This window comes from Pseudophryne corroboree, chromosome 7, assembly GCF_028390025.1.
Source record: "Pseudophryne corroboree isolate aPseCor3 chromosome 7, aPseCor3.hap2, whole genome shotgun sequence".
Lineage (NCBI taxonomy): Eukaryota > Metazoa > Chordata > Amphibia > Anura > Myobatrachidae > Pseudophryne > Pseudophryne corroboree.
The window spans coordinates 235,678,621-235,963,506 of NC_086450.1; the positions used below are offsets into that span (position 1 = coordinate 235,678,621).

General features: G+C 47.7%; 1 protein-coding gene and 2 pseudogenes across 3 annotated transcripts; 1 reads left to right on the top strand and 2 right to left on the bottom strand.

The window, feature by feature from the left end:
* Window positions 1-70,301: 70,301 nt before the first annotated feature.
* RALB (RAS like proto-oncogene B) lies at window positions 70,302-243,385 on the bottom strand. 3 transcript variants are annotated; one of them, XM_063934034.1, is made up of 5 exons: window positions 243,167-243,256; window positions 156,445-156,611; window positions 147,985-148,193; window positions 107,388-107,565; window positions 70,302-70,942 (listed from the first exon to the last, which is right to left on the bottom strand). In XM_063934034.1, the coding sequence occupies exons 2-5, from the start codon at window positions 156,556-156,558 to the stop codon at window positions 70,823-70,825; spliced, it is 621 nt and encodes a 206-aa protein (XP_063790104.1). In that variant the 5' UTR covers window positions 156,559-156,611; window positions 243,167-243,256; the 3' UTR covers window positions 70,302-70,822. The 3 variants fall into 3 exon arrangements, with proteins under 3 accessions (XP_063790104.1, XP_063790103.1, XP_063790105.1); XM_063934033.1 differs by lacking the exon at window positions 156,445-156,611 and having other exon boundaries at window positions 243,167-243,382; XM_063934035.1 differs by lacking the exons at window positions 70,302-70,942; window positions 156,445-156,611 and adding an exon at window positions 108,522-108,573 and having other exon boundaries at window positions 107,477-107,565; window positions 243,167-243,385.
* On the bottom strand, window positions 103,701-103,819 carry LOC134946004 (5S ribosomal RNA; annotated as a pseudogene).
* LOC134946005 (5S ribosomal RNA) lies at window positions 104,901-105,019 on the top strand (annotated as a pseudogene).
* Window positions 243,386-284,886: the final 41,501 nt, after the last annotated feature.

The following is a 284,886-nucleotide window of genomic DNA, read 5'->3' on the forward strand; positions in this document are numbered from 1 at the left end:
GCTCTATCGAGAGACCCTGAAGGTCTGAGAACCAATGCCGTCTGGGCCATGCGGGAGCGATCAGAAGCAGGAGTCCTCCTTCTTGCTTGAACTTCCTTATTACTCTGGGCAGGACTGACACTGGAGGGAATACATATGGCAGCTGAAAGTTCCATGGAATTGCCAGTGCGTCCACGAACGCTGCTTGAGGATCCCTTGTCCTTGCTCTGAAGACCGGAACCTTGTGATTGTGTCGAGACGCCATCAGGTCCACATCTGGGAGGCCCCACTTGTCCACTAGAAGTTGAAATACTTCTGTATGGAGGCTCCACTCTCCGGCGTGTACGTCCTGACGATTGAGGCTTCCCAGTTTAGGACCCCCGGAATGAACACTGCCGATATGGCTGGCAGATGAGGTTCTGCCCACTGAAGAATCCGTGATACTTCCCTTATTGCCATTAGTGATGAGCGAGGTTCGGTTTTACTCGGTTTTACTCGGTTCTCAAAACGGCATCTTATTGGCTATCCAAAACACGTGACATCCGTGAGCCAATAAGATGCCGTTCTGAGAACCGAGTAAAACCGAGTAAAACCGAGTAAAACCGAATCCGCTCATCACTAATTGCCATGCGGCTTCGAGTGCCGCCTTGATGATTGATGTACGCCACCATGGTGGCGTTGTCCGACTGTACTTGAACAGGTCTGTTCTGTATTAAATGCTGGGCCAAGTTCAGTGCATTGAACACCGCCTGCAGTTCCAGAATGTTTAGCGGGAGGAGAGACTGCTCCTTGGTCCACCGATCCTGAAGGGAGTGTTGCTCCAACACCACGCCCCAACCTCTCAGACTGGCATTCGTCGTCAGAAGGACCCAGTTGGAGATCCAGAAAGGACTACCCCTGCTCAATCATTGGTCCTGCAGCCACCATCTCAGTGACAGATTGACCTCCGGAGACAAGGAGATCATGTGAGACCTGATCCGGTGAGGCAGGCTGTCCCACTTGGCAAGAATCAGTTTCTGCAGAGGGCGGGAATGGAATTGAGCATACTCCACCATGTCGAAAGCTGACACCATGAGACCTAGCACGTGTATTGCCGAATGTATCGACACTTGCGGATGAGAGAGGAAGCATCGAATCCTGTCCTGAAGTTTCAGGACCTTCTCCTGAGACAAGAACAACCGCTGGTTGCGAGTGTCCAACAATGGCCCCAGGTGCACCATGCTCTGAGCAGGGACCAGGGAATATTTCTTCCAGTTGATGAGCCACCCGTGGGCTTGCAGAAACCGGAGCGTCATAGCCAGATAGCGTAGGAGAAGTTCTGGGGAATTCGCCAGGATCAACAAGTCGTCCAGATACGGGAGGATCCTGACCCCTTGACGGCGGAGTACGGCAGTCATAACCGCCATGACCTTCGTGAAGACTCGCGGGGCCGTGGTCAAACCAAAAGGTAAAGCCCGAAATTGATAATGGAGGTTGCCTACAGCAAACCTCAGGTACTGCTCATGTGACATTGCAATAGGAATATGCAGGTAAGCATCCTGTATGTCCAGGGAGACCATGTAGTCCCCGGGCTCCATGGCCAGAACAATAGAGCGAAGAGTTTCCATGCAAAACTTGGAGACTCTCACAAATTTGTTGAAGGACTTGAGGATGAGGATGAGCCAAGAGGACCCATTCGGTTTCGGGACTAGGAATAGCGGTGAATAGTACCCCTTGCCTCTCTGAGCCAGAGGCACCTGTACTACCACTCCTGTGTCCAAGAGGGACTGTACCACCGAATTAAGAGTTTTTGCCTTCACCTGATCGAAGGGACGTCTGTCAGGAAAAATTGATGAGGGGGACGATTCTTGAAGGATACGGCGTAACCACGAGTGACGACTTCCCGTACCCAGGCGTCTGAAGTGGTCTTCAACCATTCCTGGGTAAACCCTAGAAGTCAGCCCACCACCCTAGGATCCCCCTGAGGGAGGCCTGCCCTGTCATGCAGCAGGCTTGTCAATTTTGGAAGCAGGCTGACGGGCAGCCCAGGCCCGTTTAGGTTTGGGCTTATTAGTTTTGGAAGTGCAAGCCTGTTTCGGGTATGCCTGACCTTTTGCTTTACCTGAAGGACGAAAGGAAGTACTCTTAGCTTTCGGTACCGAAGGAGCAGTACTAGGTAGACACGCTGTTTTAGCAGAAGCTAAGTCAGCCACTATCTTGTTGAGATCCTCTCCAAAAAGAATGTCTCCCTTAAAAGAGAGCACCTCCAGGGTTTTCTTAGAATCCAGATCCACAGACCAGGATCGTAACCATAAAATCCGGTGAGCTAAAATGGACGTAGTAGAAGCCTTGGCCGGCAGAATACCGGCATCAGAAGCCGCCTCTATGTAATGAGCAGCCGTAACAATATATGAAAGACATTGGGGTATATGCAATTGTGGTCGAATTCCGGCTGGAATTCGACCGTTTTTAAATTCGACACAATTCGACTGTCACTTAACCTCCCGCCGGGACCTGAATTCAACACATTCAATAAAAAACAGATTCAACAATCCCGCTGTCAAAAAACGGACCAATTGACGGATAGTGTGCGTCCTGGATTCGACTTTTTGGACAGCACAAAAGTGTTTAAAAAACCCAGAAAAAAATTGCGTAGGGTCCCCCCTCCTAAGCATAACCAGCCTCGGGCTCTTCGAGCAGGTCCTGGTTGTAAAAATACGGGGGGGAAATTGACAGGGGATCCCCCGTATTTTTACAACCAGCACCGGGCTCTGCGTCCGGTCCTGGTGCAAAAAATACGGGGGACAAAAAGCGTAGGGGTCCCCCGTATTTTTAATACCAGCAACGGGCTCCGCTAGCTGGAGAGATAATGCCACAGCCGGGGGACACTTTTATACCGGTCCCTGCGGCCGTGGCATTAAATCCCCAACTAGTCACCCCTGGCCGGGGTACCCTGGAGTAGTGGGGACCCCTTAAATCAAGGGGTCCCCTCCCTTCAGTCACCCAAGGGCCAGGGGTGAAGCACGAGGCTGTCCCCCCCATCCAAGGGCTGCGGATGGGGGGCTGATAGCCTTGTGTCAAATAAAAGAGTATTGTATTTTGTAGCAGAACTACAAGTCCCAGCAAGCCTCCCCCGCAAGCTGGTACTTGGAGAACCACAAGTACCAGCATGCGGGGGTAAAACGGGCCTGCTGGTACCTGTAGTTCTACTGCAAAAAAATACCCAAATAAAAACAGTACACAGACACCGTGAAAGTAATACTTTATTACATACATGCATACCGACACACACATACTTACCTATGTTGACACGAGGCTCAGTCCACTTCTCCAAGTAGAATCCACAGGGTACCTGAAAATAAAATTATACTCACCAAAATCCAGTGTAGCTCCGTCCTCTTCTGTTTTGTAATCCACGTACTTGGCAAAAAAACAAACCGCATTACCCGGACCACGCACTGAAAGGGGTCCCATGTTTACACATGGGACCCCTTTCCCCGAATGCCGGGACCCCCCGTGACTCGTCACAGAGGGTCCCTTCAGCCAATCAGGGAGCGCCACGTTGTGGCACTCTCCTGATTGGCTGTGCGCGTCTGAGCTGTCAGACGCCACATCGCACAGCAGTTCCATTATCTTCAATGGTGGGAACTTTGCGGTCAGCGGTGAGGTTACTCGCGGTCATGAGAATGGGCCAAGAGGACCCATTCGGTTTCGGGACTAGGAATAGCGGTGAATAGTACCCCTTGCCTCTCTGAGCCAGACGCACCTGTACTACCACTCCTGTGTCCAAGAGGGACTGTACCACCGAATGAAGAGTTTTTGCCTTCACCTGATCCGAAGGGACGTCTGTCAGGAAAAATTGATGAGGGGGACGATTCTTGAAGGATACGGCGTAACCATGAGTGACGACTTGGAAGTGCGAGCCTGTTGCGGGTATGCCTGACCTTTTGCTTTACCTGAAGGACGAAAGGAGCGAAAGGAAGTACTCTTAGCCTTCGGTACCGAAGGAGCAGTTCTAGGTAGACACGCTGTTTTAGCAGTAGCTAAGTAAGCCACTATCTTGTTGAGATCCTCTCCAAAAAGAATGTCTCCCTTAAAAGAGAGCACCTCCAGGGTTTTCTTAGAATCCAGATCCTGGAGAACAATACTCTTTTATTTGACACAAGGCTATCAGCCCCCCATCTGCAACCCTTGGATGGGGGGGACAGCCTCGGGCTCCACCCCTGGCCCTTGGGTGGCTGGAGGGAGGGGACCCCTTGATTTAAGGGGTCCCCACTCCTCCAGGGTACCCCGACCAGGGGTGACTAGTTGGGGATTTAATGCCACAGCCGCAGGGACCGGTATAAAAGTGTCCCTCGGCTGTGGCATTATCTCTCCAGCTAGTGGAGCCCGGTGCTGGTGTTGAAAATACGGGGGACCCCTACGTCTTTTGTCCCCCGTATTTTTTGCACCAGGACCGGACGCAGAGCTGGTTGTAAAAATACGGGGGATCTCCTGTCAATTTTTTCCCCGTATTTTTACAACCAGGACCGGCTCGAAGAGCCCTAGGCTGGTTATGCTTAGGAGGGGGGACCCCACGCATTTTTTTTGTTATTTTTAACCCATTCCCACCCCTTCCCACTAAAAAACATGCTCTGATCTCTCCATATTATTTTAATCAGTAAAAAAAAAAAATATTCTTTTAAAAAATATATAAATAATACTTGTGGCTCCTAATAGACAAACCAAGTAGATAATCCCTTCTAATATAAATAGATATGCTATTAGCAACAAAAAAACAAAAACAAAAAAAAATAAGATTTTACTCACCGGTAAATCTATTTCTCGTAGGCTATAATTTTACATCTATATAGCCTCTAGGACTATATATGATGTAGATTTGCCAGCCAAGGTGTCATATATTGCCCTCAGGGCGCCCCCCCCCAGCGCCCTGCACCCTCAGTGACCGGAGTGTGAAGTGTGCATGAGGAGCAATGGCGCACAGCTGCAGTGCTGTGCGCTACCTTGGTGAAGACCGAAGCCTTCTGACGCCGATTTTCCGGACCTCTTCTTGCTTCTGGCTCTGTAAGGGGGACGGCGGCGCGGCTCCGGGAACGAACACCAAGGCCAGTTCCATGCGGTCGATCCCTCTGGAGCTAATGGTGTCCAGTAGCCTAAGAAGCCCAAGCTAGCTGCAAGCAGGTAGGTTCGCTTCTTCTCCCCTTAGTCCCTCGATGCAGTGAGTCTGTTGCCAGCAGGTCTCACTGTAAAATAAAAAACCTAAAATAAACTTTCTTTCTAGGAGCTCAGGAGAGCCCCTAGTGTGCATCCAGCTCGGCCGGGCACAGAAATCTAACTGAGGTCTGGAGGAGGGTCATAGTGGGAGGAGCCAGTGCACACCAGATAGTACCTAATCTTTCTTTTAGAGTGCCCAGTCTCCTGCGGAGCCCGTCTATTCCCCATGGTCCTTACGGAGTGCCCAGCATCCACTACGGAGTCAGAGAAAACATGTTTTTAAATTTTTTTATTAGATTCCGCCAGCAAAATGAGGCGGAATAAAATTGACGAAATGACTGTCGAAAAGCACTGTAGTCGAATCGACATTCTTCAATTGAATATACTTTTGTCAAAAAGCCGTATTTTTACAATTGCAGACATGTCGAATTTAACAACTGTCGAATTTAAAAAAGTCGAATCTGAAACGTCCGTTTTTTTGTCGAAAAGTACTGTATTGCATTGTCGAAATTTTTTTTTGTGTCGAAAATGCCCCATTTTTCGACATTTGCGGCAATTTCATATACCCCATTGTCCAGCATTACCAGAAAAGTTGGAAGGCAGCTCTACTTCCACCTCCTGAGCCCACGCTTCAATAGCCTCTGCAGCCCATGTCGCTGCAATAGTGGGCCGATGCACAGCACCTGCTAGGGTGTAAATCGCTTTTAAACAATCCTCCACACGCTTATCCATCTGTTCTTTCAGAGAAGTGACGGTAGTTACAGGCAGAGCTGAGGACACCACCAGCCGCGCCACTTGCGAATCCACTGGCAGGGGGTGTTTCCCAATTTTTACTTCGCTCCACAGCAAGGGGATAGCGAGCCAGCATCTTCTTGTGAGGTGTGAATTTCTTTCCTGGATTTTCCCTAGATTCCTGACATATGTCAACTAAATGGTCAGAATGAGGTAAAATTTGTTTAACTACCTTCTGACGTTTAAATCTGTCCGGTTTCTTAAAGGTAGCATCAGGCTCTGGGTCATCAGTAAATTGAAGAATTAGCCTGATAGCCTCCAATAAGTCAGGAACATCCACCTGAAAGACCGATTCCCCATCAGAAGTATCTGGATCAGTGTCTGTGGGGTCAGTATATACACCCTCCTCATCAGACAAGGTGTCTGGGACGTGGGTGGATTGTGAGGAAGTAATGGCCAGCTTGGTCCTAGGCGGGCGAGGGTTAGACTTCTGTTTAGTCAGTGAGTGGTTCAATTGCTGCATCTGAGTGGACAGGTGATCTGCCCATGGTGGATTAACCGCAGGGACCATAAGTGGTTGTACCGGCCCAGGAGGTCCCATAGGGGGCGTAAGTCTAGTTACCAGCGTACTTAATAACTTGGAGAATGTAGCCCAAGGTGGGTCGTTATGAACTCCCGTTGCTACAGTTCCACTGGGGGTAGGGAACCTCCAGAACCTGAACTATCTGCTGCTATGTTTTCCTCTAATATGTCTGCAGCATCACCACCACCCAATGTGGGATTAGCCCCAGCTCCGTCGCCCCTTGTAGCTGACATATCTGAAAGCTCAATTCACGGGCAACCCAGTACAATAGCAGCAGTCTAATACCTTAACCAGAACCCCCTGTGCAGTGTATTAGCACAAACAGAATTCAAGAGGTATATGGTGACTGAAAATCACAGAGAAAAATACACAGTAAGTATATCCTGTGAAACACCTATATTAAACAATAATCCTGACGCACTGAGCCCCCTCAGGGTACAGAATATAGGGATAGCAATCTGAGTGAGATACACGAAATGGAATTCACGCAGCAGCTATATGCACACACACAGAGTCACATGTACAATGCAGAAATTATGACATGCGATAAAACTGCACTGGACTAGCAATACAAAGTAATTCTAAGTATAGCTATACAATCAATAGATATATCAATGCATAGTAAATACTGGATGTATATCACAGGGTACTTGTACTATATAACCCTGAATAAATGCACTGTTTCTTAACTAACACTGTCAGCAGACATGTAGAATACTTAAGTGTCCTGTAAAATGCACAGCGCTGACATGCAGGCGGCCTTACAGAGGAGGATTTGACCAAACAGTCCCAGGATCAGCTCAGCTTGTGGAAATAGCGCCCAAACACTGACAGGGAGTGAGATGCAGCTCCAGGGCTGGAATATTTACTCTCAAAGCGCCCTGGGGCTGGGGGAGGGGCTACAGGTCAAAGCCTTATCCCCTTCCTGGACTTCACTACCGGGTACGGTGGGGTATGAAACAAACGGTTTTTAGTAAAACCGACCTGTGCCCATGCCCTGGTGGTCTAGTGGAGTCCCTGTACTACCACAGTGTCCACGCCAGCGCGCGCCTCCCACCGGCCATGCCGGATCGCGGTTTCCAGCGGGTCCCGCCTGGGGGACCCTCTTACCTCCTCCAAAAGTGCGGCCACGCGATCCTGGAGTACTGCGGCGGGGTGTGTGACTGACTGAAGCAAACCGGAGTCTCCGCTGTAAGTACCCGGCAACCAGGGCGCGGGAGTATACAGCGTCGCTGGGGGAGGTGATGGAGCTGCAGCAGGAGATGTCTGACATCTAACACACACAGTGTCCCTGCTGCAGCCCTTGAAGTCTTCGATTTCACTTAAAAAAGCTCTTCTGAGGGCTGCTGGAGCAGCCCTACCTGTTGTATGCCTGCACTGCATGGCACCAACTACAAAACTGGGCTCCTGTGCATGGAGGTGGGGTTATAGAGGAGGCGGCGCTATGCATTCTGGGAACTGTCAAAACTTTTAGCATGTTGGTGCCTCGGATCAAGATCCTACTCTACACCGCCAATGTTATTCCCTGTGGATCCCTAGTGTACCCCGCAGCAGAAATATATGTATGTATATATATATATATATATATATATACACAGCCAAGTCACATTATTTTGACCACCTCCTACATATGATGCTGGCAGCGCATAGCCCATGAAGTATGTATGGAGGTTACATAAGGTGTACGATAAGCTGTCTGCACACATAACTCGTTGCTGCCATGGTAGAAAAGGGGCGACTTATCAGAGCTGTAAAATGGGATGGCTTTCGGGCCAAGGTTGGCAGTATTTCTGAAACAGTACAGTTTGTGAACTGTTCGCGTGTTGCTGTGGTGAATGTGTATCGTGACTGGACAAATGGTACAACTGCAAATAATAGACATGGAAACTGCGGAGCACCATGTGCCATTGATGTGAGAGGTGAACGTCGGCTATGAAGGTGGCAAGGGTCAACAACACGCTACAGTGAAGCAACTCACCATCAAAATGAAACCTGGGGGCTACCAGACATGTCTAAAACGACAGTTCAACCCTTCTAGCTGCTGTCCATGCAGTGCACAGTGGTTACTCTGGCTATTAGCTGGTGGTCATAATGTGACTCAACTGTGTGTGTGTGTGTGTGTGTGTGTGTGTGTGTGTGTGTGTGTGTGTGTGTGTGTGTGTGTGTGTGTGTGTGTGTGTGTGTGTGTGTATATATATATATATATACACACACACACACACACACACACACACACATGCATCTGACAATGGCAACTACAACATTTCCATCTTGCTCCCTGTTTTCAAGTCTGAACCTGCTTTGATGATTGTCTGGATTATGATTTTGTTCCATATTGTACAGCCATATAAAATACACAACAAAAAAATAAACTCTATAAACTATTTGATTTAATGAACCCTTCAGTTCAGCAGTAGACTGGACTGGAGTTGAAAAGGGTAAGCTGATGAAATCATTATACTATACGGAAAGATACTTAGTTATTAATACTGTACCATAGAGTGTGTGATCTCAAAGAGATAAAAAATCACAGAGCTCACATGAGAATCTTCATCTCAGAAATGTATCTTCAAAAGGAGCTGATGATAAGATGTAAAGTCGACCGTTTCAAGTTGTTCTCCCCCACCCCTCTCAGATTCTATACATTATCCATTATACTTTGTACCTACAGATCTGAACATCCCGGGGACATGGCATCGGCAGGAAATCAATGGAAAATGTTCCTTGACCTATTCGTCAAAAGGAATTTTTTATTACTTGGGCATAGATAGAGTACATGTAATTTATAGAATTATGGAAATCCACTGATTGTCCTCATTGCTGTCACAGGGGGCTGATGCTTTGATATACATTGCTGAATAGGAATATTATGTGGACGGATGTATGGAGGAAACCTGACTGAAACAGGACTTGGGAGAGACTCTACCAACGTAGACACAGGTGTAGCGGAATCATTACTGCAAAGCGTTTTCAGCTAGATTAGTAATAGTTATATTTATCACCTGTTAAGATGATCACAATAACAAAAAGAGAGTCTAACAATTTTTTATAAGGTAAAAGCTGATCGAATCATATATACATTTTTTAATTTTATAGTGTGAACATCTCTGTTTAAAAAATAAAAACAAAAAGTTGTGCCAACAATTTGGCACTAACAATTTCAAGACATCTACAGTATGTAGAGAACATGCACATGGTGTGAAGTTAAAGGATACGTTTTAATTCCATTTTTGGATGTACGTATGTTTATAAAAGGTAATCCCTACTGCTTGCGTTATAGGCGGATGATAGTAGGACCAATACAGCCGTCTGCAGGGAAAGGGTAACCACAATGACACTGAAAATTAGTTGTAGCATCTGCTGTCAAAACAAACTATGCCAGGGACTCTGCTCTCACCATGTTCATTGCATCCGCAAAAACATTCCAATAGCAGTGGATACACATCAGTGTACAGTTTGTGTTGTCATTTTGTGACACTTTTCACAGATCATGTGATACCATTAATATGCATTTTGTACCGTGGTGTTATTTTAATCTGTTTTCTTTAGAGATGAACGGGGGTTCGGTTTTACTCGGATTCACTCGGTTCTCAAAACGGCACCTTATTGGCTCACGGATGTCACGTGTTTTGGATAGCCAATAAGAAAAATCCGGATAAAACCGAACTGGCGTTATTTCTGGCGTTAAATCCGAACAGGCTCATCTCTAGTTTTCTTACACTTTATTAATTTATGTAACACTAATTATATGTATCACCTTTCTCGCTGTAAAATCTAGATCAGGACTATCCAAACTTTGGCACGGTGGTCAAGCATGTCCTGTCACCTGCTGCAATCCAGCCCATTGACCAGTCCCGAAATTACTTAGACAATGGAGTGACCCATAGAATTTGACTCGCACTTATGTACACAACGGATATATAGCCATTTATTTGTGTCAGCTGGAGTTTGTCAAGAGATTTTGTAACGAATACTGTAGATGAATATGTAGTCTTAGAAAAGGTTTTCACAGATATTTTTTTTAAATACTTGGATCAACAGGTATAAACGCATGATAAAGTTGTATTCCCTGAATAGTTACTGACTGGCTGAAACAATCATTCAAAAATGTTTCAGACTTAATATAGACTTCTTGCATTGTGAACATCAAATTAATTTCAACTGCTCATTCATAAGGTTATATGTCCATTGTGTATAACAAGAAATGGTGGCTTGCTTATGTGATGGATAAGACTGAAGATGAAGACAAATTAAAAGTGAGCTTCCTTCATCCAACTGGACCTTCACCATCATTCTTCTATCCAAGGAATCCTGATGTAATATGGATTTCTCTAATAGATGTCTTAAGTCAGCCCTATAACTCCATCTGAAAGAATTTAGGTCTTGTCTCCTGATGACACTTTAAAAACCACTGAGGCATTGTCAAACTATCTTCAGCTAATATTGATTAGTATTTCTATTCAACATAATGTTATGTTACAGCCATATTCTAAAATGGAATAAATTCATTTTTCCCCTCAAAATTCTACACACAATACCCCATAATGACAATGTGAAAAAAGTTGAGATTTTTGCACATTTATTAAAAATAAAAAACTAAGAATTCACATGTACATAAGTATTCACATCCTTTGCTCAATACTTTGTTGATGTACCTTTGGCAGTAATTACAGTCTCAAGTCTTTTTGAATATGAAGCCACAAGCTTGGCACACCTATATTTGGCCAGTTTTGCCCATTCCTCTTTGCAGCACCTCTCAAGCTCTATCAGGTTTGATGGGAAGCGTCGGTGCACAGCCATTTTTTAGATCTCTCCAGAGACGTACAATCGGATCATGTCTAAACTCTGGCTGGGCCACTCAAGGACATTCACAGAGTTGTCCTGAAGCCACTACTTTGATATCATGGCTGTGTGCTTAGGGTCGTTGTCCTGCTGAAAGATGAACCGTCGCCCCAGTCTGAGGTTAAGAGCGCTCTGGAGCAGGTTTTCATCCAGGATGCCTCTGTACATTTCTGCATTCATCTTTCCCTCTATCCTGACTAGTTTTCTAGTTCCTGCCACTGAAAATCATCCCCACAGCATGATGCTGCCACCACCATGCTTCACTGTAGGGATGGTATTGGCCTGGTGATGAGCGGTTTCCTCCAAACAAGACGCCTGACATTCACACCAAAGAGTTCAATCTTTCTCTCATTAGACCAGAGAATTTTGTTTCTCATGGTCCGAGAGTCCTTCAGGTGCATTTTGGCAAACTCCAGGTGGGCTGCCATATGCTTTTACTGAGGATTGGCTTCCGTCTGGCCACTCTACCATACAGGCATGATTGGTGGATTGCTGCAGAGATGGTTTTCTTTCTGGAACGTTCTCCTCTCTCTACAGAGGAATGCTGTAGCTCTGACAGAGTGACCATCGGGTTGTTGGTCACCTCCCTATTGCCCTTCTCCGATCACTCAGTTGAGATGGCCGGCCAGCTCTAGGAAGAGTCCTTGTGGTTCTGAACTTCTTCCATCTGTGGATGATGGAGGCCACTGTGCTCATTGGGACCTTCAAAGCAGCAGATATTTCTCTGACGTCCTAGCGGATGCTGGGAACTCCGTAAGGACCATGGGGAATAGCGGCTCCGCAGGAGACTGGGCACAAAAGTAAAAGCTTTAGGACTACCTGGTGTGCACTGGCTCCTCCCCCTATGACCCTCCTCCAAGCCTCGGTTAGATTTTTGTGCCCGGCCGAGAAGGGTGCACACTAGGGGCTCTCCTGAGCTTCTTAGTGAAAGTTTAGTTTTAGGTTTTTTATTTTCAGTAAGACCTGCTGGCAACTGGCTCACTGCATCGAGGGACTAAGGGGAGAAGAAGCGAACTCACCTGCGTGCAGAGTGGATTGGGCTTCTTAGGCTACTGGACACCATTAGCTCCAGAGGGACCGAACACAGGCCCAGCCTCGGAGCTCGGTCCCGGAGCCGCGCCGCCGCCCCCCTTACAGAGCCAGAAGCAAGAAAAGGTCCGGAAAATCGGCGGCAGAAGACATCAGTCTTCAACAAGGTAGCGCACAGCACTGCAGCTGTGCGCCATTGTTACTCAGGCACACTTCACACTCCGGTCACTGAGGGTGCAGGGTGCTAGGGGGGGGGCGCCCTGAGCAGCAATGTAAAACACCTTGGCTGGCATAAATACACCACATATAACCCCCAGGGCTATATGGGTGTATTTTAACCCCTGCCAGAACTCACCAAAAAAGCGGGAGAAAAGGCCACCGAGAAGGGGGCGGAGCCTATCTCCTCAGCACACGGGCGCCATTTTCCATCACAGCTCCGCTGGAAGGACGTCTCCCTGACTCTCCCCTGCAGTCCTGCACTACAGAAAAGGGTAAAAAAGAGAGGGGGGCACTAATGTGGCGCAGTAGTTTATACTAACAGCAGCTATAAAGGGAAAAACACATTTTATAGTGGTATTCCTGTATATATATAGCGCTCTGGTGTGTGCTGGCATACTCTCCCTCTGTCTCCCCAAAGGGCTAGTGGGGTCCTGTCCTCTATCAGAGCACTCCCTGTGTGTGTGTGTGCGGTGTGTCGGTACGATTGTGTCGACATGTTTGAGGAGGAAAATGAGATGGAGGCGGATCAATTGCCTATTATACAGTTGTCACCCCCTGGGGAGTCGACACCTGAGTGGATGAGCTTGTGGAAGGAATTGCGTGACAGTGTCAGCTCCTTACGACAGACAGTTGACGACATGAGACAGCCGGCTACTCAGCTTGTGCCTGTCCAGGGGTCTCAAACGCCATCAGGGGCTTTAAAACGCCCGTTACCTCAAATGGCAGACACAGACACGGATACTGACTCCAGTGTCGATGATGAGGAGACAAACGTGACTTCCACTAGGGCCACACGTTACATGATTGAAGCAATGAAAAATGTATTGCATATATCTGATAATACAAGTACCACTAAGAAGGGTATTATGTTTGGTGAGAAAAAACTGCCTGTAGTTTTTCCTGTATCCGAGGAATTAAATGAAGTGTGTGATGAGGCGTGGGTTTCCCCCGATAAAAAACTGATAATTCCTAAAAGGTTATTGGCATCGTACCCTTTCCCGCCAGAGGATAGGGCACGTTGGGAAACACCCCCTAGGGTGGATAAAGCGCTCACACGCTTGTCTAAACAGGTAGCACTACCCTCTCCTGATACGGCCGCCCTAAAGGAACCTGCCGATAGAAAGCTGGAGAATATCCTAAAATGTATATACTCTCACACGGGTGTTATACTGCGACCAGCAATCGCCTCAGCCTGGATGTGCAGTGCGGGCCTGGCGTGGTCGGATTCCCTGACTGAAAATATTGATACCCTAGATAGGGACAGTATATTATTGACTATAGAGCATTTGAAGGATGCATTTCTATATATGCGTGATGCACAGAGGGATATTTGCCGACTGGCATCAAGAGTTAGCGCGCTGTCCATTTCTGCAAGAAGAGGTTTATGGACGCGGCAGTGGTAAGGTGATGCGGATTCTAAAAGGCACATGGAAGTATTGCCTTATAAGGGGGAGGAGTTATTTGGGGTAGGTCTATCAGACCTGGTAGCCACGGCAACTGCTGGAAAATCCACATTTTTACCCCAGGTAACTTCTCAACCTAAGAAGACGCCATATTATCAGGCGCAGTCCTTTCGGCCCCATAAGGGCAAGCGGGCAAAAGGCGCCTCATTTCTGCCCCGAGGGAGAGGAAAAAGGCTGCAACAAACAGCCAGTTCCCAGGAACAAAAGCCCTCTCCCGCCTCCGCAAAGTCCTCAGCATGACGCTGGGGCTTTACAAGCGGACTCAGGCACGGTGGGGGCCCGTCTCAAGAAGTTCAGTGCGCAGTGGGCCCACTCGCAAGTGGACCCCTGGATCCTTCAGGTGGTATCCCAGGGGTACAAATTGGAATTCGAGACGTCTCCCCCTCGCCGTTTTCTAAAGTCTGCTTTACCGACGTCTCCCTCAGACAGGGAGGCAGTATTGGAAGCCATTCACAAGCTGTATTCCCAGCAGGTGATAATCAAGGTACCCCTCCTACAACAGGGAAAGGGGTACTATTCCACGCTATTTGTGGTACCGAAGCCGGACGGCTCGGTGAGACCAATTTTAAACCTAAAATCCTTGAACACTTTCATACAAAGGTTCAAATTCAAGATGGAGTCACTCAGAGCAGTGATTGCAAACCTGGAAGAAGGGGACTATATGGTGTCTCTGGACATCAAAGATGCTTACCTACATGTCCCAATTTACCCTTCTCACCAAGGGTACCTCAGGTTTGTGGTACAGAACTGTCACTATCAGTTTCAGACGCTGCCATTTGGATTGTCCACGGCACCCCGGGTCTTTACCAAGGTAATGGCCGAAATGATGATACTCCTTCGAAGGAAGGGAGTTTTAGTTATCCCTTACTTGGACGATCTCCTGATAAGGGCAAGATCCAGGGAACAGTTGGAAGTCGGAGTAGCACTATCCAGAAAGAACTTGCTTCAGTTCCTGAAGTTCAGACGTTTGTCAAGGGGGTACTGCATATACAGCCTCCTTTTGTGCCTCCAGTGGCACCTTGGGATCTCAATGTAGTTTTGGGGTTCCTAAAATCACATTGGTTTGAACCACTCTCCACTGTGGACTTAAAATATCTCACATGGAAAGTGGTAATGCTGTTAGCCCTGGCTTCAGCCAGGCGTGTCTCAGAATTGGCGGCTTTATCCTATAAAAGCCCTTACCTAATTTTTCATACGGTCAGGGCAGAATTGAGGACTCGTCCTCAATTTCTCCCTAAGGTGGTTTCAGCGTTTCACTTGAACCAGCCTATTGTGGTACCTGCGGCTACTAGGGACTTGGAGGACTCCAAGTTGCTGGACATAGTCAGGGCCCTGAAAATATATGTTTCCAGGACGGCTGGAGTCAAAAAATCTGACTCGCTGTTTATCCTGTATGCACCCAACAAGCTGGGTGCTCCTGCTTCTAAGCAGACTATTGCTCGTTGGATTTGTAGTACAATTCAGCTTGCACATTCTGTGGCAGGCCTGCCACAGCCAAAATCTGTAAAAGCCCATTCCACAAGGAAGGTGGGCTCATCTTGGGCGGCTGCCCGAGGGGTCTCGGCTTTACAACTTTGCCGAGCAGCTACTTGGTCAGGGGCAAACACGTTTGCTAAATTCTACAAATTTGATACCCTGGCTGAGGAGGACCTGCAGTTCTCTCATTCGGTGCTGCAGAGTCATCCGCACTCTCCCGCCCGTTTGGGAGCTTTGGTATAATCCCCATGGTCCTTACGGAGTTCCCAGCATGCACTAGGACGTCAGAGAAAATAAGAATTTACTTACCGATAATTCTATTTCTCGTAGTCCGTAGTGGATGCTGGGCGCCCATCCCAAGTGCGGATTGTCTGCAATACTTGTACATAGTTATTGTTACAAAAATCGGGTTATTATTGTTGTGAGCCATCTTTTCAGAGGCTCCTCTGTTATCATGCTGTTAACTGGGTTCAGATCACAGGTTGTACGGTGTGATTGGTGTGGCTGGTATGAGTCTTACCCGGGATTCAAAATCCTTCCTTATTGTGTACGCTCGTCCGGGCACAGTATCCTAACTGAGGCTTGGAGGAGGGTCATAGGGGGAGGAGCCAGTGCACACCAGGTAGTCCTAAAGCTTTTACTTTTGTGCCCAGTCTCCTGCGGAGCCGCTATTCCCCATGGTCCTTACGGAGTTCCCAGCATCCACTACGGACTACGAGAAATAGAATTATCGGTAAGTAAATTCTTATTTTTTCTGTACCCTTCCCCAGATTTGTGCCTCGATACAATCCTGTCTCGCAGGTCTACAGACAATTCCTTTGACTTCATGCTTGGTTTGTGCTCAGACATGCACTGTCAAGTGTGGGACCTTATATAGACAGGTGTGTGCCTTTCCAAATCATGTCCAATCAACTGAATTTACCACAGATGGACTCCAATTATGGCAAAGGCTGTGAATACTTACTGTATGTACATTTGGTTTTATTTTTTTATTTTTAATAAATTTGCAAAAATCTCAAAAAAAACTTTTTTCACATTGTCATTATGGGGTATTGTGTGTAGAATTTTGAATAAATTTATTTTTTGCCTCCATTTTGGAATATGGCTGTAACAATAGCATTTTAATTACCTACCGGTAAATCCTTTTCTCGTAGTCCATAGAGGATGCTGGGGTTCCATTTAGTACCATGGGGTATAGACTGGTCCTTTGGGAGCCACTGGCACTTTAAGAGTTTACTAGTGTGGGCTGGCTCCTCCCTCTATGCCCCTCCTACCAGACTCAGTCTAGAAACTGTGCCCGAGGAGACGGACATACTTCGAGAGAAGGAAATACACAGATAGTGGTGAGAATCACACCAGCTCACACCGAATTGAAAAACCATGCTGATCAGCATGCAACATGGAGAAAACATGCTAACCAGCATGCAACATGGAGAAACCATGCAAACCATCATGCAACTTGAAGAAATCAAGCGAACCAGCATGAAACATGAAGAAAACATGCAAACCGGCATGCAGCATGAAAGAAAACATGCTAACCAGCAAGAACATGAAGAAACCATGTGAACCAGCATGCAACATGAAGAAACCATACTAAGTAGCACGCAACATGAAGAAACCATGCTAACCAGCAGGGACTAGAAGAAACCATGCTAATCAGCAGGAAAGAGGAACAGCAACCGCTGAACCAATAAGTAACTAAGTAACAATGCAGGAAAACGTAGCGCTGGGCGGGCGCCCAGCATCCTCTACGGACTACGAAAAAAGTATTTACCCGTAGGTAATTAAAATCCTATTTTCTCTTATGTCCTAGAGCAGGGGTGGAGAACCTCCGGCCCGCGGGCCGTATAAGGCCCGCAAAGCCGTTTGGTCCGGCCCACCCGCTCCTCTCAGTGAGACACGCCGCCGCACAGTCCGGCGGCAGCGTGTCTCAGCTGTCACCACACGGAGGAGAGCGCGGCTATTGTCGGGCGGCGGCGGCGTGTAGGACTTGAAACCAGCCGCCGGTTCGTGAGCCAATCGGAGCTCGCGGACCGGCAGCCAATCAGGAGCCGCGGCTGCCGGTCCGCGAGCTCTGATTGGCTCTCGAACCGGCGGCTGGTTTCAAGTCTTACACGCCGCCGCCCAACATAGCCGCGCTCTCCTCCGTGTCCCCGCCAAAAGGAGCGGGACGGGACGGGGGGCATCTGTATACCTGGCACTGTGGGGACATCTGTATACCTGGCACTGTGGGGGCATCTGTATACCTGGCACTGTGGGGACATCTGTATACCTGGCACTGAGGGGGCATCTGTATACCTGGCACTGTGGGGACATCCGTATACCTGGCACTGAGGGGCATTTGTATACCTGGCACTGTGGGGACATCTGTATACCTGGCACTGAGGGGCATTTGTATAACTGGCACTGTGGGGACATCTGTATACCTGGCACTGTGGGGGCATCTGTATACCTGGCACTGTGAGGGGCATTTGTATAACTGGCACTGTGGGGACATCTGTATACCTGGCACTGTGGGGGCATCTGTATACCTGGCACTGTGGGGACATATGTATACCTGGCACTGTGAGGGCATTTGTATACCTGGCACTGTGGGGGCATTTGTATACCTGGCACTGTGGGGGCATCTGTATACCTGGCACTGTGAGGGGCATTTGTATACCTGGCACTGTGGGGGCATTTGTATGCCTGGCACTGTGGGGGGCATCTTTATGCCTGCCACTGTGAGGGGCATTTGTATACCTGGCACTGTGGGGGCATTTGTATGCCTGGCACTGTGGGGGCAATTGTGGAACTGACACTGCACTATTGGGGGCATATGTGTATCACGTCCCATTTTAACTGGCCACACCCATTTTTTGGGCGCGCGCTGGGGCAGACTTGTATGGCCCCAGAAGGATTTTATAAATATCCAAATGGCCCTCGGTAGAAAAAAGGTTCCCCACCCCTGTCCTAGAGGATGCTGGGGTTCCATTTAGTACCATGGGGATGTACCAAAGCTCCCAGTACGAGAGGGAGAGCGCTGAGGCTCCTGCAGAACAGATTGACCAAACTTAAGGTCCTCAGAGGCCAAAGTATCGAACTTGCAGAACTTAGCCAACGTGTTCGACCCTGACCAAGTAGCTGCCCGGCAAAGCTGCAAAGCCGAGGCACCCAGGACAGCCATCCAGGAAGGTACGGGTAGAGTGGGCCTTAACAGAATTTTGCCGTAGAAGAAGCATGCTGGATAGAAACCTGATCCAGCGAGAAACCGTCTGCTAAGAAGCAGGACACCCAACTTTGTTGGGATCATAAAGGACAGAGCGTCAGACCGTCTGTGACGAGAAGTTCTCCACAGAAATCATCAAAGTCCCCACAACAGCCAAGGACTTTGAGGGAATTGAGGAGTCAGTAGCCACCGGCACCACAATAGGTTGGTTGATATGAAAAGCCGACACAACCTTTGGAAGAAATTTCTGATGCGTTCTGAGCTCAGCTCTATCCTCATGGAAAATTAAGCAGAGCTCTTGTAGGACAATGCCCCCAATCCAGACACATGCCTAGCAAATGCCAATGCTACCAGTGTGACCGCCTTCCCAGTAAGAAACTTGACCTCTACCTCCTGGAAAGGCTCGAACCAAATCGATTGTAAGAACTGCGGCACCACATGAAGATCCCATGGTACCGTAGGAGCCACAAAAAGTGGTTGGATGTGCAGAACTCCTTTCAAGAAAGTCTGAACCTCAGGGAGAGCAGCCAATTGTTTCTAGAAGAAAGTGAACAAGGCCGAAACCTGGACTATTATGGGGCCACAAGTGAAGGCCCACATCCACAGCTGTTTATAGAAACCATCCTAGTTGAAACTCCACCATAGGAAACTTCTTGGAATCACACCAAGAAACACACTGTTTCCAAATCCGATGGTAATGCTGAGCCGTTACTCCCTTCCTAGCCTGCAGCAGAGTAGGAATTACCTTTTTTCGGAATGCCCTTCTGAGCAAATATCAACCGTTCAACCTCCATGCCATCAAATGAGCCGCGGTAAGTCTTGATAGGTGAACGGCCCCTGTTGCAGAAGGTCCTCACGAAGAGGAAGAGGCCTCGGATCTTCCAGCAGGAAGTCCGGAAGATCCGCGTACCAAGCCCTTCTTGGCTAGTCCGGAACAATGAGGAACGCCTGAACTCACGTCTTATGAGCTTGAGAATCCTTGGGATGAGTGGAAGAGGAGGGAACACATACACTGACTAGAACACCCACGTCAGTTACCAGGTTGTCCACCGCCACTACATGTTTGTATACGCCATTGGCATATTACCCCTACGAAAACCTCTGGATGGAGGTTCCAGTAACCTGGAAGGAGATAGTGTCTGCTGAGGAAGTCCGCTTCCCAGTTGTCCACTCCCGGAATGAAGATTGCTGCGGAGGACACTGCCGTGACATTGTTTGACTGAACCTGAACGGCCTGACCTTGAAAAAGATGTGCCGCCTGCAGAAGGCCGTTGTACCCGGCCCTTAGCTCCAGAATGTTTATCGGAAGGATGGATTTCAGAGTTGACCACTTTCCTTAGAAGTTTTCCCCTTAGGTGACAGTTCCCCAACCTCTGAGACTGGCAACCGTGGTGAGAAAGAACCAATTCCGAATCCCTAACCTGTAGCCTTCGAGAAGGTGAGAAGTTTGCAGCCACCAGAGATGTGAAATTCCTGCTTTCGGCGACAGGCATATACGCTGGTGCATATGAAGATGAGATCCCGATCATTTGACCAGGAGATCCAGTTGGAAAGACCTTGCAATGAATCTTCTATACTGTCAAGCCCCGCAAGAGGCTACCATCTTCCCCCAAATGGCGAATGTACTGACGAACCGATACCCGGGCTGGCTTCAGGACATCCCATACCATTGAGTGGATCACCACATCTTTCTTCACCGGTAGAAACACGCTCAGCCCTTCCGTATTGAGAATCATCCCCAGGAAGGAATGCCCCTTGTCGGCTCCAATTGTGAAATTGGAAGCTTCAGGATCCACCTAAAATTCCGGGACAGGTGATTTGAGAGAGCAACCCTCAGTAACAACATCTCCCTGGAAGATGTAAAGGTCGTCCAGATATGGAACTATGCCACTCCTGATCTGTGGAGTAGGAGCATAATTGCTGCCAAGGCCTTGAGGAAAACCACCGGTGATGCGTTGAAACCAAGTGCAGCATTTGGAATTGGAACTGACATAGTTGTAGTGCAACCCTAGACAGGCCTAGAGAGGCGGCCCGATATAATGTGAAGGTACGCACCCCTGATATTCCGGGATACCAGGAATACCCCTATATCTCTACCAGAGATCATTGCTCATATCTGGGAGGCGGGAGTACTAGAAACTCCAGTCTGCACCCCTGGGCAGCCTAACGTTTCCCAGGGGACTAGGCAGGATATCGCCTAGATGTTTTACTGAAATCTTTTTAGTCTCACTCCCACCTGCTTGATCCCCAGGCCGTGAGATTCACCGTCAAAACGAAGGTGTTGAGAATACTGAAACCAAAATCCGTTCCCAGGAACCCGGCGGTGCAGGTTTTTTGGAATTTCCCCAATGTCCTCTAAAGTAAGTGGAGGAACCCATGGATTTATGTGTAAACCTTGCGGTTTGAAGGGATTGTAGTATAGGTGTAGGATCTAATATCCTGGTCCTTGCAGCTGCACTTACCTGCAGTTGGCTCGGATATTCACGTATCCTGAGCATCTGAACAGGGCCTCACCAGTGAAGGGTTGACTCACCATACCCTTCTTGGATTCCGTATCCGCAGACCATTGGTGTAACCACCGTTCCCTGCGTGTTAAACTGCCATGCGTTATGCAGAACAATCTCCTTCATGGCGTCCAGCCGTGAATCCTGTAGAATCCTGTATGTGACATAGAAACAAGTACATGTCACTTCTACACATAGAATCTAAATCATCAAGTAAGGAGCCTGACCGTGTTACAATAGCCCCAGAGATTTACGCAATAGTGGTTCTCCGAGTCACACCTGCAGCAGTGTATTAAAGATTAGTCTCAACCCGCGATCAGCCTCTACGGAGGTTGTACCAGGGACAGGTAACACACCCTTTGACAATTTAGACACTCTTTAGGGATGTTGAGAATATCTCTGGGTGTACTCAGGATTTCCCAAACAAAGGGGTATATTTACTAAGCTCCCGATTTTGACCGAGATGGCGTTTTTTCTTCAAAGTGTCATCTCGGTCATTTACTAAACACTAATCACGGCAGTGATGAGGTCATTCGTATTTTTCTGCTAGTCCAAGTTCAAAATTACGAATGAATACACCATCGGTCAAATTACGCCTGTTTAGATATGAATCTCGGTCATTTACTAACCATTCGTAATTGCATTTGCTGCCGCGAAAATGATTTCGCGGCCGCGAAAAATTACGATTCGCATTTTTTTCCTAAAAAAAAACGCGCCAGCCTTTGAAAACCGCGTTTACATGTGAACTTAATTATCCATTACTCACACCTGTTTTTTTGGGCCTATAAAAGTGTTTCAGGCACATTCTGAACTACTCTCACTCTGAAATGGCGGCTGTAGTGTGTGGCAATGGTTTTTTGTTGGCTGTGGGATACGTTAGACTGCTCCATGAGGCTTCCAGGAATCAGGACCAGGTAAGTGAACATGGCCAACAGGTTGTCCAGGTACCGCGGAGGCTGCGCCAGCCTCGTTTTTTTAGAGGGCGTTTAAACTTAAATGCATTGTCCGATGATAGGGTCATACAGATGTTCCGCCTAAATAGAAACAACATTTTCCACCTGTATGACCTTGTCAAACTGGGCATAGACCCTGAGACAGCACGCTCTCGCTCTGTCTCAGGCCTACACAAACTCCTGGCTGTGTTACACTTTATGGCTACTGGGAGCTTCCAGGCTGTGGCAGGCGACGTCATTGGGATCTCACAGCCCACCTTTTCAAGATTTTTGATGCAGGTGAGTCTAAAAATACATATGCGGTTATGGCTAAGTGTTGCTTGTGTAAGTTGAAACACCACAGTATTGTAGAGAATACCTAACATGACACTCACCTTAGCTTATTTAATGTCCACTCAGGTTTTGGATGTGTTGGAGCCACACATTAAAGCCTCAATCTGCTTCCCTACTGAGGAGTCGGAGTGGAGTGCTGTCAGGGTAGCTTTCTATGAGCTTGCAGGCATGCCCAATGTGCTGGGGGCCATAGATTGCACACACGTTCAGCTGAGATCACCTAAGGGCCGCCAGTATATATATACTAATAGGCATATGGATCAATCAACTAATGTCCAGGTGGTCTGTGATGCAAATTTAAAAATTATGAGTGTTGTTGCAGGTTACCCTGGTGCCTGCCATGACTCCTTCATCCTCAGTCAGTCATCGCTCTTCGATAAATTTGAGGAGGGACAAATGCCTGATGGCTGGCTGTTGGGTATGTTGAAAATGTTATGTGTGTATGTCTTTTAACCACAGCCTAGATTTTGGAGGAGGTGATAGAATAATCTAACATATGTCCTAATGTTGACTATATATGTTTTTCAGGTGATGGGGGTTACGGCTGCTACTCTTGGCTCCTTACTCCATTGTCCCAACCTGATTCTCCTGCTGAACACAGTTATAATCATGCACATAAGGCTACGCGGAATGTGATAGAAAGATGTTTTGGGGTGCTGAAGTCACGTTTTCGGTGTCTGGATAAATCTGGTGGCCTTTTGTTGTATAGTCCCTCAAAGGTGACTCGGATTGTGTTCTGCTGCTGTTTTCTCCATAATCTGTGTTTAAGTCAACATCTGGCACATGGTGAGGGAGAAAGCAGTCAGCAAGCAGAGGAGTTAGATACATCTGGTGACAGTGTGAGTACAATTGTAGGGAGGCAGGTACGTCAAGAAGTGATCCTGCGATATTTTACAGGTAAGTTTTATTATGCTGTAATTATCCTTCACTAAACACTTTGCTCTACTTTCTATTGTGTGTTCTGTTACTTACTGTTTGTTGTTTATAGTGGTGTGTCCATTGTGCTTAGTTGATGCTAACAAAACATTTACAGTCATTACCCTTGAAAAACATAACTACATACATACAGACCAGCTTAAAAAATTTTGGAGACGGACACAGGAATGTGTTTTTTTAACAAATTTTTGTATTTATTTGCACAAAAAGATTGGTGTTATTTTTTTCGCTTGTGTGTGCTGGGTGCTGGCTCACTGGCACGTGCTCTTGAGGAACGCCGGACAGGGGAGGTTACTGGCGTTTGAACAGGGGTCGTGGTCCCCGAGCTGGAGGTAACTTGCTGAGCTCCCATCATAGCAATATTGCTGCTCAAATTATTTAAACTGGCAATCAGCTGAGTGTTTGTAGCAGTGTGGCTGGCTACAATCCTGGATAAGGCCTCATTCACCACTTGATTGTGTTGAATGATCTGAACGAGTGCCTGCTGATGTCGCTGTTGCTCATCTATAATGCGGGATAAATGTGCATTCATTTGGCTGTTTTCAGCCCTAATTTGCTCCATTGAGGTAGCCATTCTCCCTACTTGTACTATCAGTCTGCCCGAGTTGCGACTAATACGCGGTAGATGATGGGGCAGACTGGCAAGGTGTTGTGTATGTTGGGTCAGGGTGGCATTGCTTTGGGCCTGTTGGCTTGTCCAACTGGCCCAAAAATCGCCAGGAATTTGGCTTGGGGGCGGAGCTTGTGCCAGTTGGGGACTGATGGATGGTTGGGGTATATCCTGCAACTGTATTGGCATGCTTGGATCAACAGCTGTAAGTTGCAGTGTGAAGGATGGCTCTTGTTCTGGTCCCTGCTGGTCCTCGGCGGACATCAAGTTGTGCTCTGTATGGGGTAGGCAACATGCAATGTTGTAATTTTTTTTAATTTGGCCTGGCTAATGCAACACATTAATACATTCCTAATACTACATTTTTGCATTATTAGCACTTGTTTTTCTCAACGTTAACAATTTATAATTTTTATATTTTAAAAAACCAACACAGGCGCAAACATTGCCAAATTTGCATATTCCTCACTTAACTAACTTCCCTCCACACCATTACACTGTTAGATTCCCTCCCCTCACCACGATATAGACTACTTACCTGTATAGTCCAGAGGAGCGGAGCAAGTAAGCCATCTACATACTGGACAGGGGCGATGTGTGAACACTCTAATGGTTTTTTTTTTTCGGTCCAACATTTAATTTTATTCATATTTTTTTAAAAATGTGAACGTGTGTGTGCTTAATGTATCCTCAAATCTGTTCTTTTCATACAAATAGGTTGTCTAGACCATCCACTAAGACCTTATCTAATTTTATTAAAGCACCTTGAGCAATTGAAGACGTTACATCACATTGATTGTTGAGGAAAACATGTAAACTCCAAACCAACTAACAACATCTTAAGTGTACTGTGTATATTATTGCTTATGTGTTTAATTTATGTTTTTACTCACCAGATAACTGAGGTGATCTGGCCTCATCACTCTGCGAACTCGACAATAGTGCCAGTGGTGGCTGGGGTGACACTGCCGAAAGTCTTCGCCTGGGTGGGGATGATGGAGGTGCGGAATCAGAGCCAAGACGCCGTGTCTTAGTTGGCCTCCTGGGTAAGTGGCCCAAGCCCTGTGATGGGCGCCTTACAGGAGGTCGGCTTCCAGAAGCAGAACCTAGGTGCAAAATTTAAACTTAATATTTTGTACTTCTATGTGTTTTCAGAATATGTGACTACAGTGAAGACTTACCTGCAATACCGGCATCATCCTGACTTGTGTGAGGCCTGTCTGGGCGGCTGGTCTGTGTGACTGTGGAAAAAGTGACCCCAACATTATTACCATGTTTTTGGAAAAATGACCCACTGAAAACCATTAATGTACTGTAAGCATCTATATGGTTTTGTTTAAAACAAATTTTTAAGCTTAAGAGCTTCTACATTCATGATTTTGAGTTGAATATCAAAATGTACTTGATGTGGCACACAATAAATTTATTTAAAATAAGTTTTTGGTCTCAGATATTGCAGAGATTGAGTACTTGCAAATATTTTTAAAATGTAATGTTTTAAAAATTTCCCCGCTTTTCTGTTTTTTAAAAAACAAAAACCTTTTGTGGATTTTAAACAAACACACATGTTCAAGCATTATCGCCAAAAATTGCAACAAAAAAAGAAAAAAAAACATTCAAAACACAAACACACCTTAAGGGAGCATAGGCATGCAATCTGTTTTGTGAGAAAAAAATCATCCTTTAAACTTTAAAAATGAAATTAACTAAATTTTACAGACATTTTAAGAACAATATTACAAAACAAACTTACCATCCTGCGTGGGTCGGTCCGAATCCCGGACATGAGTAGCAGACACCACTTCGCCAGGAATCAATGCCCGCACAGGCTCCTCCCAGTCCCGATAGCTTACACGTAAAGGTGGCCCACCTCCGGTTCTCCGTGCAGATTTGGACTCTTTGGCCATCTTGGCCTTGACACGCCGCTTAATATCATAGAAACGCTTGCGGCACGTGTCCTCTGTCTGCCTCACCACACCCTCACTATTCACAGCAAGTATGACTTGCCCCCACAGGGCAGACTTCCTGCGGGAGGACACCCTGGCAGCATCCTGACCAAACAATTGGCGATGGTGCTTCATCAGCTCACGCACCAACGCCATGTTTTCAGCATAGCTGAACTTTATATTCCTGCCAGTCTTGGTAGTGGTGCGTGGCTGCGGTGCCACAACACCATCACTATCACTGGAAAATCCAGCAACAGGCACCCCCTCCTCCTCCTCCTCACTAACCTCCTCCCTCTCACTACCCCCCTCCACCTCACTACCAGCCTCCACCTCACTACCAGCCTCCACCTCACTACCAGCCTCCACCTCACTAACCTCCGCCACCACACTGACCTCTGAGTCGGACATGACAAACAACATAAAACACACAAAAATGAAAACGTGACAAAACACACTCCTCCACTACTCCTACTACACACCACACAGCCAACACACACGCTCACTCACTCACAAACAATGACAAAAGACTGAAAAAAAAAAACAAGGACAAAAAAGTTTACAAACTGGGAAAAAACAATACTACAAAGATCACAAGACTACTAACACACACAGTACAGCACTCAACAATCACCAAACTCCTCTCCAAATCCACCAAAAACTCCACCAAACTCACCAACTCCAAATACACCTTCCTCTCTCCTCTCCACTAGCTAAACCCACGAGGTGCGGAGTGTTTGGGGCGTTTTTATAGTAACATGCACAGACACTCCTCCTTCACGAATACAACCAATCACGGCCGCGTGACGTAAACGAAACTTAGGAGTAAAAACGCGGCCGCAAATTCCAAATCACTGCCGTAACAGACTTGTGACGCAGTCGTAAAAAAAACGCAACAACGCGGCCGCAAAATAGCAAACGCGGCCGCATTCAGCAGCAAAAAAAGCACGAATGACATCGACATCGGAAGATACGGAAAATACGAATACGACTGCTTAGTAAATGAGTCGTAATCAATTCAAAAAGTTGCAGATTTACACTGTCGATGTCAGTCGTGATTGAACTTGAACATGATTCTGAAAAATACGAATCTTAGTAAATATACCCCAAAGAGTTTAAATGCCCTACACAGTGGGAAGGCATTATAAATAATATATAAATAATATTCCTCATCTCTAATAGCCTCAAACATATGTCCCCCCCCCCCACCACACACACATGTCATGCTGTATATGGGCAAGTGTACACTTGTTAGGGTACGTAATTGGGGTGAGAGGCACAGCTGCGGGATTTTACTCCCCAGACTACCCAAAACTGCAGCTTCTTTCTAGTATGGGACATATTTAAAATATATAAATCAAAGTACACCTTATGGAGGGCACCCCAGGGGAACTGCCACTGAAGCCTGAGAATTAATACAGTTTTGAGCATGGCATAGACTCCCCAGGAGAAGATATACATTCTGCAGTACAGGACAAAGTCCCTTAAATATGGTAAATTGTTTACACACACACAGGAAAATGTCAGCACAGTTTCCACCCAGAATACCTTCAGAGAGTCACAGAGAATAAGGAGCCAGCCACAGAGCGTACCCCTAGGCCATTATCATGACAACCGTCCGGCGCTGACTGAGTAACCTGTAATAGGCTAAACAGTTCATAATTATACACTCCCCCCCCTTTCTATAACCCTTGTACCTCAGAGGATAGCTGGAGTTATGTGGAGGGCAGCGCTCCCTCTCAGCGTTCTGATGCTGCTGCATGGAGAAAATGGCGCTGGTGAGAAGCTGGATCCGCTCTGAGAAGCCCCGCCCCCTGTAATGGCGCGTCTTCCCTCCACTTCTTGTATTATACTGGCCTGAGGTAATAAGTAGCTAGCAGCAGTACAAGTCCGTGATAGCCTTTGTGACCAGCTTTTAGGATATTGCGCTGGCCCAGGGCGCCCCTGACAGCGTCCCACATCTGTACCTCTGAGCCCTCCAGAGCACAGCCTCTCAGAGCCGCTATTCCCACTGGCGACCCGCTTACCGGGTCCCTGGCATCATACTCACCATTCCTATCTTCTGGCTCTGTTAGGGGGTGGCAGCCGTGCTGCGGGAGTGAGCGGTCTCGGGGGCTTGCGATCATCACCTTCAGGAGCTCAGTGTCCTGTCAGCGGAGATAGGAGCCATTAACCTCTAGGGTTGGATCCTACTCCCCCCCTAATACCCCTTTCACTCCGCAAACCCGGGTCTGACACAGTATTTTGAACCCAGGTCTGACACAGGTCAGACCGTTTCACACCACACTTTCAACCCGGGTTATTGCAGGGTTGGCTCCTTTTAACTCAACCCGGGTCAGCACTTAAAGCACCATGGATTTCATTTTAAATGGACTCTTTTTGGCTCAGAAAGATGGGTGTCAGAAGGGGACAAAATGAGAGGGTGGGGACAGCTCACAGCATTGCAGGAATCATGGCTGACAGAGCTATGTTTTTATATACAATTGCATCTTTAACTGTTCCAGTAACATACCTCACAAAAATGTCCAGATTTTCACGGGACAGTCCCGTTTTTTTGGGGACTGTCCCACCCACGGCCCGCAGTGTCCCGCGGTGTGGGGGGCAGTTGGGAGGCTGGTGTCACTGCTGCACTGCTTAGCAGAACAGCTGTGAATTGACGCTGTGTGCATGCGCACAGCGTCTATTCACAGGTGACAGAGGGAGAATGCCAGCAGCTCAGAGAGCGCTGGGCATGCCCCCTCAGTGAAGGTACAAGGGGGGGGGGGGCGTCACTCGCGATCGCGGCTCTGCCACGAGACCATGGGGGTCATTCCCAGTTGATCGCTCGCTAGCAACTTTTTGCAGCGCTGCGATCGGACAGTTGTCGCCTATATGGGAGTGTGTTTTCGCTTTGCAAGTGTGCGAACGCCTTTGCAGCCGAGCGGTACAAATACAGTTTGTGCAGTTTCAGAGTAGCTCTGGACTTACTCCGGCGCTGCAATCACTTCAGTCTTTTTGGTCCCGGAATTGACATCAGACACCCGCCCTGCAAACGCTTGGACACGCCTGCGTTTTTTTCAAACACTCCCAGAAAACGGTCAGTTGACACCCATAAACACCCTCTTTCTGTCAATCACCTTGCGATCGACTGTGTGAATGGATTCTTCGTTAAATCCATCGCCCAGCACTGATCCTCTTTGTACCCGTACGATGCACCTGCGCAGTGCATACGTAGTTTTGCTGAGTTTTAACCTGATCGCAGTGCTGCAAAAAGTTGCTAGCGAGCAATCAACTCGGAATGACCCCTTATGCCCCTTTCATATAGGCTACACCCCCTTTTCGGGTGCGCCCCAAGGTCCCTCTTTGTACTTTTAATAAATTGGGAGGTAGCGATACTTTTTGCAGCGCTGCGATCGGACAGTTGTCGCCTATATGGGAGTGTGTTTTCGCTTTGCAAGTGTGCGAACGCCTTTGCAGCCGAGCGGTACAAATACAGTTTGTGCAGTTTCAGAGTAGCTCTGGACTTACTCCGGCGCTGCAATCACTTCAGTATTTTTGGTCCCGGAATTGACATCAGACACCCGCCCTGCAAACGCTTGGACACGCCTGCGTTTTTTTCAAACACTCCCAGAAAACGGTCAGTTGACACCCATAAACACCCTCTTTCTGTCAATCACCTTGCGATCGACTGTGTGAATGGATTCTTCGTTAAATCCATCGCCCAGCACTGATCCTCTTTGTACCCGTACGATGCACCTGCGCAGTGCATACGTAGTTTTGCTGAGTTTTAACCTGATCGCAGTGCTGCAAAAAGTTGCTAGCGAGCAATCAACTCGGAATGACCCCTTATGCCCCTTTCATATAGGCTACACCCCCTTTTCGGGTGCGCCCCAAGGTCCCTCTTTGTACTTTTAATAAATTGGGAGGTAGCGATACGGTCTGAAGATCGATACTGTCTAGGTCGACCACTATTGGTCGACAGTCACTAGGTAGACAGATTCTGAAGGTCGTCAGGGTTTCTAGGTCGACATGTGCTAGGTCGACAGGTCAAAAGGTCGACATGAGTTTTTCACATTTGTTTTCTTTTTTTGAACTTCTTCATACTTAATGATCCACGTGGACTACAATTGGAACGGTAAGCAAAGTGAGCCATACGAGGTCACTGTACGGAGAAAACAACACCAAAAAAACATGAAAAACTCATTACAACCTTTTGACCTGTCGACCTTCAGACCCTGTCGACCTAGTGACTGTCGACCTATAGTGGTCGACCTAGACACTGTCGATTTGATGATCCACACCCGGGAGGTATGCAGAAAGCTGCCTAGCAATCTCTGCCTCACCCCTAATTCTTAACAGCTCTAATTCTTAATGCTCTCTGTTCTTTCCTGTGTAGCAGGACTCAGGCTGCTGACATCATCAAGGCACACAAAGAACAGCCAATCAGCACATGAATGCAGGGTTGAATAACCCGGGTTGGACACTTTAGAGTGCACATTGACCCGGGTCCAACCCGTGTATAACACTGCTTTTATACCGGGTTGAAATGCAGGGTTACTTGACCCGGGATCTTTAAAAGTGGTGCTTTTAGACGCTGGCTTGACCCGGCAATATCTCGGGTTATATTTGCGGTGTGAAAGGGGTACAAGTCCCACGAAGCAGGGAGGCTGTTGCCTGCAGCCTCCCTGTACCTAACACTCTTAGAAAAATAACAAAACTAGAAAAATTCATAGGAGCTCCCCTAGCTTTTCTCCGGCAGGGTCCACAGGTTATCCACAGGATAAAAATGGGATATGATGAAGTGACAGCGGATTTGCACCAATCGGTCAAAGCTTTTCCGGCCTCCCAGCATGCAACGGGCCCGACCATATACAGGTTGAGTATCCCTTATCCAAAATGCTTGGGACCAGAAGTATTTTGGAGATCGGATTTGTCCGTATTTTGGAATAATTGCATACCATAATGAGATATCATGGCGATGGGACCTAAGTCTAAGCACAGAATGCATTTATGTTACATATACACCTTATACACACAGCCGGAAGGTAATTTTAGCCAATATTTTTTGTAACTTTGTGCACTGAACAAAGTGTATCTACATTCACACAATTCATTTATGTTTCATATACACCTAATGCACACAGCCTGAAGGTCATTTAATACAATGGGGGTCATTCCGAGTTGTTCGCTCGCAAGCTGCTTTTAGCAGCTTTGCACACGCTAAGCCGCCGCCTACTGGGAGTGAATCTTAGCTTCTTAAAATTGCGACCGAAAGATTCGCAATATTGCGATAAGACATCTCTGTGCAGTTTCTGAGTAACTCGAGACTTACTCGGCATCTGCGATCAGTTCAGTGCTTGTCGTTCCTGGTTTGACGTCACAAACACACCCAGCGTTCGCCCAGACACTCCTCCGTTTCTCCAGCCACTCCCGCATTTTCCCCAGAAACGTTAGCGTTTTTTCACACACTCCCATAAAACGGCCTGTTTCCGCCCAGAAACACCCACTTCCTGTCAATCACATTACGATCACCAGAACGAGGAAAAAACCGTGAGTAAAATTCCTAACTGCATAGCAAATTTACTTGGCGCAGTCGCAGTGCGGACATTGCGCATGCGCACTAAGCGGAAAATCGCTGCGATGCGAAGAAATTTACCGAGCGAACAACTCGGAATGACCCCCAATATTTTTAATAACTTTGTGTATTAAACAAAGTTTGTGTACATTGAGCCATCAGAAAACAAAGGTTTCACTATCTCAGTCTCACTCAAAAAAGTCCGTATTTCGGAATATTCCGTATTTCGGAATATTTGGATACGGGATACTCAACCTGTATCCACACCTCCTTGCTCAGGCAAATCAGTTTTTTGTTTGGTCCAGCAGGAGCCGGACCATGGTCAGAGGGCTGCTGGTTTTAGCAGCCCTAAGCTTTCTTATTTTATTTCTCATACGTCCTAGAGGATGCTGGGGTCACTTCAAGAACCATGGGGTATAGACGGGATCCGCAGGAGACATGGGCACTTTAAGACTTTCAAATGGTGTGACCTGGCTCCTCCCTCTCTGCCCCTCCTTCAGACTCCAGTTTAGAATTGTGCCCAGGCAGACTGGATGCACTCTGAGGAGCTCTACTGAGTTTCTCGGAAAAAGACTTTTGTTAGGTTTTTTATTTTCAGGGAGACTGCTGGCAACAGTCTCCCTGCTTCGTGGGACTTAGGGGAGAGAAGTCAGACCTACTTCTAGTGAGTTTAAAGGCTCTGCTTCTTTGGCTACAGGATACCATTAGCTCCTGAGGGTTTAGAACACTAGGTACGCCTAGGCACGGCCGTAACTAGGGGGGGCTAGGGGGTCACGTGCCCCAGGCGCCGTATTTGCCCCAGGCGCCAAAAACTCCCCCAGCCAGCTGCTCCTCCGCCCCCCCCCCCCCTTGCGATCACTTTCTTCCGCCGCGCACACCGGACTCCTGCCGCCACGATCACCTTCGCTGCTGCTGCAAGCCACTGAATGCCCGCGCCTCCCTCTGCTCAAGTCCATGGTAGCGCCTCCTGCATACCCACCAATCTGCCTGCCTGCCTGCCTGCCAGCACCTCCCAGACCTACAGTATGCAGCAGGCAGCCATCCGGAGCAGAGAACGGGACAACACAGCCGGCGACCAGTTCACCTCATCCTCCTGGCCTGGGCTGAGGCAAGTGGACAATGTGAGGGGGATGGCCAGGCAGAAGGAGCAGCCTTCTTATATATGTAAATACAGTGTATATATATATATATATATATATCAGGGGTGCGGCACTCACAGCGTCTTAAGCAGAGCATTAATGATGGCACAGTCACCAAGTTAGTAATCGTTTCAATCTATATTTTAGATTTTCGTCAGGATAATGACTGTGCCATCATTATTGCTCTGATTAAGATGCCATGAGTGCTGCACCTCTGCTATATACTGTTTATCTTATTGTGGGAGCAACAGACGTGTGTGTGTATATATATATATATATATATATATATATATATATATCAGGGATGTGCAGGCAGGGGAGGCAGTGCCTCCCCTGTCATTAATGAGTAAAATAATACAAAGAAGATACTTATGACACATAAGTATCTTCTTTATTATTTTACTCATCATTAAAGCAGTTTGGGAGGCACCGATCGTGGTGCCTCCCGCACCTATTGTTAAAAGATATGGGAGCGGGGGGCGGGTGCGGGTGGGGCCTAACAATGGGCAGAAAAAGCCCATTGAAATTGTATGGGAAAGCGGCACCATTAGAGGTGCCGCTTTCCTACAGGGACGTGCTTTCAACCTATGAAAGCACGTCCCCTGTCAGTGAGGCCACAGTGATTGGCCAGCGGATCCGTCACTGGATCCGCTGTCAATCACTGTGTGGGCCTCGGTGGCGGCGGAGGTGCGGGCGGCGGAGGTGCGGTATGCGGCGGGCCGGGCGCCGGAGGTGCTGGCGGCGGTGATGCGGACGATGGTAGCGGCGGCGGGACCCGGCATTACATACAGTTTAGCAGAGTTTGGCAGCGGAAGCGGTACCCATTTCAAAAATGGCGCCTCAGCGTCATTTTTGAAATTCAAGATGGCCGTCGCGAGCCAATCATGGCTCGCCGCGTCATCGCCCCGCCCCCTCCGCTGACTTATATAAGTCAGCGCGAGGCAGCGGCTGTCAGTCCGACGGCGGAGGAGGAGCTGCGAAGAGCTCCTGAAGACCGAAGACGCCGGAAGTCCTGGATGGGCGGCGGCTATGCAAAAGAGCTTAGCAGCCGCCGCCCACCAGGTGAAGATGCTGGAAGTCCTGGGAAGGCGGCGGCCATGCAAAAGAGCTTACAGGCCGCCGCCTCCCAGGTGAAGACGCCGGAGGAAGACGCCAGAAGCCCTGGGAAGGTGGCGCCCCCCCAGGTGAAGACGCCAGAAGCCCTGGGAAGACGGCGGCCACGCAAAAGAGCTTAAAGGCCGCCGCCCCCAGGTGAAGACCCTGTTTAATAAAGTTTTTTTTTAAAGTATGTGTTGTGTTTTTTTTTTTATATTTTCTTTACAGGTGGACTACGGGTGCCAGCGGGCCCTTTATGTCCGGGCATGCTGGCACTTGTGGTTCTCCAAGTGCCAGCTTGCTGGGGCAGGCTTGCTGGGACCTGTAGGTCACCTGTAAAGAACAATATTACTATTCTTTACAGGTGGACTGCAGGTGCCAGCAGGCCATTTATGTCCGGGCATGCTGGCACTTGTGGTTCTCCAAGTGCCAGCATGCTGGGGCAGGCTTGTTGGGACCTGTAGGCCACCTGTAAAGAACAGAGCTTACAATGAACTCCGCACCCACCGCCACCAGGGGTGCGGGGCATAGCACTGGGCTATCAGCCCAGTGCTGGTTATTGCTCGGGAGGGGGGACCCATGTTCATTTTTTGGGGGCCCCACTTTCCGAGGAATGCCAACACTGGGCTGACTGGCTGGGGGGTGTATAATGGCATGGCAGGGGGACCCCACACTGAGTGTCTCCCCTGCTATGGCATTGCCCCCCCCCCCCTAGCTGGTTCTGCCTGGTGCTGGTTTTAGCGGTGGGGGGGAAACTGCATTTTTTAAATTTTTTTTGCGGGGGGGGGGGGGGGGGGGGTGAAAGTTGCAGTGCATCCCCAGCCCCTGACCTCACCGCACGTCACTGATTATATATATATATATATATATATATATATATATATATATATATATAAAATCCTGAACATAGGCCGGCACTCCTCAATGTCGCTAAAGGTGCTCCGGTGCCCTCTGTTGTAGGCATGAGGTATGTACAGAAGAACAAAAAGTGGCGGCACTCAGTCTGCTTAAATGGCAGATCACGTGTATTTAAAACACATATTTAGAACACCGGTGTTTGCAATATGTGCCGGCCTATGTCCAGGATAATATCCTATCTATCCATCCATCTATCTATCTATCTATCTAATCAGTGAAAATAAGGTTGCACTATTGTGTGGTGTAGATTTTATTTTTGCATTATATATTTTTTGTTATTTATGTGGTTTTTTTTTTTTTTTGTTTTTTTTTTTTTGGGGGGGGGGGGGGGGGGTTGGGGGCTGAACTACTGTCTTGCCCCGGGTGCCGAAAATCCTAGTTTCGGCCCTGGCCTAGGGGTTCATTCCAACAGCCCGCCGTCACCCCCCTTGCAGAGCCAGAAGTCAGAAGACAGGTGAGTAGAGGAAGAATAGAAAACTTCAGTGACCGCTTCTGAGGTACCGCACAGCGATCGCGCTGCGCGCCATGCTCCCACACACAGCGGCACTGTAGGGTGCAGGGCGCGGGGGGGAGGGGGGTTGCGTCCTGGGCAGCAAAAAATCCTCATATGTGACTGGAAAACAAGGGTATGAAATCCTGACCCCCGCCAGTATAAATATAATAAAAAATAGCGGGGCTGAAGCGCGCCATTAAGGGGGCGGGGCTTAGCCCTCACAGCTCTCATCAGCGCCATTTTCTCATTTTCTCTTGTAGAGACGCTGGTCCTTCCTCACACTACTGTACAACATAACAGAGTGAAAAACTGGGGGGGGGGGGGGGGAGTTGATTTGATGCAATATAAATTAATATAAGGTCTGAGGCATTATATAAAGGTTTCAGAACCGGGATTGAGTGCTGGGTTGTGAGCTGGCAAACTCCATCTGTGTCTTCCTGACAGACTTTACTGTGGGTCTGTCCCCTATATGCCCGGGGTGTCGGTGGGTGTTTGGTACACGTGTGTCGGCATGTCGGAGGCTGAGTGCTCGTCCCACAAATGGCTGTGGCAGTGACCCTGTCGACACCGCCGGCTCTTGATGCTACTTGGTACATGTGTCGACATGTCGGTGGCTGAATGCTTTCCCAAGAGAAAACGATATTAGGGACAGAGACGGGTGTGGGTGTCCATGTAGGCACCACCATTATCTTACTGGGTAGAAAATTTGCATATCAGAAAGGGTATATATATTTCTCTAACGTCCTAGAGGATGCTGGGACTCCGTAAGGACCATGGGGAATAGACGGGCTCCGCAGGAAACATGGGAACTTTAAGAAAGACTTTAGACTCTGGGTGTGCACTGGCTCCTCCCTCTATGCCCCTCCTCCAGACCTCAGTTTTTAGACTGTGCCCAGAAGAGATGGGTGCACTGCAGGGAGCTCTCCTGAGTTTCCTGCTAAGAAAGCATATTTGGTTTTTTTTTTCTTATTTTCAGGGAGCACTGCTGGCAACAGACTCCCTGCATCGAGGGACTGAGGAGAGAGGAGCAGACCTACTTAAATGATAGGCTCTGCTTCTCGTCTACTGGACACCATTAGCTCCAGAGGGAGTGGAACACAGGTTCGTCCTGGGCGTTCATCCCAGAGCCGCGCCGCCGTTCTCCTCACAGAGCCGGAAGAAAAGAAGAAAGAAGACTCTGAGGCGGCAAAAGCCTTTCGGGTGCTTTACTGAGGTAACGCACAGCACTGCAGCTGTGCGCCATTGCTCCCATACACCTCACACACTCCGGTCACTGTAAGGGTGCAGGGCGCAGGGGGGGGGGGCGCCCTGGGCAGCAATGAATACCTCTCCTATGGCAAAATGACCTATATACATGTACAGGTGGGCACTGTACATGTATATAAAAGAGCCCCCGCCATGTTTTACAAAGTTTGAGCGGGACAGAAGCCCGCCGCCGAGGGGGCGGGGCTTCTCCCTCAGCACTCACCAGCGCCATTTTCTCTCCACAGCACCGCTGAGAGGAAGCTCCCCGGACTCTCCCCTGCTTGACACACGGTGAAAGAGGGTTTTAAAGTAGAGGGGGGGCATATAATTGGCGATTATACATTACAGCAGCGCTACTGGGTAAACATTCTGTGTTTTTCTCCGGGGTCATATAGCGCTGGGGTGTGTGCTGGCATACTCTCTCTCTGTCTCTCCAAAGGGCCTAAAGGGGAACTTGTCTTCAGAAAAGAGTTTCCCTGTGTGTGTGGAGTGTGTCGGTACGCGTGTGTCGACATGTTTGACGATGAAGGCTCGCCTAAGGAGGAGGGGGAGTGCATGAATCTCAGGTTGCCGTCGGCAACGCCGACACCGGACTGGATGGATATGTGGAATGTCTTGAATGCTAATGTAAATTTATTGCATAAGAGATTAGACAAGACTGAGGCTAGGGATCAGTCAGGTAGTCAGACCATGCCTGTCCCAGTGGCACCGGGACCTTCTGGGTCTCAGAAACGCACATTATCCCAGATCACTGACACAGATACCGACACGGATTCAGATTCCAGTGTCGACTATGAGGATGCAAAATTACAGCCAAAAGTGGCTAAAGGTTTTCGTTAAATGATCATTGCTATTAAAGAGGTTTTGCATATTACTGAGGAACCCCCTGTCCCTGACACGAGGGTACACATGTATAAAGAGAAAAAGCCTGAGATCACCTTTCCGTCCTCATTTGAGCTAAGCGAATTGTGCAAAAAGGCTTGGGAATCTCCAGCCAGGAGACTACAAGTTCCCAAAAGGATTCTTATGGCGTATCCCTTCCCACAAAAGGACAGGATACGATGGGAATCTTCGCCTAAAGTAGACAAGGCATTGAAACGCTTATCCAAGAAGGTGGCACTGCCTTCCCAGGATACGGCTACCCTCAAGGATCCTGCGGATCGTAAGCAGGAAGTTACCATGAAGTACATTTACACACATTCTGGTACTATTGTTAGGCCGGCTATGGCATCGGCCTGGGTTTGTAGTGCTGTCGCAGCATGGACAGATTCCTTGTCTACGGAGATTGAGACCCTAGATAAGAATACCATTCTAATGACCCTAGAGCATATCAAGGATGCTGCGTTATATAGGAGGGGTGCTCAAAGAGACATTTGTTTACTAAGCTCCAGAATAAATGCTATGTCTATTTCTGCTAGGCGACTCTTGTGGACCCGACAGTGGACGGGGGATGCCGACTCAAAGCGGCATATGGAGTCGTTGACTTACAAGGGGGAGGAGTTGTTTGGAGAAGGCCTCTCGGACCTTGTCTCTACTGCTACGGTTGGTAAATAGAATTTTTTACCTTATGTTCCCCCACAACATACTAAGAAGGCACCTCATTACCAAATGCAGTCCTTTCGTTCAAATAAAAGCAAAAAGGTACGGGGATCGTCCTTTCTTGCCAGAGGTAAAGGCAAGGGAAAAAAGCTGCACACAGCTAGCTCCCAGGAGCAGAAGTCCTCCCCTACGTCTGCAAAATCCACCGCATGACGCTGGGGCTTCCCTGGGGGGGGTCAGCTCAAGTGGGGACACGTCTTCGATTTTTCAGCCATGTCTGGGTTCACTCACAGGTGGATCCCTGGGCAATAGAGATTGTTTCTCAGGGATACAGGCTGGAATTCGAAGAGATGCCTCCTTGCCGGTTTTTCAAATCGGCTCTGCCAGCTTCTCCATCAGAAAGGGAGTTAGTGTTAACTGCAATTCAAAAATTGTATCTGCAACAGGTGATAGTCAAGGTTCCTCTTCTCCAGCAAGGAAAGGGGTATTACTCAACCCTGTTTGTGGTTCCAAAACCGGACGGTTCGGTCAGACCCATTTTGAATCTGAAATCCCTGAACCTGTACTTGAAAAAGTTCAAGTTCAAGATGGAATCGCTCAGAGCGGTCATCGCTAGCCTGGAGGGGGGGGGGATTGGATGGTTTCCCTGGACATAAAGGATGCTTACCTTCATGTTCCGATTTTTCTTCCTCACCAGGCGTTCCTGAGATTTGCGGTACAGGACTGTCATTACCAATTTCAGACGTTGCCGTTTGGGCTTTCCACGGCCCCGAGAATTTTCACCAAGGTATTGGCGGAAATGATGGTGCTCCTGCGCAAGCAGGGTGTCACAATTATCCCATACTTGGACGATCTCCTCATAAAGGCGAGATCTCGAGAGAAGTTACTGGACAGCGTGTCACTGTCTGTGAGGACGTTGCAACAGCACGGCTAGATTCTCAATATTCCGAAGTACCAGCTGGTTCCTACAACGCATCTGACCTTTTTGGGCCTGATTCTGGACACAGAACAGAAAAAGGTTTTTCTTCCGATGGAAAAGGCTCAGTAGCTCATAGCTCTGGTCAGGAACCTATTAAAGCCAAAAAAAAACGGTTTCAGTGCTTCACTGCACACGTGTCCTGGGGAAGATGGTGGCATCGTACGAGGCCATCCCCTTCGGCAGGTTCCATGCGAGGACTTTTCAATGGGACCTACTGGACAAATGGTCCGGGTCTCATTTACAAATGCATCAAAGGATCACCCTGTCTCCCAGAGCCAGGATATCTCTCCTGTGGTGGCTGCACAGTGCTCACCTCCTGGAAGGCCGCAGGTTCGGCATTCAGGACTGGATCCTGGTGACCACGGACGCAAGCCTCCGAGGTTGGGGAGCAGTCACACTGGGAAGAAATTTCCAAGGTCTCTGGTCAACTCTAGAGACTTGTCTCCACATCAACGTCCTGGAGTTGAGGGCCATATACAACGGCCTACGTCAAGCGGAGGCATTACTTCGGGACAAACCGGTTCTGATTCAGTCGGACAATGTCACAGCAGTGGCTCATGTAAACCGCCAAGGCGGCACAAGGAGCAGAGTGGCCATGGCAGAAGCAACCAGGATTCTTCGCTGGGCGGAGAATCATGTAAGCGCACTATCGGCAGTGTTAATCCCGGGGGTGGACAACTGGGAAGCGGACTTCCTCAGCAGACACGACCTGCATCCGGGAGAGTGGGGACTGCATCACGAAGTCTTCGCACAGATCGCGGGTCGGTGGGGACTGCCTCAGATAGACATGATGGCGTCCCGTCTCAACAAAAAGCTAAAGCGATATTGCGCTAGGTCAAGAGACCCTCAGGCGGTAGCTGTAGACGCTCTGGTGACACCATGGGTGTTCAGATCGGTCTATGTGTTCCCTCCTTTGCCTCTCATACCCAAGGTGTTGAGAATAATAAGGCAAAGAAGAGTGAGAACAATCCTCATTGTTCCAGATTGGCCACGAAGGACTTGGTATCCGGATCTGCAAGAGTTGCTCACAGAAGATCCGTGGCCTCTTCCTCTAAGGCAGGACCTACTGCAACAGGGGCCCTGTCTGTTCCCAGACTTACCGCGGCTGCGTTTGACGGCATAGCAGTTGAACGCCGGATCCTAGCGGAAAAAGGTATTCCGGAGGAGGTCATTCCTACCCTGATTAAGGCTAGGAAGGACGTGACATCGAAACTTTATCACCGCATATGGCGAAAATGTTTCTTGGTGTGAGGCCAGGACTGCTCCTACGGAGGAGTTCCATTTGGGCCGTTTACTTCACTTCCTTCAAACAGGAGTGAATTTGGGCCTAAAATTAGGATCCATAAAGGTTCAAATTTCGGCCTTGTCCATTTTCTTTCAAAAAGAATTGGCTTCTCTTCCTGAAGTACAGACATTTGTGAAGGGAGTGCTGCATATTCAGCCTCCTTTTATACCTCCGGTGGCGCCTTGGGATCTTAATGTGGCATTAAGTTTCCTCAAGTCACCTTGGTTTGAACCACTCAAAACAGTGGAGTTGAAATATCTCACTTGGAAGGTGGTCATGTTGTTGGCCGTAGCTTCTGCAAGGCGTGTTTCGGAATTAGCGGCTTTGTCATATAAAAGTCCCTATCTGGTTTTTCACGTGGATAGGGCAGAATTGAGAACTCGTCCTCAATTCCTGCCTAAAGTGGTCTCATCTTTTCATATGAACCAACCTATTGTCGGGCCTGTGGTTACGCGAGACTTGGAGGATTCCGAGTCACTTGATGTGGTCAGGGCTTTGAAGATTTATGTGGCCAGAACAGCTAGGGTCAGGAAGACAGAGACGCTGTTTATCCTGTATGCAGCCAATAAGGTTGGCGCACCTGCTTCAAAGAAGACTATTGCTCGCTGGATCTGTAACACGATTCAGCAAGCACATTCGTCGGCAGGATTGCCATTGCCAAAATCGGTTAAGGCCCATTCCACTAGGAAGGTGGGCTCTTCTTGGGCGGCTGCCCGAGGGGTCTCGGCATTACAGTTGTGCCGAGCAGCTACTTGGTCGGGATCAAACACCTTTGCAAGATTCTATAAGTTTGATACCCTAGCTGAGGAGGACCTCCTGTTTGCTCAATCGGTGCTGCAGAGTCATCCGCACTCTCCCGCCCGTTTGGGAGCTTTGGTATAATCCCCATGGTCCTTACGGAGTCCCAGCATCCTCTAGGACGTTAGGGAAAATAATTTTACACTTACCGGTAAATCTATTTCTCGTAGTCCGTAGAGGATGCTGGGCGCCCGTCCCAAGTGCGGACTTCTTCTGCAAGACTTGTATATAGTTATTGCTTAAATAAGGGTTATATTATAGTTCATCGGTTTGGACCGAGACCATGTTGTTTGTTCATACTGTTAACTGGGTAGTTTATCACAAGTTATACGGTGTGATTGGTGTGGCTGGTATGAATCTTGCCCTTGGATTAACAAAAATCCTTTCCTCGTACTGTCCATCTCCTCTGGGCACAGTTTCTCTAACTGAGGTCTGGTGGAGGGGCATAGAGGGAGGAGCCAGTGCACACCCAGAGTCTAAAGTCTTTCTTAAAGTGCCCATGTCTCCTGTGGAACCCGTCTATTTCCCATGGTCCTTACGGAGTCCCAGCATCCTCTACGGACTACGAGAAATAGATTTACCGGTAAGTGTAAAATCTTATTTTCTCTTACGTCCTAGAGGATGCTGGGGACTCCGTAAGGACCATGGGGTATAGACGGGCTCCGCAGGAGACATGGGCACTATAAAGAACTTTTAGTATGGGTGTGCACTGGCTCCTCCCTCTATGCCCCTCCTCCAGACCTCAGTTAGATTTTGTGCCCAGAGGAGATAGGGTGCATTACAGTGGAGCTCTCCAGAGTTTCTCTGAAAAATAATTATGTTAGGTTTTTTATTTTCAGGGAGCACTGCTGGCAACAGGCTCCCTGCATCGTGGGACAGAGGAGAGAGAAGCAGACCTACTTAAATGATAGGCTCTGCTTCTTAGGCTACTGGACACCATTAGCTCCAGAGGGAGTCGGAACGCAGGTCTCACCCCGCCGTCCTCCTCGCAGAGGAGATAGAAGCTGGGCGAGTATAAGAAAAGAAGAATTCAAGGCGGCAGAAGACTTCAGATCTTTACTGAGGTATGCGCGCAGCGGTAAGAGCCCAGTGGTAACGCTGCGCGCCATTGCTCCCACACGCTACACACACAGAACGGTCACTGATGGATGCAGGGCGCAGGGGGGGCACCCTCGGCAGCAATAAACCTCTGGATTGGCATATAAGGGTACATTAGGCTGCGGAGGCAGTAAATGCAGAGATCCCTCGCCATTTTTTGAATATTGAAGCGGGACCGAAGCCCGCCACTGGAGGGGGCGGAGCTTGATCCCTCAGCACTAACAGCGCCATTTTCTCCACAGACCGCTGTATAGAAGCTGGCTCCCCGGACTATCCCCTGCTGAACTCGGTGACAGAGGGCTGAAAAGAGGGGGGGGGGGGGCATGTTTAAGGCGCAGTGAGTGTATACACATTGATTATATAAAAAGCGCTATCTGGGCATACTCTCTCTCTGTCTCCCTAAAGGGCCTTGGTGGGGAATTGTCCCCTTATAGATATATCCCTGTGTGTATGGGGGTGTCGGTACGTGCGTGTTGCCATGTCTGAAGCGGAAGGCTCGTCCAAGGAGGAGGTGGAGCAGATGTGTGGTGTGTCTCCGTCGGCAACGCCGACTCATGATTGGATGGACATGTGGATGGCCTCATTACATAAGAGACTGGACAAAGCAGAGTCCAGGGAGAAAGCAGGGAGTCAATCCACGGATTGGACTGGGTCACAGGGCCCTTCTGGGTCTCAAAAACGTCCCCTATCCCAAATAGTGGACACTGATACCGACACGGATTCTGACTCCAGTGTCAACTACGATGATGCAAATTTACACCAGAGGGTGGCAAAAAGTATTCAGTGTATGATTATTGCAATAAAAGATGTTTTGCATATCACTGATGACCCCTCTGTCCCTGACACGAGGGTGCGCATGTATAAGGAAAAGAAACCTGAGGTAACCTTTTCCCCCATCTCATGAGCTAAACGAGTTATTTGAAAAAGCAGATTCCCAAAAGGGTTCTTATGGCGTATCCTTTCCCTGCACAGGACATGGTACGTTGGGAATCCTCTCCCAGGGTGGACAAGACTTTAACACGCCTGTCTAAGAAGGTGGCGCTACCATCTCCAGCCACGGCAGCCCTCAAGGATCCTGCTGATCGCAGACAGGAGACTACTTTAAAGTCTATTTATGCGCATACAGGTGCTTTGCTTAGACCGGCAATAGCATCGGCATGGGTATGTAGCGCAGTTGCAGCATGGACAGATACCTTGTCAGCTGGCCTTGATACCCTAGACAGGGATACCATTTTATTAACCTTAGCCCACATTAAAGATGCAGTCTTATATATGAGGGACGCTCAAAGAGACGTTGGGCTGCTGAGTTCCAGAGCCAATGCCATGGCTATTTCTGCGAGACGAGCTGTATGTACTCGCCAATGGACGGGTGATGCAGACTCAAAGAAGCATATGGAGGTTTTACCTTACAAGGGTGAAGTGTTGTTTTGGGAGGGGCTCGCAGACCTGGTTGCCACAGCTACCGCGGGTAAATCTACCTTTTTACCTTTTGTTCCCCAACAGCAAAAGAAAACTCCAGAGTATCAGATGCAGTCCTTTCGGACGCATAAGTCCAGAAGAGGTCGGGGCTCCTCCTTCCTTGCCAGAGGTAAGGGTAGAGGAAAGAGAACACCTGCTTCGGTTAGTTCCCAGGAGCAGAAGTCCTCCCCGGCTTCTACAAAATCCACCGCATGACGCTGGGGCTCCCCTAAGGAAGTCCGCACCAGTGGGGGCACGCCTTCAACTTTTCAGCCAAAACTGGATTCTTTCAGAAGTGGATCCTTGGGCGAGGGAAATTGTTTCCCAAGGCTACAAGCTGGAATTCGCAGAGGTGCCCCCTCGCCGATTTTTCAAGTCGGCTTTGCCAGCTTCACCACCGGAAAGGGAAGTAGTGTTAGCTGCAATTCAAAAGCTGTGTCAACAGCAAGTGGTGGTCAAGGTTCCACTGGTCCAACAGGGAAAAGGGTATTATTCAACCCTGTTTGTGATCCCGAAGCCGGATGGTTTGGTCAGACCCATTTTAAATCTAAAATCCCTAAACCTGTACTTGAAAAAGTTCAAATTCAAGATGGAATCGCTCCGAGCGGTAATATCCAGCCTGGAAGGGAGGGATTTTATGGTGTCACTAGACATGAAGGATGCATACCTTCATGTCCCCATATACCCTCCTCATCAGGAGTACCTGAGATTCGCTGTACAGGACTGTCATTACCAGTTTCAGACATTGCCGTTTGGGCTTTCCACGGCCCCGAGGATTTTCACCAAGGTAATGGCGGAGATGATGGTGCTCCTGCGCAGGCAGGGAGTCACAATTATCCCATACTTGGACGATCTCCTGATAAAGGTGAGATCGAGAGACCAATTACTGAAGAGCGTGTCGCTCTCCTTGAAAGTGCTGCAACAGCACGGTTGGATTCTCAATCTGCCAAAGTCACAATTGGTTCCAACGACTCGGCTATCATTCCTAGGCATGATTCTGGACACGGAACAAAAGAGGGTTTTTCTTCCATAGGAAAAAGCCCAGGATCTCCAGAACATGGTCAGAGACCTGCTAAAAGCAAAGAGAGTGTCTGTTCATCAATGCACTTGAGTTCTGGGAAAAATGGTGGCAGCCTACGAGGCCATCCCCTTCGGCAGGTTTCATGCGAGTACTTTTCAGTGGGACCTTCTGGACAAGTGGTCCGGGTCCCATCTACAAATACATCAGAAAATAACCCTGTCCCCCAGGGCCAGGGTGTCTCTCCTGTGGTGGCTGCAGAGTACTCACCTTGTAGAGGGTCGCAGGTTCGGCATTCAAGACTGGGTTCTGGTGACCACGGACGCGAGCCTCCGAGGATGGGGAGCAGTCACACAAGGAAGAAATTTTCAGGGACTATGGTCAAGCCAGGAGGCTTGTCTACACATCAACATACTGGAATTGAAGGCCATATACAACGGCCTACGACAAGCGGAGAATCTTCTTCGCGGCCTACCGGTTCTCATTCAGTCAGACAACGTCACAGCCGTGGCTCATGTAAACCGCCAAGGCGGGACAAGGAGCAGAGTGGTGATGGTGGAAACCACCAGGATTCTTCGCTGGGCGGAAAATCACGTAAGCGCTCTGTCAGCTGTCTTCATTCCGGGAGTGGACAACTGGGAAGCAGACTTCCTCAGCAGACACGATCTCCATCCAGGAGAGTGGGGACTTCATCAAGAAGTTTTTGCAGAGATAACAAGTCTTTGGGGAATTCCTCAAATAGACATGATGGCGTCACACCTCAACAAGAAGCTTCGGAGGTATTGTGCCAGGTCATGGGACCCTCAGGCAGTAGCAATAGACGCCTTAGTGACACCATGGGTGTTTCAGTCGGTCTATGTGTTTCCTCCTCTTCCTCTCATCTCAAAAATATTGAGAATCATAAGACAAAGAACAGTGCAGGCAATACTCATTGTCCCAGATTGGCCTCGAAGGGCCTGGTATTCAGATCTTCAGGAAATGCTCACAGAAGATCTGTGGCCTCTTCCTCTCAGGGAGGACCTGTTACAGCAGTGGCCATGTGTGTTCCAAGACTTACCGCGGTTACGTTTGACGGCATGGCGGTTGAACACCGAATCCTAGCTGGGAAAGGTATTCCGGAGGAAGTCATCCCTACTCTGATAAAGGCTAGGAAGGAGGTGACGGCAAAGCATTATCACCGTATCTGGAGGAAGTATGTATCTTGGTGTGAAGCCAAGAATGCTCCTACGGAAGATTTCCATCTGGGCCGGTTTCTCCACTTTCTACAGACAGGAGTGGATATGGGCCTGAAGTTAGGGCCGAAATCTGTACCTTAATGGAGCCTATCTATATTCTTTCAAAGGGAATTGGCTTCTCTCCCAGAAGTCCAGATGTTTGTGAAGGGAGTGCTGCACATCCAGCCCCCCTTTGTGCCCCCAGTGGCACCTTAACGTGGTGTTAAGTTTCCTGTAATCTCACTGGTTTGAACCTCTTCAAACAGTGGAATTAAAATTTCTCACGTGGAAGGTGGTTATGTTATTGGCCTTGGCATCTGCAAGGCGGGTGTCCGAATTGGCGGCCTTGTCCCACAAGAGCCCCTATTTGATTTTCCATGTGGATAGAGCAGAGTTGAGGACGCGTCCTCAATTTTTGCCTAAGGTGGTTTCTTCATTTCATATGAACCAACCTATTGTGGTGCCTGTGGCTACGGGGGACTGGGAGGATTCCAAGTCCCTGGATGTAGTCAGGGCCTTAAAGATTGATGTAGCCTGGACGGCTAGGATTAGGAAAACAGAGGCTCTGTTTGTCCTGTATGCAGCCAACAAGGTTGGCGCTCCTGCTTCTAAGCAGACTATTGCTCGCTGGATCTGTAACACTATTCTGCAGGCTCATTCTACGGCTGGATTGCAGTTACCAAATTCAGTAAAGGCCCATTCCACTAGGAAGGTGGGCTCTTCTTGGGCGGCTGCCCGAGGTGTCTCGGCATTACAGCTTTGCCGAGCAGCAACTTGGTCGGGTTCAAACACTTTTGCAAAATTCTACAAGTTTGATACCCTGGCTGTTGAGGACCTTGTGTTTGCTCAGTCGGTGCTGCAGAGTCATCCGCACTCTCCCGCCCGGTCTGGAGCTTTGGTATAATCCCCATGGTCTTTACGGAGTCCCCACCATCCTCTAGGACGTAAGAGAAAATAAGATTTTAAACCTACCGGTAAATCTTTTTCTCCTAGTCCGTAGAGGATGCTGGGCGCCCGTCCCAGTGCGGACTAAATCTGCAAGACTTATATATAGTGGTTGCTTTCATAAGGGTTATGTTACAGTTAGAATCGGTCTTTGACTGATACTGGTTTTTGTTCATACTGTTAACTGGTTGCGTATATTCCAGGTTATATGGTATGATTGGTGTGGGCTGGTATGAATCTTGCCCTTAGATTAACAAAATCCTTTCCTCATATTGTCCATCTCCTCTGGGCACAGTTCTCTAACTGAGGTCTGGAGGAGGGGCACAGAGGGAGGAGCCAGTGCACACCCATACTAAAAGTTCTTTATAGTGCCCATGTCTCCTGCGGAGCCCGTCTATACCCCATGGTCCTTACGGAGTCCCCAGCATCCTCTACAGCAGCAGTTTTCAACCGCTGTGCCGCGAGCGATATCTAGGTGTGCCGCCGCCAGAGATGCTCCCCGCTGCTGCCCGCCAGACAGATCCATTGGCGCCTGCCAACCAGAGAGCCGCCGCCCCGCCGCAATCAATAGCCAGCTCGGGCAGCGCTGTGCTGTTTGCACTTCCGCGTGCGTGACCTATGAGTCATGCACACGGAAGTGCACACTGCACAGCGCTGCCCGAGCCGGCTATTGATTGCGGCGGGCGGCGGCTCTCTGGTTGGCCACGTCTTATTCCTGCCTGCAGTGCCTGCTCGCCCGCTAACTGGCCACTCCACGTCGCATTCCTGCCTGGAGTGTCCGTCCGTGCACTGACCACTGCAGCTCCTCCATCCATGCTGCCATCACAGCTCAGCTGCAGATTTTACATTTAAAATAAATAATGTATTTATTTCTGTAAGCACTGCTTGTTATGTATTTATTTCTGTAAGCACTGTTTGGTATTTATTTCTGTAAGCACTGTTTGGAATCGGGGTGGGGGGGGGGGGGGGAGAGGAGATATGAACAGAAGTAATTATTATTGGGGGCAGTGAGTGGAATTACTGGGGGGACAGTGTGTGGCATTATTAAGGAATATATATGTTTTACTGACAAACGGGATGTTGGCTGTCAGTATACAGACAGCGGCATCCTGTCTGTTTAATTACTATGGGGATCAATGTGTTTTTTTTCCCCGTGGCGCACTGATGGTGTGCCTTGGCAATTTAAAAATCTAATGAGTGTGCCGCGAGTTGAAAAAGGTTGAAAATCACTGCTCTACAGACTAGGAGAAAAATATTTACTGGTAGGTTTAAAATCTTTATATATATATATATATATATATATATATATATATATATATATATATATATAGATAGATAGATAGTAAGGTTGCATAACTGTGTCCCAAGACCCCTCGGGGTCGCAAAAATGTTCTTTTGCCCAGTTACTACTACCTGATATCGACACGGATACGGTTTCCTATGTCGACCATCATTTTTCCTGATTAGGGCCCTCATTCCGAGTTGTTCGCTCGCTAGCTGCTTTTAGCAGCATTGCACACGCTAAGCCGCTGTCCTCTGGGAGTGTATCTTAGCATAGCAGAATTGCGAACGAAAGAGTAGCAGATTTGCGAATAGAAAATTCTTAGCAGTTTCTGAGTAGCTCCAGACTTGCTCAGCCATTGCGATCAGTTCAGTCAGTTTCGTTCCTGGTTTGACGTCACAAACACACCCAGCGTTCGCCCAGACACTCCTCCGTTTCTTCAGACACTCCCACGTTTTTCCCTGGCACGCCTGCGTTTTTTCGGACACTCCCATAAAACGGCCAGTTTCCGCCCAGAAACACCCACTTCCTGTCAATTACACTCCGATCACCAGAACGATGAAAAATCCTTGTTATGCCGTGAGTAAAATACCTAACTTTTGAGTAAAATAACTAAGCGCATGCGCTCTGCGAATCTTGCGCATGCGCAGTAAGCGACTAATCGCAATATAGCGAAACTCGGCAACGAACGAACAACTCGGAATGAGGGCCTAGATCCGCAAAAAAAAAAGAAGTGCATTCAGTACATGAGTGGTGCACAGTAAAGACGTCACTGAGGACAGAGGGGTCTATGTGTGGATATGTATATATATGTATATATAATTGTGTATGTGTGTATATATGAATTTATAATGAAAGCTGAGGTATCATTCCTCCTTCTCATATGCAGAGAGCTGTGTGTGTGAAAGTCTGGGTCAGCCCTGACAAGAGGGTTTCAAACCCTAATGAGGATTCTGATTGTTTATTCTTTTCCCGCCGCGGACAGAATAAAGTGGGAGTCACCCCCTGTTCTGCAGGGGGCCCTGTCACAAATCCAGCGGATCGAATGCAGGAAAATACGTTATTTTCTAGTTATTTGTTCACGCGTACGTTAGTTAGACCTGCCATTACATGCGCATGGGGGAGTAGTAGTATTCAAAAATGGATGGATGCCTTGTCATCCGATATAGATACCCTGGAGAGAGATGGGATACTCCTTACGTTGGGTCATATCAAATACTGCAGCGTACTTTCGTGCAACTGCAAGGGATATAGGACTATTGGGTTCTCAGGCCAATTCCATGGCGGTTTCGGTTAGGAGGGCGTTGTGGATTCACCAGTGCAATGCTGATGCGGACTCCGTGAAGAAATGGAGTCTCGGCCCTATGAAGGTGAAGCCTGGTTTGGCGACGGCCTAGTTAATTTGATCTCGACAGCTGCCGCTGGTAAGTCTACCTTCTTGCCCTATGTTCCCTCACAGCGGATGATGACGCATCATTGTCAGATGCAGTCATTTCGGCCCAATAGATACTGATTCCCCTTTCTTTGCAGTAGAGGAAGGAGAAAAGGGAAGAGGTCCGGAACCTCTTCAAGATCACAGGAGCAGACATCATCCTCTGTTCTGCCACATCCACCGCATGACGCTGGGACTCTCTTGCGGGAGTCCACACCGCTGGGGCCACGTCTGGGAACTCAGGGGGAAAATTTTATACAACTAAAAGCAAATGGCAGAAGCCACAAGGATTTTCAGCTGGGCGGAAAAACATACAGGTGCTTTGTCAGCGATGTTCGTTCCAGGAGTGGACGACTGGGAAGCAGACTTCCTCAGCAGACGATCTCCATCCAGGAGAGGGGAGACCTCCTCCAAGTAGCCTTCGAAGGGGTGACATGTCGTTGGGATTTCCTCAAGTAGGAATGATGGCATCTCGTCTCAACAAGAAGCTTCAGAGTTCCAGGTTAAGGGACCCTCAAACAGGAACAGTGAAGGCACTGGTGACACTGTGGGTGTTTTCAGTCGGTATATGTATTTCCTACGTTTTCTCTCGTTCCAAAAAGTTCTGGGTTCATAAAAAGGAAATTCGGACGAGCCTCATGGTCCCAGACTGGCCAAGGAGAGCTTGGTATCCAGATCTCAGGAATTGCTCATAGGAGATCCCTGACCTTTTTCCTTTGCGCGAGGACCTGTTGCGGCAGGGGCCATGCGTGTATTAGGACTTACCGTGGCTACGTTTGACGACATGGCGGTTGAACACCAGATCTTAGTCCGTAAGGGTATTCCCACGGAAGTAGTTCCCACACTTATTCGGATTAGAAAAGGGGTAACGTCTAAACATTACTACCGGTTTTGGAGAAAATAAGTTTCTTGGTGTGAATCCAAGAAGACTCCTACGGCAGAGTTTTCAGTAATTAAAATCGGCCTTAACGGTTTTCTTTCAGAATCAATTGGACTCCCTTTCAGAAGTTCAGACTGTCGGGAAGGGAGAGTTGCACATCCAACCTCCTTTTGTGCCCCCTGTGGCACCAGGGGATCTTAATGGGGTGTTGCGGTTCCTTCAATCACATTGGTTTGAACCTTTACGTAAGGCGGAGTGAAATTCCTCACTTTTAAAGTGGTCGTCAGGTTGGCCTTGGCATACGCAAGGCGAGTGTCTGAGTTAGAGGTCTGGTCTCACAAGAGACCTTATTTGATCTTCAATGAAGATAGAGCAGAGTTGAAAACTTGTCGACATTTTCTACCAAAGGTGGTTTCTTCTTTCCACATGTACCAACCTTTTGTGGTGCCGGTGGCTACGGATGCCTTCGTTGAATCGAAGTCTCTGCATGTGGTCAGAGTTTTGAAAATTTATGTCGCCAGGACGGCTCTGTTTGTCCTGTTTGCTCCCAGCAAGATTGGATGTCCTGCTTCCAAGCAGACCGTTGCGCGCTGGATCTGTGGTACGATTCAGCATGTTCATCTTACGGTAGGATTGCCGTTACCGAAATGGGTGAAGGCCCATTCTACTAGAACGGTGGGCTCGTCCGGGGCGGATGACCGGGAAGTCTCGGCATTGCAACTTTGCCGAGCAGCTATTTAGCAAACAATTGGGCTAAGTTTTACACTTTTAATGCCTTGGCACTTTTGACCTCACGTTTGGTCATTTGGTACTGCAGAGTCGTCCGCACTCTCCCGCCCATTCTAGAGCTTTGGTATAACCCCACGGTTCTTGAAGTGACCCCAGCATCCTCTAGGACGTATGAGAAAAATAGGATTTTAATACCTACCGGTAAATCCTTTTCTCTTAGTCCGTAGAGGGTGCTGGGCGCCCGTCCCAGTGCGCACTGTATCTGCAGTTATTGGTTGTGGTTACACGCAGGTTGTGTTACGTTTTTTGTCAGCATATTGCTGAAAATTCTTCATGCCGTTGGCTTGTGTTCTGTTGAATGCCACGTTCTGCGGCATGCTTGAGGTGTGAGCTGGTAAGATGCTCACCGTGGTTTAACAATAAATCCTTTCCTCGAAATGTCCATCTCCCTAGGCACAGTTCCTTAAACTGGAGTCTGGAGGAGGAGGGGCATAGAGTGCCCATGTCTACTGCGGATCCCGTCTATACCCCATGTTTCTTGAAGTGACCCCAGCATCCTCTACAGACTAAGAGAAAATGATTTACCGGTAGGTATTAGAATCCTATTTTTTATAGACTTACAATTTTTTTTGAGTGATCTTTCTAAACAGCGTCTTATACGTACCTTAGAAAGAGTCGCTCTAACAACTCTCCGCCGGGTCGTGACAAGGCTTACCCACGAGTACAGTGCTGTTTCGGCGGGCGTCTGTGTCGGATATACTAGCAGGTCCAGCAGACATTACCAGGCTGTGGCCAGTAAGGCATCGATTCCGCTTAGAAGGGGAATACGGACACAGACGCACTGTTTTGGGAGGAGACCACCAAACAGTCGCTTACGAGACTACCACCTCGGGTGCACCAGCACTAGGCCTTAGGGAGCAGAGGCTCCAGGATTAGTATGAGGCCGCGATCGCTAGGGTTGATGTCAGCAGTGGGGAGTCAGACGTGTACACGTAGGGGACCCAGTCGCAGCATAGGCGGCTGTGTGACTGGTGCGTGTGTGTTCACTATAGGTTCATGGAGCAGCAGTGTACACTAGTTGTGTCTGGATCCACTTAGCATTCGCTAACGTAATTGTCTGTCCTGGAAGCGAGGTGAGTCTCCCTGTATCCCACTCTACTGAGTACAGGTTATACAGCACTAAGTCTCTATCTAACGTTTGCGTACGAATAGTTAGATAAGTGCAAATTGCATGAGTCTGTATACATTTACTGTTATTTCTTTTGCATTTGCGTCTGAATACGTTAGATCTGTTTGAACATGATGCAGTAATATGTTCTCCTACATACTTAAAGTGTAGTTGTAGTTGATGATGTGCTTATATTGCTTAATATACTAATGTGTAACATGTGACTGACTGCTAGTGTGATTGCTGACTTTACTAAATTTTTTTGTCAGTTTGTTTATTCCGATCCTCAATGCTGGTGCATGGGTAGGGTCGAATTGTATATCACTTTAAGAAATTTAAAGTGATTACAGTCACAAACTGTGTAGTACACTGTGGAAGTGTTGATTATTTATCATGTCTAAGAGCGGCAAAGGTGAGGAAGGTATACTCACAGCAACACTCATATCATGTTTGTCTTGCAAAGCAGTGTTATCTGCTCAGGATCTGGTTCAGGATGGTTTGTGTGCAAATTGTTTTAGCTTTTATCAGGGGTTAATGAAAAATACAAGGCAGATTCAAGTGCAGATGGATCCACCTTGGGCTATGTTTGCACAGACTTTATCCAGTATAGCTGAACGGATAATTCCTCCAACTCCTGAAGGAGGGATAGGTTACACTATTAACCCTTACATGCAGCTCCTCACCTATGGTGTATCACTTCCAGCAGCAGACTCTCATAAGAAACAAGCTGATAAACCAGTGGTAAGTCTTCACCCTCACAGGCTACACATGATACAGATGAGGATTCATCGGAAGATGAAAGCTCAATTAATTCTACTTCAGCATACGAAGAGGAGGAGGAAGGTCTCAGCTCAGTGGATACAGCCGAGTTAATTAGGAATGAAAGCCATTCTTTCCTTAGAGGATTCAGCAGAGCCTGTGTTAAAAACCAAGGCACCTGTGTTTAAACATCCCAAAACAGATAAACTGAGTTTCCAGGGTTAGATCAGCTGACGGAAATTACGGAAAAGGCTTAGACTACGCCCAATAAGAAGTTTAGAATTCCTAAGAAATGGAATTCTAATTATCCTCTTCCAGCTGGGTATTGTTTAAAAAGGGAGGTGGCTCCTGAAGTAGATACGCATGTAATTCAATTAGTGCGAAAAACTACACTACCTTTGCCTTCAACATCATTAAATGATGCCACAGATAGAAGAGTGGATGGTTTTCAAAAAACATTTTTTCCCTGTCTGGGGCAGTTATAAGGCCAGCCATGGCTTCAGCTTGGATGGCAAAGGCAGTGGCTGCCTGGGCTGATGCATTGGAGGGGGATTTTTCTATAGCTTCTAGAGAGCAAAAATTCCATATAGCTCATATAAAACAGGCTGCAATGTTCCTGGAAGAAGCAGCATTGGATATGGGTACTATTGCCTCCAGGGCATCAGCTTCAACAATAGCTGCTCGCAGAGCAGTTTGGCTACATACCTGGGAAGTGGATTCAGAATCTAAGAAGGTTTTGGAATGGTTACCTTTTTCTGGAAAATTCTTTTTGGTAAAGAATTGACAGATATTATGAAGTCAGAAGCAGACTCCAAGAAGGTCAAGTTTCCTTCCACGTACAATTTCAAACCTAAAGTTCTGGCTTTTCGGCCCTTTCAGTCTCAAGGAAAAGCTAAAGGAACAAGTGATGGCAAGCAGGCCCAATGCAAGAAGTTTGGTAATACTAAAAAGCATTGGGCTACCAGAGGACCGGTTGGTAAGACAGATAATAAACCCTCAGCCTGATGGTATGGGCCTCCACCTGGGGGACTTCAGTTTGCACAGATCTGGCAGCAGTCTACACCAGATGCCTGGGTGCAGGAAGCGGTATCTCTAGGTTAGGGGTGGGCAAAATGCGGCCCGCAAACCGATCCTGCCCGGCCCACTGCCTCCCACCAGCGAGCAATGACAAGCGGCCCGACCGGCTGAGCTGCTTGTTATTGCTCTGCACTGCAGTACCTCCAAGCTGCCAGCGGCGCCTCTCTCCCCTGCTGCTCCTGCTACTGCGTTGTAGCAGCCTCCTCCAGAGTCCCCAGTGACAACGGCTGTGTTCAGCCGAGAAGGGGGCGGGGCTACGTGCCAGTGAGGGGGCGGGGCTACACGGGACCTCAGGGGGCTGAGCTACACGGGACAAGAGCCAGACTGCTATAGATCCATCCTTCCTGCCACTGCCAGCCAGATCAGTAAGTTAATGGGAAAAGTGAAAGAAAGTGTGTGTGTGCATATATTTGTGTGTGCGGGCAGTGGCGTCAGACTGTTTTTAGGTTTGGGGGAGAGATCTTTAGCTCTCGCTGTACCAACCCCTCCCGTGTTCTGTCACCATGTCACCCCCATGTTCTGTCACTATGTCACCCCCCCGTTTTCTGTCACTGTGTCACCCCCTGTGTTCTGTCACTGTCACCCCCCCCCTTGTTCTGTCACTGTGTCACCTCCCCGTGTTCTGTCACTGTGTCACACCTCCGTGTTCTGTCACTGTGTCACACCCCCAGTGTTCTGTCACTGTGTCACCTCCCCGTGTTCTGTCGCTGTCAACCCCACCATGTTCTGTCAAAATGTCACACCCCCGTGTTCTGTCACTGTCACCCCCACCGTGTTCTGTCACCGTGTCACACATCCGTGTTCTGTCACTGTCACCCCCACCGTGTTCTGTCACTGCCACCCCCACCATGTTCTGTCACTGTGTCACACCCCCCGTGTTCTGTCACTGTCACCCCCCTCCCCGTGTTCCGTCACCGTGTCACCCCCGTGTTCTGTCACTGTCACCCCCCCCTCCCAGTGTTCTTTCACTGTGTTCTTTCATCCGTGTTCTGTCACCGTGTCACACATCCGTGTTCTGTCACTGTCACCCCCCCCTCCCCGTGTTCTGTCACTGTCACCCCCCCTCCCCGTGTTCTGTCACTGTGTCACCCCCACCGTTTTCTGTCACTGTGTCACACACTCGTGTTCTGTCACTGTCACCCCCCCTCCCCGTGTTCTGTCACCGTGTCACCCCCACCGTGTTCTGTCACCGTGTCACACACCCGTGTTCTGTCACCGTGTCACCCCCCCATGTTCTGTCACCGTGTCACCCCCACCATGTTCTGTCATTGTGTCACACCCCCCGTGTTCTGTCACCCCACTCCCCGTGTTCTGTCACCGTGTCACCCCCACCGTGTTCTGTCACTGTCACCCCCCCCTCCCAGTGTTCTTTCACTGTGTCACACCCCCCGTGTTCTGTCACCGTGTCACACATCCGTGTTCCGTCACGGTCACCCCCACCGTGTTCTGTCACTGTGTCACCCCCCCCCGTGTTCTGTCACCCCCACCGTGTTCTGTCACTGTGTCACCCCCACCGTGTTCTGTCACCATGTCACCCCCACCATGTTCTGTCACCTTGTCACACCTTTCCGCAGGGGCCATAAGACACTGGATAATTTGCTTGCTGCACAATAATTATCCTAAATAAAATGTTAATGTGTAAAAAGGCTCTCTACCTGCCGTAATGTGCATAAAAGGGGCTCTACCTGGTGTAATGTGTGTAAGTGGCGCTGTGTGGCGCAATTTGAATAATGGAGACTATTGTGCAGCCTAATATGAATCTGTATTATTTTTTGCCCACACCCCTTCCACATGAAGCCACGTCCCTATATTTTTGGCAAGTGGGGCGAGCTGCTATTTTGTATGTGGCCCTTGGATACCGACAGGAAATGTCAAGTGGCCCCTCAGCTGAAATAATTGCCCACCCCTGCTCTAGGTTATGCTTTTGCCTTCAAGAAGCACCCTCCTCAAAGTTTTTTTTGTACCAGCCCATCTCGGGTAGAGACAAAGGCCAGGGATTTGTTAGAGGCAGTTCAGAAATTGCTTCACTCAGGAGTAGTCATTCCAGTTCCTCCTGCACAACGAGGACAGGGTTTTTAACTCCGAGCTGTTTTTAGTTCAGAAGCCAAATGGGTCTTTTCGGCCCATTCTCAATCACAAAGTACTGAACAAATACATTTGGGTACCTCGGTGTCACATGTTACGTTCCATCGTTTTGGCCATGGAGCCAGGGGATTATAGGGTATCCCTGGATATACAGGATGCTTACCTACATGTTCCTATAGCACTGTCCCATCAGTGCTATCTCAGGTTCGCTATCCTCCAACAGCATTTTCAGTTCCAGTCCCTACACCTTTTGGGTTAGCCACAGCTCCCAAAGTATTTACCAAGATTATGGTGGTAATGGCAGCTCATCTCCGCCAGCAGGGGATAAGAAATTTTCCATACCTCGACGATCTTTTAATCCTGGCGCAGGATTTGCTCTTATGTCATCTGCAGCAGACAATAACGTGTCTGCAGAACCACGGGTGGCTCATAAACTGGGCAAAATCATCTCTGGTTCCATCACAACGGATGACTCACTTGGGGGCTGTACTGGATGCAGGTCTTCAGGGAGTAAGTTTACCTATGAACAAGATATTCAAGGTCCAGTCAAGGATTCAGGACTTGTTACACAGTCAAAAGGTATCCATTCACGCAGCAATGCACGTGATGGGTTTGCTGGTGTCAACATTCGACATGGTGGAGTATGCACAATTCCACTCGAGGCCTCTGCAGCGTCTGATTCTTGGCAAATGGAATGGGTTGCATCAGACGATAAAAACACAGACCATGTCTCTTACGATAGAAGTAAGAAGGTCATTAGCGTGGTGGCTACAGGCATCCGATCTGTACAAGGGGAGACCCCTCTGGATATAAGATTGGGAAATTCTGACGACCGACATCAGTCTCCAGGGCTGGGGAGCAGTGTTAGGAAGGTTGTGTTTTCAGGGGCAATGGACCAAGGGAGAAAGTTGCCTGCCAATAAACATATTGGAACTTCGGGCCATATACATGGCACTGATTCAGGCAAAATATATTCTTCGGGGAAAACCAGTCCTGATCCGCTCGGACAATGCGACGGCGGTAGCGTACCTCAACCATCAGGGAGGAACTTGCAGCCAAAAAACTGATGAAGGAGGTAAGTCACATACTAAAGTGGGCAGAACTTCATTATCCAGCCTTGTCCGCAGTGTTCATTCCGGGAGTCCTAAACTGGAAAGCGGACTCTCTCAGTCGACACGCCATTCAGGCAAGCGAATGGTCTCTACACCCGGAGGTCTTCCAGACTCTAGCAGACAAGTTGGGGTTGCCAGAGATAGATCTCATGGCATCCTGTCTGAACAACAAAGTTCTCGCATACAATATTTGTGGATGCCCTGTCGGTGAGATGGGACTTTCATCTGGCTTATCTGTTTCCTCAGATCACCCTATTACCCAGGGTGGTGAGAAAGATAAAGCAAGAGAAAAGTGCCGTGATACTAACAGCTCCAGCTTGGCCCAGAAGATATTGATACAAAGATCTGCGGAGGATGTCGATGGATGTTCCACTTCTGCTCCCTCAACTTCCAGATCTACTGATGCAGGGTCCTTGTTATCACAGACAACTGGATCGACTGTCATTGCCAGCGTGGCTCTTGAAACCTCGATCCTGAAGTCCAGAGGATTCTCACAACAGGTAATTCAAACTATGCTCAGAGCAAGGAAACCTTCCTCAGCTCGCATTTATCACCGAATATGTTAAACCTATATTCATTGGTGCAGTGAATGGAAAATGGACCCGAAGTCTTTCAGAGTTTCCAGGGCCTTAGCATTCCTTCAGGCAGGAATGGATAAAGATTTGAAGGTTGCTTCCGTGAGAGTACAAGTGTCAGCATTGACTATATGGTTCCAAAAGAAAATTGCCAATTTACAGGATGTGCGCACTTTTTTCCAGGGAATGCAGCGCATTCAACCTCCTTTTGTTCCTCCTACAGTGCCTTGGGACTTAAGTCTACTCCTGAAAGCCCTTCAAGTTGCCCGGTTTGAACCCCTTAATAAAGTGGATCTTAAATGGTTGACAGATAAAGTTCTCTTTCTACTGGCTATGGCGTCAGCTAGAAGAGTATCAGATTTAGGGCATTATGATGTCGTTCCCCGTTTCTGATTTTTTATCCAGATAAAGTTCTCAGAACTAGATATGGGTATCTTCCGAAGGTGGCGTCTAAATTTGACCTTAATGAAGAAATTGTAGTCCCGCCTTTCCAGGTACCGGGCCTTTCTGCGGGAGATGCATCGTTTGACGTGGTCCATGCCTTAAGGATCTACGTGGATCGTACCAGTGCCATCAGAAAGACATCTCTTCATTCTCTATGGATTTCACAAGAGAGAATGGCCTGCTGATAACCAGACACTGGCAAGATGGCTTTCAGAAGCATAATCTCAGGCTGATTTTCCTGATCTGGCTAATGTCTCTGCTCACTCTACTCGTAAGGTAGGTCCATCATGGGCAGCACAATGTGGTGATTCAGCATAGCAGATATGTAAGGCAGCCACATGGTCTTCAACAGATTCATTACACATTATGCATTGGATAGCTTTGCCTCCCATGACGCTGAATTCGGGCAAAGGATTCTCCTATCCAGTCAGGAACATCCCCACCACTAAATTGCTTTGGGAAATCCCATTGTTATCCTGTGGACCCTGCCGGAGAAATATACGGTATGGTAAGAACTTACTGTTGATAACGGTATTTCTCCTAAGTCCACAGGAATCCCACCCTGATGCACCTGATTTGAGGATCCTTTTACTCACTAACCTCTTCCTTCTTGTACGGAAGGGTGTGCATGTGTGTTCTTATCGCCTGATTAGGGCTATCTATGATGCTCCTGCCTTGAGCTTTGGAATACAACCGATTTGCCTGAGGAAGGAGGCGGGGATATATGGACGGGCCCGTTGCATGCTGGGAAGCCGGAAAAGCTTTGACCGATTGATGAAAATCCGCTGTTGCTTCATCATATCCCATTGTTAGGAGAAATACCATTATCAACGGTAAGTTCTTACCACAACGTATATTTACCTATTACTACTTGTAATACACCCAGCTATTTTTTTTATAAACAACCTTGCTTTAAAATGATGAAATCATTATCTTCCCACTTTTACATTTTGACAAACATTAGTATAGACTATATCCTGAAATTTTTGGTGGACTCATTTTGAGATAAACATGATCAAAAAATTCAGTTTGAATTTGGAAAAAGTTCTTCCTCACAAAGCCTATTGGTGTTTTATATAATAAGAAATACATTTAAAAAAAAAAACACTGTAAAAATGACAGTACTCCCACCTCTAGCTTAATTAGGAGAGCTGCTATAGCTATTTGAAAAAAGCTGGTTGTGCGTTTGACAGATTTTGAAAAACTTTACATAGTCATATTTTGGAAACGGCACAAAAATATTTAAATATTTTGTATTTTTCTTACACTACATATAAACCCTACATATACCAAATTTTATCAAAATCTAGGCTGATAAGGTAAAATGTAACAAAAACTGTATGTGGTGGTGGGGAGGGGTAGATAACAGGAGGTTAAGGAGGTGTATGCCAAGCATAGAAGTAGCAGGCAACCTGAGGGTGAAAAGTAGGGGATAGCCCGAAGGGAGTTAATGGTTAAAAACACAGCATTTGATGGCATATAGCTACTTGGCCCATCTAGCCTACCCTAATCACATGTAAATACACGTACTTACAAAGTAAGGTTATTTTTTTTTTTTTTGTGGTGTGCCAAATGACCTACCACTATATTTTCAGACGGTGGGAGGAAACCCGGAGTACCTGTAGAAAACCCGTGCAAGCATGGGGAGAATATAAAAACGCTATTGTGGCAATCAAACCAATGTCCTCAGAGCAATGAGGCAGTAATGCTAACTATCTGTACTGCCCATTAATTCTAACTACCAACTGTCCTGGATAATTAGATTTCATCTAATTAAAATAAAAACTGCATAACTGAGATTTTAAAATTATTATTTTTTTAACCCTTTTTTCTTTAAATTACAATGACTGGATGCCAGAAATTCTGGGATTTCAAAGTGGTGACGGGATTGGTATCCTTAATCTCATCACAATGAGTAAAATTGTAATAAAAATAATTAACTTTATGAACAATTTCTTTTTAAAAATCAATTTAATGTTTCTTAGAATAAGATGGGAACACACCTAAAGATTCATCTGTCCAATGTGCCTGGTTGGGGAAAAAAATAATCTGTTAATGTATGGGAGCAAATGACAATCAACTATTTGCTCCCACCTGCTTGAAAACAGATAAAACAAATTTATCTGAACAATCGTTTTTATCAAATGGAATTAAGACCATTGTCCGTTTCCAATGTTTGGCAGCAAATGGTCATTGCTCCCATACATTACCAGATTTTTTTTCCTTCCAGACAGATTGGACAGATGTATCTTTAGGTGTGACTGCCGTGCCCATGGCAGGATCTTGAGGGAAAAAAAAAAAAAATTAGATTCTTAATCCGGGGTGACAATGACTGGGCCACATCTCTTCTCCCAGTTAAATGTTTCTTCAACATAATTTTCTATACATTTATGGGTACAGTCTAATATGTATTTATGCCCAATTTTGATTTATTTGAATAAACATTACATTTAGTGACCTATGCTCTAAGAGATATATTTACTAAAGTGCAAGATTTTAAAAAGTGGAGAAAATAAGGATTTACCGGTAGGTCATTGAAATCCTATCTCGTAGTCTGTAGAGGATGCTGGGTGTCCATATTAGTACCATGGGGTCCACACGGGTCCACCAGGAGCCATGGGCACATTAAGACTATAACAGTGTGGGATGGCTCCTCCCTCTATGCCCCTCCTACCAGACTCAGTCTAGCAACTGTACCAGAGGAGACAGACAACTTTGAGACAAGGATTTTACAGAGATAGTGGCGAGATTCACACCAGCTCACACATACCAGGCAAGCCAAGCTAACCAGCTTGAAAACTCGGCAACTGCTTAATACTTAACCAAGTAACAAAACAGTACTTAACCAAGAACAAAGCAGTACTGAACCAAGTAACCACTGCAGGATCACGAAGCGTTGGGCGGGCACCCAGCATCCTCTACGGACTACGAGAAAAGGATTTACCGGTAGGTAATTAAAATCCTATTTTCTCTTACGTCCTAGAGGATGCTGGGGTCCATATTAGTACCATGGGGATGTACCAAAGCTCCCAAAACGGGAGGGAGAGCGCGGAGGCTCCTGCAGAACCGATTGACCAAACCGTAGGTCCTCAGTGGCCAAAGTACCAAACTTGTAGAACTTAGTAAACGTGTTCGACCCAGACCAAGGAGCCACTCGGCAAAGCTGTAAAGCCGAGACACCCCAGGCAGCCGCCCAGGAAGAACCCACCTTACGAGTAGAGTGCGCCTTAACATATTTTGGACATGGCAATCCTGCCGTAGAATATGCATGCTGGATAGTGAGCCTGATCCAGCGACAGATCATTTGCTTAGATGCAGGACACCCAATTTTCTTGGGATCATACAGGATAAACAGAGTCCGATTTTCTGTGACGAGCAGTCCTCTACACATAGATTTTCAGAGCCCTTACAACATCCAAGGACTTTGATGAAATTGAGGAGTCAGTAGCAACTGGCACCACAATAGGTTGGTTGATATGAAAAGCCGACACAACATTTGGAAGGAACTGCTGACGTGTCCAGAGCTCAGCTCTATCTTCATGGAAGATTAAGTAGGGGCTTTTACAAGACAAAGCCCCCCAACTCCGACACACGTCTAGCAGAAGCTAAGGCCAACAAAGTGACAGCCTTCCACGTGAGAAACTTGACCTCAACCTCCTGTAGAGGCTCGAACCAATCCGATTGGAGGAACTGTAACACCACATTAAGATCCCAGGATGCTGTAGGCGGCACAAAGAGAGGCTGGATGTGCAAGAAAGTCTGAACCTCAGGGAGGGAAGCCAGTTGTTTCTGGAAGAAAACGGATAAGGCCGAAAACTGGACCTTTATGGATCCCAAACTCAGGCCCATATCCACACCTGCTTGCAGGAAGAGGAGAAACCGTCCCAGTTGAAACTCCACCGTAGGAAACTTCTTGGATTCACACAAAGATACATAATTTTTCCAAAAGCGATGGTAATGTTTAGACGTTACTCCTTTCCTAGCCTGTATCAGGGTAGGAATAACCTTGTTCGGAATGCCCGTCCGTGCTAATAACTGGCGTTCAACCTTCATGCCGTCAAACGTAACCGTGGTAAGTCTGGATAACGGCCCCTGTTGCAGAAGGTCCTCCCGAAGAGGAAGAGGCCTCGGGTCTTCCAGCAGTAGATCCAGAAATTCCACATACCAAGCCCTTCTTGGCCAGTCCAGAACAATGAGGATTGCCTGAACTCTTGTTCTCTTTACGAGTTTTGGAATCCTTGGAATGAGTGGAAGTGGAGGAAACATGTACACTGACTGACTGGAACACCCACGGAGTTACCAGGGCATTCACCGCTACCGCTTGTGGGTCTATTGACCTGGAACAGTACCTCCAAAGCTTCATGTTGAGATGGGAGGCCATCATATCTATTTGGAGTACATCCCAAAGATTTGTCACCTCCGTGAACACCTCCGGATGGAGGCCCCACTCTCCTGGATGGAGATCGTGTCTGCTGAGGAAGTCCGCTTCCCAGTTGTCCACTCCCGGAATGAAGATTGCTAACAGCGTCACCGCGTGATTCTTTTGCAGAGGAGGATTCTTGTTACCTCTGACATTGCAGCTCTGCTCTTCGTTATGCCCTGTCGGTTTATGTAGGCCACCGTTGTTACATTGTCCGACTGCACCTGAATGGCCTGATCTTGCAGAAGATGGGCCGCTTGTAGAAGACAGCTGTACACGGCTTAGTTCCAGAATGTTTATCGGAAGAATGGATTCCAGACTTGATCACCTTCCTTGGAAGATTTCCCCTTGGGTGACTGCGCCCCAACCTCTGAGACTTGCATCCGTGGTTAGAAGGATCCAGTTCTGAATCCCGAACCTTCGTCAATCTAGATGGTGAGGCAATTGTAGCCACCACAGAAGTGAAATCCTTGCTTTTGGCGACAGACGTATCATCTGGTGCATGTGCAGATGAGACCCCAACCACTTGTCCAGGAGATCCAGTTGGAAGGACCGTGCATGAAATCTTCCATATTAAAGAGCCTCGTAGGAGGCAACCATCTTCCCCAGAAGGCGAATGCACTGATGAACCGATACCCGGGAAGGCTTCAAGACATCCTGGACCATAGTTTGGATCACCAACGCTTTCTCCACCGGTAGAAATACTCTCTGCACTTGTGTGTCGAGGATCATCCCCAGGAAAAAACAATCTCCTTGTCGGCTCTAAATGTGACTTGGGAAGATTCAGGATCCATCCATGTTCCCTGAGCAGTCGAGTCGCGAGAGCAATGGACTGCAACAACCTCTCCCTGGACGATGCCTTTATCAGATCATCCAGATAAGGAATTATATTCACCCCCTGCCTGCGGAGGAGAATCATCATCTGCCATTACCTTGGTGAATACCCTCGGTGTTGTGGAGGCGCCGAACGGCAGTGCCTGGAACAGATAGTGACAGTCCAACAGCGCAAATCTGAGATAAGCCTGGTGTGGCGGCCAAATCGGAATGTGGAGGTATGCATCCTTGATGTCTAAGGACACCAGAAACTCTCCCTCATCCAGCCCTGAGATCACCGCTCTCAGAGACTCAATTTTGAACTTGAAGTCCCTCAGATAAGGGTTTAGCGATTTCAGGTTCAAAATTGGTCTGACTGAGCCATCCGGTTTCGGTACCACAAACAGGTTTGAATAGTAACCCTGGTTTACCAGATGAGGTGAAACTGGAACAATTACATCTGACCTTTCCAATTTATGAATGGCTTCCTGAAGGATAGCCCTTTTTGTCAGCAAAGCTGGCAAGCCTGATTTGAAGAACCTGTGGGGTGGGAGCCCTTGAAACTCCAGTTTGTACCCCTGGGACACAATATCCTGTACCCAGGGATCCAGACCGGATGACACCCAGACGTGACGGAAACGTCTGAGCCTCACTCCCACCTGCCCGTTCTCCATCCTGCTGAGGATTTTGAGGACACAGAGGCAGGTTTCTGGTCTTGGGAACCTGCAGGTGCCATTTTTTTGGATTTTGCTTGCCCACCTCTGAAGAAAGTGGTAGGAGTCTTGGACTTTTTAGCTTTTGCAGGCCGAAAAGGACTCCATAGAGGACGTAGAAAAAGGTTTCTTCATTGTCTGAGAGGCTGAGGGAAGAAAGGCTGACTTATCCGCGGTTCCCGTTGAAATACACGCATCCAATGCTTCCCCAAATAGTGCCTGACCTGTGAAGGGTAGGTTCTCCACACTTCTCCTGGATTCCGCATCTGCAGACCATTGGCGTAGCCAGAGTCCCCTGCGTGCTGAGACAGCCATGGATGATGTTCTTCTAGTCAGATTAACCAGGTCCTTCGTGGCCTCCACCATGAAACCCGCCGAATCATGTATGTTACATAACAACAATTTAATGTCACTTCTATCCATAGAATCTAAGTCCTCTATTAATGTGCCTGACCACTTTACTATGGCTTTAGAAATCTACGCACAGGCAATAGTGGGCCTTAACGCCACTCCTGAAGCAGTGTATATGGATTTGAGCGTAGTTTCAATCTTGCGGTCTGCCAGTTCTTTCAAAGCAGTAGACCCAGGGACAGGGAAAACCACCTTTTTAGACAGTCTAGATACAGAAGAGTCTACTATAGGTGGGTTTTCCCACTTTTTTCTATCATCCTCAGGGAAAGGAAAAGCCACAAGAACCCTCTATGGGATCTGTTTTTTTTTCTCTGGATTTTCCCAGGATTTTTCAAATAATGCGTTTAATTCCTCAGACGCAGGGAAGATCAGGGAGGCTTTCTTATGGTCTGTAAAGTAAGCCTCCTCTACCTGTTCAGGTGGTTTGTCAGTAATGTGTAACACATCCCTAATAGCCTCAATCATGAGTTGCACCCCTCTTGCCAGGGTAGCTCCCCCCCCCCCCCCCGCATATCCGCATCACCGTCTGCCGTGTCAGAGTAGGTGTCGACTTGCATAATCTGAGCAAGCGCACACTTCTTTGGGCATACACCAGGGGATTTTGAGGCAGTGGGGACAGAACCAGGCAAAACCTCCACAGATTGTTTTAAAAACGGTGACTCAGTCTCATAATGTGAAATTCTAGTAGAAATCTGGGATATCATTCCCTTAATACAGGCATGTCCAAACTGCAGCCCTCCAGCTGTTGTGAAACTACATATCCCAGCATGCCCTGACAGTTTTGCTGTCAGAGAATGCTAAAGCGGTGTCAGGGCATGCTGGGATGTGTAGTTTCTCAACAGCTGGAGGGCCACAGTTTGGACATGCTCTCCTTAATAGAAGCCACCCACTGGGGCTCGGATTCAGAAGGCTGAGACAAAATATTACATTCCTGCGTACATGGAATGGATTCCTCTGGAGAAGATACATATTCTGCCGCACAAGACACAGAGTCCCTGGACATGGTTATGTGAGAAATTAGCATACACACACACACACACACACACACACACACACACACAGGGAATTGTCAGACACAGTTCCCCCCCCCCCCCCCTCCCCAAGTACCTTCAGACAAACACAGAGCTTGGAGCCAGCACACACAGCGTCCTGTAGAGAGTTATAGAATAACTGCTTGGCGCTGTGTACCCTTAATAGAATTACACAGTTAATATACAGCCTACCCCCCTTCTACCACCCCCTGGTACCGCACAGGATATCTGGAGTCGTGGAGGGTCAGTGCTCCCTGTCAGCGTCTCAGCGTGTGGATCTGCAGGGAGAAAATGGCACCAGTGGGCTGCTGGGTCCGCTCTGAGAAGCTCCGCCCTCTGAACATGGCGCATCTTCCCGCACATTTCAAATATTTATACTGGCCTGAGGTAATATTGCTAGCAGTGTAACCGAAGCCCCCGATAGCCGGAGTGACCAGTTGAAAGGGTATCGCACTGGCCCAGGGCACCCCTCACAGCGCCGCATCTGTACCGCGAAGCCTTCCGGAGCAGTGTCAGTACTGCGCTCCACACCCTGTAGCCGCCATACACACTGGCTCCCCGCTTGTCGGGTCACCGGAGATACACTCACCACCGAGATCTTCTGACTCTGTTAGGGGGTGGCGGCATGCTGCGGGAGTGAGTGGTCGCCTCGGGGGCTAACGATCATCACCCTCAGGAGCTCAGTGTCCTGTCAGCGGAGATAGTGGCCATTAACCTCAGAGGGTTGGACACTACTCCCCCCCCCTAAGTCCCACGAAGCAGAGAGGCTGTTGCCAGCAGCCTCCCTGTGCCTAGTCTTTACAAAAACAAAAAAGCTCTAGGAGCTCCCCTAGCTGTGACCGACTCCTCCGGGCACATTTTCTAAACGGAGTCTGGTAGGAGGGGCATAGAGGGAGGAGCCAGCCCACACTGTTAAACTCTTGAAGTGCCCATGGCTCCTGGTGGACCTGTCTATACCCCATGATTCTAATATGGACCCCAGCATCCTCTAGGACGCAAGAGAAAATGCACATAGCAACCAATTATTTTCTACTTATTTATCTAGCACATTCTAGAAAATACAACTGGAATTTGGTTGCTATGAGCAACATCTACAAATTAGAACTTTAGTAAATATACCCCAAAGAGCGCTGCTACATTGGTATCCTCTTTCTAGTATTGGAGTTTATAGGATCACAATACTTCAAAAAGTGTATTTACAGTTTCATTCCATCAAATACAAATTTTTGTTATCAATTACAACATTTTGCATTTATTTTGAAATCCTTGTTTTAAATCTTTGTATTAAGAATGTGTTGCTCATTGCTGTATTATAGATGTGTATTAAGACAAACTCACAAAATAAAAAAATACAATAGAATGTAAAATGTACCAATTTATTATTATACAGTAGAAATACAAATCAGTGCGATTAGCATGAACTAAAAATAACAGCGGAAAACTTCCCCCCCCTATAAACATTTAGAAAATTTCAGACTGCTATGTCACAGCTGAAAAAGAATATATCTTAGAAAAAAATCTGAACCCTTGACATAGGGACAGGGAGTGGTAAATGGGCAGGAACAGGAATATAACACTTTACATTGCCCAGAATGGAGATATCGTGGGTGGAACGGATGGATATTCAAGAGACAGAAACCAGTGAAAACGCTGCGGCAGAGTCATTGATTCCTAGTGATGAGACTGGCTGAATTCTCAGATCCTCTGCGATTTCCCCAGAGCAAACAACTTTTTTTACGTCTCAATAACATTATTCCATCTTCCAATGTAGCCACCTTTGTGGTGGGCAAGTAGACTTTAATTTCTTAGTATAATAGATCTCTATCAAAAATATCATCTTAAACATACTTTTTTCCGGGTAAGTTCTAATCAATTCTCTAGGTATTGGCACAATATTGTATGAATTTCCACCGTTTCAGGCATCAATGGAAATAGCTAATACTGTTAATACTTACAGTACAATGGCACATTCAAGCCCCCCTCTGTATTGGACGACATCATTTCAAGGGAAACCATTATGAAAATAAATGTTGAAAATGTAGAGTATAATTTAAAAAAGAAATTTTTTTAATACTCCAATTTAATTAGAAAAATTGGCTTTGATTTCATACTTTTGAACAAGATTTCATAATTTTGAACAATGCTCGTTGTGTAGTCTGTCACTATCTACAAAGAGTTGTTAGTCACATACTAAACTCAACTGTACAACAGCAGAACTGTCACTTGTAGGTTCCAGGGTCATTCCATAAAATTGTTGTGTTACAAAACCAAAAAAGCTATGAATTTATAAAAAAATTGATTAGTAACAACTGTTAATAGTATTAAGTGACTTTTTTTTTGTAACTAATTCAATAATTTGATGAAGTGAGCCTTTACAAAGGCAAAAAGGGCATTCACTTACAGCTACTTGGATAAATACGGCTAAACTCAAAAAGGAATATACACCTATCTGGAACATACTGTATCAGTATGCCATGGCAACAGTTTATTGATAATGAACATTCCTATCTTCTACAGGACATTAATGTTAATGAATGTATGTGAATAACACTAAACTGTTCTTTGCTTGGCAAACACAGCACACCAGTATATGGAAGCATATATAAACCCATCACTCACCCATAATTCTAAGGAGATGGAATAAATAATACCATAACAGATATAATCATAACCAAATATTTTTATGAACTGTCGGGTCTATTTATGGGGTGCAGTTGCTATGTCGGTACCGATACAGACATGAGAATCCCGACCGCTGACAATGCCACCAGCCGGCTAACGGGCTATTCCCACTCATGTGTGTCCACAACACCTAGAGTGGGAATAGAACCTGGGTTGAGCGCAGCGAGCCACCAAGCCCGCAACGGGCTCAGTTGCGCTGCCCCTCATAATAACGCATTCTGGCGGCCGGGATCCTGGGGTCGGTATGCTGACCTCCGGGATCCCGAACGAAGGCATATCAGACCTAACCCCTATTTACTACGCAGTGGAGAGAGATTAAGTACCAGTCTGCTCATAACTGCCATTTTACAGGCTCCATTAAAAAAAAAAGACAAAAAAGAAAGTTAGGAGCTGCGTTGGCTGGTACTTTCTCGCTCTTCATCTCATCTCTCTCCAAGGCTTAGAAAATAGACCCTCATATGTCTTGATTAAACCTTTCCAATAATTATTAGTCCCCAATAAATATTTTGGGACTCTATCAGATTCTTAAGAACAGTTCTTAGTCATGAATAACACTTTCTCTTTCTGATGCTGTATGGTCCAAATCACTACGAACAAATACAGCACTTTCCATCTGGTATTCTCCAAATGAATAAAGTATGTTAAAGTAACAGTTCTCAAGTACTTTTACATTTTAAAATGGTCTATAGTTTTTACATGAATATCACGATCAGGGTTCACTTTCACAGTACAGAGTCCAGTCTAGAGATTACTCCCTAAACCTTCCAAGCAGGGGTGAGATGGGTGTTCATTTATCACTGCTGTGGTACATGTACAAAAGAGGAACTAGGCATCTCACCTATGCTAAAGAAAGTCAGTACTGGAAAAAGAAAAGAGGAGTTTTGGCACAACCTCAGGAATGTATTTAAGGGTCATATCCACTTGCTCTGAGCAACAAAAGGAGACTTTACAAGCTCTCTACTGCTCTACAGCTGTTGCAGAACTACAATTCCTAGCACGACAAGCTCTCTGCTTCAGCCCCAGCACCCTGGGAGATAAAGTCCTAGTTCCCTGGTCTGACTCTGCCCTTACAGAACTTTGTACTTTATTAGACCGATCAGATGTTTAGTTTCATTTCCTAACCAGCTGTAGAAAAATCTCCGTAAGAATCCAATTGGCTGATACGAGCTACATGCTCATGTTAGTAAGTAATCCTAGTCTGCTACAGCAAAGTGTTCATTCAGCACAGATTACCCCTAAAGAGAAGCAGACGGAAACCCAGATGGATGTATATTGGTAGAAAAATATACAATCTAAAGCTACACTGTAACCTTATAGATCACTTTGCTTTGTATAAAACCTTAATGCTGCTTACACCTTCTCTGCATGCAGACATTATACAACTGTGCTTACACAATTTAAAGAGAAATATTTTTGCCAGAACAAGTAATTTACAGTTTGTTTGTGGCCTCTAAGGACTGTATGATATAGTGATAAGGACTATTCTTGTGTATATGAGAATGGGAATAAACCACTTTCTGAAGAAAAGACTGAGTTTCACTCAGCAATTTATCAAAACTTAGATAAGTAGAAAAGTTATTCTAATTAAACAAAATTGTAATCTATATTATACATACCCTTACAATAGTCTTGGCCAGATAATGTAAATAATTGGTCAATACATGTATTACTTACTAGGAAAGGCAGATGACTGGAAATAACCTGTACAGAACAATGGGCAGAACCTTTCCCTGCTAGGCCTATTGATGCAGAGTTCAGTGTTTGAATAATTTCGTAAATTGGGAACATTTTGGAGTTCTTGTTTAAAGACAAAGGAAACGTGCAGAGCAGCCTGCAGGTAAAATAAACATTGGCAACCAAAAACTGCAGCAGAACCTGAGTTTTTAAGAGGAAAAACAAAAGGGAAATGGATTTCTTCATATTTATTGAACATTATCCCTGGACTGACAACGTCTTGACCTTTTTATTCCTAAAACAAGCTTTAAAAGCAATAGAAGAGCCCGTGGCTGATCACAGGAGCGAATGGACCGTGGAATGGAGGTTTAAGAATTGTCCAGACTATGCAAGTATAATTCTATGTATGACTGCCAGATGAGTTCTATATGAAGTTTAGTATATGTAGTGGAACACAGTACTCAAAACGTCAACCCTTCATAGTGCCGTATCTTGCATGAAATGTTGACTTCCCGTGAGTAAAACTTTGTTCTTTCGGCAGAAGAATAGGAAGGGAAAATAAAACCCAGATAATGTATGGATGAGATGGAGCATACCCCTCTTATATAAAGAGGGACAGCACCACCTCTCACTGCTAGTCTTTAGCACTGAGTGAATTAAATACTAATTGTTGAGTTACAAAACAGGAAAGTGGGTTCTCAACAGGGATCTCACTCCCTGCAGCCCTTCACAGGTAGGTCTCTCCATCTCGGGATTACAGTAGACAGCATCGTTGTTTGAAGCTCTTCTTACTTTTACCACTTTTCTTCCCATTCTTGTCCTTATTCTCAGACATTTTCTTCGTTCGGATTTCCCTCATGAGGTCAAAGAACACCTAAAATAAATAAAACAAATACAAAATAAGATGTGCCTCGACCAGCGCAACTAGAGCAATAGTTCAGATCCATTGCCCTCAGCTGCTCGCATTTTCCGTATCTTATAAATCCTAGTGGTGAAAAGAAAATAAGATTTTACTCACCGGTAAATTTATTTCTCGTAGTCCGTAGTGGATGCTGGGAACTCCGAAAGGACCATGGGGATTAGCGGCTCCACAGGAGACTGGGCACAACTAAAAGAAATCTTTTAGACTACCTGGTGTGCACTGGCTCCTCCCACTATGACCCTCCTCCAAGCCTCAGTTAGGATACTGTGCCCGGAAGAGCTGACACAATAAGGAAGGATTTTGAATCCCGGGTAAGACTCATACCAGCCACACCAATCACACCGTATAACTCGTGATACCATATCCAGTTAACAGTATGAAACATAACTGAGCCTCAACAGATGGCTCATAACAATAACCCTTTAGTTAACAATAACTATATACAAGTATTGCAGACAATCCGCACTTGGGATGGGCGCCCAGCATCCACTACGGACTACGAGAAATAGATTTACCGGTGAGTAAAATCTTATTTTCTCTAACGTCCTAGTGGATGCTGGGAACTCCGAAAGGACCATGGGGATTATACCAAAGCTCCCAAACGGGCGGGAGAGTGCGGATGACTCTGCAGCACCGAATGAGAGAACTCAAGGTCCTCCTCAGCCAGGGTATCAAATTTGTAGAATTTAGCAAACATGTTTGCCCCTGACCAAGTTGCAGCTCGGCAAAGTTGTAAAGCCGAGACCCCACGGGCAGCCGCCCAAGATGAGCCCACTTTCCTCGTGGAATGGGCTTTTACTGATTTAGGATGCGGCAATCCAGCCGCAGAATGCTCCAGCTGAATTGTGCTACAAATTCAGCGAGCAAAAGTCTGCTTAGAAGCAGGAGCACCTATTATGTTGGGTGCCTACAGGATAAAAAGCGAGTCAGTTTTCCTGACTCCAGCCGTCCTGGAAATATAATTTTTTAAGGCCCATACTACGTCCAGTAACTTGGAATCTTCCAAGTCCCTAGTAGCCGCAGGCACTATAATAGGTTGGTTCAAGTGAAAAGCTGATACCACCTTAGGGAGAAACTGGGGACGAGTCCTCAATTCTGCCCTATCCATATGGAAAATCAGATAAGGGCTTTTACCTGACAAAGCCGCCCATTCTGACACACGCCTGGCCGAAGCCAAGGCCAATAACATGACCACTTTCCACGTGAGATATTTCAAATCCACAGTTTTAAGTGGCTCAAACCAATGTGATTTTAGGAAACTCAACACCACGTTGAGATCCCAAGGTGCCACAGGAGGCACAAAAGGGGGCTGAATATGTAGCACTCCCTTTACAAATGTCTGAACTCCAGGCAGTGAAGCCAGTTCTTTCTGGAAGAAAATCGACAGAGCCGAAATCTGGACCTTAATGGAACCCAAGTTTAGGCCCATAGTCACTCCTGACTGTAGGAAGTGCAGAAAACGACCCAGCTGAAATTCCTCTGTTGGGGCCTTCCTGACCTCACACCATGCAACATATTTTCGCCAAATACGGTGATAATGGTTTGCGGTTACTTCTTTCCTGGCTTCTATCAGCGTAGGAATGACTTCCTCCGGAATGCCCTTTTCCTTTAGGATCCGGAATTCAACCGCCATGCCGTCAAACGCAGCCGCGGTAAGTCTTGGAACAGACCGGGCCCCTGCTGTAGCAGATCCTGTCTGAGCGGTAGAGGCCATGGGTCCACTGATATCATTTCTTGAAGTTCTGGGTACCAAGCTCTTCTTGGCCCATCCGGAACCACGAGTATCGTTCTTACTCCTCGTTTTCTTATTATTCTCAGTACCTTTGGTATGAGAGGCAGAGGAGGGAATACATAAACCGACTGGTACACCCACGGTGTCACTAGAGCGTCCACAGCTATTGCCTGAGGGTCCCTTGACCTGGCGCAATATCTAGTTTTTTGTTTAGGCGGGACGCCATCATGTCCACCTGTGGCCTTTCCCAACGGTTTACCAACAGTTGGCAGACTTCTGGATGAAGTCCCCACTCTCCCGGGTGTAGGTCGAGTCTGCTGAGGAAGTCTGCTTCCCAGTTGTCCACTCCCGGAATGAACACTGCTGACAGTGCTAAGACGTGATTTTCCGCCCATCGGAGAATCCTTGTGGCTTCTGCCATCGCCATCCTGCTTCTTGTGCCGCCCTGTCGGTTTACATGGGCGACTGCCGTGATGTTGTCTGATTGGATCAGTACCGGCTGGTTTTGAAGCAGGGGCCTTGCCAGACTTAGGGCATTGTAAATGGCCCTCAGTTCCAGAATATTTATGTGTAGGGACGACTCCTGACTTGACAAAAGTCCTTGGAAATTTCTTCCCTGTGTGACTGCCCCCCAGCCTCGAAGGCTGGCATCCGTGGTTACTAGGACCCAGTCCTGTATGCCGAATCAGCGGCCCTCTTGAAGATGAGCACTCTGCAGCCACCACAGTAGAGATACCCTGGTCCTTGGAGACAGGGTTATCAGCCGATGCATCTGAAGATGCGATCCTGACCACTTGTCCAAAAGGTCCCACTGAAAGGTTCTTGCATGGAACCTGCCGAATGGAATTTTGCTTCGTAAGAAGCTACCATTTTTCCCAGGACTCGTGTGCAGTGATGCACCGATACCTGTTTTGGTTTCAGGAGGTCTCTGACTAGAGATGACAGCTCCTTGGCTTTCTCCTGCGGGAGAAACACACTTTTCTGTTCTGTGTCCAGAACCATCCCCAGGAACAGTAGGCGTGTGGTAGGAACCAGCTGTGACTTTGGAATGTATAGAATCCATCCGTGCTGTTGTAGCACTTCCCGAGATAGTGCTACTCCGACCAACAACTGCTCCTTGGACCTCGCCTTTATAAGGAGGAGATCGTCCAAGTACGGGATAATTAAAACTCCCTTTTTTCGAAGGAGTATCATCATTTCTGCCATTACCTTGGTAAAGACCCTCGGTGCCGTGGACAGTCCAAACGGCAGTGTTTGGAATTGGTAATGGCAATCCTGTACCACAAATCTGAGGTACTCCTGGTGAGGATGGTAAATGGGGACATGTAGGTAAGCATCCTTGATGTCCAGGGATACCATGTAATCCCCCTCCTCCAGGCTTGCAATAACCGCCCTGAGCGATTCCATCTTGAACTTGAATTTTTTTATGTATGTGTTCAAGGATTTCAAATTTAAAATGGGTCTCACAGAACCGTCCGGTTTCGGTACCACAAACAGTGTGGAATAGTAACCCCGTCCTTGTTGAAGTAGGGGCACCTTGACTATCACCTGCTGGGAATACAGCTTGTGAATTGCCTCTAGCACAGCCTCCCTGCCTGAGGGAGTTGTCGGCAAGGCAGATTTGAGGAAACGGCGGGGGGGAGACGCCTCGAATTCCAGCTTGTACCCCTGAGATACTACTTGAAGGATCCAGGGATCCACCTGTGAGCGAGCCCACTGATCGCTGAAATTTTTGAGGCGGCCCCCCACCGTACCTGGCTACGCCTGTGGAGCCCCCGCGTCATGCGGTGGACTCAGGGGAAGCGGGGGAAGAATTTTGATTCTGGGAACTGGCTGACTGGTGCAGCTTTTTCCCTCTTCCCTCGTCTCTGTGCAGAAAGGAAGCGCCTTTGACCCGCTTGCTTTTCTGAAGCCGAAAGGACTGTACCTGATAATACAGTGCTTTCTTAGGCTGTGAGGAAACCTGAGGTAAAAAATTTTCTTCCCAGCTGTTGCTGTGGATACGAGGTCCCAGAGACCATCCCCAAACAATTCCTCACCCTTATAAGGCTCTATGTGCCTTTTAAAGTCAGCATCACCTGTCCAGTATCGGGTCTCTAATACCCTCCTGACAGAATGGACATTGCATTAATTTTGGATGCCAGCCGGCAAAATATCCCTCTGTGCATCCCTCATATATAAGACGACGTCTTATGTTCGCAAAATAGTATCCCTGTTTGACAGGGTTACAGACCACGCTGCAGCAGCACTATCTGCAGGTCTCAGTCTAGTACCTGAGTGTGTAAATACAGACTTCAGGATAGCCTCCTGCTTTTTATCAGCAGGTACCTTCAAAGTGGCCGTATCCTAAGACGGCAGTGCCACCTTTTTTGACAAACGTGTGAGCGCCTTATCCACCCTAGGGGATATCTCCCAGCGTAACTTATCCTCTGGCGGGAAAGGGTACGCCATCAGTAACTTTTTAGAAATTACCAGTTTCTTATCGGGGGAACCCACACTTTTTCACACTTCATTCACTCATTTGATGGGGGAACAAAACACTGCCTGCTTTTTCTCCCCAAACATAAAACCCTTTTTTAGTGGTACTTGGGTTAATGTCAGAAATGTGTAACACATTTTTTTTATTGCCGGGATCATGTAACGGATGTTCCTAGTGGATTGTGTATATGTCTCAACCTCGTAGACACTGGAGTCAGACTCCGTGTCGACATCTGTGTCTGCCATCTGAGGGAGCGGGCGTTTTTGAGCCCCTGATGGCCTTTGAGACGCCTGGGCAGGCGCGGGCTGAGAAGCCGGCTGTCCCACAGCTGTTACGTCATCCAGCCTTTTATGTAAGGAGTTGACACTGTCGGTTTATACCTTCCACCTATCCATCCACTCTGGTGTCGGCCCCACAGGGGGCGACATCACATTTATCGGCATCTGCTCTGCCATCACATAAGCCTCCTCATCAAACGTGTCGACACAGCCGTACCGACACACCGCACACACACACAGGGAATGCTGACTGAGGACAGGACCCCACACAGCCCTTTGGGGAGACAAAGAGAGAGTATGCCAGCACACACTAGAGCGCTATATAATTTTGGGATTAACACTATATTGAGTGAATTTTTCCCAATAGCTGCTTGTATATACAATATTGCGCCCAAATTTTGTGCCCCCCCCCTCTCTTTTTAACCCTTTGAGCCTGAAAACTACAGGGGAGAGCCTGGGGAGCTGTCTTCCAGCTGCACTGTGAAGAGAAAATGGCGCCAGTGTGCTAAGGGAAAAGCCCAGCCCCTTTTTCAACTGACTTTCTCCCGCTTTTTCTGGAATACTGGCAGGGGTAATTTTACATCTATATAGCCTCTAGGACTATATATGATGTAGATTTGCCAGCCAAGGTGTCATATATTGCCCTCAGGGCGCCCCCCCCAGCGCCCTGCACCCTCAGTGACCGGAGTGTGAAGTGTGCATGAGGAGCAATGGCGCACAGCTGCAGTGCTGTGCGCTACCTTGGTGAAGACCGAAGTCTTCTGCCGCCGATTTTCCGGAGCTCTTCTTGCTTCTGGCTCTGTAAGGGGGGCGGCGGCGCGGCTCCGGGAACGAACACCAAGGCCAGTTCCATGCGGTCGATCCCTCTGGAGCTAATGGTGTCCAGTAGCCTAAGAAGCCCAAGCTAGCTGCAAGCAGGTAGGTTCGCTTCTTCTCCCCTTAGTCCCTCGATGCAGTGAGCCTGTTGCCAGCAGGTCTCACTGTAAAATAAAAAACCTAAAATAAACTTTCTTTCTAGGAGCTCAGGAGAGCCCCTAGTGTGCATCCAGCTCGGCCGGGCACAGAAATCTAACTGAGGTCTGGAGGAGGGTCATAGTGGGAGGAGCCAGTGCACACCAGATAGCACCTAATCTTTCTTTTAGAGTGCCCAGTCTCCTGCGGAGCCCGTCTATTCCCCATGGTCCTTACGGAGTTCCCAGCATCCACTAGGACGTCAGAGAAATTACCAATTTCTTATCGGGGGAACCCACGCTTTTTCACACTTCATTCACTCATTTGATGAGGGGAACAAAACACTGCCTGCTTTTTCTCCCCAAACATAAAACCCTTTTTTAGTGGTACTTGGGTTAATGTCAGAAATGTGTAACACATTTTTTATTGCCGGGATCATGTAACGGATGTTCCTAGTGGATTGTGTATATGTCTCAACCTCGTCGACACTGGAGTCAGACTCCGTGTCGACATCTGTGTCTGCCATCTGAGGGAGCGGGCGTTTTTGAGCCCCTGATGGCCTTTGAGACGCCTGGGCAGGCGCGGGGTGAGAATCCGGCTGTCCCATAGCTGTTGCGTCATCCAGCCTTTTATGTAAGGAGTTGACACTGTCGGTTTATACCTTCCACCTATCCATCCACTCTGGTGTCGGCCCCACAGGGGGCGACATCACATTTATCGGCATCTGCTCTGCCATCACATAAGCCTCCTCATCAAACGTGTCGACACAGCCGTACCGACACACCGCACACACACAGGGAATGCTCTGACTGAGGACAGGACCCCACACAGCCCTTTGGGGAGACAGAGAGAGAATATGCCAGCACACACCAGAGCGCTATATAATTTAGGGATTAACACTATATTGAGTTAATTTTTCCCAATAGCTGCTTGTATATACAATATTGCGCCTAAATTTAGTGCCCCCCCTTTCTTTTTAACCCTTTGAGCCTGCAAACTACAGGGGAGAGCCTGGGGAGCTGTCTTCCAGCTGCACTGTGAAGAGAAAATGGCGCCAGTGTGCTGAGGGAGATAGCTCCGCCCCTTTTTCGCGGACTTTTCTCCCGCTTTTTTATGGATTCTGGCAGGGGTATTTATCACATATATAGCCTCTGGGGCTATATATTGTGATATATTTGCCAGCCAAGGTGTTTTTATTGCTGCTCAGGGCGCCCCCCCCCCAGCGCCCTGCACCCTCAGTGACCGGAGTGTGAAGTGTGCATGAGGAGCAATGGCGCACAGCTGCAGTGCTGTGCGCTACCTTGGTGAAGACTGATGTCTTCTGCCGCCGATTTTCCGGTCCTCTTCTTGCTTCTGGCTCTGTAAGGGGGACGGCGGCGCGGTTCCGGGAACGAACACCAAGGCCAGTTCCATGCGGTCGATCCCTCTGGAGCTAATGGTGTCCAGTAGCCTAAGAAGCCCAAGCTAGCTGCAAGCAGGTAGGTTCGCTTCTTCTCCCCTTAGTCCCTCGATGCAGTGAGCCTGTTGCCAGCAGGTCTCACTGTAAAATAAAAAATAAGAATTTACTTACCGATAATTCTATTTCTCGTAGTCCGTAGTGGATGCTGGGAACTCCGTAAGGACCATGGGTTATAGAGGCTCCGCAGGAGACTGGGCACAAAAGTAAAGCTTTAGGACTACCTGGTGTGCACTGGCTCCTCCCCCTATGACCCTCCTCCAAGCCTCAGTTAGGATACTGTGCCCGGACGAGCGTACACAATAAGGAAGGATTTTGAATCCCGGGTAAGACTCATACCAGCCACACCAATCACACCGTACAACCTGTGATCTGAACCCAGTTAACAGCATGATAACAGCGGAGCCTCTGAAAAGATAGCTCACAACAACAAAAATCCGATTTTTGTAACAGCAACTATGTACAAGTATTGCAGACAATCCGCACTTGGGATGGGCGCCCAGCATCCACTACGGACTACGAGAAATAGAATTATCGGTAAGTAAATTCTTATTTTCTCTGACGTCCTAGTGGATGCTGGGAACTCCGTAAGGACCATGGGGATTATACCAAAGCTCCCAAACGGGTGGGCGAGTGCGGATGACTCTGCAGCACCGAATGAGAGAACTCCAGGTCCTCCTCAGCCAGGGTATCAAATTTGTAGAATTTAGCAAACGTGTTTGCCCCTGACCAAGTAGCTGCTCGGCAAAGTTGTAAAGCCGAGACCCCTCGGGCAGCCGCCCAAGATGAGCCCACCTTCCTTGTGGAATGGGCTTTTACAGATTTAGGCTGTGGCAGGCCTGCCACAGAATGTGCAAGCTGAATTGTACTACAAATCCAACGAGCAATAGTCTGCTTAGAAGCAGGAGCACCCAGCTTGTTGGGTGCATATAGGATAAACAGCGAGTCAGATTTTCTGACTCCAGCCGTCCTGGAAACATATATTTTCAGGGCCCTGACTACATCCAGCAACTTGGAGTCCTCCAAGTCCCTAGTAGCCGCAGGTACCACAATAGGCTGGTTCAGGTGAAACGCTGAAACAACCTTAGGGAGAAATTGAGGACGAGTCCTCAATTCTGCCCTGTCCGTATGAAAAATTAGGTAAGGGCTTTTTTAGGATAAAGCCGCCAATTCTGACACACGCCTGGCCGAAGCCAGGGCCAACAGCATTACCACTTTCCATGTGAGATATTTTAAGTCCACAGTGGTGAGTGGTTCAAACCAATGTGATTTTAGGAACCCCAAAACTACATCGAGATCCAAAGGTGCCACTCGAGGCACAAAAGGAGGCTGTATATGCAGTACCCCCTTGACAAACGTCTGAACTTCAGGGACTGAAGCCAGATCTTTCTGGAAGAAAATCGACAGGGCCGAAATTTGAACCTTAATGGACCCTAATTTTAGGCCCATAGACAGTCCTGTTTGCAGGAAATGCAGGAAACGACCCAGTTGAAATTCCTCTGTAGGGGCCTTCCTGGCCTCGCACCACGCAACATATTTACGCCAAATACGGTGATAATGTTGTGCGGTTACGTCCTTCCTGGCTTTGATCAGGGTAGGGATGACTTCATCCGGAATGCCTTTTTCCTTCAGGATCCGGCGTTCAACCGCCATGCCGTCAAACGCAGTCGCGGTAAGTCTTGGAACAGACAGGGTCCCTGCTGGAGCAGGTCCCTTCTTAGAGGTAGAGGCCACGGGTCCTCTGTGAGCATCTCTTGAAGTTCCGGGTACCAAGTCCTTCTTGGCCAATCCGGAGCCACGAGTATAGTTCTTACTCCTCTCAGTCTAATAATTCTCAGTACCTTGGGTATGAGAGGCAGAGGAGGGAACACATACACTGACTGGTACACCCATGGTGTTACCAGAGCGTCCACAGCTATTGTCTGAGGGTCCCTTGACCTGGCGCAATACCTGTCTAGTTTTTTGTTGAGGCGGGACGCCATCATGTCCACCTTTGGTTTTTCCCAACGGTTCACAATCATGTGGAAGACTTCTGGATGAAGTCCCCACTCTCCCGGGTGGAGGTCGTGCCTGCTGAGGAAGTCTGCTTCCCAGTTGTCCACTCCCGGAATGAACACTGCTGACAGTGCTATCACATGATTTTCCGCCCAGCGAAGAATCCTTGCAGCTTCTGCCATTGCCCTCCTGCTTCTTGTGCCGCCCTGTCTGTTTACGTGGGCGACTGCCGTGATGTTGTCTGACTGGATCAGCACCGGCTGACCTTGAAGCAGAGGTCTTGCTAGGCTTAGAGCATTGTAGATGGCCCTTAGCTCCAGGATATTTATGTGAAGTGATGTCTCCAGGCTTGACCACAAGCCCTGGAAATTTCTTTCCTGTGTGACTGCTCCCCAGCCTCTCAGGCTGGCATCCGTGGTCACCAGGACCCAGTCCTGAATGCCGAATCTGCGGCCCTCTAGAAGATGAGCACTCTGCAACCACCAAAGGAGAGACACCCTTGTCTTTGGTGACAAGATTATCCGCTGATGCATCTGAAGATGCGATCCCGGACCATTTGTCTAGCAGATCCCACTGGAAGGTTCTTGCGTGGAATCTGCCGAATGGGATTGCTTCGTAGGAAGCCACCATTTTTCCCAGGACCCTTGTGCATTGATGCACTGAGACTTGGCCTGGTTTTAGGAGATTTCTGACTAGCTCGGATAACTCCCTGGCTTTCTCCTCCGGGAGAAAAACCTTTTTCTGGACTGTGTCCAGGATCATCCCTAGGAATAGAAGGCGTGTCGTCGGGATCAGCTGCGATTTTGGAATATTGAGAATCCAACCGTGCTGCCGCAACACTATCTGAGATAGTGCTACCTCGACTTCCAACTGTTCCCTGGATCTTGCCCTTATGAGGATGTCCAGAGACACCATATAATCCCCTTCTTCCAGGTTTGCAATCACTGCTCTGAGTGACTCCATCTTGAATTTGAACCTCTGTATGTAAGTGTTCAAGGATTTTAGATTTAAAATTGGTCTCACCGAGCCGTCCGGCTTCGGTACCACAAACAGTGTGGAATAATACCCCTTTCCCTGTTGCAGGAGGGGTACCTTGATTATCACCTGCTGGGAATACAGCTTGTGAATGGCTTGCAATACTGCCTCCCTGTCTGAGGGAGACGTCGGTAAAGCAGACTTTAGGAAACGGCGAGGGGGAGACGTCTCGAATTCCAATTTGTACCCCTGAGATACCACCTGAAGGATCCAGGGGTCCACTTGCGAGTGGGCCCACTGCGCGCTGAACTTCTTGAGACGGGCCCCCACCGTGCCTGAGTCCGCTTGTAAAGCCCCAGCGTCATGCTGAGGACTTTGCGGAGGCGGGAGAGGGCTTCTGTTCCTGGGAACTGGCTGTGTGCTGCAGCCTTTTTCCTCTCCCTCTGCCACGGGGCAGAAATGAGGAGCCTTTTGCCCGCTTGCCCTTATGGGATCATGTAACGGATGTTCCTAGTGGATTGTGTATATGTCTCAACCTCGTCGACACTGGAGTCAGACACCGTGTCGACATCTGTGTCTGCCATCTGAGGGAGCGGGCGTTTTTGAGCCCCTGATGGCCTTTGAGACGCCTGGGCAGGCGCGGGGTGAGAATCCGGCTGTCCCATAGCTGTTGCGTCATCCAGCCTTTTATGTAAGGAGTTGACACTGTCGGTTTATACCTTCCACCTATCCATCCACTCTGGTGTCGGCCCCACAGGGGGCGACATCACATTTATCGGCATCTGCTCTGCCATCACATAAGCCTCCTCATCAAACGTGTCGACACAGCCGTACCGACACACCGCACACACACAGGGAATGCTCTGACTGAGGACAGGACCCCACACAGCCCTTTGGGGAGACAGAGAGAGAATATGCCAGCACACACCAGAGCGCTATATAATTTAGGGATTAACACTATATTGAGTTAATTTTTCCCAATAGCTGCTTGTATATACAATAATGAGCCTAAATTTAGTGCCCCCCCTCTCTTTTTAACCCTTTGAGCCTGCAAACTACAGGGGAGAGCCTGGGGAGCTGTCTTCCAGCTGCACTGTGAAGAGAAAATGGCGCCAGTGTGCTGAGGGAGATAGCTCCGCCCCTTTTTCGCGGACTTTTCTCCCGCTTTTTTATGGATTCTGGCAGGGGTATTTATCACATATATAGCCTCTGGGGCTATATATTGTGATATATTTGCCAGCCAAGGTGTTTTTATTGCTGCTCAGGGCGCCCCCCCCCCAGCGCCCTGCACCCTCAGTGACCGGAGTGTGAAGTGTGCATGAGGAGCAATGGCGCACAGCTGCAGTGCTGTGCGCTACCTTGGTGAAGACTGATGTCTTCTGCCGCCGATTTTCCGGTCCTCTTCTTGCTTCTGGCTCTGTAAGGGGGACGGCGGCGCGGCTCCGGGAACGAACACCAAGGCCAGTTCCATGCGGTCGATCCCTCTGGAGCTAATGGTGTCCAGTAGCCTAAGAAGCCCAAGCTAGCTGCAAGCAGGTAGGTTCGCTTCTTCTCCCCTTAGTCCCTCGATGCAGTGAGCCTGTTGCCCCTTATGGGGCCGAAAGGACTGCGCCTGATAATACGGCGACTTCTTATGTTGAGAGGCTACCTGGGGTAAAAATGTGGATTTTCCAGCAGTTACCGTGGCTACCAGGTCTGATAGACCTACCCCAAATAACTCCTCCCCCTTATAAGGCAATACTTCCATGTGCCTTTTGGAATCCGCATCACCTGACCACTGCTGCGTCCATAACCCTCTTCTGGCAGAAATGGACAGCGCGCTAACTCTTGATGCCAGTCGGCAAATATCCCTCTGCGCATCACGCATATATAAAAATGCATCTTTTAAATGCTCTATAGTCAGTAATATACTGTCCCTATCTAGGGTATCAATATTTTCAGTCAGGGAATCCGACCACGCCACCCCAGCACTGCACATCCAGGCTGAGGCGATTGCCGGTCGCAGTATAACACCCGTGTGAGTGTATATACATTTTAGGATATTCTCCTGCTTTCTGTCGGCAGGTTCCTTTAGGGCGGCCGTATCAGGAGAGGGTAGTGCCACCTGTTTAGACAAGCGTGTGAGCGCTTTATCCACCCTAGGGGGTGTTTCCCAACGTGCCCTATCCTCTGGCGGGAACGGGTATGATGCCAATAACCTTTTAGGAATTATCAGTTTTTTATCGGGGGAAACCCACGCCTCATCACACACTTCATTTAATTCCTCGGATACAGGAAAAACTACAGGCAGTTTTTTCTCACCAAACAGAATACCCTTTTTAGTGGTACTTGTATTATCAGAAATATGCAAAACATTTTTCATTGCCTCAATCATGTAACGTGTGGCCCTACTGGAAGTTACATTTGTCTCATCATCGTCGACACTGGAGTCAGTATCCGTGTCTGCCATCTGAGGTAACGGGCGTTTTAGAGCCCCTGATGGCGTTTGAGACCCCTGGACGGGCACAAGCTGAGTAGCCGGCTGTCTCATATCGTCAACTGTCTTTCGTAAAGAGCTGACATTGTCACGCAATTCCTTCCATAAGCTCATCCACTCAGGTGTCGACTCCCTAGGGGGTGACAACTCTATTATAGGCAATTGCTCCGCCTCCATCTCATTTTCCTCCTCAAACATGTCGACACAATCGTACCGACACACCGCACACACACAGGGAATGCTCTGATAGAGGACAGGACCCCACTAGCCCTTTGGGGAGACAGAGGGAGAGTATGCCAGCACACACCAGAGCGCTATATATAGACAGGAATACCACTATATAACGTGCTTTTCCCTTTATAGCTGCTGTTATTATCAAAACTGCGCCAAATTAGTGCCCCCTCTCTTTTTTACCCTTTTCTGTAGTGCAGGACTGCAGGGGAGAGTCAGGGAGACGTCCTTCCAGCGGAGCTGTGATGGAAAATGGCGCCCGTGTGCTGAGGAGATAGGCTCCGCCCCCTTCTCGGCGGCCTTTTCTCCCGCTTTTTGGTGAATTCTGGCAGGGGTTAAAATACATCCATATAGCCCTGGGGGTTATATGTGGTGTATTTTCGCCAGCCAAGGTGTTTTACATTGCTGCTCAGGGCGCCCCCCCCTAGCGCCCTGCACCCTCAGTGACCGGAGTGTGAAGTGTGCCTGAGGAGCAATGGCGCACAGCTGCAGTGCTGTGCGCTACCTTGTTGAAGACTGATGTCTTCTGCCGCCGATTTTTCCGGACCTCTTCTTGCTTCTGGCTCTGTAAGGGGGCCGGCGGCGCGGCTCTGGGACCGGACTCCGAGGCTGGGCCTGTGTTCGGTCCCTCTGGAGCTAATGGTGTCCAGTAGCCTAAGAAGCCCAAGCTGGCTGCAAGCAGGCAGGTTCGCTTCTTCTCCCCTTAGTCCCACGATGCAGTGAGCCTGTTGCCAGCAGGTCTCACTGAAAATAAAAAACCTAAAACTAAACTTTCACTAAGAAGCTCAGGAGAGCCCCTAGTGTGCACCCTTCTCGGCCGGGCACAAAAATCTAACTGAGGCTTGGAGGAGGGTCATAGGGGGAGGAGCCAGTGCACACCAGGTAGTCCTAAAGCTTTACTTTTGTGCCCAGTCTCCTGCGGAGCCGCTATTCCCCATGGTCCTTACGGAGTTCCCAGCATCCACTAGGACGTCAGAGAAAACCTAAAATAAACTTTCTTTCTAGGAGCTCAGGAGAGCCCCTAGTGTGCATCCAGCTCGGCCGGGCACAGAAATCTAACTGAGGCTTGGAGGAGGGTCATAGTGGGAGGAGCCAGTGCACACCAGGTAGTCTAAAAGCTTTCTTTTAGTTGTGGCCAGTCTCCTGCGGAGCCGCTAATCCCCATGGTCCTTTCGGAGTTTCCAGCATCCACTAGGACGTTAGAGAAACTGGCAATTGTGCATCTCTTACAACAGATGCGTCACTGATTAATACGCCTGAAAAAGTGGTGATGGGAGCACAAGGAGAGGATTAGATTACTACTTGTCAGGTTGTCAAGGAAATCTCAGGACAGGATAACGTTTTGAGCAACCCATGCTCATCCACCATCATTTGTACAAAAAAATAAATAAATAAATAAATAAATAAATAAGAATTTACTCACCGGTAATTCTATTTCTCGTAGTCCGTAGTGGATGCTGGGAACTCCGTAAGGACCATGGGGATAGCGGGCTCCGAAGGAGGCTGGGCACTCTAGAAAGATCTTAGACTACCTGGTGTGCACTGGCTCCTCCCACTATGACCCTCCTCCAAGCCTCAGTTAGGATACTGTGCCCGGACGAGCGTACACAATAAGGAAGGATTTTGAATCCCGGGTAAGACTCATACCAGCCACACCAATCACACCGTACAACTCGTGATATGAAACCCAGTTAACAGTATGAAACAACAGAGCCTCTCAACAGATGGCTCAACAATAACCAGATTTAGTTAACAGTAACTATGTACAAGTATTGCAGACAATCCGCACTTGGGATGGGCGCCCAGCATCCACTACGGACTATGAGAAATAGAATTATCGGTAAGTAAATTCTTATTTTCTCTGACGTCCTAGTGGATGCTGGGAACTCCGAAAGGACCATGGGGATTATACCAAAGCTCCCAAACGGGCGGGAGAGTGCGGATGACTCTGCAGCACCGAATGAGAGAACTCCAGGTCCTCCTCAGCCAGGGTATCAAATTTGTAGAATTTAGCAAACGTGTTTGCCCCTGACCAAGTAGCTGCTCGGCAAAGTTGTAAAGCCGAGACCCCTCGGGCAGCCGCCCAAGATGAGCCCATCTTCCTTGTGGAGTGGGCATTTACAGATTTTTGGCTGTGGCAGGCCTGCCACAGAATGTGCAAGCTGAATTGTACTACAAATCCAACGAGCAATAGTCTGCTTAGAAGCAGGAGCACCCAGTTTGTTGGGTGCATACAGGATAAACAGCGAGTCAGATTTTCTGACTCCAGCCGTCCTGGAAACATATTTTCAGGGCCCTGACAACGTCTAGCAACTTGGAGTCCTCCAAGTCCCTAGTAGCCGCAGGCACCACAATAGGTTGGTTCAGGTGAAACGCTGAAACCACCTTAGGGAGAAACGGAGGACGAGTCCTCAATTCCGCCCTGTCCGAAAGGAAAATCAGATAAGGGCTTTTACAGGATAAAGCCGCCAATTCTGACACGCGCCTGGCCCAGGCCAGGGCCAACAGCATGACCACTTTCCATGTGAGATATTTTAACTCCACAGATTTAAGTGGTTCAAACCAATGTGACTTTTGGAAACCAAAAACTACATTGAGATCCAAAGGTGCCACTGGAGGCACAAAAGGAGACTGTCTATGCAGTACCCCTTTTACAACGTCTGAACTTCAGGGACTGAAGCTAGTTCTTTTTGGAAGAAAATTGACAGGGCCGAAATTTGAACCTTAATGGACCCGAATTTCAGGCCCATAGACACTCCTGTTTGCAGGAAATGTAGGAATCGACCCAGTTGAATTTCCTCCGTCGGGCCTTACTGGCCTCGCACCACGCAACATATTTTCGCCAAATGCGGTGATAATGTTTTGCGGTTACATCCTTCCTGGGTTTGATCAGGATAGGGATGACTTCATCCGGAATGCCTTTTTTCCTTCAGGATCCGGCGTTCAACCGCCATGCCGTCAAACGCAGCCGCGGTTCTTGGAACAGACAGGGTCCTTGCTGGAGCAGGTCCCTTCTTAGAGGTAGAGGCCACGGATCCTCCGTGAGCATCTCTTGAAGTTCCGGTTTCCAAGTCCTTCTTGGCCAATCCGGAGCCACGAATATAGTGCTTACTCCTCTCCATCTTATCAATCTCAGTACCTTGGGTATGAGAGGCAGATGAGGGAACACATACACTGACTGGTACACCCACGGTGTTACCAGAGCGTCTACAGCTATTGCCTGAAGGTCCCTTGACCTGGCGCAATACTTGTCGAGTTTTTCCCAACGGTTTATAATCATGTGGAAGACTTCTGGGTGAAGTCCCCACTCTCCCGGGTGGAGGTCGTGTCTGCTGAGGAAGTCTGCTTCCCAGTTGTCCACTCCCGGAATTGCTGACAGTGCTATCACATGATTTTCCGCCCAGCGAAGAATCCTTGCAGCTTCTGCCATTGCCCTCCTGCTTCTTGTGCCGCCCTGTCTGTTTACGTGGGTGACTGCCGTGATGTTGTCCGACTGGATCAACACCGGCTGACCTTGAAGCAGAGGTCTTGCTAGGCTTAGAGCATTGTAAATGGCCCTTAGCTTCAGGATATTTATGTGAAGTGATGTCTCCAGGCTTGACCATAAGCCCTGGAAATTCCTTCCCTGTGTGACTGCTCCCCAGCCTCGCAGGCTGGCATCCGTGGTCACCAGGACCCAGTCCTGAATGCCGAATCTGCGGCCCTCTAGAAGATGAGCACTCTGCAACCAACACAGGAGGGACACCCTTGTTCTTGGTGACAGGGTTATCCGCTGATGCATCTGAAGATGCGACCCGGACCATTTGTCCAGCAGGTCCCACTGGAAAGTTCTTGTGTGGAATCTGCCGAATGGGATTGCTTCGTAGGAAGCCACCATTTTACCCAGAACCCTTGTGCATTGATGCACTGAGACTTGGCTCGGTTTTAGGAGGTTCCTGACTAGCTCGGATAACTCCCTGGCTTTCTCCTCCCGGAGAAACACCTTTTTCTGGACTGTGTCCAGGATCATCCCTAGGAACAGAAGACGAGTCGTCGGAACCAGCTGCGATTTTGGAATATTGAGAATCCAATCGTGTTGCCGCAACACTACCTGAGATAGTGCTACACCGACCTCCAACTGTTCCCTGGATCTTACCCTTATCAGGGAATCGTCCAAGTAAGGGATAACTAAAATTCCCTTCCTTCGAAGGAATATCATCATTTCGGCCATTACCTTGGTAAAGACCCGGGGTGCCGTGGACCATCCATACGGCAGCGTCTGAACTGATTGTGACAGTTCTGTACCATAAACCTGAGGTACCCTTGGTGAGAAGGGTAAATTTGGACATGAAGGTAAGCATCCTTGATGTCCCGAGACATCATGTAGTCCCCTTCTTCCAGGTTCGCAATCACTGCTCTGAGTGACTCAATCTTGAATTTAAACCTCTGTATGTAAGTGTTCAAAGATTTTAGATTTAGAATCGGTCTCACCGAGCCGTCCGGCTTCGGTACCACAACAGTGTGGAATAATACCCCGTTCCCTGTTGCAGGAGGGGTACCTTGATTATCACCTGCTGGGAATACAGCTTGTGAATGGCTTCCAAAACTGTCTCCCTGTCAGAAGGAGACATCGGTAAAGCCGACTTTAGGAAACGGCGAGGGGGAGACGTCTCGAATTCCAATTTGTACTCCTGAGATATCACCTGACGGATCCAGGGGTCTACTTGCGAGTGAGCCCACTGCGCGCTGAAATTCATTGAGACGGGCCCCCCACCGTGCCTGATTCTGCTTGTAAAGCCCCAGCGTCATACTGAGGGCTTGGCAGAGGCGGGAGAGGGTTTCTGTTCCTGGGAACTGGCTGATTTCTGCAGCCTTTTTCCTCTCCCTCTGTCACGGGGCAGAAATGAGGAACCTTTTGCCCGCTTGTCCACGAAAAGACTGCGCCTGATAATACGGCGTCTTCTCATGTTGAGAGGCGACCTGGGGTACAAACGTGGATTTCCCAGCTGTTGCCGTGGCCACCAGGTCTGAAAGACCGACCCCAAATAACTCCTCCCCTTAATAAGGCAATACTTCTAAATGCCGTTTGAAATCCGCATCACCTGACCACTGTCGTGTCCATAACCCTCTACTGGTAGAAATGGACAACGCACTTAGACTTGATGCCAGTCGGCAAATATTCCGCTGTGCATCACGCATATATAGAAATGCATCTTTTAACTGCTCTATAGGCAAAAAATAAGATTTTACTTACCGATAAATCTATTTCTCGTAGTCCGTAGTGGATGCTGGGGACTCCGTCAGGACCATGGGGAATAGCGGGCTCCGCAGGAGACAGGGCACATCTAAAAAGCTCTTTAGGTCACATGGTGTGTACTGGCTCCTCCCCCTATGACCCTCCTCCAGGCTTCAGTTAGGTACTGTGCCCGGACGAGCGTACACAATAAGGAAGGATCTTGAATCCCGGGTAAGACTCATACCAGCCACACCAATCACACCGTACAACTTGTGATCTGAACCCAGTTAACAGTATGATAACAAAACGAAGTAGCCTCTAAGAAGATGGCTCACAACAATAGTAATAACCCGATTTTTTTGTAACAATAACTATGTACAAACATTGCAGACAATCCGCACTTGGGATGGGCGCCCAGCATCCACTACGGACTACGAGAAATAGATTTATCGGTAAGTAAAATCTTATTTTCTCTAACGTCCTAGTGGATGCTGGGGACTCCGTCAGGACCATGGGGATTATACCAAAGCTCCCAAACGGGCGGGAGAGTGCGGATGACTCTGCAGCACCGAATGAGAGAACTCCAGGTCCTCTTTAGCCAGAGTATCAAATTTGTAAAATTTTACAAACGTGTTCTCCCTTGACTACGTAACTGCTCGACAAAGTTATAATGCCGAGACTCCTCGGGCAGCCGCCCAGGATGAATGCCACCTTCCTTGTGGAATGGCATCTACATATTTCGACTGTGACAGGCCTGCCACAGAATGTGCAAGCTGAATTGTACTACAAATCCAGCGTGCAATAGACTGCTTAGAAGCAGACGCACCCAGCTTGTTGGGTGCATACAATATAAACAGCAAGCCGTCCTAACTATATATATATATATATATATATATATATTTATTTTTTAGGGCCCTGACAACGTCTAGTAACTTGGAGTCCTCCAAGTCCCCAGTAGCCTCAGGCACCACAATAGGTTGTTTCAGGTGAAAACGCTGACACCCCTTTAGGAAGAAACTGGAGACGAGTCCCAGTTCTGCCCTGTTCAAATGGAAAATTATAATATGGGCTTTTGTAAGACACAGCCGCCCATTCTGACAATCGCCTGGCCGAGGCCAGGGCTAACAACATGGTCACTTTCCATGTGAGATATTGGTCAACAGCATGGTCACTTTCCATGTGAGATATTTCAAATCCACAGATTTGAGCGGTTCAAACCAATATGATTTTAAGGAATCCCAACACTATGTTGAGATCTCACGGTGCCCCTAGAGGCACAAAAAAACTGTATATGCAATACACCCTTTATAATCTGGACTTCAGGAACTGAAGTCAATTTTTTTCTGGAAGAAAATCTACAGGGCCGAAATTTAAATCTTAATGAACCCCAATTTGAGGCTCAAAACACTCCTGTTTTCAGGAAGTGCAGAAATCGACCTAGTTGAATTTCCTTCGTGGAGCCTTCCTGGCCTTACCCACGCAACATATTTTCACCACATGTGGTGATGACGTCGTGCGGTCACCTCCTTCCTGGCTTTAACCAAGGTAGGTATGACCTCTTATGGAATGTCTTTTCCCTTCAGGATCCGGCATTCAACCGCCATGCCGTCACACGCAGCCGCGGTAAATCTTGGAATATACATGGTACTTGCTGAAGCAAGTCCCATCTTAGCTCCCCAGGCCCTTAGTCCTCTGTGAGCATCTCTTGAAGTTCCTGGGTACCAAGTCCCTCTTGGCCAATCCGGAGCCACTAGTATAGTTCATACTCCTCTATGTCTTATAATTCTCAATACCTTGGTTATGAGAAACAGAGGAGGGAACACATACACTGACTGGTACACCCACGGTGTTACCAGAACATCCACAGCTATCGCCTGAAGGTCTCAAGACCTGGCGGAATACCTGTCCCGTTTTTTGTTCGGGCGGGACGCCATCATGTCCACCTTTGGTCTTTGCCAACGGTCCACAATCATGCTGAAAAACTTCCCTATGAAGTTTCCACTCTCCCGGGTGGAGGTAATGCCTGCTGAGGAAGTCTGCTTCCCAGTCGTCCACTCCCGGAAAGAACACTGCTGACAGTGCTATCACATGATTTTCCGCCTAGCGAAAAATCCTTGCAGTTTTGACACTGCCCTCCTGCTTCTTGTGCCGCCCTTTCTGTTTACGTGGGCGACTGCCGTGATGTTATCCCACTGGATCAATACCGGCTGACCTTGAAGCAGAGGTCTTGCTAAGTTTGGAGCATTATATATTTGCTCTAAGCTTATTTATGCGGAGAGAATTCTCCAGACTTAATCACACTTCCCTGGAAATTTTTTCCTTGTGTGACTGTTCCCCAGCCTCTCAGGCTGGCCTCCGTGGTCACCGGCATCCAATCCTGAATGCCGAATCTGCGGCCCTCTAGAAGATGAGCACTCTGTAATCACCACAGGAGAGACACCCTTGTCCTTGGATATAGGGTTATCCGCTGATGCATCTGAGGATGCGATCCGGACCATTTGTCCAGCAGATCCCATTGAAGAGTTCTTGCGGGAAATCTGCCGAATGGAATTGCTTCGTAATAAGCCACCATTTTTACCAGGACTCTTGTGCAATGATGCACTGACACTTTTCCTGGTTTTAGGAGGATCCCGATTATCTCGGATAACTCCCTGGCTTTCTCCACTGGGAGAAACACGTTTTTCTGGACTGTGTCCAGAATCATCCCTAGGAACAGTAGACGTGTCGTCGGAAAAAGCTGCGATTTTGGAATATTTAGAATCCACTCGTGCTGTCGTAGCACTACTTAAGATAGTGCTACTCCGACCTCCAACTGTTCTCTGGACCTTGCCCTTATCAGGAAAGCGTCCATGTTTCTTTTAAGAAAATTCATCATTCCGGCCATTACCTTGGTAAAGACCCGGGGCGCCGTGGACAATCCAAACGGCAGCGTCTGAACTGATAGTGACAGTTCTGTACCAGGAACCTGAAGTACCCTTGGTGAGAAGGGCAAATTTGGACCTGTAGGTAAGCGTCCCTGATATCCAGTGACACCATATCGTCCCCTTCTTCCTGGTTCGCTATCACTGCTCCGAGTGACTCCATCTTGATTTGAACGCTTGTATGTAAGTGTTCAAATATTTCAGATCTCACCGAGCCGGTTGGCTTCAGTACCACAATATAGTGTGGAATACTACCCCCTTCTGTAAAAGGGGTACTTTGATTATCACCTGCTGGGAATACAGCCTGTGAATTGTGTGAGGGGGAGACGTCTCGAATTTCTAATGTACACCTGGGATACTACATGTAGGATCCCGGAGTTCCCTTGCGAGTGAGCCCACTGCGTGCTGAAACTCTTGAGATGACCCCCTACCGCACCTGAGTCCGCTTGTACGGCCCCAGAGTTATGCTGCGGACTTGGCAGAAGCTGTGAGGGGCTTCTGTTCCTGGGAATGGGCTGCTTGCTGCAGTCTTCTTCCCTTTCCTCTACCCCTGGGCAGATATGACTGGCCTTTGCCCGCCTGCCCGTATGGGGACGAAAGGACTGAGACTGAAAAGACTGTGTCCTTTCTTGCCGATATGTGACTCGGGGTAACAAAAGGTGGATTTTTCAGCTGTTGCCATGGCCACCAGGTCCAATGGACCGCCCCTTTATACAGCAATACTTCCATATGCCGTCTGTAATCTGCCTCACCTGACCACTGTCGTGTCTTCGTCTGGCAGATATGTACATCACATTTACTCTTGATGCCAGAATACAATATATGCCTCTGCGCATCACGCATATATAGAGATGCATCCTTAAAATGCTCTATAGTAAATAAAATCTTGTCCCTGTCAAGGGTATCAAAATTTTCAGTCAGGAAATCCGACCAAGCCCCCTCAGCGCTGCACATCCATGCTGAGGCGATTGCTGGTCGTAGTATAACACCAGTATGTGTGTATATACTGTTATGATATTTTCCAGCATCCTATCAGCTGGCTCCTTGAGGCGGCCGTATCTGGAGACGGTAACGCCATGTTTTTACAAGCGTGTGAGCGCCTTATCCACCCTAAGGTGTGTTTTCCAACTCGCCCTTACTTCTGGCGGGAAAGGGTATACCGCCCATAACTTTCTATCGGAGGAACCCCACGTATCATCACACACTTCATTTAATTTATCTGATTCAGGCAAAACTACAAGTAGTTTATTCCCACCCAACAAAATACCCTTATTTGTGGTACTTGTGGTATCAGAAATATGTAACACCTCCTTCATTGCCCTTAACATGTAACTTGTGGCCCTAAAGGAAAAATACGTTTGTTTCTTCACCGTCGACACTGGGGTCAGTGTCCGTGTCAGTGTCTGTCGACCGACTGAGGTAAATGGGCGTTTTTACAAGCCCCTGACGGTGTCTGAGACGCCTGGACCAATACTAATTTGTCCGCCGGCTGTCTCATGTCGTCAACCGGCTTGCAGCGTGTTGACATTATCACGTAATTCCATAAGTAAGCCATCCATTCATGTGTCGACTCCCTAGAGAGTGACATCACTATTACAGGCAATTTGCTCCGTCTCCTCACCAACATTTTCCTCATACATGTCGACACACACGTACCGACCTATAGCACACACACAGGGAATGCTCTGATAGAGGACAGGACCCACTAGCCCTTTGGGGAGACAGAGGGAGAGTTTGCCAGCACACACCAAAATGCTATAATTATACAGGGACAACCTTTATATAAGTGTTCCTCCCTTATAGCATTTAATATATATTTATATCGCCAAATCATTGCCCCCCCTCTCTGTTATAACCCTGTTTCTGTAGTGCAGTGCAGGGGAGAGCATGGGAGCCTTCCCCTCAGCCTTTCTGTGAGGGAAAATGGCGCCTGTGTGCTGAAAAGAATAAGCTCCGCCCCTTTCTCGGCGGGCTTTTCCTCCCGGTTTTTTAATACTGGCCTGGGTTAAAATACATACATATAGCCTTAATGGCTATATGTGGTGTATTTCTTTTGCCAAATTAGGTATTTATATTGCTGCCCAGGGCGCCCCCAGCAGCGCCCTGCACCCTCCGTGACCGTGTCAGTGAGCCTGTGAGACAACAATGGCGCACAGCTGCAGTGCTGTGCGCTACCTCTATGAAGACTGAGAAGCCTTCTGCCGCCTGTCACCGGACCTCCGTCTCTGCCGTCTTCAGCGTTCCAGTAGCCTAAGACTTCAATCCTCCTGCACGCAGGTGAGTTGCAAGTCTCTCCCCTAAGTCCCACGTTGCAGTGATCCTGTCGCCAGCAGGTATCACTGATTAGTTTAAACCTAAAAAAGACTTTTCTAAACAGCTCTATAAGAGAGCCATCCAGGTTGCACCCTACTCTGCCGGGCACAGAAACCTAACTGAAGCCTGGAGGAGGGTCATAGGGGGAGGAGCCAGTACACACCATGTGACCTAAAGAGCTTTTTAGATGTGCCCTGTCTCCTGCGGAGCCCGCTATTCCCCATGGTCCTGACGGAGTCCCCAGCATCCACTAGGACGTTAGAGAAATATACTGTCCCTATCTAGGGTATCAATATTTTCAGTCAGGGAATCCGACCACGCCAACCCAGCACTGCACATCCAGGCTGAGGCGATTGCTGGTCGCAGTATAACACCAGTATGTGTGTAAATACATTTTAGGATACCCTCCTGCTTTCTATCAGCAGGATCCTTAAGGGCGGCCATCTCAGGAGAGGGTAGAGCCCTTACAAGCGTGTGAGCGCTTTATCCACCCTAGGGGGTGTTTCCCAACGCACCCTAACCTCTGGCGGGAAAGGATATAATGCCAATAACATTTTAGAAATTATCAGTTGTTATCGGGGGAAACCCACGCATCATCACACACCTCATTTAATTTCTCAGATTCAGGAAAACTACAGGTAGTTTTTCCTCACCGAACATAATACCCCTTTTTGGTGGTACTCGTATTATCAGAAATGTGTAAAACATTTTTCATTGCCTCCATCATGTAACGTGTGGCCCTACTGGAAGTCACATTTGTCTCTTCACCGTCGACACTGGAGTCAGTATCCGTGTCGGCGTCTATATCTGCCATCTGAGGTAACGGGCGCTTTAGAGCCCCTGACGGCCTATGAGACGTCTGGACAGGCACAAGCTGAGTAGCCGGCTGTCTCATGTCAACCACTGTCTTTTATACAGAGCTGACACTGTCACGTAATTCCTTCCAACAGTTCATCCACTCAGGTGTCGACCCCCTAGGGGGTGACATCACTATTACAGGCAATCTGCTCCGTCTCCACATCATTTTTCTCCTCATACATGTCGACACAAACGTACCGACACACAGCACACACACAGGGAATGCTCTGATAGAGGACAGGACCCCACTAGCCCTTTGGGGAGACAGAGGGAGAGTTTGCCAGCACACACCAGAGCGCTATATATATATATATATATATATATATATATATATATATATATATATATATATATATATATATATATATATATATATATATATATATATATATACATACACAGGGATAACCTTATATAAGTGTTTTTCCCCTTATAGCTGCTGTATTGTTTATACTGCGCCTAATTAGTGCCCCCCTCTCTTTTTTAACCCTTTCTGTAGTGTAGTGACTGCAGGGGAGAGCCAGGGAGCTTCCCTCCAACGGAGCTGTGAGGGAAAATGGCGCCAGTGTGCTGAGGAGATAAGGCCGCCGAGAAGGGGGCGGAGCCTATCTCCCGTTTTTCTATGTATTCTGGCAGGGGTTAAATGCATCCATATAGCCCAGGAGCTATATGTGATGCATTTTTTGCCATCCAAGGTGTTTTTATTGCGTCTCAGGGCGCCCCCCCCCCCCCCCCCCCCAGCGCCCTGCACCCTCAGTGACCGGAGTGTGAAGTGTGCTGAGAGCAATGGCGCACAGCTGCAGTGCTGTGCGCTACCTTGTTGAAGACGGACGTCTTCTGCCGCCGATTTTCCGGACCTCTTCTGCTCTTCTGGCTCTGTAAGGGGGACGGCGGCGCAGCTCTGGGACCCATCCATGGCTGGGCCTGTGATCGTCCCTCTGGAGCTAATGTCCAGTAGCCTAAGAAGCCCAATCCACTCTGCACGCAGGTGAGTTCGCTTCTTCTCCCCTTAGTCCCTCGATGCAGTGAGCCTGTTGCCAGCAGGACTCACTGAAAATAAGATTTTACTTACCGATAAATCTATTTCTCGTAGTCCGTAGTGGATGCTGGGACTCCGTAAGGACCATGGGGAATAGCGGCTCCGCAGGAGACAGGGCACAAAATAAAAGCTTGAGATATCAGGTGGTGTGCACTGGCTCCTCCCCCTATGACCCTCCTCCAAGCCAGTTAGGATACTGTGCCCGGACGAGCGTACATAATAAGGAAGGATATTGAATCCCGGGTAAGACTCATACCAGCCACACCAATCACACCGTACAACTCGTGATCTGAACCCAGTTAACAGTATGATAAATTTAAAGGAGCCTCTGAAAGGATGGCTCAACAATAATAACCCGAATTTTTTGTAACAATAACTATATACAAGTATTGCAGACAATCCGCACTAGGGATGGGCGCCCAGCATCCACTACGGACTACGAGAAATAGATTTATCGGTAAGTAAAATCTTATTTTCTCTAACGTCCTAAGTGGATGCTGGGACTCCGTAAGGACCATGGGGATTATACCAAAGCTCCCAAACGGGCGGGAGAGTGCGGATGACTCTGCAGCACCGAATGAGAGAACTCCAGGTCCTCCTCAGCCAGGGTATCAAATTTGTAGAATTTAGCAAACGTGTTTGCCCCTGACCAAGTAGCTGCTCGGCAAAGTTGTAAAGCCGAGACCCCTCGGGCAGCCGCCCAAGATGAGCCCACTTTCCTTGTGGAATGGGCTTTTACTGATTTTGGCTGTGGCAATCCTGCCACGGAATGTGCAAGCTGAATTGTACTACAAATCCAACGAGCAATCGTCTGCTTAGAAGCAGGAGCACCCAGCTTGTTGGGTGCATACAGGATAAACAGCGAGTCAGTTTTCCTGACTCCAGCCGTCCTGGAAACATATTTTCAAGGCCCTGACAACGTCCAGCAACTTAGAGTCCTCTAAGTCCCTAGTAGCCGCAGGTACCACAATAGGTTGGTTCATGTGAAATGCAGAAACCACCTTAGGTAGAAATTGAGGACGAGTCCTCAATTCCGCCCTGTCAGAATGAAAATTTAGGTAAGGGCTTTTACATGATAAAGCCGCCAATTCTGACACACGCCTAGCTGAAGCCAAGGCCAACAGCATCGACACCTTCCACGTGAGATATTTTAAATCTACCGTAGACAATGGTTCAAACCAGTGTGATTTTAGAAATCTCAACACAACATTGAGATCCCAAGGTGCCACTGGAGGCACAAAAGGAGGCTGTATGTGCAGCACCCCTTTCACAAATGTCTGAACTTCAGGTACTGAAGCCAGTTCTTTCTGGAAGAATATCGACAGGGCCGAAATTTGAACCTTAATGGACCCTAATTTTAGGCCCATAGACAGTCCTGTTTGCAGGAAATGCAAGAAACGACCCAGTTGAAATTCCTGTGTAGGGGCCTTCTTGGCCTCACACCACGCAACATATTTACGCCAAATGCGGTGATAATGTTTTGCGGTTACTTCCTTTCTGGCTTTTACCAGAGTAGGGATGACTTCTTCTGGAATGCCCTTGTCCTTCAGGATCCGGCGTTCAACCGCCATGCCGTCAAACGCAGCCGCGGTAAGTCTTGGAACAGACAAGGCCCCTGCAGTAGCAGGTCCTGTCTTAGAGGTAGAGGCCACGGTTCGTCCGTGAGCATCTCTTGAAGTTCCGGGTACCAAGACCTTCTTGGCCAATCCGGAACCACGAGTATAGTTCTTACTCCTCTCCTTCTTATGATTCTCAATACTTTCGGTATGAGGGGCAGAGGAGGGAATACATACACTGACTGGTACACCCACGGCGTTACCAGAGCGTCCACTGCTATTGCCTGAGGGTCCCTTGACCTGGCGCAATATCTGTCCAGTTTTTTTTGTTTAGACGTGACGCCATCATGTCCACCTTTGGTCTTTCCCAACGGTTTACAATTTGGTGGAAGACTTCTGGGTGAAGTCCCCACTCTCCCGGGTGAAGGTCGTGTCTGCTGAGGAAGTCTGCTTCCCAGTTGTCCACTCCCGGAATGAACACTGCTGACAGTGCTATCACATGATTTTCCGCCCAGCGAAGAATCCTTGCAGTTTCTGCCATTGCCCTCCTGCTTCTCGTGCCGCCCTGTCTGTTTATGTGGGCGACTGACGTGATGTTGTCCGACTGGATCAACACCGCCTGACCCTGAAGCAGAGGTTTTGCTTGAATTAAGGCATTGTAAATGGCCCTTAGTTCTAGAATGTTTATATGAAGAGATGTTTCCATGCTTGACCACAAGCCCTGGAACTTCCTTCCCTGTGTGACTGCTCCCCAGCCTCTCAGGCTGGCATCCGTGGTTACCAGGATCCAATCCTGAATGCCAAATCTGCGGCCCTCTAGTAGATGAGCCCTCTGAAGCCACCACAGGAGAGACACCCTTGTCCTTGGCGACAGGGTTATCCGTTGATGCATCTGAAGATGCGATCCGGACCATTTTCCCAGTAGATCCCACTGAAAAGTTCTTGCATGGAATCTTCCGAATGGAATCGCTTCGTAAGAAGCCACCATTTTTCCCAGGACCCTTGTGCACTGATGCACTGAGACCTGTCCTGGTTTTAGGAGGTTCCTGACTAGCTCGGATAACTCCCTGGCCTTCTCCTCCAGGAGAAACACCTTCTTCTGGACTGTGTCCAGAATCATTCCTAAGAACAGTAGACGTGTCGTTGGAATCAGCTGCGATTTTGGAATATTTAGAATCCATCCGTGCTGACTTAGCACTACCTGAGATAGTGCCACTCCGACTTCTAACTGTTCCTTGGTTCTTGCCCTTATCAGGAGATCGTCCAAGTAAGGGATAATTAAGATGCCTTTTCTTCGTAGAAGAATCATCATTTCGGCCATTACCTTGGTAAAGACCCGAGGCGCCGTGGACAATCCAAACGGCAGCGTCTGAAACTGATAATGACAGTTTTGTACTACATACCTGAGGTACCCTTGGTGAGAAGGATATATTGGGACGTGGAGATAAGCATCCTTGATGTCCAGCGACACCATATAGTCCCCCTCTTCCAGGTTCGCTATCACCGCTCTGAGTGACTCCATCTTGAATTTGAACCTTTTTATGTAAGTGTTCAAAGATTTTAGATTTAATATTGGTCTCACCGAGCCGTCCGGCTTCGGTACCACAAATAGTGTGGAATAATACCCCTTCCCCTGTTGTAAGAGGGGTACCTTGATTATCACCTGCTGGGAGTACAGCTTGTGAATGGCTTCCAGAACTGCCTCCCTGTCGGAGGGAGACTTTGGTAAAGCAGACTTCAGGAACCGATGAGGAGGAAACGCCTCGAATTCCAGTTTGTACCCCTGTGATACTACCTGTAGAATCCAGGGATCCACTTGCGAGTGAGCCCACTGCGCGTTGAAATTCTTGAGACGGGCCCCCACCGTGTCTGAGTCTGCTTGTAAAGCCCCAGCGTCATGCTGAAGACTTGGCAGAAGCAGGGGAGGGCTTCTGCTCCTGGGAAGCGGCTGCATGGTGCTGCCTTTTTCCTCTTCCTCTGCCCTTGGGCAGAAAAGAGTGACCTTTTGCTCGCTTGTACTTATGGGAACGAAAGGACTGAGTTTGAAAAGACTGTGTCTTTTTCTGTTGATGTGAAGTAACCTGGGGTAAAAAGGTGGATTTTCCAGCCGTTGCCGTGGCCACCAGGTCTGTTAGACCAGCCCCAAATAACTCCTCCCCCTTATACGGCAATACTTCCATGTGCCGTTTGGAATCTGCGTCCCCTGACTATCCAGGGTATCAATATTCTCAGTCAGGGAATCCGCCCATGCGACTCCAGCACTGCACATCCAGGCTGATGCGATTGCTGGTCGCAGTATAACACCAGTATGTGTGTATATACTTTTCAGGATATTTTCCAGCCTCCTATCAGCTGGTTCTTTGAGGGTGGCCGTATCAGGGGACGGTAACGCTACTTGTTTAGATAAACGTGTGAGCGCCTTATCTACCCTAGGGGGTGTTTCCCACCGTGCCCTAACCTCTGGCGGGAAAGGGTATAGTGCTAATAACTTATTAGAAATTAGCTGTTTTTTATCGGGGGAAACCCACGCTTTATCACACACCTCATTTATTTCCTCAGACTCAGGAAAAACTATTGGCAGTTTTTTCACACCCCACATAATACCCGCCTTTGAGGTATTTGTAGTGTCAGAAAGGTTCAATGCCTCTTTCATTGCCGTGATCATGTAACGTGTGGCCCTACTGGACATTACGTTTGTCTCGTCACCGTCGACACTAGATTCAGTATCTGTATCTGGATCCGTGTCGACCCACTGAGGTAGCGGCCGTTTTAGGGCCCCTGAGGGTGTCTGAGACGCCTGAACAGGCACTAATTGATTTGCCGGCTTTCTTATGTCGTCAACAGTTTTTTGTAAATTGCTGACATTATCACTTAATTGCTTAAACACAATCATCCAGTCAGGTGTCGACTCCCTAGGGGGTGACATCACTAACACAGGCAACTGCTCCGCCTCCACCTCATTTTCCTCCTCATACATGTCGACACACGCGTACCGACACACAGCACACACACCGGGAATGCTCTGATAGAGGACAGGACCCTACTTAGCCCTTTGGAGAGACAGAGGGAGAGTCTGCCAGCACACACCCAGCGCTATATATATACAGGGATAACCTTATATAAGTGTTAATCCCTTATAGCTGCTGTTAATCTAGTTATTTGCTGCCAAAATGCCCCCCCTTCTCTTTTTTACCCTGAATCAGATGCAGTACTGCAGGGGAGAATTAGGGAGCCGTCCTTCCAGCGGAGCTGTGAGGGAATAATGGTGCCAGTGTGCTGAGGAGATAGGCCCCGCCCCTTCACGACGTCCTTAACTCCCGCTTTTTTGTGTAAAATGGCAGGGGAAAAAATACATCCATATAGCCCTGGAGCTATATGTGATGTATTCCTTTTGCCAGCTAAGGTATATGTGTGTTATATTGCGTCTCAGGGCGCTCCCCCCCAGCGCCCTGCACCCTCAGTGACCGGAGTGTGAAGTGTGCTGAGAGCAATGGCGCACAGCTGCGGTGCTGTGCGCTACCTTAGTCTTGAAGACAGGATGTCTTCTGCCGCCGCTTTCACCGGACCTTCGTCTCTTCTGGCTCTGTAAGGGGGACGGCGGCGCGGCTCCGGTGACCCATCCAGGCTGAACCTGTGATCGTCCCTCTGGAGCTAACGTCCAGTAGCCTAAGAAGCCCAATCCACTCTGCACTCAGGTGAGTTCGCTTCTTCTCCCCTTAGTCCCACGATGCAGTGAGCCTGTTGCCAGCAGGACTCACTGAAAATAAAAAAACCTAACTAAACTTTTATTCTAAGCAGCTCTGGAGAGCTACCTAGTTTGCACCCTTCTCGGCCGGGCACAAAAATCTAACTGGCTTGGAGGAGGGTCATAGGGGGAGGAGCCAGTGCACACCACCTGATATCTCAAGCTTTTATTTTGTGCCCTGTCTCCTGCGGAGCCGCTATTCCCCATGGTCCTTACGGAGTCCCAGCATCCACTTAGGACGTTAGAGAAAATAAAAAAACCTAATTTAAACTTTTACTCTAAGCAGCTCAGGAGAGCCACCTAGATTGCACCCTTCTCGTTCGGGCACAAAAATCTAACTGAGGCTTGGAGGAGGGTCATAGGGGGAGGAGCCAGTGCACACCAGCTAGTCCTAAAGCTTTTACTTTTGTGCCCAGTCTCCTGCGGAGCCGCTATTCCCCACGGTCCTTTCGGAGTTCCCAGCATCCACTAGGACGTCAGAGAAATTTGACTCATCATCGTCGACACTGGTGTCAGTATCCGTGTCGACATCTACTTGTGCCATCTGAGATAGCGGGCGTTTCAGAGCCCCTGATGACTTTTGAGACACCTGGACCGGCACGAGCTGAAGACTCGGCTGTCCCACAGTCGGCATGTCGTCAAATTTTTTATGTAAGGTGTCTATACGTGCACTCATTTCCTGCCATAAACTCATCCACTCAGGTGTCTGCCCCCCAGGGGGTGACATCCCTGCTAAAGGCATCTGCTCCCCCTCCACATCATTATCCTCCTCAAACATGTCGACACAGCCAACCGACACACTCCACACACACAGGGAATGCTCAAACAGAGGACAGGACCCACAAAAAGCCCTTTGGGGGGGACAGAGTAAGAGTATGCCAGCACACACCAGAGCGCTATATATATATATATATATATATATATATATATATATATATATATAGATAGATAGATAGATGGGGGGAAGCTTATCGGCGCTTAACCGCGATACCAAATAGTACTAGAATGTAGTCCAGGATATTTATAAAAGAACAAGAAAAGTCTCCTTTTTCTAGACACTCCCTATTTATATTAATCGGGCGTCAGCTCCACCTTAAAGAGAGAAGCATTGGTAAGGTGCTTCATGTATAATGTAAACAAAAAGAAGGGATAAGGTGGTTTTAAGCGACCAGTGGTGTCTAATGTTAATCGGAGACTTATATTTCAAACAAAAAAAATTTTTTTATTAAATCTAATATGCACCAATAAAAACAAATAAAATAATAGCCCTATTACAGGGAGCCAGAAACGTTACTAAAGACTGGATGTAAAATAATATAAAATCAATAATACAAATTTAGATAAGACAAGAGGAAAAAACGTCCTAAAAGTGCAAAAAATTGGACATAAGATCAGCATAAAAAGTATATAAAGTATATATATATAAAAAGGTTCTTAGCTTTTAGAGAGGATATGTATCATAGCACCCAACGCGTTTCGTCCTATCTGGACTTCATCAAGGGGTGACATACAACTGGGACAGCTCATCTATTTATACCTGTATCAGTAGGGAAGTGATAGCTACATCACTTCCTGTCAATTATCTGGTGTCAAATTTCGTATAATGTTCAAACATTCAAAACACAGAGATAATGCTCTTATATCATAGGGTCACTGTGTAGGGTGAAAACCGCTAAGTAGATAACTGTATTCTATGCATTTAAAGTCCTAAAAACAGTTCATATAGTTGAAAGTCCCGGACTTCCTGTCCGGATCGCGGGTGACGTCACGTCCGCCCCGCTTCCGGCGTCCGGCTTTCTTCATTGCGCATGCGCCGAGTGCGGGTTGTGGAGGGTTCTTTGTCCGGCTTCCCAGTGCGCATGCGCCCGTTCTCCCATCTTATATCAGTGGCTGGGAACGTGTGTATAGTGGCGGCGGCCATTTTCTTGGAGTGCAATACTTCAGTCACTTGGTTATAAGTTCTTGTAGTTGCGGCGGCCATTTTGGGTAGGATTTTTCATAATGGAAATGAATATAAAAGCGAAAATAAAAAGAAAAACATGTTTCAGAAAGGGTATTTGTATGAATGTTTCATATTCATATTTAGCTTTATCGGTGGTTCTGATCCCAAATATGGACATGATAGAAGCAGCCAGTATAATTGGATATCTGGCTAGTACTTAGGCAAGAGGACATTGATTATTTCATAATGCATTCAGGTTTGATAGTTCTAGTATTTATATAATATATACTAGTATGCTTTAATTCATGAGGTGATTATCCAAAGTTCACTCCCATGTGGGAAATGATATAGCAGCAATCACACATCATGTGGAAAATATGGTAGCAGGCACACGTCATAACGAGCAGGGTGCAGGTAGAAACATGGTATGTGTGAATTTTAATAAAATGAATTTTTATATATAAAAACATAATTGCACCAAAGTTCCCATAGGAGGGTGGTAAGGGATAGATTAGTTGGTGTAATAACCTCTTAGCCCTTGTTCTAGAATATTACAGCACCCAGTCTTCCATGATGGTTCCCCATCTATGTACTAATTGGGCCCGACACTGCTTGGCTTCCAAGATCGAACGGAGTTGGGCATCTCCAGTGTGGTATGGCTGTAGCATCGGCGTGGTTCTCTAGAGGTGTCGTTAAGGAAGTAGATATGAACAGCTATGTACATTACCGAAGTAATCGCAGTCAACAATGGAAGAACAACATCCCCTTTTCACAATTCAACAGAATTGCTCGGAACTGTAAGGACACTGAAGACCGAGATCAGCAACTACAGGTATATACGGAAAGATTCAGGGAAAAGGGCTATCCGAACCACCTTTTGGAAGAAGCGAATCTGAAGGCCAAGAATTTGGAGAGGGAACAACTCCTGAAATATAAAACTAAGGAAAAACGAGATGACACGGTACGGTTTATCACCACATACAGCAGACATGATAAGACTATTAAGAAAACCCTTAAGAAACACTGGAACATCCTCCTTATGGATCCTATTTTAAAGGACTACCTCCCCAAGGATCCCTCAGTGGTGTTTAGGAAGTCACAAAACCTCAAAGACCTGGTGGCGCCGAGCATGCTGAAGAACCCGGAAATACGATCAAACATGCCCAAATGTACTGGGTGTTATAAATGCGGCCGCTGTAATATATGCCGGTACGTACACCCTACAAGGAAAACCTTCAAAAACACTAACGGATCAAAAGAGCACAAGATCAAGCAGTTCATCAACTGTAACACGGTGTCAGTGATTTACATGCTTGAGTGCTCATGTGGGATGAAGTACATAGGGAAAACGAAAAGACCCTTAAAAATCCGTATACAGGAACATATAAGAAATATCAAAAACAAAGTACTAACACATGCAGTACCAAAACACTTTCATGCCCACCACAACTCGGATCCTGACGAATTAACCTTCAAGGGTATTGAACTGGTCTCTTTGGGCGAAAGAGGCGGGGACCTATCCAACCTTCTATCCAAACGTGAAATGTACTGGATCTTTGAACTCAACACCATGCATCCAGATGGCTTCAATGAAGGCTATGAAATAGCCCCCTTTCTATAACGTAAGCTGATTTGCGCCTATTTTTCCAATTTAGGCACCTTGTTCCTCACCTTAACTTCTGCTATTTCCACTTTTTTCACTTCTTCAACTACGCCGTTACTGTGACACCTCTAGAGAACCACGCCGATGCTACAGCCATACCACACTGGAGATGCCCAACTCCGTTCGATCTTGGAAGCCAAGCAGTGTCGGGCCCAATTAGTACATAGATGGGGAACCATCATGGAAGACTGGGTGCTGTAATATTCTAGAACAAGGGCTAAGAGGTTATTACACCAACTAATCTATCCCTTACCACCCTCCTATGGGAACTTTGGTGCAATTATGTTTTTATATATAAAAATTCATTTTATTAAAATTCACACATACCATGTTTCTACCTGCACCCTGCTCGTTATGACGTGTGCCTGCTACCATATTTTCCACATGATGTGTGATTGCTGCTATATCATTTCCCACATGGGAGTGAACTTTGGATAATCACCTCATGAATTAAAGCATACTAGTATATATTATATAAATACTAGAACTATCAAACCTGAATGCATTATGAAATAATCAATGTCCTCTTGCCTAAGTACTAGCCAGATATCCAATTATACTGGCTGCTTCTATCATGTCCATATTTGGGATCAGAACCACCGATAAAGCTAAATATGAATATGAAACATTCATACAAATACCCTTTCTGAAACATGTTTTTCTTTTTATTTTCGCTTTTATATTCATTTCCATTATGAAAAATCCTACCCAAAATGGCCGCCGCAACTACAAGAACTTATAACCAAGTGACTGAAGTATTGCACTCCAAGAAAATGGCCGCCGCCACTATACACACGTTCCCAGCCACTGATATAAGATGGGAGAACGGGCGCATGCGCACTGGGAAGCCGGACAAAGAACCCTCCACAACCCGCACTCGGCGCATGCGCAATGAAGAAAGCCGGACGCCGGAAGCGGGGCGGACGTGACGTCACCCGCGATCCGGACAGGAAGTCCGGGACTTTCAACTATATGAACTGTTTTTAGGACTTTAAATGCATAGAATACAGTTATCTACTTAGCGGTTTTCACCCTACACAGTGACCCTATGATATAAGAGCATTATCTCTGTGTTTTGAATGTTTGAACATTATACGAAATTTGACACCAGATAATTGACAGGAAGTGATGTAGCTATCACTTCCCTACTGATACAGGTATAAATAGATGAGCTGTCCCAGTTGTATGTCACCCCTTGATGAAGTCCAGATAGGACGAAACGCGTTGGGTGCTATGATACATATCCTCTCTAAAAGCTAAGAACCTTTTTATATATATATACTTTATATACTTTTTATGCTGATCTTATGTCCAATTTTTTGCACTTTTAGGACGTTTTTTCCTCTTGTCTTATCTAAATTTGTATTATTGATTTTATATTATTTTACATCCAGTCTTTAGTAACGTTTCTGGCTCCCTGTAATAGGGCTATTATTTTATTTGTTTTTATTGGTGCATATTAGATTTAATAAAAAAAAAAATTTTTTTGTTTGAAATATAAGTCTCCGATTAACATTAGACACCACTGGTCGCTTAAAACCACCTTATCCCTTCCATATATATATATATATATATATATATATATATATATATATATATATATATATATATATATATATATATATATATATATATATATATATATAGGGACTAACTGAGTTATGTCCCTAATAGCTGCTTTTCAATAAAATATATATATCTATTGCCAAATTTAATGCCCCCCCTCTTTTCCCTCTTACTGGTACTGTAGATTGCAGGGAAGAGCCAGGGAGCTTCCTTCCAGCCGAGCTGTGAGGGAAAAATGGCGCCAGTGTGCTGAGGAGATAGGCTCCGCCCCTTTTTCGCGGCCTATTCTCCCGCTTTTTATGGAATTCTGGCAGGGGGATTTACCTCATATATAGCCCCTGGGGCTATATATTGAGGTATTTTAGCCAGCCAAGGTGTTTTTATTGCTGCCTCAGGGCGCCCCCCCCCAGCGCCCTGCACCCTCAGTGACCGGAGTGTGAAGTGTGTGAGAGGAGCAATGGCGCACAGCTGCAGTGCTGTGCGCTACCTTGGTGAAGACAGAGTCTTCATGCCGCCGATTTTCCGGACCATCTTCTTGCTTCTGGCTCTGTAAGGGGGACGGCGGCGCGGCTCCGGGACCGAACATCAAGGCTGGGCCTGCGGTCGATCCCTCTGGAGCTAATGGTGTCCAGTAGCCTAAGAAGCCCAATCCGGCTGCAAGCAGGCGAGTTCGCTTCTTCTCCCCTTAGTCCCTCGCTGCAGTGAGCCTGTTGCCAGCAGGTCTCACTGAAAATAAAAAAATCTAAGACTATTACTTTCTAAGAGCTCAGGAGAGCCCCTAGTGTGCATCCAACCTCGGCCGGGCACGAAATCTAACTGAGGCTTGGAGGAGGGTCATAGTGGGAGGAGCAAGTGCACACCAGGTAGTCTAAGATCTTTCTAGAGTGCCCAGCCTCCTTCGGAGCCCGCTATCCCCATGGTCCTTACGGAGTTCCCAGCATCCACTAGGACGTCAGAGAAAAACCCTCTATATTTTCACACCAATGCTCAGGGGTAAAACACTTACCTTGTCTACGTTGGCTCTTGTTTTGGCAGAAGTTTCCACATACTGCACACCCCACTCATCCGACTTCCCTCTGGCCTCATCCACAGGCACTTGTCTTCTATCTTCCAGATCAGACTTGTTACCCACTACGAGTAGAGGGATTTTGTCTTCTTCCGCTTTCACACGGAGGATCTGCTCTCTGATGGGAAAACAAAACCACTTATATATTAGACAAAGAAACAAGGCCAAATATTTAATTCCCTACCAACTCCATTATCTAGCTACTATATTGGTAAGGGGATGCAGTTAAAATACCAGCTTTCGGGGATCCCGGTGTACAGGAGACATACGTTGAAATTCTGACAGCTGGGGAAATACTACTCAATGGAATCCCGACCTCCATTGTGGCGAACATAGCGAACACAAAGGGGACTTGATGCCTTGCTGCCGGGATTCTGCTGTCGGTATAGTGACATCATCCTGTCTGTCGGGGTTAATACATGATGAAAATATCTGGTATTTTCCCCATTTAACAATTTTTTCCCAATTTTAATGAAAGAAACACTTTCGAAAAAAATGCCCTCAGATTTTTTCGGAATAGATTTGGGGGGGGGGGGGGGGGGGGTACTTTACGGAAATTGTATCTTAGTGAAACAAGCATTCCAGTCCTTATTCATTATTACATGGAAATATGTACTGTAGAAAGGACATTACTCTACACATTTACATTTTAATGCACAATTACAGAACATAAAACACTGATCTGTCACAGTTGTATGTCCCTTAGTTGGATTTGTCAACAACAAAACGCAACTTCAACACTGTCTATGCATAACTGGCTCCCTTCATGCAAAACTGATGGGGGGCATCACTGATCATCACACATTGGTTGTTGTGTTTATTGTGTAGCTATAGAGGTAGTTAGACAGGACCTTCAACATTATAGAACAAAGTGCTTTGTCTGAAATAACACTCTGCTTGTATGGCCAAAAGAAGCAGTTCTTTACTGTCTGGCTCCTTTTGGAAGGACTCTGAATAGTCAAGAAGTACACAGGACGTCATAAAATAGAGTACTGACCACTTTTACTTTGGTTGAGGTGAAACTCAAAAAAAGTTAGATGCCAGCAACAAATTTGTAGGAGCATTTTAACAGACCTGCAGTAATGCAATCAGGCAGAAGAATCCTGTGTCACATGGGTCTTGGTATCTAATAGATGACACATTTTAAAAAAAATACATTCAAATCACCAAAGTTAACATGAAACACTAGAGTAGACTAAATTCAGGATGCTAGCTCATTTTTATTTTTTTACAGACAACCGGAGACTGTGGGCCTAATTCTAAGTTGTGCGTAATTCCAAATGTGGATGCATCTAGCGATGTTTTAGCAGACTGCATATGCGTTGGACGGTGTATATGCAGCTTTAAGTACTTGCAAGCAATTCCGAGTAGTACACATCTGAAATGCTTCTCTCTTACAGCTGGATGGGGGTTACTTGAATGTGATCAAAATTGTGATAGCATTAGAACTAGGTCCTGTAAGTACAAGTTTTTGCCCAAAACCCCGCCTTTGCAATAGAAAGTTACTGGAAAATGCATAATTACATATTGGGGCAGATGTATTAAGCCTGGAGAAGTTATAAAGAAGTGATAAGTGCAAGGTGATAATGCACTAGCCAATCATTACAGTTTTGTAAAATGAAGGGAGCTGATTGGCTGGTGCATTATCATCTTGCACTTATCACTTTTCCATGCTTAATACATCTGCCAAATTGTGACATGATTAATTTACTGTAGAATACCTCTCCCACATAAAGGGTACTGGGAAATACATATATTACATATTGTGACGTGATTAAAAACACCACCGCTTCCACATAAAGGGTAATGCACTTATATATGTTGGTGTCACAAAAATGTACAATTCAATGGAGTGTAAAATATTCTCTCTCTTTTTTAGAGTCCATTGAATCGTACACATCCGTGACTCCAACATATAAATGCATTTTATAAACTTTGAAGGAAAAACAATTATCATGCAGGTGGTTTTTGCTGCTTAGTACGTAGTACACTAATGGGGCTGGTTTGCGGCACAAAAGTGACAACACCCCCCAAAAAAAACAATGAGTATACTTTTTTGTGTCGACCATTTTCATGTTGACATTTTGACCCCATCTACCTTTTCTCTTACATCCTAGAGGATGCTGGGGACTCCGTAAGGACCATGGGGTATAGACGGGCTCCGCAGGAGACATGGGCACTATAAAGAACTTTCTCTATCGTCCTAGTGGATGCTGGGGTTCCTGAAAGGACCATGGGGAATAGCGGCTCCGCAGGAGACAGGGCACAAAAAGTAAAGCTTTAGGATCAGGTGGTGTGCACTGGCTCCTCCCCCTATGACCCTCCTCCAAGCCAGTTAGATTTTGTGCCCGGCCGAGAAGGGTGCAATCTAGGTGGCTCTCCTAAAGAGCTGCTTAGGAAAGTTTAGCTTAGGTTTTTTATTTTACAGTGAGTCCTGCTGGCAACAGGATCACTGCAACGAGGGACTTAGGGGAGAAGAAGTGAACTCACCTGCGTGCAGGATGGATTGGCTTCTTGGCTACTGGACATCAGCTCCAGAGGGACGATCACAGGTACAGCCTGGATAGTCACCGGAGCCTTGCCGCCGGCCCCCTTGCAGATGCTGAAGTAAGAAGAGGTCCAGAATCGGCGGCAGAAGACTCCTCAGTCTTCTAAAGGTAGCGCACAGCACTGCAGCTGTGCGCCATTTTCCTCTCAGCACACTTCACACGGCAGTCACTGAGGGTGCAGGGCGCTGGGAGGGGGGCGCCCTGGGAGGCAAATGAATACCTATTTTGGCTAAAAATACCTCACATATAGCCTCCGGAGGCTATATGGAGATATTTAACCCCTGCCAGAATCCGTTAAGAGCGGGAGACGAGGCCGCCCGAAAAAGGGGCGGGGCCTATCTCCTCAGCACACAGTGCCATTTTCCCTCACAGAAAGGCTGGAGGGAAGGCTCCCAGGCTCTCCCCTGCACTGCACTACAGAAACAGGGTTAAAACAGAGAGGGGGGGCACTAATTTGGCGATATGCTTATATATATATATTAAGATGCTATAAGGGAAAACACTTATATAAGGTTGTCCCTATATAATTATAGCGTTTTTGGTGTGTGCTGGCAAACTCTCCCTCTGTCTCTCCAAAGGGCTAGTGGGTCCTGTCCTCTATCAGAGCATTCCCTGTGTGTGTGCTGTGTGTCGGTACGTGTGTGTCGACAGGTAGGAGGACGATGTTGGTGAGGAGGCGGAGCAATTGCCTGTAATGGTGATGTCACTCTCTAGGGAGTCGACACCGGAATGGATGGCTTATTTAGGAAATTACGTGATAATGTCAACACGCTGCAAGGTCGGTTGACGACATGAGACGGCCGACAAACAATTAGTACGGTCCAGACGTCTCAAAAACACCGTCAAGGGTTTTTAAAACGCCCGTTTACTTTAGTCGGTCGACACAGACACAGACAGGGACACTGAATCCAGTGTCGACGGTGAATAAACAAACGTATTCCTTATTAGGGCCACACGTTAAAGGCAATGAAGGAGGTGTTACGTATTTCTGATACTACAAGTACCACAAAAGAGGGTATTATGTGGGATGTGAAAAAACTACCATAGTTTTTCCTGAATCAGATAAATTAAATAAAGTGTGTGATGATGCGTGGGTTCCCCCCGATAGAAAATTATGGGCGGTATACCCTTTCCCGCCAGAAGTTAGGGCGCGTTGGGAAACACCCCTTAAGGTGGATAAGGCGCTCACACGCTTATCAAAACAAGTGGCGGTACCGTCTATAGATAGGGCCGTCCTCAAGGACCAGCTGACAAGGCTGGAAAATATAATAAAAAGTATATACACACATACTGGTGTTATACTGCGGCCAGCGATCGCCTCAGCCTGGATGTGCAGAGCTAGGGTGGCTTGGTCGGATTCCCTGACTAAAAATATTGATACCCTTGACAGGGACAGTATTTTATTGACTATAGAGCATTTCTATATATGCGAGATGCACAGAGGGATATTTGCACTCTGGCATCATGAATAAACGCGATGTCCATAACTGCCAGAAGATGTTATGGACACGACAGTGGTCAGGTGATGCAGATTCCAAACGGCACAGTATGGCCGTATAAAGGAAGAGGACTTGTTTGGGGTCGGTCCATCGGACCTGGTGGTCACGGCAACTGCTGGAAAATCCACCGTTTTTTACCCTAAGTCACATCTCTGCAGAAAAAGACACCGTCTTTTCAGCCTCAGTCCTCTCGTCCCTATAAGATCATATCTGCCCAGGGATAGAGGAAAGGGAAGAAGACTGTAACAGGCAGCCTATTCCCAGGAACAGAAGCGTTCCACCGCGTCTGACAAGTTCTCAGCATGGCGCTGAGACCGTACAGGACCCCTGGATCCTACATGTAGTATCCCGGGGGTACAGATGGGAATGTCGAGACGTTTCCCCTTCGCAGGCTCCTGAAGTCTGCTTTACCAAGTCTCCCTCCGACAAGGAGGTAGTATGGGAAAAAATTCACAAGCTGTGTTCCCAGCAGGTGACAATTAAATTACCCCTCCTACTACAGAAAAGGGGTATTATTCCACACTATATTGTGGTACTGAAGCCAGAAGGCTAGGTGAGACTTATTCTAAAAAAAAAAAAAAAAAATTTTTTTTTGAACACTTACAAAGGTTCAAATTAAGATGAAGTCACTCAGAGCAGTGATAACGAACCAGGAAGAAGGGGACTATATAGTGTCCCGGGACATCAAGGATGCTTACCTCTATGTCCCAAATTTGCCCTTCTCACTAAGGGTACCTCAGGTTCGTGGTGCAGAACTGTCACTATCAGTTTCAGACGCTGCCGTTTGGATTGTCCACGGCACCCCGGGGTCTTTACCAAGGTAATGGCCGAATTGATGATTCTTCTTCGAAGAAAAGGCGTCTTAATTATCCCTTACTTGGAGGATCTCCTGATAGGGGCATAGTCCAGGGAACAGTTGGAGGTCGGAGTAGCACTATCTCTGATACTGCTACAATCAGCACGGGTGGATTCTAAATATTCCAAAATCGCAGCTGATCCCGACGACACGTCTGCTGTGCCTAGGGATGATTCTGGACACAGTCCAGAAAAAGGTGTTTCTCCCGGAAGAGAAAGCCAGGGAGTTATCCGAGCAAGTCAGGAACCTCCTAAAAACAGTGCATCATTGCACAAGGGTCCTGGTAAAAATGGTGGCTTCCTACGAAGCAATTCCATTCGGCAGATTTCACGTAAGAACTTTTCAGTGGGATCTGCTGGACAAATGGTCCGGATCGCATCTTCAGATGCATCAGCGGATAACCCAATATCCAAGGACAAGGGTGTCTCTCCTGTGGTGGTTATAGAGTGCTCATCTTCTAGAGGGCCGCAGATTCGGCATTCAGGATTGGATGCTGGTAACCACGGAGCCCAGCCTGAGAGGCTGGGGAGCAGTCACACAAGGGAAAAATTTCCAGGGAGTGTGATCAAGTATGGAGACTTTTCTCCACATAAATATACTGGAGCTAAGGGTAAATTTATAATGCTCTAAGCTTAGCAAGACCTCTGCTTCAAGGTCAGCCGGTATTGATCCAGTGGGAAAAACATCACGGCAGTCGCCCACGTAAACAGACAGGGCGACACAAGAAGCAGGAGGGCAATGGCAGAAACTGCAAGGACTTTTCGCTGGGCGGAAAATCATGTGATAACACTGTCAGCAGTTTTTCATCCCGGGAATGGAAACTGGGAAGCAGACTTCCTCAGCACGACCTCCACCCGGGAGAGTGGAAACTTCATTGAGAAGTTTTTTCCACATGATTGTAAACCGTTGGGAAATACCAAAGGTGGACAGGATGGCGTCCCGTCTGAACAAAAAACGGGACAGGTATTGCGCCAGGTCAAGGGACCCTCAGGCAATAGATGTGGACGTTCTGGTAACACCGTGGGTGTACCAGTCGGTGTATGTGTTCCCTCCTCTGCTTCTCATACCTAAGGTGCTGAGAATTATAAGACGTAGAGGAGTAAGAACTATACTCATGGCTCCGGATTGGCCAAGAAGGACTTGGTACCCGGAACTTCAAGAGATGCTTACAGAGGTCTTATGGCCTCTGCCGCTAAGAAGGGACTTGCTTCAGCAAGTACCATGTCTGTTCCAAGACTTACCGCAGCTGCGTTTGTCGGCATGGCGATGGAAAGCCGGATCCTAAGGGAAAAAAGGCATTCCGGAAGAGGTCATTCCTACACTGGTCAAAGCCAGAAAGGAGGTGACCGCACAACATTATCACCACGTGTGGCGAAAATTTGTTGCGTGGTGTGAGGCCAGGAAGGCCCCACAAAGAAATTTCAACTCGGTCGTTTCCTGCATTTCCTGCAAACAGGAGTGTCTATGGGCCTCAAATTGGGGTCCATTAAGGTTCAAATTCGGCCCTGGAAATTTTCTTCCAGAAAGAATTGGCTTCAGTTCCTGAAGTCCAGAAGTTTGTCAAGGGAGTATTGCATATACAAACCCCTTTTTTGTGCCTCCAGTGGCACTGTGGGATCTCAACGTAGTTCTGGGATTTCTCAAATCACATTGGTTTAAAACCAGTCAAATATGTGGATTTGCAGCATCTCACATAAAAAGTGACCATGCTCTTGGCCCTGGCCTGGACCAGGCGAGTGTCAAATTGGTGGTTTTTTCTCAAAAAAGCCCATATCTGTTTGTCCATTCGGACAGGGCAGAGCTGCGGACTCGTCCCCAGTTCTCTCCCTAAGGTGGTGTCAGTGTTTCACCTGAACCAGCTTATTGTGGTGCCTTGCACCTACTAGGGACTTGGAGGACTCCAAGTTGCTAGAAGTTGTCAGGGCCCTGAAAATATATTCCAGGACAGCTGGAGTCAGAAAATCTGACTCGCTGTTTATACTGTATGCACCCAACAAGTTGGGTGCGCCTGCTTCTAAGCAGTCGATTGCTCGTTGGATTTGTAACACAATTCAACTTGCACATTCTGAGGCAGGCCTGCCACAGTCTAAATCGGTTAAGGCCCATTCCACAAGGAAGGTGGGCTCATCTTGGGCGGCTGCCCGAGAGGTCTCGGCATTACAACTCTGCCGAGCAGCTACGTGGTCAGGGGAGAACACGTTTGTAAAATTCTACAAATTTGATATCCTGGCAAAAGAGGACCTGGAGTTCTCTCATTCGGTGCTGCAGAGTCATCCGCACTCTCCCGCCCGTTTGGGAGCTTTGGTATAATCCCCATGGTCCTTTCAGGAACCCCAGCATCCACTAGGACGATAGAGAAAATAAGAATTTACTTACCGATAATTCTATTTCTCGGAGTCCGTAGTGGATGCTGGGCGCCCATCCCAAGTGCGGATTGTCTGCAATACTTGTACATAGTTACAAAAATCGGGTTATTATTGTTGTGAGCCATCTTTTCAGAGGCTCCGCTGTTATCATACTGTTAACTGGGTTTAGATCACAAGTTGTACGGTGTGATTGGTGTGGCTGGTATGAGTCTTACCCGGGATTCAAAATTCCTCCCTTATTGTGTACGCTCGTCCGGGCACAGTACCTAACTGGCTTGGAGGAGGGTCATAGGGGGAGGAGCCAGTGCACACCACCTGATCCTAAAGCTTTACTTTTTGTGCCCTGTCTCCTGCGGAGCCGCTATTCCCCATGGTCCTTTCAGGAACCCCAGCATCCACTACGGACTCCGAGAAATAGAATTATCGGTAAGTAAATTCTTATTTTAGAATGGGTGTGCACTGGTTCCTCCCTCTATGCCCCTCCTCCAGACCTCAGTTAGATCCTGTGCCCAGAGGAGACTGGGTGCATTACAGGGGAGCTCTCCTGAGTTTCTCTGAAAAATAATTTTGTTAGGTTTTTTATTTTCAGGGAGCACTGCTGGCAACAGGCTCCCTGCATCGTGGGACTGAGGGGAGAGAAGCAGACCTACTTAAATGATAGGCTCTGCTTCTTAGGCTACTGGACACCATTAGCTCAAGAGGGAGTCGGAACGCAGGTCTCACCCTCGCCGTTCGTCCCGGAGCCGCGCCGCCGTCCTCCTCGCAGAGCCGGAAGATAGAAGCCGGGTGAGTATACGAAGAAAGAAGACTTCAAAGGCGGCTAAAGACTTCAGATCTTCTATGAGGTAACGCGCAGCCATTGCTCCCACACACTACAGGCACGGATGGGTGCAGGGGGGGGGGGCGCCCGGAGCAGCAATAAACCTCTAGGACTGGCTCATATAAATATATAGGCTGCAGAGGCAGTATATTTTATAATCCCCCGCCAGTATAAATAAATTTGAGCGGGAACGAAGCGTGCCGCTGAGGGGGCGGAGCTTGATCTTACAGCACTAACCAGCGCCATTTTCTCCACAGTACACTGCAGAAGCTGGCTCCCTGGACTCTCCCCTGCTGAACACGGTGACAGAGGGCAAAAAAAGAGGGGGGGGGGGGGGCGCACTTGTAAGGCGCAGTGAGTGTATAGATTTATCTATATGACTATATAAAAGCGCTGTTTATCTGGGAATTTTGTTTCCAGTGTTATTGGCGCTGGGTGTGTGCTGGCATACTCTCTCTGTCTCTCCAAAGGGCCTTATCGGGGGAACTGTCTCTTACACATATATACACACATACATGCATACACATACAATGCCTGTGTGTGGGGGGTGTCGTTACGCCTGTGTCGGCATGTCTGAGGCGGAAGGCTCTTCTAGAGAGGAGGTGGAGCAGATGATTGTGGTGTCTCCAACGGCAACGCAGATACCTGATTGTTTGGACATGTGGAATGTTTTAAATGCAAATGTGACCTTGTTACATAAGGCATTGAACAAAGCAGAGTCCAGGGATAATACGGGGAGTCAATCAATGGCTTTGACGGTGTCACAGGGCCCTTCAGGGTCTCAAAAAGTCCCCTATCCCAAATAGCAGACAATGATACCGACACGGATTCTGACTCCAGTGTCGACTACGATGATGCAAAGCTACACCCAAGGGTGGCCAAAAGTATTCATTATATGATTATTGCAATAAAAGATGTTTTGCATATCACAGATGACCCCTCTGTCCCTGATACGAGGGTACACATGTTTAAGGAAAAGAAACCTGGAGGTAACATTTCCCCATCGCATGAGCTGAATGCGTTATTTGAAAAAGCTTGGGAAACTCCAGACAAAAAACTGCAGATTCCCAAAAGAGTTCTTATGGCGTATCCTTTCCCGGCACCGGACAGGGTACGGTGGGAATCCTCGCCCAGGGTGGACAAAGCTTTGACGCGCTTATCGAAAAAGGTGGCGCTACCATCCTCAGACACGGCAGCTCTCAAATATCCTGCTGATCGCAGACAGGAAACGACTTTAAAATCAATTTATACACATACTGGTGCTTTACTCAGACCGGCTATAGCATCGGCTTGGGTCTGTAGCGCGGTAGCAGCTTGGACAGATACCTTGTCAGCTGATCTTGATACCCTAGATAGGAATACCATTTTGTTGACCTTAGGTCACATCAAAGACGCAGTCTTATATATGAGAGACGCTCAGAGAGACGTCGGACTATTAGGTTCAAGGGCCAACGCAATGGCGGTCTCGGCTAGGCGAGCACTGTGGACCCGCCAATGGACGGGTGATGCCGACTCAAAGAGGCATATGGAAGTTTTACCTTACAAGGGTGAGGTTTTATTTGGGGAAGGTCTCGCTGACCTAGTTTCCACAGCTACCGCGGGTCAATCTACCTTTTTGCCATATGTTCCCCCACAGCAAAAGAAAACTCCTCAGTAACAGATGCAGTCCTTTCGGTCGCATAAGTCCAGAAGAGGTCGGGGGTCTTCCTTCCTCGCCAGAGGTAAGGGTAGAGGGAAGAGAATGCCTGCTACGGCCAGTTCGCAGGAACAGAAGTCCTCCCCGGCTTCTACTAAATCCACCGCATGAGGCTGGGGCTCCCCTTAGGGAGGCCGCACCGGTGGGGGCACGTCTTCGACTCTTCAGCCACGTCTGGGTTCAGTCGGACGTGGATCCTTGGGCGATGGAAATTGTATCCCAGGGCTACAAGCTGGAATTCGAAGACGTGCCTCCTCGTCGATTCTTCAAATCGGCTTTACCAGCTTCTCCCCCAGAGAGGGAGGTAATTTTAGCTGCAATTCAAAAGCTGTGTCAACAGCAAGTGATTACCAAGGTTCCCCTAACGCAACAGGGGAAGGGGTACTATTCAACCCTATTTGTGGTCCCGAAACCGGATGGCTCGGTCAGACCCATTCTAAATCTAAAATCCCTGAACCTGTTTTTAAAAAGGTTCAAGTTCAAGATGGAATCGCTCAGGGCAGTCATCTCCAGCCTGGAAGAGGGGGGATTTTATGTTGCCATTAGACATAAAGGATGCATACCTTCACGTCCCCATATATCCTCATCAGGCATGCCTGAGATTCGCTGTACAGGACTGTCATTACCAGTTTCAGACGTTGCTTTCCACGGCCCCGAGGGTGTTCACCAAGGTAATGGCGGAAATGATGGTGCTCCTACACAGGCAAGGAGTCACAATTATCCCGTACTTGGACGATCTCCTGATAAAAGCGAGATCAAAGGAACAGTTGCAGAAAAGCGTGTCACTCTCCCTGGGAGTGCTACAGCAACATGGATGGATTCTAAATCTACCAAAGTTGCAGTTGGTTCAGACGACTCGGCTGTCTTTCTTAGGCATGATTCTGGACACAGAACAGAAGCGGGTTTGTCTCCCGAGGGAAAAAGCCCAGGAACTCCAGAACATGGTAAGAGACCTGTTAAAACCGAAAAGAGTGTCAGTCCATCAGTGCACTAGAGTACTGGGGAAAATGGTGGCGACCTACGAGGCCATCCCCTTCGGCAGGTTTCATGCGAGGACGTTTCAGTGGGACCTTCTGGACAAGTGGTCCGAGTCCCACCTTCAAATACATCAGAAAATAACTATGTCCCCCAGGGCCAGGGTGTTTCTCCTGTGGTGGCTCCAGAGTGCTCACCTTCTAGAGGGTCGCAGGTTCGGCATTCAGGACTGGGTACTGATGACCACGGACGCGAGCCTCCGAGGATGGGGAGCAGTCACAAAAGGAAGGAATTTTCAGGGACTGTGGTCAAGCCAGGAGGCTTGTCTACACATCAACATACTGGAATTGAGGGCCATATACAACGGCCTACGACAAGCGGAGAATATTCTTTGCGACCTACCGGTTCTGATTCAATCAGACAACGTCACAGCCGTGGCTCATGTAAACCGCCAAGGCGGGACAAGTAGCAGAGTGGCAATGGCGGAAGCCACCAGGATTCTGCGCTGGGCAGAAAATCACGTAAGCGCTCTGTCAGCGGTATTAATTCCGGGAGTGGACAACTGGGAAGCAGACTTCCTCAGCAGACACGATCTCCATCCAGGAGAGTGGGGACTTCATCAAGAAGTTTTTGCAGAGATAACAAGTCTTTGGGGACTTCCTCAAATAGACATGATGGTGTCACGCCTCAACAAGAAGCTTCGGAGGTTATTGTGCCAGGTCAAGGGACCCTCGGTCAGTAGCGGTGGACGCTCTCGTGACACCATGGGTGTTTCAGTCGGTCTATGTGTTCCCTCCTCTTCCTTTCATCTCAAAGATACGGAGAATCATAAGGCGAAAAAGAGTGCAGACAATACTCATTGTTCCAGATTGGCCTCGAAGGGCCTGGTATTCAGATCTTCAGGAGCTGCTCACAGAAGATCCATGGCCTCTTCCTCTCAGGGAAGACCTGTTACAGCAGGGGCCCTGCGTGTTCCAAGACTTACCGCGGTTATATTTGACGGCATGGCGGTTGAACACCAAATCCTAGCTGGGAAGGGTATTCCGGAGGAAGTCATCCCTACTCTGATAAAGGCTAGGAAGGAGGTGACGGCGAAACATTATCACCGTATCTGGAGGAAGTATGTTTCTTGGTGTGAAGCCAAGAATGCTCCTACGGAAGACTTCCACTTGGGCCGGTTTCTCCACTTTCTACAGACTGACGTGGATATGGGCCTAAAGTTAGGCTCCATTAAGGTACAGATTTTGGCCCTTTCTATATTCTTCCAGAAAGAATTGGCTTCTCTCCCAGAAGTCCAGACTTTTGTAAAGGGAGTGCTGCACATTCAGCCTCCTTTTGTGCCCCCAGTGGCACCATGGGACCTTAACGTGGTGTTACAGTTCCTAAAATCTCACTGGTTTGAGCCTCTTCAAACTGTTGAGTTAAAATTTCTCACTTGGAAGGTGGTCATGTTGGCCTTGGCATCTGCAAGGCGGGTGTCAGACTTGGCGGCCTTGTCTCATAAGAGCCCCTATCTCATTTTCCATGTGGATAGAGCAGAGTTGAGGACTCGTCCTCAATTTTTGCCTAAGGTGGTGTCATCGTTTCATATGAACCAACCTATTTTGGTGCCTGTGGCTAAGGGAGATTTGGAGGATTCCAAATACCTTGATGTAGTCAGGGCCTTAAAAATTTACGTAGCCAGGACGGCTCGAATTAGAAAAACAGAAGCTCTGTTTGTCCTGTATGCAGCCAACAAGGTTGGCGCTCCTGCTTCTAAGCAGACTATTGCTCGCTGGATCTGCAACACGATTCAGCAGGCTCATTCTACGGCTGGATTGCCGGTACCAAATTCGGTAAAGGCCCATTCCACTAGGAAGGTGGGCTCTTCTTGGGCGGCTGCCTGAGGTGTCTCGGCTTTACAGCTTTGCCGAGCAGCTACTTGGTCGGGTTCAAACACTTTTGCTAAATTCTACAAGTTTGATACCCTGGCTGATGAGGACCTCATGTTTGCTCAATCGGTGCTGCAGAGTCATCCGCACTCTCCCGCCCGTTTGGGAGCTTTGGTATAATCCCCATGGTCCTTACAGAGTCCCCAGCATCCTCTAGGACGTAAGAGAAAATAAGATTTTAAACCTACCAGTAAATCTTTTTCTCCTAGTCCGTAGAGGATGCTGGGCACCCGTCCCAGTGTGGGCATATTTCTGCAAGGCTTGTATATAGTTCTTGCTTACATAAGGGTTATGTTACAGTTAAGATCAGTCGTTGACTGATACTGTTTGTTCATACTGTTAGCTGGTATGAATCTTGTCCTTAGATTAGCAAAATCCTTTCCTCGTACTGTCCGTCTCCTCTGGGCACAGTTTCTCTAACTGAGGTCTGGAGGAGGGGCATAGAGGGAGGAGCCAGTGCACACCCATTCTAAAGTTCTTTATAGTGCCCATGTCTCCTGCGGAGCCCCTCTATACCCCATGGTCCTTACAGAGTCCCCAGCATCCTCTACGGACTAGGAGAAAAAGATTTACCGGTAGGTTTAAAATCTTATTTTCTACTGTCTACCTATTATATGTCGACCTTTTGACCCTGTTGACCTAATGCATGTCTACTATTAGTGGTAGACCAATTGACTGTAGACCTTTTTAGTGTATTTCTAATAATCCACACCAGTTGAATTGAATTACATTTCATATTACTATGAGATCTTTAACAATAACTACAATCAGCTTCTGAACATTATAATAATGAGGCTCTTCTGCATGTGATTGGTCTTAAAAAAAAAAAAAAAAAAAATCTAAAAGTATTGAACGCATGAGTATTGAGTAGCATGCTACTGAGGAAGGACTTCGGTCTGAAACGCGTCTAGCGTGGCTTTAGGAGGGATACCCTGCGTGGCTTAAGATCTTGGGTTTGATACGGCACTCACATTCCGGAAGTGAGTGCTGGAGAATTCCTCGGACATCAGGAACTTACCTATGCTGTTTTGCCAGTGGGGAACCCGTTATGCTGTATTTCTGTCAAGTGTTTGTAAGTGCATATGTGTATTAAAACTTTGAATTGTTTCTACATACTTGCACTATTTATATTTCTTTTTTATGGTACCGTGCATTTCATCATGGAGTCTGCATGAAAGATCTATCACAACCCTGGAATTGATGCACCTGTTTGATGCTGTATTTTGCCAGTTTGGGAATTTTATCAGGCTCAATCCATAATTTGCGTTTGTAAGTGGATCCTTTTAATAAAATCTGCAATCCTTTTTAAACAATCTGCACTATTATATATCTTTTCTTTTCACATGGTAAACTGTGGAAACCTACGGATTAAGAAAAATCTGCTCTTATGTTGACCACTTCCCTAAACGTTAAGTACTATTAATTGTGTCATTATCCACATTGGTGACAAGTGTTTTTGTACGGCGTTTTTCTGAATATATATTGTGAATGTGGTATTCTCCTTAGCGCTGGAGGGTGTATATCTATTCCCAGCAGCAGTATTCAGCAGAGCAGACAGAAATAAGGAGCTTAGTGGCAGACGCAATAATAGTCGTCGCCGCCCCCCGATCAGCACATGCAGTATTATGACTTTATGCCCCTGGATGGTAGAGGAGCCGCTAAGAGAATCAGGCAGCAAAAACAGAGAAGAAATGTGGGCTAGAGACAGAGGTGGGGATGGAGATGCAGAGGCACAGGGAGACAGAAGGTGATGTGCTGGAGCACGGGGGGAATAGAAGGAGGAAATGGGGATGAGAAGCTTGAGACACGGGAGAACGAACAGATGGGCAACCGGCCTGTACATACCAGGTGTTATATGGTTGTCATGAGGGGTGCTAGAGGGGGATGGGGAGGGTACCGATCACATAGGCCCAGCCTGGCCTGGAGCAGGCCAAGGACATCCATTTAGGAGATGGAATGCCCCCTTCTAAGTGCATGCCACCATGAACCACAGGATTTTAAGTCAAAGTTTTAACAAGTGGGTGCGGCCATGCTTCATCTAGGCATTAATGCTGTCGTTACTATATTGCAGTCAATAATGTCTGCATTATATGGAAGTCACTAATGCAGTCTGTATTATATGGTGGTCATACTGTATATTTAGAGGGTGAAGTACTTGGGGTGGAGAGAGCCAAGATTAGTCTTTGCCAAAGGTGACAAAGTTTAGCTTCAGGGCTGCCCTCAGCAACGGAGGTTATGCTTTTTTTTATGTTTTCACTTGAAAGCACCTAACAAGATGTATAAAGGCTGATATTCACAGGATATACAATGTTTTTAAATAGCAATTGCCCTTTTCACCTTTAAGTGTTTGGGCCCTTTTAAGACTAGTTGGAGCTTGTTAATCTTTGCTAGAATAAGGTAGCAAAAGTAAGTTAACCACTTCACAGTGCCAAATGCCACTTGACATTGGGAAGAATCGCTGCAGGTTACAGCACGTCTCAGGTCAGCATATAGCTGGTCCTGAGCTCACAGATCTGTCTATTCTTGCCCTTACAAAGAAAACCAAATTCCTGAAGAGTATTGCAGGAGACAGCCCAGGATTAGTCTGAAGAACACAGTATTTACAAGGTAGTAACTGTCCCAAATTTAACCCTCAAACTGCACAGATTATTGTAAACGGGAAATATAGTCCACCCTGAATCCTTACGTTATATTAAAGTTCCCAAACTAGCTACAATTTTAAACCGTAAACTGCATGACAGACACCATTTCTCTCACTGAACAATACAAACCACACAGAATAAGAGGGGAACCAGTGATGGTTATGTTAAGCATGATGCATATAAGTGATTTACGAGACTGCCAACTAGCTAGTTCTATTTCGCCAACCATTTAACCACTTAACTGATCAATTTTTTTCCCAAAAACCGCTCAGAAATTGTTGGGCTTTTAATGGGTAAATTAGGTGAAAAAAAAAAGAATTTACTTACCGATAATTCTATTTCTCGGAGTCCGTAGTGGATGCTGGGGTTCCTGAAAGGACCATGGGGAATAGCGGCTCCGCAGGAGACAGGGCACAAAAAGTAAAGCTTTATGATCAGGTGGTGCGTACTGGCTCCTCCCCCTATGACCCTCCTCCAAGCCTCAGTTAGGTACTGTGCCCGGACGAGCGTACACAATAAGGAAGGATTTATGAATCCCGGGTAAGACTCATACCAGCCACACCAATCACACCGTACAACCTGTGATCTAAACCCAGTTAACAGTATGATAACAGCGGAGCCTCTGAAAAGATGGCTCACAACAATAATAACCCGATTTTTGTAACTATGTACAAGTAATGCAGATAATCCGCACTTGGGATGGGCGCCCAGCATCCACTACGGACTCCGAGAAATAGAATTATCGGTAAGTAAATTCTTATTTTCTCTATCGTCCTAGTGGATGCTGGGGTTCCTGAAAGGACCATGGGGATTATACCAAAGCTCCCAAACGGGCGGGAGAGTGCGGATGACTCTGCAGCACCGAATGAGAGAACTCCAGGTCCTCCTTAGCCAGGGTATCAAATTTGTAGAATTTTACAAACGTGTTCTCCCCCGACCACGTAGCCGCTCGGCAGAGTTGTAATGCCGAGACCCCTCGGGCAGCCGCCCAAGAAGAACCCACCTTCCTTGTGGAGTGGGCTTTTACCGATTTTGGCTGTGGCAGGCCTGCCACAGAATGTGCAAGCTGAATCGTACTACAAATCCAGCGAGCAATAGTCTGCTTAGACGCAGGAGCGCCCAACTTGTTGGGAGCATATAGTATAAACAGCGAGTCAGATTTCCTGACTCCAGCTGTCCTTGAAATGTATATTTTTAAAGCTCTGACAACGTCCAACAACTTGGAGTCCTCCAAGTCGCTTGTAGCCGCAGGCACTACAATAGGTTGGTTCAGATGAAATGCTGACACCACCTTAGGGAGAAAATGCGGACGAGTCCGCAGTTCTGCCCTGTCCGAATGGAAAATCAGATATGGGCTTTTGTAAGATAAAGCTGCCAGTTCTGACACTCTCCTGGCCGAAGCCAGGGCTAGTAGCATGGTCACTTTCCATGTGAGATATTTCAAATCCACAGTTTTTAGTGGTTCAAACCAATGAGATTTGAGAAAGTCCAAAACAACATTGAGATCCCACGGTGCCACTGGAGGCACCACAGGGGGCTGTATATGCAGCACTCCCTTAACAAAAGTCTGGACTTCAGGAACTGAAGCCAATTCTTTTTGGAAGAAAATCGACAGGGCCGAAATTTGAACCTTAATAGATCCCAATTTGAGACCCATAGACAATCCTGATTGCAGGAAATGTAGGAATCGACCCAGTTGAAATTCCTCCGTCGGAGCACTCCGATCCTCGCACCACGCAACATATTTTCGCCAAATGCGGTGATAATGTTGCGCGGTTACTTCCTTCCTTGCTTTAATCAAAGTAGGAATGACTTCTTCCGGCATGCCTTTTTCCTTTAGGATCCGGCGTTCAACCGCCATGCCGTCAAACGCAGCCGCGGTAAGTCTTGAAACAGACAGGGACCCTGCTGAAGCAAGTCCCTTCTCAGAGGTAGAGGCCACGGATCTTCCGTGATCATCTCTTGAAGTTCCGGGTACCAAGTCCTTCTTGGCCAATCCGGAACCACTAGTATCGTTCTTACGCCTCTTTGCCGTATAATTCTCAATACTTTTGGTATGAGAGGCAGAGGAGGAAACACATACACCGACTGGTACACCCAAGGTGTTACCAGCGCGTCCACAGCTATTGCCTGCGGATCTCTTGACCTGGCGCAATACCTGTCCAGTTTTTTGTTGAGGCGAGACGCCATCATGTCCACCATTGGTCTTTCCCAACGGGTTACCAGCATGTGGAAAACTTCTGGATGAAGTCCCCACTCTCCCGGGTGAAGGTCGTGTCTGCTGAGGAAGTCTGCTTCCCAGTTGTCCACTCCCGGGATGAACACTGCTGACAGTGCTATCACATGATTCTCTGCCCAGCGAAGAATCCTTGCAGCTTCTGCCATTGCACTCCTGCTTCTTGTGCCGCCCTGTCTGTTCACATGGGCGACTGCCGTGATGTTGTCCGACTGGATCAACACCGGTTTTCCTTGAAGCAGAGGTTCTGCCTGGCTTAGAGCATTGTAGATTGCTCTTAGTTCCAGAATGTTTATGTGAAGAGACGTTTCCAGGCTCGACCACACGCCCTGGAAGTTTCTTCCTTGTGTGACTGCTCCCCAGCCTCTCAGGCTGGCGTCCGTGGTCACCAGGATCCAATCCTGTATGCCGAATCTGCGGCCCTCCAATAGATGAGCACTCTGCAACCACCACAGAAGAGATACCCTTGTCCTTGGAGACAGGGTTATCCGCTGGTGCATCTGACCATTTGTCCAACAGATCCCTCTGGAAAATTCTTGCGTGGAATCTGCCGAATGGAATTGCTTCGTAAGAAGCCACCATTTTTCCCAGGACTCTTGTGCATTGATGTACAGACACCTTTCCTGGTTTTAGGAGGTTCCTGACAAGCTCGGATAACTCCTTGGCTTTTTCCTCCGGGAGAAAAACCTTTTTCTGAACCGTGTCCAGAATCATCCCTAGGAACAGCAGACGTGTTGTCGGAATTAACTGGGATTTTGGAATATTCAGAATCCACCCGTGCTGTTTTAGCACTTCTTGAGACAGTGCTAATCCCATCTCTAGCTGTTCTCTGGACCTTGCCCTTATTAGGAGATCGTCCAAGTATGGGATAATTAATACGCCTTTTCTTCGAAGAAGAATCATCATCTCGGCCATTACCTTGGTAAAGACCCGAGGTGCCGTGGACAATCCGAACGGCAGCGTCTGAAACTGATAGTGACAGTTCTGTACGACGAACCTGAGGTACCCCTGGTGTGAGGGGTAAATTGGAACGTGGAGATACGCATCCTTGATGTCCAAGGATACCATAAAGTCCCCTTCTTCCAGGTTCGCTATCACTGCTCTGAGTGACTCCATCTTGAACTTGAACTTCTTTATGTACAGGTTCAAGGATTTCAGATTTAGAATAGGTCTTACCGAGCCATCCGGCTTCGGTACCACAATATAGAGTGGAATAATACCCCTTTCCTTGTTGTAAAAGGGGTACCTTGACTATCACCTGCTGAGAGTACAGCTTGTGAATGGCTTCCAAGACCGTCACCCTGTCGGAGGGGGACGTTGGTAAAGCAGACTTCAGGAAACGGCGAGGTGGATCCGTCTCTAGTTCCAACCTGTACCCCTGAGATATTATCTGCAGGATCCAGGGATCTACCTGCGAGTGAGCCCACTGCACGCTGAAATTCTTGAGACGACCCCCCACCGCCCCCGAGTCCGCTTGAGAAGCCCCAGCGTCATGCTGAGGCTTTTGTAGAAGCGGGGGAGGGCTTCTGTTCCTGGGAAGGAGCTGCCTGTTGCTGTCTCTTCCCCCTTCCTCTGCCTCGTGGCAGATATGAATATCCCTTTGCTCTCTTGTTTTTAAAGGAACGAAAGGGCTGCGGTTGAAAAGTCGGTGTCTTTTTCTGTTGGGGAGTGACTTGAGGTAAAAAGGTGGATTTCCCGGCTGTAGCCGTGGCCACCAAATCCGATAGACCACAGGTTCTCAAACTCGGTCCTCAGGACCCCACACAGTGCATGTTTTGCAGGTCTCCTCACAGAATCACAAGTGAAATAATTAGCTCCACCTGTAGGCCTTTTAAAATGTGTCAGTGAGTGATTAATACACATGTGCACCTGCTGGGTTGCCTGCAAAACATGCACTGTGTGGGGTCCTGAGGACCGAGTTTGAGAACCTCTGCGATAGACCGACACCAAATAACTCCTCCCCTTTATACGGCAAAACTTCCATATGCCGTTTTGAGTCCGCATCGCCTGACCACTGTCGCGTCCATAAACTTCTTCTGGCCGAAATGGACATAGCACTTACCCGTGATGCCAGTGTGCAGATATCCCTCTGTGCATCACGCATATAAAGAAATGCATCCTTTATTTGCTCTAAAGACAGTAAAACATTGTCCCTATCCAGGGTATCAATATTTTCAATCAGGGACTCTGACCAAGCTACCCCAGCACTGCACATCCAGGCTGTCGCTATAGCTGGTCGTAGTATAACACCTGTATGTGTGTATATACTTTTTTGGATATTTTCCATCCTCCTATCTGCTGGATCTTTAAGTGCGGCCGTCTCAGGAGAGGGTAACGCCACTTGTTTTGATAAGCGTGTGAGCGCCTTGTCCACCCTAGGAGGTGTTTCCCAGCGCGCCCTAACCTCTGGCGGGAAAGGGTATAAAGCCAATAACTTCTTTGAAATTAGCATTTTTTTATCGGGGGCAACCCACGCTTCATCACACACCTCATTTAATTCATCTGATTCAGGAAAAACTATAGGTAGTTTTTTCACACCCCACATGATACCCTGTTTTGTGGTACCTGTAGTATCAGCAATATGTAACGCCTCCTTCATTGCCAAAATCATATAACGTGTGGCCCTACTAGAAAATACGGTTGATTCGTCACCGTCGCCACTGGAATCAGTGCCTGTGTCTGGGTCTGTGTCGACCGACTGAGGCAAAGGGCGTTTTACAGCCCCTGACGGTGTTTGAGGCGCCTGGACAGGCACTAATTGATTGTCCGGCCGTCTCATGTCGTCAAACGACTGCTTTAGCGTGTTGACACTATCCCGTAATTCCATAAATAAAGGCATCCATTCTGGTGTCGACCCCCTAGGAGGTGACATCCCCATATTTGGCAATTGCTCCGCCTCCACACCAATATCATCCTCATACATGTCGACACACACGTACCGACACAGCAGACACACAGGGAATGCTCTTAACGAAGACAGGACCCCACTAGCCCTTTGGGGAGACAGAGGGAGAGTTTGCCAGCACACACCAAAAGCGCTATATATGACAGGGATAGCCTTATAATAAGTGCTCCCTGTATAGCTGCTTTAATAATATAGTTTTGCCACAATTTTGCCCCCCCTCTCTTGTTTTACCCTGTTTCTGTAGTGCAGTGCAGGGGAGAGCCTGGGAGCCTTCCTGACCAGCGGAGCTGTGTGAGGAAAATGGCGCTGTGTGCTGAGGAGATAGGCCCCGCCCCTTTTTCGGCGGGCTCGTCTCCCGCTCTTTAGTGGATTCTGGCAGGGGTTAAATATCTCCATATAGCCCCCGGAGGCTATATGTGAGGTATTTTTAGCCAAAAAAGGTTTTCATTTGCCTCCCAGGGCGCCCCCCTCCCAGCGCCCTGCACCCTCAGTGACTGCCGTGTGAAGTGTGCTGAGAGGAAAATGGCGCACAGCTGCAGTGCTGTGCGCTACCTTAAGAAGACTGAGGAGTCTTCTGCCGCCGATTCTGGACCTCTTCTCGTTTCAGCATCTGCAAGGGGGCCGGCGGCGAGGCTCCGGTGACCATCCAGGCTGTACCTGTGATCGTCCCTCTGGAGCTAATGTCCAGTAGCCAAGAAGCCAATCCATCCTGCACGCAGGTGAGTTCACTTCTTCTCCCCTAAGTCCCTCGTTGCAGTGATCCTGTTGCCAGCAGGACTCACTGTAAAATAAAAAACCTAAGCTAAACTTTTCTAAGCAGCTCTTTAGGAGAGCCACCTAGATTGCACCCTTCTCGGCCGGGCACAAAATCTAACTGAGGCTTGGAGGAGGGTCATAGGGGGAGGAGCCAGTACACACCACCTGATCATAAAGCTTTACTTTTTGTGCCCTGTCTCCTGCGGAGCCGCTATTCCCCATGGTCCTTTCAGGAACCCCAGCATCCACTAGGACGATAGAGAAACATATTTAACCTCATCCAACATGAATTTAGTTGAAGAAAGTTTTGTTTTAATATTTGTAATAAAATTTTCTTTTTTCTAAACAGCGGAACATTGGAAACATTGCAACTTTAATTTTAAGAGATGGGACCTGTGTGTGGGGGAGGGGGGGGGGGTGTATTTATATTTCCTTAGTGGCTGCAGCCAGGGCTGCCACCAGAAATTGTGGGGCCTGGGACTGACAAAATAGGCAGGCCCCCCCCCCTTACCCACACACTTTTACAAAAAATATTTTAGGCAGATATTTTGGCCAAAAATTAGCAAGCCATATATGCCCCCAGTGCCAGATATGCCCCCCACAGTGCCTGCCAGATATGCCCCCAGTGCTAGATACAGAAATGCCCCCACAGTGCCTGCCAGATATGCCCCCACAGTGCCTGCCAGATATGCCCCCAGTGCCAGATACAGAAATGCCCCCACAGTGCCAGATATACCCCCAGTGCCAGATATAGGGGGTGGTCTTCAGCATGCCGACTGTCGGGATCCCGGCGCACAGTATACCGGCGTAGGAATCCCGACACTTTTTCTCCCTCGTGGGGGTCCACGACCCCCTGGAGGGAGAATAAAATAGCGTGGCGCGCGTAGGTGCCCGCAAGGGGCTCATTTGCGCTCGCCACACTGTCGATATGCCGGCGGTCGGGCTCCCGGAGCCGGTATGCTGGTCACCGGGAGCCCGGCCGCCGGCATACCATACTACACCCAGATATAGAAATGCCCCCACAGTGCCAGATATACCCCCAGTGACAGATACAGAAATGCCCCCACAGTGCCTGCCAGATATGCCCCCAGTGCCAGATATGCCCCCACAGTGCCCCCCTTCAGAGAATAAATAGGATTTTGGTACCTACCGGTATATCCTTTTCACGTAGTCCGTAGAGGATGCTGGGGTCCACATTAGTACCATGGGGTATAGACGGGTCCACCAGGAGCCATTGGCACTTTAAGAGTTTGAGAGTGTGGACTGGCTCCTCCCTCTATGCCCCTCCTACCAGACTGTCTAGAAACTGTGCCCGAGGAGAAGACATACTTCGAGAGTAGGACTTAACACAGATAGTGGTGAGATTCATACCAGCTCACACATACCAGGCATGTCATGACAACTAGCTTGAACTACTCAGCAACAGCTGAAACATTACTTACCAAGTAACAATGCAGTACTCAACTAAAACGAAGTTGTACTGAACCACATAACAATAGCAGGAAAACAAAGCGATGGGCGGGCGCCCAGCATCCTCTACGGACTACGAGAAAAGGATTTACCGGGTAGGTACCAAAATCCTATTTTCTCTTACGTCCTAGAGCAGGGGTGGGGAAGACGTTTGGTCCGGCCCACCAGCTGGTGTCAGTGAGACACGCTGCCGCTCAGTCCGGCGGCAGCGTGTCTCAGCTGTCAGAACAGGGAGACAGGGAGGAGAGCGCGGCTGTCGAGTGGGAGCGGCGGCGTGTAGTACTGCAAACCAGCCGCCGGTCCGTGAGCCAATCAGAGCTCGCGGACCAGCAGCCAATCAGGAGCCGCGGCTGCCGGTCCGCGAGCTCCGATTGGCTCTCGAACCGGCGGCTGGTTTGAAGTACTACACGGCGCCGCCGCTCCCACCAGACAGCCGCGCTCTCCTCCGTGTCTCATGGTAAGCAGCACGGATGGGAGGGGGGAGGGCATCTGTATACCTGGCACTGTGGGGGGCATCTGTATACCTGGCACTGTGGGGGGCATCTGTATACCTGGCACTGTGGGGGGCATTTGTATACCTGGCACTGTGGGGGGCATTTGTATACCTGGCACTGTGGGGGGCATTTGTATACCTGGCACTGTGGGGGGCATTTGTATACCTGGCACTGTGGGGGGCATTTGTATACCTGGCACTGTGGGGGGCATTTGTATACCTGGCACTGTGGGGGGCATTTGTATACCTGGCACTGTGGGGGGCATTTGTATACCTGGCACTGTGGGGGGCATTTGTATACCTGGCACTGTGGGGGCATTTGTATACCTGGCACTGTGGGGGCAATTGTGGATCTGGCACCGCACGATTGGGGGCAATTGTGTATTGCGTCCCATTTTAACTGGCCACGCCCATTTTTCAGGCGCGTGCGCGCCTCCGGCGCGCATACACAGTACCTCTAAGGGGCAGACCTGCTGGGGGGCAGGGTAATTTTTTAAGTTGAGAATTTTTGTATGGCCCCCGAAGGATTTTATAAATATCCAAATGGCCCTCGGTAGAAAAAAGGTTCCCCACCCCTGTCCTAGAGGATGCTGGGGTCCACATTAGTACCATGGGGATGTACCAAAGCTCCCAGAACGGAAGGGAGAGTGCAGAGGCTCCTGCAGAACTGATTAGCCTCTGATGATCTGAAGTTCAGTCAAAGTATTGAACTTGTAGAACTTAGCAAACGTGTTCGACCCAGACCAAGTTGCAGCTCGACCAAGTTGCACTGCCGATACACCCCGGGCAGCCGCCCAGGAAGACCCCACCTTACGAGTAGAGTGTCCCTTAACGGATTTTGGACACAGCAGTCCTGCTGGATAGTGAACCTAATCCAGCGAGAAATAGTCTGCTTAGGAGCAGGACACCCAGTTTTCTTGGGATCATATAGGACAGACAGAGTCCGACTTCCTGTGACGAGAAGGTCCCTTCACATAAATCTTCAGAGCCCTTACGACATCCAAGGACTTTGAAGTTTTTAAGGAGTCAGTAGCCACTGGCACCACAACAGGTTGGTTGATATGAAATGCCGACACAACCTTTGGAAGAAACTGCCGACGAGTCCGGAGCTCAGCTCTATCTTCATGGAAGATCAAGTAAGGGCTTTTGCATGATAAAGGCCCCAGTTCGGAGACACGTCTAGCAGAAGCTAAGGCCAACAAAGTGACCGCCTTCCATGTAAGAAATTTGAGATCCACCTCCTCTAGAGGCTCAAACCAATCCGACTGGAGGAACTGCAACACCACGTTAAGGTACCATGGCGCCGTAGCGGTACAAAGGGAGGTAAGATATGCAGAACTCCCTTCAAAAAGGTCTGAACCTCAGGGAGGCAGCCAATTGCTTCTGAAAGAAAATGGATAAGGCTGAAATCTGGACCTTCATAGATCCCAACCTCAGACCCATATCCACTCCTGCTTGCAGGAAAGGGAGGAAACGTCCCAGTTGAAATTCCACCACAGGAAACTTCTTGGACTCACACTAAGAAACATATTTCTTCCAAATACGATGGTAATGTTTTGACGTTATCCCTTTCCTAGCCTGTATGAGGGCAGGAATAATTTTCTTCGGAATGTCCTTCCGAGCAAGAATCAGGCGCTCATCTTCCATGCCATCAAACTTAGCGGCGGTAAGTCTTGATAGGCGAACGGCCCCTGCTGCAGCAGGTCCTCCCGAAGAAAAAGAGGCATCGGCTCTTCTTGCAGTAGATTCAGAAGGTCCGCTTACCAAGCCCTTCTTGGCCAATCTGGGGCAATGAGGATCGCTTGAACTCTTGTTCTCCTTATGAGCTTTAGGATTCTTGGGATGAGTGGGAGTGGTGGAAACGCGTACACTGACTGGAACACCCACGGAGACACCAGGGCGTCCACTGCCACTGCCTGTGGGTCCCTCGAACAATAACGCTGAAGCGTCTTGTTGAGACGAGAGGCCATCATGTCTATCTGGGGCAATCCCCAAAGATCTGTTATTTCCCTGAAAACCTCCGGATGGAGTCCCCACTCTCCTGGATGGAGATAGTGTCTGCTGGGGAAGTCTGCTTCCCGGTTGTCTACTCCCGGAATGAAGATGGCTGACCGCACCAACGCATGTTTTTCTGTCCAGAGGAGTATTCTTGTCACCGCTGACATTGCCGCTCTGCTCTTTGTTCCACCCTGTCGGTTTATGTAAGCCACTGTTGTTACGTTGTCCGACTGCACTTGGATGGCCCGATATCTGAGAAGAGGGGCCGCCTGAAGAAGACCGTTGTAGATGGCTCTTAGTTCCAGGATGTTGATGGGCAGGCCGGCTTCCAGGCTTGACCACCGTCCTTGGAAGGTTACTCCTTGAGGGACTGCTCCCCAGCCCCGGAGGCTCGCATCCGTTGTTAGCAGGACCCAGTCCTGAATCCCAAACCTGCGGCCTTCTAGGAGGTGAGGCAATTGGAGCCACCAGAGGAGAAATCCTTGCCCTTGGCGATAGACTAATTCTCTGATGCATGTGTAGGAGAGATCCCGACCACTTGTCCAGGGGATCCAGTTGGAAGGGCCGGTCATGGAATCTCCCGTACTGGAGAGCCTCGTAGGAAGCCACCATCTTTCCCAATAGGCGAATGCATTGTTAAACCAACACCCGGGGTGGCTTCAAGACATCCCGGACCATGGATTGGATCACCAACGCCTTGTCCCGCGGAAGAAACACCCGCTGCACTTCCGTATCGAGGATCATCCTCAGAAATGACAATCTCTGGGTTGGTTCCAAATGTGACTTTGGAAAATTCAGAATCCACCCGTGACTCTGGAGCAGTCGTGTTGTGAGAACAATGGACTACAGCAGCTTCTCCTTGGACGATGCCTGTATCAGGAGATTGTCCAGATAAGGAATGATGTTCACACCCTGCTTGTGGAGTAGCATCATCATTTCCGCCATCACCTTGGTAAACACCCTCGGTGCTGTGGAGAGGCCGAATGGCAGGGCCTGTAACTGAAAATGACAGTCCAGCAATGCAAAGCGGAGATAAGCCCGATGCGGCAGCCAAATCAGAATAAGAAGGTACGCATCCTTGATATCCAGTGATACCAGGAATTCCCCCTCTTCCAGATCTGATATAACCGCCCTGAGAGAGACTCCATCTTGAACTTGAACTCCTTTAGAAAGGGGTTCAATGGTTTTAGGTTCAGAATGGGCCTGACCTAACCATCCGGTTTTGGTACCATGAAAAGGTTAGAATAGTAACCCTTTGTCAGCATGTGAGGTGGTACCGTCACTATGACCTCTGCCTCCACCAGCTTTTGGACAGCGTCTTGAAGCACTTTGCTGTCCTCAAACAGAGTTGGTAAGCACGACTTAAAAAACGATGAGGGAGACTTTGAAATTCCAGCCTGTATCCCTGAGACACAATATCTACTACCCAGGGATCCAGGCCGGACGATACCCAGACATGACAGAACTGTGAGTCTTGCTCCCACAGGCCCCACCTTCGGGCCGTCCCGTCCACCGTCATGCGGAGGACTTTGGGGTACCTGAAGCAGGCTTTTGTTCCTGGGAACCTGCAGCGGCAGGTATTGGATGATCTGGCCTTTCTAGGCTTGTTGGGCCAAAAGGACTGCTGCGCAGCTGAGGAGAAGGATTTCTTCGAAGCAGGTGCTGCTGAGGGAAGAAACGGAGACTTACCCGCTGTAGTGGTGGATATCCACGTGTCTAGAGCTTCCCCAAAGAGAGCCTGACCTGTATAGGGTAGCGACTCCACACTTCTTCTGGATTCCGCGTCGGCCGACCACTGGCGGAGCCACAGTCCCCGACGAGTTGAAACAGACATGGAAGAAATTCCCGCAGCCATGGAACCCATGTCTTTCATGGATTCTACCATAAAACCTGCAGAATCATGACTGTTGCGTAAATACAATGCAACGTCATCCCTATCCATCGTATCCAAATCCTCAATTAAGGTAGCCAACCACTTCACTATTGCCTTTGCAATCCATGCACTAGCAATAGTGGGACATAATATGGCCCCCGAAGCAGTGTACATTGATTTAAGTGTATAAATAATTTTCCTATCTGCCGGCTCCTTTAAGGCGTCAAGTACAGGTAAAACCACCTTTTTTGAGAGTCTGGACACAGATGAGTCAACAATCAGCAGATTTTCCCACCTTTTCCTATCCTCCTCAGGGAAAGGAAAAGCCACCAGAATCCTCTTAGGGATCTGAAACTTCTTTTCAGGGTTTATCCATGCTTTTTCAAATATAGCATTCAGCTCTTTTGATGCAGGGAAGGTTAGCGAGGCTTTTTTATTTTCTGTGAAAAAAGCCTCCACAACCTGCTCAGATGTGGTATCATTAACATTTAATACATCCCTGATAGCCTCTATCAACAAATGCACCCCCCTTGCAAGAGATGCGGACGCCCGCAACACATCCCCATCACCATCTGTAATGTCAGAATCGGTATCAGTGTATCGTCTTGTGTTACTTGCACAAGCGCACGTTTGTGGGGGTATATAGCGGGGTGTCCCGAGGTACCAGACAAGGGCCATACAGCCATAGAGGTCTGTAATACCTGGGTTGCAGATTCATTACTGGCAACCCTGTCAGAAATCTGAGAAATCCAAGTCGTGATAGAGGAAAACCACTCTGGTTCCCTTGCTGGAATCTGTGCTAAACCAGTGCTATACTGATTACAAAGAATGGGATCATCCTGGGAGGATAAATCCTCTACAGCATAGGACACCGTGTCCCTGGACATTGCTACAGGTGACCACCAAACACTCCACACACACACACACACACACAGGTGGGGGCAGACAGAGTTTGCCCCCCCCCCAAAAAAAACAAAAAATGGCAAGAGAGAGACAGAGATTGGAGCCAACCCACACCAGCGCTTTTTAGCAAGGAGACACCCCTTATCAGTGCTGACTTGTACTCCTTAATAGGACACACAGTCAAATAACAGCCTCACCTCCCTTCTACAACCCCTTGGTTCCGTATACAGTAAGCTGGAGTTGCTGTGGAGGGACCTGTATCTTCCTTTCAGCTTTGCATGCAGGGAAATGGCGCTGGAACGCTGCAGGGTCCGCCCTGAGGAGAAGCTCCACCCCCTTAATGGTGCCGTCTTCCCGCTCTTCAGAAGTTTAAACTGGCCTGAGGAGTTTTACTGGCTGAGATCCCTGGACCCAGACAGGCTTGCTGACCAGTGTGGGCTAAGCGCTGGCCCAGGGCGCTCCTCACAGCGCCTATGTGCCTCTGGTACCATCCAGGAGCGCGGTTAACGCTCCTTCCCCATTGCCGCCATCTTCACACTGGCCCCCAGCTTGCTATGGGGGTCGGTGGCTAACTCACCACTCACTTCAGCTCTGTAAGGGGTCGGCGGCATGCTGCTGGTGCGAACGGTTCCCCTGTGTTGGAGACCGATCAGACCCCTCTGGAGCTCGGTGTCCAGTCAGCGGAGTCAGTGGCTCAGATCCCGCAGGGCGGACACTGCTCCCCCCTTAGTCCCTCGCTGCAGGCAGGCTGTTGCCAACAGCCTCCTGTAAAAAAATAAAGTCTAAATTAAAACTTTTCCAGGAAAGCTCAGGAGAGCTCCCCTAGCTGTGACCGGCTCCTCCAGGCACATTTTTTAAACAGAGTCTGGTAAGAGGGGCATAGAGGGATGAGCCAGCCCACACTTTCAGACTCTTAAAGTGCCAATGGCTCCTAGTGGACCAGTCTATACCCCATGGTACTAATGTGGACCACAGCATCCTCTAGGATGTAAGAGAAATACTTTTTATATTATATTGCCAGCCCCGGGCCCCCTTCTCACAAACACAGACATACTTACCTTTCCGAATCCGTCCAGAGAGTCCTCTCTGCTCTCTCTCCCCCACACTGTCTGCTGCTGGCCTCCGTCCTGTCCCTAGCTCTTCAGCACCGCGGATCCTCTTCACCCGACGCGGCACGACGTTACGCTGCGCTGCCTCCGGATAAAAATAAAACTTATTAAAACAGCAAGCTGCTGCTTGCCGATTATAATTTGAGGCAGCAGCAGGTAGGTTGGTCGGGCAGCACGGCCCGCACTCAGAAGAAGGGGAGCGGCGGCGGCCAGTGGGATATGAAGGGCAGCCGCGTCAGTCTCACCAGCGGCGGCCACCGCCATGACTAGCCACGGCTGCCTGTTTGTGCAGCCTGGGCCCTCCACTCTGTCAGAGTGGCCGGACCTGGGACAACTGTACACAGGGCACCCCCTTGATGCCGGCCCTGGCTGCAGCCACTGGGTTGGGGGGTTCTGCCGCATGGGCACTGATAAGCATGTCGAACTCTGAGGGGAGGGTGCAGCGAGGCAGATGGACAGTCTAGTCCCTCTGATAGTGGCAGCAGAGAGAAGTTTCTCTTCCCTGCAGCTGCAAACCCTGTATCTGACTGGACGCATCTACTGCAATCAAGTCAGATAAGACACTTGCTGGTGTGGTGGCATCTGATGCGACCATGCCAGGCAAGTGGTTAAGAAAAACAGAGAGAAAAAATAAATAAATAGGATTTTAATTACCTACCAGTAAATCCTTTTCTCGTAGTCCGTAGAGGATACTGGGGTCCATTTAGTACCATGGGTATAGACGGGTCCACTAGGATCCTTGTGCAATTTAAGAATTTGATAGTGTGCGCTGGCTCCTCCCTCTATGCCCCTCTTACCAAACAGTCTAGGAAACTGTGCCCGAGGAGACGAACATACCTTGAGAGAAGGATTTAAAAAGGACAGTGGTGAGATTCGAACCAGCACACACAAAACAAGAGGACAGCCAAGCTAACCAAACTTTATGAGGAACAGTAACAGCTGAACCAACAGCAGTACTTAACAAGTAACAGTGCAGGAAAAAACAAAGCACTGGGTGGGCGCCCAGTATCCTCTACGGACAACGAGAAAAGGATTTACCAGGAGATAATTAAAATCCTATTTTCTCTTACGTCCTAGAGGATACTAGGGTCCATTTAGTACCATGAGGAAGTACCAAAGTTCCCAAACAGGATGGGAGAGTGCTGAGGTTCCTGCAGAACTGATTGACCAAACTGAAGGTCCTCAGAGGCCAAAGTATTCGCAGAGCTGTAAAGCAGAGACACTATGGGCAGCTGCCCAGGAAGAACCCATCGACCTAGTAGAATGGACCTGTACAGATTTTTGAACTGGCAAACCTGCTGTAGAATAAGCATGCTGGATAGTAAGACTGATCCAGTGAGCAGTAGACTGCTTTGAAGCAGGACACCCAATTTTATTGGGATCAGAGAGAACAAACAGAGTTTGATTTCCTGTGGCGAGCTGTCCGCTGCACGTAGATCTTCAAAGCCCTCACAACATCCAAAGACTTTGAAGTAGCAGAGGTGTCAGGAACCACAATAGGTTGGTTGATATGAAACGCAGACACCACCTAAGGAAGAAATTGCTGACGAGTTCCCGAGTTCAGCTCTATCTTCTTGATAAATCAAATAGGGGATTTTGTGAGACAACGCCCCCAGTTCCGACTCACGCCTTGCTGAAGCTAAGGCCAACAGTGTGACGGTTTTCCACCTAATAAACTTCCCGCAAACCTCCTGTAAAGGCTCAAACCATTCTGATTGTAGAAACTGCAACACCACGTTGAGATCCCAAGGTGCCGTGGGAGGCACAAAGGGCGGTTGGATGCGCAGAACATCCTTCAAGAACGTCTGAACCACCGGGAGGGAAGCAAATTGTTTCTGGAAGAAAATGGACAAGCCCAAAATATGGACTTTTATAGAGCCCAAGCGTAGGCCCACGTCCACCCCTGACTGCAGAAAAAGGCGACAACGTCCCAGTTGAAATTCAACCGCATGAAATTACCTGTTTCACACAAGAGACGTATTTTTTCCAAATACGGTGGTAAATGTTTAATCGTTACCCCCTTTCTGGTTTGGATCAAAGTTGGAATAACTCTGTCTGGGATCCTTTTCCGGGCTAGAATTTGACGCTCAACTTCCATGCCGTCAAACGTAGCCGTGGTAAGTCTTAATAGACGAACGGCCCTTGTTGCAGAAGATCCTCGCGAAGAGACAGAGGCCACAGGTCCTCTATGAGCATCTCCAGTAGATCCGAAAGAAAATAGACAAGTCCGAAATCTGAACTTTTATGGAGCCTAGGCGTTAGCTTACATCTATTCCTGACTGCAGAAAAAGCAGGAAACATCCCAGATGAAATTCCACCGCAGAATATTGTCTGCTCTCACACCAAGAGACATATTTCTTCCAGATACGATGGTAATGTTTAGACGTTACCCCCTTTCTTGCTTGGATCATAGTCGGGATGACCTTGTCAGGAATCCCTCTCCTAGCTGGAATCAGCCGTTCAACTTCCATGCCGTTAAACGTAGCCGTGGTAAGTCTTGATAGAGGAATGGGACCTGTTGTAGAAGATCCTCTCGAAGAGGCAGAGGCCACGGATCTTCGAGTAGCATCTCTAGAAGATCCGCATACCAGGCCCTTAGCGGCCAGTCCGGAGTAATGAGTATTGCTTGAATCTTTTCTCTTTTTATTCCTTTGAGAATTCTTGGGATCAATGGAAGTGGTAGACACACGTACGCCATCTGGTAAACCCATGGAGTCACAAGAGCGTCCACCGCCAAAGCCTGTGGGTCTCTCAAGCTGGAACAATACCGCTTGAGCTTCTTGTTGAGACAAGAAGCCAACATATCGATTTGAGGAACCCCCCACCGACATGTCAAGCACCCGAACACCTCCGGGTGAAGGCCCTACTCTCCTGAGTGGAGGTAGTGTCTACTGGGGAAGTCTGCTTTCCAGTTGTCCACTCCCGGAATGAAGATTGCCGACAACGACAAAATGTCTTTCTGCCCAGAGGAGAATCGTTGTTACCTCTTTAAGAAGATGTGATGCCTGTAAAAGGGCGTTGTATATGACCCTTAGTTCCAGAATGTTGATTAGGAGAATGGTTTCCTGACTTGACCATTTTCCTTGGAACTGTTCCCCTTGGGTGACTGCTCCCCAACCACTGAAGCTTGCGTCTGTGGTTAGCAGAATCCAATTTTGAATCCCGAACCTTTGGCCCTCTGTCAGGTGAGAAGTCTGAAGCCACCACAGAAGAGAAATCCTGGCTCATGGCGACAGACGTATCTTCTGGTGCATGTGGAGATGCGATCCGGACCATCTGTCCAACAGATCCAGCTGAAAGGGCCTTGCATGAAACCTTCCATACTGCAGTGCCTCGTAAGCGGCTACCATCTTCCCAGAAGGCAAATGCATAGATGCACCGATATCCGTGTTGGTTTCAGAACATCCCACACCATCGACTGGATTACCAAAGCCTTTTCCTTAGATAAGCCTGATGAGGCGGCCAGATTGGAATATGAAGGCACGCATCCCTAATATCCAGAGACACCAGGAATTCCCCCTCCTCCAGACGGGAGATCACCGCTATCAGAGACTCCATCTTGAATTTGAACACCCGTAAGTACGGGTTCAGTGACTTGAGGTTTATTATGGGTCTTACCGAACCGTCCGGCTTCGGTACCACAAACACGTTGGAATAATAATCTTTGTTGTGCAGATGAGGTGGAACTGGAACAATGACCCGAGTCTGTACCAGTTTTTGAATTGCTTCCTGTAAAGTCATACTTGCTTCCTGAGAAGCTGGTAAGCCTGATTTGAAGAATCTGAGGTGGGAGTTCCTGAAACTCTAGCCTGTACCCCCGAGTGATAAGATCTTTTACCCAGGGATCCTGGCATGATGTCACCCATATGTGACTGAAATCTCTTAATCGGGCTCCCACCTGCCTGTCTTCCAGGCAGTGCGGTCCACCGTCATGCTGAAGGCTTTGAGGAAACCGAACCAGAGTTCTATTCCTGTGATCCTGCAGTTGCTGGTTTTCTGGGTTTACCTCTATTGCCTCTGGAGGCTGTAGAAGAACCTCTGGTGTTATTTTAAAATGTGGCTGTCCGAAAGGACTGAAAAGTTGGAGCCGAGCAGGTCTTCCTAACTGGAAGGGGAAGGGGTGCGGAAGGAAGATATGTAGACTTACCCGCCGTAGCCTTGGATATCCACGTATCCAGTTCATCTCCAAATAGGGCCTCACCTGTGAATGGTAGGCTTTCCACACCCTTCCTGTAATCCGCATCCGCAATCCACTGGCATAGCCATAAACCCCTGCGTGCTGACACTGCCATGGCCATGGTGCATGCGTTGAGCAAGCCTATTTCTTTTATGGCCTCCACCATAAAATTTGCAGTGTCATCATCAGTGTCAGCCTGCAGAATCCGGGCCAGTGTACGCTTTTGCGGACAAATGGAAGGCCGGTATGGGAACTGAATTTCTATTTATGAGGTCACAGACTGCCTTAAGTATTGCATCTTTCATTATGGGATAATTTATTCAAAATATTTGAGATCATCCCTTTAAGGGAATCCAACCATGCTGGTTCGGACCCACTAGCCTGAGAATGTGTACTATCCTGAGTACACTGTAGCGATCCCCCTGAGGAAGAAAGACACTCTGCCGTGCATGAAACACACTCCTTGCCTGACATTGTAAATGTGAAGCACACGCGCACACACACACACACACACACACACACACACACACACACACACAGGAAAAGTTAAAGCACAGTTACCCACACAGAGCCCTTCCAGGGAGACACAGAGTATATAGGAGCCAGCTACACTGCTCCCTTAGTGCGAATGCCAAGCTTAGCTGGGTCGCCGACTAAGTACCCTGATAGGGGCTTAGTACTCTAATAACGCTCCCCTCCCCCTTACTATGACCCCCTGAGGTAAGCTGGAGTCCTTCTGGAGAAACTGCACTTCCCTGCAGTCTGTCTGTGTAGAACTGTAGAGTGAAATGGCGCTGGTGAGCCGCTCATAGTGAAGCCCCACTCCCTTAATGGCGCACAGTCTTCCCAGTTTTATTTTAAACTGGCTGAGGTGTTTTAGATGCTTAAACAGTGGGACATAGCCCCTGTAAGCAGATTTGCCAGTGTGCGTACTGTATAGGATGACTCCGCTCACCCCTCATAGCGGTGCAGCCTGCACTGATCTGAGCCTGGAGATGCAGCCTGCTCCTCAGCGCTGCGCTCCGTACCCTCATGCCGCCATAATATCCTGCGACCCGTTACCCAGGACGCCGGCATAACACTCACCACTCTTCTTTCTTCTGGCTCTGTTAGGGGTGGCGGCGTGCTACAGGAAAGTATGCTCGCCATGGTGAGGCTTGCAAATGTTCCCTCAGGAGCTCAATGTCCTGTCAGCGGGTAGTGGGACCATTAACCCTATAGGAGGTTGGGCAGTTTCGCCCCCTAAGTCCCACAAAGCAGACAGGCTGGTGACAACCGTACCTGCCTGAAAATAACAAAACAGAAAATAAATGCAGAAAATTATTCAGGAGCTTCCCTAAGCGTGACCGTCTCCTCCGGGTACATTTTGTAAACGGAGTCTGGAAGGAGGGGCATACAGGGAGGAGCCAGCAAACACTATCAAATTCTTAAAGTGCCCAAGGCTCCTTGTGGAACAGTCTATACCATGGGTCTTCAACCTGCGACCCTCCAGCTGCTGTGGAACTACACATCCCAGCATGCCTCAGTTTTAGCATACCTTAATAGCAAAACTGTGGCAGGGCATGCTGGCATGTGTAGTTTCACAGCAGCTGGAGGGCCACAGGATGAAGACCCATGGTCTATACCCATGGTATTAAATGGACCCCAGTATCCTCTAGGACGTAAGAGAAAAAAGAAAATCACAAATTGGGACACATGTGCTGACTGAGAAGCTTGCATAGACTTAAAACGTTGCCATCGACACAGCGTGCAACTAATGCTCGTGGCTGCGTGGATGTAAATTCCCAAAGCAGTGTTAAAAAAGAAAAGAAAAAATTGGGTAAAAGTCCTTCCAAGAAGAGTGTGATATTTGGGTATCCACATAGTTTGGACATGTAGTGTAACTAACCACAACAGTACAAATCTGACAGTAGAATAATTACTCACCAATATCAATGGGAGAATAGCCTTACTGCTTCATCAAATGCCATAAAGTTCAGATAGAAAAACCAAAACACTGAGTTGCATAATGCTGGATGGATACATATATAGGCCTGCATGTCCTTGAAAGATTAATGGTCAGGCTGCACATTTTTGCTTAAATACATCAATTACACCGTCTGTTTTTTCAGTGGAGGTGGGAACCACTATATCTATATAACAAGAGGAGTTATGGTAAAACTTACCTTTGTTAACTCTTTCTTCAAGGTCTATGGTATTCACAGGGTTAATTCTTAACCTTGGGTATGATGCCGTTGGATACCAGGACTGGCACCGAACAATACGTTTGTGAGCCGCCCAGGATGCACTAGGCTCCTCCCCCTTAATAACCCACCCCCATACTCATGCACTTCAGTTTTAGTAACAAGCCCAAAGCAGGAGCTGGAGAAAAGAGAGAAGGAAGGATAGTACACACAGGAAACACTCTCACATAGAAGAGAAGGATACTGTAAAAGTAACCCATTGAAGCCAAGTGTGTTAGGGTGGGCGTCCTGTGGATCCCATGGACCTCAAAGAAAGAGTTAACAAAAGGTAAGTTTTACCATAACTCCTCTTTTCTTCTTTGCGGTCCATGGTCTCCACAGGGTTAATGCTTAACATTGGGTACTCCCAAAGCGGTTGTAATAGTGAGGGAACGCTCCTAAGCTGAAAGGAGGACACTGCGGCCAAAGGTTGCATCCTGAGAAGCAAACATATCAAAGGCATAGAACCTAAGAAACAAGCTGGCAGTAGATCACGTAGCGCCTTGCGCCATGGCTGGCTGCCCACAAAGGAGCCACAGAGTGAGTAGAGTGAGCAGAGATTGTACTTGGAACAGGCAGATCCGCTTGTGTATACGCCTGTGAAATGGTCATGCAGAGCCAATGTTTGTTTAGTGGCTGGAAAGCCCCGCTTGTGGAATCCATAAAGAATGAATAACGAATCCGTCTTCCTAAGGGAACCAGTACGGTACACGTATATCCTGAGAGCACAGACCACATCCAATGATGTATCCACTTGTGAGCGGCCAGATTCCTGAAAGGCCGGCACTACAACGGGTTTGTTAATACGGAACTTAGAACAAGAAAAGGATACCTACCTAAGGTAGTATCTAAGGACCGCCTGGTCCTGGTGAAAAATCAAGAATGGTGAGCAACAGGAGAGAGCTCCCAGGTCTGAGACCCTGCGTGGCGAGGCGATTGCCAGGAGAGAGGGTCTTTGCGGTTAACCACTTAAGTTCTACCGTCTCCAATGGTTCGAAAAGGGGGCAGTGATAAGGCAATGAAGATCCAAAGACATATCCCACGGAGCCACCGGAGGGACAAATGGAGGTTTTATTCAGAGAACCTCTTGAAAGAAGGTACATAGATCTGGCAATGGAGCCATTCTCTTCTGGAACCAATTGACAAGGCTGAAACCTGGACCTTCAGAGAAGCCAGGCGAAGAACCATGGCTAGGCCCACCTGTAAAAAGGGTAACAGCAGAGGGATCCTAAGCACACCACTGGAAGTAGGAGTGCCATATCTGGTAATATACGCGGGCTGAGGCAGGTTTCAAAGCCTGAAGCATAGTCTAAACCAGGGGTGGAGAACCTATGGCCCTCCAGCTGTTGTTGAACTACACATACCAGCATGCCTTGCTACAGTTTTGCTATTTGGCCATGCTAAAACTGTTGCAGGGCATGCTGGGATGTGTAGTTCAACAGCAGCTGGAGGGCCAAAGGTTCCCCATCCCTGGTCTAAACTACCGAACAAGAGAAGCCTTTGTCTCTTAGGAGGGAAGTCTCAAGAGCTACGCTGAAGGTCTGGAAAGATACATGGCCCTTGAGAGAGAAGGTCTGGCCAAAGAGGTAGATAAAGGGGTTGGCTATGGAGAGATCTCTCAGATACGTGAACCAATGGTGCCTGGGTCATGCTGGAGCAACCAGGATGAACTTGCCGCCTTCCTCCTTGAATTTGCGCAGTACTCTGAGAAGGAAAGATACTGGAGGAAAGAGATATGTCAGAGGAAAGTTCCATAGAACTGTGAGAGCGTCCACGAAGCTTGCTTCCTAGCACCATATACGGGAACCTTGTGGTTGTGTCTGGAGGACATAAGATCCACGACTGGCAAACCCCATTTGCATACCAGAATTTGAAAGATGTCCGGGTGGAGAGACCACTCTTGGTGACTGAGAAAATCCGCCTCCCAGTTGAGGACTCCTGGAATGAATATTGCCGAGATGGCTGAAAGATGGATTTCTGCCCAGGCGAGAATCCAAGACACTTCCTGCATGGCTGCTGCACTTCGAGTGCCGCCTTGCCGATTTATGTAGGCCACTGCCGTGGAGTTGTCGGACTGGATTGGTACTGGCGAACCGTGAAGGAGGTCTTGAGCCATTTGGAGAGTCCTGTAAACTGCTCGGAGCTAGAGTACATTGTTGGAGACCAGAAAGAAGTGACTGCCCATGACTGCTCCCCACCCTCGGAGACTGGCATTCGTTGTGAAAAGTGTCCAGTGTGGAATCCAGAAGTGCTAGCCCTTGCCCAGGTTGGGTTTGTGAAGCCACCACCATACAAGGGATCAGCGGACCTCCTGCATCAGAATCTGAAACCTGAGCCATGTCAGTATGCCATTTCACCTGGCCTGAGGGTTTATCCTCAGTTTTGCTACGTGTGCAGCAGATCTTTGGAAGTAGTGGCCAGGTCAGCATCTTCAAGCTAAAGAGAGAATTTGACTGCGCTGATTAATGCTGCCACACTAAATATAGATTGGGCCTCTTTATCCCCTGTGGGAGATTCTGCATCAGAAACCTCAGCTGTGTCAGCAAGTACTGATGAGTCCTCAGATTACAAGTGTGGCGTGGATTGTGAGGAAGGCATAGGGCCTAATTCAGACCTGACTGCAGCAGCAAATTTGTTAGCTAATGGGCAAAACCATGTACACAGCAGAGGGCAGATATAACATGTGCAGAGAGTTAGATTTGGGTGGGTTATAGTGTTTCTGTGCAGGGTAAATACTGGCTGCTTTATTTATACACTGCAATTTAGATTTCCGTATGAACACACCTTGCTCAAATCTAACTCTCTCTGCATATGTTATATCTCTCTACAATGGCTACCAAGAGTCCCTTGTGAGGAAGGAGGGAGGGAGGTAGGAAGGAGCAGCCCAGGGCGGGAAGACTGCAGTGGAATGGCGCCCTGGGCTGGGGGAGAGGCCGCTGGGGAAGCACCGACCTCCCCCTGTGCTGGCAATCACCACTGGTTCTCCTGGCCTATTAAAATGTCCCCAGGGCCAGTGTACATGTGTGCCCTGGTGGTTAAGTGCAGCCGGTAGTACACTAAATGGAATGGGAGCATGCCAGCAGTCAAGGTCCGTGTTCCGGGACCGCAGCAGAAGGACTGCGCAGTTTGCGTGTAATGCAAGTGGGAACCCACCTTATCTGTCCCCAATGTGTCCAGATGCAGTCCTAGGGAGCCCCTGCATCTTGCTAGTGAGAAGGTTGCAGTGGGAGTCCCGCCGAAATTACCTACCCACTTGTGGTGTTGCAGCCCAGTGGGGGTGTTTGAGAGAGAGAGATCTGGCGTCCCATTGTTCGGTGCCAGTCCTGGTCTCTACAAGCATCATACCCAAGGTTAAGATTTAACCCTGTGGAGACCATGGACCCCGAAAAATACATTTTTTTGCGGAGACCCAACTTGCCCCATTTGACTGTTTGCTACAGGATCGATTACAATAACTAACATTCTCCTAAAATTGAAATACACAGATAGATATCTGTGTGTATAGAAAAAACAAAATTGGCGCTAGAGAGCTGAATGTATTAAAAATTTCATACAATTTTATTCACAAAATACATAAAATTCTGATGTTGCAACATTTCATAAAATATAGCTCAATTAAATGAGAAGGGCCTGTCATAGCACTGCATTCAATTTAGATATTATAGATGATATATATAAAAATTAAAACATGAGCTGGAACTCAAGCAACAAGTTCATCAATTTGATATAGCCACAGTCCAGGAACAAAATTTGAAGCAAGATGGAAAATTACCAACTGAAATTTGAGAGGAGGACCTTTACACGGCTTGATTAAGGAAACCAATTGGTCCAATTGAAAGCTCAGGTCCGTTTTGTAGATATCCAATTCGCAAAGGATAGTTCCTATATCAGACATCCAGGCTTTTTCTTCGGATGAATAAGGATGTGATGTACAGCTCCTCCACCAACGCGTTTCGCTGTTTACCACTACTTTTTCAAGGTGATCTGGTGCAGTGCCCTTCATGCCCTTTTTATAGCAGTGCTAATGGCCTATTTTTTTACAGGTGTTTCACAATCAATCATTCAAATAACCTTTAAAAATACAATTACATTCAGCTCTCTATTTCAGTGATAGACATTCCTAGGTCATTAAATGGTTAAAACTCTATTTTGCACATTACCAGATAGCCAAAGTTTGATTTCAGTATCTTATAAACCAGCTACCGGTCACGTGATCGCGGGAACCGCTTCCTGCATTTGGAACGCACCTCCGATGTCACTGGCTGCCTCCCGCGATCACGTGACCGGGACCTGACCCACCAACGAATCACTTCCAGGTGGTGTATTACTAAGGAAATGTACTCTGCATAGTGCCCAGAACTTCCTACTTTGGATTCCTTAATCAAGCCGTCTAAAAGGTCCTCATCTCCAATTTCAGTTGGTAATTATTTCCATCTCGCTTCAAATATTGTTCCTGGACTGTGGCTATATCAAATTGATGAACTTGTTGCTTGAGTTCCAGCTCATGTTTTAAATTTTTATATTTATCATCTATAATATCTAAATTGAATGCAGTGCTATGATAGGCCCTTCTCATTTAATTGAGCTATATTTTATGAAATGTTGCAACATCAGAATTTTATGTATTTTGTGAATAAAATTGTATGAAATTTTTAATACATTCAGCTCTATAGCGCCAATTTTGGTTCTTCTATAATTTGCTTGTGGGGACTAACTATCCCAATATTTATTGGCTGCTTGTAGCAAAACGGGTCACGATCAGCGCCAAGCAAATTACTTGGTAATTTATTTTTCCGAAATGTGTGTGTGTTGCCCAGAGTAAACAATACTTTTAAAGAATTCCTTCTTTCAATATCACTTATAAAATAAATAAATAAAATCATGCTTCGACAACTTGTGGGTTCCCAGTAGATGTAGAACTAGAAGTCTCAGCATGACACACATCTCTTCACACTGTTATACAGAATATTATAGTTCTAAGAAATTTATAGATTAAAAAAGGTGTAAGCGACTGCATCAATATCAAATCAATTCTAATTTAAGACTATTTTTAGCACCAACCTGAACTCGGCTGTTGCAGTAAAAGATTCGTGCTCAGTGATTGAGAAAACCAGCAGGAAGCCCTCTCCACTACGAAAGTAGTTGTCTCGAATAGCTGCGTAATCCTCTTGGCCAGCAGTGTCCAGTATGTCTATCTGAACTTCCTCTCCATCCAGCACCACTTTCTTCCTGTAGCTGTCAGCCTTGGTGGGTTCATAGTCCTCCACAAACTGCAAAAGACAGAGGCTCTCTCATCATACAGGAACATTTGTATGTGTTTATCACACAGACAGTGATGCAATTTCCCAGTAAGATTTCAGGCTCAAATCATCTATTACAGCCAGCGTACTATTTCCTGTATTTGTGCGGTGAGGTCAGTGGCTGGGGAGGCACTGGATGATTCACACCCTATAATTAATTATATATATATATCTATCTATCAGTGTTTCCACGAAGTGGAGGGTGCACTCTCGCTTGAATAAAAATAGTCCATGCATAAAAAAGACTTTTTATTAAAGTTGTCAAAAGCCTTATTGTCGACGTTTCGGTCCATTTACCGAACCTTTCTCAAGACCAGTAACACATCATAGTTAAATTGACATCATTCATCAAATAATTAGCAATGTCTAGAACAGAAACAAAAACAAATACACATATTAAAGGACTGTGCCTCCCAGGCCATGTGACATCCAGCTAACTCTTAGAATGAACACAGACAATCTAAATATAACCACAATGGCAGCTCAGCCCATCACCAAAGAAAGACATGTGTGACGGGGACCACTGCTATGGGTAAACGCACCACCTCCACCTATAGTGTCACCCCCTATACACCGTACAGTATGAAAAGCTCACCTAAGATCAGTTCATCATCATGTATATTAGACAAAAGGGGGTAGCAGGTCTGGACACCAAAATGAGGGTCATAAATACAGACGGTAATTGTCACGTCTCTATGAGATCAAATCAAGCAAGAAGTCCTAAATACCAGTCCACATGAACAGCCCACCAAAAATCATAGAGGGGTCACACTGAACATACCTGATCACACAGACGCTGCTACTAGGATGCAGCTACAGGGCAATAGAAAAACATAGGGCGCTGTATAAACAATAACAAGGAGAAAATAAACCTCTGAATACATCACATGTAGGTCACTATGTCAAACTCAAAAGTTCAAACATAACTTACAATTATCAGAAGAGGAGAAATTCATCCCTGTGCTGCATCACCACTGACAGCACGAGGACTGCTATTTAAGTGTCCCGGACCGGAAGTAACCGGAAGTCCCGGGCACAACAAACAAAACCATCCTACTATAGGTAAGGCGCTACATGGGGTCCACGACCTGCACCAGGCACACTCCGCCGGGCGGTGCGTCCACAATCCCCCAAGCCAGACCGGCAGGCGCCGCAGCAGCCAAACGAGCCACCGGCGCCACACTTCCCGGGCACGAACAGCTTAAAATAAATGGAGTCACGTCTCCTGAGCAACAACCAGCACCCCTGGTGGCGGTGGGTGCGGATATTTTTTGTATAATATATATATAAATATATATATATATATATATATATATATATAATATATATATATATATATATATATATATATATATATATATATATATATATATATATATATATATATAAAATGATTTTACTTACCGATAAATCTATTTCTCGTAGTCCGTAGTGGATGCTGGGACTCCGTAAGGATCATGGGGAATAGCGGCTCCGCAGGAGACAGGGCACAAGAATAAAAGCTTTAGGATCAGGTGGTGTGCACTGGCTCCTCCCCCTATGACCCTCCTCCAAGCCTCAGTTAGGATACTGTGCCCGGACGAGCGTACATAATAAGGAAGGATATTGAATCCCGGGTAAGACTCATACCAGCCACACCAATCACACCGTACAACTTGTGATCTGAACCCAGTTAACAGTATGATAACAACGAAGGAGCCTCAGAAAAGATGGCTCACAACAACAATAACCCGATTTAGTTAACAATAACTATGTACAAGTATTGCAGACAATCCGCACTTGGGATGGGCGCCCAGCATCCACTACGGACTACGAGAAATAGATTTATCGGTAAGTAAAATCTTATTTTCTCTGACGTCCTAGTGGATGCTGGGACTCCGTAAGGACCATAGGGATTATACCAAAGCTCCCAAACGGGCGGGAGAGTGCGGATGACTCTGCAGCACCGAATGAGAGAACTCCAGGTCCTCCTCAGCCAGGGTATCAAATTTGTAGAATTTAGCAAACGTGTTTGCCCCTGACCAAGTAGCTGCTCGGCAAAGTTGTAAAGCCGAGACCCCTCGGGCAGCCGCCCAAGATGAGCCCACTTTCCTTGTGGAATGGGCTTTCACAGATTTTGGCTGTGGCAGGCCTGCCACAGAATGTGCAAGCTGAATTGTACTACAAATCCAACGAGCAATAGTCTGCTTAGAAGCAGGAGCACCCAGCTTGTTGGGTGCATACAGGATAAACAGCGAGTCAGACTTTCTGATTCCCGCCGTCCTGGAAACATATTTTCAGGGCCCTGACAACGTCAAGTAACTTGGAGTCCTCCAAGTCCCTAGTAGCCGCAGGCACCACAATAGGTTGGTTCATGTGAAAGGCAGAAACCACCTTAGGGAGAAATTGAGGACGAGTCCTCAATTCTGCCCTGTCAGAATGAAAAATTAAGTAAGGGCTTTTATATGATAAAGCCGCCAATTCTGACACACGCCTGGCTGAAGCCAGGGCTAACAGCATCGTCACCTTCCATGTGAGATATTTTAAGTCCACAGTGGTGAGTGGTTCAAACCAATGTGACTTAAGGAACCTCAAAACAACATTGAGATCCCAAGGTGCCACTGGAGGCACAAAAGGAGGTTGTATATGCAGTACCCCTTTTACAAATGTCTGAACTTCAGGTACTGAAGCCAGTTCTTTCTGGAAGAAAATCGACAGGGCCGAAATTTGAACCTTAATGGACCCTAATTTTAGGCCCATAGACAGTCCTGTTTGCAGGAAAGGAAACGACCCAGTTGAAATTCCTCTGTAGGGGCCTTCTTGGCCTCACACCACGCAACATATTTTCGCCAAATGCGGTGATAATGTTTTGCGGTTACATCCTTCCTGGCTTTGACCAGGGTAGGGATGACTTCATCTGGAATGCCTTTTTCCTTCAGGATCCGGCGTTCAACCGCCATGCCGTCAAACGCCGCCGCGGTAAGTCTTGGAACAGACAAGGCCCCTGTTGGAGCAGGTCCTTTCTTAGAGGTAGAGGCCACGGTTCTTCCGTGAGCATCTCTTGAAGTTCCGGGTACCAAGTCCTTCTTGGCCAATCCGGAACCACGAGTATCGTTCTTACTCCTCTCCTTCTTATGATTCTCAGTACTTTTGGTATGAGAGGCAGAGGAGGGAACACATACACTGACTGGTACACCCACGGTGTCACCAGAGCGTCCACCGCTATTGCCTGAGGGTCCCTTGACCTGGCGCAATATCTGTCTAGTTTTTTGTTTAGACGTGACGCCATCATGTCCACCTTTGGTTTTTCCCAACGGTTTACAATCAGGTGGAAGACTTCTGGGTGAAGTCCCCACTCTCCCGGGTGAAGGTCGTGTCTGCTGAGGAAGTCTGCTTCCCAGTTGTCCACTCCCGGAATGAACACTGCTGACAGAGCTATCACATGATTTTCCGCCCAGCGAAGAATCCTTGCAGCTTCTGCCATTGCCCTCCTGCTTCTCGTGCCGCCCTGTCTGTTTACGTGGGCGACTGACGTGATGTTGTCCGATTGGATCAATACCGCCTGACCCTGAAGCAGGGGTTTCGCTTGACTTAGGGCATTGTAAATGGCCCTTAGTTCCAGAATGTTTATATGAAGAGATGTTTCCATGCTTGACCACAAGCCCTGGAAATTTTTTCCCTGTGTGACTGCCCCCCAGCCTCTCAGGCTGGCGTCCGTGGTCACCAGGACCCAATCCTGAATGCCAAATCTGCGGCCCTCTAGTAGATGAGCACTCTGCAGCCACCACAGAAGAGACACCCTTGTCCTTGTCGACAGGGTTATCCGCTGATGCATCTGAAGATGCGATCCGGACCATTTGTCCAGTAGATCCCACTGAAACGTTCTTGCATGGAATCTTCCGAATGGAATCGCTTCGTAAGAAGCCACCATTTTTCCCAGGACCCTCGTGCACCGATACCTGGCCTGGTTTTAGGAGGTTCCTGACTAGCTCGGATAACTCCCTGGCCTTCTCCTCCGGGAGAAACACCTTTTTCTGGACTGTGTCCAGAATCATTCCTAGGAACAGTAGACGTGTCGTTGGAATCAGCTGCGATTTTGGAATATTTAGGATCCACCCGTGCTGACGTAACACTACCTGAGATAGTGCTACTCCGACTTCTAACTGTTCCCTGGACCTTGCCCTTATCAGGAGATCGTCCAAGTAAGGGATAATTAAGATGCCTTTTCTTCGAAGAAGAATCATCATTTCGGCCATTACCTTGGTAAAGACCCGAGGTGCCGTGGACAACCCAAACGGCAGCGTCTGAAACTGATAATGACAGTTTTGTACTACAAACCTGAGGTACCCTTGGTGAGACGGGTAGATTGGGACGTGGAGATAAGCATCCTTGATGTCCAGAGACACCATATAGTCCCCTTCTTCCAGGTTTGCTATCACCGCTCTGAGTGATTCCATCTTGAATTTGAACCTCTTTATGTAAGTGTTCAGGGATTTTAGATTTAAAATTGGTCTCACCAAGCCGTCCGGCTTCGGTACCACAAACAGCGTGGAATAATACCCCTTTCCCTGTTGTAGGAGGGGTACCTTGATTATCACCTGCTGGGAATACAGCTTGTGAATGGCTTCCAAAACTGCCTCCCTGTCGGAGGGAGACTTTGGTAGAGCAGACTTCAGGAACCGGCGAGGGGGAAACGCCTCGAATTCCAGTTTGTACCCCTGCGATACCACCTGTAGAATCCAGGGGTCCACTTGCGAGTGAGCCCACTGCGCGTTGAAATTCTTGAGACGGGCCCCCACTATGTCTGAGTCTGCTTGTAAAGCCCCAGCGTCATGCTGAAGACTTGGCAGAAGCAGGGGAGGGCTTCTGCTCCTGGGAAGCGGCTGCATGGTGCAGTCTTTTTCCCCTTCCTCTGCCCCGGGGCAGGAAGGAATGGCCTTTAGCTCGCTTGTACTTATGGGAACGAAAGGACTGAGTTTGAAAAGACGGTGTCTTTTTCTGCTGATGTGAAGTGACCTGGGGTAAAAAGGTGGATTTTCCAGCCGTTGCCGTGGCCACCAGGTCCGATAGACCAGCCCCAAATAACTCCTCCCCTTTATACGGCAATACTTCCATATGTCGTTTGGAATCCGCATCGCCTGACCACTGTCGCGTCCATAACGCTCTTCTGGCAGAAATAGACATAGCACTTACTCTTGATGCCAGGGTGCAAATATCCCTCTGTGCATCACGCATATATAGTAATGCATCCTTCAAATGCTCTATAGTTAACAGTATATTGTCCCTATACAGGGTATCAATATTTTCAGTCAGGGAATCCGACCACGCGACGCCAGCACTGCACATCCAGGCTGAAGCGATTGCTGGTCGCAGTATAACACCAGTATGTGTGTATATACTTTTAAGAATATTTTCCAGCCTTCTATCTGCTGGTTCTTTGAGGGTGGCCGTATCAGGAGACTGTAACGCTACTTGTTTAGATAAACGTGTGAGCGCCTTATCTACCCTAGGGGGTGTTTCCCAACGTGTCCTAACCTCTAACGGGAAAGGATATAGTGCCAATAATTTTTTAGAAATTAGCAGTTTTTTGTCGGGGGAAACCCACGCTTTATCACACACCTCATTTAACTCATCTGACTCAGGGAAAACTATTGGTAGTTTTTTCACACCCCACATAATACCCTTCTTTGTGGTACTTGTAGTGTCAGAAATGTTCAATGCTTCCTTCATTGCCGTGATCATGTAACGTGTGGCCCTACTGGACATTACGTTTGTCTCCTCACCGTCGACACTAGACTCAGTATCTGTGTCTGGATCTGTGTCGACCCACTGAGGTAACGGGCGTTTTAGGGCCCCTGACGGTGTCTGAGACGCCTGGACAGGCACTAATTGATTTGCCGGCTGTCTCATGTCATCAACCGTTCTTTGCAAAGTGCTGACATTATCACTTAATTCTTTAAAAACGATCATCCAGTCAGGTGTCGACTCCCTAGGGGGTGACATCACTAACCCAGGCAAATGCTCCGCCTCCACATCATTTTCCTCCTCATACATGTCGACACACACGTACCGACACACAGCACACACACCGGGAATGCTCTGATAGAGGACAGGACCCCACAAGCCCTTTGGAGAGACAGAGGGAGAGTCTGCCAGCACACACCAAGCGCTATATATATATATATATATATATATACAGGGATAACTTTATATAAGTGTTATTCCCTTATAGCTGCTGTTTATATAGTTTTTAGCTGCCAATAGTGCCCCCCCTTCTCTTTTTTACCCTGATTCAGTAGCAAGTCTGCAGGGGAGAGTCAGGGAGCCGTCCTTCCAGCGGAGCTGTGAGGGAAAATGGCGCTTGTGTGCTGAGGAGATAAGGACGTCGTGAAGGGGCGGAGCCTATCTCCCGCTTTTTCTGTAAAAAATGGCAGGGGTTAAAATACATCCATATAGCCCCAGAGCTATATGTGATGTATTCTTTAGCCAATCTAAGGTATATCATGTTATATTGCGTCTCAGGGCGCTCCCCCCCAGCGCCCTGCACCCTCAGTGACCAGAGTGTGAAGTGTGCTGAGAGCAATGGCGCACAGCTGCGGTGCTGTGCGCTACCTTAGTCTGAAGACAGGATCGTCTTCTGCCGCCGATTTCACCGGACCTCTTCGCTCTTCTGGCTCTGTAAGGGGGCCGGCGGCGCGGCTCCGGGACCCATCCAGGCTGAACCTGTGATCGTCCCTCTGGAGCTAATGTCCAGTAGCCTAAGAAACCCGATCCACTCTGCACGCAGGCGAGTCCGTTTCTTCTCCCCTTAGTCCCACGATGCAGTGAGCCTGTTGCCAGCAGGACTCACTGAAAATAAAAAACCTAAAATATACTTTTATTCTAAGCAGCTCAGGAGAGCCACCTAGCCTGCACCCTTCTCGTTCGGGCACAAAAATCTAACTGAGGCTTGGAGGAGGGTCATAGGGGGAGGAGCCAGTGCACACCACCTGATCCTAAAGCTTTTATTCTTGTGCCCTGTCTCCTGCGGAGCCGCTATTCCCCATGGTCCTTACGGAGTCCCAGCATCCACTAGGACGTCAGAGAAATATATTATATATATTATATATATATATATATATATATATATATATATATATATATATATATATATATATATATATATATATATATATACATACATACATACATACATACACATACTTTTTTTATTTTATTTTTTTACAGGTGGCCTACAGGTCCCAGCAAGGCGGCACTTGGAGAACCACAAGTGCCTGTATGTTCGGACATTCAGGGCCCGCTGGCACCTGTAGTCCTCCTGTAAAGAAAATATTAAAATACATACATGACACATTTAAAAATAGAAAAAGTTTGCCTCTCACTGGCTTCAATAAGGGGCGATGATGCGACAAGCAGTGATTGGCTCGCGGCAGCCATCTTAGATTTAAAAAATTACGCTCACGACACCATTTTTAAAATTGGAACCGCTCTGCTTCCGAACTCAGCAAAAAGACAGGCAGGGACTGGATCCTCTTGGATCCAGGCCTGCAGTCATGCCAGCTATCCCTGCCAGGTCCCACCGCCGCTAACGCTCACACCTCTACCACATCCCCGCCGCACATCCTGCTGCCCAACCAGTAATGACAGCGGATCCATCACTGGACAGCTGTATCCAGTGACAGATTCACTGTCCAATCACATCTGCCTGACTGACAGGGGCGTTCTTTCATGTGCAGTGAATGCACGTCCCTGTCACGAGGCACTTCTACTAGTGCTGCTTTTCTTGTTAATTTCAATGGGCTTTTACTGCCCATAGCTTGGCACTGCCCCCCACAGCTTTTCTATTGTCAACAGGAGGCTCTGCTATCGGTGCCTCCCAAACCTAATTTTAATGTAAAAATGATTAGCATAATACAAAAGAAGATACTTATGTGTCACAAGTATTATTTTAACCACAAGCATGTCCCTGCTGCCTATGTTATGTGACTGGTCTTTATTCCAGAGCAATCCATCTCTACAAGCGTACAAGTGAAATATATTGAATGGAAAAGGAACTACATAGCCAATACACCGACTGTAGCAGGGGGACCGGATGTCCCGCTGAGAGCTGCAACTGCAGGAAGCTTCTTTCTGGGATTTCTGACAGATAGCAATCAGACGCAACCAGCACAGCCTAGTGCATCTTTGGCCATGCCAGGCAAGTGGGTAAACATCTAAGCAGACATCTGTATGTAGCACTTACCTCATCATACATGAACTGTAGTGTGAGTGCGGACTTGCCTACTCCACCACTTCCAACCATGATCACCTTGTGTAGCACTAAGGAACTCTGAGTTTTGTTTTTGTTGGCTGCCATCTTGGGTGGTTCTAGTGGTTGCAGTCATAAACCAATCAGCAGTTCTGACCCAGCTAGAAACAAAAGACAAAGCTTTTACTGAGACATGAGGATACATGTTGGTGCCATTTCCACCAAATAATCTCAGTCTTTGCAATGCACAGAAAACAAAGATAAGGATTAGTGCTCCAGCATGGCTCTGTAAATAATGTGGGCAATTACAGTGTCTAACGAACACAAAAAGGTATACCTGCTACATGTATTATTACTATATCACTCCTGATAAGAAAACAATGCAATCAGTTCCATAATAACACAAATACTGCACTCTACTGGGGGCGTATCTTCCCCTTGGCCAGGATGGCACTCGCAAAGGGCCACCATCTTGGGCCAGGTGGTAGCAGAGCCAGATTATCCACAAGGCAATGTACATGTCCTGGGCACGTGGAACCTGCTGCATTATGCCGCTAATGGGGAAAGATCAGACATGGCAAGCACAAATGAGGCTATATCTCAGCCAGTACTGCAACCTCCGTCTCATCTATTCTTGGTAGCGGCAGATTCTGAGGTCACACAGAGGGCTGCGACTGCCTGACATCATGCAACGGGTGGGCTCAGAGATGAGGGAGAAATGACCGAATAGCCAGAAGTCAGTGACAGACAGGTGATGTGTGGAGGGTAAAGATGATAGGAGTCATGTGAGGAGGGTAATCAGGGTGGATCATGTGAGAAGGGTAATAAGGAAGGGTTGTTTTTGGTGGGTCCTTTGAGGAAATAAAATAACTATTTTCATTAAAATATTTTTATAACCAGCAAAAATACTGCAACATTAAAAGATGCAAAAGATGTGTGGAGGAAAAAGGAATCAGGATAAAATAATGGTTTGTTCCACTGTGTGTCTTACGTATCTATTGCTAATTACACAGGCCTGATTCGGAGTAAAAACGCAAGTAAAAACGCAGATGGAGCTCAGGATTTCAGGATACTGTGCAATCGCCAAATCAGGCATACGCACACTGGCAGAAATTAGACGTGTGTCAGACTGATCTTTTGCACATACCATGGGGTGGGTGAAAGTCTAGATCATGGGTCTTCTACCTGCGGCTCTCCAGCTGCTGTGGAACTACACATCCCAGCACGCCCTGCCTCAGTTTAATAGCAAAACTGTAGCAGGGCATGCTGGCATGTGTAGTTCCACAGCAGCTGGAGTGCCGCCGGTTGAAGACCCATGGTCTAGATGGTAATGACGACTGCTATAGACGTAAAAATAGGATTTTAATTACCTACCGGTAAATCCTTTTCTCGTAGGCCGTAAGATACTGGGAATCCATTTAGTACCATGGGGTATAGACGGTCCACTAGGAGCCATGGGCACTATAGAAGTTTGATTACGTGTGCTGGCTCCTCCCTGTATGCCCATCCTACCAGACTCAGTCTAGGAAACTGCCCAAGGAGACAGACATACTTTGAGAGAAGGATATAGAAAAGGAAAGTGGCGAAATTTAGAACCAGCACAACCAGAACAAGAGGAAAGCCATGCTAACCAAACTTGCGATCAGGGACAGCAACAGCTGAACCAAACAACATTACTTAACCATGTAACCGTGCAGGAAGAACGAAACACCAGGCGGGCGCCCAGTATCCCCTACGGACTACCAGAAAAGGATTTACCGGTAGGTAATTAAAATCCTATTAACTCTTACGTCCTAGGGGATACTAGGAATACATTTAGTACCATGGGGATGTACCAAAGCTCCCAAATCAGGTGGGAGAGTGCCGAGGTTCCTGCAGAACCGACTGACCAAACTGAAGGTCCTCAGAGGACAAGGTATCGAACTTATAAAACGTGTTCGAACCAGACCATGTAGTTGCTCAGCAGAGCTGTAAAGCCGAGACACCCCAGGCAGCCGCCCAAGAAGAACCCAACGACCTAGTAGACAGATTTTGGAATCGGCAAACCTGCCGTGGAATAAACATGCTGGATAGTGAGCCTTATTCAGCGTGCAATTGACTACTTCGAAGCACGACACCCAATCTTATTGGGATCATACAGAACGAACAGCAAGTCCGTTTTCCTGTGACGAGCTGTTTTCTTTACATAGACCTTCAAAGCCCTCACAACATCTAAAGACTTTGAAGTAGCAGAGGTATCCGTAACAACCGGGACCACAATAGGTTGGTTGATCTGAAAAGCAGACACCACCTTAGGAAGAAATTGCTGACGAATCCCGAGTTCAGCTCTGTCCTCATGGAAAATCAAGTAGTGGCTCTTGTAAGACAACGCCTCCAGCTCCGACACACAGAAGCCTGAAGCCAAGGCCAACAGTGTGACGGTCTTCCACGTAAGGTACTTTACATCCACCTCCTGTAACAGTACAAACCAGTCCGATTGGAGGAACTGCAGCACCAAATTGAGGTCCCAATGTGCCGTAGGAGGCACAAAGGGAGGTTGGATGTGAAGAACAACTTTCAAGAACGTCAGGACCTCAGGGAGAGAAGCGAATTGTTTCTGAAAGAAAATAGACAAGTCCGAAATCTGAACTTTTATGGAGCCTAGGCGTAGGCCTACATCTATTCCCGACTGCAGAAAAAGCAGGAAACATCCCAGATGAAATTCAACCGAAGAATATTGTCTGCTCTCACACCAAGAGACATATTTCTTCCAGATAAGATGGTAATGTTTAGACGTTACCCCCTTTCTGGCTTGGATCATAGTTGGGATGACCTTGTCAGGAATCCCTCTCCTAGCTAGAATCAGCCGTTCAACTTCCATGACGTTAAACTTAGCCATGGTAAGTCTTGATAGACGAATGGGACCTGTTGTAGAAGAGCCTCTCGAAGAGGCAGAGACCACGGATCTTCGTGTATGATCTCTGTAAGATCCGCATACCAGGCCCTTCGCGTCCAGTCCCGAGCAATGAGGATTGCTTGAACCCTTTCCCTTTTTTAATTCTTTTTAGAATTCTTGGGATCAGAGGAATGGGAGTAAACAAGTACACCAGCTGGCAGACCCAGAGTACTCAGGGCATCTACTGCTACTGCCTGTGGGTCCGTCAACCTGGAACAATACCACTTGAGCTTCTTGTTGATTCGAGAGGCCATCATGTCAATTTATGGATACCATCAACGAGGTGTTAAACACAGAAACACCTCTGGGTGGAGCCCCCATTCCCCCGGGTGCAGGTCGTGTCTGCTGAGGAAGTCTGCTTCCCAGTTGTCTACTCCCGGAATGAAGATCACCGACAACACCACGGCATGTTTTTCCGCCCAGAGAAGAATTCTTGACACCTCTGACATTGCGGCTCTGCTTTTCGTTCCACCCTGTCAATTTATGTACGTTACCGCCATCACATTGTCCGACTGAACCTAAATGGCCTGATTCTGAAGAGATGAGGCCTGCAGAAGGGCATTGTAGATAGCCCTGAGTTCCAGGATGTTTATCTGAAAGATGACTTCCTGACTTGACCATCTTCCCTGAAACTGTACCCCCTGGGTGACCGCGCCACAACCTCTGAGACTTGCGCCTGTGGTTAACAGAATCCAATTCTGAATCCCGAGCCTTCGACCCTCGACTAGGTGAGAAGTCTGTAGCCACCACAGTAGGGAAATCCTGGCTTTTGGCCACAGACGAATCCTCTGGTGCATGTGAAGATGCGATCCGAACCATTTGTCCAACAGATCTAGCTGGAATGGCCTCGCATGAAACCTGACGTACTGAATTGCTTCGTAAGAAGCCACCATCTTCCCCAGAAGGCGTATGCAAAGATGCACAGAGATCCGGGTTGGCTTCAAGACGGCCCGGATCATCGACTGGATTACCATTGCCTTTTCCAAGAGAAGGAACACTTTGAGACTCCGTGTCCTTTATCATTCCCAGGAAATGAAGTCTCTGCGTTGATTCTAGATGAGATTTTGGTAGGTTCAGAATCCACCCATGGTCCAGTAACAGTTTTTGAATGGCATCCTGTAAGGTTATACTTGCCTCTTGTGAAACTGCTAAGCCTGATTTGAAGAATGTGAGGTGGGAGCTCCTGGAACTCCAGTCTGTAGCCCTGGGATATAAGGTCTATGACCCAGGGATCCTGGCACGATCTTGTCAAGATGTGACTGAAGAATTTTAGCCGGGCTCCCAACTGCCTGTCTTCCAGGCCTCGTGGTCCACAGGAAGGTTTTGAGGAAGCAAAACCTGAGCCCTGTTCCTGTGAACCAGCAGGTACTGGTTGGCATGGTTTTCCTCTGGCAGTGGTAGCAGAAACTCTGGCCTTGCTCGTAAACTTGGCAGTCCGATTGGTATAAATTGGGTCCTGAGTAGGCCTTCCTAACTGGCAAAGCTGCAGAAGGTAGGTATGTGGACTTACCCGCAGTAGCTCGGGAGATCCATTTGTCAAGTTCATCTCCAAGTAAAGGCCTCACCTTTCCTGGAGTCCGCGTCAGCAGTCCACTGACATAACCATAATCCCTTGCGTGCCGACACTGCCATAGCTGTAGTGCGTGCATTAAGCAAACCTCTCTCTTTTATGGCTTCCACCATTAAGTTTGCAGAGTCTTGTATATCTTGCAGGAGCAAAACTATTTCCTCTTGAGGTAAGGTGTCTAACCCCTCAATTAAATTACCTGACAATTTAGCAATGGCTCGTGTAATACACACACGCTATAGTGGGGGTCTCTGGGCCACCCCAGCAGCAGTATACAAAGATTTGAGTGTAGTCTCAATCTTGCGATCAGCCGCATCTTTTAGGGAGGCTGCACCAGGGACAAGCAAGACAATTTTACGTGAGAGCCTGGAGACAGATGCATCCACTATCGGTGGATTTTCCCATTTTTTCCTATCCTCAGGAGGAAAAGGAAAAGATGAGAACAACATTCTAGGAATTTGAAATTTCTTATCTGGATTAACCCACGGTTCTTCAAACAGGGTATTTAGTTCCTTTGACACAGGAAAAGTGGATGAGGATATTTTCTTTATATTAAAGTAAGATTAATTTAGAATCTCTCTGATAGCATCTATTAGAGCCCCTACGCCCTGTGACAGTATACCCTCCCCTACCTTTATGTCCACCTCACCCTCCTCCATTTCTGACCCATCATTATCAGAGTCAGAATTCAGAATATGGGCCATTGTACCTTTTTGCGGACAAATGGTAGAGGACTGAAACGCTGGTCTGGGTACGGAGTCCTTTTTCATAAACTCAGCCATAGACTGCTTTAAGTATTGCATCTCCTTCTCATTTCGAGATAATTTTGCAGAAATGGTAGAAGTCATTCCCCTAATGGAGTCCAGCCATGCTGGTTCTGCCCCACTAGCCTGGGAAGGGATACTACACTGAGTACACACTAGTGAATCCTGTGGGGAAGAGGAACACTGTGCTTTACATGAAATACACTCTCTGCCTGACATACTGCAGCAGTGACAGCACACACAAGAAAAGGTTAAAAGCACAATTAACCCACAAAGTGCCTTTCCAGAGAGAGTATGGAACCAGCACACGGCGACCTTATCGCTAATGCCAAGCTTAGCTGGTTCGCAGACTAAGTACCTAGATTAGAGACTTAGTACACTACAAATCGCCCCCCCCCCCTCCTGCTATAACCCCCTGGTACCGCAGAGGTAAACTGGAGGCTCTCCGGAGGAGTTGCACGTCCCTGTCAGTCAACGACTGTCAGCTGCAGTAGGGAAAATGTCGCTTGTGAACTGCCGGATCCGCTCATAATGAAGCCCTGCCCCTTCAATGGCACACAGTCTTCCCACTCTTCTTTATACTGGCTTTATGTGTCTGTGTGCATAAAATGGAGTAAGCCCCTTTTATGGCTGTAGTGCCAGTCTGGGTACTGTATACACTATAGTGTACTTAGTCAGGAGATTCAGTCCGCCCCGTTTAGAAGCCGTGCGTCTCCGTACCCTCATGCCGCCATAATGGCCGGCGACCCACTAACTGGGACGCCGGCTTAGTACTCACCACTCTTCGTTCTTCTGGCTCTGTTAGGGGTGGCGGCGTGCTGCGGGAATGTACGCTCGCCGTGGAGGGGCTTGCGAATAGTTCCCTCAGGAGCTAGCGTCCCGTCAGTGGGGAACGGGACCATTAACCCTTAACCCCCCCCCCCTTTCCCCAAGTCCCACGAAGCAAATAGGCTGGTGCCATCCAGTCCCGCATGAAAACAACAAACGGAGAAAATAAATGCAGAAAACTCTTCAGGAGCTTCCAGAGACGTGACCGGCTCCTACGGGCACATTTTCTAATTGGAGTCTGGTAGGAGGGGCATAGAGGGAGGAGCCAGCACATGTAATCAAACTTCTATAATGCCCATGGCTCCTAGTGGACCCACTATACCCCGTGGTACTTAATGGATTCCCAGTATCCGCTAGGACGTAAGAGAAAATTAGTGCGATAGGTCAGGGCAACCTTAATGTATGGGCTCAATGGGCACCTGCACAGAGCCCCACAATTCTAGGGGCTTTGGAGCAGTTAGGTGCGGGCTGGTGCCTCAGGAGCTTTTAGGGAGGCAGGCAGACAATGCAGCATTCTCTACCTGACTCCAAGCCTGCAACCAGACAGGGAAAAGCTGTATTAGATTGCTGGAGACATTTACAGTTATGGAAGCATGTGCAGAGACTGCGCAGGACCACAAGAGGGGTGACTTATGATTTATTTATTTTTTGTTCCTGTGCATGGGTGGGTAGGGGCCGCAGCGCACTGATATGCCCTACAATACTCTTAAGAAGGCCCCAGGATAGGCTTCTACATGCAGACACACATATGGACGGATTCTCACATTAACAAAAAGGAGTCTGCCGCAGATGTGCGACTCAGAATCAGGCCCTCTATCTACAGTACATTTAAAGAGTGTTCTCAGCAACAACGCAGATGCGGTAATTGAAATATTAACACTTGTTACCCTTTATAGTAGATATCCATTTTTATATATTTAAGATGGGCAAACACTATACAAATTATCTGACACATCTGCTCTGATATGACTGGTTGGAATGCAAATCTGGCCATGTATGGGAGCAAATGACAATCGACCATTTGGTTCCAAACACTGGAAAACAGACAAAAATTGTTGTTCAGACAAATTGGTTAAATCCATGATTTAACCAATTTGTCTGAACAACCTTTTCGGTCCACTACTTAATAGTTAATAGCGCTCAGACCCCTAGATACGCCCGTGCACACTACTATCATGCTACAACTTCACTAGAAGATATGTTGTAAACAAGGATGAACCATTCATTTACTAAGTAAAACAAAAGCTCTAAAAAGGCTTAAACCCACTGGAGTGCCTTCTTATGTTTACTCCCAAGAAACTAGCCTAATCTTAATTTAGACATTGTTAGATCCTAAAACATGTGCAAGGTCAAATTCCTGCAAAGCGCAAATAAAACTTTCCACGTTTATCCTAGACACAATGCCCACAGCCCCGAGAAATAGTATAAACTATAAATTCCATGTGACACTTAATGTACACAGATTATTCCGTGGTGTGTAACTTCCCAAAAAATCCCACACACATCCTAGCTTTCCATGTGTTTCTAAATAGATGACATTTAAACAAATGAGTTCCTATGCCGCTGTCCTCATCTATGTCCTAGTAAGACATGTTTTTAAATTTCATCCATGCCATGAAGACAGAAAAGTTGAACAAAAAATAAATGTAGAGAACATTACATATGATTAGGTGTCAAATACTAAATACAGATAGAAACTCCAAAATCCTCAGGCCATTACACTGTTCCACATAATATAAGGAAATATAGCTATAAATGTTACATACAGTCATGCCATGTTTTCATGATACTACCTATTTCATTTAAACTAGAGCCAAATAAGGGTCTCTGCCCACAATTATTTAGGTTCGATTTTTAAATTGCTGATTTCATTTTAATTTGTAACATAACTCGAGACCTTGACAATATTCTTTCATTTTGACAATTCTGCTGGGTAACCATAACTCCTGTATTTGACTACAGGAGAATCTGAGCAGAGATCAGCGCAGTACAATCCAATACAGTATCCTTGCAACCTTCATTGGAGAGGATGGGTCTCTGCTTCCTGACATTGTTTCTCCATTATGGATGTAAACTACAAACTTCCTCTTGGTGTATCCAGCCAGATGAGTATGTACAGCTCTGCACACAACATTGCCATTCTGGCTACATGTCCTGACTGCCCTTCCCTAATTTCTCTCTAAGGACAAACTGAGGGCAGTGTGCATGTATTCAAGTAACCATGTTACACATGGTAAGTTATTACATAAACTGCTCATTTCTGTACAAAAATCACCAGCCGCCCCGTTTTCCCCACTTACAAAGATCCCTACACATACATAGAAAGATTTCATATCCTTACACTGCAACAGTGTATCCAGTTTGTCAGATTACAGAAGGGAAACACTACACCAGCTCACAACATAAACATCCTGTTTTTCACCATTTTAAAGTTATACTTAAACCCCCCCCCCAAAAAAAAACAAAAAAAATTGCAAAACTACTCGGGTGTCTGCAATAAATGTATATTTGGATCCATTATTACTGATTTCAGGCACCTGCTGAGGAAAATAGAGTTTGTGTTGCAACAAATAAATTGTTTTCTGTGAAAACAGGTGGTGTTCTGACAATCAAGGAAAACAGATCAGCGAGCAAACAGTACAATTTCCCATATAAAATATACCCGAGGTAATAGAGTAAAACCATAAATAAACACAAAAACAGCTTCCTCAAGCTCGCAGAGTATTGTCTAGAATACAAACAGAAAAGCACAAAACATTATGAAACCTGTAGAATGGTAATAAAAATGCAGATTTGTAGAACAAACATCCTGCAGAAAGGTACTTAACTACAACTAATATAAATGTATGTCAGAAACCAAATCATTACAAGGTAAAATGAACAGCCTAGACAGACAGAGATATAGATATATATATATATGTATATATATATATATATATATATATATATATATATATACATACATACATACATACATACATACACACACACATATATATATATATACACACACATATATAATATATCTGTCTGTCTAGGGTATATATATATATATATATATATATATATATATATATATATATATATATATATATATATAATAAATAAATAAATAAAACACAGACAAACTTTTACCAATATAAAAAAAAAAAAGTAACAAAACCCACGTTTAGATATTAACCCGCCTAGTAACTACGATACATGAAGGCAATAAACCATACACAAATGCTCGGAGGGTTCAATCCTTTATCTTACCGACAGCTGAGGGAATTCTGCACCTTCAGCAAGAAGTCCAAAAGACAAGTAACAAACACTGATGCAGACACTTCTCCAAACATTTTACAAGGAAATTAACCTGTTGTCTGCCGCTGCGGTAGGCTTTGCATTATCAAAATGCCTAGATAAACGTTAACCCCTTTTGAGATCAGGTTAATCTGAAATCACTAATGAAAGAATAAATACTACCCTGTATTATCAAGAATCAAAGGTGCACTCCCTTAGTCACAGTGAGGTAGTGTGTCTCAACCACCACCCAACAGTCCTTCCTACCTTGAAATGTTTCATTTGCAATTAGAATGCGGTGCTAAATATAAGGCTCTAATTTCAGCAATACAAGACTGGTGCACTGTATACATAAATACAATTTCCCAGAGAAACACTGCATATAGCTATCACAGCCTCTTACCGTACAAGAGCTCTTCTCTGCAAATGTATCTCATGGACACTGGGGCCAAGCTGGGCAGACATAGATCTGGAATAGGCTTTCCGTAAGCATAGCAGCTCTCTGGCACTGGGCCACAACAACATCAAGAAAAATTAATTTCTGCAGATATAAATGGCTGGAATTACAAACTATTAGGTTTGTTGGCATTTGTGTACGTCAGTAGGTTTATAAGAGCTGCTGACAGAAAGATAGTCCAGATGCCTTACTGGGAGTCAGGAGGAAACTCTGTACCCAGCCCCCGGTCAGCATATGTGCAATAGGAGTATAATACCCCTTTTCCACCTAAGTACCGTGTCCGATCCGGGATGTTTAACACGGCTACAACCCGTGTCGGCCACCCCGTTTCCACTACACTTCGACACGGGTTATTCCCGTGTCTGATCTGTTTCCACCTAACCCGGGTAAGCTCTGTAAAAGCCTATTGCTGTCATTACAAATGGACTTTTTACTGTCTCATCAAGATGATGTCATCAAAAGGACCAAAAGGGAGGGGTGGGGCCTGCTCACAGCATTGCAGCGTGACTTCAGAGTGTTTTGTTTGCAAGCTGCCTCAATGCCTGCATGTGCCCAGCGTAGTGTTGTAGCTGCTGCAATAGATGTGCATCCGCGTTTGTTTGCTGCTGCGGTGCCTGCATGTGCCCAGCGTGTCTCCCAGGGATGACATCTTCCAGTGCCCCAGAAGCACCAATCAGCGTCTCAGAGCGTTACTCGGGTCTGAAAACACGTGTAATGACCGTTTCCACTGCACCGTTATCCGTGTCATTACCGTGTTCTACCCAGGTAAATAGCCGGGTAGGATTCCCGGGTCACTCAACCCGTGTTGACCCGTTTCCACCTACTAAAAACCCGTGTCGATGCGCGCCCCCGTGCAAAAATAAGAATTTACTTACCGATAATTCTATTTCTCATAGTCCGTAGTGGATGCTGGGACTCCGTCAGGACCATGGGGAATAACGGGCTCCGCAGGAGACAGGGCACATCTAAAAAAGCTTTTAGGTCACATGGTGCGTACTGGCTCCTCCCCCTATGACCCTCCTCCAAGCCTCAGTTAGGTACTGTGCCCGGACGAGCGTACACAATAAGGAAGGATCTTGAATCCCGGGTAAGACTCATACCAGCCACACCAATCACACCGTACAACTTGTGATCTGAACCCAGTTAACAGTATGATAACACAAACGAAGTAGCCTCTGAACAGATGGCTCACAACAACAGTAATAACCCGATTTTTGTAACAATAACTATGTACAAGCATTGCAGACAATCCGCACTTGGGATGGGCGCCCAGCATCCACTACGGACTATGAGAAATAGAATTATCGGTAAGTAAATTCTTATTTTCTCTAACGTCCTAGTGGATGCTGGGACTCAGTCAGGACCATGGGGATTATACCAAAGCTCCCAAACGGGCGGGAGAGTGCGGATGACTCTGCAGCACCGAATGAGAGAACTCCAGGTCCTCTTTAGCCAGAGTATCAAATTTGTAAAATTTTACAAACGTGTTCTCCCCTGACCACGTAGCTGCTCGGCAAAGTTGTAATGCCGAGACTCCTCGGGCAGCCGCCCAGGATGAGCCCACTTTCCTTGTGGAATGGGCCTTTACAGATTTAGGCTGTGGCAGGCCTGCCACAGAATGTGCAAGTTGGATTGTACTACATATCCAACGTGCAATCGTCTGTTTAGACGCAGGAGCACCCAACTTGTTGGGTGCATACAATGTAAACAACGAGTCAGATTTTCTGACTCCAGCTGTCCTTGAAATATATATTTTAATGCTCTGACAACGTCCAGTAACTTGGAGTCCTCCAAGTCGCTAGTAGCCGCAGGCACCACAATAGGCTGGTTCAAGTGAAATGCCGAAACCACCTTAGGGAGAAATTGAGGACGTGTCCTCAATTCTGCCCTGTCCGAATGGAATATCAGATATGGGCTTTTGTATGACAAAGCTGCCAACTCCGAAACTCTCCTGGCTGAAGCCAGGGCCAACAGCATGGTTACCTTCCATGTAAGGTATTTTAAATCTACCGATTTTAAAGGCTCAAACCAATGAGATTTGAGAAAATTTAGAACCACGTTCAAATCCCACGGTGCCACTGGAGGCACTATTGGGGGTTGTATATGTAGTACACCTTTGACAAAAGTTTGTACTTCAGGCACTGACGCCAATTCCTTCTGGAAGAAAATTGATAAGGCCGAAATTTGAACTTTAATGGACCCCAATTTGAGGCCCATAGACAATCCTGCTTGCAGGAAATGTAAGAATCGACCCAATTGAAATTCTTCCGTTGGAGCCTTCTTGGCCTCACACCACGCAACATATTTTCTCCAAATGCGGTGATAATGTTGTGCGGTCACTTCTTTCCTGGCTTTAATTAAAGTAGGAATAACTTCCTCAGGAATGCCCTTCTCTTTTAGAATCCGGCGTTCAACCGCCATGCCGTCAAACGCAGCCGCGGTAAGTCTTGGAACATACAAGGTCCCTGCTGAAGCAGATCCCTTCTTAGAGGTAGAGGCCACGGATCCTCCGTGAGCATCTCTTGAAGTTCCGGATACCAAGTTCTTCTTGGCCAGTCCGGAGCTACCAGTATTGTTCTTACTCCTCTTTTCCGTATAATTCTCAGTACCTTTGGTATGAGAGGCAGAGGAGGGAACACATACACTGACTGGTACACCCACGGTGTTACCAGAGCGTCCACAGCTATTGCCTGAGGGTCTCTTGACCTGGCGCAATACCTGTCCAATTTTTTGTTGAGGCGAGACGCCATCATGTCCACCTTTGGTTTTTCCCAACGGTTCACAATCATGTGGAAAACTTCTGGATGAAGTCCCCACTCTCCCGGGTGAAGGTCGTGTCTGCTGAGGAAATCTGCTTCCCAGTTGTCCACTCCCGGGATGAACACTGCTGACAGTGCTACGACATGATTCTCCGCCCAGCGCAGAATCCTTGCAGCTTCTGCCATTGCACTCCTGCTTCTCGTGCCGCCTTGTCGGTTTACGTGGGCGACTGCCGTGATGTTGTCGGACTGGATCAACACCGGCTGACCCTGAAGCAGCGATTTTGCCAGGCTTAGAGCATTGTAGATCGCTCTTAGCTCCAGTATATTTATGTGAAGAGACGTCTCCAGGTTTGACCACACGCCCTGGAAGTTTCTTCCCTTTGTGACTGCTCCCCAACCTTGTAGGCTGGCATCCGTGGTCACCAGGACCCAGTCCTGTATGCCGAATCTGCGGCCCACTAACAGATGGGCAGTCTGCAACCACCACAGGAGAGACAACCTTGTTCTCGGTGACAGTGTTATCCGCTGATGCATGTGCAGATGCGATCCGGACCATTTGTCCAGCAGATCCCACTGAAATGTTTGTGCATGGAATCTGCCGAATGGAATCGCTTCGTACGAAGCCACCATCTTTCCCAGGACTCTTGTGCATTGATGTACTGACACAGTTCCTGGTTTTAGGAGGTTCTTGACAAGTTCGGATAACTCCCTTGCTTTCTCTTCCGGGAGAAATACCTTTTTCTGAACCGTGTCCAGAATCATGCCCAGGAACAGCAGATGTGTTGTCGGGGTCAATTGAGATTTTGGAAGATTTAGAATCCACCCGTGTTGCTGAAGCACTACTTGTGTTAGCGCTACACCGACTTCCAGCTGTTCTCTGGACTTTGCCCTTATCAGGAGATCGTCCAAGTAAGGGATAATTAATACGCCTTTTCTTCGTAGAAGAACCATCATTTCGGTCATTACCTTGGTAAAGACCCGAGGGGCCGTGGACAACCCAAACGGCAGCGTTTGAAACTGATAATGACAGTCTTGTATCACGAACCTGAGATACCCTTGGTGTGAGGGGTAAATCGGGACATGTAGATAAGCATCTTTTATGTCCAAGGACACCATGAAGTCTCCTTCTTCCAGATTCGCTATCACTGCTCTGAGTGACTCCATCTTGAACTTGAATTTCTTTATGTACAGGTTCAAGGATTTCAGATTTAGAATAGGCCTTACCGAACCGTCCGGTTTCGGTACCACAAATAGTGTGGAATAATACCCCTTTCCCTGTTGTAGGAGGGGTACCTTGACTATCACCTGCTGAGAATACAGCTTGTGAATGGCTTCCAAAACCGACGTCCTTTCTGAGGGAGACGTTGGTAAAGCAGACTTTAGGAACCGGCGAGGGGGAGACCTTTCGAACTCCAGCATGTAACCCTGAGATACTATCTGCAGGACCCACGGGTCCACTTGTGAGTGAACCCATTGATTGCTGAAAATCTTGAGTCGACCCCCCACCTTTCCTGAGTCCGCTTGTAAAGCCCCAGCGTCATGCTGATGGCTTTGTAGAAGCCGGGGCGGGCTTCTGTTCCTGGGCAGGGGCTGCTTGCTGCCCTTTCTTACCCTTTCCTCTGCCTCGCGGCAGATAAGACTGTCCTTTTGGTCGCTTTTTATAGGAGCGAAAGGACTGCGGCTGAAAAGACGGTGTCTTTTTCTGTTGGGAGGGGGTCTGAGGTAAAAAAGTGGATTTGCCGGCAGTTGCCGTGGCCACCAGGTCCGAAAGACCGACCCCAAACAATTCCTCTCCTTTATATGGCAATACTTCCATATGCCTCTTGGAATCCACATCACCTGACCACTGTCGCGTCCATAAACTTCTTCTGGCAGATATGGACATCGCGCTTACTCTTGATGCTAGAGTACAAACATCCCTCTGAGCATCTCGCATATAAAGGAAAGCATCCTTTAATTGCTCTAGAGTCAATAAAATACTGTCCCTATCCAGGGTATCAATATTTTCAGTCAGAGAATCCAACCACACTACCCCAGCACTGCACCTCCAGGCTGAGGCTATTGCCGGTCGCAGTATAACACCAGTATGTGTGTATATACTCTTCAGTGTAGTTTCCAGCCTCCTATCTGCTGGATCCTTGAGGGCGGCCGTATCAGGAGACGGCAACGCCACTTGCTTTGATAAACGTGTGAGCGCCTTATCCACCCTAGGGGGTGTTTCCCAGCGCGCCCTAACCTCTGGTGGGAAAGGGTATAATGCCAATAACTTCTTGGAAATTAGCAGTTTTCTATCGGGGTTAACCCACGCTTCATCACACACGTCATTCAATTCCTCTGATTCTGGAAAAAATACAGGTAGTTTTTTCACCCCCCACATAATACCCCTTTTTGAGGTACCAGCAGTATCAGAGATCTGCAAAGCCTCCTTCATTGCCGTGATCATATAACGTGTGGCCCTATTGGAAAATACGTTTGTTTCTTCACCGTCGACACTAGATTCATCTGTGTCGGTACCCGTGTCGACTGACTGAGGTAAAGGACGTTTTACAGCCCCTGACGGTGTCTGAGACGCCTGAACCGGTACTAACTGGTTTGCCGGGCGTCTTATTTCGTCAACTGACTTTTGTAATGTGCTGACATTATCACGTAATTCCATAACTAAAGCCATCCATTCCGGTGTCGACTCCCTAGGGGGTGACATTACCATCATCGGCAATTGCTCTGCCTCCACACCAACATCGTCCTCATACATGTCGACACACACGTACCGACACACAGCAGCCACACAGGGAATGCTCTAATCGAAGACAGGACCCCCTAGCCCTTTGGGGAGACAGAGGGAGAGTTTGCCAGCACACACCAAAAGCGCTATAAATGTATATAAACAACCCTAGAAGGTGTTGTTTACTATATATGCGCTCTTAATATATAAATATCGACAATTTATGCCCCCCTTCTCTTTGTTACCCTGTTTCTGTAGTGCAGTGCAGGGGAGAGACCTGGGAGCCTTCCTCACCAGCGGAGCTGAGCAGGAAAATGGCGCTGAGTGCTGAGGAGAATAAGCTCCGCCCCTTTTTCGGCGGGCTTTTCCCCGGTTTTTAAGAAACTGGCCTGGGTTAAAATACATACATATAGCCTTAATGGCTATATGTGATGTATTTATTTTGCCACTAAAGGTAATTATATTGCTGCCCAGGGCGCCCCCAGCAGCGCCCTGCACCCTCCGTGACTGAGTCAGTGAGCCGTGTGACAACAATGGCGCACAGCTGCCGTGCTGTGCGCTACCTTCAAGAAGACTGAGGAGTCTTCTGCCGCCTGCTTTCCGGACCTCCGTTCTGCCGTCTCTTCAGCGTCTGTAAGGGGGATCGGCGGTGCGGCTCCGGGACGAACCCCAGGCTGACCTGTGTTCCGACTCCCTCTGGAGCTAAGTGTCCAGTAGCCTAAGACTCCAATCCATCCTGCACGCAGGTGAGTTGGAAATCTCTCCCCTAAGTCCCTCGATGCAGTGATCCTGTTGCCAGCAGGAATCACTGAGATTGAAACCTAAAAAAAAAAAAAAACTTTTCTAAACAGCTCTTTAGGAGAGCCACCTAGATTGCACCCTCTCGGACGGGCACAAAAACCTAACTGAGGCTTGGAGGAGGGTCATAGGGGGAGGAGCCAGTACGCACCATGTGACCTAAAAGCTTTTTTAGATGTGCCCTGTCTCCTGCGGAGCCCGTTATTCCCCATGGTCCTGACGGAGTCCCAGCATCCACTAGGACGTTAGAGAAAACACGGGTAAAAACAGCTAGTGGAAAAGGGATATAAGTGATACAGAGGCCAGAAACAGAGTAGGAAGCCTGGAGTACAAATCCTGAAATCCCATTCCTGCAAGCCCACAACAGACTATAGATTATGCCAGTGGTTCTCAAACTTTGTGCTGTGGCACCCTGGGGTGCCTCGGGACCCTTGCAGGGGTGCCTTGGATTGGTGGTCGGGGGCCAATTAAAAAAAATTATGGTCAGTATAATAGGCAAAACCAGTGTTGATGGCAGTCGATCATAAAATGTGACCAAACAGAAGCGGGTGTAGTATGGAAGGTAGATAGTAATTAGGTCGACCACTATAGGTCGACATGAGTTGTGTTTTTTTTGGTGTCGTTTTCTTCGTAGAGTGACCGGGAACCCCAATTAGTGCACGGTGTCCCCTCGCAGCTTCGGGCAAGGTGCCTCGCTTCGCTCAGCACAGATTACCGTTCCAATCGTAGTCCACGTGGATAGTTAAGTATGAAAAGGTTAAAAAAAAAAAAGAAAAGAAAAAAATCGTGAAAAACTCATGTCGACCTTTTGACCTGTCGACCTAGAGAACCCTGTCGACCAATAGTGGTTGACCTAGTTACTGTCGACCTAGAGACCGGATCCCAACAGAAGCAAACCTTGTCCCTCACCCCACAACTGAACCTAAGTATGACATATAAACACAATTCACTTAATTTAATATTTCTCTAAATTTCTCAGTAAGAAACTTTTGGCCTAGGGGTGCCATGAAAAAAAAAAAATTTGATACTCTAGCACGCCGTGATTAAAAAAAATGAGTTTGGGAACCATTGGATTATGCCAAAGGCCACTTCGCCGTTATACAATCAAATATGGCTTTTACGAATACTAGTTTCATTTATGTGATCATTTTATAAGTTGAGCAAAAAAAAAAAAAAAAAAGCAAACTGTTCATATGTTACAGAATTCATATTTTTAGCTCAATTGCAGTACAGCAAAATAACTGCAATAAGCATGAATATATGAACTGCACAGAACATGATGGAAAAGACCTATATGGTCATGTTAACACTTCTCTGACACAACCCAATGCAGCAGAAACGCTTTCTTTCAGAAGACACTCTGGACAAAGCAATTCAATACAGGTTGAGTCTCCCTTATCCAAAATGCTCGGGACCAGGGGTATTTTGGATATGGGATTTTTCCGTATTTTGGAATAATTGCATACCATAATGAGAAATCATGGTGATGGGACCTAAATCTAAGCACAGAATGCATTTACGTTTCATATACACCTTATACACACAGCCTGAAGGTAATTTTAGCCAATATTTTTTATAACTTTGTGCATTAAACAAAGTGTGTGTACATTCACACAATTCATTTATGTTTCATATACACCTTATACACACAGCCTGAAGGTCATTTAATACAATATTTATAATAACTGTGTATTAAACAAAGTTTGTGTACATTGAGCCATCAGAAAACAAAGGTTTCACTATCTCACTCTCACTCAAAAAAGTCCGTATTTCCGAATATTCCGTATTTCGGAATATTTGGATATGGGATACTCAACCTGTATTACTTTATCGATATTCATGAAAATGCAGCACAACAAATTATGATGAACCAATGACTTCACAGAAAGATGTTTTAAGACTGGCTCCTTCCACTACATCTATGGGGTGACTTTCTTCATAGGGTGTATGATCATAGAAGATTTGACAGCTGTTAGGAGCATTTGCATAGCGGGCTACTCTGTGTTCATGCAGAGAGAGAACCAATTGGATCTTAACTTGTTTTTATACAGTCTGTAAAAATGACAATTTGAAGCCGATTGGTTGGTCCTCTCTCTCCAGGCTTTGATAAATCTCCCCAATAGTCACTTGGCTGGATGGATAAATACATGGGTAAAACATTCCTCTGTAGGAGTCCTGCTGTAATGGAATCAAGAGACCACTGAGCTGCGAAAGATCCGTCTTGTGTCAGGGCATAGTTCCTGTTTTCTTACAAGTGTTCTCAGCTCAGCATTGGCCTCCTAAAATCTTTCACAAGACCCAGCACCAGCTTGAGGGAGAAACCACGTCACTGGTTATGTCCCTCACTTTGTAACACTAGGGAGGGGTGAAGACGTCATTTACTATTGTGGTCTCCCTCAAACTTAAATTTTACAAAAACATCTAAAAACAGCCTTACAAGCCTCGAGTAGAAATACACCTACAGTGTTAAAAAGAAGCTCCTACTCCACTCTGTGCATATAGCAAAACCGGCTAACACACATTATCCCTGGTGACAGTTACTGAACATTTCTGCCAGAAGCCCCTAACCCAATGCCTACTCAGAGGGCCACTTATTGTGTCTCTGCCGTTATTTACAAACACATTCCAGTGATAGCAGAGGGCTCCTAGACTAATGGCAGAAAGGTACTAATGCCAAATCATTATTTAGGAAGAAATAAATCACCCTGCACACTGCTTCCCACTGGCCAGGGTGATATCCCAAAGCTAATAAGTGGTAACAGCTCATCCCAGTGCATGAACAAGAATGTATTTATGTATTGTTATAACCAGAAAGGAATAATTTCTCCATACTTTTGTCAACAGTAATATTATACCTTTAACACATACATACCCCCTAGCAATTTCATTTTTATCACTCATTAATATAAACAGTCACATTCTACATTTCACACCAGAAGAAAAATAAGAATTTACTTACCGATAATTCTATTTATCATAGTCCGTAGTGGATGCTGGGGACTCCGTAAGGACCATAGGGAATAGTGGCTCCGCAGGAGACTGGGCACATCTAAAGAAAGCTTTAGGACTATCTGGTGTGCACTGGCTCCTCCCCCTATGACCCTCCTCCAAGCCTCAGTTAGGATACTGTGCCCGGACGAGCGTACACAATAAGGAAGGATTTTGAATCCCGGGTAAGACTCATACCAGCCACACCAATCACACCGTATAACCTGTGATCTGAACCCAGTTAACAGCATGATAACAGAGGAGCCTCTGAAAGATGGCTCACAACAATAATAACCCGATTTTTGTAACAATAACTATGTACAAGTATTGCAGACAATCCGCACTTGGGATGGGCGCCCAGCATCCACTACGGACTATGAGAAATAGAATTATCGGTAAGTAAATTCTTATTTTCTCTAACGTCCTAAGTGGATGCTGGGGACTCCGTAAGGACCATGGGGATTATACCAAAGCTCCCAAACGGGCGGGAGAGTGCGGATGACTCTGCAGCACCAAATGAGAGAACTCCAGGTCCTCCTCAGCCAGGATATCAATTTTGTAGAATTTTACAAACGTATTTGCTCCTGACCAAGTAGCTGCTCGGCAAAGTTGTAAAGCCGAGACCCCTCGGGCAGCCGCCCAAGATGAGCCCACCTTCCTTGTGGAGTGGGCATTTACAGATTTTTGGCTGTGGCAGGCCTGCCACAGAATGTGCAAGCTGAATTGTACTACAAATCCAACGAGCAATAGTCTGCTTAGAAGCAGGAGCACCCAGTTTGTTGGGTGCATACAGGATAAACAGCGAGTCAGATTTCCTAACTCCAGCCGTCCTGGAAACATATATTTTCAGGGCACTGACAACGTCTAGCAACTTGGAGGCCTCCAAGTCCCTAGTAGCCGCAGGCACCACCAATAGGTTGGTTCAGGTGAGACGCTGAAACCACCTTGGGGAGAAACTGAGGACGAGTCCTCAATTCCGCCCTGTCCGAATGGAAAATCAGATAAGGGCTTTTTCAGGATAAAGCCGCCAATTCTGACACGCGTCTGGCCCAGGCCAGGGCCAACAGCATGACCACTTTCCATGTGAGATATTTTAACTCCACAGATTTAAGTGGTTCAAACCAATGTGACTTTTGGAACCCAAAACTACATTGAGATCCCAAAGTGCCACTGGAGGCACAAAAAGAAGGCTGTATATGCAGTACCCCTTTTACAAACGTCTGAACTTCAGGGACTGAAGCTAGTTCTTTTTGGAAGAAAATTGACAGGGCCGAAATTTGAACCTGAATGGACCCCAATTTCAGGCCCATAGACACTCCTGTTTGCAGGAAATGTAGGAATCGACCCAGTTGAATTTCCTCCGTCGGGCCTTACTGGCCTCGCACCACGCAACATATTTTCGCCAATTGCGGCGATAATGTTTTTGCGGTTACATCCTTCCTGGCTTTGATCAGGATAGGGATGACTTCATCCGGAATGCCTTTTTTCCTTCAGGATCCGGCATTCAACCGCCATGCCGTCAAACGCAGCCGCGGTAAGTCTTGGAACAGACAGGGTCCTTGCTGGAGCAGGTCCCTCCTTAGAGGTAGAGGCCACGGATCCTCCGTGAGCATCTCTTGAAGTTCCGGTTACCAAGTCCTTCTTGGCCAATCCGGAACCACGAATATAGTGCTTACTCCTCTCCATCTTATCAATCTCAGTACCTTGGGTATGAGAGGCAGAGGAGGGAACACATACCCTGACTGGTACACCCACGGTGTTACCAGAGCGTCTACAGCTTATTGCCTGAGGGTCCCTGGACCTGGCGCAATACCTGTCGAGTTTTTAATCATGTGGAAGACTTCTGGGTGAAGTCCCCACTCTCCCGGGTGGAGGTCGTGCTGAGGAAGTCTGCTTCCCAGTTGTCCACTCCCGGAATGAATACTGCTGACAGTGCTATCACATGATTTTCCGCCCAGCGAAGAATCCTTGCAGCTTCTGCCATTGCCCTCCTGCTTCTTGTGACACCCTGTCTGTTTACGTGGGTGACTGCCGTGATGTTGTCCGACTGGATCAACACCGGCTGACCTTGAAGCAGAGGTCTTGCTAAGCTTAGAGCATTGTAAATGTCCCTTAGCTTCAGGATATTTATGTGAAGTGATGTCTCCAGGCTTGACCATAAGCCCTGGATATTCCTTCCCTGTGTGACTGCTCCCCAGCCTCGCAGGCTGGCATCAGTGGTCACCAGGACCCAGTCCCGAATGCCTAATCTGCGGCCCTCTAGAAGATGAGCACTCTGCAACCACCACAGGAGGGACACCCTTGTCCTTGGTGACAGGGTTATCCGCTGATGCATCTGAAGATGCGATCCGGACCATTTGTCCAGCAGGTCCCACTGGAAAGTTCTTGCGTGGAATCTGCCGAATGGGATTGCTTCGTAGGAAGCCACCATTTTACCCAGAACCCTTGTGCATTGATGCACTGAGACTTGGCTCGGTTTTAGGAGGTTCCTGACTAGCTCGGATAACTCCCTGGCTTTCTCCTCCGGGAGAAACACCTTTTTCTGGACTGTGTCCAGGATCATCCCTAGGAACAGAAGACACGTCGTCGGAACCAGGTGCGATTTTGGAATATTGAGAATCCAATCGTGCTGCCGCAACACTACCTGAGATAGTGCTACACCGACCTCCAACTGTTCCCTGGATCTTACCCTTATCAGGGAATTGTCCAAGGAAGGGATAACTAAAATTCACTTCCTTTGAAGGAATATCATCATTTCGATCATTACTTCAGTAAAGACCCGGGGTGCCGTGGACCCTCCCTACGGCAGCGTCTGAACTGATAGTGACAGTTCTGTACCATAACCTGAGATACCCTTGGTGAGAAGGGTAAATTTTGACATGAAGGTAAGCATCCTTGATGTCCCGAGACATCATGTAGTCCCCTTCTTCCAGGTTTGCAATCACTGCTCTGAGTGACTCAATTTAGAATTTGAACCTCTGTATGTAAGTGTTCAAAGATTTTAGATTTTAAAATCGGTCTCACCTAGCCGTCTGGCTTCGGTACCCCAATAGTGTGGAATAATACCCCGTTCCCTGTTGCAGGAGGGGTACCTTTATTATCACCTGCTGGGAATACAGCTTGTGAATGGCTTCCAAAACTGCCTCCCTGTCAGCGGGAGACGTCGGTAAAACAGACTTTTTGGAAACGGCGAGGGGAATACGTCTCGAATTCCAATTTGTACCCCTGAAATATTATTGAAGGATCCAGGGGTCTACTTGCGAGTGAGCCCACTGCGCACTGAAATTCACTGAGAACGGGCCCCCACCGTGCCTGAACTTGTAAAGCCCTAGCGTCATACTGAGGGCTTGGCAGAGGCAGAAAAGGGTTTCTGTTCCTGGGAACTGGCTGATCTCTGCAGCCATTTTCCTCTCCCTCTGTCACGAGCAGAAAAGAGGAACCCTTTTGTTCGCTTGCCAACCAGGACTGCGCCTGATAATACGGCATCTTATTTTGAGAGGCGACCTAGGGTACATCCCCTTTTTTAAGGCAATACTTCCAAATGCCGTTTGGAATCCCTGACCACTTTACTGGTAGAATACAACGCACTTATACTTGATGCCAGTCGGCAAATATTCCGCTGTGCATCATGCATATATAGAAATGCATCTTTTAATTGCTCTATAGGCAATATACTGTCCTTATCTAGGATATCAATATTTCCAGTCAGGGAATCCGACCATGCCAACCCAGCACTGCACATCCAGGCTGAGGCGATTGCTGGTCGCAGTATAACACTAGTATGTGTGTAAATACATTTTAGGAAACCCTCCTGCTTTTTATCAGCAGGATCCTTAAGGGCGGCCATCTCAAGAGAGGGTAGAGCCCTTGTTCTTACAAGCGTGAGCGCCTTATCCCCTGTAGGGGGTGTTTCCCAACGCACCCTAACCTCTGGCGGGAAAAGGTATACTGCCAATAACTTTTTAGAATTATCAATTGTTATCGGGGGGAAACCCACGCATCATCACACACCTCATTTTATTTTTCAGATTCAGGAAAACTACAGGAAGTTTGTCCTCACCAAACATAATACCCCTTTTTTTGGTGGTATTCATATTATCAGAAAAGTGTAAACATTTTCCATTGCATCAATCATGCAATGAGTGGCCCTATTGGAAATCACGGTTGTCTCTTCACCGTCGACACAGGAGTCAGTATCCGTGTCGGCGTCTGTATCTGAGGTAACGGGCGCTTAAGAGCCCCTGTATGAGACGTCTGGACATGCACAAGCTGAGTAGCCGGCTGTCTCATGTCAACCACTGTCTTTTATACAAAGCTGACACTGTCACGCAATTTCAACAGTACATCCACTCAGGTGTCGACCCCCTAGGGGGTGACAACACTATTACAGACACTCTACTCCGTCTCCACATCATTTTTCTCCTCCTACATGTCGACACAAACGTACCGACACACAGCACACACACAGGGAATGCTCTGATAGAGGACAGGACCCACTAGCCCTTTGGGGAGACAGAGGGAGAGTTTGCCAGCACACACCAGAGCGCTATATATATATATATATATATATATATATATATATATATATATATATATATATATATATATATATATATATATATATATATATATATATATATATATATATATATATATATATATATATATATATATATACAGGGATAACCTTATATAAGTGTTTTTCCCTTTATAGCTGCTGTATTGTTTATACTGCGCCTAATTTGTGCCCCCCTCTCTTTTTTAACCCCTTTCTGTAGTGTAGTGACTGCAGGGGAGAGCCAGGGAGCTTCCCTCCAACTGAGCTGTGAGGGAAAATGGCGCCAGTGTGCTGAGGAGATAGGCTCCGCCCCTTTCTCGGCGTCCTTATCATCCGTTTTTCTGTATGTTTTGGCAGGGGTTAAATGCATCCATATAGCCCAGGAGTTATATGTGATGCATTTATTTTAGCCATATAAGGTTTTTATCGATTTATTGCGTCTCAGGGCGCTGCCCCCCCAGCGCCCTGCACCCTCAGTGACCGGAGTGTGAAGTGTGCTGAGAGCACTGGCGCACAGCTGCGGTGCTGTGCGCTACCTTATCTGAAGACAGGATCGTCTTCTGCCGCCGATTTCACCGGACCTCTTTGCTCTTCTGGCTCTGTAAGGGGGCCGGCGGCGCGGCTCCGGGACCCATCCAGGCTGAACCTGTGATCGTCCCTCTGGAGCTAATGTCCAGTAGCCTAAGAAACCCGATCCACTCTGCACGCAGGTGAGTCCGTTTCTTCTCCCCTTAGTCCCACGATGCAGTGAGCCTGTTGCCAGCAGGTCTCACTGAAAATAATAAACCTAAACTAAAACTTTCACAAAGAGCTCAGGAGAGCCCCTAGTGTGCACCCTTCTCGTCGGGCACAGAAATCTAACTGAGGCTTGGAGGAGGGTCATAGGGGGAGGAGCCAGTGCACACCAGATAGTCCTAAAGCTTTCTTTAGATGTGCCCAGTCTCCTGCAGAGCCGCTATTCCCCATGGTCCTTACAGAGTCCCCAGCATCCACTTAGGACGTTAGAGAAAACAGTACTGGGTGCAGTACAACTAGAAACGCAATTAACGTTCTATCCTTTACAGATGTGTTCTTAAACACTGTGGCCTCGCAAGTGCCAAACAGGCACTCTCGGCACACCAGGTGATTTGGACGCACCGACTGTCTTTCTCGCTCAAAATTAGTCTCTCGCTCTTATTCACACAAATCAAACATCTGGTAGGGACAATACTACTTAGCTAGACTGCACTGATCAATTTGATATGCACATCTGTGTGCGAGTGAGTTTGAATCTGTATACAAAAAGTGTTGCAATGTAGTGCCTGTGGCTTTTTCTCACACCAAGTTCTACTGTGCTTCATCTGTAAATCTGTATATGTTTAAAACTAAGGCTGGGTACACACTACAGGATGTCGGGCAGATGTGACAAAATATACATCGTAAGTGCATACACACTGTATCAGCTGACATCCGCAGCATGCAGGGCAGTCATATCTTTTGCTCTCAAGCGCCGAACAAAAGATTGTGACGTCGTATATGAGCTGCGGGACTGCACATCGTATACAAGATCACCCGTACACACTGTCCGATGGTACCAATATATCGTACGAGCCGCCGGCTCGTACGATATATCAGGCGCACATCAGACAGTGTGTACCCAATGTAATTCCTGTGCAGTTAAAGTCGCAGCCCAGCATTTCTAGTACACAATGGTGTTTTGCTGCATCTGATGAGACTAAAGGTGCATACACACAAAGCGATTGTGACGGAGCGATTTACCTTGAACTGGCAGTAGGCGATTTTGTGCAAGCGATTTTGACCATGGGCAATTTGGCTATAGGTGATTTTGACTAGGTCATACTTTTGCAGCGACGTAGTCAAAATTGCCTTGCCTGCACAGTCTTTACTAGCGATAGCGACCTGGCGGGGACGTGCATCACTATCGCCGGCTGTGTACACGGAGTGATATGCACTAACTTTCTTAGCGATACTGACTATATAGTCAAAATCGCCGAGTCATATCGCTCCGGGTGTACACATCTTAAGGTGCAAAACTGAAGAAAAGGTCACTATGCTACACGCTCCATATGGTGTATTGATGGCTAGATGCATGAGAACACATCAAAACATTAAATACCGAGGGCTGTTAGGCAATAATTAATGCCCGGCATTAGGTCCTTCCTGTGGTACTGAATGAGGAAATGTATATTCATAGCCAGTTACACATTAAACCCACAGTCAGATATACTAGGGCTATTTTAAAAGTTTTCCACAAGTTTGTCACTCATAGTGAGTAACAAATCAAACACAGTAATATGTGAATAAGAACTAATTGAATGTATGCAAGTGTTCTTCCGATTAAGAAATCTAAAGTAATGTGAAAAAGAGCGTATTCGCTTCCAAATGATATCCAGCTATTAATAATACGTACAGCTACCATAAGTCCTGGGCAATCTGTATACACATTTGTATCTCTCCCCAGCAACAAGTATGGAACAGTCACAAGGAAGGGAGTGTCTCAATATCATGAATACATTATCTATATTTAAACATCTGCAGGTTTGTGTGGGTGTGTTTTTGCTGTGAGCACAGATCATTAACAGGAGAAAGATAAAAATGCTAAAACTATATAGGTGGAATATATTCTTTTAGGATAACTTTTCCTCCTATGTTCCAACTCAGAAGAAAGGCCTAAAGAGAAAGGATTCTGAAGCTCAAATTTAGATAAGAGGATTTTAATTAACGATCGGTAAATCCTTTTCTCGTAGTCCATAAGGGATACTGGGACACTTAGTACGATGGGGTATAGAGGGGGTCCAAAGGAGCCAGCGCACTTTAAATTTATTCAACAGGGTGTGCCGACACCTCCCCCCTATGCCCTCTGTCCTCATGAAAGATCAGTTAGGGACGCCTACAGGACAAAGCGCCAAGTTGTGAGACGTGTCGGGTGGAAGCCAAGGCAAGGAGCATGACCATCTTCCACGTAAGGTACTTAACCTCTATAGATCCCAAGGTGCCGTGGGTGGCACAAAAGGAGGCTGGATGTGAAGGACAACCTGCAGGAACGTCTGTACCTCTCAGGCAAAGCAGCCAATTTCTTCTGAAATAAAATGGACAAGGCAAGATCTGAACCTTTATGGAGCCCAACCTTAGGCCCATATCCACACCAGCATGTAAGAAACACAAAAAGCGTCCTAGGTTGAAATCCGCAGGTAGATATTTTCGTCCCTCACACCAGGAGACGTATCGTTTCAAGATATGGTGGTAATGCTTCGACGTGACAACTTTCCTTGCTTGAATCATGGTGGTAATAACCTTACCCGGAATTCCCTTCTCCACTAGAAGGTTCCGCTCAACCGCCATGCCGTTAAACAAAGCCACCTTAGGTCCGGATAGACGAATGGTCCCTGCAGAAGAAGATCCTACTGAAGTGGTAGAGGCCAGGGGTCTTCTAGTGACCTGGTCAGAAGATCCGTGTACCAAACCCTTCAAGGCCCACCGAGGGCAATGAGAATTGCCTGAACTCCCTCTCTTCTGATTCTTTTTAGAACCCTGGGAAGCAACGGAATCGGAGGAAACAGGTTCACCAGCCGGTAAACCCATGGCGTTGTCAGCGTGTCTACTGCTGCCGCCAGAGGGTCCCTCGTCCTGGAACAATAGCACTGGCTATCTACGGACAGCCACACCAATCTGTTATCAGTTGAAATACCTGTGGGTGGAGAACCCACTCTCCTGGGTGTAGGTCATGACGACTTAGGAAGTCTGCCTCCCAGGTGTCAACTCCTGGAATGAAAATGGCCGAAACCGCCCTTGCATTCCTCTCGACTCAGAGGAGAATCGTGGATACCTCCAGCATGCAGGCCCTGCTCTTCGTCCCTCCTTGTCGATTGACGTAAGACACCACCATGTCATTGTCTGATTGAACTTGAATGGCTCGACCTCGGAGCAGATATGAAGCCTGAAGCAGAGCATTGTATATTGCTCCAGTTCCAGTATGTTTATAGGAAGGCAGGCTTCACCACCTGCCCTGAAACTGCCTCTTGGGTGACAGCTCCCCAGCGCCGAAGGCTCGCGTCCATGGTCAAGAGAATACAATCCTGGATGCCGAAGCTCCGCCCCTCCAAGAGGTTGGAGGGTTGCAACCACCACAGGAGAGAGATCCTGGCCTGTGGTGAGAGACGTATGACCTGATGCATCTGCAGATGCAAACCCGACCATTTCTTCAGGAGATCCAGTTGGAATGTTCTTACATGGAATCTGCCAAAATTGAGTGGCCTCGAAGGAGGCCATCATCTTTCCCAACAGACGGGTGCAAAGATGTACAGAGACCCTGTTTTGTTGCAGAACTGCCCGAACCAGCTCCTGAAGTGCCTTTGCTTTGTCTGCAAGAAGGAAAACCTTCTAAGCCACCGTGTCCAGGATCATTCCGAGTAACTGTAGACGCCGGGTTGGCTCCAGGTGAGATTGTCGTGTGGCAGATACTGTCCAGAAGTAGTTCCTTTGATCTTGCTTTAATCAGCAGATCGTCCAGGTAGGGGACAATGTTAACTCTCTGAATCCCGAGTTGGAACATCATTTCCGCCATCACTTTGGTGAAGACCCTTGGGGCCGAAGGGTATCGCCTGGAACTGGTAGTGTTCCTCCAACAGGGCAAACCTGAGGTAGGCCTGATGAGGTGGCCATATCGGAATATGGAGGTAAGCGTCCTTTATGTCTAGAGAGACCAAGAACTACCCCTCCTCCAGACCTGAGATCACAGCTCTCAGTGAATCCATTTTGAACCGGAAAACCCGCAGATATGTGTTTAACTATTTGAGGTTCAAAATGGGCCTCACTGAACAGTCCGGTTTTTGTACCACAAAAGGCTGGAATAGTATCCCTTCGCCTTGTTCCTGAAGTGGCACAGGAACAATGACCTGGGTCTGGGCTAACTTTTGAAAAGCCTCCCGTAGCGTGAAGCACATGGTTTCTGAAGTCGTCAAACCAGACTTGAAAAACCTGTGAGGTGGAGAACTTTCGAACTGCAGTTTGTAGCCCTGGGAGGTCAGGTCTTTTACCCAGGAATCCTGGCAGGAGCAGTTCCAAATGGAGCTGAAGAATCTCAGGCGACCTCTACCCCGAGATACCCCTGGAGTGGAGGGACACCGTCATGCGGAGGGGTTTTGAGGAGACAGAGCTGACGTTCTGGTCCTGAGACCCAGTGGTGGCATGTTTACATGACTCTGAAGCCTCATGCCGCATTTGAGGCACCTCTTGCCTTACCCTTAAAGCGCGCTGACCGAAAGGACTGCAATGAAGGCCCAGTGTAAGAACGTCTAGCCAGTGGAGCAGCAGAGGGGAGGTACGTGAACTTTCCAGCAGTAGCCTTCGAAATCTAATATAATTCACCTCCAAACAGCCAATCACCTGTGAAGGGCAAGGCTTCCACACTCCTTTTAGACTCCGTGTCCACCACCCACTGACGTAACCACAATGCTCTGCGTGCAGAAATCGCCATGGTAGAGGTAAGGGCAATTATAACGCCAATACCTTTTATGGTATCCCAGAGGAAGCAGGCAGATTCTTGGATGTGCTGAATGAGCGTCACCTTATCAGCCATGGACTTCTCAGTGAGGCCCTCCTGAGGGTTACTAGCCCAAGTTTGTACAGTATGGCATGAGTCACCCAAAAACCTGCAATAACAAGTCTTTGGGAGGCCCCTGCTGCAATATAAATAGATTTTAAGGTTGTCTCTATTTTCCTGTCTGCGGGTTCCTCTAAGGCTGTAGCCCCTGGAATCGTCAGTACTGTCTTTTTTGACAGACGTGATACTGACGCATCAACAGCAGGGGGAGTTCCCCAGACCATTCGCCCCTCCTGAGCAAAAGGAAAGGCGGCCATCCATTTTTTTGACACTTGGAATTTCTTGTCAGGAGTAGCCCATGGCTCCCTGAAAAGATCATCTAGTTCCTTTGAGTCGAGAAATGTGACCTGCACCTTTTTCTGTGCAGAGAAAAAGGATCGCTACACATCTGCCTCATTTCCAGGAATACTTAGGACATCCCTTACTGCAATGATAAGCGAGTCATGATCCTGGCCAGGAGCATGCTCATGGACCCAGGACATAGTCCTGGGTTGGTTTCTTTCAAACATGCAGAAATCCTGGGTTGATGCGCATTCACGTGCAAAAACCCAGGATGTAGCTGCATGTGTCAAAGGGTATTTGAAGTAGTCTACCAATTTTTGGTACAGTAATGTTTTTGGCTTATATACATAAAAATAAAATGAAAACAGAGCAATGTACTATAGTGTAGTTTGCATTTTTCAGATAATAAAAACCACGCAACCAACAGATTCAGAAAGCGCTATTTTATCTATATATGCAGAAAAAACAGCCACACATAAGATCCCCTTTTTTATTTGATGCTTACTAGACCCTGGACAAGACTAAGGGGTGTATTCAATAGCTGTCCGAAGCGGCAGTCTTGTCGGAAAGACTGCAGCTTCCAACCGATTTCGGTCGGAAGGGGTTCTGACCTATTCAAAAATATACGTTATGGTAAGAACTTACCGTTGATAACGGTATTTCTCCTATGTCCACAGGTTTCCACAGGATAACATTGGGATATGATGGAGCGACAGCGGATTGACACCAAACAATCACAAGCTTTCTGGCCTCCCAGGATGCAACGGGCTGGTCCATATAATCCCGCCCACCAACTCAGTCAAATCAGTTGTTTCCAAAGCATTTAGACAGAAGCATTATGTAGAACCCTATTCAGGCGAGAAGAACACACATGCACAACCTTCCATGCAAGAGGTTAGTGAGTATAAAGGGTCTCAAATCAGGTGCGTCAGGGTGGGATCTCTGTGGAAACCTGTGGACATAGGAAAAATACCGTTATCAACGGTAAGTTCTTACCATAACGTATATTTCTCCGGCAGGGTTCACAGGTTATTCACAGGATAACATTGGGACTTCCCAAAGCAATTTTTAGTGGTGGGGACGCTCCTGATTAGACAGGAGAACCTTTTGCCCGAATTCAGCGTCATGAGAGGCAAAGGTATCCAAGGCATAATGTCTAATGAAAGTGTTAATGCAAGACCATGTGGCTGCCTTACCTATCTGTTCTGCTGAAGCATCATGATGTGCTGCCCATTAAGGAACTACCTTACGTGTAGAGTGAGAAGAGACGTTAGCCGGTACAGGGAGATCAGCTTGAGAGTATGCTTCTGAAATAATCATTCAAAGCCATCTTGCTAGCGTCTGTTTAGTAGCATGCCATCCTCTCTTGTGAAATTCGTAGAGAATGAAGAGAGAATCTGTCTTTATGATGGCACTGGTACGATCTATGTAGATTCTTAATGAACGGACTACGTCCAGCAACGCTTCTCCCACAGAAAGTCCCAATAGCTGAAAAGCCGGGACTACAATTTCTTCGTTAAGGTGAAACTTAGATACCACCTTAGGAAAACAAAGCAGTTTACACGCAAAGGGAGGGTTTTGGATCCTGCACCGACCTAGATTCAAAGTACAAACGTAATCATATAAGGCCAGAGATGGACAATAATTATTGGAAATTCCTATCTGTCCCGCATCTAGTCTGCCCTAGGCAGGTTCAAACTGTGTGTATTACGTTTTTGGTTTCTCTGAGGGCACGTCACCTAAGTGATAACTTTATAGGTGACAATCCATCTGTCTCACGCATTATCTCATGTCAAAAAAGCAATAACTGTTTTTGACAGTAAAATTCTTTGCCACTGTCACAAGTGACATCTAAGGTTTTTTGGTGTACTATACAAGTTCATTGGTTGTAAAATACTACTAGGGTCTGTTATGCACAAGTAACGCAATACCATACTTAGTGAATTGGCACTAATTACAAGAATTCATTATTATTATTTTTATGGTTATTATTACATTTTTTTCATATAATTTTTTCATCATTTTTTTTCATTCATTCTTGGTACTTGCCTGGACATCCGTCACAGTTACTAGGATCCATCAGTATTGAAACAACTTAGGTGACCGAAAGGGACCCATTGTAATTAAATCAATTGTTTATTTCAACATCTCCTCCACCCTGCAATTATCTTCTTGCTTTTCTTCCTTCTGTGAACTCTCATCCATGATTCTGGAGAGCGCGTCCCCTCAGGGGACGCGTCCCTTCAGTCTAACGTGGACAGCAGATTCACACCTACCCAACTGCGGTCATTCTCCTTCTCAACCTAGTCCTATTTTTCTTTTTCTGAGGAGGAACCAATCCTTCCGTTTCGGTGCACTCTCATTGGTGGTATAGGGTCAAATCTTTCTAAGACCATACCCCTACGTTCACGCCCAATCTCGTCCGATCTTGGAAGCTAAACGGAGGTGGGCTGGGTCAGTACCTAGACAGGCGATTGCTAGGGAATACCCAGTGAAGTAGGAATACTCCCTTCCCTATAGAAACAAGACCAACAGCAGTATCACCACTTATACTTAATCCTTCTACTTCTTGAACCCTTATTCGTCACAATTTACTTATCCATAATAGTGGCAAATTATTAGAATTGTTAACCAGTGTGTGGGCTCTTCCACTCACGAATTTAACCCAATTTAGGGCTGCATTAATACAAACACAGTTTGTACAGATCTTTGGCAGATGGAAGCAGCATTGTATGTAGCTATCTTCCGATATGCATTTATCCAGGCATAATTAAGATCTGAACATTTCACAATTTTTTGGAGACATATCTCCCATTTGTCATATCAATGGCTATCGATGTTCAATTTGTTTTTTTGAGTTCTCATGTATTTTAAAGAGCGGAATTAAAAGACTACATTATTAACTTTTAGGCACATCACTTATCAATTAACACTTAGATAATAAAATAAGAGTGCGCCCAAACAAGAGTCATACTTTTCTCCTTGTGTATATACGAAAACAAAGCAGTTCTCAGATCTAGGTCTGGGTATCTGGATTAAAAAAAAAAAAAAATCAGAGAAGGAGATTTACATGACAGCGCTCCTAAATCTGACACTCTTCTAGCTGATGTCATAGTCCGTAGAAAGAGTACTTTAGCCGTCAACCATTTAAGATCCACTTTAAGTGGTTCAAACGGAGCCCCTTGAAGGGCTTTGAGGACCAGGCTTAAATCCCAAAGTATTGCAGAAGGAACAAAAGGTGGTTGAATGTGCAGCATTCCCTGGAAAAAAAGTACACACATCTTGTAAAGTAGCAATTTTCTTTTGAAACCATACTGAAACTTGAACTCTCAAGGAAGCCACCTTCAACCCCTTATCCATTTCTGCCTGAAGGAAATCTAAGATTCTGGATACTCTGAAAGATTTTTGATCCATATTTCTTTCGCTACACCAATGAATATAGGCTTGCCATATTCGGTGATAAATTCGAGCTGAGGAGGGTTTCCTTGCTCTGAGCATTGTTTGAATTACCTGTTGTGAAAAACCTCTTAACTTCAGGATAGAGGTTTCACCAGCCACACCGTCAAAGACAGCCGATTCAGATGCCTGTGATAACAAGGACCCTGCATCAGTAGATCTGGACGTTGAGGGAGCAGCATTGGAGTACCAATGCCTTCTGGGCCAAGCTGGAGCTATTAGAATCACGGCACCTTTTGCTTGCTTTATTTTCCTCACCACCCAGGGTAACAGGAAGATTGGAGGAAACAGATATGCCAGATGAAATTCCCATTTTACTGACAGTGCGTCCACAAGGATCGCTCCGGGGTCTTTTGTTCTTGACCCGTAAGCCGGAACTTTGTTGTTCAGACGGGACGCCATGAGATTTAGCTCTGGCAACCCCCACTTGTCTACTAGAGTCTGAAATACTTCTGAGTGTAGAGCCCATTCGGTTGTTTGAATGGTGTGTCAACTGAGAAAGTCTGCTTCCCAGTTTAGGACTCCTGGAACACAAACTGCGGACAATGCTGGAAGATGGAGTTCTGCCCACTTTAGTATGTGACTTACTTCCTTCTTTGCTGCGAGTTCCTCCCTGATGGTTGAGGTACGCTACTGCCGTTGCATTGTCCGAGCGCATCTGCACTGGTTTTCCTTGCAGAATGTCCTTTGCCTGAATCAGTGCCATGTATATGGCTCGAATTTCTAACAGGTTTATTGGCAGGCAACTTTCTTCTATGGTCCACTGTCCCTAGAACCATATTTTTCCGGACACTGCACCCCAGCCCTGAAGACAGGCATCTGTTGTCAGGATCTCCCAATCTGATATCCAAAAGGGTCTCCCCTTGTCTAGATGGGATGTGTGTAGCCACCAGGCTAATGAACCTTTTTACCTTTACTGGAAGTACCATCATTTGTTTCTTTATTGTCTGAAGTACTCCATTCCATCTGGTCAGAATCAGATGTTGCAACGGGTCTTGAGTGGAATTGTGCATATTTCACTATCAACCCCATCAGTCGCATTGCTGCGTGAACTGATATTGTTTGACTGTGCAACAATTCCTGAATCATTAACTGTACCTTGGATATCTTTTCCACCGGTAAAAATATTTTCTGCAGACTTGAATCCAATACAGCCTTTAAGTGAATCATCCGTAGTGACTGAATTAGAGACGACTTTGCCCAATTTATGAGCCATCCGTGTTTCTGTAGGACAAGTTATTGTCTGCTGGAGATGGCTCAAGAGTAATTCCTGGGATTGTGCTAGGATTAAAAGATAGTCGAGGTATGGGAAAATCCTTATCCCCTGCTTGCGGAGATAAACTGCCATAACCACCATGATCTTGGCAAATTACTCTGGGGGCTGTGGCTAACCCAAAGGTTAATGCCTGGTATTGAAAATGTTGCTGGAGGATAGCAAACCTGAGGTAACCCTGATGGGACAATGCTATAGGCACATGCAGGTATTGCATCCTGTATATCCAGAGATACCATGTAATCCCCTGGTTTCATGGCCAAAACTATGGAGCGTAATGTCTCCATGTGGAACCTTGGGACCCAAATGTATTTGTTTAACATTTTGAGATTGAGGATTGGCCGAAATAACCCATTTGGCTTCTGGACCAAAAAATAGGTTGGAGTAAAAACCCTGCCCCCTTTGTGCTGGGGGTACTGGAATAATTACCCCGGACTGAAGCAATTTCTGAACTGCTTCTTGCAGGGCTTTGGCCTTCGGCTCTATATGAGCTGGGCTGGTGCAAAAAAACCTTTGAGGAGGCTGCTTCTTGAAAGGGAAAACATAAGCCAGAGATACCACTTCTTGCACCCAAGCGTCTGTTGTCGACTGCTGCCATATGTGTGCAAACTGAAGAAGACGGCCCCCTACCTTGGAGTCCCCCAGGTGGAGGCCCTCACCATCAGGCTGATGGTTTCTGTTCTGGTTTGGAAGCTGGCCCTCTAGTGGCCCAATGCTTCTTTGCTTTACCAGACTTACTGTACTGGGTTTGCTTTGATTAATTTTTACCTTTTGTTTTACCTTGCCACCGAAATGGCCGAAATCCAGAGCCCTTAGGCTTAGGATTATAACTGGCAGGAAACCTGACCTTCTTGGATTCAGCTTCTCACTTCAGAATATCTGTCAGTTCCTTACCAAAAAGAATGTTCCCAACAAAAGGCAAAGCTTCCAGAACCTTTTTGGATTCTGAATCAGCTTTCCATGTACGTAGCCAAATTGCACTGTGAGCAGCTACCGTTAAGGCTGATGCTTTAGAAGCAATCGTACCCATATACATTGCTGCTTCTCCTAGAAATAGCGCAGCCTGTTTCATATGGGCTATATGGGACTCCTGCTCCCTAGTAGGCCTTATGACTGCCCCTGACAGAGAAAATATGTCAGCTATACTAGATAAGGTTTGTGCAAACATGGACCAAGGTGGATCTACTTGTCGTTGCACAGGGATCTGCCTTGCAATCTGCTGAAAAGCAAAACAATTTGCACATAACCCATCGTTTGCCAAAGTTTGAATTAATAACCCCACCTTGCCGGATAAACATGTTTTGAGTGTTGGTGTTACTGTTAATGTAATCTAGTCACCTTTGCCGCTCTTAAGGTGTGTACACACGGTGAGATATTTTCTTTCGATTTTGACTATATAGTCAAAATCGCAAGAAAAGTTTGTGCAGATCGCAAGGTGAAACTCACCTTGCGATCCCGATTCGCGGTCCCGCCAGGTCGGCATCACAAGAAAAGATAGACTGTGCAGGCAAGTCAATCCTTGCTAGATCGGTGTACTATCTAGTGCATCTCACATGTCAATTACATCTCACATAAGCCAAAATCGTAAGCACACAGTCCATATCTCAAAAAAAGCTAGTCAAAATTGGTGGTGCTGGGCTCCGGGGAGTTCAAGGAAAATAGTCAAAATCGGCCATAGCAAGGATCTCACCGTGTGTACACACCTTAAGACATGATAAACTATCAGCTTTTCCAGTATACTACACAATCTGTGACTGAAAACACTTTATATGCATAAAAGTGATATCAACCTGACCCCAACCCAAGCACCAGCATTGAGGTTCAGAAGAAAACACTGACAAACATATATAAAGTCAGCAATCACACTAGCAGTAAGTCACGTTATATATTAGTCATATGAGCATATTATCAACTACGAACACATTTCAAGTATGTAGGAGTACATTTACTGTATTCTGTTCTATACAGTTATTTTAATGTATTCAGACGCAATTGCGGAGAAAACCACAGCATTGTACAAAACTCATATGCAATAGGCACTAAACTTAACTATTCATACTAACAACGGGTGGTCTTCAGGTTGCCGACTGTCAGGATCCCGGCGCACAGTATACCGGCGCCGGAATCCCGACAGCCGGCATACCAACATTTTTTCTCCCTCGTGGGGGTCCACGACCCCCCTGGAGGGAGAATAAATAGCGTGGCGCGCATAGCGTGGCGAGCCCGCAAGGGGCTCATTTGCGCTCGCCATGCTGTCGGTATGCCGGCGGACGGGCTTCCGGCGCCGGTATGCTGGTTGCCGGAAGCCCGGCCGCTGGCATACCATACCACACCCCTAACAACAGTAGATAAATTTAGTGCTGTATAAACCCTTACTTCGTAGAGTGGGATACAGGGAGACTCACCCCACTTCCAGGATCGATCAATATGTTGTTAGCAACCGCTGAGTGGATCCAGACGCTACCAGTGTACACTGCCGCTCCGGTAATTTTTAGTGGACACAGACGCTCAGTGAACGTTCGTGCATGCAGACGCTCATGTCTGCGACCCAGTCTCTTAGCGGTAAACCTTAGTGTAAACAGACGCAACGGCCTATGCTGCGACCGAGTCCCCTCATGGTAGCGTCTGAGATGGAAGTGAGGCAATCAGTTAATGGCGGGAGACGCACGGTAACTGGTCACGAACTGGGGGGGGGGGGGGGGGAGGGGCGAACAAGAGAACGTCCGACTCCCCACTGCTGACATCAACCCTAGGGATCGCAGTCTCAAACTAATCCTGGCGCCTTATGGTCCCTAAAGCCTAGCGCTGGAGCACCCGTGGTGGCGGCGTGCCAGCTACTGTTTGGTAGTCTCCTCCCAAAACAGTGCGGCTGTGTCCGTATTCCCATTCTAAGTGGAACCGATGCCTTACCTCCCCGTGCTCCGGCCACAGCCAGGTAACGTCTGCTGGACCTGCTAGTAACATCCGACACAGACGCCCATCGAGACAGCACTTGTACCGTGGGTAAGCGTTGTTGCGACCCGGCGGAGAGTTGTTGGAGCGACTCTTTCCAATATGCGTGTAAGACGCTGTTAGGAAAGATCACTCGGAAAACATAGTAAGACTAAAAAAAAATATCTCAAATAAAGCTTAGGGCTGCTAAACACAGCAGCCCTGTGACCATGGTCCGGCTCCTGCCGCACCAAACAAAAAACGGATTGAGACGGTGGGCGGGATTATATGGACGAGCCCGGTGCATCCTGGGAGGCAAGAAAGCTTGTGATCGTTTGGTGCCAATCCGCTGTCGCTGCATAATATCCCAATGTTATCCTGTGGATAACCTGTGGACCCTGCCGGAGAAAGTGCCATTTGTTTCCGACAAGTTGGGAATTCCTGACTTGTCGGAAAATACGTGGATCAGTGGAATACCCGCCGATCCGCGTGCTTCTGTCAGAAACGGGCCAAATCAGACAGGTTTTGGCCCCTTTCCGACGAGCTCAATCCAACTTTAAAAAGTGTCGTACTGAGCTGAGGAGACGGGAAGCGGTGCGGTAGGGAGCGGGGCGGCAGCCTATGGGGAGCGGGGATGAGAGGTACCTTGACGGCCATCACCCGGCCAGGCACCTCTCTCCCTGCAGCGCGGCACTGGGCGGCCATGATGTGCGGCTCCAGCACCTCCCTGTGTTCTCACACACGGGGAGCTGCTGACAGCGGCATGGACACTGGCCAAATCAGACAGTCGGATTTGGCCACTGTACTGAATAGGGGTTGTCGGATCCATTCCGACAAATGCATGTCGGAATGGATCAGACGCTTATTGAATATACCCCTAAAGGTGCATACACACGGTGAGATACTGACTTATGTGCGATTTTGGCTACGGCCGATTTTGACTATACTTTTTACTAGATAGTCAAAATTGTCTTGCCTGCACAGACTGTCTAACCTTATGATACTAACCCTGCGGGAGTGCGCATCGGGATCGAATCATTATTACAAGCTGGCTAACACCTTGCAATATGCACTAAGTTTCCTTGCGATTTTGACGATATAGTAAAAATCGCAAGGTAATATCGCACTGTGTGAACACACCTTAAGGGGTAAATTTACTAAGGTGGGAGATTTTTAAGAACTGGAGATGTTGCCCATAGCATCCAATCACATTCTACTTAACATTTAGCTAGCTGCTTCTAGACCAGGGGTGGCCAACCAGTCAGAGGCAAAGAACCAGAAAAGATCTGTAGTCAAGGGCAAGAGTAACTACCATGTGTGCGCCGAAGGCGCGCGTGCAAAAATGGGGGGAGTGGCCTAGTTGTCACAAAGCCACACCCCATTTCTCATACGTCCTAGAGGATGCTGGGGATGCTTCAAGAACCATGGGGTATAGACAGGATCCGCAGGAGACATGGGCACACTATAAGACTTTGAATGGGTGTGAACTGGCTCCTCTCTCTATGTCCCTCCCCCAGACTCCAGTTAGATTCTGTGCCCAGTGAGACTGGATGCACACTGAGGAGCTCTCCTGAGTTTCTCAGAAAAAGACTATTTAGTTTTGTTATTTTCAGGGAGACCTGCTGGCTACAAGCTCCCTGCATCGTGGGAGTGAGGGGAGAGAAGCAGACCTACTTCTTAAGAGTTCAAGGGCTCTGCTTCTTAGGCTACTGGACACCATTAGCTCCAGAGGGTTCGATTACTACGCTACGCCTAGCTGCTTGTTCCCAGAGCCACGCCATCGCCCCCTCACAAAAGCAGGAAGATAGAAGCTGGGCGAGTATGAGAAGGCAGAAGATTTCAGTGACGGCAAAAGAGGTACTGTGCTGCTCGCCATGCTCCCACGCTTATCACGGCACTGCAGGGTGCAGGGGGGGTGCCCTGGGCAGCATGAGACCTCAGATCAGACCGGCATGTATAATAAACAGTGCTCTGGGCACTAGTTCAGGGACCCCCGCCAGTATAATCAGTATTTTGAGCGAGACTGAAGCGCACCATTTAGGGGGCGTGGCTTAGCCGTACAGCTCAGACCAGCACCATCTTCTCTCTCCTCAGAAGCTGCAGAGACGCTGACCCTGTCCTCCGCACTGCTGTACAAGTAACAGGGTGAAAAACGGGGGGCGGGCACAGGCAATTTGATGCTGATTGATTATATTAAAAGCGCTAACAGGGCTGGGCAGTCACCTTACTGGCCTGAGTACCGGGATAGGCGCTGGGTGTGAGCTGGCAAATCTCTCTGTGTCCCTCTTGCAGGCTTTATTGTGGGTCTGTCTTCTATAGCCCCAGTGTGCTTGTCGGTACGTGTGTGTCGACATGTCTGAGGCGGAATGCTCTTCCCAGGAGTGGGGACTGAATATACTGTGAGAGTGGCTGTGTCGGCACCGCCGACGGATGATTGAGTGAATATGTTGAGTGTTTTAAATGAAAATGGGACAAAATTGACTAAGAGATTTGATAAATCTGAGTTTAAGAACCAAACATGGAGAAAATCCATTGAAGATGCTTTGTCACAGACCCAGACCCCTTCGGGGTCGCAGAAACGTGCATTTGCCCAGATAGTAGATACAGATACCGACAAGGACTCTGATTCCAGCGTCGACTATAGTGATGCCAGATTACATCCAAAACTGGCCAAGAGTATTCGGTACATGATTGTGGTGATAAAGGATGTACTACATATTACTGAGGACCCTGCTGTCCCTGATACAAGGGTCTGTATGTTTAAAGGAAAGAATCCTGAGGTAACGTTTCCTCCCTCTCATGAACGCACTTTTTGAAAAGGCTTGGGAAAATCCTGAGAAAAAGATACATGTTCCCAAAAGAATTCCAGTGGCATATCCGTTCTCCTCTGGGGATAGGGAAAGGTGTGAGTCAATCCCCACGGTAGACAAAGCTTTATCGCGTCTATCCAAAAAGGTTGCGCTTCTGTCCCCTGACACGGCAGCCCTAAAGGATCCTGCGGATCGTAAGCAGGAAAATACACTAAAATACATTTATGTCACTACAGGGTCGCTACTCAGGCCTGCCGTTGCTGTGGCATGGGTGAGTAGCGCTATTGAAAAGTGGGCAGATAACTTGTCATCTGAGCTGGATTCCCTAGACAGGGATATTGTACTTTTGACTCTGGGTCACATCAGGGACGATGCAGCATATTTAAAAGAAGCTGTAAGGGATATTGGCCTTTTGGGTTCAAGGGCCAAAGCCATGGCGGTCTCTGCAAGGAGAGCGTTGTGGTTACATCAATGGAATGCTGATGCTGACTCTAAGAAGGCGATGGAGGCTCTACCGTTTAACGGTAGGGTTTTGTTTGGCGACGGCTTCACTGACCTGGTGTCTACGGCTACCCCGGGTAAGTCTTCCTTTTTACCTTATGTCCCTGCGCAGCAGAAGAAATCGCCTCACTATCAGATGCAGTCCTTTCGGTCCAATAGATTCAAAAAAGGATGTGGGTCCTCCTCCTTTGCTGCAAGGGGGAGAGGTCGGGGAAAAAGGTCACAGGCTGTGGCAAGTTCCCAGGAGCAGAAGTCCTCTCTGGCTTCTACCAAATCCACCGCATGACGCTGGGGCTCCTCTGCGGGAGTCCGCACCAGTGGGGGCACGTCGCAAGCTCTTCAGCCACGTCTGGGTACACTCAGACCTGGATCCCTGGATAGTAAACATTGTAACCCAGGGGTACAAGTTAGAGAGTTTCAAGACGTGCCCCCTCACCAATTTTTCAAATCGGCCTTGCCAGATTCTCTTCCAGAAAGAGATAGTAAGCGCTGCGATACTAAAGTTGTGTCAAAATCAAGTGATTGTCACGGGACCCCTGTCTCAACAGGGGGAAGGTTTTTATTCGAGCCTGTTTGTGGTCCCGAAGCCAGACGGCTCAGTCGGACAGATTCTAAACCTAAAATCCCTCAAATTCTTTCTGAAAAGATTCAAGTTCAAGATGGAGTCTCTACGAGCAGTGATCTCCAGTCAGGAGGAGGGGGATTTTATGGTGTCGGTCGACATAAAAGATGCCTACTTACATGTCCCCATATATCCTCCACATAAGATCTGCTGTGCAGGATTGTCATTACCAATTTCAGATGTTGCCGTTTGGTGAAAATCCTCGGAGCCGTGGACAGACCAAAGTAATGGCGGAAAGGATGGTTCTCCTGTGCAACCAGGGTATCATAATTATCTCCTGATAAAGGCGAGGTCCAAGGAGCAATTGTTGAAGAATGTTGCCATTTCACTGACGATTCTGCAACAACACGGTTAGCTCCTAAATTTGCGAAAATCGCAGTTGGATCCGACGACACGGCTGTCGTTCCTGGGTATGATTCTGGATACAGAATTGCAGAGAGTTTTTCTTCCAGTGGAAAAAGCTCTGGAAATACAGAACATGGTAAAACAGATTCTGAAACCGGCAAACATGTCAGTTCTTCACTGCACTCGGTTGCTGGGGAAGATGGTGGCGGCCTACGAGGCCATTCCGTATGGCAGATTTCATGCCAGGGTGTTTCAGTGGAACCTGCTGGACCAGTGGTCCGGGTCTCACCTGTACATGCACCGGAAAATAATTCTCTCTCCCAGGACCAGAATTTCCCTTCTGTGGTGGCTGCACAGTTCTCACCTTCTGGAGGGATGCAGGTTCGGGGTTCAGGATTGGATCCTGGTGACCACAGATGCAAGCCTCCGAGGCTGGGGAGCAGTCACACAGGGAAATTTTCAGGGAAAGTGATCAGGCCAGGAAGCTTGTCTGCACAAACATTCTGGAATTAAGAGCCATCTACAACGGCATACTGCAAGCAGATCATCATCTTCGGGGTCTGCCGGTCTTGATTCAGTCAGACAACGTGACAGCAGTGGCGTACATAAACCGCCAAGGTGGTACAAAAAGCAGAGCGGCGATGGCCGAGGCCACGAAGATTCTTCGCTGGGCGGAAAGACATGCCAGCGCTCTGTCGGCAGTCTTCATTCCAGGAGTGGACAACTGGTAAGCAGACTTCCTCAGCAGACACGATCTCCATCCAGGAGAGTGGGGTCTTCATCAAGAGGTCTTTGCAGAAGTGACAAGTCGTTGGGGAGTTCCTCAAGTGGACATGATGGCGTCCCGCCTCAACAAGTAACTTCAGGGATATTGTTCCAGGTCAAGGGACCCTCAAGCGATAGCGGTGGATGCCCTAGTGACATCGTGGGTGTTTCAGTCGGTCTATGTGTTCCCTACACTTCCACGCATTCCAAAGGTGATAAAAATTATAAGAAGAACAAGGGTTCAGGCGATCCTCATTGTTCCGGATTGGCGAAAAAGGGCCTGGTATTCAGATCTTCAGGAGTTGCTCATAGAAGATTCCTGGCCTCTTCCTCTTCGGGATGACCTGTTTCAACAGGGGCCGTACGTGTACCTGGACTTACCGCGGCTGCGTTTGACGGCGTGGCGGTTGAACGCCAAATCCTAGCCCGAAAGAGTATTCCCAGTGAAGTCATTCCTACACTTCTTCAGGCTAGAAAAGAAGTAACGGCACAGCATTACCACCCTATTTGGAGAAAATGTGTCTTGGTGTGAATCCAAGAAGGCTCCTACGGAAGAATTTCACCTGGGGCGTTTGCTCCATTTCCTACAAGCAGGTGTAGATGCGGGCCTAAAGTTAGGCTCTATTAAAGTACAGATTTCGGCCTTGTCGATCTTTTTTCAAAAAGAATTGGCCTCACTTCCAGAAGTTCAGACCTTCGTAAAAGGCGTGCTGCACATCCAACCTCCCTTTGTGCCCCCAGGGGCACCATGGGACCTTAATGTGGTGTTGCAATTCTTGCAATCACATTGGTTTGAACCTTTGCGCAAGGTTGAGTTAAAATTCCTTACTTGGAAAGTGGTCATGCTATTGGCCTTGGCGTCTGCAAGGCGAGTGTCTGAGTTGGTGGCTTTGTCTCACAAAAGCTCCTATTTGATTTTCCATGCTGATAGAGCGGAGTTGAGAACTCGTCAGCAATTTCTGCCAAAAGTGGTTTCATCATTTCATGTTAACCAGCCTATTGTGGTGCCAGTGGCTACTAACGCCTTGGCGGAGTCAAAGTCTCTCGATGTGGTCAGAGCTTTGAAGATCTATGTCGCCAGAACGGCGCAGATTAGGAAAACAGAGGCCCTGTTTGTCCTGTGGGCTCCCAACAAGATTGGGGCTCTTGCTTCTAAGCAGACCATTGCGCGCTGGATTTGTAATACGATTCAGCAGGATCATTCTACGGCAGGACTGCCGTTACCTAAGTCAGTGAAAGCTCATTCTACCAGAAAGGTGGGCTCATCCTGGGCGGCTGCCCGGAGAGTCTCTGCGTTACAACTCTGCCGAGCTGCTACTTGGTCGGGTTCAAACACCTTTGCAAAGTTTTACAAGTTTGATACCCTGGCTGAGGAGGACCTCTTGTTTGGTCAATCGGAGCTGCAGAGTAATCAGCACTCTCCCGCCCGTTCTAGAGCTTTGGTATAAACCCCATGGTTCTTGAAGCATCCCCAGCATCCTCTAGGACGTATGAGAAAAATAAGAATTTACTCACCGGTAATTCTATTTCTCGTAGTCCGTAGTGGATGCTGGGAACTCCGTAAGGACCATGGGGAATAGCGGGCTCCGAAGGAGGCTGGGCACTCTAGAAAGATTTATGACTACCTGGTGTGCACTGGCTCCTCCCACTATGACCCTCCTCCAAGCCTCAGTTAGGACACTGTGCCCGGACGAGCAGACATAATAAGGAAGGATTTAGAATCCCGGGTAAGACTCTTACCAGCCACACCAATCACACCGTACAACTCGTGATACTATATCCAGTTTGACAGTATGAAAACAACGGAGCCTCTCAACAGATGGCTCAACAATAACCCTTTAATTAACAATAACTATTTACAAGTATTGCAGACAATCCGCACTTGGGATGGGCGCCCAGCATCCACTACGGACTACGAGAAATAGAATTACCGGTGAGTAAATTCTTATTTTCTCTAACGTCCTAGTGGATGCTGGGAACTCCGTAAGGACCATGGGGATTATACCAAAGCTCCCAAACGGGCGGGAGAGTGCGGATGACTCTGTAGCACCGAATGAGAGAACTCCAGGTCCTCCCCAGCCAGGGTATCAAATTTGTAGAATTTTGCAAACGTGTTTGCCCCTGACCAAGTAGCTGCTCGGCAAAGTTGTAAAGCCGAGACCCCTCGGGCAGCCGCCCAAGATGAGCCCACCTTCCTTGTGGAATGGGCATTTACAGATTTTGGCTGTGGTATGCCTGCCACAGAATGTGCAAGCTGAATTGTACTACAAATCCAGCGAGCAATAGACTGCTTAGAAGCAGGAGCACCCAGCTTGTTGGGTGCATACAGGATAAACAGCGAGTCAGATTTTCTGACTCCAGCCGTCCTGGAAACATATTTTCAGGGCCCTGACAACGTCTAGCAACTTGGAGTCCTCCAATTCACTAGTAGCCGCCGGCACCACAATAGGCTGGTTCAGGTGAAACGCTGACACCACCTTAGGGAGAAATTGGGGACGAGTCCTCAACTCTGACCTATCCATATGGAAAATCAGATAAGGGCTTTTATATGATAAAGCCGCCAATTCTGACACTCACCTGGCTGAAGCCAAGGCTAATAACATGACCACTTTCCACGTGAGATATTTCAGATCCACGGTTTTTAGTGGCTCAAACCAATGTGATTTTAAGAAACTCAACATCACGTTGAGATCCCAAGGTGCCACTGGAGGCACAAACGGGGGCTGAATATGCAGCACTCCTTTTACAAAAGTCTGAACTTCAGGTACTGAAGCTAGTTCTTTTTGAAAGAAAATCGACAGAGCAGAGATCTGTACTTTAATGGAGCCTAGTTTTAGGCCCATATCCACTCCTGCTTGCAGGAAATGCAGAAATCGACCAAGTTGAAATTCCTCTGTTGGGGCCTTATTGGCCTCGCACCATGCAACATATTTTCGCCATATGCGGTGATAATGCGTTGCCGTAACATCTTTCCTGGCCTTAAGCGTAGGAATTACTTCTTCCGGAATACCCTTTTCCTTTAGGATCCGGTGTTCAACCGCCATGCCGTCAAACGCAGCCGCGGTAAGTCTTGGAACAGACAGGGCCCCTGCTGTATCAGGTCCTGTCTGAGCGGTAGAGGCCACGGGTCCTCTGAGAGCATCTCTTGAAGTTCCGGGTACCACGCTCGTCTTGGCCAATCCGGAACCACGAGAATTGTGTTTACTCCTCGCTTTCTTATTATTCTCAATACCTTTGGAATGAGAGGCAGAGGAGGGAACACATAAACCGACTGGTACACCCACGGTGTCACTAGAGCGTCCACAGCTATCGCCTGAGGGTCCCTTGACCTGGCGCAATATCTTTTTAACTTTTTGTTGAGACGGGACGCCATCATGTCCACCTGTGGTTTTTCCCAACGGTTTACCAGCATCTGGAAGACTTCTGGGTGAAGTCCCCACTCCCCCGGGTGGAGGTCGTGTCTGCTGAGGAAGTCTGCTTCCCAGTTGTCCACTCCCGGAATGAACACTGCTGACAGTGCTAGTACATGATTCTCCGCCCATCGGAGAATTTTTGTGGCTTCTGCCATCGCCATCCTGCTTCTTGTGCCGCCCTGTCGATTTACATGGGCGACTGCCGTGATGTTGTCTGACTGGATCAGCATCGGCTGGTGTAGGAGCAGGGCTTTCGCTCGACTTGGGGCATTGTAGATGGCCCTTAGTTCCAGAATATTTATGTGAAGGGAAGTCTCCTGACTCGACCATAGTCCTTGGAAGTTTCTTCCCTGTATGACTGCTCTGGCATGGAACCTGCCGAAGGGAATTGCTTCGTAAGAAGCTACCATCTTTCCCAGGACCCGTGTGCAGCGATGCACTGATACCTGTTTTGGTTTCAGGAGGTCTCTGACTAGAGATGACAACTCCCTGGCTTTCTCCTCCGGGAGAAACACTTTCTTCTGGACTGTATCCAGAATCATACCCAGGAACAGTAGCCGTGTCGTCGGAACCAGCTGTGACTTTGGGATATTCAGAATCCAGCCGTGCTGGTGCAGCACCTCCTGAGATAGTGCTACTCCCACCAACAACTGTTCCTTGGACCTCGCTTTTATTAGGAGATCGTCCAAGTACGGGATAATTAAAACTCCCTTTCTTCGAAGGAGTATCATCATTTCCGCCATAACCTTGGTAAATACCCTCGGTGCCGTGGACAGTCCAAACGGCAGCGTCTGGAATTGGTAATGGCAATCCTGTACCACAAATCTGAGGTACTCCTGGTGAGGATGGTAAATGGGGACATGCAAGTAAGCATCCTTGATGTCTAGGGATACCATGTAATCCCCCTCGTCCAGGCTTGCAATAACCGCCCTGAGCGTTTCCATCTTGAACTTGAATTTCTTTATGTACGTGTTCAAGGATTTCAAATTTAGAATGGGTCTCACCGAACCGTCCGGTTTCGGTACCACAAATAGTGTGGAATAATAACCCCGGCCTTGTTGAAGTAGGGGTACCTTGATTATCACCTGCTGGGAATACAGCTTGTGAATTGCCGCTAGCACCGCCTCCCTGTCTGAGGGAGCAATCGGCAAGGCAGATTTTAGGAACCGGGGGGTGGGGACGCCTCGAATTCCAGCTTGTACCCCCTGAGATACTATTTGCAGGATCCAGGGATCCACCTGTGAGCGAACCCACTGATCGCTGAAATTTTTCAGGCGACCCCCCACCGTACCTGGCTCCGCCTGTGGAGCCCCACCGTCATGCGGCGGACTTGGAAGAAGAAGCGGGGGAGGACTTTTGCTCCTGGGAATCTGCTGTTTGTTGCAGCCTTTTTCCCCTACCTCTGCCTCTGGACAGAAAGGACCCGCCTTTTCCACGCCTGTTTTTCTGGGTCCGAAAGGACTGAACCTGATAAAACGGCGCCTTCTTAGGCTGTGAGGGGACATGGGGTAAAAATGCTGACTTCCCAGACGTTGCTGTGGAAACTAGGTCCGAGAGACCATCCCCAAATAATTCCTCACCCTTATATGGTAACACTTCCATGTGCTTTTTTGAATCTGCATCTCCTGTCCACTGGCGAGTCCATAAGCCTCTCCTAGCAGAAATGGACAATGCACTTACTTTAGATGCCAGTCGGCAGATTTCCCTTTGTGCATCTCTCATATATAAGACTGAGTCTTTTATATGGTCTATGGTTAACAGGATCGTGTCTCTGTCTAATGTGTCAATATTTTCTGACAGTTTATCTGACCACGCAGCGGCAGCACTGCACATCCAAGCTGACGCAATAGCTGGCCTAAGTAGAATGCCTGTGTGTGTATATACAGACTTCAGGATCGTCTCCTGCTTTCTATCAGCAGGTTCCTTGAGGGCGGCCGTATCCGGAGACGGTAGTGCCACCTTTTTAGACAAACGTGTGAGCGCTTTATCCACCCTAGGAGGTGTTTCCCAACGTGACCTATCCTCTGGCGGGAAAGGGAACGCCATTAGTACCTTCTTAGGAATTACCAATTTTTTATCAGGGAAAGCCCACGCTTCTTCACACACTTCATTTAATTCATCTGATGGGGGAAAAACTACGGGTAGTTTTTTCTCCCCAAACATAATACCCTTTTTAGTGGTACCTGTATTTATATCAGAAATGTGTAACACCTCTTTCATTGCCTCAATCATGCAGTGAATGGCCTTATTGGGCATCAGGTTAGACTCATCGTCGTCGACACTGGTGTCAGTATCAGTGTCGACATCTGGGTCTGCTTGAGGTAGCGGGCGTTTTAGAGCCCCTGACGACCCATGCGACGCCTGGGCAGGCACGAGCTGAGAAGTCGGCTGTCCCACATTTGGCATGTCGTCGATTTTCTTATATAAGGAGTCTATACGTGCACTCATTACTTTCCATAAGCCCATCCACTCAGGTGTCTGCCCCGCAGGGGGTGACATCCCTTCTAAAGGCATCTGCTCCGCCTCCACATCATTATCCTCATCAAACATGTCGACACAGCCGTACTGACACACCGCACACACACAAAGAATGCTCCGAATGAGGACAGGACCCACAAAAGCCCTTTGGGGGGACAGAGTGAGAGTATGCCAGCACACACCAGAGCGCTATATAATGCAGGGACTAACTAAGTTATGTCCCCTATAGCTGCTTTTTATAATATATATATATATATATATATATATATATATATATATATATATATATATATATATATATATATATATATACATACATACATATATACATACATACATACATACATACATACATACATACATACATACATACATACATAGCCTAAATTTAGTGCCCCCCCTCTCCGTTTTTACCCTGTTCTGTAGTGTAGACTGCAGGGGAGAGCCAGGGAGCTTCCTTCCAGCGGATCTGTGAAGGAGAAATGGCGCCAGTGTGTCTGAGGGAGATAACTCCGCCCCTTTTCCGCGGCCTATTCTCCTGCTTTTTCCTGGATTCTGGCAGGGGTATTTACCACATATATAGCCTCTGGGGCTATAAATTGTGGTATTTTTGCCAGCCAAGGTGTTTTTATTGCTGCTCAGGGCGCCCCCCCCAAGCGCCCTGCACCCTCAGTGACCGGAGTGTGAAGTGTGCATGAGGAGCAATGGCGCACAGCTGCAGTGCTGTGCGCTACCTTGGTGAAGACTGATGTCTTCTGCCGCCGTTTTTCCGGACCTCTTCTTCTGGCTCTGTAAGGGGGACGGCGGCGCGGCTCCGGGACCGAACACCAAGGACTGGGCCTGCGGTCGATCCCTCTGGAGCTAATGGTGTCCAGTAGCCTAAGAAGCCCAATCCGGCTGCAAGCAGGCGAGTTCGCTTCTTCTCCCCTTAGTCCCTCGCTGCAGTGAGCCTGTTGCCAGCAGGTCTCACTGAAAATAAAAAACCTAAACTATACTTTCTTTCTAAGGGCTCAGGAGAGCCCCTAGTGTGCATCCAACCTCGGCCGGGCACGAAATCTAACTGAGGCTTGGAGGAGGGTCATAGTGGGAGGAGCCAGTGCACACCAGGTAGTCATAAATCTTTCTAGAGTGCCCAGCCTCCTTCGGAGCCCGCTATTCCCCATGGTCCTTACGGAGTTCCCAGCATCCACTAGGACGTTAGAGAAATAGGATTTTAATACCTACCGGTAAATCCTTTTCTCTTACTCCGTTGAGGATGCTGGGCGCCCGTCCCAGTGCGGTCTGTATCTGCAGTTTGGTTATAGTTACGCTCATGTTGCATTGAGTTCAGTCACTTTGTGACTGTTGTTGGTCATGCCGTTGCATGCGTTGTTGTTGAATGCCATGTTGTACGGCGTGTGTGAGGTGTGAGCTGGTCTGTATCTCACCTTAGTTTAAAATAATTAAATAAATCCTTTTCCTCGAAATGTCAGTCTCCCTGGGCACAGTTCCTATAACTGGAGTCTGGGGGAGGGGCATAGAGGGAGGAGCCAGTTCACACCCATTCAAAGTCTTATAGTGTGCCCATGTCTCCTGCGGATCCCGTCTATACCCCATGGTTCTTGAAGCATCCCCAGCTTCCTCTACGGACTATGAGAAAAGGATTTACTGGTAGGTATTAAAATCCTATTTGTGCGCACACCTTTCAGTATGACGTTTGTAGGAGTATGACCTTGTGTCATAACCCTATTTTTAGTCATGTTGTACAGAGCCACATACATAACGCCCCAGTACAGTGACACATACATATAAAAAAAACAATATATGGGTGCCTCCACACTGCCAGATACACATATGCCCCCGCAGTGCCAGATATGCCCCCAGTGCCAGATATACATATGTCCCCACAGTGCCAGATATACATATGTCCCCAGTGCCAGATATGTCCCCAGTGCCAGATGTGTCCCCCACAGTGCCAGATATACATATGTCCCCCACAGTGCCAGATATACATATGTCCCCCACAGTGCCAGATATACATATGTCCCCACAGTGCCAGATATACATATGTCCCCACAGTGCCAGATATACATATGTCCCCCACAGTGCCAGATATACATATGTCCCCACAGTGCCAGATATACATATGTCCCCACAGTGCCACATATGCCCCCAGTGCCAGATAATAGGATTTTGGTACTTACCAGGTAAATCCTTTTCTTTGAATCCATAGGGGGCACTGGAGTACTCTTGGGATATGGACGGCTTAGCAGAAACAAAGGCACTGAATATTTAAATTTAGAACTCTCCACCCCTCCATATCCCCGAGTACCTCTGTTTTTTACTGAGCCGAACAGGAACTATGGAGAGGTTGACAATGGAGAATTCCTATAACATAACGGACAACAACAACGTTGACACATAACGTTACTGACAACGAAACAGTTGACACCATAACCGATAGAACCTTATAATTTGAACCAGTCGGTGAAAATGTGTTACCATAAGATCCCCTGAACTTAATACAACCCAGGTAAAACTGCTCTGGGTGGGCGTCCAGTGTCCCCTATGGATTCAAAGAAAAGGATTTACCTGGTAAGTACCAAAATCCTATTTTCTTTTTCATCCACTAGGGGTCACTGGAGTACTCGGACGTACCAAAGCTTCCCCCGTGGGCGGGAGAGCTGTTTGACACCTGTAACACTAGGCGGCCAAAGCTAGATGCTGATGCCGCAAACGTATCAAACTTGTAAAAGCACACAAACGTGTGCACTGAAGACCATGTAGCCGCACGGTCAAGCTGCGTCGTAGAAGCTCCATGACCAGCTGGCCATGACGTTCCCACAGAACCTGTGGGATGAGCTATTACTGATGTAGGCGACTGTAACCTAGCCTTAAGGTAAGCCTGACGTATAGTCAGTTTTATTCATCTGGATAAGGTCTGCTGAGAAGCTGGCCAACCCCACTTGGCAGCATCATAGAGAACAAACAACGTATCCGCATTACGAACCGTAGACGTTCGGGACATATAAACGCGTAATGCGCGTACCACATTCAGAATTCTAGAATGTGCTGTCAACACAGGAACCACTATTGGTTGATTGATGTGAAAAGATGACACTATCTTTGGTAAGAAAATCGGGATTCGTCCGAAGTTCCGCTCTGTCATCAGGAAACACCAAATACGGTGGCTTGCATGACAAGGCACCCAAATTTAAAAAACGCCTTGCCGAAGCTAAGGCTAGAAGAAAAATCGTTTTCCAAGTGAGAAACTTAATATCCACTTGCTGTAAGGGTTCAAAATATGAAGACTGTAAGAAATCTGAACCCAGATTCAAGTCCTATGGCGCTGTAGGTGGAATAAATGGAGGCTGTACTCTGAGGACACCCTGCAGAAAAGTGTGTACCGACGGCAATAGAGCCAATCGTCTTTGAAAATAAATTGACAACACAGATACCTGCACCTTCAGTGTAGATAAACGCAGTCCTCCATCCAACCCCGTCTGTAAATATAACAGAATACGGGATAACTTGAAAGATGATGTCGGAAACTTCCGACTTTCACACCAACCTATATACAGGTAGGCACGCCAAATTCTGTAATAATGAGCTGCCGTAACCGGCTTCCTAGCTCGTAACATGGTTGGTATAACCGATACTGTAATGCCCTCTCTTCTCAAGAGGGCGGTCTCAACAACCACCCCGTCAAACGCAGCCGCGCTAAATAGGGGTAAAAGAACGGACCCTGTTGTAACAGGTCTGGACGTAGTATGAGCGGCCAAGGATCGTCTGCGAGTAGTCCGCGGAGATTCGAGAACCAAGCTCTCTGAGACCAATGAGGCATCACTAGTATGACTGTGACGGACTCTCTTGTGATCCGTTTTAGCAACTGAGAGAGCAGCGGAAAACGGTGGAAACAGATACACAAGGCTGTACGACCACGCGATTGTGAGAGCATCCACCGCCACTGCCCTTGGATCTGTCGTTCTGGACACATACTGGGGCGTTTGTAATTGTGGCGAGATGCCATCATGTCCACCTGAGGGTAACCCCACCTGTGGACCAACATGTGAAACACCTCTGGATTTAATGCCCAGTCTCCTGGATGAAAATCCCGACGGCTGAGATCATCCGTCTAGCAGTTGTCCACTCCCGGAATGAACCCAGTCGACAATATCACCTTGTGGTATTCTGGGCAATTGAGGATTCGAGCTACTTCCCGCATTGCGATGCGGCTTCTCGTTCCTCCCTGGTTGTTGTGTATGCGACTGCCGTTGCGTTGTCTGACTGCACTTGGACAGTCTGAGAGCGAAGCATGTAGTGCATTGTAAATTGCACGGAGTTCCAGGACATTATAGACAGCAATCTGTCGTGATCCGCCTGTCGCTGACCATTTTAAACTACAACTCCCCAACCTCTGAGACTCGCCCAGAGTAGAGACACCCGCGCCCCCCTGTGGGGAATCTGCCTATGTGAGGGCGACCACTGCTGTTGAAATGGACGCGAGTGAAAACCTCCGAACTGAAGCACTTCGAAAGCCCATCATTGTTCCTAATAGGCGAATACACAAATGTACCGATAGTGTGCGTGGCTTGAGCACTAATTGTACCAGATGGCGTATAATCTGTACTTTCTGGTGTAGTAGGTAAATTCTTTGATTTACCGTATCTGGAATCATACCTAGGAATTGAAGTCGTTGAGACGGAATTAGATGCGATTGTTTTTGAAGTTGACACTGCAACAGTGGTGTACGTTAGCAGCGCAAGTCGGAGGAGCATCTGTTGAGACGGAGCTCTTATGAGCAGATAGTCTAAGTATGGAACGATTGTCACTGCCAGGGATCTGAGATGAGCTATCATCACAAACATCACTTTGGTGAATACCCGAGGCGCTGACAAGAGGCCAAACGGTAGAGCCTGAAACTGTTAATGGTTGTGGCGTATTGCAAAACGCAAGAACCTGTGATGAGGTGACCAAACCAGAATGTGTAAGTACGCATCCTGGAGATCAAGCGCAATTATGCAATCTTGTGGCTCCAAATATGCAAATACTGACCGCAGAAATTCCATCTTCAATCTGTAGTAAGTGACTTACTGATTGAGACTGCGACGGAGGCCTCCGGCTTCGGTACCACAAACATACGGGAATAATAACCCTGACCTTGTTGGTGTACCAGGCCTGGAATTAAAAACTGCTGAATCCAGCAGAGACTGAATGGCAACCTGCCAAAACGCCTTCTTGTCGTCCGACAGAGGCAGTCCTGCTTTGAAAAACCACAGTGGCGGGATACAGCTTTCTTTTAACCCTAAATAGCGGATACATCCATGAGTGGATGTCTGGAAACCCGGCAAATGTAATGTGTAAAGGCGCGCTCCCACAATTGGAAATTCGAGATGGGCTGGGAGCCCGTCAAGCCACTGGCTTGTTGTGACTTTAGCGCCCTGGCGTTACAAGGCGTGACTGTTTTTGTACCACAGCCTTGAAAAGACTGAAGTCTAAAGGTTTTAAACGCCGGACCAGAGTATTTCCGACTTGATACCGGAGGAGGCAATGGCGTGAAATTAGACTTTCCCCCAAACAACTTCTGGCCTTGTCGTGCTGTAACTAGCGAAGATGAAAATCGAGAAGCGAGCTAACAGGCGGCAGCAGAAGCTGTACAGAGATACTCAGCAGCTTCTCAGATGTGATTAACGATAAATATAACGTGATCGTCATTGTTTCCATACATAGAGCGCCCTAGTGACCCAAATGTATCTTGGGTCTTTATAAGGTTTGACACAGACGAATTCACCAATGGCGGATTCTCCAATTTAGAGGTCACTGTGTGGAAACGGGGAAATAGACTTAAATCTTAGTAAGATATCCTAAATAAGAAACCCATTGAAGATCTGTCGTTTAGTAAATACGACGGATTAGATGTTAGAGGCTCCTTAGTCTCTGCTAAAGACCAGTGAGTCAGTCTCTGAAATTTACAATGTATGGTTGTCAAAAACCCGCACTATCGGACTACTGGTCTAATGTGGCCTCCTCACTCGTATTTAGCGCTGTGAGGTTTGACATAGAATTGTCAGACTGCAACATAGCAGAAATGTTTAAATTATAAGACCAGTTAAATTAACACCCTGGTACCCAAAGTGAAGTTGGACCTTTGGAAAGGCTGAGACTCCTCCGTTAGAGCTGGCGAAGTAACTTCCGAGTCTTACCGCTCCTGTCGAGCGGAGTCAATTTGAATTGCCAATGCTTAACATAGGATCTGGGAATGAACCGGCTTCCGGAGTAGAAACCTACAAAACATACTGAACATGTGGTATATTTATGTACAGACATTGTAGTAAAACTTATTTTTAGTCTGTGCTGGAGCCTTACTCCTTATGCAGACAGACAACACAATAGCCAAAGGACCGACACTTGCACGACTCAGTAAAATTATTACTTAAGGTGTGTAATATATATATATATATATATATATATATATATATATATTTATTTATGGCCGAAATGCAGTTCACATGGCCAGCCTCTGTGAAACCTGAACCAAAATTCCCACTAACACCCCTGCGCCTCCTGTGGAGTAGAGATGTAGGGCAGGAACGTTCTGGAATTACAAACTGGAAGAAACAGGAAGCGTGGTTAAAATGGCCCCCATGCCATGCTTACACTGATAATCACAGGACAGGTTACAATACCTGCTGCAGTGTGAATATAGGCTCAATAGTCTATTATACAGTGATAATCAATACATGTGATAATCAATACATGCCTCCAGTGTTAATATAGGCTCAATAGCCTATTATACAGTGATAATCAATACATGCCTCCAGTGTTAATATAGGCTCCTCAATAGCCTATTATACAGTGATAATAGGCTCTGCCTGCTGACTGCAGTTTAATATAGGGATCTCTCTATTAATATAGATATGGTAGTTCCCTTTACATTCCCTTGCAGCCGCGCTGTAATCAGCCAGGTCCCCCCCCCCCCCCCTTCCCCCTGTACTCCCTGTAGCGCTGTGTCTCAGCGGGGAGCGCCGGGAAGCTCATTGCAGGGAGGCGAGGGACATTTCTTAAAGAGCAGCGGAGGTCGGCTGGCCGGAGCGGCGCGTAGCGGCCTCCGGCGTCACTATCCGAGCTGCGGCGGTTCTCCCCCTCTCCGCGCTGGCATGCAATACAGCGCTGACAGAACGTCTGGGGCGGCCGGACGGAGCGGCCGGACGGAGCGGCTGGGCCGAACGGAGCGGCTGGGGCGGGCTGCTGTATGAGCGGGCGGCATTACAACACTGACCCCACACAGCGGGGCGGCAGCCTGCGCTGACCACCCCGTTTCCCCAGCATACCTTGTTGTAGGGAGGCCTGCGACGGGCTTCTATCTGTAAGCTCCGAGCTCTTCAGTTTATGGCTGCGACGGGGCTTCTATCTGTAAGCTCCGTCCAGCTGTTGCAGGAGGCAGTGAGCTGCGTGTGGCTGTGAGGGTGCTCTTTGTGAGGACCGACACGCCATGCGCTGTCTGTGCAGCGGCACTATCCCGGACCCATGTTTTTACAGAAACTGGGAAGGGATGTGCTAAGTGAAAAAGTAAAAATGTAAAAGTAAAAATGAAAATTTAATAAAATCTTCAACAAAGTGTGGGAACTCCACACAAGCCTTATTAGTGCTGTGAGCACAGAAAAAACACTGAGGTACTCGGGTATACGGAGGGGTGGAGAGTTCTAAATTTAAATATTCAGTGCCTTTGTTTCTGCTAAGCCGTCCATATCCCAAGAGTACTCCAGTGCCCCCTATGGATGAAAAAGAAATGCCCCCAGTGCCAGATATACATATGTCCCCACAGTGCCAGATATACATATGTCCCCACAGTGCCAGATATACATATGTCCCCACAGTGCCAGATATACATATGCCCCCCCAGTGCCAGATATGCCCCCAGTGCCAGATATACATATGTCCCCACAGTGCCAGATATACATATGTCTCCACAGTGCCAGATATACATATGTCCCCACAGTGCCAGATATGCCCCCAGTGCCAGAAATACATATGTCCCCACAGTGCCAGATATACATATGTCCCTACAGTGCCAGATGTGTCCCCCCCCCAGTGCCAGATACACCTGTGCCCAGAGCCAGCTATGCTCCCAGTGCCAAATATATATGTCCCCACAGTGCCAGATATACATGTCCCCCCACTTCCCTTCCCCCCATGCTGCTGCTGTTTTGCGAGGGGAGGAGAGCGCAGCACGCGCCTCTCCTGCCCCTCACTCACCGACAGCGGTATCTCTCTTCAATTAGGCACCGGTCCGTGAGCCAATCAAAGCTCGCAGTCTGGCAGCCAATCAGGAGCCTCAGCAGAACTGAAGAGACACCGCCGCCGGAGACAAGACAAGTGTGTGTGTCGGGCAGCGACATAATAAATAATAATAAAAAAAACACACACACACTACCACTTTAGTAAATTTACCCCTAATTGGTTGAGTAAGCAAGTTCAAAAGTTCAATGGGAACACTTATGCCCCTTCCCCCCCGCCCCCATACACTTGTGCGATGCCCCGCACCTGAAATCGCACCTGAACTGGCAAAGTGATTACCATGCGATAGATCGCATGGAAATCACGTGCTGGGCACTTCACCGCCGAGTGGGAACCCGCTCCTGGCGGGTGCCCATCGCACATTGCAGTGCGATATATTGCATGTGTTTTTTTTTTTAAAAACACATGCGATCGCACTGCGATGCGATAAATATTAAGTGCAGCACATAAGATCCTGAGACGCGAGATTCGACCCGAGTGCCCGCGCATCGCGTCACATGGTGCACAATATCTGCATACAATCATACGATTGATCGCACAGATGCGATCGAAATCGCATGATTGTATGCCATATCGTATAAGTGTATGGGGGCCATTAGGTTGACCCTAGCATACAGACATGTTAATAACACAAGTTACAGCATTTTAACAGTGTTGGCTTTACAACTTCAAACATAACTCATCATATTTGAAGTTATAAAGCAGACATTTTAAATGCTGTAAATTGCATTAGTAACAGATCAGTATGCCAGGTTCAATCAAACAGGGTCCTCAGCGTGAGCTGCAATATTTTAACTGTCAAACTGCCCACTACATAACATTGTGCCTAATTCAGAATTTATCGCAGCAGCAAATTTGTTAGCAAATAGGCAAAACCATGTGCACTGCAGGGGGGCAGATATAACATGTGCAGAGAGAGTTCGATTCAGGTGGGGTGTGTTCAAACTCAAATCTAAATTGCAGTGTAAAAATAAAAGCAGTCAGTATTTACCCTGCACAGAAACAAAAATAGGATTTTAATTACCTACCGGTTAAATCCTTTTCTCGTAGTCCGTAGAGGATACTGGGGTTCCATTTAGTACCATGGGGTGTAGACGGGTCCACTAGGAGCCATGGGCACTTTAAGAATTTGATAGTGTGGGATGGCTCCTTCCTCTATGCCCCTTCTACCAGACTCAGTCTAGGAAACTGTGCCCGAAGAGACAGACATACTTTGAGAGGATAGATAAAGACTGTGGTGAGATTCCGAACCAGCACACACAAACAAACAGAGGAAAGCTATGCTAACCTAACTTTAAACAGGAACTGATGAACGAACAATACTTAACCAAGTAACAATGCAGGAAGAACTAAGCACCGGGCGGGCGCCCAGTATCCTCTACAGACTACGAGAAAAGGATTTACCGGTAGGTAACTAAAATCCTATTTTCTCTTACGTCCTAGAGGATACTGGGGTGTCATTTAGTACCATGGGGGGGGGGGGGGGGGATTTACCAAAGCTCCCAAACCGGATGGGAGAGTGCTGAGGTTCCTGCAGAACTGATTGGGTACGTAGATGTATTTGATCTCCAAATTGTAACGTAGGCAATCTCTTTCCTTTTTCTAAATTAACATTCTCCTCTCAAGTTGGTGTTAACATGAAAAGAAAAACAATGTATATATGTGTAGTAATGTTTCAATAGTGAACAAAAACAAACCTCTTGATTTTCTAGCTTTTCACACGGTGAGAGCAATATTTCTCCACTCGAGAGGCGTACCCCAACTCACTTTCCAAACAATAGGTTAAAGCTTATAAAGGTATCTTTTATCCACCACTGTGCCAAAAAGCTGTAAATTTGGATGGCGAGACCCTCTTCCCCAGGAAAGTAAGCGTACCTCACTCACAAGAAAGAAAAGTAATGAAAGCGTGTCAAGGTTTCTTTTAACACTTTAAGAGGTGAATGTAAGGCGTACCCTACTCACGGCAATAAAGGTTATATTCAGACGCATCTGGGTTTCTTTTGATGGTAAACCATGTAGCTTGTTACCATTGGTTACTCCCATAAAAATATTCCAGAAAGGTCATCAAAATGGCAATAGAATCACGATAGATCCACCAAAAAATATATATTTTTATTATTTAAAAAAAACATACATTTGGGGTATAGCAGATAAAACCAGTAAAGGAATATATACCGAGTCTTTCAGATGTTTATAGCAGCATGACTTGTAGATCCAAAAAAACAGAAAAAAAAAAAAAATCCTGAACATAAAAAAATAAAACAATTTTTTTTATTTTTTTTAAACAAAATCAGTTCATACCTTAATGGTATAGTAGAAAGTCCACACTCTCAGCTGGTCAACATGTTTCGGCCTACCATGGGCCTTTATCAAGACATCTGTACACTGTCTGGAGACGCAATCCGCCCCGGTTAGAAGCCGAGCGTTTCCGTACCCTCATGCCGCCATAATGGCCGGCGACCCGCTAGTCGGGACGCCGGCTTAGTACTCACCACTCTTCTTTCTTCTGGCTCTGTTAGGGGTGGCGGCGTGCTGCGGGAATGTACGCTCGCCGCAGTGGGGCTTGTTAATAGTTCCCTCAGGAGCTCAGTGTCCTGTCAGCGGGGAACGGGACCATTAACCCTTCAAGAGGTTGGGCCATTCCCCCCCCACCCCCTAAGTCCCACGAAGCAGGCAGGCTGGTGCTAACCAGCCCTGCCTGAAAATAACAAAAATATAAAATAAATGCAGAAAACTCTTTAGGAGCTTCCATAAGCGTGACCGGCTCCTCCGGGCACATTCTCTAAACTGAGTCTGGTAGGAGGGGCATAGCGGGATGAGCCAGCCCACACTATCAAATTCTTAAAGTGCCCATGGCTCCTAGTGGACCCGTCTATACCCCATAGTACTAAATGGAACCCCAGTATCCTCTAGGACGTAAGAGAAAATAGGATTTTGGTTCTCTACCGGTAAATCCTTTTCTCGTAGTCCGTAGAGGATCCTGGGGTCCACATTAGTACCATAGGGTATAGACGGGTCCACCAGGAGCCATTGGCACTTTAAGAGTTTGAGAGTGTGGGCTGGCTCCTCCCTCTATGCCCCTCCTACCAGACTCAGTCTAGAAACTGTGCCCGAGGAGACTGACATCTTCGAGAGAAGGATTTAACACAGATAGTGGCGAGATTCATACCAGCTCACACATACAAGGTACATCAAGCTAACTTAGCTTGAAAACTCAGCAACCGCTGAAAACATTACTTACCAAGTAACAATGCAGTAATTAACTAACAAAGTTGTGCTGAACCAGATAACAATTGCAGGAAAACGAAACGCTGGGCGGGCGCCCAGCATCCTCTACGGACTACAAGAAAAGGATTTTCCGGTAGGTAACCAAAATCCTATTTTTTTCCTACATCCTAGAGGATGCTGGGGTCCACATTAGTACCATGGGGATGTACCAAAGCTCCCAGAACGGGAGGGAGAGCGCGGAGGCTCATGCAGAACCGATTGGCCTCTGATGATCTGAAGTTCAGTCAAAGTATCGAACTTGTAAAACTTTGCAAACGTGTTTGACCCAGACCAAGTTGCAGCTCGGCAAAGTTGTAACGCCGAGACACCCCGGGCAGCCGCCCAGGAATACCCCACCTTACGAGTAGAGTGGGCCCTGACAGACGTAGGACACGGCAAGCCTGCCATAGAATACGCATGCTGGATAGTGAACCTGATCCAGCGAGAGATCGTCTGCTTAGAAGCAGGACACCCAATTTTCTTGGTATACAGCACAAACAGTCCGATTCCCTGTGACGAGCAGTCCTCTTCACATAGATTGTCAGAGCCCTTACAACATCCAAGGACTTTGATGAAATTGAGAAGTCAGTAGCCACTGGCACCACACTAGGTTGGTTGATATAAAATGCCGACAACCTTCGGAAGAAACTACCGACGTGTCCAGAGCTCAGCTCTATCTTCATGGAAAATCAAGTATGGGCTTTTACAAGCAAAGCCCACAACTTCGACACACGTCTAGCAGAAGCTAAACCCAACAACGTGACAGACGTCCACGTAAGAAATTTGACCTCAACCTCCTGTAGAGGCTCGAACCAGTCCGACTGAAGGAACTGCAACACCACATTAAGGTCTCAAGGCGCCGTAGGCAGTACAAAGGAGGTTGGATGTGCAGAACTCCAGTCAAAAAAGTCTGAACCTCAGGGAGGGCAGCCAATTGTTTTTGGAAGAAAATGGATAGGGCTGAAATCTGGGCCTTCACAGATTCCAACCTCAGGCCCATATCCACAGCAGCTTGTAGGAAGAGGAGAAACCGTCCCAGTTGAAACTCCACCACAGGAAATTTCTTGGACTCACACCAAGATACATATTTTTTCCAAATTCAATGGTAACGTTTAGACATTACTCCTTTCCTAGCCTGTATCAGGGTAGGAATAACCTTGTTCGGAATGCCCTTCCGAGCTAATATCAGGTGTTCAACCTCCATGCCGTCAAACGTAGCCGCGGTAAGTCTTGATAGACGAACGGCCCCTGCTGCAGCAGGTCCTCCCGAAGAGGAAGAGGCCTCGGCTCTTCTTACAGTAGATCCAGAAGATCCGCGTACCAAGCCCTTCTTGGCCAGTCTGGAGCAATAAGGATCGCTTGAACCCTTGTTCTCCTTATAAGCTTTAGAACTCTTGGGATGAGTGGAAGTGGAGGAAACAAGTACACCGACTGAAACACCCACGGAGTCACTGGGGCGTCCACCACCACTGCTTGCGGGTCATTCGACCTGGAAAAATACAGCCGAAGCTTCTTGTTGAGACGAGAGACCATCATGTCGATCTGGGGTACGTCCCAAAGATCTGTTACCTCCTTGAACACCTCCGGATGGAGGCCCCACTCCCCTGGATGGAGATCGTGTCTGCTGAGGAAGTCCGCTTCCCAGTTGTCTACTCCCGGAATGAAGATTGCTGACAGTGCCAACGCATGCTTTTCTGCCCAGAGGATGATTCTTGTTACCTCTGCCATTGCAGCTCTGCTCTTCGTTCTGCCCTGTCGGTTTATGTAAGCCACCGTTGTCATATTGTCCGACTGCACTTCAATGGCACGATTTCTCAGAAGATGGGCCGCTTGGAGAAGACCGTTTTAGATGGCTCTTAATTCCAGAATGTTTATCGGCAGGCCGGCTTCCAGACTGGACCACTTTCCTTGGAAGGTTTCCCCTTGAGTGACTGCGCCACAGACCCGGAGACTTGCATCGGTGGTTAGAAGTATCCAGTCCTGAATCCCGAACCTACAGCCCTCCAGAAGGTGAGGTAATTGCAGCCACCAGAGGAGTGAAATCCTGGCCTTTGGCGACAGACGTATTCTCTGGTGCATGTGTAGATGGGATCCCGAACATTTGTCCAGGAGACCCAGTTGGAAGGACAGAGCATGAAACCTCCCATACTGCAGAGCCTCGTAAGAGGCCATAATCTTCCACAGAAAGCAAAAGCACTGATGAACTGACACCCGGGCAGGCTTCAGGACATCCCGGACCATCGTTTGAATCACCAACGCTTTTTCATCTGGGAGAAACACCCTCTGCACCTCCATGTCGAGGATCATTCCCAGAAAGGATAACCTCCTGGATGGTTCCAATTGTGATTTTGGAAGATTCAGGATCCAGCCATGTTCCCTGAGAAGCTGGGTCATGAGTGTTATCGACCGTAACAGCTTCTCCTTGGATGATGCCTTCATCAGCAGATCGTCCAGATACGGAATTATGTTCACCCCCTGTCTGTGGAGGAGAATCATCATTTCTGCCATCACCTTGGTGAATACCCTCAGTGCTGTGGAGAGCCCGAATGGGAGGGCCTGGAACTGAAAGTGACAGTCCAACAATGCGAATCGAAGGGGAGCTTAATGCGGCAGCCAAATCGGAACGTGGAGGTACACATCCTTGATATCCAGGGATACTATGAATTCCCCCTCCTCCAGACCTGATATCACTGCCCCTAGAGACTCCATTTTGAACTTGAACTCCCTCAGAAAGGGGTTTAGTGATTTTAAGTTCAGAATGGGCCTGACTGAACCATCCGGTTTCGGTACCAAGAAAAGGTTTGAATAGTAACCCTTGTTTTGCATATGAGGAGGTACTGGTACAATAACTTGTGCCTCCACCAACTTCTGGATGGCTTCTTGCAGGACAGTCCTGTCTGCCAGCAGAGCTGGCAAGCCTGATCTGAAAAATCGGTGAGGGAGATTTTGAAATTCCAGCCTGTACCCCTGGGACCCAATATCTTGCACCCAGGGGTCCAGGCCAGAGGACACCCAGACATGAATGAAATGTCTGAGTCTCGCTCCCACCAGCCCCACCTCCGGGGTGTGCAGTCCACCGTCATGCGGAGGACTTTGGTGTACCTGAAGCAGGTTTCTGTCCTGGGAACCTGAAGTCGCAGGTTTCTTGACCTTGAGCCGACATCCCACGAAAGAAGGTGTTGGACGGCTTAGCCTTTCTGGGCTTGTTAGACCGAAAGGGCTGTGATGTAACTGAAGAAAAGGGTTTCTTCGGAGCAGGTGTAGCTGAGGGAAGAAAGGGTGACTTACCAGCAGTAGAGATCCACGCATCTAACACTGCCCCAAAGAGAGCCTGACCTGTGTAGGGTAGGGTCTCCACACTTCTGGATTCCACGTCGGCAGACCACTGGCGCAACCACAGTCCTCGACAAGCCGATACTGACATGGAGGAAATCCCCGCAGCCATGGAACCCAGGTCTTCCATGGATTCTGCCAGAAATCCTGCCGAATCCTGAATGTTACCTAAAAACAATTCAACATCACATTTCTCCATGGTATCCAAGTCCTCAAGTAACGTGCCTGAACACTTTACTATAGCTTTGGCAATCCAAGCAGTGGCAATAGTGGGACGTATGTTTGCCCCAGAAGCCGTGTACATGGATTCAAGCGTATTATCAATTTTACGATCAGCAGGCTCTTTCAAGGCGGTAGATCCTGGAACAGGTAAAACCACCTTTTTTGAGAGTGGATACTGACGCGTCAACAATAGGCGGGTTTTCTCATTTTTTCCCATCCTCTACCGGGAAAGGAAACGCCACCAGAACCCTTTTAGGAATCTGGAATTTTTTATCCGGGTTTTCTCAAGCATTTTCAAATATAGCATTCAATTCCTTTGACGCAGGGAAGGTTAGCGAGGCTTTCTTATTTTAAGTGAAGTAAGCCTCCTCAACCTGCTCGGGTATTGTATCAGCAATATTCAACACATTGAAAAAAGAACTCAGCTGCGCAATGAAATTGGAAACATGAACAAAAGCGGACGTATGCTGAGAAAATTATAATGAAAATTTAATAGAACAATAAAAGAAATTTCATACAATAAAACATATAGTCTGGACTTAAACCTTATAAGGAAAATAATAAGATTTTACTCACCGGTAAATCTATTTCTCGTAGTCCATAGTGGATGCTGGGACTCAGTAAGGACCATGGGGAATAGCGGCTCCGCAGGAGACTGGGCACAACTAAAGAAAGCTTTAGGACTACCTGGTGTGTACTGGCTCCTCCCACTATGACCCTCCTCCAGACCTCAGTTAGGATACTGTGCCCGGAAGAGCTGACACAATAAGGAAGGATTTTGAATCCCGGGTAAGACTCATACCAGCCACACCGTATAACTCGTGATACTATACCCAGTTAACAGTATGAAATATAACTGAGCCTCTCAACAGATGGCTCAACAATAACCCTTTAGTTAGGCAATAACTATATACAAGTATTGCAGACAATCCGCACTTGGGATGGGCGCCCAGCATCCACTACGGACTACGAGAAATAGATTTACCGGTGAGTAAAATCTTATTTTCTCTGATGTCCTAAGTGGATGCTGGGACTCCGTAAGGACCATGGGGATTATACCAAAGCTCCCAAACGGGCGGGAGAGTGCGGGTGACTCTGCAGCACCGAATGAGCAAACTCTAGGTCCTCCTCACCAAGGGTATCAAACTTGTAGACTCTTGCAAAAGTGTTTGAACCCGACCAAGTAACAGCTCGGCAAAATTGTAAAGCCGAGACCCCTCGGGCAGCCGCCCAAGAAGAGCCCCTTTCCTCGTGGAATGGGCTTTTACAGATTTAGGGTGCGGCAGTCCAGCCGCAGAATGTGCAAGTTGAATCGTGCTACAGATCCAGCGAGCAATAGTCTGCTTAGAAGCAGGAGCACCCAGCTTGTTGGGTGCATATAGGATAAATAGCGAGTCAGTTTTCCTGACTCCAGCCGTCCTGGAAACATATTTTTCAGGGCCCTGACTACGTCCAGTAACTTGGAATCCTCCAAGTCCCAATTAGCCGCAGGCACCACAATAGGTTGGTTCACATGAAACACTGATACCACCTTAGGAAGGAATTGGGAACGAGTCCTCAATTCCGCCCTATCCATATAAAAAAAAAAAAAATCAGATAAGGGCTTTTGCATGATAAAGCCGCCAATTCTGATACACGCCTGGCCGACGCCAAGGCCAACAGCATGACCACTTTCCACGTGAGGTATTTTAGCTCCACGGATTTAAGTGGCTCAACCCAATGCGACTTCAGGAAATCAAACAGCACGTTGAGATCCCACGGTGCCACTGGAGGCACAAACGGGGGCTGACTATGCAGCACTCCCTTAACAAAAGGCTGAACTTCAGGCAGTGAAGCCAGTTCTATTTTGGAAGAAAATCGTTAGAGCCGAAATCTGGACCTTAATGGAACCCAATTTTAGGCCCATAGTCACCCCTGACTGTAGGAAGTGCAGAAATCGACCTAGCTGAAATTCCTCCGTTGGGGCCTTCCTGGCCTCACAGCACGCAACATATTTTCGCCATATGCGGTGATAATGGTTTGCGCTCACTTCTTTCCTAGCTTTAATTAGCGTAGGGATAACTTCCTCCGGAATGCCCTTTTCCTTCAGGATCCGGCGTTCAACCGCCATGTCGTCAAACGCAGCCGCGGTACGTCTTGGAACAGACAGGCCCCCTGCTGCAGCAGGTCCTGTCTGAGCGGCAGAGGCCATGGGTCCTCGGAGATCATTTCTTGGAGTTCTGGGTACCAAGCTCTTCTTGGCCAATCCGGAACAATGAGTATAGTTCTTACTCCTCTCCTTCTTATTATTCTCATTACCCTGGGTATGAGAGGCAGAGAAGGGAACACATACACCGACTGGTACACCCACGGTGTTACCAGAGCGTCCACAGCTATCGCCTGAGGGACCCATGACCTGGCGCAATATCTTTTTAGCTTTTTGTTGAGGCGGGACGCCATCATGTCCACCTGTGGCCTTTCCCAACGGTGTACAATCATTTGGAATACTTCTGGATGAAGTCCCCACTCTCCCGGGTGGAGGTCGTGTCTTCTGAGAAAGTCTGCTTCCCAGTTGTCCACTCCGGGAATGAACACTGCTGACAGTGCTAACACATGATTTTCCGCCCATCGGAGAATCCTTGTGGCTTCTGCCATCGCCATCCTGCTTCTTGTGCCGCCCTGTCGGTTTACATGAGCGACCGCCGTGATGTTGTCTGACTGAATCAGCACCGGCCGGTGTTGAAGCAGGGGTCTAGCCTGACTCAGGGCATTGTAATTGGCCCTTAGTTCCAGAATATTTATGTGTAGGGAAGTCTCCTGACTTTTCCATAGTCCTTGGAAGTTTCTTCCCTGTGTGACTGCCCCCCAGCCTCGAAGGCTGGCATCCGTGGTCAGCAGGACCCAGTCCTGTATGCCGAATCTGCGGCCCTCTAGAAGATGAGCACTCTGCAGCCACCACAACAGCGACACCGTGGCCCCAGGGTTATCCGCCGATGCATCTGAAGATGCGACCCGGACCACTTGTCCAACAGATCCCACTGGAAGATCCTTGCATGGAACCTGCCGAATGGAATTTCTTCGTAAGAAGCTACCATCTTTCCCAGGGCTCGCGTGCATTGATGCACCGACACCTGTATTTGTATTAGGAGGTCTCTGTCTAGAGATGACAACTCCTTGGACTACTCCTCCGGGAGAAACCCTTTTTTCTTGTTCTGTGTCCAGAACCATACCCAGGAACAGTAGACGCGTCGTATGAACCAGCTGCGACTTTGGAATGTTCAGAATCCAGCCGTGCTTTTGTAGCACTTCCCGAGATAGTGCTACTCCGACGAACAACTGCTCCCTGGACCTCGCCTTTATAAGGAGATCGTCCATTATTTTGGCCATTACCTTGGTAAATACCCTCGGTGCCGGGGACAGACCAACGGCAACGTCTGGAATTGGTAATGACAAACCTGTACCACAATTTTGAGGTACTCCTGGTGAGGAGGGTAAATAGGGACATGCAGGTAAGCATCCTTGATGTCCAGTGATACCATGAAATTCTCCAGGCTTGCAATTATCGCCCTGAGCGATTCCATTTTGAACTTGAACCTTCGTATATAAGTGTTCAAGGATTTCAATTTTAGAATGGGTCTCACCGAACAGTCTGGTTTCGGTACCACAAACATTTTGGAATAGTAACCCCGGCCTTGTTGAAGGAGGGGTACCTTGATTTCACCTGCTGGAAGTACAGCTTGTGAATTGCCGCCAGTACTACCTCCCTTTCTCTGAGGGCAGCAGGCAAGGCTGATGTGAGGTAACGGCGAGGGGGAGTCGCCTCGAACTCCAGCTTGTATCCCTGTGATACTACTTGCAGAACCTAGGGATCCACCTGTGGGCAAGCCCACTGGTCCCTGAAGTTCCCGAGACGCGCCCCCACCGCACCTGTCTCCACCTGTGGAGCCCCAGCGTCATGCGGTGGACTCAGAGGAAGCGGGGGAAGATTTTTGATCCTGGGAACTGGCTGTCTGGTGCAGCTTTTTCCTTCTTCCCTTGTCTCTGTGCAGAAAGGAAGCACCTTTGACCCGCTTGATTTTCTGAAGCCGAAAGGACTGTGCCTGAAAATACGGTGCTTTCTTAGGCTGTGAGGAAACCTGAGGTAAAATTATTCTTCCCAGCTGTTGCTGTGGATACAAGGTCCCAGAGACCATACCCAAACAATTCCTCACCCTTATAAAGGCAGAATCTCCATGTGTCTTTTAAAGTCAGCATCACCTGTCCACTGCCGGGTCTCTAATACCCTCCTGGCAGAATGGACATTGCCTTAATTCTGGGTGCCAGCCGGCAAATATCCCTCTGTGCATCCCTCATATATAAGACGACGTCTTTAATATGATCTATGTTAGCAAAATATTATCTCTGTCTAGGGTATTAATATTGACAGTGTATCAGACCACGCTGCAGCAGCACTATTCATGCTGAGGCAATTGCAGGTCTCAGTATAGTACCCGAGTGTGTATATACAGACTTCAGGATAGCCTCCTGCTTATTATCAGCAGGCTCCTTTAAAGTGGCCGTATCCTAAGACGGCAGTGCCACCTTTTTTGACAAACGTGTGAGCGCCTTATCCACCCTAGGGGATATCTCCCAACGTGACCTATCCTCTGTCGGGAAAGGGTACGCCATCAGTAACTTTTTAGAAATTACCATTTCTTATCGGGGGAACCCACGCTTCTTTACACACTTCATTCACTCATCTGATGGGGGAACAAAACACTGGCTGCTTTTTCTCCCCAATCATAAAACCCCTTTTATGTGGTACTTGGGTTCAGGTCAGAAATGTGTAACACATTTTTCATTGCCGAGATCATGCAACGGATGTTCCTATGGATTGTGTATATGTCTCAATCTCGTCGACACTGGAGTCAGACTCCGCGTCGACATCTGTGTCTGCCATCTGAGGTAACGGGCGTTTTTTTGAGCCCCTGATGGCCTTTGAGACGCCTGGGCAGGCGCGGGCTGAGAAGCCGGATGTCCCACCGCTGTTACGTCATCCAGCCTTTTATGTAAGGAGTTGACATTGTCGGTTAATACCTTCCACCTATCCATCCACTCTGATGTCGGCCCCACAGGGGGCGACATCCCATTTATCGGCCTCTGCTCCGCCTCCACGTAACCTTCCTCATCCAACATGTCGACACAGCCACACCGCACACACACAGGGAATGCTCTGACTGAGGACAGGACCCCACAAAGTCCTTTGGGGAGACAGAGAGAGAGTATGCCAGCACACACCAGAGCGCTATATAATGCAGGGATTAACACTATAACCGAGTGATTTTTCCCCCAATAGCTGCTTGTATACACATATTGCGCCTAAATTTAGTGCCCCCCCTCTCTTTTTAACCCTTTGAGCCTGAAAACTACAGGGGAGAGCCTGGGGAGCTGTCTTCCAGCTGCACTGTGAAGAAAAAATGGCGCCAGTGTGCTGAGGGAGATGGCACCGCCCCTTTTCCGGCGGACTTCTCCCGCTTTTTCTGGAATTCTGGCAGGGGTATTTTTACACCTATATAGCCTTCCTGACTTTATATGGTGTAGATTTGCCAGCCAAGGTGTATTATATTGCCCTCAGGGCGCCCCCCCCCAGCGCCCTGCACCCATCAGTGACCGGAGTGTGAGGTGTGCATGAGGAGCAATGGCACTGCAGCTGTGCGCTACCTTGTTGAAGACAGAAGTCTTCTGCCGCCGATTTTCCGGAACACTTCTTGCTTCTGGCTCTGTAAGGGGGCCGGCGGCGCGGCTCCGGGACCGAACGATCGAGGTCGGGTCCTGTGTTCGATCCCTCTGGAGCTAATGCTGTCCAGTAGCCTAAGAAGCCCAAGCTACCACCAGTTAGGTAGGTTCGCTTCTTCTCCCCCTAGTCCCTCGCTGCAGTGAGTCTGTTGCCAGCAGATCTCACTGTAAAATAAAAAACCTAAAATATACTTTCTTTCTAGGAGCTCAGGAGAGCCCCTAGTGTGCATCCAGCTCAGCCGGGCACAAGATTCTAACTGAGGTCTGGAGGAGGGTCATAGTGGGAGGAGCCAGTGCACACCAGGTAGTCCTAAAGCTTTCTTTAGTTGTGCCCAGTCTCCTGCGGAGCCGCTATTCCCCATGGTCCTTACGGAGTCCCAGCATCCACTTAGGATGTCAGAGAAAGTAAAATACCCTGTACTGGATATCAGATAAAACAAGCACTTGTGGTGTGAGCAGTAACAATATGCAACATTTGTATCCAACAAGTAGAAACAGTATCGTATCCTGGATATGAATGAATTGTTAGAATGTGGAGTCATTCATAAGTTTTAAACTGATAACTGCAGTCCCATGAATGTATTAATAGAGCTCCTTTATGTAGAAATGCTCCGATGTCAGATAAAGTCAAAATTACCTCTCCCGTGGGCTGGTTTCTAACCGAGCGTCCTCGGTTAGATTATCCTGCATTGCCCACCACGTAGCTGTCACTGGTAGGGAAAGTGCAAAGCTTGCACTGGGCGGAGTCCTACACGGAGACACTGCTGGAGGTATAAAGGAGCCGCTATGGAGACAGTTGCCAGTGCTGCTCGGCAGGCCTCAATGTCAGCTGTGGCGTGCAGAGAATAATATGCCACTGCAGGGGCTGCAAGGCCAATATCGGTCTCTTAGTATAGATGAAAGTGCTTGTCATGCAAAATGCTTGTTAGGCAGAGTGTAGAAGTCCAGTAGGTAAAAAAGAATTGAGGAGTCCTAAACTGTTTCGTCACGCTCCACGTGACTTTCTCAAAGGTATATGAGAAATGATAGGCTATACCTTTGAGAAAGTCACGTGGAGCGTGACGAAACAGTTTAGGACTCCTCAATTCTTTTTTACCTACTGGACTTCTACACTCTGCCTAACAAGCATTTTGCATGACAAGCACTTTCATCTATACTAAGAGACCAATATTGGCCATGCAGCCCCTGCAGTGGCATATTATTCTCTGCACTCCGCAGCTGACATTGAGGCCTGCCGAGCAGCATTGGCAACTCAGTCTCCATAGCGGCTCCTTTATACCTCCAGCAGTGTCTCCGTGTAGGACTCCGCCCAGTGCAAGCTTTGTACTCTCCCTCCCAGTGACAGCTACGTGGTGGGCAACACAGGATAATCTAACCGAGAAAGCTCGGTTAGAAACCAGCCCACGGGAGAGGTAATTTTGACTTTATCATAAGGAAAGATGCTTGGCTGAACAACAGCCAGCTGAACAGGGCTTTATTATAAGGGCTTTTTTAAAAGGGTTATGAAAATATTACAATAGACTTACCCGGGACTTACCAGGACGAAAACAGACGGAAACAACCCACCGACAAAACAGAAAACATCGTCCCTTCCTTACATTCCCAATCATCTGTGTACTTCAGCGTATGTAAATATTTTAGCAACTAAAATCCTCATGACCTCTAAGAACAAAATGCAACCAATTTGGTAGACAACTATATACATTGTGATTTACATGTGATTGTACATACCTGTTTGTCACTTTGCTCTATAATGCACAGTTAACATACAGCAGAACAACACCAGTAGGCACCTGCACTTTTAACTTGAACAAGTAAAACCTTACACTCTCAGCCTAGAAAACACTGATTTCATCTCAAACTAACTATGTTCCACAAATTGATTTTCTGCATTGCTCTTCATGGAGTATTCATAAAGGCCATTGCATCATTCAGTCTCCCAGCAACTCACCCCTCTGGACATGTTGCCCCCTCAATTCTACACTCCCCTCTTATTAGCACTCATGAGCTTTTTACTTCCCTATACTCATTGACAATAACATCTACAACCTCTCACCATAAAAAAACTTTCACAAACCTCTGACACCCACATTTATCTCTCTCTTCTGCTTCTGATAGCTGGTGACATTTCACCAAATCCAGGACCCAGCCACTTGCATCACTCACATTCACCTGATTCACAGCAACATAGAAATCCAGCTAACCTCATAAACATCACATGTCTTCCATCACCCTCCAGATCACTAAAATGTGCCTTATGGAATGCACGCTCTGTTTGTAACAAATTAACATCCATCCATGACCTCTTCATATCTAACAACATCAATCTGCTGGCTATAACAGAAACCTGGCTCACACAATCTGACACAGCCTCCCCTGCAGCACTGGCACATGGTGGTCTCCACTTTACACACACCTCCAGACCCGATAACCATAAAGGAGGAGGAGTTGGACTTTTACTTTCCCAATCTTTTGCATATACTGTTCTACCACAGGTTCCATCACTCACATTTACATCATTTGAACTACATTCCATTAGGGTTTACTCTTCTTTCACTCTGCGTGTTGCAGCTATCTACCGCCCACCTGGGCATCCAAAACAATTCTTGGATGATTTTTCTGCCTGGCTCCCTCACTTCCTATCCTCTGACATCTCCACCATTATCATGGGTGATTTCAATATTGCTATTGATTGTCCAAAATCTGCTGCGCATGCCTCCAAACTACTCTCTCTAACCTCCTCTCTTGGCCTCTCCCAATGGACTGACTCCTCTACTCATCAGGTGGGCCACTGCCTTGATCTAGTATTCACCAGACTATGCTCCATCGCTGAACTCACTAAAGGGCCCTACTCACTGGCCGACCCGCCGCCGAGCTGCCCAACGGCGGATACGGCCGACGAGCGACCCGGCGGCGGGGGGGCAGTGACGGGGGGAGTGAAGTTTCTTCACTCCCCCCGTCACGCGGCTGCATTGAAGTGCAGGCAAATATGGACGAGATCGTCCATATTGGCCTGCATGCACAGCCGACGGGAGACCAGCGATGAACGAGCGCGGGGCCGCGCATCGTTCATTGCAGGAGTCTCCACACTGAAAGATATGAACGAGTTCTCGTTCATTTATGAACGAGATCGTTCATATCTTTCAAAAAATCGGCCAGTGTGAAGGGCCCTTAACACTCCTTTCCCCCTCTCAGATCACAACCTTATCACCTGCATGCTTTCCTCTGTTAATTCAAACCCTGTGTTGCGGAAGTTCTCCAATCTTCCTCAAACTCGCAGAAATATTAACACAATTAATCTTCAAGAACTTTCCACTTCACTCCAACAACTGCTTTCACCTATTTCTGCATTCACCTCTCCTGAGATGGCTGTATCACACCTTAATGAGACTCTAGAACTAGCCCTTGATGAAGTGGCTCCAGCTACCCATCACACTCCACGTAGGCCTAGATGTCAACCATGGCACTCCAAATTAACAAGACAACTACAAAAACTCACACGAAAACTTGAACGTCAGTGGCGTAAATCTCGTATTTCAAGTGACTTCCTCACATATAAGACAGTCTACCATTCTTATAAAAATGCCCTGGACACTGCCAAACAAACATATTTCCAAACTCTTATCTCTGCTCAAGCCTCTAACCCCAAACGACTCTCTAATACATTTAAATCACTTCTGAATCCTCCCGCACCTACCCCACCAGCCACTATCAAGGCACAGGATCTTGCTTCCTACTTCAAGGAGAAGATTGCTAAGATCCGAGATGAAATGGTATGCTCTTCGGCAGCCAGTGACCTGCTCCGTTCTTTACCTGAACCCTCTGGCACTCTTTCTTTATTTGATCCCACAAATGAAGATGAAGTATCATCACTCTTCTCATCCTGCTTCTCTACTACCTCTCCTCTTGATCCTTTACCCTCACAAATAAGTAAAGCTCTGTCTCTGGTGCTCATCCCTACCTTAACTAACATCTGTAATCTCTCTCTCTCTCTACTGGTATTTCTCTATCGTCCTAAGTGGATGCTGGGGTTCCTGAAAGGACCATGGGGAATAGCGGCTCCGCAGGAGACAGGGCACAAAAAAGTAAAGCTTTTACCAGATCAGGTGGTGTGCACTGGCTCCTCCCCCTATGACCCTCCTCCAGACTCCAGTTAGATTTTGTGCCCGAACGAGAAGGGTGCAATCTAGGTGGCTCTCCTAAAGAGCTGCTTAGAGAAAGTTTAGCTTAGGTTTTTTACTTTACAGTGAGTCCTGCTGGCAACAGGATCACTGCAACGAGGGACTTAGGGGAGAAGTAGTGAACTCACCTGCGTGCAGAGTGGATTTGCTGCTTGGCTACTGGACACTAGCTCCAGAGGGACGATCACAGGTACAGCCTGGATGGTCACCGGAGCCGCGCCGCCGGCCCCCTTGCAGACGCTGAAGAGAGAAGAGGTCCAAAATCGGCGGCTGAAGACTCCTGAGTCTTCATAAAGGTAGCGCACAGCACTGCAGCTGTGCGCCATTTTCCTCTCAGCACACTTCACACAACAGTCACTGAGGGTGCAGAGCGCTGGGGGGGGCGCTCTGAGAGGCAAATAAAAACCTTATTAGAGGCAAAAAATACCTCACATATAGCCCACAGAGGCTATATGGAGATATTTAACCCCTGCCTAACTTCAAAAATAGCGGGAGACGAGGCCGCCGAAAAAGGGGCGGGGCCTATCTCCTCAGCACACAGCGCCATTTTCTCTCACAGAAAAGCTGGAGAGAAGGCTCCCAGGCTCTCCCCTGCACTGCACTACAGAAACAGGGTTAAAACAGAGAGGGGGGGCACTGATTTTGGCGATATTGTATATATATATAAAAGATGCTATAAGGGAGAAACACTTATATAAGGTTGTCCCTATATAATTATAGCGTTTTTGGTGTGTGCTGGCAGACTCTCCCTCTGTCTCCCCAAAGGGCTAGTGGGTCCTGTCCTCTGTCAGAGCATTCCCGGTGTGTGTGCTGTGTGTCGGTACGTGTGTGTCGACATGTATGAGGACGATGTTGGTGAGGAGGCGGAGAAATTGCCTGTAATGGTGATGTCACTCTCTAGGGAGTCGACACCGGAATGGATGGCTTATTTAGAGAATTACGTGAGAATGTCAACACGCTGCAAGGTCGGTTGACGACATGAGACGGCCGACAATCTATTAGGACCGGTCCAGGCGTCTCAGAAACACCGTCAGGGGTTTTAAAAACGCCCATTTACCTCAGTCGGTCGACACAGACACAGACACGGACACTGAATACAGTGTCGACGGTGAATAAACAAACGTATTTCTCATTAGGGCCACACGTTAAGGGCAATGAAGGAGGTGTTACGTGTTTCTGATACTACAAGTACCACAAGAAAGGGTATTATGTGGGAGTGAAAAAACTACCTGTAGTTTTTCCTGAATCAGATAAAATAAAATGAAGTGTGTGATGATGCGTAGGGTTACCCCGATAGCAAATATTGGCGTTATACCCTTTCCCGCCAGAAATTAGGGTACGTTGGGAAACACCCCTTAGGGTGATAAGGCGCTCACACGCTTATCAAGTGGCGTTACCGTCTCCAGATACGGCCGCCCTCAAGGAGCCAGCTGATAGGAAGCTGGAAAAATATCCTAAAAAGTATATACACACATACGGTGGTTATACTGCGACCAGCGATCGCCATCAGCCTGGAGATGCAGTGCTGGGTTGGCTTGGTCGGATTCCCTGACTGAAAATATTTTATTCATGTAGAGCATTTAATAGGATGCATTCTATATATATGTATGTGAGATGCACAGAGGGATATTTGCTCTCTGGCATCAAGATAAGTGCGTTGTCCATATCTCCCAGAAGATGTCAGGGACACGACAGTGGTCAGGTGATACAGATCCCATACGGCAGATGGAAGTATTGCTGTATAAAGGGAAGGAGTTATTTGGGGGTCGGTCCATCGGACCTGGGGACCACAGCAACAGCTGGGAAATCCAACCTTTTTTACCCCAAGTTACATCTCAGCTAAAAAAGACACCGTCTTTTCAGCCTCAATCTTTCCTTTCCCATGAGGGCATGCAGGCAAAAGGCCAGTCATATCTGCCCAGACATAGAGGTAAGGGAAGTAGACTGCAGCAGGCAGCCCTTTCCCAGGAAAAGAAGCCCTCCACCGCGTCTGCCAAGTCCTCAGCATGACGCTGGGGCCGTGCAAGCGGACTCAAGGTGGGGGGGTAGTCTCAAGAGTCTCAGGGCGCAGTGGGATCACTCGCAAGTTGACCCCTAGATCGTACGAGTATTATCCCAGGGGTAAAGATTGGAGAGTCGAGACATCTTCTCCTCGCAGCTTCCTGAAGTCTGCTTTACCAACGGCTCCCTCCGACAGGGAGGCAGCATTGGAAACAATTCACAAGCTGTATATCCAGCAGGTGATAATCAAAGTACCCCTCCTACGACAAGGAAAAGGGTATTATTTTTCCACACTATATTGTGGTACTGAAGCCAGACGGCTTGGTGACACATAGTCTAAATCTAAAATGTTTTGAACACTTACATAAAAGGTTCAAATCGAGATAAAGTCACTCAGAGCAGTGATAGCGAACCGGAAAAAAGGGGACTATATGGTGTCCCTGGACATCAAGGATTACCTCCATGTCCAAAATTTGTCCTTCTCATCAAGGGTACCTCTGGTTCGTGGTACAGAACTGTCAATATCAGTTTCAGACGATGCCGTTTGAATTATCCACGGCACCCCGGGCCTTTTTACCAAGGTAATGGCCGAAAAGATGTTTCTTCAAAGAAAAAAGGCATCTAAATTATCCCTTACTTGCACGACCTAAAAAGGGCAAGTTCCAGAGAACAGTTGGAGGTCGGAAGAGCACTATCTAAAGTAGTTCTTCGACGGCACGACTGGATTCTAAATATTCCAAGAATCGCAGCTGTTTTCCGACGATACGTCTGCTGTTCCTAGGGATGATTCTGGACACGGTTCAGAAAAAGGTTTTTCTTCCCGAGGAAAAAGCCAAGGAGTTATCCGACCTGTCAGGAACCTCCTAAAACCAGGAAAGGTGTCTGTACATCAATGCACAAGAGTCCTGGGAAAAATGGTGGCTTTTTACGAAGCAATTCCATTCGGCAGATTCCATGCAAGAATTTTCCAAAGGGATCTGTTGGACAAATGGTCAGGGTCGCATCCTCAGATGCACCTGCGAATAACCCTGTCGCCAAGGACAAGGGTATATCTTCTGTGGTGGTTGCAAAAGGCTCATCTATTGGAGGGCCGCAGATTCGGCATACAGGATTTGATCCTGGTGACCACGGACGCCAGCCTGAGAGGTTGGGGAGCAGTCACACAAGGAAGAAACTTCCAGGGGGTATGGACGAACCTGGAAAAGTCTATTCACATAAACATTCTGGTACTAAGAGCAATCTAAAATGCTCTAAGCCAGGCGGAACCACTCCTGCAAGGAAAACCGGTGTTGATTCAGTCGGACAACATCACGGCGGTCGCCCATGTAAACAGACAGGGCGGCACAAGAAGCAGGAGTGCAATGGCAGAAGCTGCCAAGATTCTTCGCTGGGCGGAGAATCACGTAATAGCACTGTCAGCAGTGTTCTTCCCGGGCGTGGACAACTGGGAAGCAGACTTCCTCAGCAGACACGATATACACCCGGGAGAGGGGGGTCTTCATCCAGAAGTCTTCCACATGCTAATAAACTGTTGGGAAAGACCAATGGTAGACATGATGGCGTCTCGCCTCAACAAGAAACTGGACAAGTATTGCGCCAGGTCAAGAGATCCACAGGCAATAGCTGTGGACGCACTGGTAACACCTTGGGTGTACAAATCAGTATATGTGTTTCCTCCTCTGCCTCTCATACCAAAGGTATTGAAGATTATACGGTGAGGAGGAGTAAGAAATACTAGTGGCTCCGGATTGGCCAAGAAGGACTTGGTACCCGGAACTTCAAGAGTTGGTCACGGACGACCCGTGCCCTCTACTTCTGAGAAGGGACCTGCTACAACAGGGTCCCTGTCTCTTTCAAGACTTACCGCGGCTGCGTTTGACGGCATGGCGGTTGAACGCCAGATCCTAAAAGGGAAAGGCATTCCAGAAGAAGTCATTCCTACCTTGATTAAGGCAAGGAAGGAAGTCACCGCGAAACATTATCACCGCATTTGGCGAAAATATGTCGCGTGGTGCGAGGATCGGAGTGTTCCGACGGAGGAATTTCAACTGGGTCGTTTCCTACATTTCCTACAATCAGGATTGTCTAGGGGTCTCAAATTGAGATCTATTAAGGTTCAAATTTCGGCCCTGTCAATATTCTTCCAAAAAGAATTGGCCTCAGTTCCTGAGGTACAGACTTTTGTTAAAGGAGTACTGCATATACAGCCTCCTGTGGTGCCTCCGGTGGCACCGTGGGATCTAAATGTAGTTTTAGATTTCCTCAAATCCCATTGGTTTGAACCATTGAAAAAGGTGGATTTTAAATATCTCACATGGAAAGTGACTATGTTACTGGCCCTGGCTTCCGCCAGGAGAGTATCTGAATTGGCGGCTTTATCTTATAAAAGCCCTTATCTAATCTTCCATTCGGATAGGGCAGAACTGAGGACTCGTCCGCATTTTCTCCCTAAGGTGGTATCAGCGTTTCACCTGAACCAACCTATTGTGGTGCCTGCGGCCACTGGCGACTTGGAGGGCTCCAAGTTGTTGGACGTTGTCAGAGCCTTAAAAATATACATTTCAAGGACGGCTGAAGTCAGAAAATCTGACTCGCTGTTGATACTATATGCACCCAACAAGTTGGGTGCCCCTGCTTCTAAGCAGACGATTGCTCGTTGGATTTGTAACACAATTCAACTTGCTCATTCTGTGGCAGGCCTGCCACAGCCTAAATCTGTTAAGGCCCATTCCACAAGGAAGGTGGGCTCATCTTGGGCGGCTGCCCGAGGGGTCTCGGCATTACAATTCTGCCGAGCAGCTACGTGGTCGGGGGAAAACACGTTTGTAAAATTCTACAAATTTGATACCCTGGCAAAAGAGGACTTGGAATTCTCTCATTCGGTGCTGCAGAGTCATCCGCACTCTCCCGCCCGTTTGGGAGCTTTGGTATAATCCCCATGGTCCTTTCAGGAACCCCAGCATCCACTTAGGACGATAGAGAAAATAAGAATTTACTTACCGATAATTCTATTTCTCGGAGTCCGTAGTGGATGCTGGGCGCCGATCCCAAGTGCGGATTATCTGCAATACTGTACATAGTTATTGTTAACAAATTCGGGTTATATTGTTAAGGAGCCATCTTTAAGAGGCTCTTTCTGTTATCATACTGTTAACTGGGTTTAGATCACAAGTTGTACGGTGTGATTGGTGTGGCTGGTATGAGTCTTACCCGGGATTCAAATTGCCTCCCTTATTGTGTACGCTCGTCCGGGCACAGTACCTAACTGGAGTCTGGAGGAGGGTCATAGGGGGAGGAGCCAGTGCACACCACCTGATCTGGTAAAAGCTTTACTTTTTTGTGCCCTGTCTCCTGCGGAGCCGCTATTCCCCATGGTCCTTTCAGGAACCCCAGCATCCACTACGGACTCCGAGAAATAGAATTATCGGTAAGTAAATTCTTATTTTTTCCTTCACTCTTCAAGCATACAGTGATTACTCCCATTTTAAAAAAACAAAATTCTGACCCTAATGCTCTCTCAAACTACCGCCCTATCTCTCAGCTCCCTTGTCTCTCTAAGCTACTTGAGAGACTTGCCTACACTCGACTCACACACTTTCTTAACTCATACACTTTGTTGGACCCACTTCAGTCAGGCTTCCATTCCCAACATTCCACAGAGACGGCACGGACTAAAGTGGTTAATGATTTGGTCACTACGAAGTCTAAAGACCACTACTCACTACTTATTCTTCTAGACCTATCTGCTGCATTTGACACTGTAGACCACTCTTCTCATACAGACACTACAATCCCTAGGTCTTAAAGACACAGCCCTTTCTTGGTTCCTATCGTACCTATCTAATCGCTCCTTCAGTGTTCGCTTCTCTGAATCTACCTCCTCTTCGCTACCTCTTTCAGTTGGAGTACCGCAAGGCTCAGTCTTGGGTCCTCTGCTTTTCTCTATCTATACCTCATCTCTTGGTAAACTAATCAGCTCTTTTGGTTTTCAGTATCATCTGTACGCAGATGATACTCAAATCTACCTATCCTCCCCTGACTTGTCCCTATCTGTACTGGACCGTGTCACTGAATGCCTTTCTGCCATCTCATCCTGGATGACATCTCGCCACCTCAAACTTAATATTTCAAAGACGGAGTTAATTATATTTCCACCTGCCAATAGTAGGTACCAACCTGATATCTCTATCACTGTTGAAAACTCGACTATCTACCCTACCCCACAAGCTCGCTGCCTAGGTGTCATCCTTGACTCTGATCTGTCCTTTGTTCCCCACATTCAATCTGTCTCAAGATCATGTTACATGCATCTAAAAAAACATAACCAAAATACGACCATACCTTACACAAGACACTGCTAAAACTCTAATCCACGCTCTCATTATCTCCCGCATTGATTATTGCAATAGTCTCCTAACTGGTCTTCCCAAAACGAGACTCTCACCACTACAATCCATTCTGAACGCAGCGGCGAGGCTTATCTTCCTCGCTAGACGTTCATCGTCTGCAGATCCACTCTGTCAGTCCCTCCATTGGTTACCTGTACTCTACCGCATTCAATATAAAATACTTTTACTCACACACAAGGCCATTAACCAAACTACACCAGCGTACATCACTTCGCTTATCACAAAATATCTCCCAACCCGACCTCTTCGCTCTTCACAAGACCTGCGTCTCTCATCCACACTCATTACTCGCTCCCACTCACGACTGCAGGACTTTCATCGGGCTGCACCCACTCTGTGGAATGCCCTACCACGCACAATAAGACTCTCCTCTAGTCTCCAAACCTTCAAGCGTTCCCTCAAAACTCACCTCTTTAGGCAAGCGTATCAAATTCCTGAACCGCCCACATAACTTTCATAAACCTTCCTATCAAATTACATCCACTCTGTACAGTCCACACATATCCTCACATGTCTTTTCATTCTATGCAATAGATAGCACCTTTCCTTGTGTACATATGCCTATTTCCCTATAGATTGTAAGCTTGCGAGCAGGGCCTTCCTACCTCTATGACTGTTATCACCCAGTTTGTTATTGTTATTTCAAATTGTAAAGCGCAACGGAATTTGCTGCGCTATATAAGAAACTGTTAATAAATAAATAAATAAATAAATAAATAATCTGACATCGGAGCATTTCTACATAAAGGAGCTCCATTAATACATTCATGGGACTGCAGGTATCAGTTTAAAACTTATGAATTACTCCACATTCTAACAATTCATTCATATCCAGGATACGATACTGTTTCTACTTGTTGGATACAAATGTTGCATATTGTTACTGCTCACACCACAAGTGCTTGTTTTATCTGATATCCAGTACAGGGTATTTTACTATTTTTCTTACAAGGTTTAAGTCCAGACTAAATGTTTTATTGTATGAAATGTTTTTTATTGTTATATTAAATTTTCTTTATAATTTATCTCAACATACGTCAGCTTTTGTTCATGTTTCCAATTTAATTGCACAGCTGAGTTCTTTTTTCAATTTAGTTTCCTTCAATTAGGCAAATACACAGTGCCTACACTGCAGCGCATTGAAATTGGGGAATTTTTTTATATAGAACAATTTATTACGAGGCGCTTTCAGCAGTTTTTGTTTATTTTAATATTCAACACATCCCTAATAGCCTCTATCATCAACTGCACCCCTTTTGCAAGAGATGCTGCCCCCCGCAACACATCCCCGTCACCGTCTGCAGTATCAGAATCGGTATCATCCTGCATGATCTGAGCAAGAGCACGTTTATGTGAATATACAGCGGGGAGCCCTGATGTACCAGAACTGGGCCAGACTGCCATAGAGTTCTGTAAAGCCGAAGTTGCCGATTCATTTTGTGCAACCCTATTTGAAATCTGAGAAATCATAGATTTGATAGAGGATAACCACTCAGGCTCCCTTGCTGGAATCTGTGCTAAACCAGTGCAATCCTGATTACATGGAATGGGATCATCCTGAAAGGACATAACCTCAGCATATGACACAGAGTCCCTGGACATTGCTTAATGGAGACCACAGACACTACACACACACACACACGGGAGGGCAGACAGAGTTTCACCCCCAAGAATGGCAAGAGACACACAGAGATTGGAGCCAACCCAAACACAGCGCTTTTAATATAAAGGGAGACCCCCTATCAGAGCTGACTGTGCACCTTAATAGGTGACACAGTCGTTTTGCAGCCTCTCCCGCCCCACCTTCTACAACCCCCTGGTACAGTGATAGATAGCTGGAGTTGCTGTGAAGGGACTTGCTCTTCACTGACAGCGTTGTGCAGGCAGGAAAATGGCGCTGAGCGCTGCTGGGTCCGCTCTGAGAAGCTCTGCCCCCAAAATGGCGATGTCTTCACGCTCTTCATAGGATTATACTGGCCTGAGGATTTGTGCTGGCTGAGATCCGGGAACCCCGACAGGCTGTGTGACCAGTGTAGGCGCTGGCTCAGGATGCGCCCCTCAGCGCCACACTATGTACCGCTGAGCCTCCGGAGCGCAGTTAATACTGTGCTCCTACCCTTATGCCGCCATCTTCTGACCGTCCCCCCGCTTGCTAGGGAGGGGGGGGGGGGGGGGGGTCAGTGGCTCACTCGCCACAAATATTCAGCTCTGTAAGGGGGTGGCAGCATGCTGCCGAGGTGAGTGATCCCCTGTGGCGGGGAACGATCTATCCCCTCAGGAGCTCAGTGTCCTGTCAGTGGAGATAGTGGCTCAGACCCTGCAGGGCGGACACTACTTCCCCCCCCCCACCCCCAAGTCCCATGAAGCAGGGAGGCTAAGATAAACTTTTCTAGAGAAACTCTGTAGAGCTCCCCTAGCTGTGACCGGCTCCTCCAGGAACATTTTCTAAACTGAGTCTGGTAGGAGGGGCATAGCGGGAGGAGCCAGCCCACACTCTCAAACTCTTAAAGTGCAAATGGCTCCTGGTGGACCCGTCTATCCCCCGTGGTACTAATGTGGACCCCAGCATCCTCTAGGACGTAAGAGAAATAACCCACCCAAATCTAACTCTCTCTGCACATGTTATATCTGCCCCTCCTGCAGTGCACATGGTTTTGCCCATTAGCTAACAAATTTGCTGCTGCGATCAGATCTAAATTAGGCCCATAGTGTCTTCAACTCCTCCTTTCACATTCAGCTGTCTCCTGAGCTCAATCCTCTCAGTCATTGGAAATTCAATTATTTTTGGGCAGTCTAAAGTGATGAGAGCTACAGTACTAAATTATTTGTGCCAATGGGCGCGAATAATGCTGGCACCCATTATTTCTACTTGCTCCCTCCTAAGGTGGCGAGCAGAAACCTGCCCTAAGTCAGGATTTTGGGTACCCAATACTTTGCATGGATTTACCCGCTTTATGCGTCTAAACCCAGTGCATTTGGAGTTGACAAGTAACGGGCACCTGCAGCAATTGCACATCTCCATGTCAGAAGCCCAAAAACAATTGAATTCCCCTTATAGGGTCATAATGACAAAGGGGAAGACATTTTGCATAGTACCCTTATTTTAAAATGTCATTAAATTTACCACAATACACGTACACTATAAAATCACAAGCATAATATAATAAAAACGTTCACTGATAGTGAACACAACTTTAACAAGTATCAGTTCTACAAGTCCTGGGATACAGGTGGTCTGCTGCTGCTCATCTGTGAGGATAAAGTGCTATTTTGGCAGAATGATGTTCCCAAACAACATTCAACTAATTTTCAACTACAAGCCTTTCCCTTTTTGACCTTATGACTGAGAGGATTGAGAACTGGTCCAGGAAAAGGCAGACAAATGTGAAAGGCGTTGATAAGAACCAGGGTCTAGTAAGAATCAAATCAAAAGGGTGATCCTGTGCCATATGCAGCTATTCTCTCTATTTGTGGATAATATGCACCTTCTAAATATGACATTACTATGGTGACTATTGTCTGAAAATACTTCACTACATTGTTCTATTTTCATTTTATTATCTCATCTGTTCCTCCACCCCCCCCCCCCCACCTCCCCACTTGACCCTATCCCTCCCACCTCCTCTGCTACCTCTATCTTTCTGCATGTTCCCATCATGCCCACCTTCTCAATCTCTCCCTCTCATCAGGCCCCTCAGCGTTGCAGCATGTACTCGTCTCCCCTATTCTTATAAACCCTACCCTTGATTTAAACACCCTCTCCAACTACCAACCCATCTCTCTCCTCCCTTTTGAATCCAAACTCCTTGAGCGTATTATCTACAATCGCCTTACCCTTTCTTTCCTCCCACTCACTGCCTGACCCTTTCCAGTCTGGCTTCCGTTCTCTCTCCACTCCACTGAAACTGCCCTCACAAAAGTCTGCAATGACCACCATGCTACCAAATCTAAGGGCCACTACTCTCTGCTTATTCATCTTCACCTCTCTGCTGCTCTTGACACTGTACCACACTCTCCTTCTGCAAATCCTTCACTCCCTTAGTCTCTGTGATACTGCCCTCTCCTGGCTGTCCTCCTACCTCACTGACGGTCCCTTCTGTTCTCTGTAGTCGTCTCCCCCCACACTGCCACTAACTATAGGTGTCCACCAAGGTTCTGTTCTTGGTCCTCTCTTTTTCTCTCTCTATAAATCCTCTTTAAGTGAACGCAATAGCTCTTTTAACTTCCAATACCATCCCTATGCAGACGATACTCAAATCTACATTTCCTCCCCTGACCTCTTACTCGTATCTCCAACTGTCTCTCTGCTATATCATCTTGGATGTCCCAGCACTTTCTTAAACTTAACATGTCTAAGACTGAGCCGATCATCTTCCCTCCCTCCCGCACAACCTCACCTCCCACAATTTTTATTCTCTATTGATGGCACTACTATCTCCTCTAGGCCCCAAGTGCGCTGTCTTGGAGTAATCCTTGACTTCTCCCTCTCCTTCAAGCCATCATTCAGCACCTCTCACAAACCTGCCATTCTCAAAAATATTTCCAGGATTAGACACTCTCACCCAGGATGCTACTAAGGCTATTATCCACTCACTGGTCATTTCCAGACTGTACTACTGTAATCTCCTACTAACTGGCATCCCTAACAAATGCTTCTCTCCACTCCAATCTATACTTAATGCTGCAACCCGGCTTATCTTCCTCATCAAACACACTATGTCCACCTCCCCTCTCCCACTAACCCTTCATTAGCTTCCCTTTCAGAATCCTATTCAAACTTCTCACACTCACTTACAAAGCCCTCACTCACTCCTCTCCCATTTACATCTGACCTTTTTTCCCCTTCTACACTCCCATCCATCCTCCTCGCTCAGCTAATGCACACCACCTCTCCTATCTACTGATTAATTCCTCCCACTCCTACCTTCAAGATTTCTCACGTGCTGCTCTCTTTCTCTAGAATTCTCTACATCTCCCCCTCAGACTCTTCACAAAACTTGAAACGGGTTCTGAAGACCTACTTCTTCACCAAACCCAGCCTAATTTCATCCGAACCCTCTGATTCACGCTCACTGTCTACACCATCTGTGTCAGCCATCTGTCTGCCCCTCCCCTTTAGAATGTAAGCTCTCGTGTGCTGGGTCCTCAACCCTCATGTGTTTATCCTTCGCTTACTTAAACCGTCTTCAATGGCACCAATTCCCACGGTTTTCTGCCACCCTGATACTTACGTCAGTGTTGTCTGCTTCTGTAGCTATATTTATTTACCCTGTACTTGTCCTATATTGTCTTCAACTGCAAGTCACTATTTTCCTGTTTTATTTTGTTTATGTACTCTGTAATTGGGTGCTGCGGATCCCTTGTGGCGCCACATAAATAAATAATAATAATAAATAATAAAAAATGTATATCAAAAAACACAATTGGTGTACCAAAACTTGGTAGAATACTGTGAAAGGAATTTTATTCAACAAATTAAACAAAGCTTTCTTTTCTTTTAACCTGAATCATCCAAATTACATACTAACACACATAAATACCCTATGTAAATAATAATTTTCCTTTTGTAAGTTATTGTTAGCTTTAACTTCACATATTTCAAATCTATAAAAAGCTAAACTATGACTTTTCCTAATATAATGCAATACACCCAAAATTATTAACGTCTGTCATTCTAAAACACTTTTCATACAGTAGGTTGTAATACCCTAAAGTTAATTTCATTATATTTAGTTTTCAACAATCCAGACCTTTCCAAATCTTTTATATTATTACATATTTCTTCATCTTCTCACAATTATAATTCCTCTGGGAAAACTTAATTCACTTATTGTGATGAACATTTCTCATATTACTCTAATCTGATTTGTGTAAAATTAACTTTCCGTAAATTCTCAATATTTTGGGGTGATCAGTCTCTGCTCTCAGTAAGCCGTTTCAGCCATGCCCAACTTTAAACTACATAATGATACAGTCAGAAAGCCAGGGAGGGCGCCGAGGGGCAGGTCAAGACAGAAAGACCTGGAGGGCACCGAGGGGCAGGTCAAGACACAAAGTCAAGGAGGGCACCGAGGGTCATGTCAAGACACAGTCAAGGAGGGCACTGAGGGGCAGACAGAAAGCCAGGGAGAGCGCAGAAGGTGCTGGCAAGACGGCAAGCCGGGGCAGGCAAGACAGAAAGCCAAAGGGGGGGCACCGAGGTGCGGGCAAGACGGAAAGCCAAAGGGGGGGCACCGAGGTGCGGGCAAGACATAAAACCAGCCGAATGCTCCAAAGGGCAGGCAAGACAGAAAGCCAGGGCGGGCCGCAGAGGGGCAGGCAAGACAGAAAGCCAGGGCGGGCCGCAGAGGGGCAGGCAAGACAGAAAGCCAGGGCGGGCCGCAGAGGGGCAGGCAAGACAGAAAGCCAGGGCGGGCCGCAGAGGGGCAGGCAAGACAGAAAGCCAGTGCGGGCCGCAGAGGGGCAGGCAAGACAGAAAGCCAGGGCGGGCCGCAGAGGGGCAGGCAAGACAGAAAGCCAGGGCGGGCCGCAGAGGGGCAGGCAAGACAGAAAGCCAGGGCGGGCCGCAGAGGGGCAGGCAAGACAGAAAGCCAGGGCGGGCCGCAGAGGGGCAGGCAAGACAGAAAGCCAAGGAGGACACAGAGGGGCAGGCAAGACAGAAAGCCAGGGAGGGCGTGGAAGGGCAGTCAGGAAACCAAGGAGCGCGCTGAGGGGAGTCAGAAAGCCAGAGAACAGGCAGAGGTGCTATCAAGATCGAGAGCTAAGGGGCAGACAGAAAGCCAGAGAGGACGCTGAGGGGCAGACAGAGAGCCAGAGAGGTTGCTGAGGGGCAGACAGAGAGCCAGAGAGGTTGCTGAGGGGCAGACAGAGAGCCAGAGAGGTTGCTGAGGGGCAGACAGAGAGCCAGAGAGGTTGCTGAGGGGCAGACAGAGAGCCAGGGACGGTGCAAGGGGGACTTACAAGACAAAACCCCAGGGACGGCGATGAGGGGGTAGAGAAGACAGAGACCCAGGGACAAGGCTTAGAGACACACGAAAACGCCACCGAGGGACAGGTAGTGAAACGGCACAGCTAGACGTTACCCAAAGTATGGTAACTAAGTGTATAATCGGGTGTCCAGGCCGGTCCCTCACCTTCGGGTGTCTCCTCTCCGCCACTCCCCGGTCCTCCTGTGCTCTGTCTCCTGTTCTCCGGGCGCGGCCCCTCTTCCTGCAGCCGCTACGGCTCCCAGGCGGGGACAGTTGTTTTCCACAACGCGCTGCTACGGAGCGGCTGCTGGACCCAACTACGTTTGTGCGCGAACACAAGCTTGCTGCACATGCGCATTCAATCATTTATTGATTCATTTAGTTACCCCGAGGGTCATTGTTCCCGAGTCCGATGCCGCTCATTATGGACTCCCTCAGCCTGCCAGGCCTGGTAAAGCTGTAGCTCTCCTTCTGTTGCGAAACTACCGTCCCAGCTGTGGCAGGGCCTGCTGAAACTTGTAGTTTCACAACAGCTTGACAGCTACAAGTTGACAAAGCCAGTGTGAGCAGTGTGTGTGGCCATAATGTTGCTTTATTGCATTATTGTTATTTTCTCTTACGTCCTAGAGAATGCTGGGGACTCCGTAAGGACCATGGGGTATAGACGGGCTCCGCAGGAAATAGGGCACCTAAAAGAACTTTGACTATGGGTGTGCACTGGCTCCTCCCTCTATGCCCCTCCTCCAGACCTCAGTTAGATTCTGTGCCCAGAGGAGAAAGGGTACAATGCAGAAAGCTCTCAAGAGTTTGCTGTTTTAAAGAATTTTGTTAGGTTTTTTATTTTCAGGGAGTCCTGTTGGCAACAGGCTCCCTGCATCGTGGGACTGAGGAGAGAGAAGCAGAGCTGGCTTGTAAGGTTGGGCACTGCTTCTAGGCTACTGGACACCATTAGCTCCAGAGGGAGTCGGAACACAGGCCTCACCTGGGGTTCGTCCCGGAGCCGCGCCGCCGTCCTTCTCACAGATGCCGAAGATAGAAGCCGGGAGAGTATTGAGGAAAACACTTCAGGCGGCAGAAGACATCAGATCTTCATGAGGTAAGCGCGCAGCGGTAAGCTGCGCGCCATTGCTCCCAGTCACACACACACAAGAGGCACTGTAGGGTGCAGGGCGCAGGGGGGGTGGGGGCGCCCTGGGCAGCAATAAACCTCAATTTGGGCATAAATATGTTGGATTAGGCTGTGGGACAGTAAATCCACGGACCCCCGCCATTTTCTTACAATATCATGAGGGGACCGAAGCCCGCCGTCAGGTGGGCGGGGCTTGATCCTCGGCACTAACCAGCGCCATTTTCTCCACAGAGGCTGCATGAGAAAACGCTGGCTCCCTGTTCTCTCCCCTGCTGAGCTTCACAGGCTGGAAAAAAAGAGGAGGGGGCACATTGGCGACGCAGTGAGTGGAGATTGACATTATAAATATATAAAAGCGCTATCTGGTCATATATTCCAGTGTTTGGGCGCTGGGTGTGTGCTAGCATTCTCTCTCTCTCTGTCTCCCCTAAGGGCCTGGTTGGGGTTTTGTCCCCTTATAGGTAACTACCCAGAGCCAGCCCTAACCAATATGATGGCCTAGGCAAGATTTTGGCTGGTGCCCCCTAGCACCACCGCTAGTTCCGCCTCTGACCCTGCACCCTTTACCCAGCACTATCACCCCCTACCCATAGCAGTCCTTTTTTATTTTCCTACCCCCTGTAATTTAAATAAGAACAGTGTGCACATTCGGCGCACAGCCCAAAAAGGTATGTGATTTTGCTGGCAAGGGGCATGGCCACACAATAGTACCCCCAATTCAAATTATGCCACATAGTAGTGCAACGTTATTCACAATTTATAATGCGATAATGTCCCTTATTCAAATTACATCACACAGTAGTACCACTTTACCTTATATACGTTACTCCTCACAGTAGTGCCCCTCATTCACATAACATCATACTGAATTGCTCCTTATTCACATTACACCACACCATATTGCTCTTTATTCACATTAGACCACACAGTAGTGCCCTTTCTATACATTACACCACACAGTAGAGCACCTTATACACATAATGCCACACATTGGTAATGCATTTATACACATAATACCACACAGTAATGCCCCTTACACATATGACACACATTATTAATGTCCTTATAAACATAATGCACTTTACACATTATGCCAACCCTTATTAATGCCCTTATACACATAAATTCCCTTACACATATGCCACACATTGTTAATGCCCTTATACACATAATGACAGACATAATGTCCCTTACACATATGCCACACATTATTAGTGCCCTTATACACATAATCACACACATAGTGCCCCTTACACATATGTTACACATTATTAATGCCCTTATACATATAATGACACATATAGTTCCTGGCGTGAGTCATCTGGCAGCTCTGCTAATGTTGGGTGCCTATTTTTTTATGAAAATGCATCTTGTTTGCATTGCTATGTGGCTAGGATGCACAAGCAGCTTCTGCTGATTAAAATGTTATGCGGAATGCCTATATACTGTGTGTGACTGTGGCTGTATCTGCATACAAAATGCTACACACTGAATATAGGCATGCCACATATCATTTTAATCAGCAGAAGCTGCTTGTGCCCCTAGTCATATCAGATGCCCTAGGCAATTGCCTAGTTTGCCTATGCCTAGGGCCGGCTCTGTAACTACATGTGTGTGTGGGGTGTCGGTAAGTGTGTGTCGACATGTCTGAAGCGGAAGGCTTCTCCAAGGAGGAGGTGGAGCAAATGAGAGGTGTGTTCCCGTCGCTGGTGCCGACTCAGGATTGGATGAGCATGTGGCATAGGTTAAATGCAAGTGTGACATCTTTACATGAGAGGCTTGATAAGGCTGAATTAAGGGGAACATCAGGGGGTCAATCCTCGGATTGGACTGATTCACAGGGCCCGTCGGGGTCTCAAAAACGTCCCTTAACACAAGACACTATTACCGACACGGACTCTGATTCCAGTGTCGACTATGACGAAGTAAAATTGCACCCTAGGGTGACTAAACCATTCAGTGTATGATTGTGGCAATTAGGGATGTCTTGCATATTGAGGATGAACCCTCGGTCCCCGACACAAGGGTACACATGTTTAAGGAAAAGAAACAGATTATTAATTTTCCCACATCTCATGAATTAAATGAATTCTTTATAAAAGCTTGGGAGACTCCGGAGAAGAGGCTGCAGATCCCCAAAAGAATTTATATGGCATACCCCTTCCCTAAACAGGACAGGGAGATTTGGGAATCACCTCCCACTGTGGACAAGGCCCTGACGCGCTTGTCCAAGAAGGTGGCGCTACCGTCTCCTGACACAGCTGCCCTTAAGGACCCTGCAGATCGCAGGCAAGAAACTACCTTAAAGTGTATTTATTCTCATACGGGTGCTGTACTACGACCGACGATTGCGTCGGCATGGGTGTGTAGCGCAGTTGCAGCTTGGGTACATGAGCTGACAGATAATTTTGATAATATGGATAAGGATACTATATTCTTAACTATAGCCCATATAAAAGACGCAGTCTTATTTATGAGGGACATTGAGACATTGGATTGCTGGCTTCTAGGGCCAATGCCATGTCGATCTCAGCGAGACGATCCTTATGGACTCGCCAATGGACGGGTGATGCGGATTCCAAAAAGCATATGGAAGTACTACCCTATAATGGTGATGTATTGTTTGGGGATGGGCTGACGGACCTGGTTTCCACAGCTACAGCAGGTAAATCAAATTTTTTACCATATATTCCCCAACAGCAAAAGAAAATGCCACCCTATCAGATGCAGTCCTTTCGGTCGCACAAGTCCAGAAGAGGTCGGGGATCCTCCTTCCTTGCCAGAGGTAAGGGCAGAGGCAAAAGAGCACCTGCTTTGGCAGGCGCCCAGGAACAAAAGTCCTCCCCGGCTACTCCAAAACCCACAGCATGACGCCGGGACTCCCCTGAGGGAGTCCGCACCGGTGGGCGCACGTCTTCGACTTTTCAGCCAGGTCTGGGTCAGCTCAGACCTGAATCCCTGGGTGTTAGAAAAAGTTTCCCAGGGTTACAAACTGGAATTCCCCCGCGCGCCGATTTTTCAAGTCCGCCCTACCAGTTTCCACGTCGGAACGGGATGTAGTGTTAGCTGCAATTCAAACGCTGTGTATACAGCAAGTGATAATCAGGGTTCCCATGAACCAGCAGGGAAGAGGTTACTACTCAACCCTCTTTGTGGTCCCGAAACCGGACGGTGGTCAGACCTATCTTGAATCTGAAATCCCTAAACCTGTGCATAAAAAGATTCAAATTCAAAATGGAATCGCTCAGAGCGATAATAGCCAATATGGAGGAGGGGGAGTTTATGGTGTCTCTGGACATAAAGGATGCGTACCTTCATGTCCCCATATATCCCCCCATCAAGAATTCCTGAGATTCGCTGTACAGGATTGTCATTACCAATTTCAGACGTTGCCGTTTGGACTTTCCACGGCCCCGAGGATTTTCACCAAGATAATGGCGGAAATGATGGTGGTCCTGCGCAAGCATGGAGTCACAATTATCCCATACTTGGACGATCTCCTGATAAAAGCGAGATCAAGGGAGAAATTGCTGAGCAGTGTGGCGCTCTCTCTGAGAGTGCTCCAGCAACATGGTTGGATTCTAAATCTACCGAAGTCACAGTTGATTCCAACAACTCGATTACCGTTCCTAGGTATGATACTGGATACGGAACAAATGAAGGTCTTCCTTCCAATGGAGAAAGCCCAGGACATCCAGAACATGATCAGAGACCTGCTGGAACCGAAAAGGGTGTCTGTTCACCAGTGCACTCGAGTTCTGGGAAAGATGGTGGCGGCCTACGAGGCCATTCCATTCGGAAGGTTCCATGCAAGGACTTTTCAATGGGACCTTCTGGACAAGTGGTCCGGGTCCCATCTACACTTACATCGAAAAATAACTCTGTCCCCAGGGGCCAGGGTGTCTCTCCTGTGGTGGTTCCAAAGTGCTCACCTACTGGAGGGTCGCAGATTCGAATTCAGGATTGGATCCTGGTTACCACGGACGCGAGCCTCCAAGGATGGGGAGCAGTCACACAAGGAAGAAATTTTCAGGGACTTTGGTCAGACCAGGAGTCATGTATACACATCAATGTGTTGGAACTCAGGGCCATATACAACGGCCTTCGACAAGCGGAGAGTCTTCTTCGAAACCTACCGGTCCTGATTCAGTCAGACAATGTCACAGCAGTGGCTCATGTGAACCGCCAAGGCGGGACAAGAAGCAGAGTCGCGATGGCGGAAGCCACCAGGATTCTTCGCTGGGCGGAAAATACGTGATCGCTCTGTTGGCTGTCTTCATTCCGGGAGTGGACAACTGGGAAGCAGACTTCCTCAGCAGACACGATCTCCATCCAGGAGAGTGGGGACTTCATCAAGAAGTCTTTGCAGACATAATCCGTCTTTGGGGAACTCCTCAAATAGACATGATGGCATCACGCCTCAACAAGAAACTTCGGAGGTATTGTGCCAGGTCTCGGGACCCTCAGGCAGTAGCAGTAGGTGCTCTGATAACACCGTGGGTGTTCAAGTTGGTCTACGTGTTTCCTCCTCTTCCTCTCATCACAAAAGTGTTGAGGATCATAAGACGAAGAAGAGTACAGACGATACTCGTTGTCCCAGACTGGCCTCGAAGGGCCTGGTACTCAGATCTACAAGAGATGCTCACGGGAGATCCCTGGCCTCTTCCGCTGAGGGAAGACCTGTTGCAACAGGGGCCCTGTGTATTTCAAGACTTACCGCGGTTACGTTTGACGGCATGGCGGTTGAACGCCGAATTCTAGCAAAAAAGGGGATTCCGGAAGAGGTCATCCCTACTTTAATAAAGGCTAGGAAGGAGGTGACGGTTAAGCATTATCACCGTATCTGGCGAAAGTATGTGTCTTGGTGTGAGACCAAGAATGCACCTACGGAAGATTTTCATCTGGGTCGTTTTCTCCACTTCCTACAGACAGGAGTGGATATGGGCCTGAAATTAGGCTTTGTTAAGGTTCAGATTTCGGCCCTCTCGATTTTCTTTCAGAAGAAATTGGCTTCTCTTCCAGAAGTCCAGACGTTTGTAAAGGGAGTGCTGCACATCCAGCCCCCTTTTGTGCCTCCAGTGGCACCATGGGACCTCAACGTAGTGTTGCAGTTCCTAAAATCACACTGGTTTGAACCGCTTAACAAGGTTGAGTTGAAATTTCTTACTTGGAAGGTGGTCATGTTGTTGGTTTTGGCATCGACAAGGCGAGTATCAGAATTGGCGGCTTTGTCACACAAAAGCCCCTACTTGATTTTTCATGTGGATCGAGCTGAATTGAGGACACGTCCGCAATTTTTGCCTAAGGTGGTTTCTTCGTTCCATGTGAATCAACCTATTGTGGTGCCTGTGGCTACAAGTGACCTGGAGGATTCCAGATCCCTGGACGTAGTCAGGGCCTTAAAGATTTATGTAGCCAGGACGGCAAGAATTAGGAAAACAGAGGCCCTGTTTGTCCTGTATGCGGCCAATAAGATTGGCGCACCTGCTTCGAAGCAGACTATTGCTCGCTGGATCTCTAATACGATTCAGCAGGCTCACTCTACGGCTGGATTGCCGGTGCCAAATTTGGTTAAAGCCCATTCCACTAGGAAGGTGGGCTTTTCTTGGGCGGCTGCCCGAGGCGTCTCGGCATTACAACTTTGCCGAGCGGCGACTTGATCGGGGTCAAACACTTTTGCTAAATTCTACAAGTTTGATACCCTGGCTGAGGAGGACCTAGCGTTTGCTCAGTCGGTGCTGCAGAGTCATACGCACTCTCCCGCCCGATTGGATGCTTTGGTATAAACCCCATGGTCCTTACGGAGTCCCCAGCATCCTCTAGGACGTAAGAGAAAATAAGATTTTAAACCTACCGGTAAATCTATTTCTCCTAGTCCATAGAGGATGCTGGGCGCCCGTCCCAGTGCGGAAACTCTGCAAGACTTGTATATAGTTGTTGATTACATAAGGGTTATGTTACAGTTGGAATCGGTCTTGGACCGTTGCTATTTTTTGTTCATACGGTTAATTGGTTATGTATGATCCAGGTTACATGGTATGATTGGTGTGGGCTGGTATGAATCTTGCCCTTGGATTTCTAAATCCTGCCTTGTAGTGTCCATCTCCTCTGGGCACAGTTCTCTAACTGAGGTCTGGAGGAGGGGCATAGAGGGAGGAGCCAGTGCACACCCATAGTCAAAGTTATTTTAGGTGCCCTATCTCCTGCGGAGCCCGTCTATACCCCATGGTCCTTACAGAGTCCCCAGCATCCTCTACGGACTAGGAGAAATAGATTTACCGGTAGGTTTAAAATCTTATTATTATTATTATTATTATTATTATTATTATTATTATTATTTTTCGTTGACGTCCTAAGTGGATGCTGGGCCTCCGTAAGGACCATGGGGAATAGTGGCTCCGCAGGAGACTGGGCACAACTAAAGAAAGCTTTAGGACTACCTGGTGTGCACTGGCTCCTCCCACTATGACCCTCCTCCAGACCTCAGTTAGAATCTTGTGCCCGGCTGAGCTGGATGCACACTAGGGGCTCTCCTGAACTCCTAGAAAGTATATTTAGGTTTTTTATTTTACAGTGAGATCTGCTGGCAACAGACTCACTGCAGCGAGGGACTAAGGGGAGAAGAAGCGAACCTACCTAACAGGTGGTAGTTTGGGCTTCTTAGGCTACTGGACACCATTAGCTCCAGAGGGATCGACCGCAGGACCTGACCTTGGTGTTCGTTCCCGGAGCCGCGCCGCCAGCCCCCTTACAGAGCCAGAAGCAAGAAGTGTTCCGGAAAATCGGCGGCAGAAGACTTCTGTCTTCAACAAGGTAGCGCACAGCACTGCAGCTGTGCGCCATTGCTCCTCATGCACACCTCACACTCCGGTCACTGATGGGTGCAGGCGCTGGGGGGGGGGGGCGCCCTGAGGGCAATATAAGACACCTTGGCTGGCAAATCATCACAATATATAGTCCCAGGGCTATATATGTGATAAATTACCCCTGCCAGAATCCATAAAAAAGCGGGAGAATAGTCACCCGAAAAAGGGGCGGGGCTTCTCCCTCAGCACACTGGCGCCAGGAGCGGTCCTTGGTGCGGGCAAGCAGTGCCTTTGCCCAGGGCGCTGCGGCCTGGGGGCGCGGCCGCAGTCACCCCGGAGGCACCGCCGCCTGCCCGCACTCCGCTCCCCGCTCCACGGCTGCAGCAGACGCCGTGGGCTGTGTGGGCGTCCGCTGCAGCCGGCTCCAGGCACAGACACTAGAGGTCGTTATTGACCTCTAGTGTCTGTGCGGCGCTATGGGAGAGACGTCATTGACGTCTCTCCCATAGAGAGGAGCGGGCGGCCAGACTGACGGAGCAGCAGCAGCAGAAGAAGCAGGAGCGGGGCAGTGGTAAGTATTGTTTTTATTATTTTGTGTGTATGTGTGTGTTTGTAAGCGGGGGCACAGCGACAGGGGGCAAATAAAGAGGGGGCACAACAACTGGGGGCAAATAAAGAGGAGGCACAAATACTGGGGGCAAATAAAGAGAGGGCACAACTACTGGGGGCAAATAAAGAGGAGGCACAAATACTGGGGACACAACTACTGGGGGCAAATAAAGAGGAGGTGCAAATAAAGAGGGGGCACAACTACTGGGGGCAAATAAAGAGGAGGCACAAATACTGGGGGCAAATAAAGAGGGGGCAAATCAACTGGGGGGCACAGCTACTGTGAGCATAACTGGCCACGCCCCTCCCCTATGAAGCCACGCCCCCGCACACTAACTGTTTTGCCACGGAGAGGGGGGGGGGCGCCAGTGGAAACTCTCGCACTGGGCGCCACAAGGGGTAGAACCGGCCCTGACTGGCGCCATTTTTTCTTCACAGTGCAGCTGGAAGACAGCTCCCCAGGCTCTCCCCTGTAGTTTTCAGGCTCAAAGGGTTAAAAAGAGAGGGGGGGGGCACTAAATTTAGGCGCAATATATGTATACAAGCAGCTATTGGGGGGAAAATCACTCAGTTATAGTGTTAATCCCTGCATTATATAGCGCTCTGGTGTGTGCTGGCATACTCTCTCTCTGTCTCCCCAAAGGACTTTGTGGGGTCCTGTCCTCAGTCAGAGCATTCCCTGTGTGTGTGCGGTGTGTCGGTACGGCTGTGTCGACATGTTGGATGAGGAAGGTTACGTGGAGGCGGAGCAGAGGCCGATAAATGGGATGTCGCCCCCTGTGGGGCCGACACCAGAGTGGATGGATAGGTGGAAGGTATTAACCGACAATGTCAACTCCTTACATAAAAGGCTGGATGACGTAACAGCTGTGGGTCAGCCGGCTTCTCAGCCCGCGCCTGCCCAGGCGTCTTAAAGGCCATCAGGGGCTCAAAAAACGCCCGTTACCTCAGATGGCAGACACAGATGTCGACACAGAGTCTGACTCCAGTGTCGACGAGGTTGAGATATATACACAATCCACTAGGAACATCCGTTACATGATCTCGGCAATGAAAAATGTGTTACACATTTCTGACATGAACCCAAGTACCATATAAAAGGGGTTTTATTTTTGGGGAGAAAAAGCAGCCAGTGTTTTGTTCCCCCATCAGATGAGTGAATGAAGTGTGTAAAGAAGCGTGGGTTCCCCCGATAAGAAACTGGTAATTTCTAAAAAGTTACTGATGGCGTACCTTTTACCGCCAGAGGATAGGTCACGTTGGGAGATATCCCCCAGGGTGGATAAGGCGCTCACACGTTTGTCAAAAAAGGTGGCACTGCCGTCTTAGGATACGGCCACCTTGAAGGAGCCTGCTGATAAAAAGCAGGAGGCTATCCTGAAGTCTGTATATACACACTCAGGTTCTATACTGAGACCTGCAATTGCCTCAGCATAAATAGTGCTGCTGCAGCGTGGTCTGATACCCTGTCAGATAATATTAATACCCTAGACAGGGATAATATTTTGCTAACATAGAGCAGATTAAAGATGTCGTCTTATATATGAGGGATGCACAGAGGGATATTTGCCGGCTGGCATCCAGAATTAATGCAATGTCCATTCTGCCAGGAGGGTATTAGAAACCCGGCAGTGGACAGGTGATGCTGCCTTTAAAAGGCACATGGAGATTCTGCCTTATAAGGGTGAGGAATTGTTTGGGGATGGTCTCTGGGACCTCGTATCCACAGCAACAGCTGGGAAGAAAATTTTTTACCTCAGGTTTCCTCACAGCCTAAGAAAGCACCGTATTTTCAGGTACAGTCCTTTCGGCTTCAGAAAAGCAAGCGGGTCAAAGGCGCTTCCTTTCTGCACAGAGACAAGGGAAGAAGGAAAAAGCTGCACCAGGCAGCCAGTTCCCAGGATCAAAAAATCTTCCCCCGCTTCCTCTGAGTCCACCGCATGACGCTGGGGCTCCACAGGTGGAGACAGGTGCGGTGGGGGCGCGTCTCGGGAACTTCAGGGACCAGTGGGCTTGCCCACAGGTGGATCCCTAGGTTCTGCAAGTAGTATCACAGGGATACAGGCTGGAGTTCGAGGCGACTCCCCCTCGCCGTTACCTCACATCAGCCTTGCCTGCTGCCCTCGGAGAAAGGTAGTACTGGCGGCAATTCACAAGCTGTACTTCCAGCAGGTGAAATCAAGGTACCCCTCCTTCAACAGGGCCGGGGTTACTATTCCAAAATGTTGTGGTACCGAAACCAGACGGTTCGGTGAGACCCATTCTAAAATTGAAATCCTTGAACACTTTTATACGAAGGTTCAAGTTCAAAATGGAATCGCTCAGGGCGATTATTGCAAGCCTGGAGAATTTCATGGTATCACTGGACATCAAGGATGCTTACCTGCATGTCCCTATTTACCCTCTTCACCAGGAGTACCTCAAAATTGTGGTACAGGATTGTCATTACCAATTCCAGACGTTGCCGTTGGTCTGTCCCCGGCACCGAGGGTATTTACCAAGGTAATGGGCGAAATAATTATCCCGTACTTGGACGATCTCCTTATAAAGGCGAGGTCCAGGGAGCAGTTGTTCGTCAGAGTAGCACTATCTCGGGAAGTGCTACAACAGCACAGCTGGATTCTGAATATTCCAAAGTCGCAGCTGGTTCCTACGACGCGTCTACTGTTCCTGGGTATGATTCTGGACACAGAACAGGAAAAAAGGGTTTCTCCCGGAGGAGAAGTCCAAGGAGTTGTCGTCTCTAGACATAGATCTCCTAATACAAATACAGGTGTCGGTGCATCAATGCACGCGAGCCCTGGGAAAGATGGTAGCTTCTTATGAAGAAATTCCATTCGCCAGGTCCCATGCAAGGATCTTCCAGTGGGATCTGTTGGACAAGTGGTCCGGGTCGCATCTTCAGATGCATCGGCGGATAACCCTGTCTCCAAGGGCCAGGGTGTCGCTGTTGTGGTGGCTGCAGAGTGCTCATCTTCTAGGGGGCCGCAGATTCGGCATACAGGACTGGGTCCTGGTGACCACGGATGCCAGCCTTCGAGGCTGGGGGACAGTCACACAGGGAAGAAACTTCCAAGGACTATGGAAAAGTCAGGAGACTTCCCTACACATAATTATTCTGGAACTAAGGGCCATTTACAATGCCCTAAGTCAGGCTAGACCCCTGCTTCAACACCGGCCGGTGCTGATCCAGTCAGACAACATCACGGCGGTCGCTCATGTAAACCGACAGGGCGGCACAAGAAGCAGGATGGCGATGGCAGAAGCCACAAGGATTCTCCGATGGGCGGAAAATTATGTGTTAGCACTGTCAGCAGTGTTCATTCCCGGAGTGGACAACTGGGAAGCAGACTTTCTCAGCAGACACGACCTCCACCCGGGAGAGTGGGGACTTCATCCAGAAGTCTTCCAAATGATTGTACACCGTTGGGAAAGGCCACAGGTGAACATGATGGCGTCCCGCCTCAACAAAAAGCTACAAAGATATTGCGCCAGGTCAAGGGACCCTCAGGCGATAGCTGTGGACGCTCTGGTAACACCGTGGGTGTACCAGTAGGTGTATGTGTTCCCTTCTCTGCCTCTCTTACCCAGGGTAATGAGAATAATAAGAAGGAGAGGAGTAAGAACTATACTCATTGGTCCGGATTGGCCAAGAAGAGCTTGGTAACCAGAACTCCAAGAAATGATCTCAGCGGACCCATGGCCTCTGCCGCTCAGTCAGGACCTGCTGCAGCAGGGGGCCTGTCTGTTCCAAGACGTACCGCGGCTGCGTTTGACGGCATGGCGGTTGAACGCCGGATCCTGAAGGAAAAGGGCATTCCGGAGGAAGTTATCCCTACGCTAATTAAAGCTAGGAAAGAAGTGAACGCAAACCATTATCACCGCATATGGCGGAAATATGTTGCGTGCTGTGAGGCCAGGAAGGCCCCAAAGGAGGAATTTCAGCTAGGTCGATTTCTGCACTTCCTACAGTCAGGGGTGACTATGGGCCTAAAATTGGGTTCCACTAAGGTCCAGATTTCGGCTCTATCGATTTTCTTCCAAAAATAGAACTGGCTTCACTGCCTTAAGTTCAGACTTTTGTTAAGGGAGTGCTGCATAGTCAGCCCCCGTTTGTGCCTCCAGTGGCACCGTGGGATCTCAACGTGGTGTTGGATTTCCTGAAGTCGCATTGGGTTGAGCCACTTAAATCCGTGGAGCTAAAATACCTCACGTGGAAAGTGGTCATGCTGTTGGCCTTGGCATCGGCCAGGCGTGTATCAGAATTGGCGGCTTTGTCATACAAAAGCCCTTATCTATTTTTTTATATGGATAAGGCGGAATTGAGGACTCGTTCCCAATTCCTTCCTAAGGTGGTATCAGTTTTCATGTGAACCAACCTATTGTGGTGCCTGCGGCTAATTGGGACTTGGAGGATTCCAAGTTACTGGACGTAGTCAGGGCCCTGAAAAATATATGTTTCCAGGACGGCTGGAGTCAGGAAAACTGACTCACTATTTATCCTGTATGCACCCAACAAGCTGGGTGCTCCTGCTTCTAAGCAGACTATTGCTCGCTGGATCTGTAGCACGATTCAACTTGCACATTCTGCGGCTGGACTGCCGCATCCTAAATATGTAAAAGCCCATTCCACAAGGAAAGTGGGCTCTTCTTGGGCGGCTGCCCGAGGGGTCTCGGCTTTACAACTTTGCCGAGCTGTTACTTGGTCGAGTTCAAACATTTTTGCAAGAGTCTACAAGTTTGATACCCTGGCTGAGGAGGACCTAGAGTTTGCTCATTCGGTGCTGCAGAGTCATCCGCACTCTCCCGCCCGTTTAGGAGATTTGGTATAATCCCCATGGTCCTTACGGAGTCCCAGCATCCACTTAGGACGTCAGAGAAAATAAGATTTTACTCACCGGTAAATCTATTTCTCGTAGTCCGTAGTGGATGCTGGGCGCCCATCCCAAATGCGGATTGTCTGCAATACTTGTTTATAGTTATTGCCTAACTAAAGGGTTATTGTTGAGCCATCTGTTGAGAGGCTCAGGTATATTTCATACTGTTAACTGGGTATAGTATCACGAGTTATACGGTGTGATTGGTGTGGCTGGTATGAGTCTTACCCGGGATTCAAAATCCTTCCTAATTGTGTCAGCTCTTCCGGGCACAGTATCCTAACTGAGGTCTGGAGGAGGGTCATAGTGGGAGGAGCCAGTGCACACCAGGTAGTCCTAAAGCTTTCTTTAGTTGTGCCCAGTCTCCTGCGGAGCCGCTATTCCGCATGGTCCTTACGGAGGCCCAGCATCCACTACGGACTACGAGAAATAGATTTACCGGTGAGTAAAATCTTATTATTACCAGTCATTTATATAGCGCACACATGTTCCGTAGCGCTTTACAGAGAATATTTGCCAATTCACATCAGTCCCTGCCCTAGTGGAGCTTACACTCTATGTTCCCTACCATATGCATACACACAGACTTTCACGCTATGGTTAATTTTGTTGGTATCCAATTAACCTACCAGTATATTTTTGGACTGTGGGAGGAAGCCAGAGTACGCGGAGAAAACCCGCGCAAGCACAGGGAGAATATACAAACTCAACACAGTTAGGACCATGGTGGTAATTATTCCAACTCACTTCTCACCGTCATTAACAATGCACCGCTATTCACTGCATTACAGGTAATGTGCCATTGTACCCATGGCACTCACAGTATAGATCGATATATACTGTATACATACCCTCCAACATTTCTGAGATGAAAACTAGTACAGACGAGTAATGGGGCGTGGACAGGTGGAAAGGGGCGTGTCCCACACCTTTGTACTTTTGAAAAAGCATTTCATGGAGATTGTGAAAGTAACACCTATCAGCGCGGCTGTGTACTGCTACATCAGAAAGGCATGTCAGAAAAATAACACATGCAAATGTAGATGAGCCCCAAAGTTAAGATCTACTATTGAAGAAAATATAGATTTTGCAGGATTTGTTTGTGTATTCTGTTTTACAAGAGGTTCCTTATACTGTAAGTGGCCAAGAGAAACCTTATTTCTGCTGTGGGGTACACTGGGCTCTACAAGGATTAACATCGGGGGTGTAGAGTAGGATCTTGATCCGAGGCACCAACAGGCTCAAAGCTTTGACTGTTCCCAAGATGCAGAGCGCCGCCTCCTCTATAACCCCACCTCCGTGCACAGGAGCTCAGTTTGTAAGTTGGCGCCATGCAATAAACAGGCACATAACAGGAGGGCTGCCTTTTGCAGCCTATTGATAGCTTTTTAAGAAGAAAAAGAATGAAGATTACTTCTGACAAGACTTCAGGGCTGCAGCAGGTAAAGTCACACAGACTTTTCTGACGGCAGCTTCATCACCCCCAGCTGCGCTGTATACTACCGCGCCCTGGTTGCCGGGTCACTGCAGCGGAGGCTCCGGTTCCTTCCAGCGTCAGTCACACACACCCCGCTGTCCTCCCGGATCGCCTGGCCGCAGGTACGGGGAAGGTAAGGGTCTCTTTGGCCACACTTTACCGTGATCCAGTGCGGCCGTGGGAGGCGGGCCGCGTGCGCGCTGGCGTGGACACTGTTATTGGGCAGCCGCTCCACTAGCCAACAGGGACATACACTGGCACAGGTCTGGAGGTTTTTGCACTCAACCCCGTTTCAAAGCCCGCAGCGCCCGGTGGGGATGCCAGCAGGGGGAGCAGGCCTAACCTGTAGCCCCTCCCCCAGCTCCAGGGCGCCATTTCTGTAAATGTTCCTTCCCTGGAGCTGAATTTCTCTCCCTCACTCCCTGTCAGCAGCCATCACAAACGGAGCTGAGCTGTTCCTGGGACTGCTGGGACAAATCCTCCTCTGTAAAGCCGCCTGATCGCCAGCGCTGTGCATATTACTGGACACTTAAGTATTCTACCTGTCACTGGGACAGTGTTAGTTAAGAAAGAGTGCATACATTCAGGGTTGTGTGGTACAAATACCCTGTGATATACATCCAGTATCTACTGTGTTTTGTTATATCTATTGTTGACACATATAGCCATACTGAGTATTACTTTTTATTGCTAGTCCAGTGCAGTTTTATGGTACATCATATCTGCATGGTACGCTTGTGACTTTGGTGGTCATTCCGAGTTGATCGCTAGCTGCAAAAAAATGGCACTTCTGCGAATGCGTATGCGGCGCAATGCGCACGCGCGTCGTACTAATGCAGCGAACGATGTAGTTTTACACAAGGTCTAGCGAAGCTTTTCAGTCGCACTGCTGGCCGCAGAGTGATTGACAGGAAGAGGGTGTTTCTGGGTGTCAACTGACCGTTTTCAGGGAGTGTTCGGAAAAACGCAGGCGTGCCAGGAAAAACGCAGGAGTGGCTGGGCGAATGCAGGGCATGTTCATGACGTCAAATCAGGAACTGAACAGTCTGAAGTGATCGCAAGCGCTGAGTGGGTATTGAGCTACTCTAAAACTGCACAAAAAAACTTTGCCGCCGCTCTGCGATCCTTTCGTTGACACTTCTGCTAAGCTAAAATACACTCCCAGTGGGAGGCGGCATAGCGTTTGTAAGGCTGCTAAAAACAGCTAGCGAGCGAACAACTCGGAATGACCACCTATGTATGTGTGTGTGCATGTAGCTGCTGCGTGGCTGCATTATTGGGTATTTCACTCAGCGTGCTACTCCTATATTCCTATACCTGAGGGGACTAAGTTATCAGTTTTTTTCTGTATAATTTAGGATTTGTTTCACAAGATATACTTGCTGTGTATTTTTACTTGTGATTTATAGTCACCCTATATATCTCTTGAACTCCTGGTTTGTACTTCACTGGGTGTTCTTGCTAGGTATATCGCTGCTTAGACTTGTACCAGGTTGCCTGCTACTGTGCACATTAGTATGTCAGCTACACGTGGCAACGGAGCTGGGGCTTCTCCCACATTGTGTGGTGGTGATGCCGCAGACGCACCTGAGGACAATATGGCAGCTGAGAGTTCAGGTTCAGGGGGTTCCTTACCCCCCAGTGGGTCTGTAGCACTGGGGGCATCACAGGACCCACCTTGGGCTACCTTTTCCACGCTGTTAAACACGCTTGTAACTAAATTGGCGCCCCCTGTGGGACCACCTGTGCCAATGCAGCAGTTTATGGTCCCTGCTATTAATCCGCCATGGGCAGATCAAATCTCCACTCAGTTACAGCATTTGAACCGGTCATTGACTAAATCTAAGTGTCACTCTCGCCTGCCTAAACCTAAGTCATCTTCTAAACGGTCCATTACCTCCTCCCAATCCACTGCTATCCCAGACACGTCCTCGGAGTAGGATGGTGCATATACTGATCCCACAGACACTGACTCAGATGTTTCTGATGGGGAAGGGAAATCATTGGTGGATGTCCCAGATTTGATTGAGGCAATTAGGCTCATTCTTCAGGTGTCTGATGATCCGGAGCCTGAGGCGGTCTCTAAAAAGCCGGATAGGTTTAAATGTAAAAAGGTGGTTAAACAAGTTTTACTTCATTCTGAACACCTGGTTGACATATGTCAGGAATCCTGGGAAAATCCAGGGACTAAATTCACACCAAATAAGAAACTGTTGGCTCTCTATCCTCTCTCTGCGGAGGTATGTAAGAATTGGGAAACTCCTCCGCCTGTAGATACTCATGTGGCGCGCATGGTAGTTTACTCTGCTCTGCCAGTAACTACCATCACCTCTCTGAAGGAACCGACGGATAGACATGTGGAGGGTTGTTTGAAAGCGATTTACACCCTAACGGGGGCTGTGCATAGGCCAACCATTGCAGCAACGTGGGCTGCTGAAGCTGTTGAGGCGTGGGCTCAGGAGCTTGAGGTGGAACTGCCTTCCAGCGTCTCTGAGCATGCTCGACATTGTCTCTCATATATTACCACGGCTTCTCTGTACCTTAAGGAGGCGGCCTCCGATGCTGGGGTGCTGGCAGCCAAGGCTGCTACTACGTCCGTCTTGGCCAGACGTATCCTTTGGTTGAGATCCTGGTCAGTGGATATGGATTCCAAGAAAACCCTGGAGGTGCTTCCTTTCAAGGAAGACATTCTCTTTGGAGAAGACCTCAATAAGATTGTGGCTGATCTGGCTACTGCTAAAACAGCTTGCCTACCTAGTATGCCTCCTTCCGCACAGAAGGCTAAAATTACTTTCCCTCGGCCCTTTCGTCCTCCAGGTAAAGCAAAAGGTCAGGCGTACCTAAAGCAAGCTCGTGCTTCCAGACCTGCAAAGCCCAGACCGAAGCATGCCTGGGCTGCCCGTCAGCCTGTATCCAAAACTGACAAGCCTACCGCATGACGGGGCGGGCCTCCCTCTGGGGGATCCCAGGGTGGGGGGCCGACTTCTAGGTTTTGCCCAGTAATTGATAAAGACCACTTCGGATACCTGGGTAAGAGAAGTCGTCACTCGAGGTTACGCCACACCCTTCAAGAATCGTCCCCTTCATTGATTTTGCCTGACAGATGGGCCTCTGTATCCGGCAAAAGCAAACACATTGCACTCGGTGGTACATTCCTTCCTGACCACAGGAGTGGTGGTACAGGTGCCTCTAGCTCAGAGAGGCAAGTGGTACTATTCACCGCTGTTCCTAGTCCCAAAACCGAATGGGTACTCGCGGCACATTCTCAATCTGAAGTCCTTGAACAAGCATGTGCGGGTCTCCAAGTTCCGTATGGAAACTCTGCGCTCTATTGTTCTGGCCTTGGATCCTGGGGACTTTATGGTCTCCCTGGACATTCAGGATGCCTACTTGCATATTCCTATTGCGGTGTCTCATCAGCAGTACCTGAGGTTTGCGGTGGGCAACCTCCATTACCAATTTCGCGCATTACCCTTTGGTTTGACAACGGCTCCCCGAGTTTTTACCAAAGTTATGGCGGTCATGACGGCTACACTCCACCGTCGAAGGGTCAGGATCCTACCGTATTTGGACGATTTGTTGATCCTGGCGAATTCCCCAGAACTTCTCCTGTGTCATCTCAATCTGACGGTCCAGTGCATGAAACCCCACAGGTGGCTGATCAACTGGAAGAAATCCTCCCTGGTTCCTGCGCGGAGCATGGTACACGTTAATGGACACTCACAACCAACGGTTGTTCCTGTCTCAAGAGAAAGTCCTGAAACTTCAGGACAGGATTCGATGCTTCCTATCTCGTCCGCAAGTGTCGATTCATTTGGCAATGCAAGTGCTAGGTCTCATGGTGTCGGCTTTCGACATGGTGGAGTATGCTCAATTCCATTCTCGCCTTCTGCAGAAGTTGATTCTGTCCAAGTGGGACGGCCTGCCTCACCGGATCAGATCTCACATGATCTCCTTGTCTCAGGAGTTTCGCCTGTCACTGAGCTGGTGGCTTCAGGACCAACGATTGAGCAGGGGCCGTCCCTTCTGGATATCCAACTGTGTCCTGCTGACGACGATGCCAGTCTGAGAGTTTAGGGCGTGGTGTTGGAACAACACTCTCTCCGGGGTCGGTGGACCGAGGAGGAGTCACCACTCCCGATAAACATTCTGAAATTGTAGGCAGTGTTCAATGCGTTGACAATGGCCAAGCATCTGATACAGAACAGACCTGTTCAAGTACAGTCGGACAACGCCACCACGGTGGCGTACATCAATCATCAAGGTGGCACTCGAAGCCGCATGGCAATGAGGGAAGTATCACGGATTCTTCAGTGGGCAGAACGCCATCTGCCGGCCATATCCACAGTGTTCATTCCGGACGTTCTGAACTGGGAAGTGGACTATCTCAGTCATCAGGACGTACACGCCGGAGAGTGGAGCATCCATCCGGAGGTGTTTCAACTTCTCGTGGACACGTGGGGCCTTTCAGATGTGGATCTGATAGCGTATCGACACAAGGTTCGGTCTTCGGAGCAAGGACAAGGGATTCTCAAGCTGTGTTCGTGGACGCTCTGGCAATTCCATGGAACTTTCATCTACCGTATGTGTTCCCTCCGGTGTCACTGCTGCCCAGAGTAATACGGAAGTTCAAGCAAGAAGGAGGAAACCTACTTCTGGTTGCTCCCCTAGGCGGCACTGGTTCTCCGATCTACAGGGCCTCTCATTGGATCGTCCCCTTCTACTTCCACAACGACCAGATCTCCTCGTTCAAGGCCCTTGTGTTTACCAGGATTTGGCCCGTCTGGCTTTGACGGCATGGCTCTTGAAGCTTCCATCCTGAGGGCCAAGGGTTTTTCTGAGGCGGTCGTGCAAACTATGTTGAAGGCCCGTAAGCCGGCTTCTGCTCGGATTTACCATAGGGTCTGGAATGCTTACTTTACTTGGTGTGCATCTCACAATCATGACGTTTTCAAGTTTAGTACGACCAAACTATTGGTCTTTCTACAACAAGGTCTGGCCTCCCTCAAGGTTCACATTTTTGCCTTGCCGGTTTGGTTTCAGAGAAAGATTGCTACCCTGCCTGATGTCCATACATTTACTCAGGGTGTGTTGCGGATTCAGCCTCCATATGTGCCACCTGTGGCCCCTTGGGATCTGTCGGTGGTTTTGGAGGCCTTGCAAGAGTCTCCATTAGAGCCTCTTGCCTCTGCTGACCTTAAGTGGCTTTCCCTTAAGGTGCTATTCTTGCTAGCTATTGCTTCAGCTCTAAGGGTTTTGGACTTGGGTGCCTTATCCTGTAAGTCCCCCTATTTGATTTTTCACCGTAACCGGGCGGTTCTTTGAACGTGGCCTGGTTATTTACCCATGGTGGTGTCTTCCTTCCACCTTAACCAGGAGATTGTGGTTCCGTCCTTTAATTTTCCTGAGTTGTCTACCAGAGAGCGGTCTTTGGATGTGGTACGGGCTCTCCGTATCTATGTGAAGAGAACACCCTCCATTAGGAAATCTGATTCTCTTTTCGTGCTGTTTTGTTTTCACAAACATGGCTGGCCTGCTTCTAAGCAGACTCTGGTCAGATGGATTAGAATGGTGATTGCACATGCTTATGTACAGGCTGGTCGTCTGGTTCCTGCTACCATCAAAGCCCATTCTACTCGGTCGGTTGGACCTTCTTGGGCGGCCCACCGTGGTGCGACCCTTGAACAATTGTGCAAGGCGGCTATGTGGTCCTCTGGGAACATGTTCATTAGGTTCTATGCCTTCGATACTTCCGCCTCCCAGGATGCTTCCTTTGGATGCCGGGTTCTTGTGCCCGCTACAGTGCGTCCCCTCCCATAAGGAACTGCTTTAGGACATCCCCGATGTTATTCCCTGTGGAGCCCAGTGTAACCCGCAGCAGAAAACAAGATTTATGGTGAGAACTTACCTTTGTTAAATCTTTTTCTGCGAGGTACACTGAATTCTACAAGGCGCCCACACTAATGCACTTAGCTTCTTTGGGCTGGTATGGCATAGCCGCTGACACCCTCTCCTGTGGTGAATGTGTGGTGTAATTGACTATGAGCGATTGTCGTCTCTGGTACCTGCTACTGCATTGGGCTGGTTAACGAAACTGAGCTCCTGTGCACGGAGGCGGGGTTATAGAGGAGGTGGCGCTGTACATCTTGGGAATAGTCAAAGCTTTTAGCCTGTTGGTGCCTCGGATCAAGATCCTACTCTACACCCCCGATGTTAATCCTTGTCGAGCCCAGTGTACCTCGCAGAAAGAGATTTAACAATGGTAAGTTCTTACCATAAATCTCATTTTAAAATGCATGTAGCCATAGGAATCATTGTGCCTTATAACCAATGCAGGGACATGACACTGATGAGCACATTTTAATGTATGTACAGTATCTCTGATTTCTGTTTTTCCCCCAAGAATGTAACAGCTGCATAATGGGGGTAAGGTGCAATCAGGGAGATTACTGGTCTGTTCATGGAGTCAGGGAGATTGCTGCTATTTCAGGGAGTCTCCTACAGAATGAGGGAGGGTAGGCAACTGTGGCATGTCCCCGCAATGCTGCTATAGAAATCTGGAGCAATCAGGAGACACTGCACATGCTAAAAACAGTTGTAGGGTATGTAAACAGGGCCTGCCATAACCAATTTTATGTCTTAGGCAAGATATTTGTTGGTGCCCTCAAGCAGATATTCCCACCACCTTAATTTTGGTGCATACCTCTCAACTGTCCCGTTTCCAGCGGGCTAGTCCCGCTATTCCAGTGGCACACGCAGGGGGGTTTCCGAGTACCTGGAAACCCCCTCTGATGAGCTAAACTTTTTATTTTTGAGACGGAGACAGCAGTGTCTCTGTCTCAGTAAAAGTCGCAATCGTGATTGTGGAGGTGCTACAGCAGCAGAGAGCATTGTAGCGCTCTGCAAAGAGAGTGTCCGGGGGGAGCTGCTGGCTGAGCATACTCAGCCACAGCAGCTCCCTCCGTCCTCACACTGCTAATAATTTTAATGGTCAAAACTCTGGAGTAAAAAGTCTATGTCAGGTGAGGCAGTGTCTTTTCCGCACTACTCTGATCAACACTCACCAAATCTCAAGGAATTTATACTGATGCACATGTGCATAATGCCCAGATGTACTCTTTGGCTCATATATTGCATGTAAATCTGGCTCTGATGCTAGACAGTGCCTCCTAAACCATTTAGCGCACCGCACGTCCTTGGCATCCATCACCCAGCAGCACAGATTACCGCGACCATGACTCCACTGACTTCACCAGGAAAAGAGAAACATTAGTGATGGGAGAAGGGTGGGGTAAGAGGAAATTTGTGAGGGGCAAAGTGGTCAAATTGAGTGCAAATGCAGAAGCTTGTGTGGAGGGCAGATATAATAAGGGCAGACAATGCAGAGATACACAAGCACATGCAGAGAGACAAAGAGAGAAAAATGGACAGACAGAGCTACAGATGGAGCCACACTAATCGTGGCTCTGTCTACGACTAAGTGCGCCCAGCGAGTCGGACCGCCGGGAATGGATGGGACGCGCGTCTCTGTACGCTCAGCGGTGGGCCGAGGTGCAGGTGCGCCAAGGCACACCGCTCGCCCCCGTCTGCGATGCTCCATCTGCATACATACAAAATTATAAATACACAAAGAGGGGGACAGATCGAGAAAAAATAGCACTATCAGAGAATGGGGGAGACACTGACATAGAGGAAGGGTAGAGGAGCATACTAAGAGGTCTATTTATTATCATAATTTTTACTAAAATAATGTGAAAAAGGCTGTTTTCACACCCTTTTCACATTATTTTAGTATAACCTGAATGTATTTAAAGGGCATTTAGAGCAGTTTTCATGAAAAACTGCTCCAAACCCTTTAATTCACTTATTTTTAGTAACCCACCTCGCATTCCCCATTCTTATAATGGGAAATGTGATGTGGCCAAATTTACTAAAAAAAATGTGAAAAAATACCGTAGCGTGCCCTGTGATAATCTCACCTGCTCAGGCAGACGAGATCGCAGGGCAGCATTGCTATAGGCAGGCATTTGCCCCGCTTTCTCTGCTTCTGGCAGAGAAAGCTGAGCGGGACACGGCTCCAGAGATCAGCTACAGTATGTGTGTCCGATGGACACACAAGCTGATGAAAGTGTGAAAAGAAAAACAAAAAAGTAAAAAAAAACCTCAAAAAACATACCTGTCCATGGAGCCGGTGTCCACTGCTCCGGTGTGCGCTGCCAGGCGCCGGGTCCCCCATGTGCTGCAATGTGACCCCGGTGCAGTAAAGTGACGCTGCAAAGCGCCAGCGCACTTTACAGCACTGGGGGTCACCGCAGCACACAGGATCCGGCGCCCAGCAGCCCAGCAGGAGCAGCACGGACCGGCTCCTTAGACTGGTACGTATATTGATCTGCTGGGGGGCGACTGGGAGGCGGCGGTAGCAGCGATTTGGGTGGGGACGGCGCATGCGCAGCAGGACATCAGGGTATTTATGTCCATGCACACTATAATTGATACATCCCTGCGATGTAATCAATTATTGCAGTGCGAGTTTGGGTGATTTTATCACCTGTCATCCGCATCCTGGATGCGAATGGTGATAAATAGGCCCCTTAGACAATTGGGCAGAGTGGAAGGTATATATACAGGGAAAAGAGGCTGGTGCAGACAGGGCACAGGAAGAGAGGCTGTCGCAGACAGGGCGAGGGGCGAGAGGCTGGTGCAGAAAGGGAAAGGGCCGAGGGGCTCCTGCAGGCATGGCAAGGGCAGAGAGGCTCCTGTAGACCGGGCAAGGGTCAAGAGACTCCTGCAAACAGGGCAAATGCAGAGGATGGAACAGATAGGGGTAGGACAGAGAGACTGGCGCAGTAGGGAGAGGCTAGTGTAGACAGAAAAAAAGAAAAATAGCTGATGTAGGATTTGAGAAGAACAGAAGGATTAGTATAGGCTATCAAAACAGAGGATGGGCAGAAAATCTGGTGTAGACAGAGGATAGGCATAGAGGCTACTACAGTAGCTCAGAGGAAGGGAAGAGAGGCTGGCGCAAACAATGTATGGCAGAAACAGGGCTGTTTCTAGACAGTTTGGCTCCCAATGCGAGCATTAAAAAAATGTGCCCCCCCCACAGACATTCAAAAATGCGCCCCCATAGATATAAGAAAAAACTATTTTGCGCACACCAAAGGGGCATGACCTCACTAAACTGGTCTCACAAAAATAGCCGTAGCCTCGCAGGAAAAGACTACCACACCGCAGTTTTTGACCCGGCAACAAAAGACCTTGGCCACCACAGAAAGAAGAAAATATTCAACCATATTAAGCCCCACACAGTAATGCCCTTTGCACCATATTATGCCCCCTGCACATATTATGCCATACACCGCAATGCCCATGATACATTATGCCCTACAGTAAAGCTTCTATTTACTTATAAATTACCTGCTCGTTGCCAGGGGGGTTTCATGCGCTGGGTGTCATGCTCGTTGCCAGGGGTGTCATGCTCTAGGGTCAAGGGTAATGCTCGTTGCAAAGGGGGTGTAGATTTGCTGGTGGGCGGAGTTTTGCAGAATGACGTCATTCTGCGAAACTGCGTCCCCCGAGTAGAATACTATGGAAGAGGGAGGAGGGGGAGCAGAATAGGAGCCATAAAGTGCAATTGCACGTCTCGACCGCCGCTAGAAATGACACTGGGCAGAAAGGCTGGTGCAGGAGAGGGAAGAAAGGCTGTCATAGATAGATAACAGGTGGAAAGGTTGGTGCAGACAGGATCTGCTGGCGCAATCAGCAGATGGGCAGAAAGGGTGGTGCAGAAAAGGAGATGAAAGACTGGTGCTGCCAGATAACAGTCAGAAAGGTTGGTGCAGATAGAATCTGCTACCACAATCAGCAGATGGCAGAAAGGCTGGTGCAGATATGATAGGTATAAAGGCTGGTACAGAGAAGGGTGGCTGGCACGGACATATATAACGGCAGAAAGGCTGATGCAGACAGGATGGGCATAGAGGCTTGCTCAGAGGAATGGAAGCGAGGCTGGTGTAAATAGCAGATGGCAGAAAGGTTGGTGCACACAGGATGGTTAGAAAGGCTGGTGCAGAAGAAAGATAGGGTGGCTGGCACAGACATAACAAGAGAATGGCTAATGTAGACAGTATGGGCATAGAGCAGTGGTTCCCAAACTTTTTTGAATCACGGCACCCTAGAGTATCAGAAATTTTTTCACGGCACCCCTAAGCCAATAGTTTCTTATTGAAAAATGTAGAAAAAAATATTAAATTAAGTAAATTGTCTTTATATGTCATCCTTATGTGGTGAGGGACCAGATTTGCTTCTGATTGTCAATATATTTTATGATTGGCAGCCATTAACACTGGTTTTGCTTTTTACATTGACCATGCAGATTTTGATTTGGTTCTGGACCACCAACCCGAGGCACCCCTGCAAGTGTCCCGAGGCACCCCAGGGAGCCACGGCACACAGTTTGGGAACCACTGGCATAGAGTGTTACTCAGAAGAAGGGAAGAGAGGCTGGTGCTAACAGCGGATGGCACACACAGGAAAGACAGAAAGACTGGCACAGAAGAAGGGAAAAGAGGATGGCACAGGCAGTGGATATGCAGAAAGGCTGCCACAAACAGAGGATGGTCAAAGAGTCTGGTACAGAAGGAAAGAAAGGCTGGTGCATCGGAAGATGTGCAGAAAGACTGATGTTGGCCTTACACTAGTTCGATGTCGGATACGAATGTATGATTTCGATAACTCATATCATGCATTGTGTGCACATCGTATGTGTTTTCTGTATGATTACGATGTGATGCGCGTCCCCATGGGTTAAATGTCGTATCAAATTATCATACATGCAGACCATATTATCTGTAGTAATCGTATGCACATCATACCTTGGGGGTAATTCATACCTGATCGCAGCAGCAAATTTGTTAGCAGTTGGGCAAAACCATGGGCCTAATTCAGACCTGATCGCTAGCAGGCGATTTTTGCACTGCTGCGATCGGATAGTCGCCGCCTACAGCGTCTATACCCCATGGTACTAAATGGACCCCAGTATCCTCTACGTACTACGAGAAAAGGATTTACCGGTAGGTAATTAAAATCCTATTTCTCTAGCGGGGTACACTGGGGTTCCACAGTGATAACATGGGGTGTAGAGTTGGATCTTAATCCGAGGCACCAACATGCTAAAAGCTTTAACTGTTCCCAGGAGGCATAGCGCCGCCTCCTCTATAACCCCACCTCCGTGCACAGGAGCTCAGTTTGTAAGTTGGTGCCTGCAGTGCAGGCAGCTAACAGGGTGGTCTGCGCTGAGCAGCCCTGAAAAGAGCTTTTAAGAAGACAGAAGACTTCAAGGGCCGCAGCATAGGCACTTACACGTGCTATATGTCATTTTGACATATCATGTTGCGGCTCCCTCACCTCCCCCGGCGGCGCTGTATACTCCCGCGCCCTGGTTGCCGGGTACTTACAGCGGAGGGCTCCGGTTCTCTATAGGGCACACACACTTGCCGCTGCTCTTCAGGATCACGTGGCTGCATCAAGGGAGGAGGTAAGAGGGTCCCCCAGGTGGGACCCGCTAAAAATCGCGATCCGGCGCGGTCTTTAGGAGACGGACCGCACACGCTGGCGTGGACACTGTGACCGTACAGGGACCCCACTAGACCACCAGGGCAAGGGCACAGGTCAGATTCTCTAAAAATCCATTTTGCTAAGGCCCGCAGTACCCAGTGGGGAAGTCCAGCAAGAGGATAAGGCTCTGACCTGTAGCCCCTCCCCCAGCCCCAGGCGCCATTTACTGCTAATGTTCCCGCCCTGGAGCTGCATCTCTCTGTCTCCCTCACTCCCTGTCAGCGTTTGGGTGCCATTACACACATGCTGAGTTGACTTTGGGACTGCTGGGCAATGTCTCCTCTGTAAAGCCGCCTGCATCATCAGCACTGTGCATTTACAGGACACTTAATTATTCTACATGTCTTTAGACAGTGTTAGTTAAGAACAAGTGCATACATTCAGGGTTATTTAGTACAAGTACCCTGGGATATACATGCAGTCTATACTGTGCATTGTTACATCTGTATATCTATATAGCTTTACTTAATAGTACAGTTACTTAGTATTGCTAGTCCAGTGCAGTTTTATTGTTGTTTGTGATAATTTCTGCATTGTACATGTGACTGTGTGTGTACCAATAGCTGCTATGTGATTTCCATTCCGTGTATCTCACATATACTGCTATCCCTATATTCTGTACCCTGAGGGGGGTTAAGTGCGTCAGGGTTATCATATTATATAGTGTTTCACAGGATATACTACTTTGGTATTTTTCTCTGTGTATTACAGTCACCATACACCTCTTAAATCTGTGTGCTCTGCTTGTAGTCACACTATACAGGGGGATTTTTGTCAGGTACTTTGCCTGCTTATATTGTACTAATTTGCCCTACAGTTACGCTTTCATATAATGTCAGCTCAACAGGGTGATAATTCTCAGGGTCGGTTCTAGCCCTTGAGGTGCCCCGGGCAAAAGTAGGGGCGTGGCTTAATACAGGGGCGTGGTCAGTCACGACTCCTGCAGATTTGTGCCCCCATTTGTGCCCCCTGTAGAGTTGTGCCCCCCCATTTGTGCCCCCTGTAGAGTAGCGCCGTTTAAAAAAAACACACACACACAAAAAATAATAATTAATACTTACTATCCCCGCTCCTGATTCCCGACCGCTGCTGACCTCCGCCGCTCCTCGGATCTATAGGAGAGACGTCTTGACGTCTCTCCCATAGCACAGCATAGACACAAGAGGTCAATTTTGACCCCTAGCGTCTATGTGCCAGTCCCACAATGCTGTGCGGTGCGCAATGATGTCATCACGCACCGCACAGCAAAGGTCCTCTACACGAAGGGAAACTAGACGGGTAGCGTCTACCCATCTAGTTTCCTTCACAGCGCCGCACAGCACCGGGGGGCACTGACAAACAGTAGCGGATCTTGCCATGGCGCGGCGCCCTCCGGATGGCGCCGGCGCCCTGGGCAAAAATCCCGTGTGCCCGTAGTAGCAAGATCCGCTACTGATAATTCTATGGCTGATCCTGCTTCATGCAGTGCTACTGCCATGGATGTCTCTGAGGAGAATATTACAGCTGAGGGTTCAGGTGCTGGGGGTTTTATACCCCTCAGTCAGTCTACAGCAAAGGGGGCAACTCATGGCCCACCGTCGGCTACTTTTTCTAATTTACGGACTACTCTGATAACTAGACTTGCGCCCCCTATGGGACCTCCTGTGCCATTACAGCCACATATTGACCCTGCAGTTAATCTGCCATAGGCAGATACCCTGTCCTCACAGTTACAGCAATTAAATCAGCCTTGGCTAAGCAAAATCCTAACCCTCATCCGCCTAAGACCAAGGGGTCTTCTAAGCGAGCCATTACTTCCTCAAAATCCACACATGTTTCAGATACTTCATCTGATTAAGATGGCGCATAAACTGACCCTTCAGACACTTATGCAGAAACTTCTGATGGGGAATCTATAACTCAAGTGGATGTTCCTGACCTCTTGGAGGCTATCAGGCTGATTCTTCAGATTGAGGATGATGAAGAACCCCCAGCTACCTCTAAGAAACCAGATAAGTTCAAGCGTCAGAAGGTTACTAAATTAGTTTTGCGACATTCTGACCACTTAGTGGACATATGTCGAAGTCGAAAATATTATAGCCACACGCATCACGTACAAACACCACACAGATGGCCTCCGTGCGGGTGCTTGTTCTGCCGTGCGTGCGCATGCTCGCAAGCTACGTATGATCGCTCACGCGGTCTTGCGTGTTAGCGCGTGGTATGAGTAATTACGGTAGCATATTCATTCGCATAGAAAAGCCACAAAGACATATCTCATAATTAACTCACATAGCACGTAATTTACACATAGCCCACATGCACCACACCAGCGAGATACATTTGCTTTAAAGGTATAACAATGGAGGGATTCGACTTTACAGGATATGAGGGGACAGAATTAGGTTAGGAGGTGGTGTTTGGTATCCAGCTGTACAGTATTTTAAGAGCAATATTCCGGTAGCAGTTTGCAGAAGATAGCATGCTCCTGCGCATAGATATGCGCAGGAACAGAATATTAATATTAACTGTATTTACTGTACTCTTGATATTCGACGGGAACCCAGTGAACAACTGCAAGTGCACCTGGACCAGGCATCGCCCACCTATTCAAACCAACCTAGGACCCCTCCTGTACTGTAAATGACCAGCCCTTTGATCTATAGGTGAAGAGATTACAGTTCCCATTGTTTCATGATTTGGACAAATGTATAAAAGCCATGCCTCCTGGCCGGTCAGACACATTCTCTGAAGGTCATCTACCCATATTGACTGAGGACCAGAACCGGGTGGCGCAGCGAAACAAATGTATGTATCCATTGATTGTAGCCTCTTCTCTTATGTGACTGTATTATTGTTGTAACCCCCTTTTTAGTAAATAATTGTTGGTGGGTTGGATCCCAACATTTTAAATACAATTGGTGTCGCATTCCTTTTTCCTGTTAGGGGTTATAGAGTGTATTCCGCCGCACGTGCAGCTACTCTGAGCTAACAGCGTGACGGCGTGCGCACGCAACGTGTACGCATTTGATAGGGGTTATACACACACACGCTTAACAGTCGCAGTGGCCTGAACATCGGTGTATTTAAAGTAAACTTTTATTCCTGTAAGTTAATTAGACTTCACAATTGAGGGCTTCTCCGGTCCATCTCACACTACCAGGACTTGCAGGCCATTAAACATACTTTGATCTATCAACAAGGGGTGGAAACGCATCTTTAAGTAACCCTTGCTTTGCTACCTGGTGTTTTAAAACCCTCTATTGTGTTGTTATATCACGTCTGTACTGCAGTCTTGAGAGGTGCTGGTGTGAAACCCGGACACAGGAAAAAAGACGTTTATTATCTGAATGTAATTTTGGCGCGAAAGCGTACACAAAGCGTACCGATACTTTGCATGCATTCTCACAAATTGTTGCCATAGGTTTGCAGTCATTATAGATCTGTGTGAAATCGGATACATTTGTTTGCTATATAGATATTTGAAATAGTGTATTAAGGGTGTAATTGTAAGACACGAAACGCAGTTCTGGCCTAGTCGTTTAGGTTTATACGGAAAAGTGTGGGTTGTGTTAGTGAGCGATAGTAGTTTTATTGCTCACATTTATCGAAATAGTTTGGTTTACTAAATTGCGAACGCACGTTTGTACATGTGGCACAGTACGTGAGGACAGCGTACAGAGGTGCGCACGTGGCGCAGGGTCACGCACGTGGCGTAGAGACATGCACGGTCGCGTGTTTACGCAAGGTTGCGTAGAATCGCGAGAAAAATTTTTTATAACCGCATAATAGCAGTTCAATTTAAAGCGGGAGTATATTTAATACAATAGCACATAACTATCCGATTTCAAAAGCAGATTATTATAACACTTTGTTTAAACTGTACTACCTCTGGGATAAGACTACTAGTCAAAGGGAGTGATATTTTCTGTACAGAAAAGAAAAACATTGTGTATTTGAGTGAGTGAAAGTAGGAGTGGATGTATTGAGCCTGGAAATCGGTATACCGTGGGGACACTGAGTTACTAGAGGCTTGGTGGCGTAAGGTCGGCTGACTTACGTTAATAAATAGAGAGGTACGCAAGTCGTGAGGAGACTTGCACAGGAGCATGATAGAGTATAGAATTGTGAATTGAAGTTAAGGTTTTGTGTTACGCTCCGGCTGAGGAGTGCAGCTTGTGAATTCGACTCCACTGATCGCGGGGCGGATAGATAACAAGTATCTATACGCTGTGTGATTGGACCGCGCGTTTGTGCATGCGATACGTGGCGCAACAAGATACCAGTTTGCGTGCTTTTGCGTAAATTGTGGTATCATACGCGTCATGTAGAACACACGCAAGTGTGATTTGTGTATAGTTGAAAGAAAGTTTTTTCGTTCGTCTCTCTCAGGAAGAAATTGTCCAAGGTGAGACGTTCACTGGAAAGGGGGATCGATAGTCTGTTTCTCTCCCTACACAAATTCCAGTAAATAGAAACCAGTTGCTGATAGGGTCCTCACTGGGTACGCGGTGGTCACTATTGGAGTGAGTCGTGGTACATCAGCGGAAAAGGAGCGAGTGTAAAGCGCTCGGAGAACTTAAACCGTCTGTTCGTTGTGCAGTTGAGTATTGTATTTAAAAAGTCCGCAATGGGATCCAATTGCACAAGTGGAAGGCGGTCAGCAGCCGGGGTCCAGGCTGAAGAGGTGCGGCCAAAGGGGTCAGCAAGGTTGATAATGTGTGGGAAATATGCTCCACACGCAGAGGCTTTTTGCAATGAATGGGTACGTATGACTGCTGATGTTAGGGCATCATTCCCTAGGATGGGTACTATTAAACCAGAGGTACTACAGAGTGTAAGGATTAGAATATGTCTGATCAAATCTAGGAAACTGAGGATCAGACATACTGATTGTTTAAATCTGTGGCAGCAAGAGGGAGATGTGCAAAGGGAACTTGTGCACACAGCAAGTTCCAACCCTGACAGGGAGATGATTGCGAGCGCACCACCACCGCCACATGTAGATGGGGGAAAACTGGCTACAACCAATAGTGCATCAGTAAGAGATAGCAAAGTGATTAATCAATGTGTTAACCCTAACCCATGCCAGTTGTATTCTGTTTTGAATTTTCCCCAAGGTAGTGAGGAGGATGATGAGCCTACCACGATATTGGCACTCTCTTTAGAAGCTACCATACAGGATACCCAGGTGGGCACGGCCCAACCACCAAGAGTAGTAGCGATGCCCCCCAGCGGAGGGGTGAGGGAGGTTGTGTCCACCGGTAAGTACGGTACCATATATTATGCAGAGACAATAGCTCCCCGTATTATAGAATCAAACAAAAAGGATGTGGTTGAGCTAAATCCAGTCAGGGTGATTGCAGTGCCCAATGGGAGAACTGATAATCAGGGAGTAACTCCCATCAGGAACATTACAATGCATTGTCCTTGGTCCCGATCAGAACTGAGATCAATTATGTCACAATTCCCCGATCCCAGAAAAGATCTAGTCGGATGCCAGAAATTCATTAAGGAATTGGGCAATGCCCATGAGCCCACAGATAAATATTGGCAAACAGTGCTACGAGCAAGTTTACCCTCAAACATTGACATCCCAAAATTCATAACTGATTGTAAATTAGATGTAGAAATGCCTCTCACTGATGAGTACAACCAGGAGAATGTAAAGCAAATCAGACTGCAATTAGGAGTGTATTTTCCTACTGTTGTTAAGTGGAACAAAATTTTCTCCATAAGACAGAAGGACAGTGAAATGTCATCTGAGTATTTCCATAGAGCACTGCAGGAAATGGCTAGATACACTGGGATAGAGGATATTAAGGAGAATGCCAACCACAGGGAGGTAGCTGTCTCTGTGCTAATGGATGGATTAAAGGAGGCACTGAGGACGAGGGTGCAAACCTCTCTGCCAAATTGGAGAGGTATTTCGGTAGCTGCGCTAAGAGAGTCTGCCATTGAGCATGATCGCAACATTACTAAGCACAGGGAGTCACAAGGGGATAAGCTGATGATGGTAAGCATACAGGCTCTTACAGGGAAGTCCCATCAGCCTAAACCCCAGACCCTTGATGGTAAGTCACGGTCAAAACATGTTATCTCTGCAATAGAGAAGGGCATTTTGTAAAGGAATGTAGGAGTAAAGGGACACATAACGTATATAGACCCCCTAGACATGAATACGAACCACGTTACCTGACACATAGTTGGGAACAGGGAACACATAGAAGGGATTATGAGTCGCATAGAGGGGAAACAAGCAGGTACCCACCAAGGAGGGACTGGCAGACCCCCGAAAACACACAGTTATCCCCCGCACATATAGTAGCTGCTAATGCCCGGCGGGAGGGTACCACTACACAATAGAGGTTAGGCCACACCTGTAGTCTGCAGACAGTGAAATTGATTGCTGGCCTTGGTAGTGAACCTGAGGTCATTGTTGATGTAGCTGGTGTACCATTACCTTTTCTTGTAGATACAGGGGTGGCCAGATCAGTGTTAAACTCCACCACAGGTGTAACGACCACGGGAAAAACAATTTAGGCAATGGGAGTAACGGGAAAGGTGCAGCAATACCCTTTGAGTAGACCTGCAGAGATTACGATAGGGCCCTTGCAAACCAAACATTCTTTTTTGCTGGCTGCATCGGCTCCGACTAATCTACCGGACAGAGATCTGTTGTGTAAATTACGGTGTGTCATATACTGTACACCTGAGGGTGTGTTCTTGGATATCCCTGAGAACCATGCACAGGAGGTACACAATATATTAGACACCCCTCAAAGGCTAATGTTACACTCTACTGTTATAGACACGTGTCCATCACAGGTAGAGGAAATTATCTCACAAATACCGGGTTCCCTTTGGACCAAAGCTGGACAAGACACTGGATTGATGGCGAATGTAGCCCCAGTAGTAGTACAAATAAAAGGTGGCAGGATAGCTCCAAAAATCCCTCAGTACCCTCTGAAGCCAAAGGTGGCATTAGGAGTATACCCTGTCATAGAACGGCTGCTACAGCAAGGCATCCTAGTCAGGACGTCCAGCACAGCCAATAGTCCCATCTTCCCTGTGAAAAAGAGTGGGGGGAGGGGTTACAGGCTAGTGCAGGATCTAAGGGGGATAAACAAGATAGTGGAGAGTCAATTCCCTGTAGTGCCCAATCCAGCTGTCATCCTCATGCAAATTCCCTCCACCTCTAATTTCTTCACTGTCATCGATCTCTGTTCTGCTTTCTTTTCTGTCCCTCTCCATCCTAACAGCCAATACCTCTTTGCTTTCACCTACAGGGGAGTACAGCACACCTGGACTCGTCTCCCCTAAGGTTTCATTGACAGCCCAAGTATTTTCTCCTAGGCCTTACATGACTGTTTGCAATCTTTTCAACCTGAGAGTGGGTCGGTGCTAATACAATATGTTGATGACTTGTTGTTGTGCTCTGATTCATTCGAGTCATCCTTGGCAGACACTAAACAGCTTCTGTTTCATCTCTCCCACACACAGGACACAAGGTTTCAACGGATAAGCTGCAGTTGTGTCGGACTAAGGTTAAATACTTGGGGCATTGCTTGACACATGGACTTAGGCACTTGACCGCAGATAGAATACAGGCCATTCGCGACATGACCGGGGTTCTGTATACTGGCACTACCGCTGCAAGAAATGGTCTCCTCGAATAAATCAGAACGGGTCTCTCACACAGATGAGTCCAAACTGGCGTTTGAGAGACTAAAACAGTGCTTGTCACAGGCACCAGCATTAGGTATGCCAGATTATGAGAAGCCCTTTGAATTGTATGGTACTGAAAGCGCTGGGTGCGTGGCAGGAGTCTTAACGCAGAAACATGGTGATGCCAGAAGACCGGTAGCCTACTACAGCGCACAGTTGGACACTATAGCACAGTCTCTCCCCACTTGCTTGCAAAGTGTTGCAGCCATCGCTTTGCTGGTAAGAGTGAGGACGTAGTGTTAGGACACGACTTGACCATCCATACCCCACATGCAGTATCAGCCTTGCTAAACTCCGCCCAAACCAGACATGTCTCATCTGCTCGGTTTACAAAGTGGGAACTATCACCATTAAGAGGTGCAGCTCACTAAATCATGCAACTTACTTGCCAAGTGTGCCTGGTCATGCACAAAGGGTGGAGGATGAGAACGATGGTGAAGGAGGATTTAGCGCAGACACTGATATGCATGATTGTATGGAATATCTGAACCAGACATTCACTGCGAGACCTGACATAAGTGACAACCCACTGGAAGACGTAGACTTTACCTTCTACACTGACGGTAGTTGCCACAGACAGACAGAATTGGGAGACCTGTGCACCGGATACGCAGTTGTAGATGACAAAGGTATCATAGAAGCTGTACCTCTTGGCCCACCTCACTCAGCACAAGTCGCTGAGCTGGTAGCACTGACCAGAGCATGTGAGTTGGCAAAGGGTAAGTCAGCTAATATATACACGGATTCTAGGTACGTCTTTAGAGTGGTGCATGATTTTGGGGCCCTGTGGCGCCTCAGAAATTTCATGATGGCAGCTGGCACACCTGTAGCGCACACGACATACATCAAGAGGCTTCTGACAGCAATACAGGAACTGGACAGAGTGGCTGTTATCAAGTGTAAAGCACACACTCACAACCAAGACCCAATTTCACTTGGTAACAGCCGGGCAGACGAAGCTGCAAAATCAGCAGCAAGCACCACCATACAAACTAACATCACACCACTGATGACATTTAACTCGGTTAACATGCAACAGTTAATTGAAATGCAAAATTTGTGTTCCCTACAGGAGAAGGCGGTCTGGAAGGTGAAGGGATATGGCCAGGAGTCCTCAGGGCTTTGGACAGATGGACACAGTAAGCCAGTGGCCCCCAGGGCATATCTCCCAAGCCTAGCTGAGGCAGCACACGGTTTGACTCATCTGGGTAAGAAAGGTATGTGCAAACTGGTAAGAGCCTGCTGGAGTGCACCAGGGTTCTCTTCTCATGCAGGTAAGAAAGCAATGACATGTCTTACTTGCTTGAGGAAGAATATTGGTAAGGCAATACCAACGGAGCCATCCCATATTCCTCCTACAGACGGCCCTTTTCAGGTAATACAAATCGACTTCATACAGTTACCACCCTGTAGGAATTTGAAGTATGTGTTAGTATGTACCGATGTCTTTTCAAACTGGGTAGAAGCATTCCCCGCTGCCACAAATACTGCTGTGTTCACTGCAAAGAAAAATCATGCAGGAATTTGTGTTCATATATGGTATCCCTAGAATGATTGAAAGTGATAGGGGTACCCATTTTACAGGTGAAGTATTTCAGGTCATGTGCAAACTGATGGGTATTAATAGCAAGCTGCATACTCCATACCGGCCATAGGCAAGTGCGAAGGTGGAGAGAATGAACAGAATGAGAATTAAGAATAAACTGAGCAAAGTGATGGCTGAAACTGGATTGTTGTGGCCAGAAGCTTTGCCACTAGTGTTGTACAGCATCAGAACCACTCCCAGGTCACCGCTTAACTTATCACCCTTCGAAGTTATTTTTGGTCGACAACCCCATGTAATGATAGACCCCCAGGATGATTTGAAGTGCAACAATGAAATAACTGTGCAATATTTGGTTAGGATGAGCCAGCAATTGAGAAATCAGCAAAGGAATCTGAAACTGGCGATTCCTGACTTACCAAGCATCAATTGTCATGACATTGAGCCTAGGGATTATGTGTTGATTCGAAATTATTTACGCTCAGGTTGCCTCGTAGACAGGTGGGAAGGACCGTATCAAGTTTTGTTGACCAGCACGACAGCACTAAAGGTTGCCGAGAAAGAGACTTGGGTCCACTCGTCCCACTGCAAGAAGGTTGCTGACCTGGAGAAAACTCGTGACAAAGAGCAAGGTGAAGAGAACCTCATATCACTAGAGAATTTGTTCCGGAAAGCTGAGAGGCAGGACTGTTGAACGGCACCTGAGCACGGAGAACAACAAAATCAAAGACGGTTGTCATACCATTTTTCTTTTTTTACCCCCCCACTGCATTTTTCTTTTTGTTTCCCTTCTTATTTTTGCTCCTTAACGAAATGGATCTACATCAAGAGACTGTGTTTCGGCTTTTTCTGGTGACTCTGTTTTTGATCAGGACAATCTGTTTTTGTGAGGGCCCCCGAGGCGTTGAGCAAGGATCTGGAATGGGTTCTGATGGCGAGTACGGATTCATAGGATCTCAGGAGCAGCACATCACTCTAGTAAAGGCTGGTATCAGTAAGCGATCTGGTAGTCATGGAGCTCGGAGGCAATGTGAAGGGTTGTTGTCTGATGAATATTGTATATGTAGGCATTGCAAAAATATAGTTGAAGATGGGTGCATCCAGAGATGTCAGTCAAACAGTAATATCAACTTTGGCCGACATCCTTTGAGTGATTACCACTCATTTATTGGGTACAGTCTTAAACCAAACAGAATGCTGGATGTGCTCACAAGTACCTAAAGGACAGAGTAAGTCGGGATTAGTGCCATACCCGTTAATGGTAGATGAGGTACTCGAATTACGGGGTGGGAGACCGGTGGACAAGAAATTCAATATATCTAGGCCCCCTAGCTTGAAGCTCCACCAGTACCATGTAGATAGATCACTATTGTGTTTTAATTTGTCCAATTTCTGAAAACCAGGAAATTGGGAAGTGACATGGAATAACCAGACAATGACCTTTTCACACAGAGCTGATAGCCTACCTATCGACTCTGAACTTGTACGCAAGATAGCCACCAGTGGGAAGTATTTTCGGTATAGGTATACACGTGGGATCAAAACCATGTGGGCTGGGAAAGTGTCGCAGGGGTATTGTGCCCACATCATCCAGCCCGCTACTTGTACTGAGCAAATGAGAGAACTAAGGACCGGATCCTTTATCAGGAAGAGATGTGATATGGTGTTGATGCAGTTTGTCTCTTATGTTCTTCCAGATGATGCCTATTTCATATGTGGGAGGAAAGCGTACACGTGGCTTACTCTGAGCTCTGAGGGGTTGTGTTATATTGGGAGAGTACTACCAGAGGTCATGACCATAGCGCGCGACAAAATGAAAAACATTCACCGCAACGCTCAGACTCCTTATACTCATACCCATTATGAACACATCATCAAGAGACACCTCATAAATACGTACAATGAATTGGCGCTCCACAGTATACACAAACCTAATTAGACTCAGACGGCCGCTCACCAGTTGTGGGCGGGCTGCCCCAACAGAATATCAATAGGATGACGAAGGAAAAAATTGGGAGCGCTGAGAGAGTCTAATAAATAAATTTATTACTGAAACAATGTGTCTTATAAATACGTATAACACATGGATGACAATAAAATAGCCTGATTAAAAAGTAAAATAGTACAATTTAATATTATTAATAATATTAATAGGAAATCATATAAAAAAATAAAAAAAAATAATAATAAGAGTACGGTATATCAATCTGAAAAGTCTAATGAAGTGGCGCTTCATCTATAAAATGATGTTTCAGCCGTGCGTCCACGGACTGAAATGTGTTGTAAATGGGAGATTACGGAGAGGTACCTCTTAAAGAAAGGTCACTGTTGTTAGGGTAAATGCAGTCTCTCCTATCCTTGCACATATGAGCCCCGCTATGATATAAGAAGCGGCTCGGCTGAGCCGAGCGGGCGGCGTCTCAGTGTTGGAAATGTGGATGCTGGCACTGGGCTGATTTGAAGTTAACCATACGGTGCTGGTTAGGAAGGGCCAATCTCTCCTGTTGTGCGTTGTCTGATGGAAGGGAATCGCACATCTGGTGGTATCATCTGCTCTGCCTGTCATTACCGTCACCTCTCTGAAGGAACCAATGTATAAGCGTGTGGAGGGTTGCTTGAAGTCTATTTACACTCATGCTAGAGCTGTACACAGGCCTCCTATTGCGGCATCTTGGGACGCTAAAGCTATAGAGGCCTGTGTTCAGGAAGTTGAAGCAGAACTACCATCTAATTTTCCTGATAATGCTAGACAGTGTCTTTCATACATTATTACAGCCTCTCATTATATTCAGGAGGCGGCATCTGGTGCAGGTATCCTGGCTGCCAAAGTGTCTACTACGTCTATTCTGGCTCGCCGGATCCTATGGTTGCGGTCCTGGTCTGTAGATCTGGATTCTAAAAAGACCTTGGAGGTGATCCCTTTTAAGGGAAACATACTCTTTGGGGAAGACCTCAAAAAGATTGTTGCTGATTTAGAATCTGCTAAGACTGCATGTCTACCTAGTACTACACCTTCAGCTCCGAAGGCTAAGAGTACTTCCTTTCGTTCCTTTCGACCTCCAGGTAAATCGAAGGGTCAGGTGTACCCGAAACAGGCTCGCATTGCCAAATCCACTAAGCCCAAACCTAAACGTGCCTGGGCTGCCCTTCACCTTGCTTCCAAAACAGACAAGCCTGCTGCATGACGGGGCCGGCCTCCCCCTGGGGGATCCTAGGGTGGTAGCCGACTTCTACAATTTGCTCAGGTATGGTTACAGACCACTTCGGACGCCTGGGTAAGGGAAGTCGTCGCTCACGGATACGCCATCTCTTTCAAGAAACGTCCCCCATCGCCAATTTTGCTTGACAAACGTCCCTGTGGATCCGGTAAAAGCAAAAACTCTCCATCTGGTGGAACAATCCATCCTGGACATGGGAGTGTTAGTGCCGGTGCCTCCGTCTCAGAGAGGCAGTGGGTACTATTCAACGCTGTTCCTAGTTCCGAACACGAATGGTTCTTCCCGGCCCATTCTCAATCTCAAGTCTTTGAACAAATTTGTGAATGTTTCCGAATTCCATATGGAAACTCTTCACTCTATTGTTCTGGCTTTGGAGCCCAAGGACTATATGGTATCCCTGGACATACAGGATGCTTACCTGCATATACCTATTTCAGTGTCGCATCAGCAATACCTGCGGTTTGCTATTGGCAACCTACATTTTCAATTCCAGGCCTTACCTTTTGGTCTGACCATGGCACCAAGAATTGTCACCAAAGTCATGACGGCTCTACTCTAACCGTCAAGATATCAGTGTCCTGCCGTATCTGGATGACTTGTTGATCCTGGTGAACTCTCCAGAGGTTTTCCTCTGTCATCTGGAACTGACGGTCCAATTCCTGCAAGCCCACGTGTGGCTCATCAACTGGAAGAAATCTTCTCTGAGCATGGTGCACCTGGGAGCACTATTGGACACCCACAACCAGCGGTTGTTTCTGTCTCTGGAGAAGGTCCTGAAACTTCAGGACAAGATAGGATGCTTCCTCTCTCGCCAACGTGTGTCAGTACACTCAGCAATGCAAGTACTAGGCCTCATGATGTCCGCTTTCGACATTGTAGAGTACGCTCAATTTCACTCCCGCCCTCTGCAGAGGTTGATACTCTACAAGTAGGATGGCCTGCCTCACAGGATCAGGACTCACATGATCTCCTAGACTCCGGAGGTCCGCTTGTCGCTGACCTGGTGGCTACAGAACCTGCAACTAAGCAGGGGTCATCCCTTCTGGATTTCCAACTGGGTACTTCTGACGACGGATGCCAGTCTGCAGGGCTGGGCCATGGTGTTGGAGCAACACTCTCTTCAGGGTCGGTGGACCAGGGAGGAATCTCTCCTCCCGATAAACATTCTGGAATTGAGGACAGTGTTCAATGTGACACTGGCCCTGCCTCTAGTACAGAACAGGCCTGTTCAATTAAGTCAGACAACGCCACCATGGTGGCGTACATAAATCATCAAGGCGGCACTCGAAGCCACATGGCAATGATGGAAGTATCAAACATCCTTCGTTGGGCGGAACGCCATCTGCCAGCCATATCGGCAGTGTTCATTCCGGAAGTCCTCAACTGGAAAGCGGACTTCCTCAGTCGTCAGGACGTACACGCCAGAGAGTGGAGTCTTCTTCCGGAAGTCTTTCAACTCCTAGTGGACAAGTGGGGCCTACCAGATGTAGACCTGATGGCATCTCAACACAATCGCAAGGTTCCGGTCTTCGGAACAAGGACAAAGGATCCTCAAGCAGCGTTCGTGGATGCACTGGCAATTCCATGGAACTTTTGGCTGCCGTACGTGTTCCCTGCGGTGTCACTCCTGCCCAGGGTGATAAGAAAGTTCAAGCAAGAAGGAGGAATACTAATTCTAATCGCTCCAGCGTGGCCAAGACGGCATTGGTTCTCAGACCTGCAGGGTCTCTCGATAGAGCATCCTCATCTACTTTTGCAATGGCCAGACCTACTTGTTCAGGGCCCTTGTGTCTACCAGTATTTGACCCGTCTGGCTTTGACGGCGTGGCTCTTGAAGCTTCCGTACTGAGGGCCAAAGGATTTTCTGAGGCGCTCATTCAAACTATGTTAAAGGCCCGTAAACCGGCGTCAAGTTCAGTACTGTCAAGCTTTTGGCTTTCCTGCAACAGGGCCTGGACTTAAACCTTCGTCTGGCCTCTCTCAAGGTTCATATTTCTGCCTTGTCGATATGGAAAATTGCGACTCTCCCTGATGTTCATACATTCACGCAGGTTATTTTACGGATTAAACCTCCCTATGTCCCGCCTGTGGCTCCTTGGGATTTGTCGGTTGTTGTTCTGAACGCCTTACAAGAGTCTCCGTTTGAACCTCTTGAGTCTGTGGACCTTAAGTGGCTTACTCTTAAGGTTTTGTTCTTGCTGGCTATTGCCTCTGCTAGACGGGTTTCAGACTTGGGTGCCTTGTCCTGTCAGTCACCCTTTTTGATTTTTCACCGTGACCGGGCGGTACTTAGAACTCGTCCTGGTTATTTGCCTAAGGTGGTGTTGTCTTTCTACCTTAACCAGGAAATTGTGGTTTACGGCCTTTGTCTCTCCTGGTTTATCCTCCAAAGAGAGGTCTTTGGATGTGGTACGGGCTCTCCGTATTTATGTGAAGAGAACAGCTTCTCTTAGGAGATTTGATTCCCTCTTTGTCATTTTTAGTTTTCACAAACGTGGCTGGTTTGCTAATAAGCAGACCTTGGCCAGATGGATTAGAATGGTGATTGCACATACTTATGTACAGGCTGGACTTCCAGCTCCTGCTACCATCAAAGTCCATTCTACTCGGTCTGTTGGACCTTCTTGGACGGCCTGCCGTGGTGCGACCCTTGAACAATTGTGCAAGGTGGCTATGTGGTCCTCAGTGAACACGTTCATAAGGTTCTATGCCTTCGATACTTCCGCCTCCCAGGATGCCTCCTTTGGACGCCAGGTTCTTGTGCCCGCTACAGTGCATCCCCTCCCATGAGGAACTGCTTTAGGACATCCCCGATGTTATCCCAGTGGAACCCTAGTGTACCCCGCTGCAGAAAAGGAGATTTATGGTATTTTCTGCGAGGTACACTGGGTTCCACAGGGCGC

Coding starts and splice junctions, on each gene's coding strand:
- RALB (XM_063934033.1), bottom strand. CDS start 243,367: ATGATTGAATGCGCATGTGCAGCAAGCTTGTGTTCGCGCACAAACGTA. Junction 148,194..243,166: donor CGGAGAGGAGACACCCGAAG/GTGAGGGACCGG, acceptor TGTCTTTTGCAG/TTTGTGGAGGACTATGAACC. Junction 107,566..147,984: donor ACTGCAACAGCCGAGTTCAG/GTTGGTGCTAAA, acceptor TTTTCCCATCAG/AGAGCAGATCCTCCGTGTGA.